This window comes from Rhea pennata, chromosome 1 (assembly GCF_028389875.1).
Source record: "Rhea pennata isolate bPtePen1 chromosome 1, bPtePen1.pri, whole genome shotgun sequence".
In the NCBI taxonomy this organism is placed as follows: Eukaryota; Metazoa; Chordata; class Aves; order Rheiformes; family Rheidae; genus Rhea; species Rhea pennata.
Window position 1 is genome coordinate 102,089,167 of NC_084663.1, and position 288,358 is coordinate 102,377,524.

General features: G+C 39.6%; 6 protein-coding genes and 2 non-coding genes across 19 annotated transcripts; 4 read left to right on the plus strand and 4 right to left on the minus strand.

The window, feature by feature from the left end:
* Window positions 1-8,109: 8,109 nt before the first annotated feature.
* DCAF6 (DDB1 and CUL4 associated factor 6) lies at window positions 8,110-100,023 on the minus strand. Of its 8 annotated transcripts, none has more exons than XM_062597129.1 (22): window positions 99,777-100,023; window positions 81,863-81,924; window positions 74,549-74,641; window positions 72,128-72,313; window positions 67,973-68,086; window positions 66,782-66,917; window positions 65,078-65,292; window positions 59,799-59,892; window positions 57,380-57,499; window positions 56,886-57,131; window positions 51,276-51,443; window positions 44,519-44,578; window positions 36,955-37,060; window positions 32,768-32,883; window positions 31,825-31,908; window positions 31,338-31,665; window positions 26,567-26,608; window positions 20,232-20,370; window positions 14,125-14,281; window positions 12,410-12,498; window positions 10,204-10,309; window positions 8,110-8,549 (listed from the first exon to the last, which is right to left on the minus strand). In XM_062597129.1, the coding sequence occupies exons 1-22, from the start codon at window positions 99,868-99,870 to the stop codon at window positions 8,485-8,487; spliced, it is 2,820 nt and encodes a 939-aa protein (XP_062453113.1). In that variant the 5' UTR covers window positions 99,871-100,023; the 3' UTR covers window positions 8,110-8,484. The 8 variants fall into 8 exon arrangements, with proteins under 8 accessions (XP_062453113.1, XP_062453103.1, XP_062453149.1 ...); XM_062597119.1 differs by having other exon boundaries at window positions 32,741-32,883; XM_062597165.1 differs by lacking the exon at window positions 51,276-51,443 and having other exon boundaries at window positions 32,741-32,883.
* A 531-nt stretch (window positions 100,024-100,554) lies between these two features.
* On the plus strand, window positions 100,555-109,139 carry MPC2 (mitochondrial pyruvate carrier 2). Its single transcript, XM_062597219.1, has 5 exons — window positions 100,555-100,788; window positions 105,023-105,063; window positions 107,028-107,112; window positions 108,142-108,253; window positions 108,895-109,139. The coding sequence occupies exons 1-5, from the start codon at window positions 100,683-100,685 to the stop codon at window positions 108,950-108,952; spliced, it is 402 nt and encodes a 133-aa protein (XP_062453203.1). The 5' UTR covers window positions 100,555-100,682; the 3' UTR covers window positions 108,953-109,139.
* On the minus strand, window positions 107,863-150,040 carry MPZL1 (myelin protein zero like 1). 2 transcript variants are annotated; one of them, XM_062597196.1, is made up of 6 exons: window positions 149,929-150,040; window positions 136,612-136,772; window positions 133,195-133,408; window positions 125,161-125,293; window positions 121,756-121,861; window positions 107,863-115,385 (listed from the first exon to the last, which is right to left on the minus strand). In XM_062597196.1, exons 1-6 carry the CDS (start codon window positions 150,023-150,025, stop codon window positions 115,284-115,286), a joined length of 813 nt encoding a protein of 270 aa, XP_062453180.1. In that variant the 5' UTR covers window positions 150,026-150,040; the 3' UTR covers window positions 107,863-115,283. The 2 variants fall into 2 exon arrangements, with proteins under 2 accessions (XP_062453180.1, XP_062453189.1); XM_062597205.1 differs by lacking the exon at window positions 121,756-121,861.
* Window positions 150,041-154,833: 4,793 nt separating this feature from the next.
* Window positions 154,834-154,905, plus strand: TRNAP-AGG (transfer RNA proline (anticodon AGG)). Its single transcript has one exon. It is a non-coding gene; the product is annotated as a tRNA-Pro (tRNA).
* A 436-nt stretch (window positions 154,906-155,341) lies between these two features.
* Window positions 155,342-155,413, minus strand: TRNAP-CGG (transfer RNA proline (anticodon CGG)). Its single transcript has one exon. It is a non-coding gene; the product is annotated as a tRNA-Pro (tRNA).
* A 1,923-nt stretch (window positions 155,414-157,336) lies between these two features.
* Window positions 157,337-192,608, minus strand: RCSD1 (RCSD domain containing 1). Of its 3 annotated transcripts, none has more exons than XM_062597231.1 (7): window positions 192,435-192,608; window positions 166,721-166,828; window positions 164,085-164,174; window positions 163,213-163,284; window positions 161,655-161,858; window positions 160,502-161,138; window positions 157,337-159,572 (listed from the first exon to the last, which is right to left on the minus strand). In XM_062597231.1, the coding sequence occupies exons 1-6, from the start codon at window positions 192,438-192,440 to the stop codon at window positions 160,542-160,544; spliced, it is 1,077 nt and encodes a 358-aa protein (XP_062453215.1). In that variant the 5' UTR covers window positions 192,441-192,608; the 3' UTR covers window positions 157,337-159,572; window positions 160,502-160,541. The 3 variants fall into 3 exon arrangements, with proteins under 3 accessions (XP_062453215.1, XP_062453224.1, XP_062453233.1); XM_062597240.1 differs by lacking the exon at window positions 166,721-166,828 and adding an exon at window positions 186,882-186,929; XM_062597249.1 differs by lacking the exon at window positions 166,721-166,828.
* Window positions 192,609-201,524: 8,916 nt separating this feature from the next.
* On the plus strand, window positions 201,525-209,277 carry CREG1 (cellular repressor of E1A stimulated genes 1). The gene is made up of 4 exons (XM_062597262.1): window positions 201,525-201,917; window positions 204,428-204,547; window positions 206,840-207,027; window positions 207,622-209,277. Exons 1-3 carry the CDS (start codon window positions 201,645-201,647, stop codon window positions 207,023-207,025), a joined length of 579 nt encoding a protein of 192 aa, XP_062453246.1. The 5' UTR covers window positions 201,525-201,644; the 3' UTR covers window positions 207,026-207,027; window positions 207,622-209,277.
* Window positions 209,278-219,882: 10,605 nt separating this feature from the next.
* Window positions 219,883-279,955, plus strand: CD247 (CD247 molecule). 2 transcript variants are annotated; one of them, XM_062597283.1, is made up of 8 exons: window positions 219,883-220,217; window positions 268,460-268,566; window positions 271,774-271,827; window positions 273,375-273,458; window positions 274,193-274,228; window positions 275,286-275,342; window positions 277,226-277,261; window positions 278,815-279,955. In XM_062597283.1, exons 1-8 carry the CDS (start codon window positions 220,160-220,162, stop codon window positions 278,878-278,880), a joined length of 498 nt encoding a protein of 165 aa, XP_062453267.1. In that variant the 5' UTR covers window positions 219,883-220,159; the 3' UTR covers window positions 278,881-279,955. The 2 variants fall into 2 exon arrangements, with proteins under 2 accessions (XP_062453267.1, XP_062453259.1); XM_062597275.1 differs by having other exon boundaries at window positions 219,889-220,217; window positions 277,223-277,261.
* The last annotated feature ends 8,403 nt before the right edge of the window (window positions 279,956-288,358 follow it).

Below are 288,358 nucleotides of genomic sequence, written 5' to 3' on the forward strand. Positions count from 1 at the left end.
GCTAACTCCTGGCAACCATGACACCATTGATCCAGGCAGCAAGAACTGAAGTGAAAGCACCAATTCATTTGTACCTACTAATGAATGATCATCATACTTAGATGAGTACAGATCTAGTCTGGCAACTTCAAAGATGTGATATTCAAGTTACCATAAAAATACCTTGTAGAAACTATTGTTCCTTCAGGTGATTTAGCAATCATTACAGGCTGATTTTTTTCGGTTTGTTTTTAATCACTTTTTTTTAGTTATATATGGGAACCCAGTAGAAAAATGAGGACTACACGGGCAAGAAATACTGTATAGAAGATAGATATGGAACATCAGAGTCACGGTACTGATGAATTTTGCTCACTGAGGTATCTTATCTCTGAAAAAAAAGAAAAAAAAGAGAAAACCAGAAAAAAAAAAACGCTTTAAAAATAATATACTAGTTATAGAACATGCAGCAGCTGCTGTACACAGTTAGAAACAAATAACTACATACATATGAGAATAGGTGGGTCTACAACAGGTCAGAGACCTACTTGAAGGAATCCCATGGTTATCTACAAGGAAGGGGGGTCCAGGAGAGCTGGCTATTATTCAAGCGTCACTTCCTCCAAGCTCAAGAGCGGTGCATCCCAAGGAGAAAGTCCAGCAAAGGGGGCAGGAGACCTGCATGGGTGAGCAAGGAGCTCCTGGCCAAACTTGGACGGAAGAAGTACACAGACTGTGGAAGAGGGGACAGGCTACTTGGGAGAATTATAGGAATGCAGCCAGAGTATGTAGAGATGCGGCGAGGAAGGCTAAGGCCCAGCTGGAATTGAGTCTGGCAAGGGATGTTAAGGACAACAGGAAGGGCTTCTTCAAATATGTCAGCAGCAAGAGGAGGACTAGGGAAAACGTGGGCCCGCTGCTGAATGGGGCGGGGGCCCTGGTGACAAGGGATACAGAGAAGGCAGAATTACTGAATGCCTTCTTTGCTTCAGTCTTCACTGCTAAGCGCAGCCCTCAGGAATCCTGGAATCTGGAGATGAGAGAGAAAGTCTGGAGAAAAAAAGGACTTCCCCTTGGCCAAGGAGGATGGAATTAAAGATCTGGGTAAACTTGGCATCCACAAATCCATGGGCCCTGATGGGATGCATCCATGAGTGCTGAGGGAGCTGGTGGATATTGTTCGTAGGCCGCTCTCCGCCGACTTTGAAAGGTCTTGGAGAACTGGAGAGGTGCCTGAGGACTGGAAGAAAGCCAGTATTATTCCAGTCTTCAGAAAGGGCAAGGAGGAGGACCCAGGCAACTATAGGCCTCACCTCCATCCCTGGAAAGGTGATGGAACAGCTCATTCGGGATGTCATCTACAGACATATGGAGGAAAAGAAGGTGATCAGGAGTAGTCAGCATGGATTCACCAAGGGGAAATCATTTTTAACCAATCTGATAGCCTTCTGTGATGGAATGGCTGGCTGGATAGATGAGGGGAGAGCAGAAAATGTTGTCTGCCTTGACTTCAGCAAGGCTTTTGACACTGTCTCCCATAACGTCCTCCTAGAGAAGCTCAGCAAGTGTGGGTTAGATGAGTGGACAGTGAGGTGGATTGGGAACTGGCTGAATGGCAGAGCTCAGAGGGTTGTCATCAGTGTTGCAGAGTCCAGTTGAAGGCCTGTGGCTAGTGGAGCTCCCCAGGGCTCAGTACTGGGGCCAGTCTTGCTCAACATATTCATCAATGACTTGAATGAGGGAACGGAGTGCCTCCTCAGCAAGTCTGGTGGCATCAGAGGGCTGCACTGCCATTTGGAGAGATTTCTCCACCCAACTCTCCAGCCTGTTCAGAAACCTGATGAAGTTCAACAAGGGCAGCACTTGACTCCAGCACACAGGGAGGAATAACCCCATTCACCAGTACAGGCTGGGCACTGACCTGCTGGAAAGCAGCTCTGCAGAAAAGGACCTGGGAGTGCTGGTGGATGACAAGTTGACCGTGAGCCAGCAATGTGCCCTTGTGGCCAGGAAGGCCAATGGTATGCTGGGGTGCATTAGGAAGAGTGTTGCCAGCAGGTCGAGGGAGGTGATCCTGCCCCTCTCCTCAGCCCTGGGGAGGCCTCATCTCGAGTACTGCATCCAGTTCTGGGCTCCCCAGGACAAGAGAGACATGGAGCTACTGGAAAGAGTCCAGCATAGGGCTACGAGGATGATCCGAGGGCTGGAGCATCTGCCCTGTGAGGAACTGCTGCGAGAGCTGGGCCTGTTTAGATGGGGAAGAGAAGACTGAGGGGGGATCTTATCAATGTGTACAAGTACCTGAAGTGGGGGTGTCAAGGGGACGGGGACAAACTCTTTTCAGTGGTGCCCAGTGACAGGACAAAAGGCCACAGGCACAAACTGAACCACAGGAAGTTCCACCTGAATATGAGGAGAAATTTCTTCTCTGTGAGAGCAACAGAGCACTGGCACAGGCTGCCCAGAGAGGTTATGGAGTCTCCTTCTCTGGAGATATTCAAAATCCGCCTGGACGTGATCCTGTCTAACATGTTCTAGGTGACCCTGCTTGAGCAGGGGGGTTGGACTAGATGATCTCCAGAGGTCCCTTCCAACCTCAACCATTCTGTGACTCTGAGAACAGCTGATTTTGGAGGTGCAGGGGAGGTGGGGTGCAGACCCCTCTCACTGAAGGCACAGTCCATGCAGCAGCCTGGCATGCCACAGCTGCACCAGTTTAGTAAAGGCATACAGTCAACATACATGAAGGAAAAGATATCAATAAATCATTCTGGTCTCAGTGGTGACATCAGTGTCACATGAGATAGGACCATGGTAGAGCAAGGAGATGAGCGCACCTGAAACGCATGCAGGAATTTGCCCAACAGCTACAGAATCAGTGTCACTTGTGGTACTTGTCATCACCACGACAGTGTCCCAGGAAGGAATGGAGTGTGAGGCTGCTGGGTGTTAAGGATTTGGGTGCTGTTAAGGATTTACAGCTGCAGCACTTTATCATTTGGAACGAATTTCACCACCCATTTCAGATGTTGCGAGGGTATGCAAATACCGTGGGTTTTTTTTCCCTGTCTAGGGAACTGAGAGGAGGCATCCAAGTCTACTAGAGAGAAAGGATCATGAAAGATTTTGGGGGTTTGCCTCGATGGCTGGGCAAAGGCAGTGCCCAGCTAACAGAAAGACCCTGGTTCCTGGTCCCTACAGTCACTTTCCTTCCCTCTCCCAGTTCTCCTCCCTACTCACCAGGGGAGGAAAAAAAGGCAACCGTGGGCTGGATTGCATCCGATAAAGGCAAGTTACAAAGGAGAAAATACTAGAAACGGAGTCTGATCATTGAGTCATATCAGAGAGGAAGCAGGTCTGCAGTACTGCTGGAGAACCACTGCGTTAGAAAGGATGGTCCCACCTCCGAGATTTGTTTCCTAATTAGTAACAAGCCAATTAACACACTGTAGTTGGAGGGCATTTAATTTAGCATGTTGAGTCATGATCAGAGAAAAAACAGCTTAACAGTAGCATGTGCTTTCCAATCAAAACATCCACTGAGCCCATTAATAGCAGGTTTTGGACTTCAGTTTCCTCCATCAGCAAAAGTAAATTGATCAAGAAAGGAGCATTGATAGAAAGTAGTTAAAAAAAGCAGAGAAAAGGTAGATGGTGCCCTTCTCATCAAAAGAGAATTTTGCAATTGCAAATCATAAAATAAAAACAACATTAGAAACTGAGGAAAAACCTCTTACCCTCAAAAAATAACTCAGGCTCAACACTAGGGGATGTCACTGAGAGGATAAATTGGATGCTTACACAGATAAAGGTGGTCAGAGATGTTATTATTCATAAAAATAGTCTAAAATTGATTTAAATCCACGTTTAAAGGACTAAATCACTCCCTATTTAGGCAGGGCAAATTACCTCACACCTGCCTTCCATGTTATTTCTTCTGCTTCAGCTGAGGCTGTTAGAGTTGGCCTCCCGTAGCAATGTGACTGCGTGGAGGGACTCTACGGGCTCTGACCCACCACCAGGAGCATCCAGGAACTGCAAGATCACAGGGGAGACACAGGTCAGCTGTAGTAGCAGCTATGTGACACCTCATTTTTCAACAGTGCTGTCAGGTCTGGCCCACAAACTAGTGAAGTATGGAGGGTTCCCAAGGACTTTTTATGGTGTTTGTATTAGGCCCTAACCTCAGACACTGAACCTGGCTCAAAAATTTATTTTTTCATACAAAAATGGCTTTACATACATGTCCACACAGCCTTCCAAGGCAGCATCTCTTAGTATATTCTCCCAACCAAATACACAAGCACATATATCTTCAGTAATAGCTATTTTGCTCAAGTAAGGACACTGAAAATTGCAGCAAACATTTCTCTGTGGATTTTTTTTTCCTCAAAATTATCCTCTGAGATGTTCTGAAAATGCTGAAGGTATACACCATAGTTAACCACAACATTTTACTCAAGAAGCCTACATTCATCTGCTGTTTAAGCATGAAAATTCCATGATAAAGGAGATGCAGGATGTCCTTAATGAACCTTGACCTACCTCCATCAGGGCAGGGCATAAAGAAACAGAATTTTGGCAGGTAACAGCTTGAAGAGGCTCAAAAATCTTTGACATGAGAACAAGAGATGGCAGTGACCATCTGCCCAAGCTTCAACACACCAAGTTATTTAGCTGGAATCATGGCAACACATCAAGGAATTCACTTCTGATCTTTACAATAGTCTTAATAAATATTTTTCACACAGGTGACTTCCATGACATCTGAACCTTTGCTTTACATAATTGCTTGCCTCTTTAATCTGTTTTCTTGCTAGAAGGTAAACATTTACAGCAAGCTGTTGCAGGACAAAAAGACAGCAGAATCAGAGAGGTGCAGCTTGACCTTTTGATTCACATAGCAGGGGAAACAAGGTGCTCCCTGTCTCCAGCTTCAGTTCCCCCAAATTCTCACTCACCATCCCACCAAGTTTGGTATGTTACTACTCTAGAAACTCAAAGTTTCTGATATACATCTTTTAGTGTCCAGCTAAATAAACAAGCTGGCCATTTGATGCCTAACACCTGTGTTATGTTCTGTTGCTTGGTGATCTTTTCTTCTCATTGGCTTAGCTGAAAGGAAGAATGATGGTCTCAGGTACTCTGTGGTAGTGACCAGTCTGGTATAATGTACATATCCATAGATGATCATCTTTACCTACAAGATGAATCCTTTTTAGACTACCAGGATGCTTCTTTTCTCTTAAGATACAGAAACAATGCTTTAGAACAGCATATTAATCTTACAGTCATCAGATCTGAGTTGTACAAATACAGCATGATGTTAGCACTAGAGGGAGCTCCTACAACATCACTGATCTCAACTCCCCCAATCCCAAATCAGATCCAAATCATAAGATTTGCTTTTAAAATTGTGAAGTTTTTTTTTTTTTTTTTTTACTTTTGTGTACATTTGAATAACACTTTCAATTTTTTTCTTTGCTGTTACAAACCCTACAAATATATCAGCATCCTTCCCACTCCCACTAACAGTTTCATGCTACTGCATGATTCTAAGAATCAAGACCTAACCAATCACAGAAGACTTATGGAAAAAAAAGACAGAAATCTTAAGGTTTTAGAAAAACTGCTTGAGAGGCTTCAATAAAGTTTGAGTAACTTTCATATAAATATCTCAAATATTTAAACTTCTGCCCATATTGAAGTTCAATCCTCCTCTGAATCATTAAATCCACATTTAAGTATCTAGAAATCAAAATGAATATTTGGCCTCTGAATAAATAACAAGCCTTGTGGCAATACAGTGTTTTTTTGGCAGCTCTGGAGGAAAAAAGAAAAAAAAAAGAAAAAAAAACCATGCTTTAGTCATAGCAATTGCCAGCAAAGAGCAACACTGGCAGAAGCAGCTTTTTTATTTTTGGACACAGTTAAAGACATCCACAGTGATGGACAATTAAACATGAAGAACAAACATGAAAGACGAACAATTAAAGATATCCATAGTTATAATACCTGTCTAGCAAAGACAAGGGCTATTCTCTCCATATGCTTGAGAAAGAAAGGGAAAAAAAGAATGATATAAATTTACACGTCTCTCAGAGAGATGGTTTTACTCTTGATACACAATTAACTAGTTAACCTACAGATTTTAAAAATACACTTTCTACAAGACAGTGGACAGAGAAAGGCCACAAAAAAATCTCTGTGAGGAAAGACATGGACTTTTTTTTACAAAAAGCCCTACAAAGATTTTAATCTGTAGGAAAGGAGGAAAGCAAACACAGCAAAGTGAAGATAAGGCTCTAAAATTTTATTCTTTAAAAGCTAGGATCTACTGTTTTCAATTTTCGCATTAGTTTGTTTCAAAAGGTTAATAATTTCTAAGAAGAACTCCAGGCTTATCATGTGGAAGCACTAGGACCAGTGTTTCCAGAAGCAAATACACCTCCAAAGTACACACGATCTATGCAGGTTCATCTAAAGACGACCTAACAACCACCTCACTGTTTTACTGGATTCCTTTCACAGGAATGCTCAGGACCCCTGGCCATGGAACAGGTCCCACCACTGTGACAGACACCAACATAACTCAGAAAGGCAGCCCAACCCCTCTTGCAGCTAGCAGCTAAAATAGTGTATATATGCAAGTAGAGTTGTCTGCTCTAAGTACACTAGTATGTATTTACTGTATAGTTATTTAAATCTAATGAAAGGAGTACTCTGTTAGAAAAATTCTAAGCTAGTTTACATTTCATAGGAAAAAAATGCTAAGTACAGTGCTACGAGCAAGATTTGAACAGTTCTAGACCATTGTGTTTCTCCAGTATCACAAAAACAAAGACATAGCATGAAATCACAAAACATTCTTTCATTTTTCATTGACTTAAAATAATCTGTCCAAAATACACATAATGAGGAACAACTTCTTTTCTCTCTTTCCCACACCACAGCCACTTACATACTCTTTCTCCTTTCTGCCACCAGATAAGAGAAATACCCATATCAGAGGCTACTTTCACTTAAGAAACAACTTACCTTGGCTTCTTTCGCTTTTCTTGTTCAGAATAATCTTAAAGGTGTTCTCAAAATATTTCTCAGATTTCCATCCTCTGTTGCACCAGCTCCCTCTGGGTGTGAAGTTCCCCATTCTTCATGACTCTCCGGTGTTCTGAGACTGCTTCTTCTCAGCAAAGAAAAGCTTCCAAAAACCCACTGTCCATCTCCTTACTCTTTTCCTCCCCCCCCCCCCAGATTTTCTTCCCTATCCAAGTACCTTGACTTTTACAACCAGTTAGTTCCATAGGATTCCCATTTCTCTTCCCTCCCAAATCTCTCTCTTCACCTCCTCAGATCTCCTTAGTTTTTCTTTCCCCTTCCATTTCTGTGACTTATCTCTCTTCTCCAAGTCCTTTTAGAGTCCCTGCATCATGGCAACTACATCAAGAATCAGTGGAGGACACTGGTACCATCCTCCATCTGAACTGGAATTATTCTTGTCATTCTCTACTAACTCATGGAGCCTCTCAGCATCTACCACCTTTGGCAAGGAGAAGAGTGGCCACAGGGCACAACCACCCTTTTCCCTGCCCTGTTTTCCTTCCCCTCTCTCCATTGCTATCCAAAAGTATATGGAGGAAAGGCAGAGCCTGTTAAACTTTGGGACTGAACTGCCTTTCTTCCTACATTGTTACTTCCAGGAAGTCAAGCATGGGAATTTTCAAAAACATGCTCTCTTAGTTAACTTGCACTGCATTTTCTCTATTCTAAATCCAAGGGAAATAAAGATATATCCACTATCCCTGCAAAGAATGAATACTCATGGATCTGCTGCTGAGGCAGAATTATCTCACCAGCACTACAAATTCAAATGTGGAGAATGCAAAGTAGCACTATTTTAAGACTGATGGAGAGACAGATTTGCACACATATGTGAGTTATGTCTATGGAACTGTAAGGACCAAGCAGCATGGTGTCTCATTCACCAGTGAGTTCCAGTGCTCACAGTCAGAAATAATTATATTTTGTCACTTGACAAACATTCTAAGGAAAAATGCAAATCAGTACTGTAATGAGGACATAGTTATAAGGTGATAAATTAATGGTTGCACAAAGAAAACACAAGACTACTTAAAACAACCAAATCTTTTAATTATAAAGCAACAAACATGCAAACAGCAGGTATAGAAATTTATTTGAACCAACGTTTTTACTATAATGAAAGTTACTTTTAAACATTGATCCAAGCTCCCACATCTGCAGGTTAAGGAAAATATTGCACTTCGCATCTTCTAGCACCCCTCATACATGGCAAAACGTTTTAAAAACATTTTTGCTTATTGTACTTGCACGCTCTCCCAAAGTCATGCACACAGTCATTCAAAAACAAGATGTTAGGTTATCCAAAAGCAATACCTTAGAATTGCACTAAAGCTCTGTAAGGAAAAATATAATTAATGTCTTATACAAATTCCGTAACGTCTAGGTGCTTGCACAAACTGCCAGTTACTCTTCATCTTCGTTTTCGTTCTCCTGACCAGATCCTTCTGATCTGTCACCTTCCAGTCGGTCTGTAACGCACAGAGAAGATTTAGTACAGATAACTTCTAATATTTGGAGTAAATATTTATAAATTAGCATCTTCCTGGGTTATTATTATACAATGCAGAGTGCCTGTGGTAATATAGTAACAGATTCATAAGAAAAGTGAAGATGGACTGACAGCAGAGACTGGGTAGGAATTTTACAACAGCAAAAGACGACAGTGACATCAAAAGCTCTAAAGGACTTCCAGGTATAGAAATGAGCTTTATGGAGAAAGCTTGTAGCTGCTGACTGGCTGCCAGCACAGAAAAGATGGATGCAAGCATAAAATTGAAAACAGATGCTGAATCCATGGGATTGAAAAGACTGTTTTGGAGAGCTAGAACTAGAATAGCCGCAATTAGAAATTTGTAGACTCCAGAAAACTGGGGAATTGCCACCTGTCACTGTATAAATCTGGAAAAGTGCCTTTTGATGTAAACTTTTAGAAGAAAGCAAATACAGAGATACGTGAGGGAGCACACCCGGCACAAGATATGTCACTCAGACAACACATATTGCTAGGTTAAGATAAATTCCGTCCAGCAGCAGCACAGTTTTGTGCCAAAACTATTTTAACTAAAGTGTTGGACAGTTGTTTCTCCTCTTTAAAAAACCCCATAACATAAATGAAGCATCAACTAAAATACTAATTTACAGCAGTGGTCAGGCATACTACTGGGCTGGATGCAGTGGCTTCCTCCTCCCTTCCAGGCTCCTTCCGCCTCACAAATCAGTGGGCAGGTAAAAGAGGAGCAGTAGCTGCTGCCAGGCAAAGCTTCCCTCCTACCTCATCATCATCAACCCAAAAGATACCCACTGCTCTGCTCAGCCAGTGCCCAACTCCAGTTCCACAAGCTTTTCACCCCCTGTGTCATACTAGCTTCCCAGAACATCCTCACGCTGCTTCTCCTGCTGCGTGCTGCCTCCCCACTGTCCTTCATTTTCAGTATCAATCCTCTGCTCTTAACTCCTTTGGCACTAACATCCAAGTAAACTAGTTACTGATGACTATTGTCCATACAATCCCTCCCATCACTGATTTCAGCCCCTAGCAAACAGCTCATTAACTGCAGGGACAGCCCAGTACCTGCAGCCCCAGCAACAGTTGCCAGCGACCTCAGTATCTCCTGCAGTAGCCTATCTCCATACCCTTCTTTGTCCCCAGACAATTCCAAGCCCACAGTGACAGTCAGTTTATCTTATGATTTGTTCCAGCCATTCTCAGTAACTTTTCCATCACACAGCCCTCCAAGGGCTCCAGTGTATCATCACACAGTTCACCTCCAAGGCCATTCCTGACTACAGAAAATATTTTCCAACATATATTAAGTAATACATTACTAATAAACTATGTCAGAATGGGTAGGCTGGTAACATCTAAAAATGTATTTTACTCTTTCCTTGTTTTTAGGTAAAAGTAACAAGCCTGCGGCAAAAATATTCCAGGTCTCTCACCAGAGAAGCAAGTCCTAAGTTCTTCAGTCAAGAGACCACTAACAACTCTTCAGCTTTTGCACCAACTCCAAGGGTAGCCACATAAAGCTGAAGATCATAATTTTGGTTATTTAACATGGTTGCTCAATTCACCTACTATTTTATAGATAAATTCAGTGACCAAGTTTTTAAGAAGTTTCTCACCTGCTCTGATATGATTCAATGATGCCAACATTCGTAACATAAAAGAAGCTGGGACAGTAATTGTGTTTCTTGTCTCTTCCAGCATTAATTCATTACGTGTTATAACCTGAAGGCCGGAGAGGGGAAAAAGAGCATTCATAACAAATACAAAATTGTATTGCATCAAGACTGGTTTGTAGGTATAAAGCTTCTAGGCAAAATGCATCTAGTCCAAAATTACAGTAAATAAGCAATATTTTAATTATTAACAGATACAGTTACAGCTTTTGAATATAGTAAGAAAAGTCAGACAGTGGACTCTGCCTACAGATAACTATTTGTCTAAGTAGTTTTCTAGTATGGTGATCATTCTTGTCATCATTGGAAATGAGATCCGAAAGGAAATAAGGAGGACTGATGAGAGGAAGTGCTATTACAGCTGGCAACTGTTGCAGAGAATGAAGCTCTAGCATCAGCACTGGCCAAGAATGTGGGAAGGAAGAGAGATGAGGTTAGCCTAAACTCCTACATTCATGCTGCTTGCAACTTTTTGGAGAAAATCCAAGGAATGTAGGCAATTACTCTATCCCTGTTCAGAAACATTCTTCAGCTCTATAATTCTGTCTAAACAGATCTACAGCTTGCCTCTAAACGACTTTAAATAATCAGCTCCCACTGTCTTAGTTTTGAGGGAAAAAAAAAAATTCACTAACAAATACTTTTAGCTCTTTTGCCTCCTTCCTTCCTCATGGTAACTCCCTGTGATTCTTTCTTCATTTGCTGGTAAATTCAAATCCCTCAGCTTTCAGACTACATTCTCTTGCTGTCACTGAGCATAAACCTTTCATTAGGTGGAGACAAGATTTGACCATCACTCAGACCATCTGATCAGCTTCTTTAAGGCAGTAAAGTCTCTCTAAGACTCCTTCGTAAGCCTGTGCCTCTTCTGAAGAAAATGTTTTTGCAAGTCCCAGCAGTGGCCTACTCCAAGCCAAATCACAGGCCCTCCTTTCTGTTGTCATCATCTGTTTACAAGGTGCTTTGCATAGCTGATTGCTTTCCAAAAAGGAACCAGCTAGTGAAGACAGGAGTCTGTCCTTTTCTATTTCACCTCCTACTTCTCCAGTGCATCATCAATAATAAACCTTTGGTATCCTCTTCATATATTCAGCTCCTTTTTATTAACTACAAAATACTTAAATCTCTAAATAATTTTTAATTTGATATTATTAAAAATTTTTAGTGACATAAGTATCAGTAAAATAATTTAAGAAACACTTACGTTTAGTAATACTTCTAAACCCTGAAGTGCTCCAAGACACTTCACAGATTAAACTTGTAATACAAAATATAAAGAAATGTTATTTCTGCTAAAATAATGGGATAGGTTCAAAACTCACACTTCGATGTGGTTCTGGGGAGAACTAAAGGATGCGTGGGTTTATATATATACTGTAATAATACAAAGGAAAAAAAAAACAGGCTACTATTTTCCTCTGTCCACGAGGTTTTTCTAAAAAAGCAAAACATAAAATATCAAATTTGCCCTGATATATTACTTACAGAAAAACAGAAAACATCTAACATTTTTAATAAATTGGGTTACCTAAGTCATTAAAAATACGACTATTCAGCACTTCTAACTATATGACCATCAAAAACAGTTGCTGAAGACATTGTTATTATTTCAGGGGATATGAAAACACTATTGTATAACTTTACACACGGACTTTCTGGTTAATGTAACTGATTGAATTTCTCAGGCCTGTAAAGTTTGCTTTTCTCCCTGAAATTCCCAGTTTGCAATCTTGACCTTATGTCCATATGATGCTACAGAATATTTAATAGTACTGAATTTCACACTCCTTGTTCGTCTATTGTTCGTCTGTTCATACTTTTTTTTTTTTAATTTAAAGATGACCACTGCCCTCATTTCTAATGACTGCCAGTTTTCCTTCTACACCTGACTGCTCCTACTTTCTCTAACTTCTTTCACGTTCATGGATTTCCTATTGCTTATTTCTAGGAAAATAAGTCTTAAAAAATACAAAGGGTGTGCTGCCAATGATACAAAAGTTAGCTGCTAAAAAGGACAGGTTTTTTATTTGTAGCTCATTTGTTTAACATTAACTCACCTATTTGATATAAATAACTTTCACAAAAGGCTTTTCTAGAATTGGAACTGGATGAGGCAACATTACTGTGAAAAAGGAGGAAAGGTTCTTACCTCATCTGCAAGTTTTCTGTTAAAAATCCTGGATTCTTCCAATGGCGACCAGATTTTTATATCATAATCAATACCCGAAGAGGCCAGAACTAAAAGAAATAGTAATTATAAATGAAATGTCTGATTTCTTTACCTGTATTTTCTGCTCTTAACTGGAGTTGAAGGAAAATACTTCACTGTACACCACAACACCACCTCCTCTGCAAGAAACATTTACTGGCAAATGTCAGCTCCCCTTCTGAACACACAACTACATAATTACTAACGCTTCCCCACTGAGATCTGAGCTATAGAACATATTGTTTTGAGTATATATGAAGAAAATGTATGCAAACGTCAAGGGTCTCTTAAAGAGAACAAAACCCACGCAGAACATGCATAGCAGCAGCAGCAGGAAATAAGAACAATCCCAGCTACTATGAACACACTGCTGCTGACGACCTGGGAAGTATATGCGGTAATAATAAAGCCTCAGGACTTGCAGATCCACATACAAAGACAAATGTAAGCTAATTTCAAAGATGTATTTCATGTACACTTCTTTGACATTCAAACATACAAAAGCAATGGATGCGCTTACACACCCTTATTACAGTATGCAAAACAAAATCAAAACTCCCGAACATTCTCTAGAGTATTGCACAGAAACACTATAGGAATAACAGTTCCATAGAAAGGTGTCTGTAACGTGGAAACTGTGCAAGATTAACTGTTCCTACAAGGAGGACGACCTGTTCATTAAATTTTCAGCATGTGAGGGAAGATAGCCACGTTCCATCAATAAATCAGTAAAGCTATGGGGTGTTTCGAAAAGAGCTTCCAACAGGAATTGTCCCCTGAAGTATCCCAAGTAGTCCCACAACAAACATGTCTCACACCACTATTGCAGTTAGACATTTAAAACTTCAAGGCTTATCCAATGTAAGGCAATATTCTACGTTTCTACAAACTGTCAGGGACCTCGTAAGAAAAACGTACCCTGACCATCCTTCTAGAATCAGTAAAGCTAAAATGGTGCAAAAAACCCTCAAACTTTTCTAGTACTATTCTAATTTCATTTTTGTTTTTACAGTTGACTTCTATTCCACAGCCATCCAGGCTACGAAGCAAAAAATAATGATTACTGTCTTTGACTGTGTCAGAAACTTCAGAATGGTTCAGATTTCTCATCCGCAAGTCTGATGACATGCAATTCTTTCCAGACTACTACAGTCTGTCTCTTCTAGAGTATTTTTTTCCACTAAATACAAATTGATAGAATTTCCATGAATTTCTTCCACTCTTCTAATCCTGCAAAGCCAGTGCATCTGAGACACTTTCCTCAACACATAAGCAGAACAAGTAGAGACCCGATTCCAATATTAATTCCAAAAGTGTGGCTGGCATTTCAGTGACCCCGTATTTCCCTCATTGGCATCATGGAAACCATTTCATGAACTGGGGGGAACAAGAGATGGGCTATTCTTCTTACTACATCTTAACTTTCAGGGAATACTATGTCAGTAATGCTTTTTATTCCACGAAGTTATTACGTATGTGGGCCTTTAGGGGCAAGGGTCATTAGTAAAAGCCAAAATTAAAAGAAGTATTATCTAAGGGAAACATGAACAACAGTTTGATAAAAATTTATTACAAAGGTCTCAGGCAAAGAATTGAAGATTGAGCTTTAAAAGAAATAATATGAACATGCACGCTGTGAAAAGTGCTTGTCTTACTTGGGTCAAATGGATGAGGCTGAAGACAGTTCACCACATGATTATCAGCTTCGAGCAGCATGAGATGTTCAGCAGTATGTCGATCCCATATAAAAATATGGCCACAATCTGAACCACTCATGACAAAGTTAGAGCCCCAAAAATTGGCTTCCTTTATCTATGATAAAAAGAAAAATTACTTTGTAAGACCACTTGAAAAGCATTTCAAATCGTATATGTCCATTTCTGCAATAGCAGTGCCTCTAAATTAAGAGCACTACAAATGAAGAAAAAACATAGGTATTTAAAGGAAAACAAGAGAGAAAAAAAAAAAAGAAAGAAAGAAAGAAAAAGAAAATTCAGAAGGTTAAAGATCTCTGGAGCAAAGTGGCTGCTAACACAAAAAAGGAGAAGAAATTAAAAAGGACCATTTAGTTTGGAAATAAATAAAAGAAACTGTAACATAGCTGAAGGATTACAGAGAATGATAGCAGATTTGTTGCTTTCCAGAGTGAGGAGAATGATATTGGAGACAGAAGTGTATGAAACTGAGTATGGTAAATTAAACTATGCAACAGCCTAATTGCTGCTGATGATTTTCTATTTACAGAGGAAGAAAAGACTGAAACTTATGAAGAAGGGAGGGGAGGAATCAGCTGGGACTGACAGATAAAAAGGGGTCATGGCATCAAACTTTAGAGGTTGATTTTTTTTTTAATTTGCTATAATTGATCAGATAAGAACTAAGACTTCTCAAGTCCATAGCCAAAATTGAATTTGTAAGCCACTGAAGAAAGTAAGCATTAGGGTGGAAGTGACCCATCAGCTTCAGTTATTACAACAATACTTAGCAGAGGAAACTAGTTGTGTTGCTCCAATGTTGTGTTGCAAATGGCACCAATAATATCACAGATTTTTGACACAGTGGTGATGCATTGTATTCCATATGGTTGCTCATATCATTATTTTCTTACAGTACCCAAGCACCTTACAGAAATGTTTCAAGTGATAGGACTTAACATTTTCACTTATCAGTAGTTTTCCCATGTTACCGGTAAAGGAAAGAGTAGTATAATAAAGTGCCAAAATGAATTTTTATTTTATTTTTTAATACACATGTGGCTGCATATAAACGTTGAGAGTGCAAGGCAATATTCACCATGCAGAAGATGGCAAGTTCTGTGAGAGCACATGGTTCACACAGAAGGTCATTCCAGCATGTTGGACTCATTATGCCATTTAACTTTGTCCTGACAGGACTAACACCATACAAATTGTATTAATTTTTAAACCACTAAGTACTCATCAACAATTATAAGGGGATGATCTCTGAACTGGGCCTACAGCCTTCCTCTGCAAGTCTACTGATAACAAGGTAGTTTGGCTCTGGATTATAACTGCCTGTAATTAAAATATTCAAGGAAGACTTCTTTGGTGTTTGTTGGAGACAGATTTGAAGGAAGTTCTACATCTCTTAAAATAAGACAGCAATTATTTTACTCAAAAGCTGCACATATTTCTCAAGAATTTTTCATAAACCCAGAAAAGCATGGCGAAAATTCACAAACATAGCATTGGGACCTAAAGCACCCACATCCATTGGTGAGTGAATCTAAGTTGGCGGGACGAGCCATCAGCTGCAGGGCAATGCAGAAAGATCCAGGCTCCTGAGAAGGCTTCTAGAAAAGCTGCCACTTTCTGTTGCAACTGTGCAGTCCGTTGCAGCAACAAACTATGGTGCTGTTGCTGCGGGAACTTTGCGAGGAAGATCTGAGAGTGTTAGGAGAAGCTGGTGGAAGGTGTCTTTGGACTAGCACATATCGCCTCAGTAGGGATGGCAAAGGCTTCCTGTTTCATTCTGCCTTTATTTTCTTGCATTCAACATGCAGTCTCTGCTCCTACTCGCCACCTCATGAAGACAGGAGCAAGAATATCCTCTGGGTAACAGGAAAATGGAGGCTTTAAGGGCAATGTGTCCATGCTTTAGGCTAGTATACTGTATAAAGATTTATTACATCTTCTGTTTCCCCATCTTGCACGATGTGCTATGATTCAGTAGGCATTTGAATGCCTTAAACCTCCATAAATATTTGTAGTCTCATCAGCAGTGTTCTTGATATGCATTTACTAAAAAAGCTGTGAATATTTTTTAATGCAGTTACTGTCTCCCCCTCAAAAATAGCTAGACTGTCTTGATCTTGATTTTGAGGATTAAAATAAATAGCAGGTGCAGACAACTACAAGATACGTAACTTTCCCTGTATTAGATGTCCCTTTGGGAAATAAGGAGAAGATGAATTTAAAATTTTTTTTCAAAACAGAGTATTGTGACAGGATTATGAGTAATTTACTACCTAGCTATAATTTATGTATAAGTATTGTTCATTAAATATTAATTATTTTTATATTGATGCATGCCTATTTTTATCTGTATTAGCCTAATACTATTTATTTCTTATCTATTATTTGTTTATAAATAATTACTTGGGTAGTAAATAATATCTTATTTATTTATTAATTCAGGGGGAAAACTGAGACTGAGTATTTCACAGAACTGCATTCTTATGAGTTCTGGGACTGAACTGAACTGAAGCAGTATGACCTAGGAAACAACACAGTATAATAATGCAAGCGATCAAGTAAACAACAGAGAAATTGTAGTCCAGAAAAAAAAAAAGTAGTAGTATCAAATATCTATTTCTTTTAAATATGTTTGTATTATGATGCACAAGTTATGTTCATGAAAACCTTACAGCCTAAAAGAATATGGCTTATTTAATTTCTGAACGAAAAAAGAAATCCAGAATACTTTTTAAGAAGCAACTATTAGGTTTGTTAAATGTGGAATAATCTTTCCACATCCCTGTCTTACCTTCCTTTCCTGAACAGAGGTAAATGATATGATGCCAAGCAATTGAGCAAACAAGAATAGGTCACTTCCATCACTAATGATAATAGCTTAGTGATTTTTTTGTTGTTGTTTAGTAACGGATTTCAAAGTTCTCTTTCTCCCTCAGAAATTACTTCTGATTTTACTTGAAGTAAGACATCAAAATAATCATTGTAAAACTATTTGAAATAAGAACACACTGGCAGCAGTATCTTTCCCAACCTGGAACACTCTATTCTACATCTTCTACAGGGTTAAATGGGACGGCAGAAGGAGCAGGGACATTGCTTTATAAACATCAAATAATCACAAGACGTGAGCTGAAAGCTCCACAATAGTCTGATGCTTGGGCTGGAGAAAAGAGCCTGGAAGTTGAAAATGTAATCCTACACACATGATTACACTTTCAACAATTATCAGTACCTCCTACTACAATGAAAGGGCTTTTAATCTTTTTAAAATGACATGCTAGCAGAAAAGGAGATACCTATGCAAACGTAAGTTTCCTGTTCCAAAACCATCTTCAGATATAGCAGCTTTTAGGGTGACATAGATAACGTCTGATGCTTAAATTTAGCATGAAAATCTATATTTAAAAATGTCTCAGGCATTAGGGATAGAAATTTGAGTTTGAGAGAGGGCAAAAGACCATTTACACAGAATTCTATGATGGAATAGTTTTCCAAGCAGCAGATCACAATAAAGCTTTAAGAGGGAGGTGCCTGCACCTCACCTTTGTTTTTGCATAGTTTTCTCAGAAAACACACTAGATTGCTCTGTGTCTTTTGCCAGCTATTTTAATTTAAAAATTGCTGTGATAAGCAATCATGCTAGCAAGCCAAACCACTACTGCTGTTAAAAGTATGTACTGTATTTCCAGTATGACTTTGCCCAGCTTTAAACTTCATGGCTGGAACCTTGCTAGATCTGTCTATAGAACGTGTACCAAGGATAAAGTCACTGTAATAAAGTCACCTTACCTTTAAAAATAAGTCTGGGAAACTGCATTTTTAGATTCTTCAGTGCAAGGCATGTCTCCAGTATTTTCATCTTTTTGCAGCTTTTGTCTTTTAGCTCCATTTAATATTTTTTATTATTTTCTATTAGAAGTGCATTCAAATTAATTCCAATACTAAATAACTTTACATTTTATTTCTCAGTTGTGATTTCTTACTGCTTGCTTTGTTTTTTTAAGATTGTTTATTTTAAATTCTAATTCGCATAAAACTCAATTTTAGCATCATCTAAGTCAACACAAATTCATATTTAAAATATTTTGTGTTTCAAGCTCATTTACACAAATTTACTAATTGGATACACATACTTTGTTGAAGGAAGGAGTCCCTCTAACATCAACATTTTAGAAGGGGAACATTGGATTCAGAGCAAATGGAATGAGAGGAACAAGGAGATACATGAAGGAAGAGAAGACTAGGACAGGAGGGAAAGAAGAGTAAGAAAGAGACAGGATAGACAAAGAGCTACTGGCTCACAGCAAAAGACAGATTTTGAGGATAAAGAAGGGCAGTTTTGGCTCATTAGAGGATTCTTTCCTCCAAGAGCTAGAAAGAAACACCAAATCCCAAACCATTCCACTGCTCTCTCAAATGCTGCTGCCATAGTTCTTTGAGGTCTGTTCCACAGAAAAAAGGATTTCCTTATTACTCTAATGACATTGTTCCAATAGTTACGTGGAAGAGATCTGTGTGCTGAATCTAAAGAATTCCAATTCTGCCAATGCTACAAGCAAGTACTAGTTTAATGCAACTTAATCTTTGCTTTCTGATAAATACAAAGATTACACTCAAGATATCCTTATTTAAAAAGAAAATTGTTAGACTGCAAAATTAAGCTCTCAAAAGGAAGCACCAGAATAATTAAGTTTGTCCACATAACCTTAATCCATTTTCCTTTTATATATTATACACACACATATATATATATACACATATACACAAGCATATACATATATATACACACACACACATATATATATATATGCATTAAAATAGTCTACGCTCACATCATTGAAAGTTTTATGCCTGAGTTGCTCAGGCATGTAGGAAACAAGACCTCTCTCTAATCTGTCTCCCTCACAAATTTAAAATGGAATCCATCATCCCTCTCCTTACAGGAGGAAGATTGTCCATCAAAATAAATTTAATTTAAATGAAGTGCAACTGTTTAGTAGTAGCCACCATGGAAAGCAACAGGGGAAATTATATCATCTTCCTTTTTGTGCATTCCTTGATATAGGTGCTCAAGTAAAACAAAAACAAAAAAATACCAACCCACATTCCAAAACCACAAACAACGAAATCCATAAAAAGTTGGTATTAGATATGCAGATTGAGACTGAATTAAGGTCACTTAGGCAAGATTAACTTTGACATCTCCTAACTACAAAGTGCTTAATGCTTTGACCTTTAAAGTCATGGGGATTTCTGAATAATTTATTTTTGAAATACAGTGCATAAAACTCGTCATTAATAAAATTTCATTCTAGGTATCATTGCTCATGTAGCCTGAAATATGCATTTTCCCTAGTGCAATCAAAGCCATTCACATAACCGCTAGAAAGTACTTTTGGGGGAAGACAGACTACTCCTCAAATTATCTGCAAAATAATATATTTGCTACTTCTGCAAAATACTACCTAATACTCAGAACTTTACATCCTCAAACTACTATAAAAATTAAGAGAAAAAAGAAATAGATTTTTTTTTTAAAAAAATGTTTCATGCACCACTGCTTTAGAAACACAGTGATCATAATTTTCTTAAAATCTAGTATATTATATGGAAAAGGCAGTGAATCTTGCAGTTAGACCACAAATTAATAACAAGCACCATTTCCTTTTTCAATTCAGAGATGTCAAAGCTCTTCAAATTTATTATTTAACCCTCACTTTCCCTTCAAAGCTCTTAAAAAGGAAAGTAAAAATTAAATAATAATTTTGAAGAGCTTTGAAGGGAAAGTGAGGGTTAAATAACAATTTTGAAGGTAGGCACATTTTATACCACTTAAGTTGACAGACAAGATGAAAAGCAAGTTAGAACAAATATATTCATTTTAATTTTCAGTTAGAGCAAATTATATGTCTTCCAACGTCCAAAATGCAAAGAAAAGTGCTTAAAATATATTACTATAGTCTTTTTGGCAAGCATATCCATGTAGCACTACACTACAGTCCATAAAACAAACTCTACCATTCCAAAAACTGACAAAGATTTTGTACCATTGTCCGGGAGTTCCGATGACCTTTATAAACCATCTTTATTAAAGGACGTCTAATATTCAGAGTTTCCAGTTCTTCCATTTCTTTTCTTTCTTTCCTCCTTCTGAAGAGTTCCTGAATGCGGGCAACAGCAGATCGTCTATAAATTGCACACAAAGAAAATACTACTGAAAGATCATCTCTAAATAATGAAATGGGCAATCAAAAAGGACTACAAAATAGTAATTGGGCACTCAAACACACTCCCCCTACTTTTGGAGCAGACATCAGCATTATCTCCAGTGTAAAAGTACAAACTTAAAATTTTTCCATTCTGACTTAGAACAAGAACAGCATGCAAGACAGTGGAATGTCAAGTGATGCAATATTTTATTTTCTCTCTGAAGTACAAGCTTCGGATGTCGGCAAAATTCACGTGCTGTATTATTCTTTAGTGCTGGAGAAATCCTCCAACCATACTGAGGTAGCAAGTTCTAAAGTAGAAAACTATACAGAAACAGCAGCTTTTAAAATAAAAATAAAAATGATTAAAGATATAACGTGCCTTACAGTATTTTCTTTTTTAAATTTCATTAAATCCACTTCTCTTCACTACTTCCATATGACAAGACTGAAGATTAAGACAACTTTAAAAATGCTTCTACTAAGGCAACAGATGAATTGAGATCAATTAATTTTTGTGGCTGTTCGGTTCCAGGAAGCTGCTTTTTGATCTGTGAAAAGTCCCAGGTGCCAAGTTTTTCCTGTTTAGCTTCAAGTTTGCAGATTCTTGTAATTCCAATACCCCAGCATCTGCCCCTAACTCCTCCTCCTCTTTTGGGCCACATCAGGGTTGTTATAAGCCTTGAGGGCCTGAACATCAGAGTCAGAAGGTCACATCCCGTCAGAGGGAGCAGGAAGAGATTTTGGCACAGTGCAAGGAATCCAACTGGTGGTAACAGGGATTTAAGGATTCCTGGAGAGTGAACAGAACCGAAAGTGAATAGAGTTGCAACCTCAGTGAGCTGCAACCAGAAGGCTAGTAACTTCAAGCAGGCCAGAAATGATGATGGGATGTTTTAGGCACAATCTCTAATTCTAGAGAGACTCTTGCTCTAAGTCCTCCTTCCTGCAAAACAAAAATAGATCTATCACACAGCTAATTCTCTTTGCCAGAGATCTGGTAGATTTTGTTTTCTGTTTTTTCATAGGAGAAATTTGGAAACGAAACTTAAGATGAAGCAAGTCTTGTCCTTCAGCTAGACAAAGATGGAAAATGAATGCAAGTAATGAGTCATTAGTACAGAAAACACTCTAAAACAAACTGTCATACTAAGACACATCTAATAGAGCTAAGTTTTTTTAAAAAGATATTTTAATATTCATTTTTGTAGAAACTAGAAAAGACTTGTAAGTACTAGCCAATAGATCCATTTAACTGTGGGCTATTTATTATAATACAATTCCTGCAAGTGTGTCTATCAAAGAGTCCCACAACAAAAATTATCCATTTCCTTTGGGAGACTTTTTTATATCCCCAAAATCTCATTTTGGGGCAATTTTCTAGTTCCTCCTTCTTATACTGCACTGAATAAATACACTTTGTTATTTAGTTCTTACAATAAATGTAGGTTTAACTCTCAACTTTCCTTTTCAGTAGATTTAAAAACACAGTTTTTCACAAGAACTTTATAAAATAGAGGAAAAAAAGCCTACAAATCACAGAATTATTTTCCTCATATTTACTTCTACATAAAGGAAAAAATAGGGTGGTATAAAATGCCTACAGAGATTTCACAAATACAATTCTTGGTACACATTTGTGTTTGCAGTTGTTTTAAAAAGAGATGTTGTTCTGTGTGAAAGGAAAAGAAAGAATCATGAAATAAGTCAGTCATTCTATCAACCATATCAAGGATTATACTGCGCATACAGCTATTCAACATAGTAAGAGCTTTTTTGGTTTCAAAAGCATGCCTGCTAGCCTTACAGCTATCCCTTGCTATAACCCCTATTTGTGCTTTGGGAAGGGACTTATTTATCCAAATTAATTATCTAGTAAAAAAGTGTGCAATGAAAGAATAAGTTAAACTTCATTTAGCAGTAGAATTGTCTAGCTCTTCCAAAAAGGTCACTTGCTAGGTAATAGCTAATAAAAGTCTTGGGACTCAAAGATGGTATTAAAGCAACTAAATGGTATCCCAAGGTAGTTTCTCTCAGAATTTTTCATCTTAGCATCTCTATGAAGATTAATCTACTCCTCTAAATTCCCCCAAGGTTGAATACACACACTGCAATAACGCTCAAGACTATTCAGCAATCAGAATCAGAATCATGTTTTTTTTTCTTTTTTTTTTTTTTTTTTAATATGAAAGCAGAAAGGACAAAACCAATTTTTTGGTAACAACTCCACTGTCTTTCAGCTAGACTCAGCTCTGAATTTAAAATTCTAATTTAGGGTCTTATTTTAAGAGGCATGAATGGGCTGGTATTTACTTATCTTGTAAAGGCAATGACTATCTTCAGCAGGGAGAAGGCAGCCAAGCACGTATGGCTGAAACTGAGAGACTGTTATCAGGCGTTCTAGCAAGATGCTACTGAGAACAGGAACCTGGCAGAGGCAAGCCTCTGCCAGAAAAGATAAATGTGAGCCCAATGTAAGAACATTTCAGAACAAAGAACAGAACACATAATGGAAAGGATTATTTCAGAGAAGTATTACTTCTCCCCTGAGGACAGATTTTATAAGTCACACATTTAAAAAAAAAAAATCAGCCTTTTTCACATGACTTTTACTTTCACTTGTGATACAATTTGTGATAAGCAATTCCTGTCACTGCCAACATAAACAAACTTAGATTGTAGGCTAATCAGCTGGCACATCAGCAGATGCGGTAACAGGCTGTGCAGCTCTCGCTCTTCCAAAGTTTGGCCTAAGCTAAGCCAGAACGGGAGCTGCTGCTGTCGCTGCCCTTCCAAGCCGCTCAGCCTGCCAAATGCAAAGGCACCAGGTAACACAAGCTATGCGTGCTGCGTCAGCATTTCTCAGGAAAATCATTCCTAATTGTATCAATTGATGGGGTTTATTTAAATTCAGGTAGCAAGTAATGGAAATGTTTGAGGAATGCTGGATACGGATTAATGTTATTAATATTTTAGAAAGAGTTTACGGTACAGAAAATGTTATGCTGCAAATAATTATAGAATGATGATTACAGCTCATAAAGCCAATGAAACCGGACGGTGTTTTAGTTATACCTTCATACTGTACGTAGGGCTCTGACTTCAGAATAATCCAGTACTACTGTCTTGTCCTAAGGTATAAAGCTAAAACATATTTGGTCAAATTTTGTGTTACTTTTGCACAGTATCTTACAATAATGTTGGTGCATGCAGTCTTCATGAGACTGAGCCCAAGATGATGATGAAAGTACCGTTCATCATCTCACTAGTGTGCATCTTGTGGAAAATAATAAAAATCTTAAAATATTATTTCTAAAAATAGACATATAGACCTGGACGAGAATACAATTTTTCTCCCTTAGAATCAGTCAGATTTTAAGTCTTCAACGTCAATTAAACATTAGCAATCAAAAGCCAGTTTCAATGAGACCCTAGATGACTGGTACAGGTATTTATCAGTGGAGCCATTATACTCTTGCAGCTAAACATAGATCCAAGAGAAAAAAAAAATCATGAGGATGTAGACTGATCCCTAGCTATGCATTATAATTAGCCAAAACAAATGGAAAACATATGAAACTACAAGCTAAGGCGCTAGAAAAGATACTAATGAGAAATGTGTTTCTCATATATGACATTTTCGTAAGTTCGTAGGTTCTGAAGTCTCCAAAGGAAGGTTTTTTCAAAAAGGAAAAAAAAAAAAATAGCAATTTGCATAATTAAATAATCAGCGTGTTTATTAAAGAACAATATTTCACATATTCCTCTTAAAAATTCTTTTCGGTTGCAGACTTCAGTTCAGTCATTACTCTCAATCCACATCACTCAACAGTTTTTGGCTAGCTAGCTTTGTACATACTTTAAAAAGTTCGTCTATTTACACATGGTCAAAATTAACAGATACGCTTCAAAAGAGGGAAAAAAGAAAAAACAACAAATATCACAACTGTGCATCAACTGGATCTGTAAATAATCCCCAGGCACTCTGCTACTGTGCATAACAAACATTGTTTCACTCACGTTTGTAATAAAATTATTTGGGTACTCTGGATAAGCCTGTTTCTTCCAAACATCATTAGCACAGACTGATCATCTCTTGAGCTAGGCTGCAGTGGCTGGCCTCAGAGTTGGGGTACTTGCTTCTGTTTTGCATCCCCTTTACCTCAGTTCTGATTATATGACTAAAAGATTACTTATTCCTCCAATACTAAGGATTTTTCCCACTTTTTAACTTTGCAAATTTACTTATGCGCATACAGCCAAGCACAGTCTCTTTTCGCTCTGTACTAGAAACTCTGCTTTCTTCCTTTCTGCTCTTTCAGACTAAAACCTCTTTTCTTGTAGTCATCTTCTCATTTTAACTATCCACCACGTATACAACTATTTTAACTATTTTTTCCTCTATCCAAAACAGCTGCAAGGCAGTTAAGGCTCTTAACTTAGGGGTTATTTCTTCAATATCTTGAGGTTATTTCTTCATTGACCTTAGTCTTGACAACTAGGATGAAACAGAATAAGCGAGACAACATCGCTGCTTTAAGAACCCACCAGCCAGCTACTACATTGCTGACCACAAATTCCAACCACATGTCTTAACAGCTAGGCTATCATCACACAAATCAAACCCAGCACAGGAAGGTAACCAGCTACTGAGCCATATTAAAATGGATCAATTTCCTAAATATCAAGATTTGATTGCTTTTCTGATTTTAATTAACAAATACCCATCTTCCTTTAGAAGTCTTTATGGCTATGAAAGAGGCTTTCTATTGATGGCAAATTTCAAGTATTAAGACAGTTCAAAAACAAGGGCAAAACCATCATATTACTAACACATTGATTTGACCCTAAAAACAAAGTTAACATTTTTTATTAATCAGTTATTTCACTGCTGATCATATCAAAAGAAATGTTTATCATAATGCACTGCCTGAACAATCCTGAGTCATTTCCCTGGCCTTCCAACACAGTCTATCTATCTTCAAATATTCTCAGTTGCAGAGCATTTTTAAAAATTTTCACTCTATATGCTGCAGAAGAACGACAATGAAAATCAGAGAAAAAACATCAATAAAAAAATTCTATAATGAATGCACCATTCATTTCTATCTTACATTTACAGCAATATGAAGCAAATTTTCCCATGGGCTGCACTGATGAACTACAGAGCTAAGCATGTTTAACATAGGGAAAACACGCTTATGAAATTTAGATCCAGTACAGCAAGACGCACACAGACTCCTGAAACTTTACGAAAGCAGCCAAGTCAAAACCACATATTCCAATTCCAACTAAGACTGGAATATAAGACAAAGAAATACACATCTGTGCCATTTTCCTGTAGGCATTGAAAACATAAGACTTCAGTGTTTTCTATGCAACTACTTCCTGAGACTATTCATTTACAACATTACTTTGTGTGGCTAGAAGTTTTCATCATCATGATTGTTTTTCCCCATTTGTTTTCTCCATTTCACCTATATAAACGCCTTTGGCATTAAATCACAGAAGACAGTTTCTCCCACTTATGACATTCTGCTAAACATAGGTGTCCGTAATAGTTTTATACATTCTCACTGTTAATTCACTGAAGTACTTCAACACAGAATATGAGATGAAGTGACTTTTCCATTCATTTCATTAAAAGAAATACTCCATCAGATTTAGCACTTCTCTTGCCAAATGATTATATTGTCAAATATGGCTTTAACAATTACACTCAGTTCCACAATCTTGTTCAGGCAAAAAATATAAATGGCCTTTAATATCTTTTTTTTATTGTATTTTTACATTTTTATACATTTATTCAGAACTGGGTGTTCTCTACTACCAGACAAATTAGATCAGTGGTGACACAGGCAAATACAATGCGTTCCTCAGCAACTGAGTAAGAAAGGCATTTGCTTTTTACAAACTATATACTTTTCGTATTACATTTATTTCTATGGCACGCAAAAGAAACGTTAATAGGTTGTTAAATGTAAACACTGCAATTTCTTTTCAATTTCCATGCAATACATGCAGCTAAATATAACTCAAGCAATATGCTGTCATTCAAAGCATTTAAACTTTAGCAATTTTTAAAAATGCTGGTTAGATACAAAAAACAAGAACCTGATAAATTCATTATACGGAAATGAAAAGGAGGAGGGAGGAAGAAGATAATGAATTACCTCATTATTCTATCACCTATCGCTGTTCCTCTGATATTATATCTAGTAAAGGGAACAACAACTGAAGTCATTCAAAAATTCTGGGTATCATGTTTTTTAGAGGTTAGCATCTATTATAAAATGTGCTCTACTTATCCCAAATAAGAAGATTCCATCTCCTCAATATGTTAGTATATGAGAATATTTTGATTTCAACATGAATAATATTCAGATTACAGATTAGTACACAAAGTTGATTTTCTGAAATGCAGTAATTCTTCATAGTATTATAGCAGAAATGGCAACAGCTGCACAATTATTTTCATTTTTACATTTGCATGTGTTTGAAATTTTAACTTAGTAGTTCAACATTTTCCAGGCTTAGCCTTGACTCAGCTTGTACCAAAATCCAGACAAAATTAATTCCATCATTTAAGTATCATAACAGCTCTTTGAAGGCTGTTTTCACTACATCTGTGAAAATGAAGTTGAATCCAGTTAAAAGCTGCACTGGCTGTGCAAGAAATACATTTTGCATCTATTTTTTCCAGAAAGTATAGTACTAAGGCAGGACATTATCTATCCTTGTTGGAAATAAATTTAATAGATTTTGTAGTTTTAAAGAAGATATGCTATACAGGTTTTAAGATTTCAAATGTGTTCATAGGTCCTCACATTTCGAAGAGAAGGGATCTTTTCCCATGGATTCCCTAAGACGTCCAGAGGGTTAATTTCTCTGTTAAGTATCTAGCTAAACTGCTCTGCTGTATGAAACAGGTTTTATTTTTAAAATTTAAAAATACTCTGGGTAGTTCCTCATAGAGTTACATTAAAAACAGCATGTATTGCATATCCCAGTAATAGTAAGGCTAAAATAACTATTTAAATTTTTTTTTTCTGTTGCTGGTGTTCACCATTCCTTTGGTAATGCTTAGTGAATGCAGAAGCGCTACTGGAGAGAAAGATGTCACATTCTCAGTTGTTCTTTTGAAAGACATGCCTTTATGTCAAAACTATTTCAAGTTGATGCTGGCTCCAAAAGATGACAGACCAAATGCTTTTTCCCGTCTCAATACTTACGATTCAATTCACTTAACCAATTTCTCAGTCCACAAAGGATCATGGTATTTCTATATATGTTGTGGGAAATTTTCTTGCTGCTACTGTTCTAAATCCTTATCAAAAATACTAAATTAAATTCAGACTTTTTGTTTCTCTATCTGTTGCACAGTATTTCCTGAGAGTTCAATTTCAGGCAAGTTGGCAGGAAAGTATCTGTCCTCGTTGTATTTTGAGATTTTTAAGCACCCACTAAAGATTTTGTCCAAGGGAGGGAGGAAAGGAAGGGGGAAAAGGTGGGGGAACAAATCCTCAGTTTGAAAACATCAAGAATTGGATTTACACCCAGACATAATTCAAAAAAATTGAAGCTCTCTAAACATTAGATATGCAAAATGGACCAAATTCTTTTCATAAATCTGAAATCCACATGAATCTGAATGAAGTCTGCAAAGTTCATGCAGCAAGAACCTCTCTTTTGATTTAACCGCAGGAACTGCCAAAAGAGATTTCAAAGGGGTACTTCTGCTATTGCTTTTCCTCGAGAATTTTCAAATGATGATTTCAGAGTACAAAATCAGAAGCCTACCCTTCCAATGCCCCCTCAGTGGATAAAGTTGTACTTTACAGCAGGAAGCTGATTCTAAGACAGAGTTTCCTTTACCTTCACTTTCCCAACTGCAGAGTTTCTCCTCTATATAAACAATAACTGTTTATTAAGTACGTAAAAAAAAATCATAAAAATCATAAAATTCTCCGTAGTTAAAAGCTATGTAATGTTATATACTAGAAAAGGCTAATTAGTCAAACAACTTTTAGTATTCTATTCCAGAAAGCCACAGCCTTTTTTGTCCCAAATAAAAATTAAAAGCAAACATTTTATGCTATTGTGTAAAATAGGTTTACGAGAGGTAGTTTATTGAAGCCTAGTTTTTTTAACCTTTTCTGTAAAGAAAGAAACCAAATAACTCCCTCTAGACATTCTAGAGAGGTAAAATCTATTTAATTTATGTATTACTTCTACATTAATGTCATTAATTATCTCATAGGATGACATATGGAAAACTAAATTATTAGGTAAACTGGAGAAGATGAAGTTTAGTAAAGGAATTGTTAGGTAACACAATTTGCTAAGTGAGAAAAGTGTAAACATAAGCCTATAGGAAGCATACTGGTGGAGCTCCTTAAGCACCAGCCTTGCAAGCACTTTTGTTTAACATATCATTAATAATCTTTGAGCACAAAGTAGGAAAGCACTCATGCAGTGTGTTGAGGACATGAGGCTGGCTGAACTTGTGAATATAGAGTAAATAGGAGGACCTGGAGGGGGGAAGAGGGAAAAAATTCAATAGTATAAAACTGACAATTGTATACTTCTGAACCTCCTTCCAGGACAAAATGGGAACACATCAGTTGGAAATGACAAATTAGGAAAAGACTTCAGCATACTAACTGATCCTGGAGGGAAAGGAGGTAACTGCAGCTCTCTGGTGTTTTAGAGAATCTCCCGTAGACAAAGGGTAGTATTCAGACCGTTATTCCTAGAAAAAAGCCAAACAGCACACACTGGTCTCCCATGTTTGAGAAAGAAGTGGAACTAGAGAGAGCACAGAGAGCTTGACAGGGAGAACACTGAAATTTTTATTGAGAAAAGTGCAAACAAGCTTGGCACGCTTAGTCTAGTGAGGCTACAGCTGACGATGGACAGGATAAACATCCCTCAAATGCAAAAAACCCATTTAAACTAATATGCTATGTCAGCACAGTAACAATTGATTAATTATAGTCAACTTTAACTGATCACAGAAGTGATGTTTTCAAACAGTTTCCCACCCGGTGAAGGGCAAGGCAGATGTCACGTAAATTTGATCAGTTGATGAAAGGGATTATATGCCATAATATTTGTAGGAGCAGCAGTGCAGAGGCCTCTGGTGTTCTTTGATTCTTTTTCATACGAATTATACATACTAAGAGGGCTTACAGTTAGCCTTTAAGATCACCAGTGCCTGCTTTCTCTCTAGAAATCCAAGTCTTTTGAACACAGAAAGCTTGCCTCACTTCAGTAGCTTTGAGGGCATTTAGAAACTCCTGAAACCAGAAAAAACTGATGAAATTGCATCTAAACGTATATCTGAACGATTAGAAGTTAAACTAGAAAACTTTGCAGCTTGTGCATACACAGAAACAGAACAAACTGAAGTGTTTAGGCACTAAACCTGATTACTTGAAAGCCTGGATGCAATCCCAAGCAAGTACTGACTACCTAACTTTTGTCAGATTTTAGGAGGAAGAAGAATAAGGGAGCAAGAGGCTGTATAAAGAATTTTAACTGTATCATTAATTTAACTGAATGCTCTCTCCTATGTGATAAATTTAAACTACTACAGGAAGAAATCTGGCTGCATACAAACAAGTGGAAAAAACACGCAAGATGAAGTGGAACTTCATTTACAATATACCCACTAGTGGAAACTAACATGTGTCTGATACCTCAAAGTTTCATTCTCATTACATTACTACAAACACTATTACATAATAGAGATACAATGCAGGAAGAGAGCTTAAGAATCCTGCTCAAAAACAGAAATATTATTTGAATTGTGGAGCTTTTAACATATTACTCTTTGAATTACCAGCTCATTCAGAATATTAGCATTGCAGTTGAAAATATTCCTGCTGTTGGATCTTTATCTACAATTAAAGTTTAGTTAATATTGCACAGGAAGTTAATAGATTATGACAGAATCTTTATACGATGGCCTTTTCATTAAAAAATCTGTCATTTAGTAGACAGAATCACTAGTGCTTTGTAATATGCAGCCACTATCAGTTCTTTTTGTTACTGCTTACAATGTGGTGGCTTATAACTTTTTCTTTTAACTGCTAATTATTCAAAACTTTTCTATAAACAACTATTACATTCCTTCTAATTTACTGGTGAATATATATAGTGTAATGTTTCCTGGGAAGAATTTGCATTTCTAGAGTAAGAAATTAATAGCACTACCTTTGTACAGGATAGGCATAAAGCCTTCTTAAACATCTGACACACTAAATTATAATACAATTGAAAATGTTTTTTTTAAAAAAAAAAAATTCTTAAATCCAATAGTAGAGAGTTATTTAAATAATTACAACAGCATTTAAAAATCCGAGAACTGAAGTTAATGAACAAATTATATTAATAAAGCAATACTGGACTGGGGGCTATGCTCACCTACGATCAAACAAGTGTTATAGCTGTTCGCATTTTACAAGAAAATATACAAATTTTAACAGTAAGTGCACCTTTTCACAGAGCCAATCTTTAGTAATCTACCTAACTTCTCTGACTATTATACATACACACTGATACTCAATAACCAACACAAAGAAAAGTCTAAATAAAATACGGGCAAAAAAGAAAATGTAGGTCCTGTGTCCTAAATGCCAATTTATAAACATGACTGAAGTGCGAATACTGAAATATCAAGGGAAGTATTTAGCACTGGCATATACAGCAGGCAAGATATAAGCACAGGCAAGTATTAGATCTGTGGAGCTTGCCCCTCAGGAGGGAAAACATAGTTATATGAATCTTACATATAGGCAAATTAGACTCAGCCACCAAACTCTTGGCTAGTTGTTAAAGAAGAACTTAGATTTTATTTAGGGATTCAAGGCATCAATTTCTAGTTACTCCCTTCAAAAATACATTTTGCCCAATAACTGGGAAGATAAATATTCCCCTAACCTGTGTCCTGGTCCTCCTCGATATCTTGCCCCAGGGATCAGAACAGGGTCATCATCACTGTCATCAGTTTCTTGGAGAGCAGAGGTCCTGGTAGAAGACTCTTCTTGAGTTGCAAGCCCTGAGGATTCTGGGTGTGGCTGAGGTTCATCGTTTGCAGCATGTGAGTTGGCAGTAGATTCAGTACTTGGCTGACTTGACATTTCTTGATTTGTATTTTTTTCACATGAGGATCCTTCTTCTGCATTTCTGGAGGCAGTATCAGCACTGGGGCCACTTTCTTCTTCTGCCTGGATTCCAGGATGCTCAGAAACAGGTGCATCTGATACAGCTAATAGAAAATACTGGTGAAAGTAGGTCACAGCATTGATAATTTTTTAGACAAAATTATAAAGTTACAGAAATTAAATTACACATACTGAGTTTGCATTGGAAGATTTTTTTGTTCTCTACCTCTTGTAAACATATTTGAAAAAGGACAGGCACACACCTGCTTCTGTTGTCTCTGCAGTTTCATCTGTGCTTTTCAATCCTTCAGCACTTGAGTCTTCCTTATGAGATTCATCAGGAACTCCTGAATTAAACGTAGTGTTAAATCACATGATTTCAGCCCAATGAGCATCTATAATATAACCAAATCTATGTAATACTAGCAGTTCCAGATCAAACCAACCAAATCAGTGCCCTCCACATTCTTCATGTCAGAAGAACATATCTGATCGGTATCCAAAACTTCTTAGAAGTCAAAATGCATAAATCTATCTAGTTGCTTAGGTCAACATAATGACAACAAAAAAGTATTTCTTTCTTGTTCCTTAATATATGTCAATATTCTATATGAGAATTCTACTTGCAAAAAACAGCATTAATACTCTTGAAACAGAAGATCATTAACAGAAAGTTGATGCTTCTCAAAAACGAATTTTGGGGTGGTTTTGTTTTGTTTTGTTTTTTTTAAAAAAAAATTCAGGCGTTTCTACGGAACTAACCAGTCATTTAACTAGACTGCATTTTGGCAATGAATCCAGCAAGACAATTACACATAAACACAGTGAAAACTTGAAACAAATGTAACAAATGTACCTAGCACTCACTTATGACTGCAAATTTTGGTTGTACTATTTTTCCAATACAAATGAGGGACAAAATATGTCCTTAAAACAGAAGAACAAGGGTTTTAGAAACAACACCAGGAAATTTTCTTTGTATTTTCTTTCTATGTATGTGCAACTATCTCAAGTGGATATCTTTCTCTCTCCTAAAAAACAAAATCCCCCAAAACAAACAAACAAAAAAGCCAACCAGTTTTATTATAGTTTATATTCTGCCCTCATAAGCATGTCTATGAGACTGCCATTGTATTCAATGGCAGTCATGAACATATGAGAGTAGAATGTTGACCTTACCATTACAGAAATAATGCTGTATCTTACTTGTTTCTTCATCTTCAGGTGCTGACTCTTCTGAGGCTTTTGTTTTTACAGAGTCTTCTTGGCCTTCAGATTTGCAATGACTTCCACTCCCCCTAGAGCTTGAATTCGTGCTGCTCCTACCAATGCAACATGTATAAAATAATTTAGAAATAATGTAAACAAGTAAGAAGATATTCGTGACAGGACAGCCTGGGCATCATCATCTTTCCAACTGCAATCTCACAATTTAGTAGCTGGAGCTGCAAACAAAATTCACAGCAATTTCAACAATCTCTTTTATTATGTCCATCTACCACTCATCTATGTTTTGCATCCCACAATTCCTCTTCATCACAGAGCCCTATTGTTCTCTTCTCTATTATCTCTTACTAGAAGCTTTAAAGGATTTCTTCATTGCGTTCTAAAATATTTTGTGAAGACTCAGTATGATTCTGCTCTCTCTTATTTCCAAATTTCGGTATATATAAGTGATAGAGATTTCATTACATGAATTACAACTTGTCAACTGAGCACTAATTACACAGTATTTTTAATCCATCCAATTGAAAAACAAGTTTAGGTAAGATTTTCCAGATTCCCTTACTTATCATACATCTCTCTCTTGAGACATGGACTTCTGATTTTGATTTTCAGGCCTCAAAATTTTGTTATTTATCAAGATTTGTACTTGAGAATTACTCCTTCTTCATGGTTGGATTAGATAATTATTTGGAACACCAACTTTATTTTACAATAAGGGAAATGATTCCTCAGGAAACATAAAACATTCTCTTTCTGAATGTCATTAAAACTAATGTTTTTGGACTCTGAAAATGATCTCATTTTACGAACCACAAAGCCTTGTCCTTGAGGTCTCTAATCTCTCCCTGTCTTTGTTGTGACCTGTTAAATTCTATATGATCTCCAGGGCACTACACAAAAGCTGAAACAAATATCAATTAAGAGAATTATAAACATGATTCTCAAGAATCTAGTGTGTTATTACAGTTATCTTCTTACACTTTTGTTATTTGTAAATTATTTATATTATGTTGCTGGAAGCAGCACAAATCATGCTAGTCTAGATTGTTGAGAATCTAATTAGAACTTCTGTATTCCTAGTCTACATTGAATATGAGAGCTTTTACTCATCTTGATGAACAGTAATCAAATCTTATGAAGTACTTCGTGTGCTGGATATAGAGCATGTGCAAAAATTTTGCTAGCCCCTCCAGTATTTCTTCTAAATCAAAAATTTTCAGCATTGTTTCTGAACAGATACACAAAAAGGGACTGCTAGGACACCAAATCTTTTGTTTGTTTGTTTGTTTCACACTATTTCATGCCTCAGATCATGTAATCCCTTTTATGAACTTAATCCTGCTCCACTTTAAAAACAGTAAGATCTTTTCAGACTCACTCTTAGGAATATTCTAATTTCTAGCTAAAAGCTCAAAGCTAGTACACAATCACATTTATTAATTTTTAGTTCAATGTTTGTTTTCACTCCAGTAGTTACAGACATGGACATTTGTAAGAGAGCAAAGTAACACTTTGTGCTTTCATTTCCTAGATTATATAAACTAAATCCTACTTTCTGCTTCCATAACAGGTTTGCTGTTTCCTCAGTCCTCCGCATAACCCTTCTCTGAACCTCCTACCATTATGAGTGAGTTTTCTTGAACACAAGGTTAGAATTGTACACTGGATTCAAAGTCACAAAGCAAAATAGAGTTAAGTAGCAGCACCAGGAATTCTTGTCCTTGGCTGGAAGCCTCTCAACTGGTGAAATCTAAGATTGTACTTGCCTAGTAGCTCATTATATTGAGAATGAAATGACTGGTAGAAAAAAAGTCTTTGGCTATATAAAATATTTTATTTTCATAACAATCCCAATGTTCAGATGAGCTTTTTGTTACTGGTCCTCAACTGCATGCTCTTGCATTTTGTTAAACTGAATTCACCCCACTTCTATAATTCCATGCTTCTGCACAATGTTTTAGTTAGCCCTGAAATGACAATGCTCTGCAACTTTGTCCCACCAGGTAAGTTAACTTAGTGGAGATTGTTGTATTTGAGAGTTGATGTTGAGAGGAAGGGGCATTTTTATATATATGTATATATAAGATATATATATATAGACACACACACATATATATATATATACATACATACACACACACACACACACATATATATCAACTGTGTGGCCAAACATTAAAAACCTTCTGGAAATCCAGACAGGTTCTCTCTAGTACATCATGCATGTTTCTAGAACTCACTATTCCACTGGGAAAAAAAAGCATACAGAATCATGCACATTCTAGTTTTCATAACATAAAGTTTAACATGGCTTTATTTCTCACATAAATGCTTATGTTATACGTGGTAATATGTCCTTTCAGAACTGTCCTAAGGCCTTGGACATAGCTACCATGACTCTTACAAGATGGCAGAACTTAATCTTTTATTCTTCTTTGGCGTTATACTTGATTGTCATTGACATGGTGCTACACTTGGCCTAGGAGATTTAATAAAATACTTGCAGAATACAGACAGAAATCCATATGCCAGTTTTATCCAAAATTGAGATGCATATTATCTCTAATTGATTTTCATGAGTTAACTTCCAAGTTTTGTTTTCAGTGAGTTGCATTCAGTACCTATGACCTTTTGATCAACATCCTCCACTTGATTGGCAACTAATGCAAAGTATTCATTTAATTTTTGGCTCCTCTATGTGTTCCTTATACTGTAGTCAGGATGAAACAGCAGTTCATTAAACCACTGAAGAGCTTTCTTCTATTTCTTTTCATATCCTTTGAAAAGTCTTAGTCAAGTTTTAATAGTTTTCACTTCCCTAATTACACTTTTTTTAATTAGGGTATCCATTTCTCCTCTCCATTCCTTATACACTCTGCTTAATCTTGATAATGTTTTTGAGGTATTTACTCAATAAAATCTTCAATTTTCAGAATCACTTATACCAATAACTACATTTGAAGTTCAGAAGGTATTTTTCAAATTTTTCATTTTTTTAATTTTTAATGTTGTTGATTAAAATTTGTTTTCTGATACATGCAGCTAATATTTTACTATATTAAGAATACCATCAAGAATAAATGGACACCTGCTAATGTTGTGTGCCTCTTGTGAAATTTACCTATCCTAAAACATTAAACAAAAATTACCTCAAAAATAAATGCAGAATTAATTAAAAGTCTTACAGCAAAAGTGATTTCTTCAAAGCTTGCCAGATTTGGATTCTAAATAGAAATACAATCAGATGGATTGCTCTAACATAACTGTCACAATATTTCAAATCCATATAGGCAAAGTCAATGTAAATGCACAGATCATTTTCCAAACTGTTATGGACAAAATGTGCATTTCAATACCACAGCTGCAGTATGTAAGAGCAGCTAAACATATTCATTTTTTCATGTCAGAAACAAATGCCAGTAACCATTACCACTTGCTCTCTTTTACAGTAATTTTAAAAACATAAGCAAAGGAAACAGAGGAAGTAAAGTGAGGACTGTGGTTTTTTTGGGAGAGCCCACTACGCTCTAGTGATAGACATCCATATAAAAGACAAGTCAGGCCAGTTAGACAGTATGTGTTTCTTTATTATCTGAAAGGGATGTCATTGCTGTAATACCTAAGCACTCCACAAAGCCAGTATCTTAAAAATATGCATTCATCAACACTCCTCAGACATAGAAATAGTAATTTCACTATTTTACAACTGGGGAACTGTATCACAGAAAGACTAACTTGCTCAGTAACGTATGGGAAGTCCAGTGGAGCAGAGAATTAAATTTTAAGCTCCAACACCTGGGCCAACTTTCCATCATTACAGTACTCTGCTTTAATAAAGATAAGATTAGTGAATACTAATGTGACACAAGTATTTGATAATGACATCAAGTTTCATACTGCTAATGTTAGCATAAATAAGATTTAGGATAGCTACCACAAATAAGAAACTCCTGCATAAGTTTCATGTTAAAGCACGACTATTCTGAATGCATTAAGGATCACAGTCACTTTAAATTGTAAATATACCTATACTAGTATACTAGTATACTATGCCTAGTATACTAGGCATATACTATTTGGAAAATAATTTATCTGCATCTATGCTAAACCAGTGTTAGTGAAAAGTGCTTATCAATAACCATTCAAAAACAAAAGTAACTTCTTACCACTCATCAGTGAAATCCAGTTTTATTGTGCTTGTAGTCGTTCCTTCTGTGCTGTAGTGCAGACTTAAAACTGGTTCACCCGTTCCTGCTCGTGGCTTATCACTCTCTGCAAATATGGAGTTGATAAAGTTTGAATAGGCATCAACAATGCAAATAAAACTGTTACGTATCTGAAGATATTTCTAATTGCCCTAACAAAAAACAAATATGGTAGTAACAACCACAACTATGTTTATTTAACATTATTGACAGCCCAAGCAAAAAGTTAAGTTTCAGCATAAACACACCAAATGTACACATTGCAGTGCTTTAGAGCTGGCCTAAAATTTTTTACATTTACAACAGAAAAGAAGGAATATGCTGCCTTTGACAAGCAGATAAATAAAACTGCCAGATAAATAGGTGCACCCACAGTATTATCCATTATGAATAGGTTCCTTTCATGGCAAATATACTATTAATAAAGAATAGAAGGTGTTTTTAGAAGTGGTGTTCTGTCTTTTTTGCCTCAGTAAATACATGCAATAAAGATGACAAGATCACAATCAGTGATCTAGAAAAATCATCCCCTTTATTTCTTTTTTCTACTTATAACCCACTCAATTACAAATGCCCTTAGACTTAAATTGTCAAGAAGGTGTTATAAAATCACTGTAAATTCATACTCTAAGAATTCAGGGTTAAAAATCCTTCATATCATAAAAATGTTGGGTGGCAGTGGAGTACTGTGCATTGGAAAGAGTGTTGCCAGCAGGTCGAGGGAGGTGATCCTGCCCCTCTCCTCAGCCCTGGGGAGGCCTCATCTGGAGTGCTGTGTCCAGTTCTGGGCTCCCCAAGACAAGAGAGACATGGAGCTACTGGAGAGAGTCCAGCATGGGGCTACGAAAATGATTCGAGGGCTGGAGCATCTGCCCTCTGAGGAACAGCTGCAAGAGCTGGGCCTGTTTAGCCTGGGGAAGAGAAGACTGAAGGGGGGATCTTATCAACGTATATAAGTACCTGAAGTGGGGGGGTCAAGGGGATGGGGACAAACTCTTTTGAGTTGTCCCGTGTGACAGGACAAGAGGCAATGGGCAGAAACTGAAGCACAGGAAGTTCTGCCTGACCGTGAGGGGGAATTTCTTCCCTGTGAGAGTGACGGAGCACTGGCACAGGTTACCCAGAGAGGCTTTGGAGTCTCCTTCTCTGGAGATGTTCAAGACCCGCCTGGATGCAACCCTGTCTAACATGCTCTAGGTGACCCTGCTGAGCAAGGAGGTTGGACTAGATGATCTTCCTTCCAACCTTACCAATTCTATGCTTCTACTTGCAAAATGCAATACTGTATGACAACTGAAACCAACAGAAGTGAAACAAACTGAAAACTACAGCAACTCTGCTGAACTTCTGCTAAGTAGCTTAAAGGACTGTTCATTGGGCTCTTTCAAAACATAACTGCTCAGTAACATCAATCCATCTACTCACAACCCTTGAGGAGAATTCATGGTATCTATCTGGCATAGCCAGAATTGCCATTAATGCTCAAGTGACAATGGACAATACCTCATGAAAAGTACCATCATATTAAGCCTCACTTTGGAGGTGCCACTTCCTCAGAATTCAGATGGAAGAGAGTTGCTTTAATTTTGGGTACCACTCAAATGATCCGTATGACCTTGTGTTGCTTTGCATAAATGCTGGGCTTTTCATTTCATGACTATTTGGACAAAAGCATGTCAGATTCTCATTGGTTTATTGAGTACAGAAACTTGACCATAACTACAACAGTTATTACACCATTGGCTAAATACTGACTCTATTATGCAATAAAGTAAAAACTTCAGAATTTCTCTGCAGGAACACCAAATGGAACATTCAATTCAAGTAAATACACATACTTCCCCACATAAAAGCTTATTATTAAAACAATAATGGCTAAAATATCCCCACAGGAATTATTATTTATAAAACAGCATTAATTTGTGGGAACTACAAATCCGCACAGCAGCACTTAACCTAACCATGGTTGGTCATATTTGTAAACTGCTGACGGACAGAAACCAACTCATAGTATCAAGGCAGCAATCAGCTGTTCTGAAGAACTTTACTTATACGTTAAAAAAAATTAAAAGTTGTAAGAGGGGGAAAAAAAACATTCTGTGAAAGAGAATTACAACCATCATCCTGAGGATGCACAAGCAAAGGACATTCTATACAACTGGCATCCGCAGAAAAGTTCATAGCTTCTCTGAAAGGTTACAGTTATGCTCCTATTATAGTGGAGCAAAGATACAACTGGTCAAATGCAAAGTTTTCTTTTCCTGAATTTAACTGAGTAAGAAAAGAAACAAACTTCAGAAAATATTTTATAATGGTGTGCCTAGGTATTCTGAATAGATACACTATCTTCTTTCATAAGTAAACTGACACATTCTGTCTTTTGAGGCAATTCACCAGCAAGTCTCTCTCAGTATACAAATCCGTTCACAGCTTAAGTGTACCTTTTCAAGCAAGTACAAACACTGAATACATCCAAGTACTGTTACAAGGAGTCAGACATTGAGAGAAAGAGACTTAAAAAATGACATTCTTGGAAAATTCTTTAGCTTACCTCTAATAGGAACAGATAAGATAGAGTTACCTTTGCTTCAGGAACCCTTGTCTACCCACTGGGCTCCCCAGTGTATACAGAGCCACTGGAGCAAGCCCAACAAAGGGCTACTAAAATGATTAAGGGACTGGAGCAACCCACATGAGAGAAGGCTAAGAGAGCTGAGACTGTTCAGCCTCAAGAAGAGAAGGCAGAGGGGTGATCTTATCAATGTGCATAAATATCTGAAGGTATAAAGAGGTGCCCAGGGACAGGACAAGAGGCAACGGGTACAAACCAAAACACAAGAAGCTCCATCTGAATACAAGGAAAAACTTTTTTTCTGCGAGGGTGACTGACCACCGGAACAGGTTGCCCAGAGAGGTTGTGGAGGCTCCATCCTTGGAGATATTCAAATGCTGTCTGGATGTGGTCCTGGGCAACACGCTCTGGATGACCCTGCTTGAGCAAAGTATTAGACTAGGTGATCTTTAAAGGTTCCTTATAACCTCAACTATTCTGTGAACACAGGTGAAGAAAGATGATTTGTACAGCGCTAACAATACTATAACCTGATACTGCTATGCAGTATTTGCTTTAGCATGAAACTAGTCAGCATTATTGACCAACCAAGTAACCTAAGAAATCACTACACTGAAATGAATCTAACTGCATGGCTTGTGTTATTAAAGCTCAGCTCACATTATTGTAACAGTGCTTTCCTGTCTTAGAATCTCAATATCGCAAAACTAAACTAGGATATTAAAAAAAAAAAAAAACTGTCACCTGACTTCAGTTGGTGTTGAAGTGATGTTTGTATTTATTCAGACTCACAAAGTTGAAAGAAGTGCTTTAAGTATATCCCATGAGGGCACTAACTGTGAGAAATTATTTTTATAGATTTCTGAGACAGCTACTCAACTATGTTATATAATAACTTTTACTTAAATCTACCATAACATGGACTACAATTGGATAGCATTAGTTTCTTCTTTAATCTAGCTTTAAGTTATGAAATTGATACTAATAGGAAACTATAAAAGGCAGTTGAGACAAGAATCTGGTAATAAGTTGCACAGAATTATTTGTGTAGTTCACTAGTTTATATTAAACTTACACTGCTAATGAAAACTAAATGAGTGCCTCTGAAAAAGAGCTAAAAAGCTTTGCCTAGCACGTAACTGAATACCATTTTAGAGAAACCACGTAAAATTCAGTAATCATAAACTCTTATTTTCAGGAAAAACAATGTAATTACCAAAGGCTGAATGGATCAGAGGAAAGCACTGGTACCACTCATTCCTAAGTTTGTCCCTACAGGTGAAATCTAATTCACTTTGATATAACACTAGAGGGAAGAAGAGAGAAAGTTGTACATGTTCTGTGATTAAATGTAGAGCTATGGCCAAAACTATCAACCTACTCATGAGATCTAATGAGCAAGATGATGACTGCTCAAAAAGAGAGCAACAGATCAACATCCTACTAAAATCTTCTCCAAATTCCTCAAAAATATCTTGGAGCTTTACCTAGATTTTACAGCCATCCATATTACAAGGATACTATCAATTACTTACACTCAGTTTATATGCAACCTTGTTCTAGAACACACATTCCTATGAAAGAGTCCACTCCTGAGGTGCTTACAGGTGGAAGGTACCTTATACCTGATGAAAAGTTTTCTTTCATGATCTTTTAAATGGAGAAACTGGGAAAACAAACAAAAAGTCTGCACTTTCTTCCCTTAGCAAATGAACCTCTGCCAGTGTAACTTCACAGACAGTGGGGCTCCTAACTATGAAGCCTTAAGAGCACAAAGATATGTTTACAGATTTTATTATTTAGTTAGGATTTACTAGCATTGCAAGGAGCTTGAAGCTAGTTTCCCATATCACAAATGCTGCTCTTGTCACTGATCAGTTGACAGATAGTTAACAGTGAAGAGAATGGATGGCTTTTCCTGAAAAAGGCTTCCAAAATAATTTCCATCCAGCATTAAGTATATCTCCTCATAAAAACCAACCAACCCAAACAGTTTTGTATATTCTGCAGATGTATTTCTGGGTGGGAAAAAAAACAGTAATCTTCTAAAAGCAGGGAAAAAAGGATACAAGGAGGGAAAAAAAATAGTGTATTTCAGAAAATAGGAATTCTGCATGAATTCTCAACACATGAACAATCATCAGAAGCAGCTGACTTAGGGAGTAATGGTGGAGATTCCTTTATATAGTGATAAACACTGACTGAGTAAACAGTGTTACATTGATATCAGTCAGCAAAGGACACAATGAAATCTGCTAAGGGCAGACTGAAAATCAAATAAATCTTCAGACCTGCCTAATCCATAGTCCAAGGCATGTAATTTCTTTGTCCAGATGATTCCCATAATAATTACAGGTTGGACTGCACTTTACCGAAGGAGGCAGCAAAGAACATACTGTGCTACACCACGGAGCACAGTTCTGAAATTCTTAAGCTTGTATCTGCTGAACTCACCATAGATCTGGAAAGCACTATATGACCAAGCCAGTTAGTCTTGCTGGGAGGTGAAGCTAATTAGCTGGGACACAACACATGCCAAGGCAGTCTCCAGGACTTAAGGTATTTGTATATGCACGACTCTACAGTTGAAATACCATCTTGTTCAGAGCTAGCTCAAGTATCTATAATGTGGCACTGAATGACCTGACACGGACATTCCCATGAGGGATTACTGAACCATCACACTAACTTCCAGCTATCTAAAACTATTAATGCTCAGTGTGGCCTCTGTGTGTGTAAGAAGAAGCCTTAAGATGATATGGGATGCAAACACACATTTACAACTTAAAGTTACCAAGTTACTCCTTTGGCTTCAGGTTCCCTCTTTGATCGTCGCCATCCCAGCAGTATCTTAAAGCCGTAACACTGCCTTTACACTGAAACAAATCTTACAGCCTCTCTGCATAATTAAATTACAGTCAAACAAAGTATCCTGTGTAGATCATTTATCCCACTGGAAATCCATTTTTACAGAGGATGACGACTGCTGGAGTGTCAGAATCCCAGAATTATAAATTTACATGTGTAATAAGTATCTTAAAATCTTTAAGCACAGAAGCAGTCTTAAAACATAAATGCCAGACTGGCACAATAGAAAGCCAGCTGGTTCAGTACTGAATTAAGAGAGGGAATAAGAAAGAAAAAGCATTTATATATAATAACTGATACAACTTCTTTTATTAGCTACTTGTACTTCTTTTGAGTTTTCTGTTCAAATAGCAAGCAAAACCAGCAATTTAACTTCAAAAAAAAAAAAAAAAAATCTAAACTGCATCACAGCAAGTAAATTTTTCTGCTTATCATTTGGATAAGACAGATCTAATAAATTACCTCCTTTTCCAGATTTCTCCTCTACCAACTTAAAACTCTGTCTGTTCAGGTGATAGTTAAAATCACAATAGAAAAACACTGGTTTAACACATTCAAAGTAATCAAATCCAAAGTGCTCTTACAAGAAGCCTCTTCATATTAGTTCAATCAATTTCCTAGTGTAAAAAAAGGAAAAATAAAACTGATCTCCCCCCTCCCAAAATGTCTACTAGAACTGTGTGCTTAACTGTAGTAAAATATGAACCAATTTTCAAGACAAATGACCCTGCCTGCCTGAAGAGGAATGAGCAAGATTTCTGGAACCAACAACTTCTGCTTTTATTGCTGCTGTCACATGCATTTAATTGACAAGTTCAGCAAACAAACTATTTATCAATTATCCAAAATTATGCAGTTATAAGAACTCCAATAAGTATATGAACTTTATATGCTAATTGTACTTTATTCTGCTCTCATCAAATAATGCTTTACTTCAAGGAGTTCATAACAGAAAGCATAGCTTGGCCACAAATTAATGAGCAAGTCATTTTCCAGCTAAGCTTGAATAATGGAATTATATAGACTACTAAACTATGAATAATTAGCAAATTTTTTTGTCAAGATTTAAGGCTATTTTCATCACAAAATATAATTACATAAAAAACATTTTTGTCAATATAAAAACACAGCTTGATTTTTACCAATGTCCTGGCATCCTAAAATAAACCATATCTCATCAGTTGCCAAAAGGAATGTTTTTGAGAAATGAGATTTCAAAGCAGCATTCTAGTTTAGAATCTGAAACGTGACAGAACAACTAGATCTTTTTCAGACAGTGCTGAGACTTTAATATGTAAGTCAACATAACGCAGAGTGTATGGAAATCTATTTTAAAATTACTCTCCCTTATTCATTAATTATTCAGGCATAAATATTCACTAAAGATGAGATTCATTCAATTTTAATAGGGTCATGTGTGGTCCATTTCACTGCTTACAATTTGAAGACTGATGGATAATGGGCAGCCTGCTGCTCACTAGCTTTTCTTCTATCACCAGCCCTTACAGCAGGTAAAGTGAAACACTAGAATTGGTTTAGCAAAAAGGGTATAGAACAACTGATTACAGAGGGATGATGACGAAGCTATTGCACCTAGGTGCATGTAGGTGCACTTGAGTTATTCTGACTGTGCAAGTATAACAAATCTGCATATCTTCCTAAAAAAAAATTCTTGGGCTTTGTAAGATTAAAAGTTACTTTGATGATTATATTTGCTCTTTGATCCCAGGAAAAAAATTCCAGAAAAAGAATGTTTGAAGAATTAATTCCATCTTGAATTAGAAAGAAAAAAAAAGCACACCATTAAGTTTCTGTAGAGTACATCAGTAGGGAGTATTGTATATACATTAAAGCATTAAGAATTGAGCATAGGATGGCTTTTGAAAACAATTAATAATTAACCTTACTCTGTTACTGTTACTGAGAATTAAATAATTAATGAGTTTCCAGCAGATCTGCTTACGGAATTGTGCTTTATGTAGATGAACAGCATTTTAAACTGTTTATCATCATGAAAAGCATTTTTTTAAAGAAAGCATTGCAATCAACTATGGCTGGGTATAGCGCATTTCCTGTCACACGCACCCTGTTGCTCATCAAGTGACATGGATCCAAGCTGTTTGTTAACCACAGAAGAAGGAGAATCTGAAACAAAAATGAGATTTCAACTTAAAATATAAGCAGCAGAGAACTGCACAGCAATGTCACGATCAAATATTAGCTTAAAATAAAAAATAAGAATAAAAAAGCAGCAACATAAGGAAGCTTTGGTTGTTTTCTGAGCAGCCAGCCATACTGTATTCTCTAGGCATGATAGATGCAAAGCCATTTGTTTCAAACCATTATGTATTCCTTTAGGCAATCATTTAACTGAATTATGAATTTAACTGAAACTATGCTGACGTTTGATATTTAAAATAACTATCCATTACAAAGGATTTTACCATGTACTTCAAATTTCTAACGTGTCAGGAAGAACACTGAAGAGTCAAGACTCCCAAAAAGCCCTTGGTCCAACTATCACACAATACAGTATTTCAAACAATGTACTAAACATGAACTTCAAAATATTCAACATAAAATACTCAAAAGTATAACAGTATCTTCAGTTTTGGCTTAAAATATTCAATATTTATACCTATGAGCATAAAATGTAAAATATGAGAGTGAGCATGAGCTATAGCAGTACACAGACTGCTGTTGTAATGTTAATACATCAAAGTACATCTCACTCATATGGCAGTTCAAAAGTTCTGCATTCTTAGATGCTATACCTCTGTAGCATCTGATGACCATGAATGTGTCTCTATGACTTTATCACAGTATCACACCAGTCAGTCATATATCGATTCTCATTTAGTCACAGAACAATTGAAAACAACAGCAGTTAAGTGCATTATTCCATTGGACACTACTAATTAATAATTATCATCAGCAATGCATTCCCTGTGCACACAAATTACAGATGCAATGCTCAGTATCTTCCGTGAAGTCTATTTCCCTTATCATCTCTGAAGATCAGTACTGTTTCCATATTATCTTAATACTAGCTGACGTACATAAATTATTTTAAACATAGTATTTGCTAGGCTATCACTTCTTGGTTCCATTTCTTAATCTTCTGCTGTAAACAAATTCATGCTAAGCTGAAGAGGTTTAATATCCTGCATTACACACAGAGTCACAGTCAGCAAGCATGACAGCACGCAAAAAGAAACCAAATATGATAAATTTAAATCTGGTATAGGGAAAGCAATGGAATAATACATTCTCTCTCTTACAGGTAACTCATTTTGAAGTTTGGGCCAGAGTCATCAGAATGACCTATTTCATAGTACAGCTGTAAAGTCTGCTAAATTGACAAAGCTGATTTAAAGATAAAGCCTCAAATGTTTCAGTCCTAGCAAGATGTACAGATTCTTCCTTCATTACACTGATACCTAGCATTCTGGAGAATGGAGAAGCAGCGAAGAACAGAGACTTAAGGAGTCTGAGGCACTCACAGTATGCTCTGGAGGTCTGCCTGTTTTAGAGACTGGACTCATATAGTTTATTTCCATAACTGCAGAACATAAAGTCGGCCTTAGGATATCTTTATTTTTGTTTTGCTCTGCCTATGCCTCGTACCAAATGCACCTAAGCCAGACCAAGGAATTTTTCTTCTAGATTTAGATGGGACTTAGCTCTTAACTATGAAAGAATAAAACTTTAATATATTTCACTTTCCAAAACTGAGGTGTATTTTACACATTGTTTCTAAGTTAGCAGAGAGGTATTTACATACACAATATTTTCAGTGGAGTGCTAATCCATTTTTCAGACCATAATTCAGATGATAAAAAGCTGGTGTGGAGATACAACATCATCAAATCATAAAACCTCTTACTTATATTCCAGTTTACTCAGCACAGGAATTGGTGTGCCCCTCTCCATCATGGGCAGGCTGGCTTTGATCACTGATTCGCAGCTACGAGCCCATAATTGGGATTAACTTGTGTTCAAAAGCAGCAAATGGACAGGCTGTCTTGTGTGGCAAGCCAATACGACTGTTCAGTCCAGCACTGTTCCACAGTCCAATTCTTCTGTATGCTTATATGTCCTTTTAAAAAGGCAAATAATTAAGAATGCTGCCCAAACATTTTACTTGGCTGGAAAAGGTAATCTCATCAGCTCTTTAATTCAGGCCAAGATGAACAGAAGGAATACGACTGAACAAATGTATTTTGAAAATAAATATTAAAAAATCACATTTAGTACACTTACCAGCCTTTCTATATTTTATTAAAACCTCAAGTTATACAACAGTGAGTAAAGAATGCAGGTATATTTTACCATTTGCATCATTCAGTCACAGAAAGTGAAAATGAAAATTTTTCCAGGTAAGCATCCAAGCTTACGTGGGCTTAAATGTCCCCCCAAATCTCACTACTAATTTGATGTTTTCTTACAATTCTGTGAACATGTCTCACTTGGAATGAATTAAGATTCAATTAGTTCAGCTTTAAAGACTCTACAGACCTTTGACAAAATTAAGTTAAAAAAGAGAGACATCTCTTTGCATCACAGGGTCTACAGTATCTGTCAGCAGACACATGTACATATCTTTATTCCACTGCATAAGCAGCCTAAATCAAAGTACTTTTTCCTCGAAAAAAAAAAAAAAAAAAAAAGCGTTCAAGTTATTCCTTCCTATTTTTGCAGATAATATTATGGACACAGATAATTACAGAGGAAGCCCTGGTACACACTAATCTATAACCCTGCTTTAACTTATTTGTGTGTCAAAATCCTGTTTCTTTTTCTATTATCACTCCAAGATTTACTTTTTTTTTTTCCTTTAAATATAACTACAAGATCAACTGCTTCATGCTTCTGTTACTTCTCAAGTGGTATTCTAGTCACTTAAAGTTCTTAAAAAGAGAAGTGCAGATCTCTAACCCTTGCTTCAGTTTATGACACATTTCTGGCTTATGGTGATGAATACATGGCGTATCATCACTGGGCAGAATAGCCGTAACAGTAAGTTATAAAGGTTTACTTTCCTTGTAGTTTTTATATAGTAAATATAGGTTGTTGTTTAAATACTGCATAGGATCTAAATGTTATGAAGTCTCCCAAAAATGTAAGTCATAACTAGAATTTGTTGGAGAAAGTAAACAATAAAAACTTACCACAGTCCTGTAAGTAAAAAATATGGCTACTTTTCTTACGGGACCAAAAACTCTAAACCTGTTCAATACCTAAGGGAAGACCTGAAGATAAGACAGGCTTCATACAGATGGCATATTCTGCTTTTGAAATACTGCCAAATTTACACAACACTTCAGAAGAGATACCAGATAAAAAAAAGACTCTTTGCCATCTGAGGACGTAGGATATTTTTCCTAATGTTTTATCAGTTCACTATCAATGATTACTTAGTTAACTCACTTTGGTATTCAACAGCAGAGTAAAGTTTTGACCACAATTTTCCAAATAGCCAAGGTTAATTATTACAGACTCAGATTGCAATTCTTCATTTAACTATTACAAGTCCTTATGCTAGAATGAGACAAAATAACTACCATACAACTTAACAGTATGGCAATCTTCTTTATCAAACCAGTAAACAACATTTTCTGCCAGTAATTTCTTAAATGTGTGAAGTATTCCCCTCCCGCCCCACCTCCGTAAGTACAACAATTGAACTTCTCTAATTGCAAAGACAGAGACTAAGAAGGTAGAAGAAATGACCTTAATCTCACATTGACTTTGCAAGAAAATTGCAAACATAAATTATGCAAGTTTTAGTAGAGCAGGGATCAAGAACCTGCAGCCCTGGGCCAAACAGAACCTGCAACTTCTTTTCATATGGCAGCAGACTTACTTTAGGGTGTAATTTTCATTAGGAAAATAACAACTATACTAATATGCCTGAAAATCACACACCTGCCTAAAGGCAGAGCATCAAATGCAACCTTGCATGAAAAAGGTAGAGAAATTGTGTCTACATGGGAATTTATTGTTAAAAAAAACAAAACTACCAATACTTTTTTCTACTACCACATTTCTGAAATGCCAATTTACCACAACGATACAAAACGACTATCTAGAAGCAAGAAAGACTAGAAATCTGCAGCTCCAGCTTTCCAAGGAAATAGATTACTCATACACATCTTCAAAAAATAAATCTCGTAAGATTAGAAAAAAGGAACAAAATAATGTAATTCATACCAAAAAAAGAGAGCAAATGGATTACAATATAAAAATATATCCACTTGTATGTCCAGAGCCCAGAAGCCTTGAGAAGTAAATAGACAATGGAAAGATATCTTGGGACTCCTCAAGCAGAAAAAAAGGTTTTATTTGTTTCCTCCACACTGCGGAAGGAGGAATACAATGAAAGAAGCTAATGAAGCACAACAGAAATTTCTTAAATTTACCCATACAGGTAAAAGGAACAGCTATCATGTAATCTTTGAATCTGATCAAATTCTTTGAGGAATAAATGACTGAACATTACAGCATATAGCTTTCCTATAATATGGAGGGTATACAACTTCCTGTTATTTCACATGTGGATGAAAGTTTTCTTCAGACTGCACATAAATACGTATACAATCTATTACTCAGTAAAACTGAAGGAAGGGAAAAAAGAGATCTATCATTAAATACAGTGAGCTTGACTTACATAATTATTCTGAAACAAGAACAGGACAAACGAGTGCTGAGGTACTCTGACTTTCTGAGAGGCTTCACTTAAGATCTATCCCTTACCATTTTACACTACTTAAGAAAAATAAAGATTAAAATTGACTGAACACATTCAAATGATGAATCAGATTTACATAATTAAATCTTCCATTGTCTATAATGCTGAAGTTAACAAATTCTACCAATCAAGCCACACAGCAAAAAGATACACAGCCTAACGAATTGGAGGTGACTTAGCAAAACTGATGCCTTCCCCCTTCATCCCCCACCCCCAGAAATAAATGTTTCCATAGTGCTAAGAAAATCCCTCTTTTAAAGCTATTATTTACTAAGTAGAATGGTTATTTTGGAAATTCATTGTCATCACATGAAGTAAATATTTGAAGATCAGTTTCTCCCAAGGCTACCTGTGTGTTCTATGGCTCCCCGGTGACCCCACAGAGGGGCAAAACAGCCAGACCTTCCTTTCAATTCTCTTAAAATTCAAAACATATGGCAACTAAGAATTCTGAGAGGCAGAGATGGGATCTGACTCCTAGTCAAAACAATTAAAGCTTCCTCTTCACACCTATGTTAGTGGGGATCCTATGATATAGTGACGAGAATCAACTAGTAGTAAAGAATTATAATGCATCCTTGAAGGGGCACAAAGAAAATAGATACCTCAGTGAGATAGTAAAATATCTACAGATATACTTCCCGCTGAGAATTCTACAGATTTTTTCAATCTGAATTCAAAGTTTCAAGAGGAAACAATTTAGTTCAGCTTCTTATTTTTTAAAAAAGTCAATCCAAAAGAAAAATGGAAGAACATCAAGACCTATTGACCAACACTGTAAGCATTAGCTAGGGTTTTGCCTCTAATACTTATCTTTTGAGCTTAATATACCATCATTTTCAGTTTGCTGAAAAAGTACTGTTGGGTTTTTAATAACAAAATTAAAAAAAAAAAAAAAGTTTTCTATCAGGCTTTTCCTGGCAGGAACAGCTAAGAGTTCCTGCACCCACCTGTAAGAACATTCCTATCATTTGTTTTTCTTGTTCTATTCCCACAGGTGAATAGGCACCTGTCATGGCCATCATTAGGATTAGAAGTTTTGCAAAAATCTTTGAAAAATGTCTTAATGTAAAAAATTATTCAAAAGTCAGTAGCTCGATATTGTAACTGAAGCACTAGCCACTGTGTTTTAAAACACAAATTGTTTTATAAGGTTCTATATAAATGAAGAGATTAAATCATAGCAGTCCAAGCTGTGAATGACACAATCCTCAAAAGCAATTTAGCCTCACCACAATTATGGCAAAATTTATCCATAGAAGAAACAGAGCTAGATGTGTCACCCTTCTGAATATTTGCTTTTTGGCATAAGCCTTGCAGCTTGCTCACTTTCAATGAGCAGCCCACTCATTGCTACTTGGGTGCCGTGACAAAGTTTACTTCAAGTTAATACCTTAGGGCTTACCTCTCTGTTCATGTATTCATATGCATGCTTCCATCCTAACTTTCAACTTTCCCAAAAACCTCTTTCCTGTAATAAAGATCTGCAAGGCTTTCTTATCATAATTTTAAACCTCGATAAGACAGAAAAAGGATGAAGAAGTGGAAAAAAAAAATCATTCTGTTTACAAAAAAAAAAAGACTGTATATCTAGAGATTTTGGTTTACTACAAATATTTTCACTATACTAACTGTAAAAATCATAGTAGGAGTGCCAAAATTCTGTTTTTAATGAATTGTTACCCTGATTTAAAACATAGGCTAAACCAAGGCTGAGTCTCAAATGTGGTTATGACACACAAATAACACCAAACTGCAATTTCAAGTGTGTAAGTACATTGCTCTATTCAAAACACAGCAATTTCTTACTTAACTGCTTTAATAAATATTGCACATACCTGAGAATGTGCACCTAGGAAGCTTTCTCCATATAGTATCAATTTAACTACATAATTCAAACATGTTAGATAAACAAAAGATTTAATTATTACTCTTTCCCTAACCATGTGATGATAAACACCACCACATGCAAGGTAAGACAAGCAGCAAATGCATTAACTATCTTGTTCCAGAAGAGAAGCATCTCAGCAAACAACAGCAGCACAAACTATAACTACATTAGCTGCTTAAGAAACCTTGACAAATGACAACCTGATGTCTGAGGGTCCTGTGAGGAGCCCTTAGAGGAAGACTGATCAGAGGTGGAGGACTGTGGTGCTGAACCCTCAGCTAGCTCTCGCTGTCTCTGTTGTTCGGCCTTCTTAAGCCTCAGCCGCTGCAGACCCCTACGGATTATAGCTAACTCAGGTCCCATTAACTCTGACAATGGGGGAAAAAAAGAAGAAAAAAAAGAAAAAAAGTTTGTAAAAGGAAGAGGCATAAAACATACAATATAAAGAATGTAGGGGGAAAGAAAAGTGACCAACAAGAGAAGCAACGGATACTAATTAAAGCAATAAATACTTCATAAATCAGATTACTGGCATCTAGAAATTATAAAATTAAAATAAAATACTTAAATTGCTTTTCTCTTCCTAAATACTTGAATCATAGGAGTTAAAAGTTCAGGATTCATTGCATGCAATGCACACCTCTCCCCATCTTCAACACTTAAATCATTTAAGAAAATATTATTTAAAAATATCTTGGTTGATAAAAAGATCCTAGTTGATTTAAAATAAAAACAAACAACATAAATATATATTTACCAGTTACTGGCATGTGGAAAAAAATCAGAACACTCGTGATGTAACACTAACACCAATAATCTTGGTTTAAATAGGTAAATTTTCAAAATCTCTCATTTCATAACTTTGAGTGAAAAGCCATTTTAATACAACTTTGACAAAAAGAAACCTGTGTCTAATAGCATCTAACAAAAATAATACATTTTACCATTAACTCAATTTTTATTCCATACATTCCCAAATGGATGAGGATCCTAAGTTTGAAAACACTGTTACATGGATCTATGCAGAAAGTAATTTAATGGACCATAAAGGTTTGACTATTAACAGATTATTCTTTCAGATACATCTTTAGTGACTTAACTGTTTTCATTACTTTCTCTTTATTCATTTGTGAGTTATATATTTTTCTCCATGTATTAGTTCATTTTCTGATTAACAGTAGTTTTTGCAAACTACTATAAAACCCGGAATGTAAGTAATTTTTCACTCTTTCCATGCTCTTTGCAGATTTCCTCCACTTATAAAAGTGCTGTATAGCAAGTGCTTCTCTTTAAAGACACAGAGACTGTGTCTTAATTATTTCACAGTGCTGAAGTACAACATTGATCTGAACCACTGCTGAACTCTTCTCATCTATAACTATGGTATGGTAGAGAAGCTGATTCATACTCAAATATTCACATCAAAGACTAGCTAGTTTTGCTATAAATTGCTAGCCTAGACCTACCCTGAAAGTATTTACATCAAGTACTTCAGAGTATTTTGTAGGCATGAGGAAATTTGCAATGAAAAAAAACCCCTCAGCACTATAAAATGTTAAAATACTAGAGAACCTGACATTCAGGTCTCATCTTATAGCCAAGCAGAAGCTTTACAAACACTCTGTAACGCTTATTCACTCAGTGAGGGAAGCACATTTTAAATTTTGTTGCATAAAGAGAAACAAACCCAAAGATGTAATCTAATCACTCGACAAATCAGTGGCAGGCATCTATTAAGATCTGAGAGTCTTGAGTTCTACCTCTTCAATTTAATACCAGCTTTGGAAAATATATTGTGCCAGTTAACTGTTGAAAAAGTGTAACAAAAAGGAGAAGATCACCTCCTAAAATGAAACTGGCACAAGAGAGACTTGCTATGAATAGTTTTCATATGCCATGAATATTCATGGAAATTCAATCTCCAGAAAGACCAGAAAATGCTTTCAAATACATTTTGATGGTATTCAAAAATTGCAGTTTTCAGCACGTGTTACTGACTCAGTTCTACTCATTCTAGAGACAGTTACAATTTAAGTCATAACAAGAGCTACACCTCATATTTTAAAGAAATAACTAACCATCCTGAATCGGTTCAATTACACCTTTTAACATGCTGCAGAACCTCTAAGCAAATGTTTATTTTGCCAGCAAATGGACTGAGAGAAGAAAAATAAGGAGGAGGGGGAATGAAAAAAGGGGGAAAAAATTTGTTGCCACTTTCCCATTCAAAATTGAAAAGTTAGGCTAACTTAAATCAGGACACACATTTAGACTAAGCTTTGTCCTAATTAGTCAACTTCCTCTCCCCCCAAATTAGTACCAACGTGTGTCTCGAATTCTATGCTGTATTAAAATCTTAAGTATATTAGCAAGTTAAAACCACAGTACCTTAAAAGTAGTGTAAAAACTGATTTAAATGGTTTCCACTGAATGAAATAAGCAAGGTGAAACAATAGTCGTTTTTTTTCCCTTAGTGACAAGCATTATTCAACCATTATACTTTTTCCTTATAGAAAAGTTTGATTTAAGCATACTGACAAGAACCAGCTCTTGAGATTTGTCTCACTGAACTGACCTTGTTGATAATTTGCAACTTACTCAAATGTTTGCAAAATCTGCAACATTCAAAGGAAAAAAATTGTCCAACAAGCTCTAGCACCCAACCATTTTTGCACTGGCTGGTTTCTGAATATGTATGTTTTTAAAACATTACAAGATGAAGTAATTCAGATCTAGAAGGTCAAAAGCTCACCAAAACAGCAGATTTTCTGGAAGACCATACCAATAATATATTTGAATCATAATGCATACGTGCAATTATTTTTTTCAAGGAGAAGATTCCTGCCAGAGCCTGCATTCAGTACAAAGAACTGACTTAGGAAAAGCTGTTTCCAAGACTGATCCATTCTTCTTTATGCTCCAATTCACACTCCAATTCTATGTAAGACTACATAATTCTACAAAAGTCCTTTACCCCAAAACATAGGGATTCCTCGTTTGCTAACACTTTGCTACTCCGTTCAAATCAGCAACGGCCACCACTTTAAACCAAATGATGTACTAAAGCATCTGGCTTTTCTTCTTCCATTTTCAAATGCTTCCACAGACACCCATCTTTTACAATAAACCTCCATTTGGTCTTCCTACTCAACACCATTTTGTTTAAAATGCCACTCCTACTGTCTCTTTCCCCCTCCTATCACCCCCAAACTATATCATTTCACTTTAAATCCTTGCCTCAGTTTCTCACCTTCATAACCAACAAATTTATAATCTCATTTCCACCTACGTATCATTTTATTTTTTCTCCCCTTTACATTTCCTGTGGTTCCTCTTGACTGATTTCTGGCTTTTCATTCTTAACAGCTCTCTCTCCATTCCTGCAGCTTTTATCTGTAAATCAAGTGTTAATCTCAGCATAGAAACAAGCTCTTATCTTCATTTTTTCCAGAACATTTTCCCTTTTATTTGAAAGTCTTCTGTCTAATTCTGTTCTGTAGGAAACTTTCCTATGTCTTCAGTAACAAGCTTACCATCTACCTTCTTCAATTTGCTCTCTACTGTAGCTCAGACACATAAACAAAGTACTGAAGGATAACTTGAATAATAGGTAAAATATCTCAGTTATTTGGCAGATACTAAAATCTTTTATAAGACGACAACATCGTAACTATAAACAGGTACCATCTACTGTCTAAGCATTATTTTAACTTTCCTTAAGATGGTTTTAAATTCCAGCAGGGAGGCAGTTTTGTTCAAACAACTATTTCAGAAATTTAAGTCATGCTACCGAGTCAGTAAGTCACTACTACCTAAACAAAAAAGCAATAAGTTTTATTCACCTTTAAATGCAACCAAATGCAAATTCGCATTCAAGTCCACCGACCCATAACCCCACTGCTACTGCTCTTCCATCACCACCTGCTCCTTCTCTGTTTCAGCTCTCTCTGAATTTGTCCATGCTACTTGTTTTTCACTTGTTTTCAATCTGACACCCTGCTTAGGTGAAGTCAAAGAGCATACCAAACATTATACAGTAAATGATAAAGCATTCACCGTCTGTAAAAATGAACAAACAAAAAAGAACCCCCCCCCTCAATTCCTCTGAGTATCCCTTTCAAATCTGAATGAATTTTAAGAAAGACTCTGAAATTTGAAGCAAGACTGGGAAAGGGGAATTGCTCTTAAAAAAGAGCAGGATTGAGAAATAATAGCTTCAGCGTCATGCTAGCACAATAAACTTTTACTTAGAAATTCAGACAGATTCAGAGAAAAGAAGTTGGTTAAAGCGAGCATTCGTTCCTTAAAAGATGAGATAGTAAAAACACTGTAATTCCAGATATGCTCTTCAGTACTTTGCCATTGTGCAATCCTCAAAGTTTCAGTGATGTAGCTTGCAGCAACTACCTATAATATGGGATGTACTCTTCCATCCACTACCAGCTTCCACACATACCATCTACTTTAAAAAAGACCCAGATCAAAATGAATGGCTGATAATGGTACGTGTGGTATTTAGTAACCATCCGTCTGTACCAAGGACAGTGGCTGCTAAAATGAGTTACACTGCATTAGAGTAGAACAATCATTTTTATTTCTGGGTGTTGTGAAAAACTTGAAATTGCAGCTGACACTGCTAGTTACAGAAACATTAGGGAACTAAACGTTTCTAGTGCTAAACAAATTTCCCAGTATTCACTTACTAGAAATAGTATGACTGTATGGACAATCATGCTTTTCCTCACTGTTCATCTTCTCTAAATAAGAAGAATTGGAGTAATTGCAAAGTTTGAAAAGGTGGGAAGAACAGAATAGAACAGATACACCAGATATCTAGTAATTTCTCATCTGTCCCAAGGCTTTTGGCTGTAGGAGCCACAGTACACTAAACAGCACACCCTTTTCCTGGGAAATCCCCATCTCCTTTACTGCAGTACATCCATTTAGGGTCTGAAGATGCTATCAGTCGTCTTTTCAAAGCTGATTTTTTCACCAACAGAATCAGCCTATCACAAAGGGTAAATTTATACAAAAATTGTGAGATTTTAAAATAACAAAATTAGACTCTCTAGGTGCTTTCAAATCACATCAGCTTTTTCTCCCACAACTATGAGGCCTAAAAACTCACTAAAAAAAAAAAGAGTTATATAAGAATCTCACTGCTCTAGCATCTTTTCCTGCACAATGATGCAAAAAGGCAGGCCAAAGCATAAAGTGCTCTTTTACTCCTACCCAAACAAGTTAATGACATTAAAAATGCAGGGTATTTTCTTATTTTCCCCAGTAAAAGTCATATTTAAAACTGACAAGTTTCTTCACAACATACAAACTTAAAAATCGATTCACAGTAAAATTTACCATGGATACGAGAGAATACAGTGCAAGATAAGCCCTCTGTATTCAGATACTTTTGAGAGCAAAAAATAATGTTAATGATTATACTGTTCAGTGCACTGAAGTTGCTACAGCCAAACCACAACTGAAGAAGGCATGACATTACTTATATCCACAAAGAAAACAATATATTTAGAAAAAAATCCAAGCAATAATTCTGTATGTTCATTTCAAAAGACAAGATTGATTATTACCTTTGAGATTCATACAACTGTGTACAGTCGAGGTTCCTTTTTTTTTTTTTTTTTGAAAACCACAGCTGCGCTTGCTTAGTAAGTATTAAATGCCTAGTCTCATCACAGATATGCAAGAGAGAAACTAGATTTACATCAGTTACCCAAAATATATTAAAATACACTCTTTCCTTATTCAAAGCATTTTTTATAAATAATAACACAAGATATGTTTCTTCTCACCAGACTGATGGAGCACAGGTTGAGCTGAGGCCCCTAAAGAAGGCCTTTGTTCATTATCAGGAGAAGACAATAATGAAGTTGAAGGGGGACTCTCTGTTGAAGATGATGTTGACGGAGCTTGGGCTGACATTGTAGAAGATGAAGATGATGGAACTTGTTCCGAACCATCTACTTCCATTGCAGTTTCTGATTCTGTGCTAGCTCCCACATTATTGGTAGCAGGAGCATCTGGCCGATTAGTCCCACCTTTGATTGAAAAGCAAGGAAAACATGAACTCAAAGGTAAATTCACTCTGTCTCTAAAGATACCTTTACTTTATCATTTATATGGCATCAGACATGCTCAGTTCTTTAGAATGACAAGAAAATTTTTAGTCTGCACCCCAGAAAGGCTGACATTCAAGTAGTATATATCCAATATAGACACAATTTTTGTTGTCTTCTTCTTCTCCCCCCCCCCCCCCCCCCGCTCCCCCGGAAGAGAAGAAAATCACCTCTGGACCGTGATCTTCCTCGCCCTCGATTGCTTTGTGCAACTTCACTAGCTTCTTCAAACCATCTTGATAGCATGTCTGACATCCTCTGCATTAGAGAGACATTAGGACTTTGCTCCCCTGTAAAAACAGTAATGTTAAAGTTTTACCTAGGAGTTTACAAAAGCATTCATTTTTTTCCCTCATTTGGTTTTACATAAGAAAACAGCACAGTAAATTAGACACCTAGTAATCCCTTGAACCAAATCCATTTTTCAGCACAACTATTTAGCAACAATTACCAATTGTCCCAGCACTACATAAAACAAACAAAAAAATTCCCTTCCTCCTAAGCCTCTCAATTATTTCCTGTTTTATAATTACCTGGAGATTTTGTACACATGACTTTCTGAAGTCTATAGCATTCACTTTTAAATGCTGGTTAAATGAGTGAAGAAAACCCCTATAATCACAATCACAGAATGGCTGAGGTCGGAAGGGACCTCTGGGAATCATCCAGTCCAACCTCCCTGCTCAAGCTGGGTCACCTACAGCATGTTAGACGGGATCACATCCAGGCAGATATATTTTTCCAGTTTATTGTAAAATCACAACACATTTAAAGAATAAAAAGAATAGGATAAAATTAGCACATGACATTTTTAAAATTTCCCAAAAGGCTTCTTCATGAGGTAGATTTAGCATACGAACACAATTTAATGCAACTGCAGAGCTATGTGAAAAAAAGTGGCTTTGGGTTTTATGTTTTGCTTTGTTTTTACATTTTGGATCAACTGTCAGGATTGCCAAGACTCTCAAGCAACAAAATCCTTGCATAAATTCTTTTTCAACATAGCTCAAAACATGTCCTTGAATTTTATTTTTAGCTTTATTATACATGAAATAAGAATTGTACAGAAGACAGGAAAAAAAAATCCATTTTTAAAGGGTTGAAATAGAATATTTGAATCTTGAAGTGTTTTTTGTGGTCTCCAAAATGTTTATGTTTTGACACACTGGCATCTTCCAATAAAAAACTATTCCACTGAAAAACCCCTGAGTAAGTGTGAGTTTCTTCTGGCCCCTTAGCCAATATGCAGTTTTTTTAAAGTAACTTTTCCAAAAGTTTTGTAATCCAAGATCTTAAGAAATGATGAAACCAATAGGGCAGTTTAATAGAGAGAAAAGAAAGTACTTTTTTTATACAGTGGATAGTGGACTTCTGGATTTTTTTTCTTCATAGGAGACACTACCAACAGATTCAAGAAAGGTTTAGAAAAAAATCATGGGCAACAGCATCATAAAAAGACTCTGAAGGAACAAACAGAATGTATCCTCTAAAGTTTCTAACCCATTAGCTGTGAATGCTGGCAGAGTAACAAAGGCAATGCACTGAGGCAAGAGGACAGGCTCAAGTCCTCTCCCTCACAGCACCTTCCACTGCCAGTGCAGCAGGCAGAATCCTCACCTAAATGGACCACTGCTCTGACGCACAGCTTGGCACTTCTATGCCAACTTTGGGAATCGGAAAGATGAGAAAACTAACAGAAAAACTGAAGAGGGAAGTAGTAAGCAGGAAATCAAGGTAGATTTAAGGGAAAAAGCAAACTATTCCACATAGCCTGTCAGAGTTACAGAAACGCATAATTAGTGGAAAGATAAGAACAGTGATAAAGATGATCTGATACTTGGAGTCAACACAGGACATCAGAATGGTATCTGGAAAGCAATAAAAATAACAAATGATTGACATATACATTATTAACATGTATTAAGAAACCTCCAAAATATTACAGGAAAAAGGCTAAAATGATGTAGCTGAAACTACACTGATGAGACTAGAAGAGGACACAGAAGATGTGCCCTATTTTTAATTCTGTCAAAAAAAAAAAGTCTCCTCTGCTTTGATATTACATTTTCTGATGCTAAAGCGTAGTTTTGGAAATGCTCCATCTGTTGAAACCTCAAGTAATTGAGTAATACATTACAAATATGTAAATATAAGCATAAAGCTTAATTGCGACTGTCTTATAAAAAAGTGAAAGATACAATATCCCATTGCTTTGTATTCCAGTCCCCTAATGTAATCATTATGCTTTATTTGTAGCTGTAGTTGTTCAAAAAGCTTAACTACAAAAAGGAAAATAATGCATTTGTGTTACTACATGGCTAACAACAATGAAATAAGATCCCCTTAATTTACATAAGCATAACTGAAGAAATGTAACTTTTCTGGTGAGAACATTTGCAATTTAGAAAGTGTTTAAAATTCATTGTTGAACAGCAGTTCTCTGTTAGATTACTAGTAAACCATCTTACGACCTGGCAGATTCTTAAAAAAAAAAAAAAAAAATGTGGACAGTTTTATCTGAAGCACTTACATATTGGAGGCATACTTAAAAAACAAAAGAGAACAAACCCACAACAGCAAACATTTTACCATCTCTTTCTCGTTCGCTCTCAGGCCTTGCTCTTGGCCCAGTATCTGACCAATCCCCTCTTAGCCGCAAACGCTTAACAGGTGGTTGCCGTAACTAGGAGGAAGAGGGGAAAAAAAAAAAAAAAAAAAGGAAAAGAAGGGCATTAGATAGCTGTGTTGGACAACACAGAATTGTAAATCTAAATACAAACGTAATATCTTCACTGTTTAAGTTATACAGTTCTTGCATCTGTCACAGAGAATGGAATATGTTCAGATCAACTTAAAAAAAGGGGGGAAGAATTTTTTTTTTTTTTTTAACTCTGATTATTTTTATAGCACAGGGGTTTGCAGCAGTCAGTATAAAACAAGTACCGTATAGAAAGTGCTACTTTTGCTAACATAGAAAGAAACAGCTAATGCTTTGAACAGGAAGGCAATTTGGAATTTGAGATGAAGTATACTGGCTGGGTATTTCAATCTGTAAAAAGTTAGTTCAACAGTTGGGCTGACAATTTGAGAGTAAAGGCAAAACCCTCTGAGGTGAAAGCATATTAAAGTGCCAGCTTTTGTAAAGTCAGCATATCCAAGAAGACAGCTCTACATTCCTTTGCTTCTATTCAACTTAAAATCAGGTTGAAATGAAGATGGCAAGGAGAGATTATGATTCATATTCTGTGCATACGTAAGAGAAGGATACATAGGTATCTGTTATTAAGAGTTGTTCATGATCCTCTCTTTCTCTCTCTTTTAACTGGGCAATAAGTTCTTCACAAAATTACTTCATACCAGATTGACACTACACAGAAAAAAAAAAAGAGAAAAAAGTGTTGAACCATTCATTTGCCGTATCATTTTTCTGGTTTGTTGTTGTTGGGTTGGGGTGTTTTGTTTGTTTCCTCCTGTTTCAATAAAGGAACACTATGACTCAGCTGGACTTTCTCCTCAGTCCTATGACTCTATACCCAGGTATAAATCAGCAACACTTACACCACAACAGTAGCTTGTTGCCCAGTAAATACAGTACTGCCATTGCTAAGAACAGGCCACAAGCTATTAAACTAACAACATAAGCCTCAGACTTGTCACATTTTGTTTGCACTTCACTTGCTTGGAGCTTTATTTTAGGTTATTTAGCTGTAACAGCAATTCAATGACCAGGTGATCATCATCTAATTCACTTTAGCATTGCTCAGATTTAAATAGATGTGTGGTATACAACCTCTTATGAATAGTTTTGATATGTACAGGAATACTAAGTAGTCACACTGTGTAAGAAGGAACCATCTGTGACTGCCGAATAAGGCTACAGCACAAAGGAGCACTATTCGTAAGGTAGGACCTGAGCAAAAACAGTTTTAGGAGTAACAAGAAAGGACAAAAAACAAGCATATGAAAGATGAAATATGCCATATATTGGCAGACCAATAAAGCAATTTGCATGCTCTAACAGGTAAAACCTGTTAGAAAATACATAAAAATGGCCCTCAAGCCAAAATGGCCCTAAGTTAAAGGAGGAAGAAAACCTCAAAATCATGCTTCTCCCAGCAAAGAGGGGGAAGAATAGTCCGTCATTGACATCACATTCCTCCCAGTGAAGACAGCAGGATGCTGACAACTCAAGGCCCCTATTCCAGACGACAACCAGTGAGCTCAGGACACAGAAGGGTTTGGAGAAGGATGAGCATGACGCCAGACAGAGAAGACTTGCTGGTCTGTCTGTCTGTGTGTTTGTGAGTGTGTAAAGGGATTGTTGAGAGAATCGTTTGACACTAATTAGAAAATTTAAATGGAGGGGTCAGCATCATTGTAACTAAATGATAATGACAACTGTTTGTTATTTTTTGGTTACTCTACTGAAACTTTTAAAATTAGGCTAAACAATAAATTCTTGGCTTCACATATAAAGCATGTTCTCCTTATGGCCCATAAAAAGATTCTGGGATCATCAGGTCTCCTTGAGGTAAAAGATCCAACTCTCACTCTGTAACTGGACAACATCTCTCTCGTCAGACATGCTCTTCCAAACTGCTGCTTCTTTAGACTGCGATGCAAGCAGTATTACTTAAAAAAAAAAAATACTGCTCTGTAGCAGTGAACATGCTTTTGTTGGCATGGAAGATAATCAAGAGAATACACCTCTTTTAAGAGTGACCGGCCAATGTTGCTGGTCCTGTAGCCTGATGTTCAGATAGACACCTAGTTAGCTATTTTGCAAAGAAGAAAACTGGCCAAGAATGATAAAATATTTTAGGTATGCTATTCTCAAAATAAAAGTCACATGCAGCATGTAATCAGTTTCATGAGATGGAAAAGGGAAATGAAAAGCTAAATTAGTACCTCTGCAATGCCTGAAGTCTCACACAGAAAAGTCAACATGCTTGTAGCTTAAGCAAGTAGTCTGTTCCATATGCTTATTTTAAAATTCATCAAGGACACTCAAAGATCAAGCCAAAAAAGAAAGAAACCTCAATCCAAACACTCAGTTTGGCTGGGCCACCCACACAGGGCTCCATGTCACAGGACTGCCATTAAAAGAAATTATTTTCTTCTACATGTATTTAATTTGCATCTATAAGATGTTATTCATATAAAAGTTACATGAGTTCTATAGAACATTAATGAAAAAAAGCTTGGAAAAGACAAAATATATTCCTAAAGTGAAACAATTTTGCACATAAAATACATATATTTGTACCCATCTCTTCACCAAATACTTCCACATTAAGAATCTTGTTTAAATAAATAAAGTGTGCACATGCATTCCTTCTCTTTCCCAATAGGGGCCTCAAATCATAGTGTATTATTCTTTAATTTTTATTGACCTGGTAATAATATTCTTTTAAAAAATCACAGTGTAGAATGGCAGTCTCAGGCAAGTCTAAACTTAGTCTAAACCTGCTGTAATTGTGACTTCTTTACCAGCGTAAAGAATAACTTGCTAAGAATTACTATAGGCTAACTGAACAGTTAGCGTATACACTCAGTTTCAAACTTTTTCTTAACTAAAATGAAGTACTCAACTGGGATCTAAAGGCAACAACTCTTAAGAAACTTTTCATATATCACAGTATTTTTGAGTTCATAGTGTACCTTAACTTAAGGTTAGGTCATGCTAATTAACAATTAAATATCCAGTGAAGAAAGATCTTTGCAGAATTAATGTTATGCTGACCAAGTATAACCTGCTAGGGGTAAAAGTTTTCATCGGATTAAAATACCTAGAGTGTAACACGCTTTGTAGGTTGTGCAATCATGTGTTTGAAATGTTATTGTTTACAAGAAGATACAAAGCTTGCAAACTAGACGAAAGAAGAATCAATTGGTTGAGAGGCAGAAAAACAAATGAAACATTTTCTACAGATGAACTTATTTTCACAGATAAATGGATTCCTAAAAATGTATTTTTCTTGCTGCTATTTTTGTCTTTAGAGATGCATTATGTTATTACACATCTATTTCTAAATCTAGAGTGGGATTTTAGATTTGTAAAAAAAATGCAGAATGCAATCCAGCAGAGCAAAACATTTTTACCAGTGCTTTTCATGTGGACAATAGGTTTCAAAATTAAAACATTCTGAATGCTACCATAATGGAACACTTTCCTCCAAACAAAAGAGCATGATAGGCAGTTGTAAGCAAATTAAAATTCTGGTTGAAATAATGTACATCTACAATATATACAAAATGAAAAAAAAGCATTTTTCACTGTAAATCCATTGTTCAGAAGTTCTGTGTTTTCACAGCATATTAGAAAGCAGGCAGCAAATAACTACTCAGAATTCTGTACCTGTACCATTTGCCAGTCATTTTATGTCCAAGTGGTTGAAAACAAGGCATGACATTAGGTATGTAAACATAAATTTTGTCGCACAAACAAATCTACTTGTCATATCTCAGGGTGTGAATAGCAACTTTCCCTTAGCCTCTACTTACTAGTGAAGGGTGAGGAAAGACTTTTTTCCCCCATCTTATATATATATGGCAAATGTGACACTTTACTTACAGCTAAAATTTCCCTCTGCTTTTCTCCACATGTCCAGACCCAATTATAAAAATAAAGGAAATTTTCAAATTGTTTTTAGAAAATCATCCTCAAACAATTGCACTGCAGAATTTCACTGACATTTCAGAAAACATTCTCACTTAAAAGCTATCAAATGTGTTTTAAAGTATCTTGGCTAAATTTTCCTAGTCTCAAAAAAGTAATTTCTTCAATTTTATACAGTTGTGTTTTGTTACATAATTGAATTACAGGTGTAGAACACTGAGACCATCTTTAGTCTGCAGGAATCATGCAAGTCATCAAGGCTCTTGGTGCCAGAGACATTATCACATAACTCTTCTTTCAGCAATGGCTCTCGTACTTGAGCTTCCCCCAGATGATACAGTGCTTTTCTCAAAGTGCAGTTAAAACATCAGTTGGAGAGGCAGACATGAAATACGTACATTGTATTTTAACACTCAGGTGATTTAGGATATTAACTTCCACCAAAAGTCTCAAGGAGTCAGAGACAGCAAAGTTGAATTCAAAACTTCCCGTGACTCATGCCATTAGTGAGTTTCATAAATACAAAGTGGTCTAAATTATCACAGAAAGAAAGCTAAAAAGGGACCTGTGATTCTCACTTCAATACAGGTACCCCAAATTCTGCTCAACCCTGAGAAGAGGCAAGGATTTCCTTAGAAAGCAAAACAGTCCAAGAATCTATCTGCAAAAAATGCAACATCCAAAAGATACAAATTTCAAGTACAAACATAGCTCCCACCCTGTGTGACTGAACCTAGTTACAGAAAGACGATGGCTAAGTGTGAGTCTCTGTAGCTTTAACTTATTTGTAGAATATATCAAATTAGGAATATCATGGAGATAATAATGGTAATTATGTACTTCCTACTACAAACTGTAGTCATAACACTGAAGTCAACCTGTTCTATGTGTATCACTGAATAGTCAAAGTAACATGTTCTACTATTAGGCTGCACTGGACTTCTAGAAGAAGTAAAATGCAGACTGTATTTGTTTGTTAGTCATCTGAGCAACCAAGACCTGCTTTCTCCTCAAGTTTTCTTCTAAGAATACATGTGGCCAAAAGAAATAATAAAAAAGAAGGAAAAAAAGAAACACCGCCAATACTGTAGACATTCTATAAACATTGAAAAAAAAAATGTTTGAGAGTGCAATGATAGCTCAAGAGTCAAAGGCAGTACAGCTGGTAAGACTACAAAAAAAAAAAAAAAAAAAAAAAAAAAAAAAAAAAAAAGCCAAAACATGAAAACAGGTCATTCTAACCACTTGCCTCTTCCCGTCTCTCTTCAGCAGAAGGAACTTTAAGCTCTCGCGCTGTGTCATCCTTGGGATCAAACAAATATATGTAATCTGAAGAGTAGCTAACAAGGATCTCTTGACCATCTTCACTATAACACAGAGATGTCACTCTGCAGGATTTGTTATTGAGATGAGGAGGAACAAATCGTGCTACCATTCCAACAGTGCCCCGACCAGCATAATTCCCTACATAAAAAAAAAAAAAAAAAAAAAAAAAAAAACACACCATCACAAATTTTCAACTATCTTCTTCCAATACACTGTTATTTAACAACCAAAGGAAAACAACCAGAGAAAAGTGAAGTATCCTGTAGCTTCTGAAGTCTGTTAAATTGATTCTAAATAGTGACATATCATCTCTAGCTAGTATTATATTTTTGTTACACTGTACGCACATTATTTAAATAGATGAATATACAAACACACTCATATGTCATACACCCATCACACAACGGTGCATGGATACTACCTATAAAATGGAATACAAATGGAACCTAACAACATTTACACAATAACAATTACAGATCACCACACAAATTAGGATGGAACACATTGTTTTGGGAAAAGAAGAGGGGAGATATATCTGTAAATTTTCAAAGTTTTATACAATCTCAAAAATACTCGTTTTTCCTTCTCCTTTGTGATCAAAAAATGCTGCTCTTTTAAACTGCCTAACTACACCTATATATTGGACTTACACTTCCCTGACAACTCACCTCCATTCCACATATTAAGCAACCTTAAATTCTAGAATTAAAAATTTATGTGCAGATTAAAATTATCTTAGAAAACTTTAACACCCAGAAAATCAGGATGTTTCAAAAAGCCTTCATTTATCACATAGCCATTTCTCATATGGCATAGACAGACAGACATGTTCAGAGTTTATCATCTCATACTGTGTAAGGACTGAAAGCCCTAAATGAAAATCAGTAGCTTGCTCAGTACTGATAAGTCATGAAGTATCTTATCCTTGGGGGGGGGGGGGGAGGGCGGAGAACAAGACTATAATAAATATATTCAGACAAAAACATAGTTTTTGAAATTTTTTCTTTTCTTTCCTCTTCCCCTACAAGCCTGCATATCTGAATTTATCTTGTTGCAGTATTGTTACAATACAAGGGAAGGTATATTATTATTATTTATTTTTTTTTTTATGAAAACCTTACCTAAGCATCTGAAGCATTCTGGTTTCTAACTAAAGATGTTGCTACCTAAAAGCTACAAATGATGTTACATACAGCAACAACTACTGCAAAATCAAATACTTCATTTAACATTAAAGAGTTCATAAGATGTCTTCCTTTAAGAGTATATTCCAGTATAGCAGAGTAGAAGGCGAATAAAACTTAACTAAAATATAGGCGGACCGTTACAAGCTGCAATCTCTAGCTTTTAGAACCTTGCAATCTCATATTCCAAGATGAAAGAGGAGCTATTACAGAATTATTTTCTGCACTGAATATATTCTAAGATGAATTAAGAGGTTAGGTTTTCTTACCTTAAAATTTTTCTATTAGCAAATATTGCAGTGAAATGAACCCATTATTAAAAAAACATAGATCTCAGATAAAAACATTACATTTCAGTTATTCACCATTTATTTTGAAAAAAAAGAACCAGAAACTGGAACTGCAAGTGGTTAGAAAAATTTACTGTAAGGTATGGTTCCTACCTGTCGCTCTTGTACCAAGCATTCGCCGATCATATATTCTTACTGAGCTATCAGAACAACCCACAGCAAGATAATATGGGATTGGTGGACAGATAGCAACAGAAGTGGCAGCACGCCGACAGTTTATTAAAATGTCCTGGAACAAATAAAAATACTGCATTTAAGTAGTAGTTCTGAGTGTCTGAGGTACACACTTGTTTTTGCTCCAGGACAGCTTTGTTATTCAAGGAAGTGAAGTTTTTGAGAATCAGGTCTGGCACTGTGAAGATAGACTGTAAATATGTCAAATAGAAGAGCCACTGCACAGAAGGAAAACTATCAGAGAGAAACATGGCATGACATCAACTTAAAAAATCCAAAAACCCAACCACTAAAAAAAAAAAAAAAAATTGAAATATTTGAGGATAGGTAAGCATAACAAGCAGAGGTTTATAAACTGGCTTGCACACTGGATTTTCTTATGCAAATATAGATAGCTATTGAGTAGGTAGAGCAGCAAATACACGGGAAAAGTCTAACCTAATTTAAAAGATTAGAATAGATTTGGTTTATGGGCAGGTAATTAGATAGCTGAATTTACTGTAATTAGAGGCCAAAGAAACTCCTAGAACTGGGAAATTTGCATAAAGCAGAACAAAGTTAATCAAGAACATGCAAGTATAATTCATATTTTGGTGTCAGTTTTCCTCCAATTCAATACTAAAATTGTTTCTGAATTCCAAACATAGGGGACAAAACTAATACTTTACCTTCTAGGAAATAATACAAGTAATTAATCTGATCTAGCATAATTCATTACCAAGTACTTTCTTGTCATATTATGGAGGGACAAAGGATGCTCAAAGGGCAAGGCTGCTGCTGGTTTTCAAATTTAAGATCATATTTTTGCCTCTAACTCTGCACTCTATAATAATCAGTATAACCCAAACTAAACTTCAGATTCAAGGTGGAATCTTTTCTACTACGTATGACACATTAAATCAAAATTGATAAGCTATTAAACTCCAGAGACTTCTATAAAAAAAAAATCCCAAAACTTTTTTTTTTTGTTTCTTGGGAAATATGTTGTCATCTCCACCAAGGACCCTGAAATCTATTATTTCTAAAAGCCTTACCAGGATTCAAATCCTATGTTTGTATGATGTACAGCTCTACATTTAGGTCATCTTTATTAAAAGATTTCACTCTTACATCTTTACAATCTTCCTTTGTGCAACTTGTTTTGATTCGAGTATCAAACCATCTTACAGTGCCGTCTTCACCACAAGAGAGGAAAGTATAGGGATCATTTGGTACTGTCATAATCTGCAAAAAAAAAAAACAAGAAAGAAAAAGAAAAGAAAAGAAAGAAAGAAAGGAAGGAAGAAAAAGAGCTAAGGAGTATTAATACTTCTAGAAATACCATTAATTTGGAAATAAAGCATCAGTATTTTGATGTAAAGACTGAAGCAATGACTCATCAGTCTTTCTTTTGAAATAAATGAAAAAGAAAAATGAAAAATTTGTAATGTTTCTTCATTTTCAAGAAAACAATAATTATGGGTCAAATCTTACAAATACTTCTACTGTCTTGTAAGAACTCACATGCATTTACTACTATCCGTTTTCAGATAAGTAATCAATTTGCTGTTATAATTCAAAAGAAGTCCAGTTTATTTTCCATGAAGTAATATAGGGCAATAACAATCACTGCCAAAACCCTCAGAAGTCTGAATCACATCAAAATACTAAATGGCTTTTATTCCCATTGATCATTTCTTTGCATTCAAGAGAGCCCCCCCAACACAGTTATGTTAGTCTGCTCCTCAATACATTTTTCCCCTGTTTTTAAAGTGAGCATTATATTGCATCATTTCCCTGATCTAAGATTTGCCCATACTAGGGAAGTCTCACACAGGATTAAAAAACATTTATTTTGTCCTGAGAATGTTGTTGAACACAGTGTAACATTTTAGGGACCCATGGTTTATTTTTGTCCACGCTAATACTATTTCACAATATGAATGTAAACGTTACAGTACATACCTACACTTACGTATGCCAATTTATACGTGGTGTTTAAAAATATACAAACTACTTTATAAATGCTAAAAACAGAGTAATGGAGAGACAGTCTCCAATAAGTAATAGCTATTGTTTAATATATTTAAGTTCAAAAAAAGCACACAGTATAAAAAAGTCCTTTTCTATCTACTGTATTTAACTTCAAAAATTGAGCTATACAATAATTTGACTGTATTGAAAAGATGATGGTAAGATTTATCCATGAAGCTATGTTCTCTTTCTAAAATATAATTAATAGGCAACAGAAAAGCCACTATGAGTAAAAATAAACTTTTAATAGCTTCATATAAACTACAAATCCTCTCTAAGCACCTCTCTCCATCTCTATTCTCGGTGTTCTCCTCTAATTGCACAATTATCTCATAGTTCACAACAGTTCATAACAACCTACACAAATTTCCATAATTCTCTGTTGTGATGTGTTTTGTTAATGTCTGAAATTGTCACAGGCTCCAAGTTTCAAATCTAACTCACCATCAAATTTAGAGTTAGTATCTCAAGGCCAAGTTGTATTAGCTTTTCTTATTCAGAAAATCCAGTGGGACAAAGTTCTGTATTTAATATAATGTTGTGGTTACACAGAGCTGGGCAGTAATGTCACCAAACTTAAAACAGGTTTTCCCACTCCAGAAGCCTTTTAATTTAATGTTAAAATATTAAATAGGTTTAAGACTTAGTAACAGGATTTATAATCTATAAGTATCTTTCCTTTCCAAAACATTTTACAAACATATCTTACCGACAACTTTCTGAAGATAGCTCAAACTACTAAGATTTGGATACGTTCAATGAAAACATGAGACATGTAAGGAGAGTCTGGTTGAAAACATCTTACCCTGGTCTTTATTGTCAACTACAATAGCACATACAAATCTGCTCCCTTTTTCATCTCAGGGCAAAACAGATTAATATAATTAACTTCAAAAAAGATGCTGTGGTTAAAATAGTGAATGTAGTTTAGTGGACTTTGAGATGTCTTCCATTAACTGTATTCAAAAACAGTATAAACCACCACAGGAGTATCATACTACAGTGATTAAAAACAACAACAAAACACTGCCCTTTTGTTAATATTACTTGTTGAATAAAATCTTCTCCATCACCACCTTGACTGTGTAATCCAGTAGTTAAAACATTGTACTGTCTTCAGTTAATGATACTGAAGATGATGACTATATCCCATACAGTTGCTGTTTAATTAAAACTATCCTATAAGGACAACAACAAAAATTTCATCTTGCTTTCCTAGGTTGATGGCTGCCCATATTTCTTCTAACATATTCTTCAATTTCATTGTCTCTTGTGACAAGTTTAATTTGTACTACCTCACAAACTTATATTTACATCTAGTCTAGCAGATAGCAATATGCATATCGTTATTGATGACAACCACCACCAAAAAAAGGACTGAAACCTCACATTAAAGCCTCTTAAGTGCTACATTCTACCTAGTGTTACTAATCCTGACCCACAAGCATAACTGGCAATTGCTTTTATTGAATTTTTCCAGTTTGATCATTGGTTTGCAGCACCACCTGGTGTCAGTCACTTCATGTAATCCATCAAAAACAGTTGGACAACCCAATCTCAGACAGATGAAAATTTAACAGATTGCCAAAGTGGCTCCTCAGGGCAACACCTCCTCAAACTCTATCTTTCTTCTGTAGTACTCAGAGTAGCGTACTCCATGACTCCAAACTTCACTGCTCTAATTATACTCCTATCACTGCCTGAAGGTTGCCTCAGTGTAGTACCCATAACCATTTCCCTGTTCTCAAGCTCAAAAACCTTTTATAAGTTGTAATATTCAGAGCTAATTGCCCAGCAGAGGTACCAGCTGAGCATTAAACTGGCTGCCCAAGCAGCAAAGGGGCTCCCATTTCCCTAGGCAGCCAGAAGGCAACAAACTGACAGACCCAGGTCCACATCTTTAAAAAACAGCATCTTGACCACCAGATGCTCCTATGAAAAGGCTGGTATTATCTGAGATACAGCAAACACCCAAGTCAATCTGCACAGAGTGATATAGAGCTTTCTATATATAGTGAACTTCAGTGAAAACTGAGGCAGTTTAAACTTGTGATTGGAGGCCATAAGGATTGAGGCTATTCAAAGAAAACAGTAGTTTTCTCAGTCAAAACAAACACATCTCAAAAATAAAAGCTGGTAGTGTAAGCCTGGAATGCAGAATGCTGTTTTGCAAAACGGAAGCCAAATACCTGGACTACTTGAATTCATCTCAAGCAAAAACCCATGAAAACAGATAAAGTTTGCTTGAGTGACCTACAGCATTACCCTGCAGACAAAAAGTGGTTTTGAGAAGTCTTCTGATTAAACATGTATAATCACAACCTTAAAGATACTTCTACTGTATGATCAGAAATGAATTCTGGCTGTGCTTCAGCCATCTTCTTTTCTCACATAACCTCCCATATTTTTAACAAAGTATTCTAAAAATTTCTGTTCATTTAGCATATAAAGAGATTTAAAAACTTGCCATGAAATAAGAGCTAAGCAATTAAAAAACATGGATATGAGATTTTTTCCTCTGTGTATATGTACTGTGTGGTTGTTTAAAAAACTTGACACCTAAAACCTAAGAAGAAAATGTATCAATTCTATTTTAAGCATAGTAAGTTTTTCAAAAAACTAATTTTGCTATCATTAAAAAAGAAAGATATTCATTCCAACTTTAAGTAACACCTTCTTCACCTGCCAATTAGCATGAGCAAAACTTCGAAAAGAGGATTGAAAACGCTTGCTCTAAACTTACACAAACACTTAACTAAAATACAGAAATTTCTAAAATTGTAAATATATTTTTCAGATTATTTACATATGCTAAAATATAGGCATATCTTTTTAAGATTTAAACAGTAAAGAAAAAAAGGCATTAAACTACTGAAATGTTAAGTTTTGAGAAAAAAATGGAAAATATAGTCCTCTCTCATAACCTATTTGAAAAAAAGAAGTTTGCAGCACATTTAAATAAGTTTTATTCTACAGAGGATTATTTTAGTGAAAGTTTATCAAGTTATTTTATTTTCAAAGAAAGTGGCCTCAATGATATTCATCTTTGGAAAAATCCTCTATTTAGATAACAATTCTCTTTTAAAGCCAGTTCCCTAAGAGAAAAAATGAGACAAGAAAAATAAAATAAAAAAACTTTAATTCTTTGTTAAGCACAGAAATAAACCTTCCATTGTCTGATTAAAATCCTTAGCAATACAATGAAAGATGTATTACATTATCTTAAAATCATCTTATGTTTCTGTAAGGTACCTCATAGGTTGTTCCATAGTGGCACGTATACTGGCATTGCCTGTTGGTCTCCGCATCTTGTTCAACATTAGTGTAAAAAATTACTCCATCTCCAGAACAAGATACAATCTGTTTGTCATTGGTGCATGGCAAAAATTTTGCACTAAAAATATTTGCCCTGTGTCCTGAGCGAATAGTTGTTAAAACCTAAAAAGAAAAGAAGAAAGGCTTTATGAGATTAATATTTTCAAAGCAAATAAAGAATGGGAAAATTATGACTCCAGTACTATAAAACTTCAGTTATGTACATGCTGCCAGCGATATATTAGTTTCATATTAACAAAGAAGCTATTCTTAGAATAAATTTGGTCTAGAGAAAACATGGTTCTACAATAGACATTTACTTGTGTACTTTCCCAAAGTGGTTGGCAAAGTGAAAGAACTAGAATGCAGCTGTCTAAAGAATTTGTTTTATTTTTGAAAATGTTAGTTACATATCACGTCAGGATTCTCAAAGTAAAATTTTCAAAGTAAAACATTAGTCCAGGAACCAACATGTCTATCAGAGAAATTTAGAAGATCAGGAATACTGTGGGTCAAGGAAAATATGTCATCCTAATCCAAGCCAACTGTATAAACTTTAAAAATTGTTTGTAATGATGCTACTGTAGTAGATTTCATTTCTCTTTAAAGGGAATTTATTTTAAGAAAGGATGCTTTAAAAGCAGTCAAAAATAAATCTAAACACATTATTACAAGGCAGCAAACTAACAGCTGCATTAGTCTTTTTTTTTTTTTTTTTTAAGACAATAAACATAACACAATGAATGTCATCCATCTATAGCAAGGCAGAACGGCATATAATTTATTTTACCATGACAGTCAGTTTTATATACTTTGTCCTGAAGCTTTCTATTTCCTAACATACTATTGATTAGATATTAAAACAAACTCTAAAGCTCCCAATCCTGTTACTCAAGACAGAGAAAATAAGCTAACAATTCTGAATAACAGGCATTAAAAAGACAAAAAAACCCACACCTCTTACACATTTCATGAACAACAGACATACTACTAAGTCTTCTGTCAAGTGCCTGCTGTTTTATAATTGCATTTTTACATGTTGAAAAAAATTTATCTGCTCTTCTGTTACATAAAATGCAGAAAACAAGAATAACTCAGCTGACTTAAAAAACAAAATATCCCCCTAGAGTCTCACTTAATTGCAACAACAGTACACAAGGGGGAAAAAATCCAAACTCTTTGCTTAGAAGCATGAATTTAAGTTACTTCGTCTATTAAAATATGTTCACATATATTCACTTTGGAATATTGCTTTCCTCCACTCCCCAGCTGTCTTGGATACCTCTTCCTCCTCAGAAGAAGTCCCAGTACAACAGAAACCCCAGCCTGATGACACTGATCAGAGCTTTGTCAGACTGGCATCAATAAAAGAAAGGAATACACGACATTTAGAAGCTACAGCTCATTTGAGGGAGCGGAGAAAAGAGACAACCTACCAGCACAGGCAACACTCCAGATTGCTACTATTTTCCCAGCACAGCTCTTCATGCAAAAGAAGTATTTCTGTCTCTGCCACTTCCTATCCAAACTCCTACACGATACCAAACACACATTTTGGAACCCCCTTCTATATTTAACTTTTCAGCACCTCTTCAGGGTTTGGTCTTCAACTTCTCTGAGAAGGTGTGGGAAAGAGGACTTCACTGGAACATCAGTGCACAAGATCCCCAAAACTGAAGGACATAGTTCAGAGTGTATCTTCTAACAAACTATCAGCAGTTCCTTAAAGAGCAAACTATGGAAATCCTCCTACTACAGGATAGTTGCTAGCTGACAATAGTAGAAGTCCTTTGACTGCAACATAATCCAGTTTAGTGCAGAAATAGAAAAGCACAGATCTCTACAACACTTTTCTCCACAAACCTGCTTCCCCTATTTTAGTACAAACTCCTCTCCACTTACACAGGTGCACTCACAAGGTAATGTCATTTCAAATGGTAATAAGGTATTTTAATTCAAATTGACACATCATTTCAATAATTTTTACATATAAAAACAACTCTGTATTACCCTCATCAAAAGCTAGTACAATATTTTAAAGCTAAAACAAAACAGAGAACAATCTATCTCACTAAAAACTTTCACAAGAATTAATGAATCATATTACTCATTCTGACACTAATCTGTTGTGAGGCCTTGTTGCTTTTGTGCCAGACCACCTACCATAAAATGGGATAATACCTATGTCACAAGGGATAACAATACTAGGGTTTTAAAGCACTGTGAGATTTTATTCCCATCTCTAGAATCCTATAAAGTGCCTGATATTATCTTAGTCAGATAATAATTAGTTGCTCTTGGAAAATAATAATAACAAGTCTTACTTGAAACATGCTGAGTATCTAGAAACAAACTTACCTTTCTGCTGTAAGGATTACTAATTACCAGATTGGTATCATCCGAACCAGATAAAATATATTCCCCTGTATCATTCCAGCAAATTGTGTTCACCTGTGTGAATTATTTAATAAAAATCAGTTTAGACCTAAACTATTTAAAATTTCTTCTGAACATATAGAATATTAAAATATCAATATAATATACTCATCCAACACTACAGAAATAGGAGTTAAATTAATTGAAATTAAGTCATTTCTAAGAAGCTAGCACAAAAAAAAAAAAAAAAAAAAAAAAAAAAAGGTGCTTTTAAAACAAATTGATAAGGTAATCACCTGCTTCACCTATGGCCCTCCATTTGCACCTCAATTGCTCCCTTTGCTCCTGAAGATGATGTGAGAATAGTCCATCAGGAAAATTAAGCCTTCCAACAAAGGCTTCAGTACCCAGAATTGTACATAATTAGTACATTAATGTCCCACATATACTCCAAAGAGTTCTCTGAATTTTAATTGGAAGGCATCACAGTGCTTTCATTATTATATCTTCAGGTTATCCAAATTCTGAACATCCATTGCTCTATACACTTTTCAATTACCACACCTTCTCAGGGATCTTGTGAAAGCCCACTTGTGAGAAGCACTGTAGAATCCATCCCAGAACCCTTTCTGAGAAAGGTGAGTATGCTTGGAAAGAAGAATCCTAAAGTGAGGTACAGAATGATATTGGAAGAACTTCACAATACATTTACCTTTCAATTTTTCTTTTCACAAAGCTTTATTTTATTAATACAATACTAAATACAAGTGTAAAAGCACTTAAGTCCAGGAAGCTCAGAAAGTATCCTTACAGTAACACGCCTACAAGCATTAACTCATGCACAAAGATTACATCCATGACCATTATTATTTCATGTATTCTTTAATATTATTTTAACTGTTGAACTGAAGCTATTAATATTTTCTGTTGGCAGAATAACTGCCTCAGTGTGTTATACCAGTGTAGACTCGTGCTCTCTTTTTTGATTGAAAAGTCTCATTCTGAGCCCAAAACATTGTTTTGTTTAAAATAAAAGCATCAATTTTAGTTATAATTTTAATCATAAGTTGCCTGGGGTGCTTAATTAGGCAAAGTTGCAAAAATCAGGATTAGTTGTTTCAGATGAATCACAAGGGCAAGAGGAAGGAATTACCACAACTGGACCATACTAACTGGGGAGTTTTGAATCAAGTATTACCACACTGAGGGCATGGGAGGGAAGGCAAGGAGAGAGAAATCTTAGTGTTACATGCCTATGGCAGAGCGAGCTCAATGCTTACGAGCATTCAAACAGTATAAGGAATCATTAAAAATGAACACAAAAGCAAACACTATTCTGTCAGTGCATAAATCCATGTGTGGCAGATCCACATCTTCTACACCATGCAGTTTTGGTTCCTATCGCCTTCCCATATTCTCCTTATTACAGTCCATTCAGAATGAGAAAGTATGGAAAAGGATGACTAGAGTGATGATATGTACCTAACACTTTCTACTGAAAGAAGCAATTAATTTGTACTGGGGTTTTTCAGTCCATTCAAAAATAAAAGACAGAGGGTATTTCAGAATCTTGTAAAAAATCACAAACAACATGGAAAAAGAAAGAAACAACTTTTCATGGTTCTTTACAATAAAGGAAATTAGAGGCCATCAATGAAACCATTACGACAGATCCAAAATAAAAAATGGTTTTCCTACAACATTTAATCACAACTGCGGAATTTTCTGACAGGTCATGTCCTCATCACCAGAAGTGGAAGAGAACAAATGTATTCAAAGAAAAACAAACAAAAAAAATCAAACAAAAAGATATAACCTTCACCTCTCTCTATCCATTAAACTCTGGTATGTTCTCTATCACATCCATCAAGCATTGTATGCTTGCCCAGTGGCTGGCACCACACATGCGAGCGCAGGACTCTGGACAGTGCAGCCCCATAGGAAAGGGGTTTGCTCTGGGGCGCTCCCCAGGAGTCAACAACCCTGGGTGCACCATGGCTGGAGTCACCACACATGACTGATGAGTCCAGACAAAGAAGTGACACAGCAGACCCATACCACAGGCACCTCGGTGAGGTGGAGCCATTTCCCTCAGAATGGCCTGGTAATGGGCACATTTGCGACCCACTGAGCAGGGCTGGGGGCTGAGCACCAGGTCACCTGCCGATGTATTGCCTGGAGCCCTGCAGCCTTGGTAGGGCTGTGGGCTGGTGTTGTTCTGACTGGGTATAAATGGGAGTAAGCCACATACACGTGGTGTGGACTCAGACCCCTGGTCAGCTGGCCTGCAGACCCAAGGACCCACCTGTCAGTGGAGGTGTCCCTGATGTCAACCAGGTGGCGAGGAGAAAGTGGGGAAAATTAGATGGGAGGGGTGGTCTGTAAGGGCAAAAGCAGTCGCTGTACTGTGCACCTGTTGCTTGAAACACCTTGGAAGGCTGGCCCTCAAGGCAAGGGTAAGACCAGTCATCGTACTGTGCACCTGTGACTAAACTGCTGCACTCTGCTAAGTATATACATTTTTGGTGCTGTTATATTTCTAACTTTGCTATATTGTTAGCTTTGTTATAACCTCTTAGCTCTACTAAATTCTCACACTTGACAAAGGATGCTCTCTCGAGCTCAGCACAACTGACTCAAGAACCCAGAAGAAAGTCAGCCGCCCCTCGAGAGGCATGTCACACACTGTCTCTCTAGTTTCTCAACAATCTGTACTTGCCACTGTCAGAGCCAAGTTATCAATCAGGCTCAGCTGAGCCTTGGTATGACCTAGTATGGAGGCCCTTAGGATTTTATAACCCTGGCTGTCAATCACCAAGAATGGAGCATTCAACTTGCTCCCAGATCCATCAAACATTGAATTAACCTGACAACCACAGTAGCTAAAAATGTAGTCAAACACAGCAGAGTATTACAGCTAGTGAAAACACAAAAACCAAGAAAGTTAATTTTCACTTATGTTTCCTTTCAGACAGAAAAATTCTTTGATTGCCTTAAGGCAACCAAAATGCTAGTACCAAGATACAAGAACAGAAACAAGAACAAACAGCAGAAAAAACAAGGAAGCTATAAAAATTAAGAAACAATGTGAAGAAGAAGAGCTAGTACAAAAATGAAACAAAGCGAGTGGTCCCCCCAAAAAACTGACCGACAGGAATGCAGAGAGAAAGTATAGAAAGGTGCAAAGGGGAAGCACAATGATTTTCTGTAACAAGCCTACACAACATATCATTCTCCTTTCAAATTCTGATTTTCTCAGGGTTGACCAGTTATAACATACTCTACACAGGCTGAATTTGTTCCACAACAAAAATGAAGATGACTTCACCAAATGTGTTTTAGAAGTCTACAGCTAAACACACTTTCTATTTCTTGCCAGATCACCTTCTGAGTATTACTCTTTTAACAGAGTACCACAGTCTTTCAGTGGAATAAGCTATTTTTGATTTTTTTTTCTAGAGAAAACTGATCTTCCAGCAAGTGATCACTTAATAAAGTGCATTACTCAATGTTCAGTACAACTTAATGAGCAGTGTACAACCCAAATGAATATATCAATCACTAAGGACCATCAGCTCAAAGCTGATGTCCCATTCCCAGATAGCAAATCCATTATTAAAACAGAGACCAGCTAGAAAATGGGTTTGTATTTCCACTCTATGGAGAAAAAACCACAGATCTACTACCTACCTTCACAGCCAATAACTACAATGCTCAGCTAAAAGCTTAATGTAACAATGTTTACAAAAAGGGTCTGCAATTCTTGGAAAGAGGTGTTTGAGACAGAAGAAATGATACACTAAACAGAACTGACAGAGGATTACCAACAAGACAAAAACTGTCAAAGGGTCTGTAATTAGCTTTTTCTATTAAGTGTTCCATATGTTATCTTATGTATCTTTTTTTTTTTTCCTTCTTCTTTTTTCTTTCCTTCTTCTTCTGGCCTTGAAAGGAAGCAGCAGGCACTTCTAATGAAATAATTGAATAGTTAAAAACATATTTACTATATCTGTCTTCTCCTAAAAGGAAATGCAGGAAGCAGTACAGCCAATCCTTAAAAGACTGAAAACCCAAGCCCATCACTCCTACGCAACCTAACAGCAGAATTAACTCTTTTTGTGAACAGGATAGATTAGCAGCATACAAGAAAAAAGGAAACAGAAATGACTTGAGATAATCAGAGTATCAGAAAGATGTCCCAAGCAAGGAAAAGGACGAAAAAAGAATTACTTGTCTTTTTTTGAAAGAAAAGATAAAAATGCACATTCTAACAAATGCTAAACATCCTTTCTATGCTAATTTAAGCATAGCTTTGAGGACAACATCTAAAAATGACTTGCTCACAAGCACTATCCTGAGGGAGAAGTATGCCACATAGGGCACTGATTTGTTACTGAACTGAATGTCTATAGATAGAAATGAGAAATTATCCCTCCAGGTGATCCTCTTTCCTCTAATTTAAAATGTAGTATTTCCTCATGTCAAAGGCTCCATTTACCTATATATTCTACAGTTCTTCAAAAAAAATTTCATAGCACCAGAACTGGAAGAAAAAATAAATGATATTTTATTCCAATTCAACATGTTTTAGAAATGCTTTTTCCTTCCCTTCTTCTTCCTTCTCTCCCATTTCATCCAAATTAATTCTCTTTCAAAGTGTTTTCTCCTTTGGGTATAGTCACTTCAAACAGAAAGCATCTCACCTAGTTTTAGGCACCTACAGCTGAACTCCTCATCCTCTCAAGCTCCATTTATAGTTAATAGGAGAAAACAAAACAAAAAAACCCTCCTACTAGGTTAGATACCACCTCATTTTCAATTGGACAATGTGAATCTTGCTGAAAGAGGCAAACTGTGCCCTAGAAGGAGGGTAATGTTACATAAAGCAGACATCACCAATGAGGTAGACTTATTCAGTGATTCTGTTTTATTGCCAGAAACTGTATCTTTAAATGAAGTTATAGAACAAAGGTAAGAGATACAAGAAGAATGGAATATTGCACTACTTCAGAGACAGTGGTATCAAAATCATGAGTTAAAAATACTCATATCCTAAACAGAAAGGTGCTATGGTAACATTAATACTATGAGAATATGTACAGTTAAAGTAATTCAGTGAACTATCAGTCTGCTCCAGGTTCAAAAAGATTTTATCAGTGTGATTACACATACAGTCTCATCTCCCACAAGATGCATCTCTTATGCTACATATAGATCAAATGCTAGGTAGGGAGTTTGACTTTAGAATTTACTTTTCTCCTCAATTAAGGAAAAACAAAGTCTTGCTTAAGTATGTTATCTACTATGTCCAAAAACACAGCTTCTTTACTTAGAAAATACTGTTAAACAAACAAACAAAAAAATTTAAGACAATTATGACATTCATTCCTCACAGAAGAAATGCATGCTGATAAAGCAATTGTGCAAAAAATCCTAATATGCTTGTTTAGCATTTTCTGATACAAGCATTTTATTCTGCAAATACATCACAATTTCATTTACAACTTAATTTACTTCATTTCTCATATTTCTTAACTAAATAGTAAAGAATTAATTGAATGGTTATTAGCCATAGAAGATCATTCCCTGCAAAAAATTACAGTAAATGAAGTAAGAACACTTAATATCCCACTCTTTTAAAGATGAGTAGTTCTGAGCAAATTTGATTTCTCAAGATGGCTTTCAAATTGTAACCAAGTTCTTAAACATCTGCATATTAAAAGTCCATCATTAAAATATTTTCCACACAACAAACCAATGAAGTTAGGCCACATCCTAAAAATTATCACAGTCATTTTAAAACATATTTTCAACTACATACTTACCAGATAGGTTCAAGCAATAGCCAATACCAAATCTGAAATTTTTGTCACATCATACAGAGGTACTTAACTAAATACATACATTTTATACAACTAGCTACATATTACTCTTCTCCTATCTCTCTTTTTCATAGATGAGAACAACTATTTTTACAAGAAAGCAAACAAAAGAATAAAAATCAATTTCAGAGGAAAAAAAATCTGAAAATTTTCACCCCAAGTACACTTGAGAAGATGAAACACTACGAAAACAGAATCTTCAGATTCTTAGAAAATCAGCACCATGTGTACTTGAATGTTGAAACTGTATTTGTAGCCAGTATAGCAGAAGTAGCCTGCTTTTTAGATATTGCAGTTCTAAACTTTACCTTTTTCAGACATCTGAGACTCTTAAAAATACAACCAAGTCAAAATTATACTTATGATCTCAAGCCAGAAAGTGACATTTTATTCAAACACTCTTTAAAACTAGCAGCATGACTTCCATTAAGTTAAAATTGGTAACATTTCTTAATTAAAACTACAAGTGTAAAGATCTTTATCTTGAGCTGCTTGCATCTGAACAGTTTTTTAATTAAAGGTATTAAAATCCAAAATTTACCTTTGTATTTTTACTTTTTATGAAGTATCTAATATTCCATCACTTTTCTGGTATTTTGTATGACAAAGAACTCTCTAAAAACCGTGATGATCACCTACTCTATTTTTCAAAGACAGTATAGCAGAGTCCTGTCACAACAGCTGTAATCTCTTAAGATTGGAGCAGAGATTTAAAGATATCCACTACTCCAGTAATCCTCTGCTGACAAATACCCCCAGCTTGTATTTTAACTTGTTTTTTAACATCAATGAATCAAAAACAGTGTGCCTGCTATAGAATGGGAGCACTGGACATAAAGAACAAAAACACACACACACACACACACACACACACACACTCTTCAACCTGTAAAATCTTTTCTTTAAAAGAATATAGTTTATAATATTTGGACCACTTTCAAAAACTAAGCAGTTAAATAATGAATATTTTAAGTTATGTTATTGACTTTCAGGGAATGGCTTGTTTTTGTCGTCATTATTGTCTCTTTAAATAAGTAACAAATCATTCAACACTAACAGATTTAAGTCAACAAAACATGCACAATACTACTAAAAATTCAATTTAAAAGCTTAATATAATAGTTGTAATTGAAAAAATAAGTAGGTGTTTTTCTGACGCAAGAGATTAATTCATTTGGTATTAGGACGTAGTATTAACGTATTGGAATGGATGAAGTCCTTTGTTTTTTCTCAAAGGTAAAGCGTCAGCCGCTTAAGAAGAAACAAATGCCTAGAGGATTCAGATGTAGGTCTCAACAAGTTTCCAGCTCAGTTTTGATATGTGGTATTTGCATTTTTATAAGGAAACTCTCACTGTGGCAACAAAACCAAATTTCACATCCTTTAACGAACAAAAATGCAACGGGTTACTTACACAGCCATCATGCACGTTCAAGGTTGCTTCAAGTTTTAATCTTTGGATAAATTCTCTTCTCCCTATAAAGAAGAATATTAATTATTTACTCTTTCAGAAAGATAAAACTGAAGCAGCACTTAAGAGCATATGTTAGGTACTAATAGGTAAAAACCTAAACAATACAGAACCAGAATATAACGTCCTAATTTTTCAGATGCTAAGGCAAGTATCACATTTGTTAGCTGTTCCACCACCTTTAAAAAGACCGTAGAAATAATGAAATTAACATTTCACAGCTGGTATTTCTTCTGAAACTAATAGCCATACAGCAGAAAATAACCCTAGAGTTATTTGATCAACTTAGCTAAAAACAACAAGTATAACATAGTTCACGAATATAACATTTTGCATAGGATACAGGGGAAGAAAGTGTGTTTGGATTCAAACAGAAAGTGAAACATGGTTCCACACTATCAGTAAAGAAGTAGAAACTGATCTTCCAAGTACTGTTTACAGTCCTTCATTTCCTCTTAACCTAGAGAAGCCACCAGCTTCAATTTTGTTATTAATATTTGCATTTTGAAATGCAACAAAAGCAACTAGACAGAAGTACAGTACCATTCCACTTGATACATATTTTTATGATAAAACATAAATGAAGCTTTTGGAAAGATGACATAAAAGCAGGAGAAGAAGGAGGAGAAGAAAGAGAAGGGAGAAAAAAAGAAAAAAGAAAGAGAGATCCATAAACATATACTAAATAATGCCAAGGTCTCATGAATTTTATGTCCTTGTTTCACATAAGGGAGCTGATGTGCAACTGCACTTAAAAAAAAAGCTACCACGCTATACACACGAAGAGCAAAAAATAAGATGTATAAAAAAGTGACTACTGAACCGAGTACTTAAATAGCTTCAACTTTCATTTAGAGTGTCCACATGCTATATAAACTGGTATGAATGAACCTAATAATACCAGGAAAAGCACTTTCAGAGAAGGCAAACACTAATAGCCAAATCCTTTTGCTTAAATCATAAAAGTGTTTAAACTCAAGGACCATTATCTTTTTCACCTTGTGTTTGTACAACTCAGAACAAAACTCTAGGAAACAGCATTAGATCGCAAGGCTAGGTTAGGTTGCATTCTTTTCTAATACCAAACCTACTAAATTCACTTCAGATTCAACTTCCTTATAGGAAATTAAGGAGGTGAGGAGAAAAAAATGCAATGAAAGATTAACCCTCTCCACATCTGAACATCCTAGATTTTAGAACTTGTTTTGGTCTAGCACAAGGAAGAAACCATTTCAGAGCCCAGAGTTGCCTCTGACACCCTAGCACAAATCAGAGGAAGCAATTTCCTCTCTTTACTTGTTTCCTCTTAGTATCTTTTGTCTGTCTCACGTACCTAGCTCAGCTCTGAAAAAGATCACTGGATACCCAACCCAGTCCCTTACAATCAGACCGGCACAGAACAAATGTCTGAGAAGCAGGCACACCATCAGTGCCACTTTCTGTCAAAAACCAGGAAGCATTACAAACTTCTGCAGATACAACAGTACCTCACTAGACGCTCATGCAGCTTTCTTGCCATGAAAATGTATGTTCTGATGCTCAGCTTTTGCTGAAACTATTAATAGTCACGTCCAAAATTCAAAATCACTCACAAAGGCTTAAAAAGTACGATCAGGGACTGCAACCAGATACTTGTTAACACAGCTGTAGTGCCACATTGGATAAAGATTATTATTTTGGCAAAGTAGCTTTTTGGAGAAGAGGTACTGACCAAGTGAAATGGTCATACAACGCTTGCTTTAAAGTACATCTACGCCAGCTTTAATAAACAAGTTTAATTAAAAAAAAAAAGCTCCCTTACTTATTTAGTATACTAGCTTTCAATACTACTGGAAAGAAATTGTCATATTTCATTGTTATAGCTGTACACACAGCTAGAATTAAAAAAAAAAACACATTCTTCAGATTTCATGGTAAATTTAAAGCTGTTTCCAATACTCCCTCTATATTGTTTGTGGCCTATTATTTCTTTTTATATCTAGAGATAAATCAACTGGTGCACTGAGTATTCAACAGAGTAGTACAGAAACAAAACATATGAGGAAGAGACACTAAAAAGGTAGCCAGTGCACCTACCACATTCTTTTGTCATTTTTCAGTATTTGACATTTTAATCACAGGATCTCAGTAGTTTTGCTTAATGAAAATATTAGCTTTCATTTACATTTAATACTAAAGTTTCTAGCTCTCACAACTGCAGAGAAAATCTTTAAAACATGAATTCTCATGTCTCAAATGCAATTGAAGAAAACCCATCTTTTAAAGATTTAGGATCAACTTAAAACAAGCTTAGGAACTGCAGTACTGAAACTGCCAATCTGTGATTTAAGAGTGAAAGATCTCTGGAGTGACTCAAACAATTAATATGTCAAAAATGATTACTTAAAAAGCAGGTTGCCCAATTTAGTTACAGCTATGTGTAAACACCAGAACAGAAATTAACAGTAAATAAAAAAATAATGACGTAGTCATAGAAACTTGTTGCAGACAGGTCACTGCAGTTCTAAGTGTATCAAGTAAAGCAAATGCCAGAAGTAACTGGAACAGCTCAGTTTACTAAACAGTAGTATTAAAATAGTAGTAGAATAAGCCTATGTCTCAGAAGTGCTACAATTTCCATACCATTCCAGTTAACCGTGAAGAGCCATCACTGGAGAGAGGTTAAAATTACATAAGCTTAATCTTACACACCAGGCACTATTAGTGAAAACACACATATTACCTAACAGGAATACATCTACCTTCCTCACTATTTTTTCTTCACCAATGTCCAATACCCACTGTTTCCAGCATAGAGGGACAGGCTTTGAGCTCTGTCCTTAATGGTTAATTTCCTTATTGCACTTTTGAGTTAAATCCTCTTTCTTTTTCCCCCAAATCTCCAAATGATGCATGCATTTTCAATGATGATTCCTATTTTCAGATCAGCTTGACTTCAATAACACTTGCTCTTAATTAAATGTGAGCTCTGTAGTGGGAACTATCACGGTGATACACATTCAAGAGGTCTGAATGCTTGCATACCACTTTGCGTAATAGCAGTCCAGTATAGTTTCCTTCTACAGTGCTATCACAATGCAAACATGACACGGTAACATGGGACTCCAATAGGTTTACTCCATTAAGAAAGCTATACTTAGCATGTTGAAACAAGCGTTTCAGTCTCATCATATTTTCAGTTCCAGAATGAAAAAGTTCAACAGCAGAGGACAATTCTGGTGCACTGGGCTATACATAAAACATCTGGAAGTGAGGTGATGTGTGCAGACAAACATATAGACCTTTGTTGGGAATCTTCTATACAGAAGCACTGAAGGAGATTGCTTTAATGCATCTTAAAAACAAGCAGAAAAAACAAGTTATTTTCAGTCTCCTATAGACTGACTTTAATTCAAATTATTTAAATCACCAAACAAGAAGCAGTAAATGTATTTTAATCATGTCTTCCATTGCCATTTTTATTTTCTTAAAGAAAGCTGCTGATACAACTAGTGCATGAATTGACTTTTTGTTGTTGCTGGATTAAGATTTTTTGATGCTAACCAGAACACACTAGCCATATGTATTTCAGTAAACATTTTCCTTGATATACATGTATGATGTCTCACATATTTACACTTTACTACTAAAAAATACAAAGCTTTTCTGTTAGTTTTGTACATGCTGTCATGTGGTTAGTTATATGTGATTTGTTATATATGTGATTACTTCTTTAGCATGTATCACCATTTATATAAATACTAATCTGGGTAAGAATTAAATACAAGCAGAAGCACAGTACTTCAACTGTTTCCTTATAAACAAAACCTCCTTTAGTAAACAACGGACAAGGGGGACAAACATTTGAAACCTTTTCTTCCAAAACCCCTCCTATTTGATAAATACAGCACTAAAAATAATAAAGAGAACTGAATGGATTGTTTCTAATTTATCCTACCATTCAAATCTGGAACCAGTAGATCCTGAATGTTTTTTTCCTTACCAACTCCATTAAAAAGAAAAGTTGTCTGCCTTCTTCTAAATCTTAATTTCTCATATTTGAATAAGTTAAAATAAGAAAAGAACTACTTGAATGAACTGATCTGAAGAAAATACTGTCTCTGCATTTGTGGCTGTCAAAAGCTGAGTTAGCAGTCAGCAAATCTGGGCTCCCAGTATTTCAATAGTGACTTCCACCAGCTCACTGGTTTGATAAAAAAGTGCAGCAATAAATATGTAGTTGGGGGGGTGGTATCTAGGTCAGTTTAATATGATGAAAATGTGAAAGCTACAAGAATACTCAGAGACTGTTCCTCTCCTACACTTTATACCCTCCAATTGCATCACAACTCTCATTGTTAGACTTTGTAAAAGTCAAATAAAACCTCATCTGCTCTTCAAGGTGAAAAGAATCTTGACAAATCCTTAATTCTCATCCATGTAACCAAATGCCTTCCTGTTCCCTCCACGTTCGAATGAAGGTGGCCCTCTTGGCCTTCACTCCAACTAATACAACGGGAGAGTTCCAGGTCTGACAAAACCTCATATATTATGTTTTTCCTTACAGGATCAGTGTCAGGACTTTTATCAAATTTTTCCACTAATGCTCTGTACAGGCTCCATTAAGAGCCATAAATTAAACTGTTTCTTTTTCCTCCTAACTATGTGCCACCAGAAATTGAATAATCAGATGCTGAGAGAATGCTTGAACATGTCATTTCTTATATTAAGAGAAGGTCTGTTTATGACAGGGATCAAGTAATCAAGCTGTCAAAACAAAGACCATCTCACTAGATAATGGAAAATACTCAAGGTTTGCTCTGAACCTTGTAAGCTAAACACATCAACAATGATCAAGAATCATTGAGTTAGAGTTCAAACAACAGAAACAACCTCCCTGTGAACTGTTTACATATCTGAAATTTGGAAAGCAATCAAGCTAGCACTCCACTTATCTATTTTCACTGAACACTGTGCACTACTGAAGCCTCAAGATACAGTGTCACTCTCAGTACAATGATCAAAAAAATTTTTAATTTGTATTATGCTAGAACTATGTCCCAGTCTATTCTTAGGAAAGGAGCACCACTCTGAGGCATCCATAATGTGAATTTAAATATGGAAACTACGCAAAAGAGAAACTGAGGCCACTTATTTGAATTCTGTGGTTCTTCAAAATGTTCCTCAGCACATAACTTCAAACCCACCTATGCCTTGCCACTCCTCTCTGGGGATTTATTCAAATTCGGTGTTTGGACATATATATAGAATTCTCATCTACTTCTATCAAACACGAAAGCAAATACCATAACATATCTCATATTCCCCACCAAGAGCAATTACGACATCATTTAAGTCTCAATTCTTAGTTCAGAAATTGCTAGTCAGGTGCTTTCTACACAGACTTTTTGGCAGAGGTACACATATATCTCTCTGGTAAGTGACTCAGTTAATACTACTTCAGAACAGATGACAGCAACAAAACATGAAGAGTTTAATGCTTCAAGCACTTAAAACCTTGTATTTTAAAAAGTGTACGCCACAGTTTTCCATTGAAACGTACAGCTTCATGAACAAGGTCTAAACTTGAAAGTACATCTGTGCTGTACAGAAATACAATCAAACTTTGAATAAAAGCTGTACTATCACAGTATGCGAAATGAAAAGATAGGCCTTATTCTGAAAAGCAGTAATAGATCCTGTTCGTCAAACGAATACTCATTTATGTCAAGCTGGCTCTTTCCAAGGCCAAGTCCCTCAGTGCTAGCTTGCTGTGACATTTGGAATGCCCTAGTTTAAAACTGAAACAGAGCCAAAATCTGTTTCCAATGCAGAGCACATGTCATCTTCCACTCTAAAAGCATTTTAACAATATTTTTAATTTTTCAGGGTTGAGTTTGCATTCTTCTGAAGCACATTTTTATGAAAAGGTGACCAGTCCAATTCATTTGTACACAGGTTATTTGTGCTGGATTTACTCTTTCCAACTCTGCAAAGTGATTCATGACTCAACACACTGTTTTTCCTTAGCAAAAGATTTTTGAATATTCAATACAGCAAACAGAAATCTCCACATACCATGTAGTAAACAAGACTCCATACAATACGTACTTAATTAACTTTCATCAAGCGATGTTCAAATTCTCAAGCATTAATTAAAATTTTTAAAAACATTTGTTAGCTACACAGATCAACAGTGCCCCTCCTTCTTTTTATAAACACTGAAATTGTGGCAAGTGAAGTGAAGCAATTTATCAAAAGACACACAGTGAATCAGCAAATAAAACCTATTAGTGTGACCTCCAGGCTTTTGATCAAAGCCCTCCATTATATTTCCTTATTGTTTTTTATTACTCTGTACACTACCAAAACACTGATACTGTATCATAATTCTTGATTTTATAATGTGAAAAGATTACCTTCCAAGTTACTAAGGACAACTGCTGCACTACGATTTAAGTTTAAAACTCTTAACTCAACCTCTTCTCTCCTTTTCATGATACTTTATCAAACCTACAAAGGAATATTGAATACTATACAGAAAACAAAGTATTTTATTGCTACAAAGAGACTACTTGACATTTTAATATCTAAGAACTTTATTATTAAACACCCAACAACAGACGATTTGGTATTAATCAAACTTACACTCAAAGTCCAAGATATATCTCAGAAAAAGCTTCATGTATTAAGAGACATAGAACTTTTACATATGAACACTAAGACAAAAAACTATACAACATCAGACACTATGCCTATAATTACAATCCAGCAAGCCTGCAATATCTCCTGATGTGTATTCTGGCACAGAATTTGATCTCAAAAGAAACAAAGAAAAAAATATCCTGAAGTCAATATATTTAGCTTGGTGATATTATACATTTTAGGATAATTAATAAACATTTTGGAAAAGAATTTCACGTAAGATTTTCTTCTACTCAGTCCGCATGTTAATATTACTAATAGCACAAATAAGATTTGTTTGCATTAGTAGTAGTGTCTGTAATCAATTTTCAAGCGTATTTTAGATTCTAAAACTGTCCATTTCTGAATATAAATGTCCCTTGAGATCTATTACTGATTAGGCTACAAGTACTTGAGCCTTAAACTGAAGTAAATGACCACAGACAACTTTTTTAATTGCTATTTGATATTTAGCATGTTTTATGCTTGAAAGATACTTGATTCATAAAATCAAATTACATTAATATAATTTTTAAGTTGTACACAGCAACAAGCATTTTGTATAAACTACAACTACCCAACTTGGAAATGGCATTTATAATAGACCGCAGGCAAGCGTGTTATACTGGCAAGTACTAAGTGGATTTCATTCTCAAGTACACCATATTCTGACAGCTCTCCTGTCCCCACCTACAGAGCCCACAGTAAAATCTTCTGCATTGTTCTTGCCACAGATTTCAGTTTGGCAGAAGATAAAGTGAACATGATCTTGTGACAGAAAAAATCTGAAGTCTTCAGCAATTTTGATACGCATTCAATTCTTTACAATAGCTCAGTGATCATACACAAACTACTCACTGAGATAAACACACTTCATATTCTTACATTATGTGAAATACTTCTAATTTCTAAAAAACAAAAGGTAAAAATCTTTGTGATAAAGCACAGAGAAACTCTGTCTATGTAGAGGACTGCCGAAGACAAAAAGATCACATGTATCAGCTTACTCTTCTCAACACAAAGCTATGCGAAATGGCTTGTCTGATTAACTGAATGTAACAAACAAATACAAAAACAAAGTTTTTTTTCTCTACAAGCAGCAGAACATCTTTTCAAAGGAAATTACTTGAAATTTTAAAATAGATACCAACACAAAACTGAATAGCCACCAGGTCAAGAGAAATATACTCTGACCTATCTTTTCTTTTCATCAAAGGAGGTTTCCATTAACTATTAGGAAAAAGAAACAATATGTAGAGTGTTGCAAGTTGAAGCAAACAACATTACTGTGAGTATGAATGCACCTTTTGAAAAGACTTCATCTGTGCATTTATAAACTATTACCGTTATAGTTACAAATGCCTTCAATTTGCTATGTCCGGGACTGCATAAGGAAACAACCATATTCAAAGACCAATACTGAAGGGCAATTTTTAAGACCTAACCTTGAATGAACTACTGCCATAAACTATCTAATAGGAAGATCATATCTGGCATTTGAAAAGATAATGTTTTAAGTTCTACTTGCTTGTAAAGAAACATATCACCACCATTAAATCAATTCTACAATTAAGCACCATTGAAAATAATTTTCCAGCACTGAAACTAAGCATAAGCTACAGAAATAGTCTTTAGCTTTACATTTTAGGGAAAAAACATCATGGAAATAGTATATGGAATATTAATGTCAGGTACTTTTTTCTAAGAACTCAATTAACAAAATTGCAGTAACACAGAGAATTGTTACAACACCTTGGGGAAGATACCTCATATGATATACTCAGTTTTAATTTCTCAAGTAATACTAACCTGTGTGACATCCAAGGTGGATTAGGAGCTCTGTTCTTCAGCAAGAATAGGCAATATTTAAGAAGCTGAAGTAGGGATAAAGACTACACCTCAGTGCAAAAACTAGACTGCTAGCAGCAGAAGCATGTTCTCCCGTATTCTCCTGTCGTTCAAATAAAATGCATACTGGAGCATGGAAAATCACTAGTAGAAGAAGCTATCAGAATCTGCTCTTAAGAGCAAGACAATCCTAGTAGGCACATCATCTTACGGCCAAAGATTTGTGAACTAAAAAGACGGCTGCCAGTTTTTCCATTTACTTTTAAGCATCTATCAAAGGCTACTGTTTCTTCAGATCAGCCAGTAGAACTAATCATGTGATTATTTCCTGGTCTATTTTGGATAAAATTCTGGGGTAAATAAAGGCCTACTATTAAAGCTATTAAACTAACTCAATTCATACTTTTAAATAGATTAGGAAGGGATTATATCAAAGCTTACCAGCAGAACTAAAGAGATGCCTTCTAGCAAAAAAGCATTTTGCCTTTCCCACCAAGGTGTCCTATCCAAACTGAGAATTTGGACAGGCTGAAACTCATTTCAAGCACTTACTGTTCTGTATGCTTCCCTAATTAAATACACATTTTAATCTTAGGCACTGTATGAATTTTACAATGTCAGGTTTGGGGGAAGATATGAAATATAGATAGATACTTATCCCCATGAGATTACAAATACCAACACTTGGAAATTTTCCAAGATTAGAGTTTAAAGTTTCACAACTTCAAAAGTCAAGCTAAAGTACAAGTCAGGGTCTTGCTAGCAGATGATTATCAAGCAAGCCTGTGACATTACTTACATTATCACTAGGGATTTAAAATTAAAAAAAAATCTTTACTTTTAAATTTATTTGCTTGTTATACTAAATTGTCGGTATTCATCCTAGATAACAAAAGCATTGTTTAACTTAAGAGAATCTTTTATGACTGAAGAGAGTTCTCAGGACATAACAATGTTTGAAAACAAACACAAATGAGAAATGAAACATTTTTTCTTAGATCCCAGAAAAGGTAAAAAAAATACACTATAATAATAAAGCAGTAAAATCTGAATAAAGAGGGTTTTTCTGGTTTTGTTTAACAATTTTCTGTATTGATGAAGTTTCAGGAGCAGTTCAATAGGGGTTTGATAAACATCACTTCCAGTTTGGAGAGTGTTCTTTTCACAGGGAAGGGAAGGATGATCCTCTTCTTCCTTATGACATTTGCTGAACAGGAAGCAGCAGCATTCAGTTCAGTTTTATTGCAGAAAGTCTGCATACCACGAAATACGGAAATGAAGAAAATAAGGGGATATTAAAATCCTGTGATGTGGCTCAGATTCCATCTCACAATAGTCATGTTCGATATATAATGATTCAAACTATACTAAAGCATTCGGGACATATCTGAATCAGCAGCTTGCTGAGCCCCAAAGGAAGAAAAAGCAAAGACTTGCACTGAATCAGTGAAAAATCCAGCTTGCTTTGAAAGCTGGCATACCTTATATCTGGATTGATCTTCCTTATTGCTAGAAAAGGACTAGTGTTAAGTATCAACAAGTTCTTGATACATGATCAAGTTACATCCCACTAGACTATTTTGGGGACATTCACAGGACAGGAGATCAGGAACCACAAGCAAGGTAACAAGAAGTCACAGTATAGCAATGCAGTAACTTAAGAGCGACTCTGCTTAATGGTCTACCCTAATGTAGTTAATGGAAACAGTCCAACAAGAGGAGGGCTACAAGAAAATAAAGTCTAAATGGATCTCCCACATCATTGCCTCATCCTGAAATACAAATCCAGTACACAACTTGTTTTTGTAAAAAGAGACAGCTTTCATGTATCCACAGCTTATTATTACAAGATCAAGGTGCAACATAACTGTAAAGCTGTCTGAAACACTCAGTACCAACACACAGCAGTTATTTACAAAACAAGTTCTGAATACAAAGAACTGTCTTTAAAAGCATAAAATGTATATTCAGTGAAATACTGCAATCAAAAATGAAAAGACATTTCAAGTGCACACAAGTCTCTAAACTCCCCAGCTGTATGAGAAGATTCAGACTCCAAAAGTTATAAAGCAAATATATTTACATCATAAGAATGAGTATAATTTAAATAGCATAATTACCTGTGCAAAATCTTGAGATTACAACACATAGCATTACATAGCCTCATATTACACAGCAACCGTTAATACAGATCATTAACATTTAGCAGACAGACATTATGCATAAGGATAATCCCTTAAAAAAAGAAAAAAAGGTGCAGGCAGATCTGCATAATTCAGCCCATGTTAAATGTATATAACAATACTACAGGTGACTTAAAATGCCTCTTAACTTTCTGAAGGACAGAAGATAAACACTCTGTAATAGTTGTACCAACTTTTGATCACTTCCTTCTAGCTCCAGTTAGGTTGGATGTGTTTAGAGACTAGCCCATTTGGTGCCAGAAATCCCCTTTCCATTAATATTTCTTATGCTGCATGTTTACATACCACAGCAACAACATAAGTTGGTGATTTTGAAAATCAATACATCAAAACTTAATAAGCAGGTCCCAAAATCCAATCAAAAAAAAAGAACAAAACAAAACCCTTCAGAAAAAAAAAAAAACACACACACACAGAATACTGTATACCCTTGCAGATCACATTGTTTTTCATGTAGTAATGTTACTAGATTAAAAAGTTGCCTAAAAACTAATATTAAAACCCACTCTCTTCTTTCATGACAGACTGACAGAAGGCACTGCATCATCCCAGTTCCTGCACATCAATTTTTTCTTAATAGAAAACATACTAATGGGATTACTAACACTTTTATCACTGAGTAGAAGCAAGGGTGGACAATACTAAAGAAACAGAAGCAACAATAAAAATCCACAAATACAATCCAAAAAACATATAGGGAAGGTGCAACTGAGAAAAAAATCAGTGACACTGTTAACTATAAGCAAAGGTCCCTTAGCTGGTGGCAAACGAAGATAGCAAATTTACACAGTGAAGTGCCACACAGCTCTACCACATGCAGGTCCAATCAGCTCCTGCCAGTTAATTCACGCGCCTCTGCATCCATAGTTCAGTTACTCTATAAATGAAGTAATCTCAAAGATAACAGAAGGTTGATTAGACTAAGGTTAGAACTAAGTAGCCAATATCTGAACATCAGAAACATTCATACAACCTTAATCCTGCCTCCTTGCCCACATCTCATTATAGTTCTCTGGTATGTGTTAAATTATGATCAGTCAGCTTGTCTTTATTTGTTCTTCTGCCCGTATTATTTTATTTTCCTTTATAGATAGCATGCTACTTTCTACCTATCATTCTATTTTAACATTAAAATTGCTGTCTTGATTATCCCAGCTGATTTCCCTGGAAATAAAATAAGTTTCATTAATGTACCAGGATCACCCCCAATACTTTTAAAAAATTAAAAAGAAAAAAAAAAAACAACTCATGTTTCTATTTCTTCTTACAGTAACCAGTTTAAATGAGATAATAGCATGGAACCTGTTCTAGGCATAGTGTCTTCATTAAAGTCCTCAAAATTCAATTTATTATCAACTAGTCTTGTGGCTCTTCCATTCATCCATCTGCAATTTTTTAAGGACTATAGTTAATAAAAGCAAGACTCAGTAACAAGAAAAAAAAAAGATTTAAGGCTATACCTGTTCACTATACTCCCTGATGTTTTAACAATTTAAAAGTAATGTTCTTCTGCAATGCTCTTATACTTTTTAAAGTTTTTCATACAACCACTAAAAAAGCCAATAATCATACCAAATTTCCTGCCTGACATACATTAGAGTGAGCGTATTAAAGACGTTTGGTTTTGTTTCAAGGTGTATTTTCCTCTAATTCACTGATCACACTATAAATTTCAATTCTGACTCTGCTCATTTCTATTATTCAGCAAATATTACTAATGAAACAAATCCGTAGAGTTCAAATGTATCTTTCTAAAATCTTCACTTAGTCTAGTTTCATAAAGTATTTGATATGTGCCAGAATATATCACCTCTCAGCTGACATTCTGGACACATACCGAATAGCAGCGGAAGACACTGCACACCACAAACTATACCATTTACATTAAAATAGCAGTCAATCATTTGAGTTCCTGTAATCAGACAACGAAGTACATTTATAATGGTCTTTTCTCAAGTAGCAGTTAATCTGCTACAAGTGTACAAGTTTTTTTTCCTGTCCAGGAGAAAGCAACAGAAAGAATGAAAGTCTGTAGTAGTTTGAGGAATTCCTTTCACTGTCGTACTATGGGCAGCATAATTCAGGAAGAACTCAACACTCAACAGTAATACTCAATCCTATCTACATTCAGTGAGCTACTACTAGTTTTATAAACTAAGAATGTAATGAACTGTCTCTGTTATTTCAAGACTGATCTATCAGCTGTCCATGCATATGGTGGTAGCTAATCTCACCTATACTGTCTTTCAACCCAACCTATGAACAGGTGAATTAAGATACTTCGAAACTGTAATTAGCTTGGTTTTACTAGAGGTCTTCATCCTGGTAAAGGGGAGAAGCTAATCATATATATCTCCAATTAGCTCAGAAAGTTCTCGAATTTTTCCTATCTATGCAACAATATATTTACAGTTCTCTTTAGCACCAGCAGTTAAAACTTTACAGTATTTGGCCACAGTGAATATAACTACTGGTTTTCTTACAGGTAATTTACAGATTTCAAACCTCTCCCAAATTTTAAAATCAGGGGGAGAAAAAAATATTTTAAAGGGTACATCCTGACAAAAAGTTACTCTAGAATAGGAAATATATTATTTCTTTTTTTAAAAAGTGGGGAGAGGGGAAGCTCATGAGACAACACTACAACACTATGTCTAAGAAATCTGAAAAGTTTAAAAATTTCACATTACAAAAATGGAAGATATTAGAAAGGATGATGCAAACAGGAGTTTCAGAGATTAGGGAGAAATTTTGATACTTGCTTTCACTGTATCGAGCACCACAGCTCCTAACAAACACCCTGAGCAAATAACAATAATAGTAATAAAGTAATAAAAAAACTGAATTGATTCTTCTCTGCAAACTATTTTAGAATAATAGATCTTGTGTGGATAATCTGCTATGCCAGTTAATTTATAAAAAGAGTTGTCATTCTCTGCGTAGAGCCATCCTCAGAAGCATGACCCTTCACAGAAAGGCAAATCTAACTGTCACATAAAATGCTTCAAATTTTGGATCCATTTCTTTCTTGCAAGAAAACCATGCTACTATTTCTCTATTCTATTTTACAACATACTTTATGTTACAGTTCATCTATATAAAAGGCATCTATATAAAATTCTGATGACACTAAACACTTTATCTGCTGTGAGAACTGATAGGTTCATTAGTCACCGAAACATGGCCATGACTGATTCAATACAAAATAGCAACAAAGATTTTTAGCTTCTTGAGAAAGCAGAATATTGCATGACTCTGAATAATTACATTTGTCCTCCTAACTTCATTTGCAAGTTTCTAGGCAAAATTTAAATAGTATGTTACAGTAGACTACCAACATTTTATCGGTGTAAAAGCACCGTGATGATTTAAACAACTGAAGGTAGTCTGAAACTCACTTCTCATCCAAAATATGGAACATCCCATGGCAGGATCAGATTGAATCAGAGAAAAGAGTGTTACCAACAACGTCCCAGAGTAGCCTAGCTTTCTCTGGATACTTCACATATAAGTACTGTCTGAAATTGAGACTAATAGATTACAAATGCTTGAAAAAAAAATGCAGCTAATATAGATGCATCAATAGGATCCAAAGTTCCCCATATCACCACAGGTAAAATTCTTATCAAATTATAACACATGGAGGACGTGTCCCAGGCATGTATATATTCCCCCATCTCCACTACACTTTCTTTTGGAGCTCTGTCCAGAACCGAATAGGTTTTGGAGCAATTATTTAAGGAACTCACCAAATCAGACACAGTTTTGTGAGGACAAATTCCAAGAATGGGCTATCTGCACAGAAAAGTACAATATGATACACAGATCTTTCTTGGAGCAGCTATTTTTGAAAGCTGAAAGGGGATATAAATAGAATGCCACTGGATTGTCTGTTCACATGAAACTACAAAACAAAGAGAAAACTGCAGTTAGTTAGTACATTATGTCTTCCTTTAATATACAGTCACCTTCAATATTTCCTGTATTCTACACTGTAGTGAAACATTACTATCTGAATGAATGGTTCACTATACAGTTATCATTCATATACACACGTCCTCTTTCTAATGCATTGTCAACTGTATTATTGGTAATGTACTTGCTATTAATTTTCTCTTCTTTGCTGTATGAAAAAAAACAGCCAACAAAGGAATGTGCAACCTACTTCAATTTGTACCCATACTCCCAACTGTTCTGACAAATTTACAAAAAAAAAAAGGAAAAAAAAAAGCATCGACAATGCCTCAAGTCCCCAAACAGTACAGTAAGCCAGAACAAAACGCTTGACTTTCATTCCTTCTGGCTGTCAGATTGTTGAAATGGTCTAATAGGTAGAAACTTTACTTCCAGCTCAGACTAGATCAGCGAGGACCAACAATCAATGCTACCAGTCTGACTTTACCATGATCACAATCTATGCCCTAACAACAGGGCTCCTTCATAGGACTGCTGAAGTCTGAAAGCAAAAGGACTCACACATACACTAAAACTATTCACAAAAAAGCACAAGTCTGTCACCTGGTAAACCTCATATACAAGCAATCACACCTCAGAAGTCATCCTGACTAGCAGAAAAATTAATGGATACACTAAGGCCATATGTATTATTTTTAATATGTGTGATGGTTCTACAAGACAAGCACACCATCTATCATCTACAGAAAGCAACTCAAATCACTCGCAGCAGTTTACAGCCTTTAGTTAAAGACAAAATTCAGTAACTGAATTCAATAACTGAATAACTATTACCACAGCCAATAGACATGTCAACTTCAATTCAGTAGGAAGCCAGTCCCAGGTAGTATTTTATCAATGTTATAAAGCTGTGAAATATGCTTAAGTTGAACGAGAAACAGTAAATGTGAACCCTTAACCTTGCCACCAGAGTGATTTTGTTTTTAAATAAAGTTATGTACATTCTGTTGGAGCAGTATTGAGAAAAGAAATCTTAATAAATTTGAGAAAACTTGTTCAGTAGAAATTATCCTAATACTTCAACCATCAAAGGAAGAGTCACGTAAAAGCAAAGAAAAGACACCTTACAGTGCCTCTTTAAATTCTACACACACTCCTAGTTTTAATAATGAGCTTTCTGGCTCCAATTGCAGAAAAAAATACAAAAATAAACCCAGCAACCTTTACATACCCAGTCAGAAGGATACCTATTGTTCTACAACTACAGGTTAAGACAAGTCTCATCTGTGACTTGGCTGAGTACAGCTGTCAAGACATAACAAAAGTCACAATCAGTTAGACCATTGGTTTTCAACCTTTTCAGACTAGGTCAGCAAGGCCAACAATCAGTGCCACTTTTCCGACTTGAATGAGATTGCAATCTGTGTCTTAACAATGCAGCTTCTACATAGAACTGCTGAAGTCTGAAAGAGAAAAGACCCATATATACCCTGAAACTACACACACAACGTTGCAACAGGTCTGTCATCCTGCTGTAATTTTAGGACCTCGGAAAACTTTTGGTCAAAGGTTTTGTGTGAATATATGTGTTATATAATATATGTTATATACACATATACTATTCTCCATAGAAGCTGGAAATATAAATGGCAACAGCCTTGCTTTTCCTCAAACACCTTTTGTGGATTATTGAGCATTCAGGACCACAGGCAGAAAACTACCAAGTTAAACTGGATAAGGTATGCTACCTCAAATTTCACCATGAAACAAAATGAAAAACATAGCCAGAAATGCCTGCAAGGTATAAAAAAATAAATAAAAATAAATAAGTCACCATTTTTTACAATGCTGCATCTAACTTCCACCTGAAATGCTCAATGTTTTAATTCAAAAGCGGGAACTACTTCGCCATACAAACAGGAAGAAATATGTTATCAATACTCCATCTTCATGCAGAGACCCCTGAACATATCAGAGATCCACGGTGACATGTAGACTAGAACTCCAAAAACAGCAGTAAGAATTTTTTCCCCCAATATTTTAGGAAGGAGGAGGGGCAGAATGGATGTAATTTTTGCGATTACCCCCCTCCCCAAAAAAGTTATTTTACAGAAAAACACCTCCATAACACATAGGAAACTGAAAATAATAGTATTTTCTTTTAAATTTAGGGCACTTTAGTGAAATTAACTCGTTTAATGCCTGTAAAAGACAACAATGAGAAGCTGAAAATCCAGTTAGATTAGAGAAATATCCCAACCACTGAAGAGCAGTTTTGAACATAAAGGAACATTAGATAGGCACGCAATGAACGTGTTCAAGTGGCTCTGCACAGCATTACGCTTTCAAAACTCAGAAACACCTAAAAGCCATGAGAACAATCACACTATTATCCTGGTATTTACGTATTTTGTTAATAATCCTTAAAGGCTCAGGGTCAGTAAATCCTGAGCCTATTTAGCCCGCAGCATAAAATACGATTCCAGTTCTATTTTGAGCTGCAGTATCTGCCGCCGCCACGACTCCCGCAGTTAGAAAAAGCACGCGATGCGTCTGGCCGCCCAACTTAGCTACTGAATATCTCTAATGCAACAGTTTCTTCAAGGAAAAGAGTGGCGGACGAGGCCCGCCAGGGAGAGAGCAGGAGGAAGAGCGAACCGCCCCAAATAAGGCGCATAAGAGGCGGAAGAAACTTTGGAGCTGGCAGCGACCGCCTTGGTGGGACAGCCCGGCTGGGACGAGGCGCGCCGGGATCGGAAGCGAAACCACCCGAGAGCACCGAGGCGCGGCACCGGGCTGAGCTCCCCTCCCAAGGCCAGCACTCGCCCGCGGCAGGAGCGGCTGTCACCCGCGGCCATTTCGCCTCGGCTCGGACATGCACGGCCCCACTCCCTGCGAGCCGCGCCCCCCCCCCCCCCGCGCTCCTCCCCGCCGGGCGCGCGCCCAACCGTTGGGCGTCCGTTGGGCGCGCGCCTGGAGGGGCGGGAGCCGGGGAGGGGTGCGGGGGGATAATCCGCTGTCACCTGCCCTCCCCTTCCCCCGCGCGCTCGCGTGCGGAGAAGGGGGATGAACGGTTGCGGGGCGCGCGCGCAGCCGCGGGCGGCGGCAGTTGGAAGGGGTGGTCGCCCCCCCCCCTTCCTCGCCACACACACCCTTGGGGGGCCGGGAGGGAGGGAAAGGAGGAGGAGGAGGAGGAGGAAGGGCTCCGCGACGCCCCCCGCCCTTACCCAGGTAGTGCCTCCGCAGCAGGCCGGGATCCTCCAGCCCCAGGCTCCGCTTCCTCACGTCCCACAGCAGGTGGGGGCAGGACCCCCGGGACATGGCCCCGCGCGGACGGCGGGGAGGGGGAGGCTGTCAGGAGCTCCGCTGACACCGGCCGCCCCGCGCGATCACCATGGAAACCGGCAGGCCGGGCGGCCGGCGCGCGCGGCGCTCTCACGCCCGCCTCGCGCCGAGGCACCGACGGGCAGCGAGCAGCGGCGGCGGGGCCGGCGGCGGCGGCTCCGCGCCCCGCCCTCATGACGCCCCGCCCCCGCGGCGCCCCGCCCCGACCGCGGCGGGAGGGGGAGGAGAGCGCGCCGAGACTCCACGGCTCTCGCGCGAGCGGGTGACGTTACTTCAGTACGCCCCACCCCTGCCCTAGGAATGACCTACGACGACGCCGTGTTTGGCTTCGCCGGCTAAGCCGAATTGCGATCCAAGCGGTGAAGCCGCAAGGCGGCCATCTTGAGTTCGGGCGCATATGGGCCTGCCTCGGGGTTTCCCGCGTCGGCCATTTTGAAATGAGCAGTGAAGCGGCACGGCGGCCATTTTTGGGCCGGGCAGCAGGCAGCGCTGTGCCCTTCCCAAAGAAGGCCGAACACCTCTTCCGAGAGCAGTGGTGTCAGATCTCCTCTCGAGGTGGAGGAAAACAGCGCTAACCAATAGCGCTGCGCGAAGCTCGCAGCCCCGCCTCCGTTCTTGACAAGGCAGCCAATCAGCGCGCAAAAAGTCGCCCTCCTCCCCCCTGACGCTGACCGGCCAGGCGGGCGGGGTGTGCCGGGAGCCGCCGAAGGACGGCGGGTCGCTGAGGGGCAGAGCCGCCGGCGACCACCGTCCGCTCCCCGGCTCGGCCCGCTCCGCTCCGCGCCGACATGGCGGCCGCCGTGGCGGGGCTCCGCGCCTCCTACCACCGCCTGCTCGACCGCATCGAGCTGAAGCTGCCGCCGCGGCTCCGGCCCTTCTACAACCACCCAGCAGGTAGCGGCGTCCCCCGGCGCGGCCCAACGGTTCCCGGGAGGGGGGAGCGGGGAGGGCGCCGGGCAGGAGCCGAGGCGCCGGCGGCGGCGGGGTGTGTGTGTTGGGGGGGGTAGTGACCTTGGCCGGGGCCCCTTGGCGGCCTGGGGGGGCTCCCGCGGCTGGGGGCGAGGTGACCCGCCGGGAAGGGCCGGGCGGCGGCCCCTGAGCGCCGAGACTCCCCGGTGCCGCAGCGCCGGGCAGCGGGGTCCGCTGGAGAGGGTCCTCCGCCCTGGGGGACAGGGCGATCGCCCAGGGAGGCGAAAAGGAGGCAGCGGAGTCGTAGCTGTGTTACTGTTACCACTTACTGAAGGGTTGGTTCTGTCAGTTAAAAGGGTAACTTTCTTTTTTCTTTCTTTTTCTTTCTTTTTTTTTTTTTTTGTCCTTTTTTTTTTTTTTAAGCCAAACATGCCACCAATGGTTATTCTAGTTCTAGTGCCCTGCAATGCACGAGCATACTTTGATGCTATCACATGGTCTGAACTAAAAACACAGTTGGCCTAGTTATGCCCAGTCTGGAGGACAGAATGATTTCAGAACAGGCCCGAATGCTTTATCAGTCGTTTCTTTCAAGTGGATATGCTGAAAAGTAAGGGGGAGTGTTACAAGGCTTTCTGATCTGATAGCCTATTTTAAGTCCTGGTGCCTTTTGCCTTCATTTTCTTCCAAAGTTGACAGTTCCAATGAAGGGAACTTGCAGCATTTATGAAACCCTTGTTGTAGCTGAAGCACTCCTGTGGGAAAGGAAGGGCTTGAAATGAACAGTCCTTACCTGATCTAAAGTCTATGTTTACTCAAGTAAACATGTTTTTCATGTTACTAGGGAGAAACCTGTTGTAAAATGAACTGCTTCAGGGCCATTTAGGTGATATTTGTCCTATAAACAAATTTAATGGGGTAGATAAGTAGAGCACTTCATAAAATCTAAAGTTCCATAGGCTGATCCTTCCACTGTGGTGGTGGTTTTTTTGAGTGTGATAGGCATCCTTGACTCTTCACCTACCTGGAATTTGCACTGTGAAAATGGACTTTAGCTTTTAGTCAGTTGCTCCATTCTCCTGTAACAATCCTCTCTCTTGAAATGAAAGTTGTTGGTTTAAACAAATTGTAATTAAACAATTTGATGTAATTTTTCTATATTCAGAATCAGTATGTCCAGTACTTCTATTGTAAAAGTGCCAAACCTTTGGGTGCCATGTTCATCCTATCTGAAATGTAGCAGCTTGAAATTGCTTATCCTGAATATGAGGCATGGCCAGCAGTGGGAAAATCTGTGTTCTTTCTTCATCAGAACTGCAGTAATAACTGAAAAGCCTTTGGAGGTTCTCTTGCACTGATTTCTGCTTCATTGAACTGTCTGTGGGCCACTTTTGTTCACTATTATCACACTGAGATTTTTTTAAAAATCCAATTTTTAGGGGCTCAGGGTGTTTTTGTGTGTTTACACGTGTGTGTGTGTGTGTATATACACACATATTTCTTTGAGTTAGAAGAACAACTGTCATAGTCTGTATTGATGGCTTTAGTCAGAAAAGCTACAGAATAAACAGATATGAAAATTGAACTGCTGCCACTTCTGTTCACCACTGATTGTCTTAAAGGTAGGTCTTTGAGAAAGTTACACAGTACATGTCACTTTGACAGTAAACAAGTAGGTTAAAAATGAAAGATTCAAATTTTCTTTCTTGATGTCATCTATGTTGCTAATCTAATTTAGGAATAGTGCTATTATCATGAAATTATAAATCATTTGTAGCAGATAAAGGATGATGTTTCTTTTCTGGCACAAAGAAAGCTCCTGGTGAAATAATTGATGCCTGCTCTGAGAAGCTGTTCCTGTGGCTGGTGCTACATAGCACAAGGTTGCTGCAAGACAGCAAAAGGCCTGGGATAAGGGTAGAGAGCACCAACTTCCCTTGGCCACCCGCTGGCTGCCACAGATGGAGGAACACGGCAGCCACAGAGATATGCAGGACTGAGTTTTTACTGAGCTCTTGTGGCCTCTCTGGTTTGCTTTGCCTGATTAAACTCCTCAGGACAAAAATTTGTTATATTTAACATGCTTTATAAATCCTACAATACTGGTTACACTTACAATATCCAAATTAACCTCTGGTAAGTCCCTGCTCTGATACACTGTTGTAAAATTCATCCTTGGAAAACACTTGGGGTGTAACTGTCTAGGAAGAGCTTGCTTTGTCTGGGGAATTCTCCTTAACTGGAGTACCTTCTGGAGAGCTATGCAGTTTATGCAGTTTAACAGTTTTTCCATGTAACAAGCTTGTCTTGGCATCTTGTTTGTCTCAAACAGTTTCTTTCTTTTACTTTTGTAGTCAGTAGGTTTAAATTATCAAGTTATTGTTAATAAAAATTAATGTAACTCTTGAAACTTTTACTAGTTGTTTAAGGAGTGCTGATTTAATAATTTATTACTCCCCCACACACATTCTCTAGTATCCCAAATCTGAATTTGTATTTTAGAAGAAAATAGATAGTAGTAATTAAAGTAACTTTTATGGGACTTTCGTAAGACTTAGACCAAATTAGAAAGATCTATAAAATACTGAGTAGCTGTTTAAGAAAATAACTGAAATTTACATCTTTCAAGCATAAGTATTGACTTGTATTTATTCAACAATTTGAGAAAGTTTTAGTGGCTGCTGAATCCCATGCATCCTAAAAAATCTTGATTAGGGAGAAATGTTCTATGTTCTTAAAGTATAAAGTAATGTGGTAATAGTTATTAGCTGCAGAGTGAAACTCGATCACTATCTCAAGCAGTGTGAGTCTAAGAGGACTTTATGCAAAGTTGCCAAGCGGGTTTTTGTTGCATTCTGTGTTCCAGTTGCCCTACCCTTTTGTAAGGCTCAGTAGGCTTTAGGGTGATGCAGCAACTGATATTTGTAACAGTAATACTTATCCCCAAAACTATGAGTTGCTTCATAGGTGCTTGCTGTAGAAACCTGTCAGTTAACTTTTCTCAAGTCAGTTTTAAATAAGAGGATGCTTAAAACAAAGAGTATGAACAGTTACTGTAATGCTGTTTCAGGGCTGTATTGTTAGTAGAAAAATTTGCACACAAAATCAAGCAACCAAAGTCCCACTGTATGTCATTCCTATTTGAAAGCATTGACTCTTAATATGTAATATATCAAAGTAAAAATTTGGCTTTATCTTGCATGTTATGCAAATGCTGGACAGTGGCCTAGAAAGAATTAAAACTTACTATGATTTGACTAAATCAGCCCAACTGTCCTGACTGGTTGATATTTTGGGTCATGGTCCCTCTTTAAGACTTGGAGTGATAGCCCTTGCTGAGTGATTTCTGGTATGGTTGACAGCCTGTGGATTGTAGGTGTAGCATAACAATATTTGTCTGTTTTAATCAACCATTTCTAGTTTTGGCACCATTGTAGCATGTATGTATTTGTAGGAGAGATGTTTCTCCCCCAAATTCCTTTCTATGGCTTTCTTTTTTCTTCTTTTCTTCCCACAGGCTTCTACCATAATCCTCCTTTGACTGTGGGAGGACTCGGGCGGGGGGGGGGGGGAGGTTGATTGGGTGGGGAGCACTGCTTCTGCTAGAAAGATGTGGGTGTTCAGAGATGGAGATTAGAAGTGCATGAGGACAATTCCTTGTCACATGTAGTACTACTTGTATTTTCAGTTTTTACTGTTTCTTTAACCATCCAGTATTGCTGGGCAGGATGTCTGTTGTACCAATAGATGGGCTATGATTTTTGGGGAGGGAAAGACAGGCTTACTACAGTGTCAGTAATATTTTGGGGTTTTGGATCACAAGATTCAGTTCACAAAGATTTCAGATAGCAGCTCCGTTAGATTAGTTCTGGAGCCCTTTTTAATCTCTATAAAGAAACCATTTTCACTATTCCTAGGGCTGATCTTAAACTTTGTTTTTGATTGTAAATGGATTTTGCCTGCTGTAGCTTCCTCACTTGCTTAAAAATAAAATATAAAATCACACCTGTCTGTTGCAAAAATAGGTGGTCTGATTATATAACTGAAGGTTGATGCATTGAGCTGATGAAATATGATTAGGTGATCATGCTTCTACAGTGGTAGAAATTATGCCAGTGTATACACTTCATTATTTCAAAACAAACCCAAACTTACTATAGATTTTTAAATAGCCTATATCTTGCTAAATAATTTTTTTTTCTTCTCATCCCCCACCTAGGTCCCAAAACAGTGTTTTTCTGGGCACCTATTATGAAATGGGTACGTATAAGATCCCAACTGGCATCTGGATGTTGATCAGAAGACAATTTGCAGCAGCCCATTTGGCAAGCAGTAGTTTCCCAACAGATACATGAGCCTACTGTAGGATTTAATGCCAAGGCTTTAATGTTTAATATATGGAAAGGAAATAAATAGTCCTAGTAACATATAGCACAACATAAGGATGCAGGGGAAAAAAGAATAAGGCTTTGTGAAAACTTGTAAGAATTTCACTGAAAGTTTCCCAAAAACTCTCTCTTCATAGAACACTAACTCCTGTTCAAAGTACAGATGAGCTGGCGTAATTCAAAACTCCTAAAGCTAGTAATTTTTCTGAGGCTGAAGAATTTGAAGAGTATTGTCAGGAGGCCAGTTTCCAAGCTTGAAGTCAGGTTAAAGTAGGTAAGAGTGCAAGGTATTCTTGATTAAGATACATATGCAATTACTAGTGGATGTGAATCACAACTGAGTTTGACTCCTGTAGCTCATGCACCGTAGGATATAGACTTACTGTTGCTTTCCTTAAAAGCCAATGCATTACTTGCCTCTGCTACTTAAAAAAAATAAAATAAAAGGAGAGTGGCAGGAGAGAAGGCAACTGACACTTATCCTGCGGTTCTGCTTCCCAACTAGTTACATTACTCAGCTGTGTCTGCACAAGCGACATATGCCTAGCCCAAATTCACTGCACTTTCTTTAGTTTTTTAATTGGTGAAGATAAAATAAATGAGCTATAATATAAAGCTGCTTGATCTCCTTGTTTAATAACATGATAACCAGCAAGGATACAACCTCTTCTTCCTATTGCTAGCCGGTTCATAAGTTTCCTACTGTGAACCCCTATTTTTTTTTTTAATCTTGAGCTATGCATATTATGCTCTTATGCTGTAGCTCATTTTCTTTGTCAGTCTAAACTGGAGCTGCAGCAATCTCCTTTCTTAGAGGTCTCCCAGGCAACGTGCTCTTGAGCCTCAGCATACGGGCTCCTTTTTTGAGTAGGTTGCTGATGACTACTGCTGTCAAAAGAGCTAATATACAACAGCTTTTCTCCTGTGAAGGTGCAGGAAGACCTCTCTAAGCTCACAGTGAAGTTCTGCACTGAGAAATTGGAATGACTTTTTCTCTCTGTGGTAGAAGCGAGTTTACTGCAGTTATCCTTTCCCCTGTGTGCTGAAACTCTGTACCTTAGAGGCACTGCTGCAGCAACATCAAGTGATGCAGTGGGGCTGCACAGTGAAGTTTCTAGCCTTAAAAGCTGGCTTCTTGACTGAAGTCAAAGGAGTTCTTAGTGGCAGTCAGTAAATTAAAAGCTCTAGTTTTCATTTTGTTTTAGGGAACCCCTGTAACAAAACATCAAATTATTTCCAGTAGAGGGCAGTAATGCAACAGAACAAATCAAGCAGCATACTTGCTAGTGATGTTCTGAAGTAAATTAGCCAAGCTGTTCCTCGCTTCACCTGGAAATTTTCTGCTTTTAATAATGTTACATTAAAAAATAATTGCTTTTACCTCCTTAGATAAAGCTAAGAGAAAACAACATGGTGTCACTCCTACACCTTTACCTAAGCTTCAGCTTAGAAGAACCAATAGAAGAGTGGTATTTAGACAAGCTTCCACTTGCTATATGAAAGCTAGTTTGTGCATAGAGCAGAACAAAAAGGGAATGCACTGTACTTGTGTTAACTTTGTTCTTAAACTAATGCAAAGTTGTCACTGCCTATGATTGTATTGCAGACTGTTCCTAAAAACATCCCCATATTTGTCCTTATTCCCACCACAAGGGACTAGAAGTGAATGGTATCTCTAAGAGTCTAATTACTCTGTTCAAACAGAGTATCCCATCTCCTGCATAATACATATAGAATAAGCACCGAGCTATGAAGCAGCTTCTCTTTTTAAAGCATTTTTATCTTTTACAGTAGGTCTCGGTACTGGATTGAGACTCACTGAATTTCTCTTTACAGGGTTTAGTATGTGCTGGAATGGCTGATATGACCAGACCGGCAGAAAAGCTGAGCACAGCACAGTCTGCAGTATTAATGGCTACAGGTAAACACATTGTTACACTGTGTGCTGTCTAAAATTGTATCCACACCTTCCTGAATTCTGTTAGTATTAATCCATTTCTACTAGTAAGAAAAGTCTTAATTACGGTATGTTAGCTGTCACTATTGCTAATGCATAGTAGTTCTAGCAGAGACCTCTGTGCTCTTGCTTATTAAAAGTTCTGTCATTATACAATGGAGCTTTCCATGAGTGTCCTAATTTGGAATTGTCCACAGCAAACTGTTATGAGTTTCATTTGTAAATTACAATGATGTAATTCATTCCAGTAAGTGTCCTCTTTCGCTTCAGGTCAAGTAACTTTGAAATTGGTCCAGAATATAGTGGCTTTTTATAGAGCGGACTTCAAGGGATTAAACAATGCTAGGGTAATTTTACTAACATAACTGGAAAGAATCTCCGTGTACTAAAAGGACTTCGAAGCACTGCTATACAGATTGTTGCAGTACTATCTGCCATGAGTTTCCACATGGCCAAAAACAATATTCCATATCCAAGTTGTTATACCAAATCATTGGGGGGGGGGGGAACGACGACAAGTAAAGCTAAAATCAAAGCTACAATTGGTACTTTCTTCCTCCTCTGAACTTTATTTTGAAATCTGACACAGTGCTGTTCTGCATGGTATGTAGATATGTTATTTACTGATACATTCTGTAATCTCTAAACTGGTGAAGATTCTACAGCAAAATACCAGTACCCTGCAGCTGTGCTGGAGAATTAAAGTGAAGACTGTTGTAGAGTACACAAGGATCTTTATTTGATATTAAGACTATGACTGAAGGTATTGTCTAGTTGCATTATTCTGAAAAAAGGTAATACATACCAATAGCTCTCCCACTGCTGTTTAATGTGTTTCTAACTGAGAAACAGCAATTGCTTTAGAAAAGCAGTTGTCTAACACAACTGTAAAAGTTAAACTAGCCCATGGTTCTATCTCTAAACTTAAAGGAATGTTTAAAAATTACTCAAGTTAGATATTTAAACTTTTGTTTTTTCCTGTTTTTCCAACAGGCCTTATTTGGTCAAGGTACTCTCTAGTTATTATTCCTAAAAACTGGAGCCTGTTTGCTGTGAACTTCTTTGTTGGCTGCGCTGGTGGTTCTCAACTCTTCCGAATATGGAGGTATATAATAAGGGCTACTCTCCACTTGGTATTTAAATAAGCTCTCATATTACCTAATCTTAATCAGAAACTTAAAAATCCCCCTGGCCTTGCTGGCAGTGTAACATGCAAGAGAAACTTGGCAATTAAATAATGCAGATCTTTTGTACTACCGTGTTACTCTCCCAGCTTAGTAGCGGTGAAGCTTCCCAGCACCTTCAGTATAACTACAGCATGTCTTAAGGAATGTTCTACTTAAGCTGCAGTGTCTGGGTTTAACCCATTCTTTAAAAGCAGTATGTCTGAATTAAAAACTGACAGCAGTGCAAAGCTTAGGCATGGGAGAAAGTTTGGGCTTTCTATCAATCAATGTTGAATGTTGCCATTGCTGGACCATCGAAAGGTCCATTAGCAAAGCAGCATCTGAAAAACAGTTCTTTCTTGAAGGCAAATTTGGACCTCTCTGAGTTTTTTCAATACTGGCCAGGAAAGAGGTAAAACTTAGCAACTAATTGAGAGCTTTTTACATAAGCTAGCTTATCCTGAGTTTTGACCTTCAAGCCTGCTGTAATTTTGAACCTCCTTTGCCAACTAGGTTGTTGTGAAGACACCTGTTATAATTTTAATCAGTATTCTTAGTTGGATTTTTTTTTTCTCTTTAGGTATAATCGGGAGCTAAAAGCAAAACAACAAGAGCAGTTGCCACAAAAGGATGCTTAACCCTACAGCCCAAACCCAGCTACACACAAACCCTTCCCAGTGGGACCTAGCGTCACTAATTTTAATATTTTCCTCTAAGTAATGAAAGAGGAAATCTAAATATCTGAAGAGCAAGAGTTTTCTAAGTGCAAATAACAAAGTAACTCTATGCATTTAATTAAAGTGCAACCTTTTAAATTTAAGTAAACTTGCATGTCCTGTGTTGGGAAGTTGTATTGCTGTCCTGTGTAGGGAAGTTGTATTGCATCTTTACAAAACACATTCCACTGTCTGTTTCTTTTATTACCTTAGCTGGTTCTACTGAACAGTGCCAGGAATAGCACGATGTTGGTGACAGTAAACCAGAACCTCAGACTGAAGTGTTCCATGTCACAGTGTGTCCTGTCCAGTGGCTGGGCACCACTGAAAAGAGTCAGGCAAGTGACAAGAGGCAATGGGCACAAACTGAAACATAGGAAGTTCTGCCTGAATATGAGGAAGAACCTCTTTACTGTGAGAGTGACCACGCACTGGCACAGGTTGCCCAGAGAGGTTGTGGAGTCTCCTTCTCTGGAGACAGTCAAAACCCACCTGGAAGCGATGGTGTCTAACATGCTCTAAGTGACCCTGCTTGAGCAGGGGGGGAGTTGGACTAGATCTCAAGAGGTGCCTTCCAACCTCAACTGTTCTGTGATTCTGTGAGACCGGCGTGGGGTTTTACCATACTTCCAATAACCAGTGGCATCTGCATATTATTTCCTGCTGCTTTTCCTTGGTATTTAAAGGATACTCTCTTCAGCTTCAGCTGTGTGCATTAATTTGTTTCCCAGCTACCAGAATCTTTGGCAAGAACAGGGCTAGCATGTATGTGTCCAGTGGTGTTTTAGGTACTGTCATCCTCTGCAACTACAGGCAGAAAAGGGCATACCTAAGAACCTTGCTTTTGGGAATGTGAAAAGTAAACAGCCAAAACTTCTAGTACTCACTTACCCTCTCCTTAAGTACATGTGCACTTCCTATGAAAATGCACACTCAGAAAATGCTTACTTCAGAACAAACACCATCATCTTAAGGAAATAGCAGTGGTCTGTTCCCATCTGTGGCATATTCATGAATGAATATATAAGCTTTCCCTGAAAGTCAATACCTTTCCCTGCTTACTCCAGAGAACAATGTGCCAGTACAAAATAACTTCAGAGCAAAGGCTACACATTACTCTATAAGAGCCCATCTGTTATTGAAAAATATAAGGCAGTTGTGCTTAGAACATGGCATCAGCTTCATCTGGCTTGCTGTCACAGTGACTCCTTCCACCAAAGCCAGAAGTAAGTCAGTAGCAGAGCTTGGAGCTTTAGATTCAGAAGAGCAAGACAGCCAAGGGACAATAGCCTCTTCAGTATTCAGTAAAATGGATACCGTCAAATACTAGAGTATTGCCATGTCCTCTCATTAAATCTTTTCCCTCTTTTCCTCACAGTCCCTCTTGAGTTACCAAATAATGGCATGACAATAGTGGTGAGGAGAGGAAACTGTTCTACGGTTACAAGAGCTACAGCACCTTGTGGCACTGAAGTCCTCTCCTTCTCACCCTCTGTATAATGCTGTGTTGTCTTATCCAGTACAAAGTATTTGTGCGCAGTAGTAAAGAAGTATTTTTTTCTTCTGGCAAGACGTTTCTGATTAGTAAGATGTCCCAGATACTCTGCCAGAAGTTATCCTGCTATGAAACTTGCTCTTTATTTTTCTGTTTCTGCTACAGACTTTCAGGGTAGCCTTAAGTCATTTCACTTGTATTTCTTAATTCTCTTAGCTTCAGTGGTAATTCTGAGTAACAATTCAAATGGTGAACTCTCCAGCTGTGTGTTATTTGCTGAGCTGACAGTGACCATAGCAAGAATACTGTCAGGAAGACAGAGGGTCCCCCTCCCTTTGCAGTCCCTAACCAGATGAGACTTATCCAGTAAACCAGCAATGGGAAAAGAGTGTATTAAAATATTGACAAGATTACAATAGAAAACATGAAAGTCAATTCAAGAAAAAATATCCATGATGACTGTTTTGAGATGACTCTGTAAAAGCAAAAGCACAAACAGTTGCTACACGGGCACTTTATGTGTAATCAGGCCATGCAATGCATCTCTAGCTCCCTCATACAGATTATACACCCATCTTATAGGTGTTTGTTCTCTTGCATACCTCCAAGATAGAGGTTTACAAAAAGAAAAGTATCTGGTCTATCTGTTTCCTATTACATTTACCACATAAAGCAGCTGGCTTTGTAGGGAGACAGAAAGATTGCACAGCACACTGATCTCAAAAGGCATTGAGCTTACATTTTAGAGAGTGCAAAAATACCTTTAAATAAAAGGACTCATCAGCTAGTAAAGAGAAGGGAAAGAGAAGCCTCAAAGAGCATAATTGCTGAGCATAGTTGATATTATGATTTTGTAGTCTCCCATATAAAATGTTACCTAAATATTAGCACCACAGGGGTGTGTGTGGCCACAGAATGTTACCTACCTCACCTTGACAGTTTTAAAAACAGTGTCACCTAGTACACAATAAGAACATTTTGTATTTGAGGTCCTAGGCTGATAAATGAATGATGTAAAATTCCAAAACAAGCTTTCAAAACAGACTGAGGGTATTTTGGTTATAAATCAAACAGCCCACAATTTACCTCAGTGAATCTACTCTAAGGGAAAGCAGCTTCTAAGTTGCATATGCACATTTACTGCAGTTACAAGACAGATGGTTACCTAAACAGTTCTCACAGATTTAAAAAAGTTTTAAAACCTAATTCCAGTTTTTCTAGTCACAAACTGAAATAGCACAAAAGCTTTGAGAGAAAACAAAACCCTACAGGTGTCCAGTTAGAAATGACATGTCATGCAATTAGTTACAGGGACAGATCTGCTACCCTGTAATGGTTCTTAATGCTATTTAATGAACATGCTGACCACCTCCTCTACAGAACAACTGCTGAATTCAGAAGGGGCAATGGAGATTTGATGTACTGATTTACTGCTGACTTACTCAGATTCTCACCTTATGGTTCATTTCATCATTTTCTGGTAATCAACAATAGGGAAGAGTATATCCGCTGTCAGTACAAAGGTAAAACTTTTTTTCCATCTAGAAGGGAGAAGACAGGCCAAGATGAATATCTATATTGCTGTCTCTAGGGGGTGCAAGTTGGCTTAGCAGCCAGAGCCCAAGGTGACAATCCAAAACAGCACTCTTACAATGACTGCAAGGTCTGCTTTACATGTAAATGACCTTTATCCTCACAGCAGAAAAACACATTTGAGATTGATGCTAGTTTAGTGTCACTGTGCATTAAAACCTGAATGACAAATAAAGAATTCACTGTAAATCCTTTATGTCACACAGATCCTCCCCAACTCCATTATCCAAGTTACTGCTCACCTGCTCACTTTAACAGTTTCATCATTTGTTACTTCCTCAAGGGAGGCTATCTGCTGCTCAGCTGTGCTTCAGCAAGCCTGCCAGCTGCACTTTTTTTTTTTTTTTTTTTCAGTAAAACATGATCTTTAAAGGAGCCAGTAGCAGTATTGTAGCAGGACAAGGATGGCACAAATAACATTCCTCAAAGCCCAAGCTGTTCCTTTCCATATACAAAAAACAGCAACAGGGATTAAGAGGATAGCAGGATAGCAGCACAGAAAACAGAATTAAGTTTCTGGTCAGCCATAACACCAGGATCTGACAACACAGTCTGGCTTTAATCTCAGTCTGCTACCTATCAAGAAGTAGAAGTCCTCTATCACATGAGACCTTGCTAATCAACTTAGCATCAGTCCCTTTTTGGGTTACCATTTCTGATTAAAAAAAGGTAAAGCATCCAGAGGAACAGGAAGTTCACAACAGTTTTAGTCAGATATTGCCTCAAGTTCTTTTGACTTAAATCTGAATAAGTTATTTTAACAGCTGTGTTGTAAAAGCTGTCTATTCTAGTCAAGCAACATTGTTCATGTTTCCATGAAAAAAATGAATTCAACATCCTTCAGACTACAGAAGGATTAAGACTGAGGTCTGATATTCCTGGGAGTAAGAAAGTTGGTTTCTTTCTAAAAAGGAGTCCAGCATTTTAAAAAAATACTACCTAGTTTATTCTGCCTTCACAGAGAGGACACAAAGAGCCTTGCAATGAGCCTTCTCAGTACAGGCTATATTCATGTACCTGTAGCTAATCAAAAGTAATGAAAGATGTTTCCTAAAGTCAGCACCAGAAGTAACAGGATTGTGCTCAGATTTTCCAGTATATTCCAGCATAAGAGAACATTAGTAACAGAAAACAGCAGAGCCAAGGCCAGCCCTATCTTCTCATAGCAGCAGGTTTTTAATGGTTCAGTTCATCACATTTCCCTTACTCCAAAATATCAGGAGAGAAAGACTGTGCGGACCAAAATGAAGTTTTTCAATCAACCATCTCAAAAGCTTCTGTTTCCTGCTAAGTGTAAAACATACTAGGGAGTAGCAGCCTGCCAGACAGGGAAAGCAGCAGCAGGACTCATCCTGATTTTAGTCAGGCTTCTAACAAAGGCAGGTATTGTCAGAAAACAAAGTGTGATCCTGACAAAGTAATATACAGTTGGTGTACCCAACTTCATTGGGAAAAAATGCACTTTACTCAAAATAGTTATCAAAGTTTTCATTATCACAAGTAAAGTTTCACTGTCAAATTGTCTAAAGCATTTCCAAAAGGGTTTGCCATGGGCCTAAACTAAATATTTTTCAAATTACTTGACGACACCGTGGAATGCAAGCTAAAGTTTGCAGATATCAAGCTAAAGAGTGTTGCAGGCTCACTGGAGGACAGGATGAGAATTCAAAGAAAATTTTCTTCTGACAAGTCAAAGATGAGGTCTGAAAAAGCTGTAACAGAATTTCAGCAGAGACAAACAGATCGCACTAGGAAATAGTAAGAACCAGTGAGAAGGGGCTACAGCAATCAAACTGAACATGACTTACTGCTACAGAAAAGCCAACATCGCATTAGGATGTACAAAACAGAAATCTTTCTGCTATACACTACTCTGGTAAGACCTCAGCTAGAATGCCATTTCTAGTTTTCAGCACCAGATTTCAGGATACAAATGGACCAGCTAAAGAAAGATCCTCTTCAGCAGAAAGGAATGATAGAAATCTGTAACAATCTATGAGGAGTGTATTCTAGAAACAAGAAGCTGGGAAATAATGCTCAAGTAATCGGCTTGCAAAGTGGAAGGAAATAAACTGTCCTCCACATCCTCTGTGCAAAGACAGGCAACACTAGAGGACAGGACAGGACAGGACAGGAGAGGAGAGGAGAGGAGAGGAGAGGAGAGGAGAAGAAGAGAGGAAAGGTGAAACCCTAGATTGCCTCCACAGGTCATTCTGCCTCCATTAAAGATTTTCAGGGATAGAAAAACCATCTCTAAAGAAGTGACAGAGGTACAATGGAGCCAAGAGGGAGAGCTGAGGGGACAGAGTAACTTCAAGATCCCCTGGAGTCCTTTTTTGTGCTTACATGAAATGACAGAGTTTCACAGAAGAAATATTTAATTGAAAGGTTCAATGGAATCTGAGGCAGTCACACAGAGCTATAGCTTCCTATCCCTTTAACTCACCAGCTCTGAAGTTTTTACAAGTAAACTACCACTTCACAAATCTGATAGACCAACACTATCCCTGTATCTTAAAGGACTCGGCTTGAGTATATGGGCTCAATACAGCAGTAAACAATTCCGTGACTGTGTTATATAGGTCAGGTAGGCCTAAAAGTTTCCTTCACTCACAACAGTATGACACAAAATCTCTGACAGCTAGAAGTCACAGCTTGGCTTACCAGATTGAGTGAAAATGTCTAGTTTATATAAAATTTGTAGTGAGATTCTGACCAAGGAAAAATGAATGCCCTGTAAAGGTTCCTCATCAAAAAAAAAAAAAAAAAAAAAAAAAAGGCTCCATAAGCAAAAAAAAAGAATCTCCAGGTCAATCTAGAATCTTCAGGCATCTTCCAGTTTCTTCATTAATAATCAAGATAAAAATATTTAAAAATTGTGATGCGAGTTTTCACTTTCTCTCTCGTCATACAAGATACAAAAAAAGAATATTGGCAATTTATAAGCAGAATTCTTACCGCATTTCAACATGCAACACTGGTCTCACTTCTGTACGATTAAATAGACTATTTACACACAATACATATATATCTTTCCCTCTGTATGCACATGCATTGGTCCTAGCCTAGGCATCAAAGGCCACATGTGAGTTCTCTGGGTCAAATTTTGTTCAAGCAATTCCAGTCTGAATGTGTGTTTTGCTTTGGATAAGTTAGGATCTCCTCTCAGTTCTTCCGAATGTCAGCATAGACCACAGACTCTGACTTGTTAATCTTGTCGCTGTGCTGTCCTCCGGAGTGATCTAACTGCGCATAAATGACTGGGCCCTGGAAATGAAATAAAAAAACACAATCAATATTTTTCAGAATAGGTCACACCACCCTTCCCTTCTGCAAGAGCTACAGCTGAGACCAAAATAAAGCAAGGCTACAGAACTTTTATGATTGCTAATGGCACTTTGAAGCAAGTGAAATGAGCCCTCACCTATACATGAGCTCTAGTCTGCCACCTTTCTCCTACCAGGAGCATGCCAAACAGCAAAATGTCCTCCCTTTAATACTGTTAAAGTTGTGCATGCCTTCACACAAAAAGCAAAATCTAGAATTCTTCATTCTGAAAAGCAGCATTTCTTAGATGTTAGGGAACAGAGATAGATACATAGGTTAGTCAGATGCATGTCAAGTTTAACACCTTTACAGGAGAAACTGTATTACAGGTCTACTGGTAGACAGCAGCACATTTCATCTACTACCACTCAAGTCCTGTAAACCTCAGTGCAGCCATAGCACTGAGACAATGAGGAAGAGGGAGAGAACAAACCTGCAGCCACCTCATGATATCACAGTCACTGCTCAAGCAAGCAATGGGATCAAAACTACACAGCAGCAAGCCAAAAAATGCTAAAACACTACAATAATGCAAATTCTTACCCCATTTTCAAGCCAATCCAGCCCAGAGTTAAAGAGCTAAAACTGAATCCTTCACCTCTTGGGCCATCAAGGCTCCCTTGTCATGTTACAGAGCAACCTGAGGCATGGTGCAGGCCCTGAAACTAGAGCACTCCCCATGACCATCACGCCTGACTTCTCCACACATGAGATAATTGTGCTATCTTGGTTCAGTCTCTTCAGCATTGCCCAACACTGACAGCTATGGTCAGGCTTTCCCTCAAAATGACTACAGTAACAAGTGCCACTGCAGATGCACCAGGTGAGCACAGCCACACACCTTTGCTGGAGTTGCTAGAGGGAAGTGGAGAACCTTACATGCCATGTTTCAGCAGAGCATTCAAACATGGCAGCACCTTCCTGAAGCACCATGCACTCCAAAACAGAGCCTACAGCAAAGGGAACAACAACTATTTGAGATGATGTGAGGAAGGACTTCAGCCTATGAAGAGCAGATACCTGGCAGTTTCAGTTACAGTTGGGACCTTTAGGGAAAGGAACACCTGGCCTGCAGCTCTGATTCCGCATACCCAGCTGAAAGAAGCACAGAGCAGAAGGCTGTGACCACCTACCATGTGATCTCCATGGAAAAACCACACACACAAACACTAGCTGTGCAGGAGAGAAAGGGACTCTCCACATGGCAGGGCATTACAAGGAGAGGTCTTTTTGTTTGGTTGTGTTTTTTTTTTTCTCTCTAAAACCATTTCATCTATTTTACTCCATTTTTCTGTTTCTCTTATCTCCCAGGGAGAAACAGCCTTCACAGGCATTTCTCCCATTCCTTTTCTCTCCAGTTCTTTTGATATCCTCTCAAATTAAAAAACATTTCTATGGAACTAACCCAGAAACCCTTCCAATCTATCTTCCGAAACAATTAAGAGCCAGAGATTAAAACAATCCATCTATATAGAAAATAAAGGACCACAGGTACACTTCTGAGTAGCACTTCCCCTGCCCCACCCCCCACAACACAACAGCAAAGCATAAACTTTCTAAATATCTTGTTCTCTTCTTCCAGAAGCAGTTCAAACCCAAATTTTCTACCTTCCAAGTCAAGTAGTTTTCAAATTATAAAGAAAAAAAAGAGGAAAGGGATAAAAGAATGGACAGTTGTGAGCAGATATAAACTCCTGAATGCAAATAACAGAGAAAAAATGTCTGAAAAAGACAGAGATGTTGTCTTGGAAAAATTCCAATTTAAAGTCTCAATAAAATTGCTTCTTTTTTTGCTGCTGGCACTCACACAATTCTCATCCCCAACATGTTATCAGGATCATCATACTGCTTCCAGTTAAGAGTGCAGTATCTATACAAACTGTTCAAGGCAAAGTGAGCCTAAGGTTAATTTGCAAGTAATTTAGGAAGCCTCAGCTTCAGCTAATCTAGAAAAAAGGAGGACCAAGATATAACAGAATGTCCCACCTATTTGATTTGGTGCTAACTGATTTTCCAACTGATTATGATCAACATCAGGGCTTCTGCAAATGGGCCCTGTACAAAGGATCTGTGTTCCACATATCTCCCCTAGGAATGCTCAGTACTTGAGCTAATGCCACTTAATTCCACCTGGAAGCAGTCTCACTAGCATATTCTGCTCCAGAGACTATTACAGAATGCTTCTGGAGCTTCACCAAGAAGAAGCTAACATGATGCTTTCATCTTTTACTCCACTGCAGACACTTCCCTTGTGCAAAGGGAGAGGAAAAAAAAATTCTCTGTTAACTGCAAAGAACAATCCTTGTTAGGATAGCATGAAGGTTGCTGGTCACTGGTAAGCTTTTAAGGACAGCAGATCCAAAGGGAAATCCAAGGCCTTCTTTCTGCATTTGTACCTCCAGTGATATGGATCTTAGATTCTTCTTAGATGTACAAGCTTCAAAAAGTCTAACCAGGTCAGAATTTTCACCTAATCCCACACAAGCTCACAACCAAAAGAAAGTCCAGCACTGCCATACACTACTCAGCATTTCCCTAAGCCTTGTGATTTTTCCAGTCAGAATCAATGCAAAAGAGTAGGCAGTGTATTGGATACCTTGCTAAAGTTTGTCAGCAGAGTCATGAATTGAAAGTTATGGCAAAGAAACAGGACTAGTGAAGTCAGATCACTGTGCAACAGGGTTTGCACTGTTTCCAAATTCTTTAGAAGATTCTAAAAGATGTTGAAGAGATACCTCAGATTCCAGCCCAGGAAATTCATCTGAAATTTAAGTCAGGAGTCCCTACACCAGAAACACCTCCTTCCCACGGCCCATGTCTAGTTTACAGGTACACAGTACCAGTTCAAGCCAGAAAGAGTATAACTACTACACAGCTGTACTTAAGTTAACGCAGCTTTAGTGCTTCCTGCTTCTACACTGACTAGACCTATCAGCTTAGGATTTCTAGGCCATACTGCTCTGTACATCAGAGATGCACTTCTAGAGAAGTTACATTTTAGGGTCAGTGTTCCTTCAGTCTGCCCAGAAATGAGTATTCAGCTGCAAGTATTCACAGCAGTTGTACAAATGACTGCCATGTTAAGAGTTTGCATGTCTTGAGACAACACACATCTTCCCTCCAGTTTGCCTGATAGCACCCAGATCATTAGCAAGGACATTAATCTGTGAAAAGCATACGGTTCTTGTCTTCATCAGAAACATTCTTCTCATTCATGCAAGTAACGGTATGGCAGGGTAAAAGTCACTAGAGAACGATGGCATGGAGAAGAAACACCACATACAGATTTGACAGGACAGAACATACTTGCTGAAAAGGAAGGAAGAATGAGAACAAGTGGATTTGATTCAACCAGCTGAACAGTCACAAAATCAGAAAGATGTATTTTCAGTGCTCTCGAGCCCTCCAGAAAGGAAGCTCCATAGAGGATAGGCTTGCACCAAACACAAAGGAAGTGCAAGTTCAGGATGCAACTTGTAGAGAAGCCTTGTATCTAATACAGTTGAGAAATGATGTGCACAACTACCTAATAACATATTTTTAAAGAGATACATAAATAATAAAATTGAATAAATTAAATTTAACAAAAGGAATTTAAATGCCATTCTTTGACAGTGAATATCTCCTTTATTGGTCTTACCTTGTGGAGGCAGGGGTTGTATGTTTGTATACATAGCTCTTAGCCATCAGTGAAATGTCAAGCATTTAACTGTCAAGTAAAAGGAAGTCCATAGGCATTCACTGTTTGACAAGCAACGCTGACCATGTGGGCCACTGTTATAAAAATAGTCAAGAAAGGAAAATCTGCCTGAATTAGCAAGCAGCCCGCAATAGTTTCTGGGAATTTCTAGGAATCTGAACATTTCACCTACATAACAATTTGAAAGCTACAACTAATTTCTTGATGAGCAAGAAATATCAGGTTTTATATAGATGTAATTTGTTTAAATATGTTAATTTGCACGCTGATATCACCCGGTGAGCTGAGACTTTTTTTAGAAGAGCAATGGCTAGAAGTTTAAAATATAACTGTAATCAATTTAAATTGAGTTTTCTCATTGATTTAAATCATCTGTTTAAAATCTTATCAATCTTCATTTTATTGTGGATCTTTTAAAGAAAAATAAGAATGATTGCTTGCTGTTCTGTAAGGATGGGGCAAAGACTTAACAGAAAGTGGAGCAACCACTTGCTGCTACAAATATTTGCCAGGATAAGAAAATCCAAACAAAGCTCCCTTCACCTGACAAAAGAGATTCATCTCTACTTCAACACTCAACTGGTCCCTTATACAGAAATAAAGCCATTTGCCATATTTTTTATTTGAGGTCAGGTGCATTCACATTTTCAAATTTTCCTTTAGGAACCTACCTGTGGAAGAATCTGAGGGATTCTGTCATGGAATTAACAGACTGGAATGACCATCAAAGAGCAAAACTCATTGATTCTGAGTTATCTTTTCAAAGTTTAGATTTACTCTGAGATGTTCCTTATCCTGAATACTACATTGAGAGCCAAAACACTGGGGATGGGGAGGGGTGAAGAGAACAAGTTTTCACGGTGAATAGGAAGACAAAAGCATTCTTGCTTTCAGGATGTAAGTGCAGGACAGAAAAACTCTTCCTGCACGTATATCTCGGGGTATTAGCATGTACTGTTTTCTGTCATGACATCAGATCAAACACCTTAGCTTTTTGACCAAGCAGAGTCGACTCCAATACCTACTGCAAAATACTTCCCACATAAGCTCTTTGTTTTTTCTTTTTTCTTTTTTTCCAAAAAGAGCACCTGTTCCCCTCCTCCCCCCAATTTGAGGGTTTTTTTCCTAATCTATGCAAGGCTTTTCTTATTCATCTCCTATCAATTATGTCTCTTCCAGCTCCTGGCACACAGCCTCATCTCCCCTACTTGCCTTCTCACTTAGCACAGAGACATTGCCATAATTCTAAAAAACTTCAGCATTACCCAAAAGAAAATAACTTAATTCTCATTCGCCCACTCTAGGAGGCCTCCAGAAGAACTAGAAAAGAACAGTCAAAATTTGAACTCTTATTTTTCTTGTAGCTTAAGTAGATTGCCTTTTTGTTCAGAGAGTAACTGTTTCTGAAGCAACTAGATAGCTTTGAGGGTCTGTATACTAAAACTGCTTTCTGGGAGCATCACACCTGTCAAGAACAAGATTTATTTCAAAAGTACACTGTAAGCCCAACAAGATTCATTTCAAAAACAAACTGTTAGCTCAACAGAGTGGGGACTTAGACTATATCCAGTTCACTGTGAGCACTATATTTTTTCCTGTAGTATTACCATATTAACACACATCATTGTTATTTTGTTGGGAGAACTGAAGAAAGCAGACATCATCTCTGATTTAGAACCCCTGAAAGTCAACACACTACTCTACAGAATTGCAAAAAGGTCACCAATTAAAAAATGTCCAGTTTATGCTTAAATTCACTCAGGATCCAAACCTCCACAGGAAAACTGCTAAGGATACACAAACCAAGAAACAGCTGCAGTGTAAATAAGGAAATCCTGTACATTATTAACAGAAAATCATACATTGCGTAGAATGTTTGTGTGTGCTCTCTCCCCTCTGACTTACTTCCCATAGGATGTTAATCTGGATAAGAGCCACCTTCTTCCTTCAAAGCCAGCAGAACTTTGCTGACACTAGCAAGAACAAGAGAAAGCTTCACAGTTACAAATGCACTAAAGTCAAGTGCGCAGGGCAGCAGAGGAGAGCTCTCAGCAGCAAGAGACATCTTCAAATTGATCAACACTTGTTAGTCGTTGCATTGCACTGGCTTATTTTCATGTAAAGGAAGCACATGCCACTTAGAACATGCACATTTACACTGATGGAGAGAGTAAGTGAAACTTCTCCTACACCAAAATCCTAGAACAGAATAGGCAGCTTTATACAGTATAATGTTGTCTTTAAATTAAACAGCTACCCACTTCTCATCATTGCCAGGCTCTCATACTTGCACTTCACTACCATTTGTGTTAGTTAACACACAAGACCAGAATCACCCTTCTCTTACAGAAGTATAAAAAAGCATAAAATTCCATCTTGACTAATATCAAGGTGCTATTCTTTCAAATGCGTTAAGCCTTCTAGGGAAGAGTTCACCAATGCCATCTTACTGCCTGTCCTTTGCATGGAGCAGACACGTTTACCACCCAACCCTCCTCACCTTAACAAACAGCACCTAATTGATGTGTCCCACCCTGCCTCCATCTTCCACACCATCTCCTCCACGCTGTGAGAGGGTCCTTCTTTGGAAAGCAGTAGGAAGCAGTTTACCTGATGTGATCTGGCGGGCACGCTGTTTACCAGACCCTCTGTGTCAGAGGGTGACTTCTGCGGAGCCTGCTTAACCGGTGACATCAAACTCTCAGAGGTACTGCAGCTGACGAGGTGGCAGAGCAGAGTTTGCAGGACAACGTTCAAGATGCATAAGCAAAACAAAACAAAAAAAAAGGAACAGAAACAAAAAACGAGTGATGGCAGGATGAAAGTGGCAAATTATGCCAAAGTAAAAGTGAACATAATGGATTCTGGAATAAACACACATATTCTCCATCTCTCCCCAGTTATTTCTCTGTCCTTCCTCCCAGAGTTTCACTGGTGAGAAAGAGGAAGGAGCAAGTCTTAACAGAGGACAATATCTTCTTCAAAATCCAAGTTCTCTAGCTATTCCCATTAACCCAACCAGTCTAAAACCTCACAACCCATATAAGCCTTTTCTTCACTGAGGCTTCAGACTCAACAGTGAGCAACAATTATTTGCTAACAACATATAAGCTAAATAGTCCCAGTCACTGAAGCAAGGTTTTACCACTGCTGCAGTCATAGCAAACACTTTCTAGAGCCATCAGCTCTTCTACATCACAAAGGCATGTCCTACCAAACTCCACTTTATGTGCATTGCTTTTGGCTGGGGCAGAATGCCAGAATAATTCTGTCCTACTTAGAACAGACATCAGTCTCTGGGATGATTACTTTAAGAGTCACAAGTGATATGTAAGCTACAAGCCTCAACATAGCTATTTGCATATCTAATGGGACAAATCTTGTCTGAGAACTCAGGAAACTTTCTTCTGGTGAGAAACCCCCTGAAAAAGGCTACCAGTTTTCATTCTCTGCTTGCTTTCTTCCACCCGCCTAAAGAAGGACTGAAAAGATCTGGAAGGGCAGAAAGATAAATACCACAGAGCTAAGCATATGAGCACATGCCCTTAAACTTATTTTCAGTAGCCTCTAGGCAACGCAATAACCTGTCTGTAAATGCTAGCTCTACCTCCTCTTGCCCAAGCACCCAGGAAAGAAAACTGTCCTTTGGCTTGACAGTAAACACAGGAGTTCCCTTTGCTACCACAGCTCCCTGACCACTGAGCCCCCTTTTCTCCCAACCTTCGTGGACAGACGGTGTACAAAGCAAGTAAAGGGACAAACAAATGAGGACATTGACAATAAGCAGACTACCTCCTCACAGGGCAATCGTTTTTTGCTCTTTGGATAAGTTTGACCATAGAAGATTTAGCTCCTTGTACATGCAGCAAAAAAAAAGTATCGCAGACCCACCCGCCATAGTGGGGGTCTTCAACTGTCTTTCAGAGACAGAGCATCCCTCTGTTACTAAGATGAGCTAACCATTAATTGTTTGCTTTACTCACAAAATTCCTAAGATCTACACTATCTAAAAGTCATAATTCAGATTTAAGCAGCTAATGCACTTAGACCATGCCAATCACCAGTTTTCAAACTCCAGAGCAGTCCAAGCCAGAGGAACATGTAAGGGAAATTTCCTTTTATTCTGACAAGGAAAGGACTCTGAATTTCCTGTGCTCTAGTCCATGCACTGGCGAGTTCACTGTTGGAAGAGATGGAGGGACACCATCTGGGATATGGGGCAATCCCTCCCCAGTTAGACATGAGACAATGAAACCCAAGCACCCAGTGAAATGCATCATCCCTTTGCCAACAGATTCCAGCACAAATTACAATGAAGTTATGTTAGCACAAAGCTAGCTGGTTAGTCAGCAAGGGAAGGGGAAACGTGTACACATACACACAGGTATTAACAGCAACCACCAACTTGATTAGTTACCATGGTGTCTAGCAGGACTGGAAGAGAAGACCCAGCCCTGTTACATTCCCAATCTGGCGTCTATATCAGGATCTCTGTAAGGAGAGGAAGGTAAGCAGGATCCGATCCCAGTACACCAAGGCAGAAAGAAAAAAACACCAAAGTCAGAGCATGAACGGAGACTGTGGCCATGCAAGGGTTCCAGACACCTCCCAGTGCTCCCGCCCACTTCAGTTCAGGCAGAATTGTTATCTACAAGTAAGAGCATCTCGTCATCACCACTTCACACCGGGTTAGTGTCGCACAGAAGGAAGTCCGTAAGTTTGGGGGGGGGTCACAGCACATCTGTTTTTTTCTTAACAGGTCATGCAGAGCTGGCATAGTCAGTGAAAACAGTATTAAAACTTCAGAGATTACTTTCCTGGGAGAGCAGTTAAATCTACTACAAGAACTTACAGTGCATGAACTACTGCTGCGGGCTCAGCTCCAGCATGTGTCCTTCAGCAGGAAGGCACTGGAAAGCGGGTCACTCAGAAGCAAGGCATGCAGACCTCGTCACACACACCATTGGTGTCTGACACTGCAAGCTTCTTTTCAGTTCTTAGGGGAAGGACACATGCAAAAAGGAAAACCCAGGCTTTCCACACAGTTTTGAGCACGCACAGCCACCTTCACTACAATCAGCCTTACCACTGGGCCATGGCCAATTCAATTTCTCTAAGCTCTCCAACTGGCAAAAGGACAGGGCAAAGCTCAATTTAGAAATCCCCATGTGTTTATTTTTGTAAAGTCAAAGAACCTGCAGGGAGCAGGAATATTTGGAAGGGGGGGGAGATCAGGAAAAAAATATAAATCTTGCTTTTATTTCTAAGATTACATACAGAACAATTTTCACTCTTTCTTACAGAAGCAAATGAGCAACTAATTAGAGAGAAAAGGTGAAAAGAGTGCTACCACCACCAACACCAAGTTCCATCACCCCCGGACTCAACTCTGCCTTTGCTAGTTCTTGTAGCCTTCTCATAACCCCACTGAAGGCTGTATGCTTCATTTTAGAGACATCCTCCTAACGAGAAAAACCTTGCAGGAACGGTAATAGTTAACTGAAAAACAGACTGAATGAGAATGGACGCAGAGTGGCTATTCCTTCCTGCATTGTAAGAGTGGTGATGAATGGAGTTAGCAAGTACACTCCAGGCTCAGGAGCAAGATACTGGCAACTGAAAATCCAGTCTTAATCTCTGCAGAACAATTCCTTAAAACTGCACATGTGGTGCTTTTTGTTTTTTGGAGGGAGGGGAAAGTGGGGCAAGAATGAAAGGGAAACAACAGGACTAGGAGATCTCAGATTAAATGCTCACAGAGCATAAAAGCTTGTGGTTGGGAATAAATTCCACCATTTAGTGATTTTTCAGGTGCAGCCCATGATCAGTAGGTCTCTTCAAGCACAGTACAAAGATAATCATTCCATGCAGCTGACCAGTCTTCCACATGGCCGTGTTCTATCCCTAACCATGACTACTAAGACTGGGCTGAAACAATTCCTACCCCCTCAAGCCCTCCCACTGATCCTACCACTGTTCCTCACATTATTCAGGGTGAGGAGGGAAATCTCTTACCCAGAGTAACGTTTTTTAGAGTTGTTCTTTCTCACGACAAGACACACGACAATAGAGATGAGCAGTGAGACACCTGTAACTGTACCGATGGCTATCCCTGCCACCATGGCAATGGGGAACGCTGGCAGGCTGTCTGGGGAGAGAAGGGAGAAAACATTCAACTCTTCTGCAATCCCTGATTAACAGAAGTGCAAACCAAAAATGCTCTTTGACCTCGGATTCCTTTAGACTAGGAGTCACTAACATAGTATCTAGGAATGAAAACATGCAGCCTAAATGGTAGCGATAGCAAGCAGCCAGCAGAATAATGAATGAACTGAGCACACACACCAGGAGTGTTAAGTCACTGTCCTCCAGAAAAAATTTGTATTAAACTAAGAATTTTGATTGACATGTCAAGAAACACAAGTGACAGTGATGACAACTCTAACCCATACTTTATCAGAGAAACAAAATAACATTCATCTAGGCAATTCCCAGTGAGGTCAACAGGAAAACACACGCATACTTGAAAGCAGAATTGAACTTAATGTATCAATAACCAACTGAGTAAGAGCACTGAGAACTGAGTGTTCTTTGGGTAGCATGCAGACAGCCCAGTTACTACCCACGATTACTCCAAAACATTTATATGTGCTTCTGGTGTCTCAAAATACATCTCTATACATTTTTATACAGTCATTCCTGCCCTTCTTAGATTAGGATCATTGTAAGTTATTAGAAATATGCTTACAGGAAGACATTATTGCTTTACTCATGTTTTCCCCAGTATACTTTTTAGGGGAGGGGAGACCAAGCAAGAGCAGCCAGGAATAAAGCCAACCAGAGAACGAGTACAAAAGACTTACAAGATGAAGAATACAGAGACTGCTATTATAGCCTTTCCCAGTATCAAAACAGTAACAAAGTTGTGTGGTTTTTTTTCATCATAATTAACCCAAAACGTCTTAGGCTGGAGGCCTTCTCACCAGACTCCATGCTACACTAAATACCTGCATCGAATACAAGTGAATCAACATAAGATGCAACAGATAAAATGCCATACATAGAGAATCTTTCTCAGATGCTTATCTCCAACCATGCTCACACAAAGCATTCCCAGCAAGTTCAGTCTGTAGATCAGATCCATTACCAGATACTTATGTAGTAGCAGCAGTACAACACAGTACGCTGAAATAGGGGCATCGTACCAACAAAATGAGGCTTACATCTACTACTATTCGTTTTGAGTTTAATAACTTCCAGGAGAAGGGTTACCTGACTCTAGTCCTTTCACTGATCACGTCATCAATCACTGAATATCACATCAATAGCTTTCCTGGCACTCCAGTGTTTGAGGCCAATTCATAACAACATGGTATTTCTAAATGTTAGTCCAAACTTAAAGATGAAGTCACGAGTGCCACACTTTAGAGGAAGGCATCCCTTCCTTACAGAACCTTTAGGGTAGCTCAGAGACTCATCTGCTATTAAGGAGAAGGTAATCTTTTCAGGTACAGAAGACAGAGACTGTGTTTGAGCCACACACAGAGATATACAGATTTGTTTGGGGGCATGTAAGAAGAGTTCCTTAGTTCTTGTGTTCGTCACCTTTCCAGGTGCAGAAATATACTGCTATGAAAGCATCCAAACATGTAAATTTCTGTTAGCAGGCCATCTATTGCCTTGCACATATGGAAAAAGCCACACGCACACTTTCAGAGCAAGAACGTAAGTGGCAATCCAAAACTATAGTGCAGAGCATCCTCTGAAAGAGCAATATTAACAAAAGATGGATTAACTAATACCACTTACTATGTTAGATCTGTAATTTCTTTGACTTGGTAGATATTTTTGTTGACAATTTTTTATTCTTTTAGTAAAGAGAGAAATTATGCTGTTTACAGAGTTTCAAAGAAGGTACAAAATGCACCTGTTTACATGTAAGAGCAGTCTGGCTTTATTACTTCTTGGAATAGACTTCAACAGAATACAGGAAGCTCACTTGCTCAGTTTTCTGATTTACGAAAGCACCGTCTAGCTGAAGAATTGTGCCTTCTCCGCTTTGTCAGTTTTTCTTTCTGCTGGCTGCTGACTGAGCTTAGAGTTGGAAGGGTGCTGCAGGACTGTGGCTGTGTTACTGAAGAGAGGAAGCTCTCTTCAGCAGTCTGAGTTACTTGAAGAGCCTAGCAGCTTCGGGAACTATTGCAGCAGCAGCAAAACAACATTCTGGTGATTGAGAGTGAAATGAAACCATTCTGCCCTCTTTTGAAATAGCAGAATTTAGCATATGCTGCTTTGAGAAGCCTTGAGTTGCCTCTGACAGAACTTAGATGTCAAGATTGATCAGTATGGCTTTGTTCAGTCACCTTTCTCATAGCCGATGCTGCTGTGTCATATATGACGTACAGGAACATATATACATGTGTGCATATAAGTTTATATCTATACACATATAAGACTTCAGAGAGGATAATGCCAGGGTAGATTTCTGGTGTGGAGATTGTCAGACAGTTTATTCTTTGATATACTGGCTCAGGTGGCTTCTTCTTACTTGCATGTTCTCCTTAAAAACTGCAACATGGTTTGTTAACAGGGTGGAATGGCTTGCACAGACTCCACTTCCGCATTAAGGCTAAAAGATGCCAATGAATTCTTCATGTGGCAATCTAATCCAACACATGGATGCTCTCACAGATTTAAGTGTGAGTTTCAGAACCACTGAAACAAGGATTGCTCCCACAAGTATTCTATCAACAGCATAGGAATGATGGGTCATAGAGACAGTGCCTAACAGCATTAGGGGGCTGTAACTTTTTGCTGATTTTTCTAAAATGCTTTGTGTGTGCGCATGCGTGTGCATGCGCACACGCCTGTGTGGTGGCAGTAGCAATGGAGCTGCAGCAGTTGTTCATGTAATGCTCAGGAAAACCAAGCTTGTCTGCTTGTGGCTAAAACTTCTTAGTATCACAGGAAACTAAATACTTAACTGTAATACCTAGAGACAACTGTGGCTATTCAGTGCTTAGCTGCTGTCTATTCTGAATAACCTTGCAGTCTCCTGCTGCTGCTGGATACCCATAAAGACTTCCTCCACTGAGGTGATTTTAGAGCACTATATTGTTGCCAATCACAAAGAGCATCAATGCTGACACACAGGTAGCTGGGGGTTGTGAAGTGGGCCAGGGATGAACCACTTGAAAACCCATAATTTTTTCTCAGCTACTTTTGGCAAAAATGTTGATGTTGGTACAAAGGAATGGATGAGAAGTACAACCTGTTTTGATCTGCCTAAGCTCCTGTTTAACCTGCAGATTTGGAAAGATTTTGATCAGTCTCATAGGGTAAGTTAAAACAATATTAAACCAATAAGGTTGCTTAGGGGGAGGATGCTGCATAGCAGAATTGTTTGGGAAAGTGTATTTGGTGTACTGCATCTTCAGCAGATACCTGGAAGAAAGGAGTGACCTTCCATAGGTGATGTCTTCCTAAGGCCACCCTTGAAGCAGTCAGTATCCCAGTTCCAAGAAACAATACTGGTGCTTGGTATGGTAGAGGAACATTTGGGATGTTGCACTCAGTATTGTGACTCACTCTGGCTGTTTTTACCATGTGCACTGGATGACTCAAGTCTGCCAGATGATTTGTTTTTATCATATTCTCATGTAGCTTTCTTTTTTTTGTTTAGAGAAGTTTCTTATTCTACAACTAAGCTGTTTAATTTACACACACACACGGTCACACATGTGAATGTAGATCGTGTCTTAGACCTTCCTGCTGCCTCTCTAGATCCTGCTACTGTGGATGTCAACTGTGGATGTCAACTAGTTGAAGTTGAAAAGAGTGTTCAAGAAAATCAGCTCATGTTGGAAGAGCTCAGCTGCAGCTTCCTGTTAAAGAATTAACAGAAGCTGAGTATTCAGCTTTTAAACTCTGATGCAGGGTAGAAAGTAAACTTTAACTTTCCCTGTTCTCTGGAAAAGCAGCTAGTTAGGTTCTTTCCTCCCTTCTCATACTTCTGCAGATCTAGTGACTTGAGGTAAGAACTGAGCAACTGTCATATCATTTATGCAGACAAAACACTAACTAGCAAAGCTGGCTCCCTCATTTTCCAGTAACAGCATAGTTATGAATTCAGCTGATTTCAGAGTCTTTTGCTTCTTGTGAGGTAGTTTTTATCTTTAACCTGAAGTGGAACCAAAACTGTACTGCATTTCTGGCAAATCTAGGTTTCCCAAGAGGTCACGGTTAGCAGAAAGTCTGTATCCACTTCTGCTTCTTCTCAGCTGCAAGACTTCTAGGTGCTACCCAGTATGTAACACAGACTGTCTCATTGATGCCTGGTTAGCCTTACCTCTTGGCTTAAAAGCTTAAGTTGCCAAGTAGCTTTCCAAGCTAATACTTAACTTAAAAGTTTGGTACAATCCAAAAAAAAAAAAAAAAAAAAAAAAAATCCAGCCTTTCAAAGAGCACTTCTTACTAAATATCAGTCATTCAATGCAACTTCTATTTTCTCTGGAAATGTATTAGAACCAGTTTTATGAACTAGGTATGAACCCAAAGTTTTCAAGTATAAAGATTTTCACAAGCCAGTTCCAGTTTTTCCCCTCACAAATGCAAATTCAGATCAAAGCTGAACTGCTTCCAGATAATAAAAATTGTCTTGGGCTCAGTGTTAAGTAGCTTCCTATTGCAAGCAGGGGTAGCCTAACATAAAGCACTTAATTCCCTGCAAATTTCTGTCATTATGCCTTTGAACAGTAATCCTTTCCAGATTCAGCTGCAGAAAGAGACCAGCCTTGCTTCTCATCCCTGCCAGCAGGATGCATCCAATGTAGATGGAACTGTCTGTGCTAACACTGTGTAAACACTGCAGTGAAAATTAGCTAAGTTAGTTTGCATGGCATTTTAAATGGTTAAGCCAACTTGGCAACTTAATCTCATTAATTCCTGGTTAGCCTTACCTCTTGACTTAAAAGTTTATTTAGTATCTCACACCAAATTCTGTGCAAAGTATGCATGAAGCTTCAAAGAATTTACAACACCAGACATATGCTTCTGAACAATTAAATTTACACAAAGCAAACAAAATCTGCAGAAGAACCCACTGATTTCAGGTAAAATAATTTCTCCAGCTTAGTTCAAGTTTGCTTACAATCTATTACAAGAACAGTACTTTAAAGCAAAGTCAGAATGCAAGACAGTGTTGTAACTATACTGATAATGGTATAACTTATAGATCTAGCTTGAAAACCTAGTTTTCCAGGTTTTCCTAAGACTCTGAAGTAAGTTATTTTAGCACTTTTCCCAGGACAAGAAGAGGTATTGCCAGACGCAGGGCTCTTCTCAGAAAGAAGAGAGTTTCATCTAGATGCTCTGTTGACAGGGAACAATGCTAAACAAAATTCACTCTAATTCCTTTGGTTTTAGATCTGCTGGCAGCTAGAAAGCAGCAGAATTAAGTCAAACACTTGCAGTATTCAAGCTGGAACACCAGTTATCTTTTCAAAATGAATTATGAGAAAATATTACTTAAAGTTTTCATCATTGCTCGGTGTGAGGAAAATTTCACAATAGTTCAAGTGTCCAGCAGTATTTAAACAGGTTTGCTTTCAGAAAACATCTTGCCTTTGCATGCTACTTTCTAGGACTATATCGTCAGAGGTATCTTTAATCGATCCTTCAAGTCACTTTGTTTTGTTTTCTATCTTATTTACCCTATTTCAAGCTCTAGTTAGGCCTCTGTTCAAGCTTCAGGATGGCCATGAGGGAAAAAAAAATCATGGATTTCCTTCTGTATTTGTGAAGTGAAGCATCATCTCTTCTGCAAGAGACAGCTAAGTGAAATAGCAGACAAGAAAAACAGGTGCAGCCATTTGTTTCTATACATCATTATTTTAGGTAAATGTAGAGTCACTTGAACACACTAAACTGCATCTGATTGTTCATAGATGACTCCTAGACCTCTCTTTCCCAACACTGGACTCATTTAACGTTGAGTTCTTAGCTCATTAAACCTGATGCACAAGTCTGTTGGGGGGGGGGGGGAGGGGGAAATCAAGTAATCAGCTGAATTAGCATACTAACGTGAGTCTTTATTTTCTTAACCTAGGTAAAAATCTGAAGAGGTTTTGCCAAGCCAGCCTGACTTTGCCTATCCAGGACTGCTTTACTGCTTCTTCAAAGAGACTGACAAAGAGACTGTTACAAGAAAACAGTGTGACCTATTTTATACAGAAGTCAAACTTCCAAGAAAAAGAAAGCTGGGGGAAAGGAAGCATAGGAGGAAAGGAGAAAGAGACCTCCAGAGTCCCTTCCAGCTCAAATTATTCAAGGAAAAGAACAGATAGCTATAGAAGATAGCTATAGACCTTGCCAACAGAAGTAAAAGTACATGGAATGATTTCACGAGCAGGGGTACAGTTGTTATAGCAACAGTATCTTTTTAAATTAGATATATGCATACACGTGGTTATCTTTTCTAATACTCTGAAATCAAATAGAACAGGAATGTCAGCATTGTTACTTACGAATTCACCATTTATTCTTGTCCTCAGTATATATTAATTTGGAAATTTATCAACGGTGAAAACCATTTTGTTACAGGAATAAACACAACTTGCCTGATCTCCCCCTTACCTAGGGCAATCAGACATTTTTGTTGCTCTGGGGAAATTAAAAGACAAATTGACATACAGAATTGAAATGCTCTTGAATTGTGAAAACTGCTACTAAACGCTAATCAGAAGCCCTAAGTGACTGGACGTAGCCAGTCCTTGCAGTTTATAAGGGCCAGTATGCATACTGAAGGAAAACCTGAGTAAATGAAAGACTGCTAATTGCACATTAATGTAAACACTTTTGCACTTTTAGATAGTAGCACCACTCTGTGCATCAACAGGTACTCAGATCAGAAGATAAGTATTGTTTTCCACTACGCACAAGAAGTGTTCCAAAAAGAAGAGACTGCCACTTCCTCTTCGTGCTCCTCATATTTCATAAAACCTAACCCTTGATGTAGCATAAGAGAGGAACTGTTCATAGGAGCTGGAAATGAGAAACTGTTTACATCAAGGCTGGTTTTTCCCCTGCCTCCAGTCAGCCACATCCATTTTTCCTTTCTTTAAGCAGGAGGATGTTATTTCAATTGATCTTGATTAAAATAAGTGCAATAAAGATCTTTTTTTTTTTTCCAACTCCACTTCATCAGAATCAGTTAATTCAACTGTTGCTCCCAGCTCAATTTTAACATGTGCATGTTAGACAATGATTTGATCTGAAACAAAGTCTCCTAAATTCCTGAGTCTTACAATGGGTCAGCAAGATACAGAAGAAAAAGTCTTGCATGTAATCTGTACAATGGTAATACTTGTTACCCCACAGAACAGACATGATTTATTAATATTACTGTATTTCCTTTAAGAAAAAGAAGAGTTCTGTTTTATTTCCTATGTTAACACAGTAATAGTTTGAAAGTCTGTTAAAAAAAATATAGATATATTGAAGTGTTTAAGAACTATTCAAGAATTTTGGCTGGATGGAATGGTCCTTGCTTCTTTGGTCAGAATGGCAATCAAAAGTCTACCAGGTCTTCATAAGCTTTCTGACCAAAATCAGAGAGCCTGTATTTTCCAAGCCAAAGCACAATCTCCAGTGTCGATGGAGGCAGAGGAAAAAGGAGTTGGGGATTTTTTCTTCCCTCCCCCCCCCCCCCCCCCCGAAGAATCAAACCAATCATCTATAACTACTCCCCTCTAACAACCTGAAAGGTCTGGTACAGTCAGGAAGGAGAACTGGGATTGATTTTCAGACTTCAGTTCCTGCTAATACTTCTTAAATTTTAAGAATTTGTGGAAATAGAGGGAAAAAGGGCAAGATATTCACCGTTTAAAATAGTTGACAGACTATCAGTTGGACTATTAGGACCTGGAAGAAGAAAATTAGAGAGACAGTTGTTTCCTTCAGTTCACCCCCACCCCAAGAAAAGTGATACAAACACAAGGGGAGAGGGGAAAGAACAAAACAAAAAAAACATCACACACATAGGATGAATACCTTTCTCCACAACTCTAAGTCGGATTTCACCTGGCTTGACAACGATGTCAGGTGGGTTCTTCACATCACAAATATAAGTGCCATTGTCCCGGAACTGCATGTTTGCTATACTGATAGAAGCATCTTTCTTGTTAAGATCTCCAGCCCAAGTGATCCTGTCTTTAAATGGTATGTCCTTTCCAGGGTATGGCTTTCCATTAAAGTAATAGAAAAACTGTAGTCAAGGAAAAGAGGATAAAAGAACAATCTAATTAAAGATTATAGAGCTACCATACTTCTCTCCCCATCACATCATTCTCCCCAAACCCACTATATTACACAGGGCTAGCATTTGAGGTTTGCTTTTCTGGTCTCACCACTCTTGTGTGGCATGCTGCATTCAACAGTAAGCCTCTTGATCAGATAAATAACCGTGCTATCACTTATAATCTAATTATACTGTCACAGTAAATTGCAAGTTTGGGTTCTTTTTTTTTTTTTTTTTTTTTTTTTTCCTGGTTTTGGGGTGGGGAATTGGTAGACAGGAGAAAGGCTGGGTAGCCTAGGAGCAATTAAAGGAGAGAACTGTTCTGGATTACAGCCATCTGCCTTTCAGGCAGAGGAAGCCTTCTGCATCCTAGTAAGAAAAGGATATTGCATTTCCTATCTAGTGCTTTGCTGTGTGCAACTTGCAACAACAATATTGCTAATTTAACATTAAAATGCAATATCCTCCTTTCCTCTATCCCAGAAAAAAAAAAGGAAAAAACAAAACACCAGCAATTTATAGTGTTTGTAGATGTGTTCCAGAAGCCTTGAAAGTGACTAAATGATTGCTCCTTGATTTTTAAGTGACTAAGTTACACACTGTCCCTGTATTCCCTAGACCTGACCAAAACCCCCCAAAGAAAGAATTGTTTAGTACAGTCTTTGAGGAGAAATTGCTCCTACTTACTCTAGCTAACTCAAACTAGCATTTACAGCAGTAAAGAGCATAGGGCACAGAGCTCTACAGGACAAAAGTCTGCTCTGAGCTCAGGTCATAATCCTAAAAGAGGGGTCAAGATCGTATTTCAGGATTACTTTAACTCTTTATTTCACATTCTTAAAGGGAGCAAGGCAACCTTAAGATTCAGTTCAGTCTCTGGAGCATGCTTAACAAAATTTAAGATTATATTCCATCTTCCTCTTCAAAATGAAGGCTGTAGAAAGAAGTCCCTCTGTCACAGAACAGACATTACCTGCCAGTCCTCTCTCCTTCCAGGTCATCTCCCATCTCTTTTCCTGTTCCTACACTTGATCTGAAGCTTGTTATTCCATCATCATCTGTATCAGACCTGCATTCTGGCCTGATCATTTGGCAGAACAAGCCTGATCTAGATCAGGTATGTGCATATGACTGCATCTGTCACATTTCAGTCAATCTGACACTTCTTTGTTGTCTACAGGCTGGCATAAATCCAACAAACTGTCCCATCAGGTAAGAGGTCTGCTACCACAAAGTTCATCTGTCAACCTTTCGGAGGAAATCTGCATCAGGCTGCAGTATTTCCAGATGGATTTGAAATCTTAGCACAGTCTCTGCAGTATCACATCCCCGTGCAGAAGGGGAGGCACCCAACTGGGAGTCTAGAAGGAAAGAGGAGAATTCCTCAGCTCTATAGGTTTTCTCACCTGGAAGATGTAAAATCAAAGATAAATGTCCTCAAACAAGAGCTTTAAATAATGCAAGTCACTCCATGTCTGTGATTAAGTGATTTAACATCAGACTTCTCATGAACCCCAGAAATGATGGGTTTAGACTGGTTTAAGCCAATTGTGAAACTCTTCTGTCATCAGACATCTCAATTGTTCAGAGATGTTTCTATTCCCATGCTGGGGGAGTTACCCAGGCACATGTGGTGGAGGGGAAGACAAGAAGGGACAAAGCAGTCAGGAGCTTTCAGTCAAGGCAGCCTCACCACACAGCCACAGGACTGCTACTGCTGATTCTAGAGAGGGACATGACCATCCTTTTCAGGAGAAACATTAACTTAGCTCAGTCATAAATTGATAGTTAGACCGATCTTTCAAATTAATGCTCCGTAAAGCACGTAACAGACGTGAACATGGTTAATACCTCAAGAGGAACAGAGGATTAACACCAGATCATACTGGATCATCTTTTCACTCAAATACAGTTTGCCTTCTTCTCAGCTGTGCTGACAACTACATTCAGGTATATTTTCTAAGTTGATTTTAAGTCCAAAAAAAGTTATCCTCTGAAGTTGTAGTTTAGGTTCTACAATATAGAGGTGTGGATAGTGACTCAAAATAGGATGGGATAAATAGGATATGCGGAGGATATTTTTACAGAGAAGGGAAACGTACAGGTGGCTTCTTTTTACCCATGCTATTTATCAGTGGCAGGAAATATGCCCTATTTCCTTCAGTTTTTGCCCAGCTATTACTTCTCGCTTCCCACATGAAGAGCTCCCTTTTCAAAAGCAAGCATTTTTTCACCAATTCTTCAGAATTCTATATGTCGAGCAACATGTTCAAGTACAGTTTTGGATCATCTCTATTCTGAGCACACAATAGCTTCTAGAGTTTGCACAATCTCGTGTCTGCAGTGGAGGGAAGGAGACCAACATTAACAGGTAGAAGAACCTGCTGCCTCATATCCCCCTGCCCCAGAGTTCTTTGTTCTGGTTCCTCTAAATTCTGACTCAGGGTAAGGGAGCAAGTGGGAGGCAGAAGTGCCAGAAAGCTCACATTCAGGTGGCCAAGGCTCATGTCACAGAAGAAGAGAAGGAACAACATACCACAACCACATTTGAGGGTTCTGACCCAAAGGATCTGAGCATATTCAGGCTCAACACAGTCTTGATTTTTGACTTATCAAGTAACTAAATACATGGAAGAGACTGCTTATGATTTTGAGCAATTAAAATCTGTTCTGAAACTAGGAATACTGGTCCCATTACAAATCCTTTCAAAGGGAAGTGAAACAGTACAAGGCAAAAAAAAAAAAAAAAAAAGTGATCTGCATAGAACAACTGTAACAGCGGTAATTCAAATTCTGTGGCAGCTATTACTCTGTGTATAGCTCCACAGCTCAAAGAAGATAGAGTATGTAGGAGAAGATTCCTAGACACTCATCATCTACTTTGTACATATGGCTACTACATGAACACCTCTCTTCACTAAGCAACTATTAGAGTAGTCTACAGCTGCTGCACACTCTGGCCTGTGCAGAGGACTGAAACAGTATTCAGCGTATTGCAATATTTTAAATACCTCTAGAAAAGTCCCCCTAAAATCAGAATGATGTAAACAGAGTATATGTGAAAGACTACTCCAATCTGTATTTGCTTGTCTTCAGAAGGAAGCAGAAGGTCTCTGCACATCTATCGCAGCCTCTCCTCCCAGGTTTGTTCCCCTATGGTGGTTCCTTACTGAGATAGGAGTTGCTGCTCCCTCTGGTTGAAAGCTCCAAGAAACAGAAGCTGCACTGCTGATCACTTCCACAGATGTAAATGTGCACGGAAGCTTTGCGTCTGTCCCATTCTCCACAAACATCTCCTCTGGTGTCTTGACCTCTACTGCTGATACCGTCACTGTGGGAAGAACAAGAGGTATTAGTGCTGCTTGAGGATCAGAAAGTTGCAGTGGTAACTGTTCGTATCACATTGTTTGTAAGGGGAAGAAAGGAGAGACAGTACCCCTTCTTCATCGAATGTGTGCACAGTCATCACATTACACCTATAATACAAGACAAGTCTACAGCAGGGCAGTTCGCTTCCCTTTTCTTGCGCCATTTTTTACAGGATGTTTTCCATCCACAGATGTTTCCGCTAAAGCAGCTGGTGGAAGCCAGTTCTACAGCACAAATGATGAGCTTAAATTCTTTCCTACTAGCTGCCAGAGACTGCAGTAAACAAACCCCACTGGAAGTACTAACATCTTGGGTCCAGCTATTACTTAGTTTCCTGTCTGTCTCGTATCTTGTTCTCCATCTCCGATTTCTTTATCTGTAGGTGGGACAAAAAGCTCATCTACACAAAGCTAAGGAATAAACCTCTGTGGCTCTTGGCTACACCATCTGCTCCTACTCTCTGGTATGCTTCAAGATCTTCATGTACAGGACCTCAAAAGTAAGAGCTCAGCTGTAGTTTAAAACCATTAGATCAGTTTTAATTTTTTTCTACCTCAAGGCCAAGCATGGTCAAACAGCAAACAAACCACCACTCCCAAGTTTAAAATAATACAGATTAATGTTGTGTTGCAGCACTTATCCTGTAGGATAAGTGAAATTCATCCCAGTAAAACCTGTTGAATACTTTCTTTTTATCCGATACTACTTCTTTTCTTAAAAAAAAAACAAACAAACAAAAAAAAAAAAACTGCAAACACATTCTCTCTATCCAGATTTAAGTAACAATGTATCTTTACAAACGGAAACCATGTTTTAATAAAAATCAAGATTTATAACACAGAGGCAATGCTAGTAAGCTGCTTATCACATGATTCTACATATCTGGACTACAGTATCTTAAATTTTCAAGTTTTCCTTCCTTCCTAGAAGAAGGGACCAAGCTTTCCCACTTCTTCTATATGTTAATTATTTCTAGCTTTGAATAAACTAGCTCTTGAAGCTGATGAATAAACTTGAAAACTATCCCAGCTGAAGACACTGGTTTTTTTCAACCCTTAAGACACGAGTTTTATGCTTTTAGTCAGTGATATCCACTTCCTCAGTAACTTTCCAAAGTTAGAGCAGGTTCATTTTAAGCAATTAGACCATCCTAAGGTGTAGATTTCCATAAACCAGGTTATTTTTAATCAGAGCTTAACATTAAGCAAAGCCTACGCTCTAAAGATAATTTTAGAAACTACCTTTTACTATGCAGTTTTAAGCCTGGTTTCTCAAGAAAACAAAGCTTATGAGAGCTGTGCCACTTTCTCACTTCCTCCCTTGCCCTGTGCCTACTGAGTCCATTGGGCAATTTCAACCGACCGACTGCTAAGCAGGGCCACAAGTGCAGTGGGTAATAGCAGCTGGCCCTGCAAGCCAGGCTGCATGCAAAGGTCTCAGAGCCACTGGTTTAGGCAATGAGATGACAGAGCAAATGAAACAGATGAAAACTCTGGCCAGTTGCGTAAACCAGAAAACCAGTACCTGCATGGCTTCACAGGAACTGCTCTCAGCATGGCAAACAAGGGTAAAGTAGAGCACATGCCCAGGGGATACGGAATGAGCATGCAAGTACTGCAGTGGTGGAAGAATTAAGCATACCTATTTAATTACAACAACCAAAAACAGAAATTAATATTCATACATTTTGCCATGCAGAGTCCCAGCTTTCCGCTTCTCAAGCTCACTACCTCTTCAGTCCTATCAGGTCATCCCCGATACCTCAAACTACCATGTCATCATTGCTCTCATTTCAAACAAGTGAAAGAGAAAAGCACCCTAAGGGAGGTAGATTTTCAACAAAAGGTTTTATCAAAGCTTTTCTCTTGCACATACTCTGACTAGAGGCCAAAATTATTCTTTTGTAATGCTATTACCCAATATTTATTTGTAACCTACAAAGGCTTCCAGCAATTCAATGAAATGAACTCACATCTGCTGTGCTTTATGTATTTTTCTTGCTAATAGAGTAGAACAGAAAAAACAATCCATTGTTTTGAGTCCAAACCACAGAACAAGCCTCCTTTGCAAGCATAAAAAAAGTGGGATGCCCTCAGCATTTGCATAGGAAGAAAAGAGCGCATAGACATTGTCTGCCTGTACATGGTATAGAAAACTCTTGCCACAAACAGGGCATGGGTAGCACAGATCTGCTTATTCACTGTTCTAACTTACTGTCCAGTGAGACTTGTAGCAAAGCCAAGTGACAACTGTTCCCTATAGTTTAGGAAGGTGGGAACTATGTAGCATTTTGTACAGATATTTCTAGAAAGTTCAGTTGTCATGTGTCCTCTGTGTTGCCTCAACTTCCTGCTTTTCTTTGCTCGTTATTTCATGCACTCTTCTCCCTTCCAGCATAGGGAAGGTCATTCACTTCATTTGCTCTTTCACCACATATTGCTTCAATAATTGTTTCTTTCCTCTGTTGTCTCACAGCATGAGATATAAGCTCTTCAAATCCCAGTATGATGGTTTGGAAATGGTAGAGAGGCCACAACATTTGACATTTGTTCACTCTTAGCCCTCTACTCCCATACTGTCACTGATATGGTGGCAGCTCCCATTATCCTGGACTCTTGCGCTCCTTTGCCGTAACAAAATCCACATGGATCATGTTCAGCTCTGGCTCCTTTGCTTATCTTTCCATTTTTGGAAGTCTTACAGCCTAGCTGACATCCTTCTTTTCAGTTCCTCCTTCTATTAAACACTTCAGAGAAAGCTGAATTTTGAGTCATATTCCAGTCACATTTATCCACTGCTCCACTCCTCAAGTTTCCCTAGCCTCAATTCCTTTCAAGAGGGGAAAAAAAATTATCACAGGAGAAGTTTGGAGAGAGAAGGGAGCTTTAGGAGGAGGAGATCTGCAAGCTAGGCAGGGAAAAGATAACCATATATTGGCTACTCTTCTCTCATACATCCTCAGTGATCCCATCTCCTTGTATGACTGCCCTTAGCACTTCCCTCTGAATAACTCTTCTAGCCTCCAGTTCCTTTAGTTCTTCCTCTCAACACCAGCAGGTTTTTATTTTTCTCCCACGTACCATGAAGATGATTAAAAGAACTTGTGCTGCTTCAGCTGTTTTTTTTTGTTTTGTTTTTTTTTAATCTCGATCACTGTTGGAAAAACTTTGCTCCAATTACAGCAACTCCTACCAGTTACATTTTCAGCCTCTATATTCCAGCTAAAATACTTCTAAGTCCAATAATTCATTCCCTGCCAAGCCAGGACCAGTGCTCCATCTTCATCTTCATCCTTCTCAGGCAACCCTTCTATTCTTGAAATGGGACAGGACACTATTAATCCATCCTTTCATCCTATCTTTTCACGTCATACCCATAGCAGATCATCTTCATTTTCCACCGAGGCTATACTCTCCGATCTCTTCCTCAGTATCTTATCTCTGGAATCCCATGTGCAAAACAAGTTCAGCTCCCATCACTGCACTGACTACTCAGATCTGTGTCTCTGCTCGAAGTCTGTCTCCTACTGTTTAAAGGACAGTCTCAGTCTGACATCTTTGTCAATGCTGAGATGTCAGCTCAAGCTAAGTGGAACTAAAAAAGAGCTCATTTCTTCCCCCAGAGCCTTCCACAGTTGCCTTTATCACCACAGACCATTTATCACCAGTGCCACATGTCTCTCCAACTCACAACCTGCACAGCAGTTTTGATTTTGAACTCTTCTCACAGAGGCTACAGCTAAACCCTGCAGTGTTTTTCAGAGTTTCTATTCACCTGCACAGTTGACATTAGTCTAAAAACTCAGTTTTGTATCTTTGTCTTCATTACTGTAATGTCCTTCTCCTCTGGATTTGAGGGACAGAGTATTTTCCCCTTACTTGTAACACTTCTGGGCATACATGCATTGATTCTTTTCTCAATGTCATTTCAATTGCAAGCCTTTTTGTATCTTTCCCACCTTTTACTCTGCATAAACATAAGCCACCTGCTTTTTATGGCAACTGTCTAATGTCCCATTTCCTATCCTATTTCTTATTCAACTTCTTAATTAGCTATTAGACAAAAAAGGGTTATCATTACTTTTTCTAAAAGAAAAAAAAAAAACACGCGCGCGCACACACACACACACACACAGAGCAGCATAGCTGATGTGTCCTCCCCCACCCCACCCAACTTTGTAGAAACAGCTACAAGCCACATCTCTCTCCCTCCCTCCAAGAACATTCCCTTTAAAATATTCTTTTACCATGAAGTACAAAATCCATCATGACGGGACGATCACTTGTGCACTGAAGTCACCAGGCATTCTGCCAGCTATATAGTGGTCACATTTCTCTTTTACAAAATCTGTTACCTCAGTCGTAGTTAGCAGATTTCTGAGATAGAGTTATCTTCTTGACCTTCCTATATAGCACATCAGGAAACCTGGACTCCATCAGGGTTCCCACATGCTTTGGTAGTATATGAATATTGTAGTTCTTCACCCAAAGAAGCCTCTTTCTACTTCCCAGCAAATACAGCCATTTTAGAGCTCTGAAGCCTGCCAGGGAGGTTTGATTACGCCGGGCCAAACTGGCAACAACCAAGTGCTTAGATGGAGATGGATCAATGCAAGCAGAAAATTCACTGTCTTCTCTTTGGTGATGATTATGGGTCAGATGGCCAGGACCATCATCACTGTAAAGCAGAACCGCCTTGAAGCTGTAAGCTTATTAAAATCAAATTCAGTAACAGGCTGTATCAATATCAAGAAATAGAATTATCCTCCTCCATCACCCACAGTCAACCTACCACCAAACCTGTCCACTCTCTACTTTGTCCTCCAAAATTTGCAAACAGCACTTTGGAAGTCATTTTTCAGATATTATTGCTCAAATGTGTGCCACAGTCAAAATCCTGAAGTACAGCACTGTTGCAGGTACGAATGGAAACACTAAGTGAAAGATTCACACAGATCAGATCTTCTCCATCAAGTTTATCAAAGCCAACAATCATCTTCCATATTTCAAACAGACAGGAGGAGAGGTTAAGGTAACTGAGTTTGAACTACCCAATCTTTAAATCTGATCTTGTAGACTTGTCAAGACAGACCTGACCAACATCATTTGCAAGGCTCTTTAAAATATCTCCTGCTTCCACCACTGCATGTTACATTCCACACCAATGGGTGCAGAAGTTGGCTCTGCTATTTTTTGTTCATTGCTCGGGGAAAAGCGTGTCTCTAGCTTCCAAATCCTTAACCTTGTTTTCCTAGAATTTGACAAATTATTTTTAAAAGACACAAGGATTTTGTGCACTTGTTTAACTAGTGAAAGATGCTCTAAAAAGAGAAAGCATCTCTCTATTTACCACTGAACTAGTAAACTAAACTAATCTAACAGGTGAAACTATCCTATAAGCCCTTAAGAAATGATCACATCTCAAAACTTGGCTCTTCACTTGTTTCTCAGCTATGAAGCAACAGTCATTAGGCACATTGGACAACAGAATATGATAGCAGTCTCGCTCTTCAGAGTTACAAAGACTGAACCAAGAATGCAGGTACTCATTAAAAGCAAGGTTATTCAGGACAGACAGCAAACAAACACTCATAACTACAGAAATTGTCTCTAGGTATTATGGTTATTTTTATTTAGCTTCCTTTGATATTAAGAGGCTTCAGCCACAAAGACAAGCTTACAGTTTTCCCAAGTGTTGCATGAACAACTGCAATATTGCACTGCTAGGTGAACTATAGTTATATATTTGAAATGGGGTATGCCTTAATCAAAAAGAGAAATATTAGAGAATCTTAGAGAAGATGGCCAGCCACTGTCTAAGGGGTCTCCTCTGCAGTTGTCCTCACAGAGGCATCTTTGGCTTAGTCAACTGAGACTCACTGTTGATAAAATACTCATTGGAGCAATCCCAGTTCTGATGGTCTATTAAGTCAATTTTTCCAGTAGTCTCCTCCACATTAGGCAAAGCTGCTTATGATTCTTCTAAAAGTCATCAGAATAGTTTATGCTGAGATTTACTTTTCAGGTCAATATGTTCAACCAGAAATGAAGGATCAGCATGAGAAACAGTAGCCAAGGTCTCAGCTCCCTTCTAATTTAGGCCATGGATTTCTTGTTCTGCCCTGAGGACATTTACCTGGTGTATCACAAATTCAGCTTGGAAAACATGAAATCAAGATACTTGTAAAGGAGCTGAGATCCATGAACAGAGGTACAGCAAGAGTAAGTATTATTGGTGCTTTGCTTGATGCCCCAACTACGGAATCAGCCGCATCAAATTCTTATAGATGCTTTAGTCCAGAAGCTGATAACATCTTAACCTGTTCTACTAATTTTTCCTCAGTGATCAGAGAGCAATCCTTTCCTGCCTATACTGGAGACTGGGACACCAACCAGCAACTCAGGGATTTTCCAAATCAAACAGTATTTTTCTGTTCAACAGCCCTTAAGAGGTTTTCTTTTCATGACCACGTAAGTTCATAAGCATTCAAGAAGATAAACAGTTCCTGTTGACACGGTCAAACTGAAACAGTTACAAATGCCAGATAACAAGCCCATTCCCATTCAACGTGCAAGTTCATTCAAAGTGTAAAGAGTAGCTGAAATGTCTGATAGCCACTGTTTTATCTCAAATTCTGCTGTATAAACAATCACTAACAAAGACAGCAGACAATTCCTATTTTCTGGCATTCATCTCTATGCCCAAGATTAAAGAAGGGCTACACAGAAGAAGATGCACAGAACACCTTAAGAGAGTCTCCCTGAAACACAGTTTCTCCCACAAAGAATTTCATTAAGCCTTCTTAACTGAAGAACTGAGGAAAGCTAACTAAGTATGTTCCACATGTGGCAGAGATGCTGAAGAAGGCATCCTACCATCACAAACATTTCCTAGAGTTATTATGGTGACCCAATAAAACTGCATCTATCACAATGCGTGCTAAAGTAGTAAGAATATCAAGGATCAGTAGGTGGAGGCAAACAAAAATTCATGGTCCAGATAATTGAGACACATACCTCACTGCCTGGAATAAAGTTTCCTTCTAGTTTAGCACTGGTTAGTATTACTAATTCAAGTGAAATGTTGTTAAAGATATTAAGCACGCTGCCAGCTGCTGATGGTGTGCAGCGCTGTCTTGTCTAAATCTAGCATTAGCAGTGTGGAAGCTATCGATTTTCCTAACAAACTAGACAGCAGAATTTAGGATGTGGATTAGGTGCAGATTACACAAGAGGATACAGCACGAAAGGCTACGTATCAACCAGGCACAGGTAGGTTTGTTTTTTATTATTATTATTAAAAAAAAAAACAACAACAAAAAATCCAAAGTTAAGACCAACTCAGTGACAGCACATTTCAGTAACAGTCACCCACTCGGTCAGCATTCCTGACCAACATCATGCCCATCTCTCACCAAGTACTAGTGCTTTCTCCACTCTGAAATGCAAATACATTTTTTCTGCGTAGAGGGACCTGGTGAAAACCCGTTAAATAAAATTCCATACCTTAACAGAACAAGGGGGAGAAACAGATCGGCTAGAATCAAGCCATTCCAATTACTAGCCTTCCCAACTAGCAATCTACCCAGTAATAGGGCCAGTCTGTTCTCATGTGACTGCAGACTTTTCGGTCTTTCAGCAGTTCAAGTAAATCCCAAATTCTTCAAAGACGATACATCCTCTACTGCTTGAGCAAATTCTGACTACTTGCAGCCTGCTCTGGAATTTTCTTCATCGTAGTCTTTCACTCACTGGCTAACCAAACTTGATAGCAAACCAGTAAGCTCATAACTAGCTAAGACGTGCAGTAGTATAACCACAAAACCAGAAGAAAAACCCCATGCTACGTATTTCAAAGCATTGTTTCATGAGAATTTCCATCAGTGGTGCTGCCAATTTAAATAGCTCCCATGCTCACTTCCAAATCCAATTCATCATGTTGTACTGTAACTAATCCATGTTCAAAACAGCCCTTTTTTGTTGTTTTCTTTTAAACCAGATCAACTCCCTAACCCAGTCTACTGTACAACATATTTGTACAAGCATGGCTGAGCAATGTTAGGAACAAGTGACTAGTAGCTGCTTCAGATGGCTCTTCCCACGAATGCTTCCGGTTCTGGAATTGTTTATGGTCTCCCTTGCAGCACACTCTACATTACCTCCCCGCTTGCACATATGAGGCAGCATTCTCTTCCAAGTAGGGCACCCCCTTCATTCATGCCTATGCTGAACTCTATCAACCAGCAGGGTATGCAGCATTTCCATGCAGCTACCATCTTATTACCTTCCACACTAAAAAAAAATCAAGTAATCTTATAGGATCACTTTCTGTGAGAAAACTGCATCATATTTAACTATTTAAAGAAATCCTGTTGGACATACAGCTTTGTAGAATTTATTACCAAGAGAGAACCTTGTTCACCATCACTGCACTTGAGTGCACTAGATCTTTTCAGTAACTTCTTTATGTAACTGCTGGCAAACAGCCATTTGAAGATAAACATCAGCAGCTCTGGCTATTTCATCCCCCTGGATTACATCTGCCCTCATTCGCCCCAGACTTGAGAAGTCAAAATATTTAGGAAAGTGCCACCAGACACCACCCACACAACTGCTGCACTGCCCAGAGTATAACCCACACTTAAGATCAGAATCTTAATCTGATCTTAAACACTAAAGAGAGGGAGAGACTAATGTTTCAGGGCAAGTCCCCTTAAAATTAGGTGTACAAACCATCAGCAAGTATGCTGCAAAGCATCTCTTTCTGTAGGACTGGAAGTAAAAGTTCATAAGAACAATCAGTCTTCCTGTTTTCCTTATATCACTTTAAGCCAAAACCTAGCAGCAGCATTAACTGGAAACTACTAACTCAATAACAGTTAAACAAAAATACAGGGGCTAAAAGAAATGGTAGCAAAGGAAAACAAGATAAAACATATTTGATATAAACATCCTTTATGAAAAAATAGCTTATTTAGAACAACTAGCAGAATGATTCTGCCACTTTAAGAGGGAGCATTCGTGCTGTGGTCCAGGGTGCTGCTAAAACCTATTCTGAGTAAATACTTGCTCTCGTAAATAACTGATGTTCAGAGATAAATCATTGCTTGAAATTATATTCCCCAAACTTCTCCAGCAGCAAAGACAGATCTGAAGTTCCTGTCCTCTCCTGCAATAACTGTTTACTCTTACATGAAACATATTCCTGGGATAGAGAAAAGAAAAATAATTGACAACTACTGACTACTCTTAATTTATCAATCACATGTAGGTAGTATAGAGAGACGTTTGCCATGTGATCAAACCATAACACATATTAAACCACACTGAGAGCTCCCCAACAGTCATCAATAATAAGCTTTAGAAAGTACACTTCATGATAATCAGTGCAGCATCATCCTAACAAAATATGAAATCATTAAATGTTATTCAGAAAAAAAAAAGCACAAGAAATCTACCTGGTAAAACTAGGTTTTGTTTGTTTTTTCTGTTTTGTTTTTTTGGTCTTTCATCTAGACAGAAGGTATCCTGTATTGTGTACAAGACATTCACAGCCTACTATTATCAGTCAGGATGATAGAAACTAGTTCACAGATAGACAGTGGAAGAGCTGCTTAATTCATTTCTCATTCAATTGCAAGTCATACAGGGAGCAAAAGGGTCATACACTTCATTACTTAGGGCTAGAGGACTGTTGGATGAATTGAGTTAGAAGAATGTAGCTATTCTACAAGTTGACACTAAATTACATTTTATCACCAATTTAAGCTACACTCTTTTCAAATACTTCAGGAACTTCCTGGTGCTGCAAGTCAGATAGCCGGAGCAGTCCCACCCTCAATCCAACTAGCAGAGTTAAGAGTTTATCCACCTTATTGCCTCTTCTCTGCCCCCTCCACCTGGAGCATGAGCAGACTCAGTTCAGATGAACTAACAGCTTCTGACTGTGTGATTATAGCAATTCCAACTAAGCTTGGCAAAAACACAGAATTAACACTGCAACTCTGACTTACAATGTTATTTGTATGATGCATTTCAAGCTGCAACTGAAATATGCAGGTGAGTTTAATACAGTAATATACATTTAGACTACTTAACCTGTGGATATCCCTCTGCTTGTTATCTGTGTGTCTGTCTTGCTTATCTGTGTGTGTACATGCACAAGTGCAAAAGGAGCAGTAGGAAAAAAGGGGGAAAAAAAAGCAGGCTTGGGCAACAGAAAAAATAGAAATACAAGTTACATACTTTCTAGTGATGTCTGAATGTTCTTTAAGACTTTTGGAGGCAATGAGGTACCACCCTCTTGTTAAAGACAGATGCTGTATCACTAAGCACCAGGGCTTACTGTACTTGGCCTACAAATTTAGCATTGCAAAAAAATCCATTTCCTTGATACTCTGGCTGTTCAAGGCTCAAGTCACCATAAAGGAGGCTATAGCTGGATTAACTCCTTATACCACAAAGGTCCACAGGATCATAAATAAAATATACTTGAGAATGATCTTTCACGCTTATGAATAAACAGAGCAACTGGGTTTTCAGACGACTAAGCATATACAAAATGATCCAACAAATCAAGTATGCAGGTGCACACAAGAAAAAACTTAAAATTTGTTATCTTTACTCAAGTTATGAAGCAGTAGTCACCCTCCTACTTTGGCAAAACAGACTGCAATGTTAAATCAGCCCTGCACAACAAAGCCCATTAAGTAATTTTCCTGTCTCACTGCAGGATACTGGCCAAAGCAGATGGGCATGCTACCAAGTGAATGGAAGGCCAGAAGAAGAGCCACAAACCACATCTCTAAGCTGTGCAGCATGTTACCCAGCACACCTGAGCAACCAAAAGGCAACAGTTCTCTGAGGCTGCTACTTCTGCCCCTTCACTTGCTTGGCAGCTTTCAATTCCTGAACATCTCATTAGGATGAGAAGGCCGCATGAGGAAAGGAACACAGAAAGAGGGACTCTGGAAACTACACGATCTGAAAAGACACACAGAAGCAGAAAAGCAAAGTATCACACAGGGCTCCTTACAACCTTAAATTCTAGTGACGGTTATCTTTCCCCTACAAACCACTAGTCTACCTTGCATATGCAAAAAGGGTTAAGAGTCTGCATACTGACTTCTTACTCCCACAAAAAGATGTAACCCTTGTGCCAACTCTGCACAAAGAATAAAAAAGAGTGCCCTTTTAAAAGTAGAATGGAGGATTAAGGATGTGCAGTGCAAATATAGAGAAGAACCATGTGGTGCTAGGGACAGAAATACAGTCCAATGTAGGCAAACTACAGTTTTTAACATCCATCTATCTACTCCTTTAAATTGTAGTCTCCTCTAAAAGACTATCTTGTAGATACACTTATTTTTAAGATATTGTATTTGGTTACATACCTCATATTTTAGGATGGCCTATTATTCCAAACCACCTATAGCGCTATTGTAGTTGTACCCTTTGCTGTAGTGAGGGAAAATATGCACCTTCTTTCTCTGTTCATACTTCATACTTTTTTTTTTTTTTTGAATAACTTAGTTTCACTGTAAGCTATGCATGTGTACCATATCACCTTATTTTGATCTAAATATTAAGTTTCCTCTGCAGGTATACAGGAAGCATTAGTAATTCATACTTACGTTTACTGCAAAATGCAGCATTTTTAGATTAAACAAATCCAAAGAACAATACTTTTGTTGTTTGGATACAGTTTTTCAGAATTGAATACAATTCTTCAGAAAGAAGAAGTAGGTTTCTTACACACTCTGCACAATCCCTTATTAACCCCCTTCTCAACTGGAATTGCAGCTTTTCAAAAGTTTCCACACATCATATGAAATTAGGGAAGCTTGATACCTCCTTACGATTCTTAATGATTTACCTCTGCAAAATCTCACTCAATGGACAAGTACTGCCAATCAAAAATATCTTTAGGTGATATACAAACTGATGGTCTCTATCTCATATCTGTATGCACGTAGATAACTTGGGAAAGCAGAATGATATTTCTGTATTTGATCTCTCACTCTGAAGTGAAATAAACACATTTGTCTTACAAGAACATCATAGGTTAAGGGTTACCCTTGCCCTTTCTACCACAGTCATATACTTAATCTCCATTTATAGAGGTCTTTATCACTTAATTCTAGCTGATGTAATTATTGACAAAATTAAAGGTGCTTGTTTTCTTTTTTTTTGTTTGTTTGTTTGTTTGTTTAAAAAAGTCATTTACCATAACTCCAGCTTCCCTATTAGCAGGTCACCTCCCATGTTGCTTTGTCTTTCCCTGACAAAGCAGGTCAGCATCCCAGGACTTCATAACCAACAACCACTTGAGAAAGAAACAAACTCTCAAACTCTACTGAGATGACGGGGACATCACACCCAGTATATGTTGCACACCAAGTCTTGGCAAAATCTGCACCTCCAAAAGAGCAGCATGCTCAGCACAGCTCTGCTCTACAGCAAATTTCAATTACAGCTTATTGTGTACTTGACGTGCATCTTCCCTCACACTTTGGCACAAGGACCGAACTTCCTATTCTCTTTAACAAATACATAAAACATAATACACCTAAAGCACATCACGTTCTCGAATACACGTTAGACATTTAGCTTTTGATCTGAAAAGAGAATAAGCAGACTTCTCCAGCCACAAAGAAGATGTACATTGCACTAGCTGAAGATCCACCAAGTAAAACAAGGGAGGTTGATTTTTAACTGAGCTACCTCCTTGGATGGCCTGAGAAAAGCAAAATTGCACCCGATTCTCGAAACCGCTTTTCGTTTCAGCGATCCAGCGACGGCAAGCAGGAAAGGCATTTAGAGATGAGACGGCTCTACCCAGTTTACGAGAGGGACGCGTTACCTCCGGGGCCATCTCCTACCTTTCTCTACGGGGGCTTCCTAACCAAGAGGGACGGACGCTTGGCCGCGGCACCCTGCGCTGCCCGACCACCCCGCGAGGCGCGGCCTGCAAAGCCCCGCGGCCGGGCCCTGCCCCGCGGAGGGGCGAGGAGCGCAGGCCCGGAGCCGCCCCGTCCCCGCCGCCGCCCCGCCGCGTTCGGGCAGCCCGCGGGCCGCCGCCGGCGGATCCCCGCTCCCCACCGCTCATCCCTCACTCACCGGCGCTCAACGCCGCGGCCAGCAGCCACGCCGAGAGCGGGAGCCGCGCCGCAGCGGCGGCCGCCGAACGCCCCGCGCTGCCTCCGGCCGCTGCCATTTTCCTACCGCCACCTCCCCGCGCCCCCATTGTCCGCCCCCGGCCGCGGGCCCGCCCCCTCGCGCCTCGCGGCCGCCGTCCCTCGCGCAGATAGGGCCACGCCGCCGTCACTCGCACACACCTCCTGCGCCCCGTTCGCCCCGCGCCGGCCCCAGGCCCGTTCCTCCCCGGCGATTGGCCGCGGCGCGGGGCCGTCAAGGCTGGGCGCCCTATCCGAGAAGGGGGTGGCTCACCCCGCCCCTCCAGCCGCACACGTGACAGACACTGATTTATCCGCGGGCGGGGCGGGAGCAGCGCACGCTCCCGCGCCTGGGGCGGCGGCGGCACCGTGAGGTCTTTTAATGCTACTCAAAAATTAACCTTCTATTTAAAAGCTTAACTGGGCATCTGTAGAGACGCACTAATGATCATCTGCCTTAAGAATGATAGCCATGCAAACAGAGTTTATTTCTTAGACAAAATCTAAATTAGATTTGTGTCAGTTATTAGAAAAAATAGCACTTTCCTAACTTTCATGACATAAGAGGCCTGAAACAGTTTAGCTTGATCACAGCAGGTAGTCACTCCTCAGATAGCGTATGCTACTTAAGTCGCTTGTAATGCATTAGCAGGCCTCGTTTTCCAGACAAACTGTACTAAGAGTACACTGCCACACTGTTTTGGTGCCCCCAGTCTCTGCAGTCATTTGCAAGTTCCCCTGTATACAGGTTACGGTATCTGCTAACAAACACCCAACCAGGGTTTCTTCCAAGCCACCCAAGGAAGCAGGAGAGCACTGCTGCAGAGTCTGTGAGCAGAGAAGACAGCAGGTTCCCCCAGCCTCCACTTAGATTGCTTTTGTTCTTCCCTGTTGACTCGGAGAGCCTGTTCGGTGTTTCCCATGAGTACAAATTCCTTTCCTGCTATGCTGATAGTATAACTAGGGTTGCCTTTTGCCTGGAAAGAGCTGATTGGAATTTCCCTCCAATAGACCTGAGACCACGCTTTTACAGTTCTTTCCTTATCTGGTGGTTTTACTTCCTCTGTTTTGGGAACCTCTTTGTGTATGTTTCTTTTCTTTACTTAGCTATGTATTTTAATGAAGCTGCACAAGCTTAGTCATATCACAAGACTATTGCTCACTGCATGAGACTTCATAGACCTAAAATATACGCAGTTAGCTCCAGCCCTGTGCACCATTGTAACTAGTCCTCTCACACGCAAGCATTACTAGTATTTTTCCGCTGTTCTCTGACCACACGTAACAAATACAGCTATGCTAGCATGTGCTAAGCAGTCATGTCACAAGACTACTACTGGGGGCATGTGGGCCATGATGAAGCAAATCCCAAGGATCACAGACCTCAAACTGAGAAACACTGCTAGATTATTTTCCTACTCTCATGCAAGACACCACATTCACAACTCTTGTGGGATTTAAAATGAAATGGCTTAAGCATTCATTATTTATGCCCTCAGAGGAAACTCTGGAATATGCCCATCAGCTAAGTCCTGAACATATTTGCTAGAAACCCAGACTACCAGAAATCCAGGAGAGCATTTGAGAATAAAGGTCAACAAAGGCAATTCTTTGTATCATAGGTAATTCTTCCTTGTTTGGCTGCCAGCTCATTTAGTACCTCTGACTTCCCTTGTAGATTAGGCTTTAGCCAATCTATCAAGATCTGTACTCTCCAAGTGGAGCAGAAATTGATATGCAGTAATAAGCCTTTCATCTCAAACTCTTTTACTTCAATACTCCCTTAGAGCTCTTCTCTTATGTGGAAACTTTAGCCATTCCCCTAGAATCAGGAGACCAAAGTACTCAACTATGGAAAAGAGAACATCAGTACCAAAGTTCACTAAGAGCCTTCAGTACTACTCATGCCTTCTCTTTTTATATGCTAATAACCCTGATCCAGTCACATGTGTCCCTTTGTCAGAGGAATTCTACATTTTCTCCCTTCCCTGATAGGGCTGAGATAAGGTTGTCACAGGTACAGCCCTGCAGATGGCTAATTCATCAGAGTAAGAATACCACTGTGCAACACACACAATAGCTGGGACATACTTATTGTAGATCAGTTTCTTTTTAGATAGTAATGGTTGAATTAGGATCTTCTGCTATTTTCAGAACAGGAAGGAAAGCTCTGGAATACAGTTCTTAATTTGCCCTGAGGGCCTCTTTCCCCCTAGCTGTTGCAGTTCCACCCTCTATCTAGAGATAATATTGATACTTACCAGATTTCTCTGTAATTCAGCTCATTTAGCCACAGGTAAACCCATCTCTTCTGTGTGAGTGTGAAGTGGTGAGGAGTTCCTTTTCTTCCAGATGAATCTGTTCCCTTTCAGGTCAGGCAAGGAACAGTGACAGAGCAGGACTGCTCAGACTGAAGGGTGACACAGACCACAGCAGCCTCCCTGCAGGTTGCTATGAAGTTGCCTAATTGGTTTCCAAACTTTCTTACACAGGCTGCAAAATCAGCATTCAGTTCCACAAGAAAAAAAATGCTTTTGTGTCCTTTTTGCTTCTGCTTAGTCAGAAAAGGAAAAATTAAAAAAAAAAAGTGTAATTGGGGAAGAGGTTACATCATTTTTTTCCATGGTTGCTACTTATGATAGAAATTCAGACCTTCTTTCTTCATTACCCTGCTTTTTCGGGGGGCTCTCTACTAGCCTACCAGAAAGCAAGTAGCACTGTGATGTCAAAAATGGTAACAGAGTAACATCTTTTAAGAGCTGAGGTAAATATACCCAGATTGGTTTTGATTGTTTTCTATTTTAAATTGCATCCCTTTACCTCATTTTTTTGAGGAGAAGATGAGAGAAAAGCTTGTTTTGTTTTAAAGCTGAAAAGGCTCTTGCTTTAATTTTCAGGTCCAGAATTATATGAATTTAAAATGAAATGTTCTGAGACATCGTTACAAAGTGAACACTCCTTAAGGAATTGTATGGTAGGTGTTTTTGGACAGCTGCGTCCAGATATACATTCTTGGAAAAACAAAACAAAACCTAATGTGCTCATTTTTCATTTTGAAACAATAAGAGAAGAGCAAAATGAGTGAGAAAGAGCAAAATAAAGTATTGTCTCTCTTGCAAGACTAATTTTTCTTCTTCAGGTTGTGAAAAAATTGTGACTAGCAGCTAATGTTACATTTACGTTTACTCTGGTTAAATAGAAATGCAGTAGTTCTTTCAAAACCCAGAGCTGGCAGCATAGTAATTACATATCGTACTTGTTCTGTAAGTATTTGTCTTCTGTAATTAGCTTAGGAAGAATGGCTGAGATCAGTCAGTGTTCAAGAAGAAGTATTCTGAGGAAAGCTTACAATGAAAACAAGATGCTAATGATTAGGCATTCCTGTGCTGAACTGATGCTAAGGAACAACTTGAGCCATAAATATTCTTGATAACCTTGATCCATAAAAACCCATAAAATGAAAGTAATTATTTTTCCTGTCTCTCCCTTCTACCCTCTCACCAGCTTCGTGGAACAGAAACAAACTTATTTCCCAGACTGTTACAATACAGAGATGATAGCCAAAGGTAGAACTGAACTGTAGCCTAACCAACATCAGTGTCTGTTTTAAGACGACTGATACTTAAGTAAGTCTGCATAAGAATGACACAAGCAGGAAAATAATGTAACTACTGCTTAGGTGTGGTACAGTTTTAAATTATGGAATTGAACAATGATCTTTTTTTCTTCTTTTGATTGGAGTTTGTGGTTTGACTGCTAAGGTTAATGTTATATTATTTGGATAATTGGATTATATATGGATAATATTGTTAGCAGATTTTATGCACAGGTTTAGATAAGTTAGCAACAGTGAATGGAAGAAAGCTCAGGAGCAACAACATGCGCAGTAACGGTGCAGCAACGCTGCATGTACGTCATGAATAACCTGGAGCACTGATTGCAAAAAGCAGGGGAGGTTGTGACTTCGAGAGTGACAGAGCACTGGAACAGGTTGCCCGGAGAGGTGGTGAAGTCTCCTCTGGAGATATTCAAGGCCCGCCTGAATGCAACCCTGTCTACCATGCTGTAGGTGACCCTGCTGAGCAGGGGGGTTGGACTCCATAGGTCCCTTCCAACCTTACTGAATCTATGATTCTAGGTTGTGGAGTTGAGATATATTTGAGCTATCTCAAAAGACTGCCATGGAAGACAGTAACATGTAATCCCTGATCACTCCTGCATGGGCCACCCACCACAGCAGTGAGACTGCTGAGCAGGTGGGGCAGTTAGCCAGACTGCTGTCACACTTACCCTGTCACAGCCACGGGGAGACAAGGGGAGGGAAGCCACAAGGGTGAAGCCTTCCCAAGCAGAGTGGGTGCAGCTCCTGCCTCCATTGCTCCAGACTGAGGCAAAGAATCAGGCTACAGGCCGGAACTGAGTTAACAAATCCTTGGCTACTGCAAAGCACGGTGCCTATTTACTACTTGGCATTTCCATAATGTTGTTTTCAAGCAGCTTCTCTTTCACTTCTATGATGAATTCTAAGCATGACTGTAAGGAGAAAAAAAAAACATTTAAAAAAAAAAAAGTTCAGGCCTGGCAAAAATATCCTTGGTAGCTCTCCGTGTGCGTTTAAGAGCTATTTCTGCTACCAAGGATGGTGTACTGCGGCGCAGGCCCCGTCTCCGCCGAGCGAAGGGGCGAGCCGCGGGCGCGAGAAGGCGCCGCGGACGGTTGGAGCCGGCCGCTAACGGCCGCCGTGCGAGGCCGGGTTGTTGTGGGCCGGGGGGGGGGGGGGGGGGGGGGGGGGTGGGGGGTGGCGCAGCCTAAGCTTCCTCTGCAACGGCGAGGACACGTCTTTCACGGTGGCTCGTTGGTCTAGGGGTATGATTCTCGCTTAGGGTGCGAGAGGTCCCGGGTTCAAATCCCGGACGAGCCCTGTTTTGTAATTTTCTTCCCCCCTCCCACTTTTCTCTTTTTCCCTTTCTTCCCCCGCCGCCCCGCGTTTCTACAAAGCGCGAATAAGCCGAACTACTATTATTCTCCGTGCTTACAGCACAGAAAGCTGTAATGACCACAGAAAACAAAGAGGCATTAAGTATTAACAAGGACAGACATGCTGCATTTCACTGCCCCTTTCTCCCTCCCAGCGACTCCCGTGGGCAAAACGCCGGCGCGACGGCGCGAGCAGGGGCTCTTCCCCAGCCCCCAGAGCCCACACGGCGGCCTTTCCTCCGCAGACCACCACCGTGCCGACAAGCGGGCTACGGCCCCTTTTGTCCTCCCCGGCACCAACACCGCCGCGGCTTCGCGGCAATAAAAACGCCCGCGGACGCGGCAAAATTGAAGGGGGCCCATCGCCCCCCTCTCGCGGCGGGCTCGTCCGGGATTTGAACCCGGGACCTCTCGCACCCGAAGCGAGAATCATACCCCTAGACCAACGAGCCGCTCTCTACTGCCTCCTCCCCAGCTCCGCACTTCACTCTGCGCCCGCCTCCTCCCGCCTGGCCCGAGCCACTTTTCGCGAGCGCCTCCGCCGCTCTGCCCTCCCCCCGCTACGTACCCTAATGGTTCAGCCCACCCCCTCGGAAGATACCATTCCTCTCCCTAACTGGGAGAGGGCTGTGATTCCCCGCCGCCGCCAGACTATCTGGTGGCATCGCCTACATCCAACCCTAGGGCTCCGCCCGGCAGAGCCGATTCCTATCCCTCCTGGGAGGGAGCAGGAGCCCCCACCTCAGGCCTCCCCTAGGCGATACCACTCCGGCACGCTTCCGGGGGGGAGGGGAAGAGCGGAACCACCCTCCCTTCCCCCCCGGCTCACGCTCGCTCTACTCCGGCTGGCTGGGCAGGCGCGGCCGGCGGGACTCCAGCCGGGCGAGCTCACTCGCGGCGGAGCGGAAGGGGGAAAGGGAAGCTGCTGCCCCCTTCTCGCAGCGGCTTTGGTTTAACCCAGCCCGCCGCGGCGCGGGGCCGTTAGGGGCGTGGCGGCCGCAGGTGTGAGGGCGGGCGGCGCGGCCTCGCGTCGGAGGTGGGTGTGGGTCGCTCTGAGGGCTGGAGGGTGGCTTGTCTCCTGTGTGCTAACGCCTCACGCTCGTGTTTCCACAGTTGTGCATGGCCTCCTGCAGCTCCTAGATCTTTCAGAATACCTTATTCCTGCCATCCGTAGCTGCTTTCAGTCCTTACCCGTAGAACTCTTTCCTCTGGCTCCCACTACCATGTAAACAAAGTCCAAACAAAAAATAACCATAAAAATAACAAGATCTCAGCCAAACACAACTGCAACAGTCACTTTGCTCTTCTGCTGCGTTCCTCCCCCCACTTCTTTGTTTATTTTTATTTCTCTAATTTCCTTCTTTCCACTCAGTGTAATGGTCTTCTGGCCAAGGTTTGCACTGCCACTTTGTTTTTTTGTTTGTTTTGTTTTGTTTTGATCTTTTAGGCACCATCCACATCAAAGCTATTATAAAAATTATACTAGAATTGACTTGCTCGGGATGTTTTCCAGCTTAACCAGTATCTAACCTTTACCTGCCTAAGGGATCTGAGGGGCACCTGTGGATCTGAGTGCCTCCAATCTATATGTCAAGCCAAGCTGTAATTTACATTGCAGTCAAAACTTTTTGATCTCACACACCTTGTGGACACAAGACCACACTACCATTTACGAGCCTGAGCCTACATTTTCTGATAGTATGGATGGGACAGAGACGCATGCCTATATGCACCCTCTGCTTTTGCAGTGTCACAATGCTAATGATGGCCAAAGAGCTTTTTTTTTTCCCCTCAAATTCCTCTCATTTGCCCTGCAGAAAGGGTGAGGTTTGTATGCAGCCTGAGCTGAGGTCACCTGCAGATCGTGGATGCCTTCAGCTGAGCAACAGGTGTCTTTTTTTTCCAACAACTTGTAAAGCTATTAAAGACAAAGACAGTGATGTAACTTCTGGCTCAGAAAGTCTCCACCTGGTTGATTGCCAGAAGCTGGGAAATCTCACAGGAAGGATCACTGTGTGTTGCCTTGTTCTTCCCCCAAACAACAAATGGTCTTGGAGAAATGGTGTTAGACTGGACAGAGTTTCACTCTCTTCTGTGCTTAGGTATCTGCAGAGCTGGGGCAGGGAGCATGGCAATCCGCGGTGTTAGTGCTTGCCTTAAGGAACACCCTCTTTCAGGGATTAAGCACATTGGTTATTACTGTTCCCCAGAAGTAATAAATAAATAAATTAATTAACCCTCCAAATTAAATTAAAATAAAATGTTACACTCTTCCAATAGCAGTGGAAATCCCTCACTCATTTTGTCAGTTTTCTCCATCCCCTTCAGGCTCCTTCATCTCTCCAGGAGGAAACACAAGAGATTTTGGGGTTTTTTTTTGTTTTGTTTTTATTCCACCATTTACATTTTCTGTTTCTCCCTCAGATTTCCACTCCCTTGCTTGGGACACACATACACATTCTCTAAACAGGCGCACACAAATATCTATATATACAGTAAGGCACAATCACTCACATCCAGATGAGATACTCTGCTGAGAGAAGAAACAAGTCACAGTAAATAATTGCAGCCTGCCCTGGAATACAAGCTTTAACAAACATACTAAAATAGATTTGAAGGCAACAATACTCCACAACATGGCTCAAAAGGATGTGGGGGTCATGTTTACCAACAAGGCTGTTCTATAGATAACGGGCAACACTGCTGGCTCTCAACAAATGATACCTTAGTGCTCTCACCTGGAAAGAAGAAAGGCAGGGCATAGAACCATTTGTTTCCTTGTGATTTTAGTGCTGGTGAACAGAAAAGGGACATCCCTCAAAACCATGGGTGATGCTTTGTAATACTGCTGTATTTCAGATACAGACAGGCTATATTTCAGAGCCCAGTCAAGGATGGATGTGAGCTATGGTGTGAAAGGTGCCCATGCCTGTCCACAGGACAGGGACAACACAGGCTTCCTACACTGCTTAGCTTAATGTTTGCTAGGAGGGATTTTGTGAAAGATAATGAGGAGTTGTCAAGTTCTGTCTTTGGTCTCTGTAGCTACATCTATACTGCTAAATAATAGGTGGCTGGCAGAAGGTGTAAGCATTGGCCCTTAACCGTCCACACCACTTAACTGTTAGTTGACTCCTTGGTTTAGTTTTTCACAATTCTGGTTAGCTGTCTCCAAGGCAATATATATTATGTAGAGAGGGCTACACCTAAGCAGTGTGGCCCCTTAGCCTTGAGCTAGTGCTACTTTTTATTCAGTATTACAGATACAGCCTCAAACACTGCTGTCAGAAAAGTGGTCAGGTAACAGAGTCTGTTGTCTATTGTTTATTTTCCCCTACATAACTTACTTCTTATGAGCAGCAAATACTCTCTAGATGTAAAAGATTTTTGGCTCAACCACTGCTAGTCCCATGAATGAACTACTGTTCCAAGAGAGGGGGCAAATCACATACAATGCCAATCCTAAGTACTTGGAGGGACTTGCTAACTGTACTTTGCCAAATCATATTCAGTCAGGCCATATGGCTTGAAACTTGGCCATCTAAGACCTCTTCATTGACTTGCATAAAATTAATGAGTAAGCCAGAATGCCTTCTATCACAAATAGCACTAACTGGCCCCATGCAGGAAGTTTCAAAAGAGAATAAAAAAAATTGGATAGGGTCTGGAAATGAGAAGGACTGATGGACAAGTGGCCCTTCTAAATCAGGACTAGAGCACAGGGCTAGGTAAAGAAAACTTGCCCTATTGACCGATACAGCATATATTTTCTCTGGATCAAATCTGTTGGTTGTTACTTTCCACCAGTACTAAAACACCCCAAAGTTGAAGCACACAGAAAAATTGACTACAACGGCTGGGTGTTTCATACACAGATCATCCTGCTCAACCCCCACTCCAAATGGATTTTATGCTTTATAATCAGTTTTTAAAGAGTTTTCTCCATATTTAGGATTCACATTGTATGCCATACAGCATTTGTAGAGAAAACATGCTTTTTTTCCTGTTGTTAAAATGTTGTTTAATTAAATTTGAAAAAACAAAATTTTTCTAAAGAAGCTACTGAAAAGGCACTATACATACAAACATACATACATACAACACACAAACATATATGTGTGTGTGTGTATATAAGTGTGTGTGTATATAAGTGTGTGTGTGTGTATGTGTATATATATACATATATATGGGTCCTACACTGATGAACTTCATCTAAGACCAGTGCAGGGGAGAAGAAAATGACATTTTGGAGCTCAGCAGGAGTGAGGAACAGGGGGCCCAGAAGTGATGGTGGCAGTTGGGCCCAGCCAGGACACCATTTATCAGGTCTCTCATTTCCGGAATATCCCCTAAGAAAAGTCAGCCAGTAACTACATTTTGAACTCTGAAGTGATTATAAGCCAGTCTCTCACTCTGACTGTAACAGCAGATGATGGTGTGAGAGCAGAGGGCCAGCGACTGGTTACTCAGCTCTGGGATGCTTCTGAACCTCCGAGGATATTCATATTCTGCTCCTCTCCTGCCACAGACAGTTTTCCAGTAGCTTCCATGTTGATTGGGTTAGATGGCTCCTGTTCGTGCGTTGTCTCCTCTGTCCTGACTGGGTATGTCCTTTTGAGAAAGGAAAAGTAAAGAAATTATGAAAAATAATAACAGGTTTAAGTAAATACAAAGATGGGGAGTCTGTGACAGATATTGTACTCAGGAGTACTTTAGTAGTTGCCATGCTAGGAGGGAAAGGTGAGCTATATAGCCTGACCACCAGACTGCTTCCTTCAGTTCCTCCTTGCCAAACCAAGTAGGCGTTTGAAGAGGGGACAGGCAGTTGATGTGGAATGGGATCTCAAGCATTTTTAGCTATGTTGGGTATCAGTGGTTAGAGAATAAATAAGAAGCTAAAATAGAATAAGCTCAGCCTTAGACAGTGGAAGTCCTCTTTTATTTTAAGTGGTAGAGACCCATGCCTGCATAGTTCTAGGGCTGACTGTGAAACTGGTATGTGAGCAAACAGTTTTTGCTGGCAAAGCTAACAAATGGTTCGAAATGTTTCTTTAAATCAATCTGCCTGATAGGAGGAATACTTGTAGGAGTGTTTTTCTATATATAATATGTATACATGTGTGCATGTATATATACACATATATAGGATGTATATGTGTATATATATGTATACATATATATGTAGGGATGTGTGTAGAGATCGTATATCTAGTTTTTACAGGGGAAGAGTGCTTTTTGTTACAAATGTTTTCAAAACTAAGCATTTGAGCAGACTGCCAAGTCTCAGAAGGTATCTCTGTTTTCCATTTTATTGAAGCCAGAATCAGCAGTTTCTACTTCTAGCCAGTCCCCTCTCTGTAACACCAGCTTGGGGGGCTTTTTGGTTGTTTCATGTGCCCTTCCCTCAAGCCAATGCTGTCTGAGATTTGATATTCTTCATGAGTGGGGAGCAGCAGAAATGTTAGCATGCTCTGACATTTTCATTAGTAGGCAAAAACCTGTGGTATTTTAGGAGCCACCATCATGCAGATCTGTCTTACCTGTGCATCACAGTTGCTCTGTGCCCTGGTCCTGTGTGGGTTATGTTGAAGACTCACTGGTGATCTCCAAGTCTGCTGCTGCCTGCAGTGTCTCAGGTGCCAATGGTGTTTCTTCAGCGTCTGATGTTCCCTGTGTGTCTGTGCTCTCACTGGTCTCCTTCTTCTCTGTTTCTTCCTTCTCTTTGTCACCTTTTTCCTGTTCACAGGCACTGCCTTCCTCCCTTTCTCCCTGCGGACCCTTGAACACCTTCTCTTTCTTATCTCCAGAGGGAGGTTGGGCAGCATTCTCCTCCCCTGAGGCACAACTCACCTCCTGCTCTGTATCTCCTGCATTGTTCTTGCAAGGAGTCATTTCCTCTGCCTGTTTTTCTCCTTTTTCTTCATTTTCTGACCTACTGGATCCTCTCCTTGATGGAGGCTTCTCATCAGACCCTGACTGCTTTTTTAGTGCTTTGCTGCCTGTTTCTGCCTCCTCCACCTTGCCCTTGGGCCCAAACACCTCATCCCCATCTTCTCTGGCACCATTTTCTGGAGAGGAGATGTTGACCTCTAAGTCTTCCCCGTCTCCATATTCCGACAGAGATCTTCTGAATCTCCTGGAGGGAGGCCTACGCTTTATTGATCCTCGTGTCCGCACCTTGAATACAGGAAAAGCAGACATTGAAGAACACAAAGAGAGTAATACTTGAAAGTAGGAAAGTACAGCAGAGGAGAATACCACAGGAAACTTGATTGCTATGCTGGTTGATTCACTTTGCCTGCTCTGCTGCCCAGAGGCAGGCAGAAGAGAACTGCTTTACAGGATAAGCAACTCGCTAATACATTCCTCCTTCCCCACTGTAAAGCTGGTCTTTGTCTCAGTTTGATCCCAAGTTTGGATCATTGTCGCAGTTTAAACTGTGGCTCTCTATCCAAGTTAGACCGTAAGCCAAGGTTTTCCCATTCATTATGCTTTGGAATATGGTGGTTGAAGGAGTCCGCACAGCGACTGAGCATGGTAAATACGCGTTACAGCTCCTCTTTTAAGTGCCATGCAGTGGGGCTATATGGGCTCTCTAGTCTGTGGCTACGTAAGCCTCCTGTTCTACCTCATCCCCAAACGATAAGCAAGCTTTACCCTACTGTGTTGGAGAAACCCTCGCACATTACCTACCTTGTTATAGAATTGCAGCTGAGAGCCTTCTGGGGGTTGATCGAAGCTGACCGGTGTCTCGTTGGGTTCACTAGGTTGGGACTGGATGCCGGGGCTGCTAGGGGTGGAGGGAGGGGTGCTGAACGGAGAGACCATGACTTTGACACCCGGGCTTTTAGGAGATGCTCCCGGTAGCAGGGCAGCTGGAGCAAAAGCCAGATTGGCCTGCAAAGGAAAATACACATCGTCAGCATGTGACACCGGTGTGTAATACATTATTAGCCACACGGGGGAGCCCTTGCTCTCGCCACGAGGAATAGCACACCTCTCAGCTGTCGTAACCCACATAGCTTCTGGTTACGGGTCCCTCCTGGTGATACTGTCAACAAACAAACCCGGGCAGAGAAGTTATGACTAGACGTTTGCCCTTCCTCAACAGCTGGATCTCGGGACTTGGTCTTTTGTCATCCCGAGGCCTTTAGGGATTTTCCAGTGACCGAGCCAAGCCACTATCATCTACAGTAACTGAGCCAGGACAGAGCGTGAACAAACAGGCAGCAATCACTCGGAGATGTAAACCACCCCTACTTAAACGGACCTCTCATTTGCAGACCTGGTCTGCAGGTCTTTGGAATTATCCATGTGGTCATGAGGAGTGAGAAGATCATGGAAAGAAGCAAGTTTGTGATTAACTATGGCAAAGTGATTCCTTATCAACTCCTGCTGGCTTGTTACTAGGAAGCTCCCATAGGCAAATGTCCTTGGGTGCATTAAATGGGGACGCTGCTATGAATAGACTTATGTTGTGTCAGGGCGCTCAGGTGGCATTATGTTCAGTAGTGGCACATGCTGGCAGGAGAGGCAGCTGGCACTAGTAGGGCACTATGTCTAAGGGCTGTCAAGTGCTAAGCTGTCCTCACCAGCATGAATCAGGCACCACTGAGAGACACAGAAATGATCCTGGGTGTGTTTGTGTGTAACTTGAGGAATCAAGGCCAGGAAAACACAAAGCTTCTAGGCACTGGTAAGGGAGTGTTAGGCCCTAGAGAGCTGCTTCCCCACCACCACCATAATTTTAGCTGTCTGCTCAAGGCCAGCTCCCTGATACGATGAAAGTGTCTAAAGCTTTAGATCATTGTGAAGGAAGAGCTAGAAGAAGCCTCAGCCAGGATTTCTCTCCTCTTCTCTTGGGAGCTACACTTAAGCTGAGGCTCATGCCATTGATCCCCACCTGAGTTGCACTGCTTCCATGCCTGTTCCTGGCCATGTACCCTGCAGATCCAAACCCTGAGCCTGACCTGCAGACTGGCTTCCTGGCTTGACCTCAGATCTTCCTTCAGACTTGCCTGATGATCACTGTGCTATGTCTGACCCTGGTTACCATCACTAGACCTGCTCTGTCCTTCTTGTTTGTTTTTTGTTGGACTGGGCCCTTGTTGATGAGGCCACTTCTCTGCTTGCCTAACTGTCACTCTCAGCTCCCCTTCCTTTGCAGTTGCTCCACAGGAGAGAGAGCCATGACAAATGCCAATGAGTTTTAATTTGCTGGGACAACCATGTGGGCCCTTCCAGGACCTACCTGCAGCTTTTCAATCATGGGGGAGCTTTTCACCTTGACCTTGGGCATAGGGCAAGCATTTGGAGACGGCTTCTGCAAAAAGAAAATGAAACAGGAAAAGGCCACAGTAAAGCAGATGAGAGAAAGGAAATAACACTGAAGGCAGAATACTTAGAAGTTACAAGGAGAACATACTTGTAGGGGAGTAAATCAAGCCTCATATAGGATCTTAACACAAAGGCTTGATCTCTTCTTTTCTAACCCTGCTCTTCTCATCTGATCTAGCCATCCTAGGGCTCTACATATATGTATCCTTCTTGAGGGAGAAAAGGTGATTGCTTTTTGCCTGAATTATCGGAGTTTGGTGGTGTGTAATGGCTCTGCTGCTATTTGACCTTTGGTAAGGTGTTTAGTCTATGACAAAGTTTTCCCTGACATTATTTGAGGACTAGGCATGTTAAAATTCTGCCTGTCAAAGGATATGAGGCCTTAATGTTGGTAAACATTAGGAACTTTTTGTGATGAAAAAGGGCTTTCTGCTAGCACTTAGCTAACAGGGCTAATGGGCATCCAATTAATTTGGACAGGAAAGGCCAAGTGACCGGAAAGGTAGAGCTATGAAAGGCTGAAAACAGCTTGAGAAAGAAGATTGTTGCTTTGAAGAGGGGCATGTTGCTCCTTTGAGATCCAAAGGAAAAGGAAGGAATCTAAGACTGTACACCTTTGCTATGTTCCTTTGGCTTGGAGGCAGCAAGTGGCTGTAGCTATCAGGTTTGCTGCTGCATGACTAATGTCTTATATTGCACAGCCTGATCACTGTACTGCCTCTAAGTCTGAGTCAGAATAGTCTGCAGAGAAGAGAGACCTTGTCCTTCTATTAAATTAACACTTACTTGTTCATCGTTATGGCTTGTCTCTGTCTTGTGGGAATAGAGTGGAAGGGAGCATGGTGGTTTCCTCCGAGTTGGCTTATGTGGTGGTACCTAAGAGAAAAAAACAACCAGCTCAGCAGTGGGGAAATCATATTTTTAAAGGAAGTGAAATTCAAGCACCAAACAACATGCTCTGTAAGTGACTTGCTTAGATGGCAAGACCCAGCTCGCCTAAAGAAAACATCCAAAGGCAGCATTTAATATTAGCATATGAGCAGGTGGCTGTCATGCCTGGTGTGCTTACAGCATCCCTAGCCCAGTCCTAGTGTTAGAAAAACAGTCTTCATCCTTTCCCCCCGCATGAATCACAAGACTTAAGGCTCTGGTCAAAGCATGCTCTCCTAAGCTGTGGAAGGTGGAGAAACCTTCCAAGAAGCTTCATCTCCAAAGCATCCTGCTGGAAACTCCCTCACAGTGGAATAGCTTCTTATTGTTCTGTTTCCTGTCTTATTACCAGGATTCCTTTTCAATGAGTCTCAGCTTCCTACCTGAATCATGATCTTGCTATTCTACATCTGAATTATTTTAGAGGCCAGAAGGGGCATTCTGGCCTTTTTTTTTTTTTTTTTTTTTTTTTTTTTTTTTTTTTTTTTGCATTGTCTACAGTCACACTGATTATTCTCTGATGAGGAAGAGGAGCTCACAGAGACAAGGCCTCAGCTGTGATATTTAATTTAACTAAGAAAGAAATTTGCCAGGGAAGAAAGAACTTAATTGCAGGGAAACTTAACTGCAGGGACATTCATTTTGAATGTCCTCAGGCTCCGAGATATACAGAGTTCTCTCTGGGAAGGAAGAGCTACATAGCACAGCTCCTGTAGAGTTGCTCCTTCTTACCTATTGGTTTGGTCTTGAAGATGAAACCTTTCTACTTTTATGCCATGCTCATTGCCTCTGCCAAGCTGTTAACACACCTTTTGTGTGTTAACACACAAAATATATGAAGAGTACTGTGGATATTGGATAGTATCCATATGATAATATTTGGATAATTTTTTTACCTTCTTACAGGCAAGAGATATGAAAAGTTGGATCATGGCATCTTTGGCCTCTGTAGAGTTGACTGTCTCAGAAGACCAGTATCTGATGTCATTTAACTGCTGGTGGTGCTGCACCCAGCCATGGCAATGCTGCATCTCTAAGCAGCCATGGGCAGTCTTGCTCTTTCCCTTGCATCACACTAGGTACCAATAATATCATGTCTTACTGAATTTTGCAACCAGGCAATGCTGTGTTGGGCCTCGGTGATGTGTGAGAGGTTTCCTGGTTGATAGGTTCCCCTTTCCTGGAAAGGTTTGAAGACCATCTAGTCAGCCATTAATCGGAACTCAAGAGGGTGAGGAAGTGACAGATGGCTTGAAGAGAAAAGACAAGAAATTTTGTCCTCCTCAGTCCTTGGAGAAATTGACTTTTCTGTCATTGTGGGGCCTCTCCATGCTGCCTTGGCTTGGGAACAGCAGAGGTCTGCAGATAATACTAAGAGAGGTCTGGGAACTTGCTGCCTTCTTAGAGTGAAGGACTTAGCACAATTAAATCCCATACCTCAAAAAGAGGAAATGACTCTGGGACAGATGGATTAGTGCACTGGTGACTAGAGAAAAAACAATGCTTGAGAAGAGGTTGGTTATTCACATCCTGGTGCCTGGCTATGAGAGTGTTAACCTATGATAAATGGCTGCATTCCAGTCCTGCAGGCCAGAGGTCACACTGCATGAAGCCAAAGCTGAAGATAGGATGGGTGACAGGGTGGATTCCCTTAGGCCCAGCAGGGACAATGCTGAAATCAGCTAAGCACCAAAAGGAAGCAGTTTAAAAGGGTACTAGCTGACAGATGAGGGCTGTCACTAAGCATTTATGCTACTAAAAAGTGTGTAATAAAAGCAGAGACTGTCCCAGAAAGTCAATCTCCATCCATAAATACTTTATCTTTCCTTACTACCTAAGAGAGGAATTCAAATGTTTTGCTTATCTGGTGCAAGACAGCTTGTGAGGTGAATGTTTGGCATGGTAGACTTTCAATAGAATAAAATTTCAGCATGACAGAGATAGGCACAATCTGAAATGCTGACACTGGAAAGAGGTTATTAGAGCAAATAAAGAGACAGCTTTCTGTCTCAGCGCCATACAGCTATCTGAGGGAAACCTTCTCCTTTGGTGAACAAGGTACTGGTGACCTGCTACTAAGATGCTTAGTGGCTTCTAAATTGCATAATATGTTGTTTGCCTGCTTTTTCCATAGTTCAGGAATTCGCTATTTTATTATTCATTTTCACCCTCTACCCCTACATACATGTCCCAGATTGTACATGCTGTCTGCTACTACTAGGGAATATGTGTGTATCCTACTAGGTTTTACAATGTCTCGGTTACAGCATTTAGTTCCCCTGAAGCATCGCTCTACCAAAATATATGCACAAATCTGCAATGCATGGAAGATACTGTCATAGCTTGCACCACACTAGGAGTCAAATCCTTTGTGAATATTCAAAATTAAAGTGGATTTATGCTTAAATCACCCAGGCTCTAACTTCTGGATGCAGGGGTGACTGCCCCATTTACCATTTCTTTTACATACTGGTGGCTGCAGAGCTCCTTACCTCTTTTGCAGTGATACTGGCTGCTTGCTCTTTGAATTTCCCTGCTAGCTGAGCCACTGACAGTGTTGCCGAGTTGTCTACCTCTGAATTGGTTCCTGTTGGCCTGTTCTGACAAATCAGGAATAAGTTGTTATGAGCAAAAGCTGGAAAAAAGGAAGGAGGCTAGAGAGGAGCCTGTGTATGTGTTACAAAGTTCAGAATAAGCAAGGACCAAACCAGAGTTTCTCATATCTGGTAACAGTCTCCTCATTTGAGAACAAAAGGTTTGGGAACACAAGACCTAACAGCATTTTCAAGTATCTGAAGCTCTCAAAGGAATCTCAGAAAATTAATTAATGCAGAGTCTTTCACCACTAGATGAAGATCATATAGCCATTCTTTTTCCACTGGAAACAAATGAAATATTTCCAATAAATGTCTGCTCCTCATCTTTTGCTAGCAGCAAGTAGGTGGAATTGAGCAATAAAAACCATTCCCATGCACTTTCTCAATCCTCACACTTATTGCTGTCCTGGTCACAACTGCCCTTCCTTTTCCAGTGGTTTTGCTGCATGAAGCCATTCCCTGTCCTTGCAGGAAATTGACATCTGCTTGGAGATAAGCCATGCTGTACAGCCTTTTTGGCAGTGAAATACTGGGGAGGGGGAAAATACTAGGCCTGAGAGAAGCTACCCCTCTAATATGTTGAAAACATGTTGAGAAGAAGGAGGATTGTTGGAGACTGGAAGCACAGCTCTTCCCACAGCACACAGCTCTGGTCACCCCACATTTGCTTTGTTTTCTTTGCTATATGTGTATCAAGCAATATGAGTAGAAAGCCTTAAAATCAAAGTTCATGAAAGGAAACCTTTGTTCTTTATCTCTACTATTTGATACTAGTGAAGACCAAACCAGAAGAACTATGAATAATGAATCAACGATCCTTGTTTTGTTACAGGCTGAGACCTCAAAACAACGAACCCTCAGAAAGGAACCTTATACCTCTGATCCCTATACCATCTTCATTATCGTATGACCAGCACCACATTTCTTATTCCTCTCCCTCCATACCCTTCTGTTTCTCAGCCAGAAAGTTTCACCAAAGGCCGTTGCTAGAGGAGAGCATTTCTGTTTCTCCAAGGGCTCCACCAGTGCCCGTCCTTCTTTCATGCTGCTCTGCCTAGAAGAAACATGGTGTCTAGCTAGCAGAACCCATCCTTTAGCATTGCTGGAGGTGAAGGGCCTTCAAAACAAGCTGGCCAACATATGGGTCATTTCTTTTGGGCCACCATACTACAGGGGCTAAAGAGGTAGGTATGGAAACTTGAAATCATGTTGAAGGAGTGATTTGTTGGCACCTAGTTTCTAGATTAGAAGTTAATAGAGGAGATTACACTAAAAAGCAGCCCAAGTCATAGTATAGCTTGGAGCAATTTCTAGTCTGAAATAGCTGATATAGAACAATAAGGCTAAGGTGAATTTCTGAGTACCCTTTCCCTTCCTCAGGAAGCTGTAGCTCCCAAAGAATGCCATCTTCCTTCTCCTAGTCCCACAAGCCCTTCATAGGTATCTGGTTCCAGGGTCCTAACTACATCTGTCTTTCTTTGATCAGCTTGCTTGCATCCAGCCATGAAAGCTGTATCAAACTCTCTCTTTCTGGTGAACTTCTAGTACCTTTCCCACCATCTTTTCAGCCTTCATTACAATACTTAAAGGCAGGGGGAACGGCAGATAAGGCAAAGGGAAGAAACAGTGAAGTAAACAGATCTGCAGGGCAACTTGCTGCACATGAAAAATGACAGCTGGGCTGAGTGGAGAGGGAGACGTTCCCCTGCTGCAGGCTAGCTCTGTGTGATGAAGGAAGAGCAGGCTGGAAATAGGAGGGAGCGAAGGAGAAACCTGAGTAAGGGAGGATGAGTTGGGAGGCTTGGCTCTGCCATACCAGAACCCAGAATATCTGGACATAACAGAAGTGACGCCTGAACTCGGGGCTCGGTACAAGCTGAAGAGCTGCAGGTGTGCAGTGTCTGAGGAGGAATGGTTGCCTCCCCTATAACCTCCTTTAGTCTAGAGCTTCTTTCACACCCGTCTGCCTTAACACAGAAAAGACAGAGCACTTCCTCTTGGCCTCTGACCTCTTGTTTTGGGCTTGGGAATTTATTTATTTATTTATTTATTATTTATTTTGAGCTGCAGTCTGGAAACATAGCTCCCTTTCTGTGAATTTGATCAAAGCTCTGAGGCTGGAAAGGTTCCATGCATTTTTCGTTCTGCTGGGACAAGGCCTTGCCATACGGCTCTCATGAGTGTGCAACTTGCCGCAGGCACACAGGAAGCCATGGACATGCCATTCTAAGATTAGAACAAGTAGCCCATGGACTGTGTCCTCCAGAAACTGCCAGCTGCAGACTGTCTGATTACATTATGCGTTTTGCAACAGGAAAAGTCGCTTCTTGGATCCTTTCTGGCAATTATACTGCAATCCTGTATCCAGCTCTTTCTACGGCTTCATTTTTTCTCAGCTGATGTGCCAGGCTGCATGCCTTCTAGTCAACAAAGTTCACTATATTGGGGCACTGAGATGCAGAAAGTTCCCTTCCTCAACAAGTGCAAAAACAAGAGTACTTTCCCTTTTCTTCCTGAGATGGGACTAGCAGTCACCCTCCTGCTCGAAGGAAGGTGGGAAGCCTCCCTTTCTCACTCTCCCTTCAGAGATGTAGCAGCCCTCAGCGTCTTCCACCTCTAAGACACATCTGCACCTCTCACTCTAGAGCTGGAGTGCTGGATCTCTCCTGTCCCATGGCGTTAATGCTTTGTGTCCCACTCCCGATAAGATTTCCAGTCTTGGTGACGTACCACAACACTTTTCAGAATGATGAAGAGAGCACTTCTGCTCTTGTTTAGCAAAGAAGTTAAGATTACTCAGACCCAAATTTTGTCCTCTTTGCAGCGCACTGCAGATTCTTCTGCTTTTCAGAAAAGAAATGTAGTTAGCCTGGATGGGCTAAAAATAGAAAGCTAACATAGAACTCCATCAGTAACCTGGTGCCTGCTACTCTGAGGTCTTTCACTCATCCATTAAAAAAAAGTATCTAAACTTTTTTCTAAAAATGTCAGATAGAGCAGCAAAACCGGAATTAAATTGTATTGTCTGTGCAAGCATGATACTGTCGACAAAAGTGGAAGTGCAACTAACGAGTTCTCTGTTTCATTTTCCTCTTGCAAAAAAGTTTATAAAACTGAGGAAATCTGAAAATGTTTTTCAACCCTATTTTTCTTCATCTGCTCTTCAAACTAAACGTAGTCTCTTTGATCTTTGATCTTAGACCCTTTGATTGACAGTGTTGGAGAAGAAAATTCTGCTTTTATTCATTGATCAAGTACAGTCATGGCAATTCAAGCTCCCCACCAAAGCCCGTGCTTCCTTTTCCTTTGGAGTCCTTGACTCTGCTATACTTTCCACGCGTCTCTGATCCTGCAGCAATTGCCTAAAAAGTGGCATTGCTTTTGGCATGAATACATATCCCTGCCTCTCTCACAGGCTGCCTGGCAGAAACACTGTTAGGGCCCCTGCAGAAATGTCACAGTTGGTCCCTGCTGTGTCTGGCAAGGCAGATGGGAAAATTTTGAGCTGAGATGCCTGGATGTAGCAGCACAGGTAGCTGTGGCTAGCACAATCCCAACTTCATTGGCAATTTCCTGTGCCAGAAGACATTAGGGCTAATAAGGCTGTGAGAGTAACAATGTCTTGCAGAGGGCTGAGCAGACCCCTCAGGACAGCAATGTCATAAGCTGGCTGAAGGATATTTGCTGATTCTCCTGCTAGAGCCTGTGTAGCCATCAGGGGCACCAGGGCAAAGAAGGTGCATGTTAAATACAAACAGCAATGACGTCCAGAGACCGAAAAGTTTCTGTGTGAATAACATTTGTGTATTCACACAAAAAACTTTTTTTAAAGATTGTGGATTTAACCTACAGGGGGGATTACCACAGGAGACAACAAGATTCTTATGAAATCAAAATTACAGAGAATCCAGGGAAAAAAATGGAAAGCCAGGTAGGGAATGAATTTGAATCTCCTGCTGTAACTGGCACAAAACTGCCTCCAATAGCCCTCTGCTAGCAGTTTTGGTCATCACCTTTGTGATTAAAAGCTATCGTGACTCCATCTCAGGGGATTCATATCCTACCAGTTTTGTTCATCTTCTTGACATTGTCCTAAATATGCCGCCTGAAGCGCTAGCCTAAAAGTGTACCAGTGGGGGTTGGAAGCACATATTGGATGAGAATCTGGGTTTGGACTGGTTCCTTTGGCTTGGCTGATGAAAAGAGCAGAGGTCTATTAGCTGCCATTCAGTGAAGTGTTTTGGTTTAAGCAACACTTAAATACCTGCTGAATGACAACAGAGATTTGTACTGCACTGCTCTCCCTTCCTCTCCCCTGAATCCTCTGACTTGCTTGTTTTTGCAGTTAGCATATTTTGGCCACAAGGACCACCTTTTATCTGAGAATATAGCCCTTTGCAGCTCTTTGCTAGGCTTGGGTATTTAGTGGCTGTGAAGTCAGTAACTATTCCATGACTGTTTGTGTTGTTCCTATTCATTTTCCACCCTCATTTTTATGCAGCTGTATCTGAACCTGTTTTTGTGGCCACTTCCTGATCTTCACTTCCCTCCCTTGCTTCTGAAGAGCCTCACCATTTTCCTCACAGGCGCTTCTCACACCAGTCCGTAGTGTCAACCTGCTTTCTGTGCCCTGTGCTTGCACAAGCACTGTTACGCCTCCCTGCAACTCCCATAGTGTTTTTCATCACCACACATATGATCTCCCTGAGAAAATGCAAATGTGGCAAAAATAATGAAAAATACAGTGTGCCAGCAACAGACACAGTAAGGCACAGGAGGCTTGGGCTAGTCTTCTGTTTACAGAAATAGGATCCTGAAATACTGATCGTCAGATCCCAGCTCTCCATGCTGAAAACAAGAGAGGATCAATGCTTTCAGGGCAGACTTTCCTAAGATCCTGGTTCTGGCAGAAAGACAGTTTATGTTTTCAGCTGTTCACTCTCCCTTGACCTTTCGTTTCCCCTTACCCCCTTCTCTTGTGCACTAAACTAAATCACTGAAATGGTCTAGGCTAAAAATACATCCCTCACCTCTTTACAAGGTTATTTTTAACCAGGATCATTTCAGTAATCCAGTTGACAGCACAGCCCTAGGAGCACTTGCACTGCCATAGCAGGTGGGGGAGGGATGGCAGGAACAAACTGCAGCTAATGGATGACAACTTCTCTTTAACCAGTTTGGCTGAAGATGCCAGAATCTAAAAAAAATGATGTCCTTGCATGTCCTCCTGCTCAGAGGGTTGATGTTACAGAGAATAATATTTTTACATGCCTACTGGTAAAGGCTGTTCTAGTCTGCTGTGTCAGTATTTCCCTCCACAATGTGTTGCCTTCTGTCCAAGCTATGGCTGAGCGCAGGCAGTGAACCCACAGAGTGCCTGCGAGGGATCCCAGAGAGCATGTTATTAGCAGCTGAGTGATCTGGAAGAAGTCCACAGTAAAAATTTGCAAATATTGTGGCGGAGGTCTCCAGCAGCTCCCCCTTGAACAGCAGCTATCACGTGCTGCCGCTGGGGAGAGGGTTTTCCAGGGCATGTGGCAGAGCTTGCTCTGAAGTTGAGCCCCGGCTGTGGCACTGGCACCTCTCCGGCAGACACAGACCCTGGCCCTGCTCCACTCAGAGTTGGCTGACAACATGCTAACATAAATTTCACTTTCTTTCAGGAAATTTTCTGCCTATCCCTCCTGCCCACTGGTGAACCAGGTATCTGATTTTAAGAGGTGTGGTTTCGTTCACAGGGGAATGGAAGTGGTTTTGGTTGTTTTTGTGTGACCACGGTGCTGGTTTAAGCTGCTGCCATCTTCACCCTCCCTCAGCTGTGCTTACAAAATTGTTTGCCGGACTGTGCCATGAACCAGGCTGGGGAAGTAATTCAGACTAAAAATAACCCAGCCAATAAAAGGTTTTTCTTAATGCAGGACAGTTCCCTGAGGTGGATCACCATGCCATCTTTCAAAGAGCTGCACTGGCATGATGGAGGGTGTAATGTGGGCATAGGCACTGCTAGAGCTCATGGTATGGCTGGAAGGGCAGCTCTATAGCTCTGGTACCTGCTCAGCTAAGGAAGGGATGGAGGAGGCATCTGCGGGGAGGAAACTACTTAAGACAGTTTTGCTGCCAAGGTAAACATCATCACCCTCTGCCTGGAGTCCACCAAAAAGCACTGGAAAGCTGTGCTGTGCTTGCCTTTGAAGTGCCTATGCTCACCAAGAAGCTCAAACTCAGAACTTCCTGCAAAGCAAGAAACTGACAAAGCAAAGCAGCACTCCTAAGGCGAACGACATGCTTTCTGGGCAAAGGCTTTCCAGACACTACACAGACCCTTCTCATTTTTCACTAAAGTAGCTGCAGGATTTAGGGAGTCTTAGGCTTTGTCTGCATGCGAAAGCTTATGCCATGTACACTGGATAACTATCTTAGCTTGCACAGCGACCAGAATCTGATAAATGTGCCTTTTTTTTAATGCAATTCAACTCTTTCACAATAGGTACAGCTGAAAAAAGCCATTCTCAAGCTTCTCAAGTACCTGCTTCTGTCACAGGAGACAAGATTTGAGAGTGCTGTTTTAAGTTGTCATGAGGAGTGTGTCTTCCCACAGGGCTCCACAGGGTGGGAGGTAGGTGAACATTTCTTCTCACTGCAGGGAGGTGTTGTAGCCTCCCTCTTGAAAAAATCCCCTGGCATGCAGGGTGTTTGCTGAAGCAGAGATGTCCTTCTTGCTTGCAGATCAAGCAAAGACAAAGTGATGACAGTGCTAGGTCCTCCCATACTGCCCCGCCAATTTGGGGTGTCCGTATCTACAGGCAAGAGCTAATTCCTTCTCCCTGACCAATCTTCTGTTCATCTGCAGAGGCCAGTTAGAGGCAAGAAGGCCACTGAATGGTCACAAGGTACAGCATCTCTGGTACAGTTACTGTCTGGAGAGAATTTGACCTATGCTCTGGAGAAGGCATCAGAAAGCATTTGGTCATGAGCAGCCAAACACTGTATGTGAGACAAATCCCATGTGGTTAAAGGCCATAACAATATTCAACAATGTGAAACATAATAGTAATGTGTCTGCATGAAATGAAATAATGGATTTTTTCCATCAGATACGAGGATCCTTCATCCCTATTCTACATATAAATGTCCAAAGAGGCCACTTCACCAAACAATCCTTTTCTAGTCTTGGTAAATTTATTGTTCAAGGAAGAGGTTCTAAAGGAAACTGTTCTCTTAAAGCAGAGAATAGTGCAGAACTGACAAGCTTACATTCACCTGGGAAAATCTGCTCAACGGCAGGAAATAGATAACTGAATTTTCATCTCTGATCTCTTGTTACAGGCACCAGCTATTTCTGCTGCCATGTTTTTTAAGTGCAGATTAGATTAGATGGGCAGCTGTATAGAACTCCTCTTTAAATGAACTGAAATAAAGTTTAAGATTTTTTTTTTAGTTAGGTTTGGATGCGAGTTATCCATTCATCCACAAAAATCTCTCTCCTATGTAGTTTGTGTGGGTTTGCATTTTTCATTCAAAGCCATTTCTCTGTGTTTCCCATTTAGATCAATCCCTATTTGTACCCTCATGCCAACATAATCTGAGCTAATTTGTTTGTCTGTGTGTATGTGAGTACATCAGTAGCATCCAAATCATATCGAAAATGGAACATTGTTAGGACTGAAAAAGGAGAAATAAGTTAGAGGGGGAGATTTAGAACAAAGCTCCCCCAAAAGGAGCAAAGGCAGGAGAGTGGGAAAATAACTGAATCACAGCACAAGGAATTGGCAGCAAAAATCAGTGGAGGCTACGCACAATATGAGCCTGTTAATTCTTCTCATTATCCACGAAAGCATCACCAAAGGCTGAGCACAGATTACCCAGGAAGTGGGTGGGCTTATGCTTGCTCTAGTCTGTTTTTCACATCCCTAGAAGGAAATCTCAGGGTGCCTGTTCCGCCTAGAGCTCAGCAGTCTGCTGGGCCCCCGGCTCAAGAGGCAATACGTTCCAAAATGTAAACTTTGAGTAAACAAACCTCTTCTTGCTACGCTGACCCCTCTTCATCCCAACGAAGCATCTTTCTTCCTGTCTCTCTCTCTACACTTCTTCACAAATCATTCCCATTGGAGACCTTCCAGCTCTCTGTTTCAGGAGGGATTTATGTGGTTTATTTATTCCCTTGGCTTCTTATCTGGTAATGAAGCTGCTCCTGGTCTGGTTGCAGTAAATTTTAACTACTGGCAGAAGCCCTGGCTAGAAGTGGCTGCAGTGATACCTCATAGCCAGTTCCTGGTCTATCGTATCAAAGTAGCACATAGTACTGTGGGATTTAGGTCCAAGACTTTTATCTGCATTTCCTACCATTCATTCTTCGCTTATGGAATAGGAGCTACAATAATGGTGCTGGGCTTCACCAGAGCAGAAGCTGCTGTGTGAGCCTTTTCTGCACCTACCTCTGGTGGGGCTGTGTGAACTTTGCATACTAGAGCTTTAATTACAGTTGTTTTCCAGGCAAGGACAAGACTAGAATACTTTGTAGATCATTCAGGTGTATCCTAAATGTTGAAAAAGAAATATTACTTTTCTAATTCTCTCTTTCTGTTTCATTTTCTTTGAGCAAGCTTCAGCAGAAGCTGCATATCTCCCTTTCATGTGCCAGATCAGCATTTTGTGATCTTTAAGAATGTTGGAATCATGGAGTCTTCATCCTTTTCCTCCAAGTTGGGATCAGATGGCTGAGCAAAAAGGAATAGCTGGCCTCAGACTACTGCAGGTCCTCCACTAGCAGGAGGCAGAAGTGAAACACAAAAACAAGTTGAGGAAATAAAGTAAGATTGTACTTGAGGTACAAAACATTGTATTTGAAGTACAAAAGAAAAGAAGGATTCCAAGAAAATTCCAGGGCTCATATCAGGACATACAATCCAGCTGCAAAAGAATCTAAGGGCATTGTGGTGCATAACGATGATTCAGGCACTTTGTAAAATCCTTGGCTGTTATTTGCCAGGCCTGGCATTTTAAAGGTAGTGTGATCACTGTTCTGGTTTGACTTCCAAAAAAAGAAATTAGTGAAAAACCTCTATCCATCTCACATGAGCATGCATGCAACAGTGCAGAATCATTGCACTACTAGGAGAAAGCTTTTTCCACATTAAAGTCAAGTAACCTCCAGGTCTGATGGACATCACATGTAACAGATTAATCTTGCAGTTCCAGGGAGGAAATCTGTGGCCCTCTGGAATATGCTGTTAGTGTCAGAATATGGGCTCCAGATTTCTGAGTGCTCTGAACAGGAAAGGACCTCAGATTAGATCTGAGATCAGAGCTCCTGGGCCCTGAAGACAGGTTAAAGACTCTTCTGACTCAGGCTCACATCTCTTCTGCATGCATATCTCTAGACTTTTACCCGGCTGTAGATTCTGGTTTCCTTCAGATAGGTGAATACTCACTAATTAAGAGGTATCAAAAATATAGAAACATATTAGCCACAACAGTTTTGGAGACAGGCAGGAGGAGGTAAGGATTCCTGATTATACATGCTACCTTCAAGATCAGTCATCATTTTTCCTGACCAATGTTCTCTAGCAGCTTTCTTCAGTTTCAGTCTTAATGCAAGCAAGAGCTATCACAAACAGCTCTAATAAAGATTTGACTAGAACCACTGAAATGCATGTCACAAATATCAGGCCTCTTATATTCTTTTTCTAATGTTTTCAGCTGACAGCAAGTTTCTTGCCTGAGTGTAAAAAATCACTGCAGGACCATCTCTTGATGTCTGCGAATAAGCTAGCCACAAAACAACTCGGACAAGTACAACATCTGTCCTCAGAAATGGTACACAAGTCAACACTTATCTCTCCATGGATGACTGAACACAGTATGTGTGCCTGAACTCAAATGCAAGGGTCTTGCATAGCCATAATGCTGGTGATAAAGAGGAAGGCACTTTATAACATGAAGCAGAATAGTATGAAGCATGCTGACTTCAAAGGAGGGTTGCATGTTTATTTGTTTTAAGAAAAAGAGCAGGAAAATCCCACTTTACATAAAATATGTAAAAATATGTAAACTTTTCCTGTGTTTGGGAAGAGCTTGCTTTACAAAAACATTTTTCTCAAGACATGCAGTGGTTTGATCTTGACCCTCTCCTCCAGACAGCTCCCTCATGAGCTGTTGCCATCTTGGTACTCAGGGCCAAGCCTAGCACAGAGGATAATGTGAGGATATTCCAAGTCAGTGATGACAACCAAGCTTTATCCAGAAGACACTCAGCAGCTCCGAAATACAGTGCAGTTGTTTTAGAACTATAGAGGCTCAGATCTGCCAAATTTAAAGGCTCAAAAAATCAAAATTTGGAAACTGGGCAAAGGTGTGAGATATCCTAGCCAAAAACTAATAAAGGAAGAACTGCTTTCCAGAGGAAGCAGCACTGTATTGAACTTGTCTGCTACACTATAAAGAAATGCTGGACGTATTTCCCACTTGCCTACTAAAAGTAGAGGAGAAATTCCTCCTTGTTGTCCTTCTTACAGTAGCTTCAGCTACCCATGCCTGCATGTAAAAGGCCTGGAGAATTAGTACAGTGGTTGAAGTGAGGCTTTGCTGCCTGTTTGTCTGGATCAGTGGTTTGCTCAGGATCTTTCTCTGGCGCTTTCCTCCAAGTCACCTCAGGATAGTACAGAAGATTGCGTAGAGCTCCTGAACATGAAGACCAGTGGTTGTCCTCAAAAAACCGCCCCCCCACCTTAATCATACTCAGCAATGAGCTAAGTGATGGGGGTTGGGTGGCATGGTTTAAGAGCATTGCAAATCCAAGTGCAACTCCATTGTCTCCAACAGTGCTGTTCCTGTTGATGTCGGAAGAACCAGCTGGTGCAGGACTGGAAGGGGACAGGTAGGAGAGAGCAGCAGGATTATAGGAAACATCTGTAGACATCAGGAAATTAGAAATGGTAATTATACTATTTGCTTTCTATTTCAGACTGACTGCAATGAAAATAAAGCGAGATAATCACTGCTTTAGTGTACCCTCTGAGAAGTGCCTGCCTTTGCTGTTGACACATTTCTACTAGCAAAGTGGGTGCAATGCTAATGTTAGGTAGCATCATTTCTCATGGTTAATGGAAGGTCAGTTACAGAGTGCCAGCTTTCTGTGCATCTTCTAAAAGGCTTCCCTTCTCCTCAGAGTAACTCCATAAAGTCTCAGTTTAACTCAATTAGGTGGGGCTATTGTTGCCAGTCCCACAACCTCATGGACCTGAAGTGAAAAAAGCAGCCTCCTGTTTGCCCACACAGACTTCTTTAGTAACATGTCCTAATATCAATAGTTTGGCCTGGAAAGACACTTATATGGAAAGAGTATGCCAAATACTCTGTACTAGCCTTTGGCTGGTGCTGAAAATTTCTGAGGCTGAATTTATGGCAAGTTGTTCTTTTCCTCATGCCATGGTATGCATCTCCCTGGAGGGCATGGCCTGTGCTTTCCAAATGCTGCCCAGTGACATTAGCAAACCCATCAAATGCAACTGTGAAGAATAGGAGTTAGATCTTGATTCTCCCTTTTAGTAATGACAATACTTAGCAATTGCATAGTGCCTCTGTGCTCCCAACACTGTACAGGCCAATTTATTACAGCAGCTGTACGTCAGAGCCTCATGTGGAGAGGGCAGTGTATTAGTTTGCGCATTTGTATGCATATCTTGCAATTGCTGGACATGATACAGAAACAGTCCTGAGGGAAGTCAAGGGTTTATCTGTCAGGGGAGTTCTCAGGCCACTAAGACACAGGTTTGTGCTTCCTCTGCCCCAGGCAACCTTGAATTTTTTGCCATATGTTGGTATGGCTTCCACAGGAAGGCTAGCCTTCGGTTTCCCTAAGCACCAAATTAAAACTCATCTCTTGCTCGACAGACCAAAAAGTTTCAAGTCCACCCCCATTCATGAACAGAACTGAGCCCAGGCTGTTCACTTCCTGAGCAAATCGCTTATCACTCATGTCAGTGGCTGCCAAGAACGGCTTGATCAAGTGTCATCACTACCAAAAGCGGCGGTGAGCTGCAGCACCTGGTCTCTCCCAGGCAGCGTGCCTGTGCAGGAGGCGACAAGCATTTAACCACACTCAAAGGGAGATGGCAACAGCTCTTGGCTCTGCTGTGGCCTAGGCAAGATAAGGCTACTGGCTGTTCAACCAACAGGGAACCTTTTTCCCTGCTGCTCAGGGAAAAAGGCAGTAGGCCATTTAAAAAATATTATTTCGTGTGTATGTATCGCATTTTGGCAGTCCATGGTTGGGGACATTGCAGAAATCTCCACCAACACGTAGGTGTCACCTTCATTTTATGATGCTTACTGCTGTTCTCTTGTGCTTGCTGTGCTCAAAGTATCCTCTTGGGAAAGGAATGGAGAGCAGAGATGAGGAAGTGGGGCAGCGGGGAACGTAACAGGGGAATGCCTGATTTCTAACAGCAGTTTGGCTTGGGCAGCAGACCACCCACAGACAGGTCAGATGGGGCAATCTCTGGCTTGTGCAAAAGTAGAGTTGTAGGCATGGGCTGAACTTCAACTCAAGCAGGCAGATGCCTGGTCAAGGGAAGAAACCACCAGAGTTAGGCAGTGGCTGCAAGGGGTTTTCCCACACTGAAGATGTAGAGTACAGTGTTTCAGTTCTGCTACAGTTGATCTCATGCAAAATAACTTGCCCTCAGCCACCCAAAGTCCAAGAGAGAATTTTAGTTGGAGGCTTCATGAGTCCCACCTTGACACTTGGTCCTCCATAGCACACTGGCTTTCTGCTATATGCATGGCTGATCATGACTACACTGTGCGAGGCAGCGTAATTGAAGGATTCCTGTAATAAGGGACCTGAGCCCCCCAGTCACCCAGTGCTGCATGGCTCCTTAGGATGGTATTGATAAGGCTGTGTTCATTTGGTGCTGTGCTCACCCTCAAAGGAGTCATCAGCTCAGACATAACATTATATGAACATGCACCCAGACCATGTGTCTCTGCATTTCACTTCTGTATTTGGGGCCACTAGGATATGCAGCTGCCTGAAACTTGCATAGTATAATAAGGACTTTGGGCACATATTAGTTGAGATGCCCTGTTGCCACAAAACTCTTCCTAGGCAAGTCCTAAGGCAGTCTAGCACCACAAACTGATTTCCTCTGGTGAACTACGTTTTCAAGGAGATTTCAGTCTGGTTTCTAACTGAACTGATCAGATTTTTAAAAATTTGGTAATATGCAGCATTATTATAAGGGCCTCTTAAAGACACTTTGCTAGTGATACAACAGATATCACATCTTGCTCACATGATCCCTTGTTTTTATTGGCTTGTTTGTTCAACTTACCCTTCCTGTTTCTAGCTGCACAGCTGTACTGTAACAATTGTCTGTATGCACAATAAAGTACATAAGCTCAGCAAGCAGAGTCTTGGTTTCCCCAGACCATGTCAATAGTATAAAAGGAAGGAGAAGCAAGAAGATGTCAAAAGTAGTAAAAATAATTAAAAAAATGAAATGAGATTTGGTGCCAGAAGAAAGAATATGCAGGAGGAAATGCTCAAAAGATACCGGTAGAGTAGGGTAAGTCCTACTCTAATGAAAACCTAAGAGGCCCAAATGACAGGTATGCAGGTATAATAAAAGGTTGTTAATTGCCAGTGAGTGCTGAGGCTATGCAGGGGGGAAGCAGCACTATATACACTAAGGAGAAGTTGTCATCAGCAAGATCATCAGATTCTGAAGACAGAAGACATTTGCTTACTGACAGTGAAGAGCAGAGGGTAGAAGGGCTAAGCAGAGAAGCAAAATTTGTTCTGCCAACAAGACCAGTTGCCCACAGACAAGGCAACTGGCATGGTTGAGGCAGCAGGAGAAACAGCAAAGCTTCATTAAGGAGTCCAATCAATTCAAGGAGAAATGGCCTTGGGCTTTCCTGTAAAAGAGCCAGGCTTATGTAATTGCCTTGTTAACAGCCCCACACAGCTGCTGGCAGACTGAGGCCAAGCAGTCAACATGGAAATACTTTCAGGCAGCAGGAAAAGGACTGTGGATAAAGCTGATATCTGGCTGAACCTAGTCAGACACAGCCACAGAAATGGAGGAATAGAGGCTCTCAGTATAGCATGCTTCTCTCAGGGATAGCTCTTTGCAAGAGGAGTTTTCCTGTAACCTGAAACAGTGCCAACTTCAAAAAGTCATCAGTCTAGTGCTGGGTTTTAAGTCTAGCTAACAACCCTGGTTCTCCTTTCTGAGCTTTTGGGGTGTACTGGTGTCTCACATTAAAGGTTTACTCTGCCGTCATGAGGGCAAGACATTCTTTTTTTTTAAGGGAGGCTGAGATACTCCAGACACTACAACTTCAAGAGAAGAAATACAGCAGGATTCAGAAGCTGATAATTATACGCAGCTACTGTATATGTTAGTGCATTTCAAGCCCTCTAACTACTACCCAGGGGTACCCCGTACACTGCAAAAAGGAGGTAAGCAATCAGTATCATAAAGCACTGAGATATAATGATGCTACTAATTTTACAAAGATCTCTGCAATTACTAAGTTTTTCTAGACTATAAGACTAGATTAAGGTGTTTCCTCCTTTTATGATGTCCTGGGAACTTAGTGTCCTGACTATTCTCTTCACTTTATAATGTCTGTTTTTGAAATACTGGCTGTATTTATCTGGAACAAACAGTTTCAAGAAATTAGTGTCTGTTGTAATGAGCATTTGGCCTTAAAAGAACAGTGCAGAACTCATCCCTTGCTCCAAGAGAACACCAGTGACACATCTGCAGTCTTCTCTAGCAAGTTTATAATAACACTAAGTGTTTTGGGGAAAATATTTTGTATCTGTAAAACATGTGTATTGCCAGCGAACCAGAATTTTGCAGCAGATATACTGTAGCACTCCTATTACTTATGATTATGAAAATCTGGATTGGGGTGCTGAAAATATGGTCCCTTACTCTGACATACCCTGTCAAACATAGTCATCAGATCCCCTCTAAAAGAATGTAAAAATGAAGGAAACTGGTGGGCATTAACTTGGCAGCATGATTTCGATATCATCCGAGAGCCAATGCACCACTTCCCAAATAGTCAAAATCCACAGTCTCTTTCAAACTGCACTACTTTTCCTTTATTTCCTGGTCCCCAAGATTTCTAAACATAAATCTTATCTTCATTAGCTGAACACAGGAACACAGCTTTCAACTTAGTTCTGGAGGAACTCTTGCTGTTCTGGTGTGTCAAGCAGGATATATTCCTGCACAGTTTGCCAGCGACTCCTCTCTGTCTGATGGGCACCCTCAAGCAATAAATGTTGTCTTAAAATTTGGTTTATACAACCAGACATGAGCTACTGTAGGTAAGTAAAATGCAATTATACACGGGCAAGACATGTAGGGGGAAAAGGGGAAGTTGTTTCTCTCAGAAATTAGCCTTTGAATAGGTAAGTCATAGAGGTGGTGGTGTTGTAGGAATTCAGATACTCCAGTTCTGGGCGGGCACCTTCGGAGTCAAAGGCTGATCTCTACCCCGGCGCAGTGGTTCTGATGTCTTAATCTACAGCTGACAACAACTGTTACAACTGCAGCCTGGCTGGACTAGAGCATATTACTTCCTCTGTGTCTTTAGCAGCTTGTACTGCCAGTATATGAAATCTGTGCTTGAGCTACTCATGCTGTTAGCAAATACCTCACAGGTGAAGGGGTGAAACAGTAGTGTTGAGGAAGATCATTAATAAGCACTGTAAGACAGCCTGCTTACCTAGTGCAGTGTTTGCACTGGCTGTTTGCTCGAGGCTCTTGTTCCTGGCATGTGTCCTCGTAAGGATCCTACTTGGCTTCCAGATGTTTCCCTCTCAGACTTCTGGCTGTTTTTCCTACTGGTCTGGGAATTGTATACAGCCTGTCAACTTTCCCCAAACTAATTGATGCTTGTCTGTGTGTACTTCCAGGCCTAGGCCTGGGGAGCTCTCACTGCTTGAAGGGAGAGTTAGTTCCTGCAGGAACAACCGGCAAAATCTCCTGCGCAGGCCACAGAGAGCGGGGGAAGCAACACAGACTCTAAGGCAAGTGCATCCGATTGCAGGTGAGCTCCCTCTTCCAGGAAAGGGGAGAGAGTTTGACAGGAAAACTGTGGATGTCTGCATGTTACTTGAAAGTTGGGAATAAAATACCTGAACCATAGTTACGATTAAAATGCACAGAAATTAATTTAACATGTGCAGCAAATTATTATTTTAAACCATGTGAATCATAATGTTGCTTTAGGCCACTTTTGGAGCATCATAGATGACGATACAATGTGAGGCTGTGTTCTGCTCTCACCTACACAAATTTACATGCTTGGGTAACTGCTTTGAAGGAAATGAGCTGACCTATTGGAACAGCCTGGGTGGTAGGAAATGCCTTAGCTTTATGAATCATTTTTTAACTGCTGTTCAGTTTAGCTTGTCCCTGATTTGCCTCATCTGGAGTGAGAAAAAAAGCCCTGCTTTTCACAGAGATCTGAAATAAGATGAACATCAACAGGAAGAGACTCAGACATGATGTTTCAGGTGGGATGAGGAGAAGACAGCTCTTGGACTAAGAGTGGTTAAAGAGGTTGATTTAGGCAGGTGCATACACAGTCTGATTAATTATCTACTCTGAAGCAATTCAGAAGGCCAAATGAGAAACCTAAGTCACTGAACCATCAGAGAAGGGATGCAGATGATGTAAGGAGCAGGGACAATTCAAAATATTTCAGCTAAATGCTTTCAGTAGACTGTAAATACTTCCCCATTTGGAGTTAAACTCAACATAGATACAGTCTAGTTGTAGCTGCACAGAGATTCAATTCTTTTTAATTCATCATGCTGGGAGCTGAAAACCAGAAGGTAAATGAGCCCACACAGAGCTCCCAACTGCTGCAGCTTTCAGAACTCATCAGTTAGGACTGCGCTATCTTTGTAACACATTGCTATTAAATTAGGTCTACATTGCATACAAGCAGGGTGGACAAGGAGGTTCGTACTTATCTCAGCCAGGAATTTAGTCTAAAAAGATACACAGATATGGTATGGAGGAAAGTGATAGTAAGTATGCAACTGGCAGCCAACTTGAGGTGTGAATGCTAAGTTGTACCCACAGAGATGTCTTTTTTAGTTGGTCCCTGGAAGTTTCAGTTCCCCCAGCAGCAGTTAGGAGCTGGGTCCACGGGGCACTTTCTCGGCAGTGGTCTTTCCTTTGGCTCTGTCTAGAGTTTCCAGTTTGTGGGACCTCTGAAAACCATGATCTACACTGGGCAAGCCAATTCAGGCACAGGAAATTTGCAGTTACGTTTGAAAATGCATATCTAAATTTTCAAGCCCAGTCTGGATCACCTCTAATAATACATTAGGAATTTAGTGATTTCTGTAAATAAATGACTCCAATGTCTACTGAGCAAAATGCATCCTGAGGACAAGCAATCCTGAGCTCCAACATAGCCTTTGATGTGAATTTCTTCTGCAATTTGAGAAAGATAATTATCTCTGAGTAACCTGCTTTTGAAATTCTCCCAATACACCTGTAAAGGAGAAAGCCAAAATTTGTAAGAGCTTTGAAATACTCTACTTATTTCAGTGCTCTATTTCTTTTTCCTATTGGCTAATTTAAATTCTTACATGTTCATGCTGTGACAAATAAGACTCTGGGTTGAATGTTCCTCCAACCTCAAACACAGTTTCTCCAGGTTAAGGCTGAGGCACTGGAACGAGGTGCACATGCAGTGGCGACTCAGTGCCTGCACTCCACTTTTTCATGGGGTAAATCAGGAGAATCTGGCCAGCATGTCTCAGATTTCAGAGATGTTAAAATGAGAAGTGATGAGAAGAAAAATTATATTCAACCTCCAAAAGAGTGATTCAGGAATTTTTGAGTTGCAGAGCACAGGCAGAAGAAATACAATATGACAGTTTCATTTCTTGATAGGTTTTCTTTCCCCAAAATGAAAAGGCCTCCCTCAAGACTTCCAGCTTTGGCCTTTGAGACTCCCAGTGTCTGCTGCAAAGGCTGGAAGGGCCGCTCCAGATGATGCAGTGTGTTGGATCTGAACGTGAAGCTGCTGTGAGGAATGGACCTTGTAAGAAAGGATCTTGAGCATCACACTTCTGAGCAATTCCCTGCAGGGTCTGGTGTGTAGGATGTTGCTCAGAGGTCACTCCAGTCAGGCTCTCAAGGTCATACCTGGAGTAGTGCAACTGTCAGATCCCAGCACCAAGGGCAGACAGCTGGACTGGGAGGGCAGGGTCGAAGAAGGTGAGTCCCATGCTCAGGGCATGAGGAGCGAAAGGGATCTGAACTCTACTATGAATACAAGGAACAGAGGAGAGTGGCTGAGAAGAAATCCCTTGATGATTACAGGCACAAGCTCCTTAAGCTATACAGAGCAGGACTTGATATTACATGAGATTAACAGTCCAGTATCAGTGAAAAGGCAGCTTTGCATTGAGATGGGAGATGAAGGAGAAGATGCTGTAACTTTTCTTGTCTGACTTGTCACTGTTGTGTGACCTGTTACCTCATGCTCCAGTGTATTCAGCAATCCTCTTTCCTTCCATTCTGTTTTCTTTACAGACACACCTGCTGTCTAGAGGACGGATACATGTGTGTATACTTGTTTGCATTGACGGCTCTTCTGCCCCTAACTGGGAATAAATACGCTGGAAAACACTGGGTGTTCTGGAGGGACAGTATTGACAGCTCTATGCAGTGTGTCAAGACTAAGTGGGAAACCAAATTGAACTGTGCGCATTTAACAAGTTAAATACATACTAGCTGTAGGGCCCAAGGGTTGAAATTCCAAGGAAACCTGGCACACAAGCTCAAGTGTGTGTATATGAAAAGAGAGAGGAGGAATAAAGAGGAGCCTTTTCATCTGACCTTGCATCGGGGAAACATAGCACTCAGAAGAAAGGTATTTCAAGAGTATTGACTTGAATACCCCATGATTGCTTTTGCAGTAAGCAATTTTAAAGGATGAAGAAATCCATTCTTACAACAGGAAGAAGAAATACAAAGTAACATAGGTTTTGTTTTTCACACAGGCATTTAAAGAACAGTTCCCAGACTCTTGCAGATGTTATGCCAGTTTATTTTGACTTAGGTTTCCCATAGGTAGAAGTTTGCCAGGCTTGACCAATGTGATGTAGCAGGAAGGAATCATAAACACTTTCGGGGTTCCACGCTTCCAAGTTGAATAGCCACTAGTTTCAGTAAGCAATTCCACATGGGGAAGGAGGGAAGAAACAGTGCCTTCCCGCCCCTTTGGTGGCCCCATCAATACTATTGCTTCAACTCAGCAGAATATAGCTCCTGCCATTATCTTTTCAATGCTCTGTTTGGTCTATTTTTAAATCTCTCAAGGGAGAGAGGTTTGAATGCTACTAGATCTCACAGCTAGAAATCCTTGCTTGTATTTGGTGAGACATACACCTCCCTTTAATTTGATCCTACTATTTCTAGGCATACTGCTTTTCCAATGCACTAAATAATTGTTTCCTCTGTGTTAGAAGGTTTAGTCTGCTGTTTTCTGTCTCACCATGCAGTTACCCTGACTTAACTCCATTCTTCTAAGGCAGCCTTCCCCCTTCTTCACATTTTTGTGTCTTTCTCTGAACAACAAGTTCAGAGATTGGTCTGCATCCTCTAGATATTGTGGTTTTCCAAACTGCATGCAATAATTTGTTGTGCTTGCAAAGCTGTGATCAATGTGAGTGTGTATCTCACCTTAAGAAGCTCTGTGTAGCTTGGTTCAGTGATAATGCAGCAGGGAAAGGTATTTTGTAAAGTACTTCAAGTACTTCAGAAAAACAGTACCGCATGCCAGAGCTACCAACTCCAACACCACCACAATTTGAATTGCGGCCCTATCATGCTAAGAGCATGCGTTTCAGAAGCCTAATATGAGCATTTACTCTGCTAAAGCTAGCAGTAATAAACCAATATCCTTCGCAGATTGGCCATTGCCCAAAACACTGTGTGCATCTCATTATAAAGGGTGGACAGGTTTATTTGCATAAGGACACTTCATACAACAAACAACTTACCACCTTGTTGCCTGTTCTGTGGGTTTTGAGTACTTTTAAAATTTGATCCTGAAGAACAAAAGAAAAGGGGCTTAGGTCTATACCACCTATTCATTTGACAAGTGAGTAAGATTTATCTGGGCCTTTGCTTGGAACTGCTTTCCAGAAGCACCTTTTAGCAAGTAATGCGTTCTTATCTGAGAATTTGGTCTAGTCTCTTTTCTCTTTTATACAGAACACTTCATTTGGCACTATTGGAGCAGATAAGCCTCATTTTTGTTGGTACATTACCAGTACCCATATACTGAAGATAAGATATCACAAAGACATGGTCCAGACTTGATGTTAAAGTAAAAGCATTTCTGGCATAAAACTCAAAGCTGGACACATTGTACCTTGGATGAAGACAGACTTATTTCAGTGTCTTATATGATGCTAGGTAAGAACAAAGTAGCCCATACCATGGACAACAGCTAGGTGTGAAGGAGTTGTGCAGTGGATATATAATAGTCTCTCCTTATACAGCAGATCTCCCGTCTCTAGAACCAGTTCAGCCTCATGTATGCACTAGTGCAAACTACCAAAGGCAAGTTATGACATTATACTTCACAAGTCCTTCAAGCAGGTTCTCTTGCTGCTAGATAGAGCTGCAATCTCATATCCCAAACTAAGGTTGTAAAGTTGGTATTTTAGGAAAGGCAGTGTCCAACTCTCTAGAACTGTTAAGTAGGCATGAACTTGTTAGCTTCATGTTAAGCTAACATGAAATCAGTTAGGAAAATTATCCCTTGTTTGTACGGCTTTGGTCATTTCCATGAGGAAAACCAGCAGAGCTTCTGAGCAACAACTATAGTAGCCATCTTAGAAAGCAATGCTGATTCTTTCCTTTATCCTTCAGATAAGGAAATCCTGGGAATGTGGTAGGAAAGGTATGCATAATATGCTGTTTGACAGCAATATGTCCACCCAATTCAATGGTGGAGTACAGGGAAGAAGGTTTTTCCAGAAAGCCTATTAGTGTGGCATGGGATACTCAAGACAGTCAAAGACCAAAATGGGGAGTAAGGGAGAGGCGAGGTCACAAGAATCATCCCTTCTCCACTGAAACAGTAAAGCTTTAACTTTGTAAACGACTTATTTTAGGGTTTCCTCTAGGTACAAGTAAGGGCTATGGCACAGCCCATGGGGTTTGGCTTTGTCCCTTTCTGACCCTTGAGAAGGGGTTTTATGCAGTCACTGGAATGGGGAAGTCTGGCAAATCTGATCCTTTCCAGCTCTGCTGCAGACATGCTGTTTACTGCCAAAGCAGGTCCTAAATCTGTCCAGACTAAGGAATAAAACAAGGTCATACATGACCTTTCCTAGTATGTTTAAGTACTCTTTTCTTTCTCCACACAGGCACTCTGTATGAGTGTGTCATTTTGATGAGTCGGGAGGAAATGTTGAAAGTAAGTGCATTTGAGGTGAAAATGTTCTATTAGGCAAAAAGAAAAAAGAAAAGTGGAAAAGGAATGTTTTAACTTTTGGAATGAAAGCAAACAGCAGACCTTCCCGTGAAATGGGAATTCTGTTTCCTTTCAGTGCTAATGATAGCATACTAGCTGTGCTCGGTCATGGTCCCTCCGTTACAATGGTGGGCGGGGAATTCGCTCAGCCTGGTGTATTTCTGTGTGTCTTATTGACCTGCTACTCCGAGCATCATAGCAGATAAAAATTTCAGCCCTCTTGACCAAAGAATACTAATTGCGCTTTCCTCCTTCCCCTCCACTTCAGTCCTCTTGGGTGACAGGTAATATAATCATAGCACAGTATTCCTATGGACAGGTAAGGGCCTCTACTGAAATACAGATGCTCTGCAGTTTGGAAAAGGGCATGATTTCCCTATAAATCTGGCAGGATGCGGTAACTTTGCGGTAACAAATGTGCCCATCACAGCATCTGGCTGACCAGGGCAAAAGGAAGAAAGGGCTTCTGATCTCCCCTGTCTAAGACGGTTGAGGGAGGGGATGTGTTGGAGTCTGATGAGGTTTCTACAGGCTCCTGCTGCAACGGAGAATAGAGAACTCAAAGGAATTTTCTCCACCCTGCTCTGGTTTTTGCTAGTGGGGGCAGGACAGGACCCAGGGACTCTTACAGCATCCACACTTGACAGAGCATAGGCCTTTACAGTAAAGACCAACAGCCCAATGCTCCCCAAATGTCCCTGATGAGGCCACTGCGGTGTAGGGACAGCACAGATCCTGGGACTGGGACTGTGTCCAGCAGCTGTGCACAGAAGAGAAGTGGCCAAGCAAGCAGAGAACTGCTCTCACCCCTAGAAAAGCTTTCCCTCTGTTGAGCTGGTGCAACTGGCAAAATGAAGATCCATCAGGAGCTAGGTGCAGAAAGGAGACATGGGAATGTAGGCCTCAGAAAAAGAAATCAAATTTTTTGGTAGGTGCGAAGAAGAAGGGAGCCTTCTCAAAACAAACTTAGTTGCTGCATCTACATGGCTAAGGGAACCCAGAGTACCGAAGGGAGCCAGCAAAGTGAAACTCAGTCTTGGATTGCTTCACCTTGTTTTATGAGTAAAGTTCACAACTCTCTGTGCTCCCAAGCTCCTACAGAAAAGCTGGAAAGAGAACAGCCATAACAACTGTTGAATGTTTGCAGTATTTCCTACTCAGCTGGCTGCAGAAAGCCACAAGCACTTTCAATGGATGCCTTAAGTCACAACATTTTCAGCAAGGTTTATTACAACTACAAGAATCGGACAACTGGACCAATTCTGAAGGTGTAAACCAAAAAACCAGCACAACTTTTTCTCATCCTTTTTGGACTGTGGGCATTAAGAAGATTTAGTGGCTATTTTTATTTAAGAGAGGCTTTGCTTTCATTAGTGCCAACCCTATGCATTTTTAATATGAACTTCTCTTGATTTTGGTGGTTTTGGTGGAAGCTTCAATCATTTCAAATTCTTTTCAGTAGTCATATCACTAGAATGAAAACTGATTCTCAAATCTACTTTGTATCAAGGAGCAGGGTCTTCAGAAAAAACCCTGATGATCATCAGACTCACAAAATTATATGAACTAGCAACAGCAGGGTTTTGCTGCCTGATCTTAAGCAATCACAATTACTGCTTACAACGGGGTGCGTTCCTGATAGCAGAATGGCAATGACTTTTGGTACTAGCTCCTAAGGAGCAGTAAAACCACACTAACCATACTAAGAAAGTGAGCCCAACTATCTTGCTTCTCTAAGTTTTTCAGAAATACTGTCTTTCTGCCAGAGATGTGATGGAAATCAGCTGGCTAGGTCAGCCCTTTGTCCTTCTTCCCCTAGTGCTAGTAATCCCTCATGTGTCCCAGTAGAGCAAAGAGCTGCCAGTTATGCCAGCAAAAAAGCCCAGAACAGCTCTGCCTGCTATTGCTGAAGCAAACAGAGAAATGACAGAGCTTCTCATTCTCGTTGCACAGGAGCATTAAATCTGTTTTTTAATGCAAAAGACTGTAATGACTCTCTATGTCCTGTTCATGCTGTCTGTGAAAAGCTCTTAGGAAAAAGCAGACGGAGCAGGGAATTGGGAGGCGGGAAATCAAATCTTTGCTCTTGGCTCTATTTGTCTAATATCTTCTCATCTGTGGAACATTAACCACCTTTTCTGAAGGCTGGAGTGGGTAGGGAAGACCAAGTGCACTACCTGAAAGATGTTTTGGGAGAGGAGATGTTTTAAAAATATGAATAGATGCAGCAATCTACAGATGATCAGAAAACCTGGCAACAAGGGGAAACAGTGGGAAACAAAGGTAAAGGGACTCAATCTAGAGAAGGAAAGTCATAGGTTAAACATTTCAGAGAACCTTTCTGACAGTCAGACCTGCCATATGTGTTACATGTGTTTCCCAAAAGGAAATGGAGGGCCCATCCCTTACTACTCTGAAAGCACCACTGCACCACGCAGCAGAGAACACCCCAGGGGTGCAGGCCTTTCTGTGTGTAGAGGAGAGGAGATGGGGCAGAGCGCCCGTGACACGACAAAATATCTGTTTCAGCCCTAATTTAGGCTTTGCTCCGTGACTTCCTGTGTACAGCAGTTGTAACAAATTAAGAGTTCAACTCCCCTTCCCCTCTGAGACATCACAGGATGCTGCATAGCAAGAAAGAATAAAACAAGCGTTAACAGTTACTGATTCAGATTCTGACAGACCTAAAAGCCCTCATAAAACCATACAATTGTCATGCCACAATAAGGTCTATGCTGGTTTGATCAGTGTTCAGTCCTTCCCCACACCAAGACCTGCTTAGATAGCCTCTCAAAGACTTTTCTTGTAATGAACATGCCTGATCTTTTACCCTCGCCTGTGGGGCAGGCCAGCACAGATAAGAAGGACTGTGATGTTAACACCTGGGTGTTATCAGAACTGCCCAGCTGACCTATGTGCTGGAAACCTTCAAAGAAAAATTATAGTAGTGCCTCAAGCACACCGTTCCCTCATTTCGTTGTGTGTCCCCTGCTATTAGGATCACACCAACACGCAAAAAAAAAAAAAAAACAAACAAACAAACAAAAAACAAACAAACAAACAAAAAAAAAAACCTCCAGGAAGACGTTATAAAATATTTAGTAAGATCTGTGTTTAGTTGAAATACCAAAAGTTCTCTTGCATCATTTGAGGTTTTGCCAATGTTGCAATTGCCTATCTCCATGCCTCTCCTAAAAATAAACATTTTTTTCCCTCTGCCACTTGAAAAAAGTTTGAAAATCTAGCAAATCCAGTCTTACATGAGTGAAGCAAGCACTATCACTCCCATTTTATATGAATGAAAAAGAAGCAAGGAGTGGTGAAATGCCTTGCTGAAGAGTGTGATACAAGTCACAGAAGGCTTGGACTTAAAAAGCAGGGAATCTTGACTCCTATTTCTGTACCCTTTTCCATCAGCAGCATGCCCATCAACAGCCAAGAGCTCCTCCACTCTTGAAGTTCAAGGCACGCAGCGGGAAGAAAGGTAAGGGAAATGCTTCACGGGCATGCTGTTCGTCTACTTTGCAGAAGCAAGGGCTCTCACGTTCTTGCTCCTGAACCAAAACTCTCTGTCGATAATGAAAGTGAGACTGCATGATCCACCTGGAACCAGGGGGGGACATCTGGGGCTAAATCACAGCCATTACTGCAAGGGATGGGTAGAAATCAATCCCAAGGAGCCCGCTGATCCTGTACGGTTTGTCCACTTCTCTTTATGTGACCGTTTCTTAGGGATTTTTAAAGCCTCTTTTCAAAATGATGCAAGTCTTTTAAAAGTTAACTCTCTTTGCTACCTCAGACTAAAAAAGTAAATGGCAGTCCTTCCTCATTCCCCTTCCACACATGTAATTTCTTCCCCTCCCCGTCCCCCCACGTCCAAATCCAGACTAAACTCTGCCAAATATTCTGAGGTGAGTGGCAGGGGCTGGGGTGGGGGGAGCAAACATTTATCTGAACCTCAGCAAACTGATAGTCTGACCTACCTTCAGTGAAAAATTACTTTGCAAGGTGGAGCTAATGCAGATCTAGTAGCCAGTCACAAGCTAGTGGAAATAAAAGTTTTCTTTACCTCCATGTCCTGCAAGAGAGAGGTGTCCTCGGGGCAATCTTTCTTCCCCACCCCTTTCCCTCTTATCTGTGGGAAAACTTCAGGCGAGCCAGAGTAAAATCGCGCTGCTGTGGAGGGTACGTAATATCGCTCCTGCTCAGCGTGAAAGCTGACAGAGCCCAGCGAGCGGCCCTGCACTACGAACAAGGAAGAAGGGCGGGTGGGTGAGAGGAAGGGAGGGAGGAGAGGAGGGGGAAGCAAGGCAATCAGGGTTTAAATTTAGACACAAATCTAAACAGATACTGTCCTGCCCAGAGTGCTGGGCTCATGAGACAACAAGCAGCAAACTCTGCTGCTGTGCCCAAACATGGGGACACCGTGTGTGCATTTTCTCCCTCTTTTCTTTTTTTTCCTCTTAGTATTTTCTATCACCTTATCTTTCTTCCTCCGCCCGCTCCCCTTCCTGGCTCTATTTCTCTCTTTTGTTTGCAGTTGCTCCCACCATGTGTCTTCTTGGGTCTCTCCCCTGTCCATGCTTTCCTCTCCAAGTCTGCAGGGTCTCCTCCCTTGCTCTATTTGTCAGATGGATCTTCCTTTAGCTGCAATTTCCCCTATCTCTTCTCTCATGCTCTTAGGGAACTGCAGTGCAGATGTCTTTAGGGTGGTTAGAAGGGCAGAAGAGGAGTTGAGAGGTGGTGATGACTGTGTTTGTGCAGAACTGAAGTCTTAAGTGTCCCAGCCATGACAGTAATATCAGCCATACGAATGTGCCACTGGGTGAGTACCCAGCGAGAGATCAGGGCTCCGCTGTGAAAGGTGCTGCACAAACGTGGGCAGAGGAGGCAGTCCCTGTGCAAGGTGTCACTGGCTAGCTGGGAAGCAAGACTAGCTCTTTCCACTCTGATTTTGTTTCTCATACTACTAACTCAGAAGTTACAGGATGTTATTCTCCTTTCACAGAGAAGGACAAGCTTGTGCACTGGAAACAAGAAGCTTCCATGGTAGTAGAAAAATTCAGATGGGAAAAATTAAGCCTCAGGAATGTTTTGCTATGGTTTCCCTTTCCATTCAGATCACAGCGCTGTAAACTAGACAGCTCATTCCTGTTTTAGCAACTGTTTGCACATGCTCCTCCTCAAGAATTTTAGTCCCCACCTCTTGAGAACAGGGTGGTGCAGAGGAATTTGGAAACACTCCCTTTGTCTTCTGCAGCCTCCCCTGCCTCACGTGCAGCTGCAAAGGGACACAATTTCATGTCATCATTTTGTCTTGGGGACAGAAAAGGGTTAAAGCATCTTTTCTGAAAGAGATGCATACTTTTCCTTCACGGTTTTTCACAAGTCCCTGCTGCCTTCAGAGGAAAAGCACTCCAGAATGTATTTAAATGTGACCATCATAATATTCCAGATGACCATTACAAAAAATCACCTCAGCATGGTTGTTCTTAGAGTACCCTTAACTGTTGCTGTACTGCATGCAGTAGGACTCCTGTGGTTCTTCAGAAAGTATAAGAATTAACAGATTTAAATCACAATCTCATTATCTCTGAAGTTCAACATACAATGGTTACTCAGTCTTTAGCCAAAAGAATGATATGCTGAGTTGCTACAGTCTGGAGGTTAGGCAAAAGGACTAATTAATTTTCTGTTGCTGAAACACTGGATTGGTTGAAACCCTTCTGCTATAAGCAATCAGCAGATGTTGCAACTAGAAATCTAAAGATTTCCCCTTTAGAGAGAATGTCTAAAAGAAATGTGAGAATGAAATTCCTCCTTGGTTGGTAATCCTATTGATTTCTTAAAGTCACAATAATAGTACCCTGGGAGAGGAGATAGGAAATGAAGTGATGAGAGCAGGATTAGAGAGGGAGGGCAGGATGCTCTGACTGCCCATGCTTTGCTTGTTGCAGGGACAGAAGGAGGATTTCGCTGTGGACATTGGTCACAAGTGTCATTTTCAAGACATGTGCCATGAAACAGACCTTCAAAATCACATCCCTCCAATGATTGCTTCATTCTAGTTGGGATCTATTTCAGTATTTCTTTATGCTTTCAGGGGTTGTACTCCGCAGAGGAAACTGTCTGCTTAGGTCTACGAAAAAGGAAACTGCTAGGCCATATATTAAAGCAAAGGTAGTTATGGCTGCCCCATCAACATATCTTGTCATGAGGCAAATCTTTTCTACCTGTAAAGTTTGCAAATGCCATTGCTCTCAGCATGGTACTCAGTACTCAGTTTATTAATGCTAAATCTTTCTTTCTGAAGAAGCAAAGAGAAGACAGAACTGTGCTGTATATTGCTCTCCAAACAGAAAGACAGGAGGTGTGGATTACTGTTTACTTTCTTGCTTCTGGACCAAAAATCTAAAACAACCAACCTGCTTGCTTCAAGAACTTTGTGACGAATGTTTTAAAGGAGATACTAAGTTAGACTGAAGAACTGGCTGTTTTTCATGCAACATGTGCAAGTATAAATGTGACGTATTCTAGAGTATGATCGTCTACATCTCTGTGTGTATCTGTTTATAGGTCTTCTGGGATAGAGCAGCATCTGTGAGATTGTCTAAGGTGTTCCTATATACAAAAAAAATATTTATACATCTATTCTGCTCAGGAAAAAGAAAAATGCAGTCATCACAAGTGTCAGTAAAACCAATTCTATGGGGAAGTTCTATCTGAGTGATAAATACGCTGCCTTTGTGGACCTCTGGATTTTGCAGCTTCCCAGACAATTCCTTTTGATACAAGTGAGACCAGACCAGAAAGTCCACTTCAGACCAAATGACTGCTGCTCCTGCTACATGCAATATGTGAGGGAGAGGTGCAAGGCAATCATTCACCCTGGCATTCCTGCAAAAGAGGTAGCAGAACTAGTTCCACCATGCTGAGAAACACCTTGTGTAATATTTGCCGGCATCTTGCATTTTGGAGATAATGTATGGACCATGGGGCTCCCATAAGATGGTAAATCAACCAAAAGGAGTTGCAGGGACATGGCAATTCTTTGTTTAGAGAGCCCTCCAGGAAGAAAGGCTTTGAGTGTATGTGAGACTTTGAAGCAGATATTTGTGTCCCCATGGCTATATCATTTGGGTGTGTCATGTGGGAAAGCATGTTTGTGAGGATGGTGGATTAGCAAAGGGTGGAGGGAGCAGTAGTCTCTGCAAGACTGATTGAATCTCTGTACTTTCTGGAGGTGTTTGGTTAGAATTTATTAGGCCCTGCCTGTCAGAGCCAGTACCTAAGACTTCTGTCCATCTGTCTGTATTTGGCTGCTAATGTCCAAAGCATTTCCCAAAAATTTAATATTATTAACCAGCATCTGTTACCAACTTGTGTTTTTTTTTGATCCCCTTGAAACTGGGGTCTTAGCCTTTTCTGTTCCCACTCAAGTAACTTAATTCTCAACTGAAAAAAAGAGGATAGAGTAACCACAGGGGGGGAAAAAAACCAACTTGTATTTCAAAGATTAATCAACTCTAAAAGCCAACATCCTGTTTTGTATTGGGTTTATACCTCAGCGCCTGTAGCCCTCCTCTGACAATGGCAAGCTGACAGGAAGTGAACATGAGCAGTATTTTCTATGGGAAACTTGCTTTTTGAACCCACCTTTTCAATTACTGTGCTCTGAATTATCTGCTCCCACCAACACTGCCTTAGCCCCTCAGCATTAAACTAGCACTGCAAACTTTAAACCTCACCCTCCTCTTCAGGGAGTTATCAGCAGGAAATGAAGTCAGTTGGAACGCTTTGTACTATTGATATTTTTTGTACTAATTCTGCAGCTGCACTTGAGCACATCTGAAAACACGCAGGCACACACACTCACATAGGCGCTCGTGCGGGTGCACGCACACGTGCACGCACATGCACGGAGACTCGCGTGCCAGGCATTGTAGACCTCTGGGAATTGATTTGAATGGATAAGCCCCATTACCAAAGATGCTGTAACTAAATGGAGGGACATGGTTATAAGTGATTCTAGCTAAGCTGTATTGGACAGAAAGAGCAAGACATAGTGTGTTGCATGGTGGCCACATAATGCCAGATCTGTTTGACTTCAGAGAACAAACTGAACTGAGGTACTAAAAGGTATGGCTTCATCCCATTCTATTTATACAGTGATGGGACAAGTATTAACAACATCAGTCATTGCTAGCCTGTGTCTAGACTGGATAACTCTTCTACTAGTTACTAATTTTACTATGCAACAAGACATAATATAAATTAAAAAAAATTACATCAGTGCAACAAGACTTAATATAAATAAATTAAAAAAAAAGTTACATAGGAGCTGATACAATCCCTAGTATCCTTGCTGGATACAACCATATTTTGTACTGTTCTCAGACCAGTTCTACTGAACACCTCTCAGCGTCACAGAAACCAGTGTTAGAGGTGGCCCTCTCAACAGCTGCCTCAGCATGCTGGCCAAGGTCTGCCTGAACAGCAAGCTTTTCTGCCTGAAAACTGAACACCATTTCTGATCCCTAATGGGTAAACTAGAGAAAGTTTACATTGCCATTGTCTGGGTGGCGGCTGTTAAAAAGATAAAAGGACTTTTTGCTGAATGCCAGTCCAGCACTATATTTATTTTACCAAATGTTAATAAATATACAAATGAAAGGAGCAGAAGCTAAATTTCCAGGCAACTTGAACTGGGAACTCTGAGGACAAGAATAAATAAATGCATTATGCACAAGCATGCAACACAGTTTCTGTGTTTGGCACTGTTCTGTGTTGTGTGCAATTTCCTAACAGTAGTTGCACTGCATCGTTGGACAGGGCTGGTATCTCTCTCCTGAGGCTGATATCTCACCAACGTTTTTAGAAACAATTTGCATGGTGGGTCTGATGTGGCACTGAGCATTGGCAACTTCAAAGCATTGAGTACTTCAGCTTTTGCCAGAGCTGAATCAGAGGTCAGTTGCTTCTGTCAAATGCTTCTGCGGCAAGTAACTTTAATCACTTGTCACTTGAATGCAGAGATCTGGCCTGGCTCACAAATCAAGCACTATTCACAACAAGATTGCATAGCCCGCAAGTGTTATCTGGTCAAGGAAAGGGTCCTGTTCACAGACAGACTACATGATCTAGACAGGAAGCCTGGACCAGCTCGGAGATGGACTGTGTATCTGAAGAGAAAACTTGCCTATCCCATAGCACAACTACACTATCTAAAGGGAGAGCTGGCTCAAGGTAAAATCAACTATAAAGATGGCAGAGAGAACATGATGACACATGAGCTGGACACAGACCTTTTACAGCATCTGTGCATGTTCTGCAGAGATGTAGCTTCCAGATTCAGCTTGTGGCCCACGGCATGTAAGCCAGGCTGAAATTAAGGTTGTTCCACTAACTGGCCAACCTCTGTGGAGGGAGTAAAGTGGCTCCATCTATGGTAAGACATTACTGTGCGTTTATTGTTTTTATAATGTAGATAAAAACAGGAGTTGAAAAGGAGAACTAGCGGCTAGCAATACATTCTTGATCTTGTTACGCAAGGATCCTGGAAGCTCTTCAACTCCTTGCATCAGAACAGAAAGAGCCCTTCTCCTTTCTCTGAGATGTAGTTGAGTAAGTGAGGGAGCCCTGGAGATTTACTCCAGATAATGCATTGCTTCAGAGCAAGCTGAAAGAGTCGAAGACCTTGTTCTTCACCCTCCAAATTTGCCCCACATTGACCAGCCAGAAAGCACAGTGTCAATACAAGCTCTTTTCAGTCAATGCAATGTGCAATACAGGCTATACATTGGCATGTATTGCTTGCTGCAGACAGTACTCAGCTTAATAGATCCCATTCTCCTTAGCACAGACTGCCAGTACTATTTCAATAAATCCTGTTCAACTCCGACTGCTGATCAGACTCATCAGCTCTGTGCCTGTGCGCGGGCTGTGAGCAGGTGCAGTGCACCCAGTCGCTGCAGGCTGAGCAGCTGAGGCTGGGACAACAGCACCCCTTCGTGGGTGCTGACAGGGAAGCCAGCAAGAGCCTTTCAAGGCTGAAATGCAAAAGAAAGCCAAGGAAAACTTGGGACATGTGTTGTTACTGTTTGGATGGCTCACTTTCTTGTCTCCTTAAATCCCACTTCACGTGTCAGTTGTGGCAGAGGAAGAGAAGGATGATTTTGTGTGCTCTCCAAAAGGTTCATTTTGAATCTCCTTTCACAGAGTGATCTGTGATGGGGCTGTGCACTTCCAGTATCATGCACTGCTCCTGGCAAACAAGAGATGGCTACACTCTGCAAACACATTCTGTTAATAAACTTAAGCTGTATAACATAAAAGCTTTCCTCCTTCCTATGTTTTATGTAAAAATCAGTTGCCAACTATCCCTCCCTCATGCCCTTTATCTTCTTTCCCTTCATCCTAGCACTTGATTCCTACCACCTATTCTCCATGATGTTCCCTCTTTCCTGTACTGACCCCATCAAACACCTCTTCTCTGCTCCTTGTCATGGTTTTGTGCTCCCCTGTAAAATCACTCACATACTTACCCCTCAGTTGTGTTTCCTCTGCTCCCTCCCACCACCACTATCACTTGTCTCTTTAACTGCGACAAGGAAATATGCTCCCTAGTTTTCAGAGGGTAGGACTGCTGTGAAAATGAAGAAAAGTAAGTTGTTTGTACGTATGCATGCATGTGTGTTTGTGAGGAGAGGGAAGAGGAAGCAATATGCCTCTGTGTTTATTTTAGCTAACAAAATCTCTAAGGAAATAGTTTGCATGACAGTGTGTCTTCCTCATCCATTTTTCTCTTTTCGAAGTCCTCCTCTCTAGATCACTTTTGTCCCTTTTTTCCATACTCTTTTCACTTCTAGATAGAATAGCTGCTATCTTTTCTCCTTAAAGATGCCCCACTCCTGCCCCTCATTTATTACATAATCCTATATATAAAAATGCATCCTTTCATACAAGTCTCTTTTCCTCTCATTCCTCACTCCTTTTCTCAGCCTATTTTCTCCTTAGGTCTTTGCCCTGAAACATAACTTGCCCTATAGCTAAGCCCAGGGTACTTTTACTGCTTTTGTTGCTGGAGCAGTTCCTCTTTGCAAGCTCAGTTCTGCATGTGTGTTACTTGCCCCTGCTGTACAGCTGAACATCACAGGTTCAGAGCACTCCCTTTCCCTGTTCAGTTATACCAAAGCTTAAGTTTCTCCTGAATACAGCCAGAGGAGGGCAGCAGTGGAGGAACACAGAGGGAAAGCCAGCCACTTTTCCCACTCTCCAGAGGCAAGGGGAATATATGACCTGCGCCAGCTGCAAGACTGAACACCATGTTGTACAGACCTTGACATTTATCAAAGACAAGGAAGTCCACTAGGGCAATCTGGGAATCCATACTGCTCCCTAATACATGAGCCCCTTCCATATAAAATGGGGAGAGTAATAGCCTTCTTTCGCTCTTGAGGGTCAAATATCTGTATGACTTTGGATTCTGAGAGGGTTCAGGCTTTGGGAGTGGAGGGACGTTCCCCCTGTGGGCATAAATTTTGGCGCAAAGGTTTGTTCAAAGCGAAGCTTTTGCAATCTTTGCACGAGGGCTCAACCTGATCTCTTCTGTAAGGTCATACCTCAATGGATTCCATCAGCAGAGAATATTTTGTTTTCGGCATGATCTGTTTTTAGATTGAAATTCAACACTGCCTATAGCTAGAGCTTGAACTAATAATTGACCCATGGAGCTCAGTCAGAGACTTGAACAGGGTAAGAAGAGAAAAGGCCAAGCACAGCAGATTACAGCTTAGCTGACTTTATGGTCCACAGCTATATTTGCATTGGGCATACTGTAAGATGGTGCAAAATAGCAATCTTTCTGGCATCTGATGCCAAATTAACGTTTAAAAATACTGGAACTTGCAACTTTTTTTGACAATTCCAACTTCTGCACCTACAAACCTGGCATGGATAAGTTTGTGCTAGAGTTACTTTGGATTTCCCTATGCTACATTTCTATGCCTTGATATACTTGGTAATATTAGAGCAGAAAATTTTAAATCTCCTATTTTTTTTTTTAGGAAATGTTGAGTGAAGTCTCAGTATTACTGCAATTAAAATCACTCCCTTGCACAAATCTTTATAAAAGTGACCAAGTGGACAAATAAAATTAGTGTTTCACAGTATTTATTCTATAAGGCACTGGTTGAAGGCCGGGGTGTTGTTCAAACGTCAAAACAAGTTTTGTAAAAGAGATGTTTTTACCCATGTCCTGTAGTTTGCAAGCCACAGACTTGAGCTACGTTTAGTGGCAAAGGATCCCACAAGGTTTACAGTCCTGTAAACCAGTTTCAGACAGACCCCACTGGTTGTAATTGACAGTGCTTTTGCTCAGGGAAAGTGGGGCACAAACACTTGCCATTTCACAGAACCAGCTCTTCGCACTGATTTAACCGCAGCTAGGGACCGACACTGCAGCGAGTATCTTTCGGATCTGACTGTACTTCCCTGGCCAGACAAACCAGGGACAATGGCAGTGGGCCGCTGCTGCCGGGCTCCACGCACTCACCATGGCCAACACCCACTCACTCAGACCTAACAAAACACGCTGCCTTCAAGCGAGTGGGCGCCAAATGCAGGCAGAGCCCTCATAGGGCACTGGCTCCGCTTCAGCTGCCCGTGGGCCACCTCGGACCAGGGCCAGGAGCCTCGGCAGCCGGGTCCTGCGTTCCCGCCGGCGCCTGCCACAGCTCTGCAAACTGACCGTTGCCACCTCGCGCACCCCTCCCTACCCGCCTCCGCCACCGATCGGCGGGAAAGGCGGGAGCGAGGCTCTCGTGCGCGGCTACCGACCTACTCGCCAGCCGCTCGCGAAATCTGATTGGCGAAGAGTCCTGCGGAGGCCTCCCATTGGTTGCTGTGTGATCAGTGACTCCGCCCCCTTTGCCTCTCCCTCCCGAAGGTGAGCCGGGAGCTGTCAGTGTTGTTTACAACGACGGCAAGCTGCTCGGATTCGCCCCGCCTTTCGGCAGCTTTCATTGGCTGAAAAGCGAGCCTCGCGAGCCCATTGGCTGACGGTAGAAAGGCTAATTTCCCACCCACAAGGTTTTTCCTAACCCGTCCTAAGCGTGCGCTCATTGGCAAAGAAGAGTGGATCGGGCTTTCCGATTGGCGGAGGGCGGAGGGACCCGCCCCACCCCCTCCCCTCCCCTCCCCCGCGCGGGGCAGGGGGCACAGGGGATCGTGCTCGGGGTCAGCGGCGGTTAGTGGCCGTTGGGGCTCGGCGCGACGGGTCATGGTGCCGTTGCTGCTCCTGTGCGCGGCGGCGCTACCGCTGGCGGCCCGCGGGGCCATCCCGGCACCGGAGGAGGCGGCGCGCATGGCGCGCTTCGTGCTGCACAACTGCGACTGGGGCGCGCTGGCCACCCTCTCCACGCAGGAGGGGCTGCGCGGTCACCCCTTCGCCAACATCTTCTCCCTCAGCGACGGCGTCCCGGGGCCGCACGGCGGCAGCGGCGTCCCCTACCTCTACCTCACCGACATGGAGATCTCCGTGCAGGACCTGGAGGTGAGCGAGGGCCGCGTCGGAGGGGTTTTGCCCCCTCAGCCGGCACAGGGAGGGACGAGGACGGGGGGCACCGGCGGTGCGTGTGTCAGCGGCCATATGAGGGAGCAGTTTGGTCTCGGAGGTGGGTAGGAAGGCGTCCTTTGCAGGTAGGCAGGGACGGTGCCATTTGCGCTAGCTCTGATACCTTCTGTTGGGCGGGAGGCACCATGCCCACGCTGCGTTTTGGGATCTCTGCTTGCCTGGTTGTTGTTGAGCGCTACCGCGTTTGCCGGTGCCACTGGGCAGTACCTGTAGCTCTGACACCTGAGATGGGGAGGAAGCTCCAGTGGATCCAGGCCCTCTGGGCACTCCAGACCCGCGCTCTCCCAGTGCCTACCCTTCAGTGCCTTCTGAATAAGGAATAAAGCATTTTTCAGCTTTTTCTTAGCATTTGAAAGTAGAATTATAGTAACCGATGATACAAATGCGGTGAGATGCACCTACATTTAACAGCCTATATAGTGTCTTTGCAAAATCCAACCTGAAAATGATACATAGTGACTGGAAATAATAATAAGGAGACCAGTATGAGACACTTAAAACTTATTAGGTTGGAAGTTACTTTATGCGATGTCGTATTTTTCTTGGTCATGTACACTTTTTCATCTCGGTAGGAAGTTATGGTTGGAATATTTTTGTAAGGGTCAGGGTTTTCATCAGCATTTTGTGTAGGCAACATAATGCTGCTAATGACCCTTTCCAGGAATGCTGCTTCCTTTGTGAACCTTGAGGATAATTATTAGTCCTTGAGCATCTAAATATAAAGTAGTGCTGTCTGTTTTGACATGCAGTAGTCTTGGGAAGCTCCTGCTGGTCATAGTCCAGAAAGTTCTGATCTCTTGAGTAGTGCTCTGGTAGAGGAAGTAGCTGAAGTTTCAAGAGGAGCACTGGACAGAGAGATGAGGGGCCAAAGAATCCATAGACAGAGAAAACGGAGAGGAGAACTTAATGCAAAAAATAAAGGACTGGGCTGGGGGAGGGACTGGAAACTGGTAATGTAGGGGACACACTCAAAGGATTCTTCAGACTACTGAAGAAATAGTAATTACATCCCTGGAATTTACTGGTAAAGTAGGGACACAGCAAAAGACTGGCACAATGATGTTCTGAGTATGTATAATTGGTCCTTGTCTCAGTTCTTTTGCTTGGCTGTGATCAAGAGAATTGATTAAAAAGTCAGGGAGATAGTGATTGTATGCATCCTTTGTTAAAGAGAAGCTTCTTTTAGTAACTACCACAGTATTATTAAAACAAATATGCACGAAACTTAGTAATTCTTTCAGACTTCATTTTAATATAAACCTCTGTTTTCTCTCCCACACAGATTTTAATTTGTTACTTTGAAACTGTTTATGGATCTAAGTGGTGTAGAAAACCTAATTTAGCTTGTATAATATCTTTTCCTCCACCTCACATGCTGCCCTCTGTTTTCAGATATAAAAATAATGCTGTAAAGTCTTATAAACATTTTCCTACAGAAAGCTCCCCAACAGATTTGTATTCTGTTGCTATGGGGCAGAAGTAGTCAAGTGCAGGGAGACTTCTGATAGGAGAAAATGCTGAATAATCATGGATCAGCTTTTTGTAGTTAAACAACTTCCTGTCTGTGCAGTAAGTCATATGGTAGCTCTTGCTTCATAAGTTCGGGAGTGCACTGCAGAGTGCTTACATGACTTTCAGGATGAGCTCTTTAAATAGAATTTGCCAAAGCACATTAACTTTCTGTGTTGGGAGAAGAATGAACTTAAGTATGTGCCATTCTGCAGTAGGCAAACCTGTTTTGGACAAACACTTTTCAAGCTTATTGCGGTCTCCAAATTCATTTTAGAACAATGAAATAGTGTCGTCTCCAAATTCATTTTAGAACAATCAAATAGATACAGATTCTTTATTCTTCATGTTTCGTGCTTTACTTAAATACTGAGGGTTTTTTAAACTTTTTTTTTAATTTACTTTGAATGTCAAAAGATTTGACTAGTTGGGAGTGGAGGGAGGGCTTGTTTTTTGACTGTCATTTTTTGTTTGATTGGGTTTTTTTTGCCAATTCAATACTTTCATTCACAGTTGTGGCAGCTGTTGGTTACCTTTCAGTAATTCTTTGTCCTTCTCCAGAATTAACTTAATGAATTTCACTGTATCATCTTTTCTATAGCCCTGTATGTTAATTGGAATATATCATAATTTGAATGTGAAATAGCTGGATGGAATAATGAATTCAGAGTTTGAGTGCTGGCTTAGAGGTTTGCATTTTATTCTGTCAAACTTTAACACACTTAAAATATGCCTTCTTTCAGATTCAGAGCTCATCTGAGTAGGTTTTCAGTTATAATTAGGAAAAGAAGACAGCTTTGTTCTTTTTACAAGTAATTCTGAATTTAATAAAGTACCAAAAGCTGAAAGTATCATGGTGGGTATCACATTTTTTCTTGCAAAGGTACATCAGTCTATTTATCTTACTGTTTGCATTTTAGGTCAATTCAAATGCCTCCTTAACTGTGTCTTTGGCACAGACTCCTTACTGCAAGAAGCACAACTATGATCCCCAGAATCCCCTTTGTGCCCACATAATCTTCTGTGGAAATATTGTAAAGGTAAGCAGCTGAAAGTTGACATGGGACAAGATTGTATGTGTTGAATAGTATTGTTAATTGAAAGAAAAGCAGAAATGTTAGAATAGTTATACAGAAGTGTATGAAGTGATTCTATGTGTTATGACACTAGAATCATAGAATTGATAAGGTTGGAAGGGACCTCTGGAGGTCATCTAGTCCAACCTCCCTACTCAGGCAGGGTCACCTAAAGCATGCTGAACAGGGTTGCATCCAGGCAGGCCTTGAAGATCTCCAGAGAAGGAGACTCCACAGCCTCTCTGGGTGACTGTTCCAGTGCTCCGTCACTCTCACAGTGAAGAAATTCCCCCTCACGCTCAGGCGGAACTTCCTGTGCTTCAATTTCTGCCCATTGCCTCTTGTCCTGTCACATGGGACAACTGAAAAGAGTTTGTCCCCATCCCCTTGACACCCTCCCTTCAGGTACTTGTACACATTGATAAGATCCCCCTCAGTCTTCTCTTTCCCAGGCTAAACAGGCCCAGCTCTCATAGCCGTTCCTCATAGGGCAGATGCTCCAGCTCTCTGATCTCCTTCGTAGCCCTACACTGGACTCTCTCCAGTAGCCCCATGTCTCTCTTGTCCTGGGGAGCCCAGAACTGGACACAGTGCTCGAGATGAGGCCTCCCCAGGGCTGAGTGGAGGGGCAGGATCACCTCCCTCGACCTGCTGGCAACACTCTTCCTAATGCACCCCAGCATACCATTGGCCTTCCTGGCCACAAGGGCACATTGCTGGCTCATAGTCAACTTGTCATCCACCAGCCACTCAGGTCCTGGTGGATGAGAAGTTGATCGTTAGTCTCTTGTGTGATGGTCTTAATTCTTATTTGTTGTTTTCATATGTCAAATATGTGTATATTACATTCTAGCAACCCTTTCGTTACTATTGTGTTTAAAATAAACAGTCCCATTACTGATGGTAATTAGTTTCTCTTGTATCACATCCCGAATTCAAACTTGTTGATGTAACCTTTCAAACATTTGCACATTGCATATTAAATAGTGTCACACACTTCAGCTGCCGTTCTCCATGGATTCTCAGCTATTTCATATTCTGTGTCTGTGTGTATACATGCATCTGAAGACCCTTTTGATTTCTAGTATCTCATTGAGGAAGCAGGTGCAGAGGAGCTAAAATTATACCTAAAACATTGTGTTATAAGCATGTTATAAACATGTTATAAGCATGCTACTTCTCTTTTGAGATTTGGTATTTCAAAGACCACCCAAGATCATGCAATACTTTGTGCTATTTAAGGAGTTGCAGAACCTTACTTAGCTTGCCATATGTATATATTGCTGTTATACCTCTACCAACGTTAGGACAGAGAGCAAAACGTTTTCTAGTCTTGGCTTTCAGCTGTTACTGAGTTTCTTTTACTTGAATACCATTCCTGCCTAAGCACTTACATTAAGGCCTTATTCCCCCCCCCCCAATTTTTTGTTTGATTAGTCAAGCTGTGCACACTTTAGTCTTGAAGAATATGGAGAAAACTGGGGAAGACAATTTGTCTCCAAGAACAGCTTCCCAAATCACAGCTTGTAGAAAAACTTGAATTCAAAAAAAGCTGTGAAGAAACAACTCTGCATGAAGGTTTCAGTCCACATAAATGGATAGCTGGCATCACTATTTGCTTTTTTTATCAAAAGGAAAATATGACATCTTTTTTTATGCCAGAATTATCTTAAGTATGTTTTTTAATAATTAAAAACAAAGCTTTGCTTCCCACTCTTTGGAGATTTTGCCACTGTAGGAAGAGAGACAAAAAGATATACGTTGTTTCTCTAGCAAGACCTATATGTATCCTTTTAAGGTCTTTTTAATATGTGCTCTGTGGACTTGCATAATTGTCTTCTCTAAAATACTCTTCTTCAATAGAATAAGGTGTGGTTTAATCCATGCTATTTCAAACAAGTCAGTATCAGATTAGTCTTTATACTAGAAAAGAATTAATACTGCTTCTGAGTCTGTCAGTCTGCACATATCTCCATCGAAATAGCAGAAGAAAGACTTAAGTTGAAGTATTCTTGCTCATGCTTACTTTAAAGCGCATCTTTTTTATTTTAATATTAAAAGCAACTATTTTGAAATGTTTACCTGTCTTATGTATAGCTGTAGCCCCCTCTGAAGACAAACTCTGCCATAGTAATGAATCCTTTGGGATGAGACATGAAATTGAAAAAAGTATACTGCAGTCAGCAGTGTCTTTTAGCTAATATTTATCATTGCACAACTATATTTTAATGTAGCATTTTGCTGGTTATTGTTCAGGTGAATGATTCAGAAGCGAGCTTAGCAAAAAAAGCATTATTCAGTCGCCACCCTGAGATGGAAAGTTGGCCTAAGGATCACAACTGGTTCTTTGCCAAATTCAACATCACCAATATTTGGGTCCTGGACTACTTTGGTGGACTGAAAATTGTGACACCAGAAGAATATTACAGTGTCAAGCCTTAGCAGTAAGTACTTAGTTTGTTGCATGCTTAGCTTTTGTCACAGTTGGAACCTTTAAACCCTTCTAAAGGACTTTATTATTAACAGTATGTATTATCTATCTCTTTTTATACCCATTTTATGTCTTTTTCGTAAGTAAGGGATGCAGTATCTGAAATCTTGATATGTTTGAATAGAGGACCCACCTAGGTACAGTATCAAATATAGTAAGCTTTGTTAGGTATACCATAATTGAAAATTAAAGGTCTGTATTTGTATGTCAATTTAAATACACTTTCTTGAGAGGAAAGACTTTCCCAGAGTGAGTGTAGTCACTTTGCTGCATTTGGATTAATTGCTAGATAGATGATATTTTGGCCTATTAGTTAAAAATAGTGAGAATTTAGCATTTATGAAGTTTCATCCATAGGATTGTTACTGCAATATTCTATAAAACTTTCAAACAAGTTTAAAATTGCACTTGAATCTTTTTCAGCATAGTTTATTGTAGACAATAGAACAGAATTTCTCTACACTTTACTAAGCCTTCAAATATTTCAAATACATTTTTATCTCAGTCAACACACCTTCAATTTCATTCTTATTCTTACTCTTTATAGGTAGAGGAAGATCCTGGGTGATGCTGATATATAAATGAATTGCTTTCGCTGACTGTTTCATGAAAGATTTATCTTTTCTATGTATTGTAGAGCTGAATTAATAATGCAGAAAACACAAACACCCTGCGTTATTAATGAGCTTGAATAACCCTTCTGAAGCAAATGTTAATTTTCACTGACTAGCTTAGCTTGAATCATATAATACTCATAAAACTTTATGCACAAGCCATAACTTATTTTACTCACTAGTCATGATTTTAGAAAGCTATAACCTGCCTGTTGACAGTCTGCATTCAGAAAGGTTGTGTTTACTGGAAAGTAAAGGATTAGTCCAGGTTTGCACTTTTCAGAGCCTTAGTTAAATCATATCTGTTTGCAGGTACACTCATTTTTTCCTTAATACCAGTTTATTTTAGATCTTTGTGGCAAAGTAAACTGTAGTCAACTGAATGCTATGGGATAGCTCACCTCTGGCTGTAGAATGGGAAGGGTTGCTTGTATTGTGATGGAAAATGACCTGCTGAGTTCCTACGTTCTGTAAGAATTTTTTTGCATCTTAATATACTCATAATTTTAGCCATTTTTTAAATTTTGCTACCTGTATTGAATGTGCTATAGAACATGATTGTTTTTATGCAAACTATAGGTATATCTTGGGCTTGTGATAAGTTCTTGGTAAGTCTTTGCCTGGCGGTGGTTATATGCCCTGATTCTTTAAAAGCAGCAAGTATTAGTGAACGTATTCGAGTTTTGTACAAGAAGAGTTTTGGCTTGTGAATTCAATGAAACTGCTGTGAAAAGAAATTATTTTCTAACTTGGATTCTGCTTCTGATCAAATGTTAGCTTTCTTTCTCCTCAACAGTAGAACTGAGTGGATTTTTTTTTCCTTTGGAAGCATATATAGCATTTTTGGGTAACTCAGAAGTGAGAAAATAGCTAATGAAATAGGATACAGATGTTCACTTGTAGAGAATGAAAATTAATGGTGTGGATGAACTTAATTCTCTGCTTCTTAAAATAAGGCACAAACACATAAGCATGAGAAATAAATTAACATTGTTTTATATCCTTGCTCATCTCCCAAGTGCAAAGTTCACAAATATCAAAAGTGAGAATGACTGATTAAGTTGATTTCACCATGAGCAAATATTATCTAGCTAACAGAGTAAAAAATGTGAGAATTTGGACTCCTTAGTGGCAGATGCATATGTAGAACAGTGAAATTGGTCAGATCAAATCTTTACTTCTTAGTATCATCATTATATTTTATATTAGTACTTATCTGAAATGCTGGAAATGAATTGCTTTAAAAATACTTTCAAAAAATTAAATTTTCCTTCTCTGCAAAGGGGAGATAAAAGGTACTTGTTGCTGTATTAAACACATCCTGTGTAGTACTTGGTAAGTAGTTTAGGAACAAATAAGTTTGCAATATGGAAACAGTTTTTGTTGCATAGATAACACTGAAATTAAACATTAAACCAGAGAATATTTTTATAAAAGTGTAACAATTGTAGAAATGCAAGTGATCTTTTGGTACTGACTTGATCCTTTCCATGGCGAAAATGTGTGCATTGCATGTCACTCCATAACTTGTGATGTGTGAGACTAATGATACTGGGCTTTTGTTAAAAATAAAATGTTCTCATGACAAATGTTGCTGGGTGTTATTTAATGCACATTCAAGAATACTTCTTCCCTCCCTCACTGCTTCAAACCTACACACTCTTCAGAATTTTTATTTTGTTTTTCTGGAGTCTTGGTAGAGTACAAGGTGAAACTACCTTATTATAGTTAGCTTTTTCTCATTGGTTGAAATAAGCATCTTTGTGCTTCACTTTCTTTTCTGCATCTAGTACTTTAAAATGGAACATAAAATAACAACATTAGAGTTATTGCAAATGAAGATCAGGAGGTCTTATTTGATAATTTCTTCTCGCCAGAGCTTCTACATCTAAATGACTGCATCAAATACCTTTCTGCAGATATTTTCTTGTTCTCAAATCTGACCTCATTTAAAGCTACTCTTTTTTTTATGTTTATGCATACTCTTCTGTCTGGTCATACATCTTTGTTTTTAATACATACATCCAGATATAAATGTTTGTACAAGGTACAAGCATACGTTATGTATTTCTTTCCTGTAGATCTAAACCTTGGATATTGTTCTCAAGTACCTCTTCTAGTTGCTGATAAAAACAGATCAGCATCTTGCTCAAAAATTCACACCTTTAAAAGAATCTCTTTTATTCAGTTGAGGGTCAGGTACAAAATAAGGCTGCCTTTTTTGGCTTCTGTGTAGTAGCTGTGTAGTATTTGATGTTCTGTTTGTACGAATTCCCCACTATTTTCTGATGAGGAGCTTTTTTTAAAAAAAATTCATCTTAAGTAGGTTCATAATATTACTGAATTTTTATCAGAACAATTTAAGATGATTAAAATCTCATTACTCTACGTTTGAAACGTGAGAGGACCTCAGCCAGATGCTTCTTTTGGAAATAGACTTACAATAGAATGGTCTAGCTGCATGTACAGGGTTAATCAGAGAAGTCCTGTCTGGAGTTCTTAGTTATGCATCTTGTTGAACATCTGGAAAAAAAGATTTTCATGAGTGGAATATAAAGCAAGTATCTATCTGTTTTTGTTCCTTAGTAATAGTTGTGAGAAGTTCAATGCAGATGTTAACATCATTAGCTCATGAAAGTCGTCAGGTTTTGTTCTATTTATTTATTTATTTATTTATCTTTCCTCTCCTCCCTTTCTTCTGCCTAGACTTACCTTGTCAGTATTAGGCTCATTCAGGAATTCATTTTTGAACATCTTCCCTTTTTTTTCCTGATATGGTGGCAAAAAATAGAAAAGGCCAAATATAAGAAACTAATATAGCTGTAAACAATGAATCAGTGTTCTGGCTTCTGATTATGCGCATCCTCTACTGTGGTATGCTGGACATAGCTGAACGTCTTCTAAATAGTGATGAAGTCGCTCTCCATAGCTGGGGAGTTAGTTGTCTCCATTGATAGCAAGTTGCCTAAGTTTGCCCTGTGCCTCAGATTCTTGCCTAAGTCATAAGATGTTTTTAGCTGAGGAATCTGATCAGGATAACGTCAGTCCAGCACTCTTAACTACACAGTCACGTCTCTGTCTGCTGATCTTGCTCATTGATTTTTTTATGTCCATCCTTTTCCATTTCTTTCCTGTATTTTGATTGTAATACTTATGTTATAGAGATTCTTGCAAAGTGCTACATCATTATAGAATAGAGCTCATGTGTACCACATATCAGTTGAGTTGTTTATCCAATTCTGTCTGGAATTCATTTTTTAGATAATGTATGTCTGTGATCTTAACAATAAAAATAGAGGTAGCTTAATTGAACTACTAGTCCATCAAAAACTACTCAGAACTTCCAGATAAATCATAAAACTTAGTCCTGCCCTTTCTTAAGGCTTTTTTATGATATGAGTCTAATGGATAAAATTGTTCAAGTAGATTTTCTTTTTTCCCCAGATAACAATCTAGAAAAACTCAGTCTGGTAAACTCTATTATTGACCACAAGAGGGGGCCATAGACTTATATTTGAGTTGATTACTAAGTGTTAATACATAAAACTGATTTTTGAATTCATCATAACTCAAAAATAGTGGAAAAGCGTGTGATGGGGGCATTATACTTACCAATTCTTTTTCTACAACGCTTTATATTCTGAATGCTTTTCTCCGTAAACAGCAGTCTGCCAGCTGCTAAAAAGAAGCATTAATGATTTTTTGTGTTTTGTAATCATTTGGTGCTTTGAAGTGCGCAGAAGTAATGCCCATGAAAATGATTTAAGTGTTTTTAAATTAAAAAAATGCTAATAGAGGGAAATGAGAGAGGTATAAAAAGCCTTGGAATCTTGACCTGGAAAACTGCCTCTGGATTTGGTAATTTTATTTCTCTCTTACTAATTACTTACTAATTCTAAGAATCCAAACCAAGACTGTTGATTAGCCTGATGATGATTTGGCTTATACTTACTGTTAGCTGAACTAAAATACTCAGTTGTGATCTTTAATTAATCTTCTAATTAATATTCTGTTGGACTTGGATGGTTTGAACCAGTAACATAGAAGCACAATCTTCAGTTAGGAAAATAATAGCATGTAATGTTTAGAATAGGACTCAGTTAGCCAAGACTACCACTGGTTTAAATTGTTGTCCAAGCTGTGAGTGCTCTCCTGCTCCCCTCACCATGGGCTTGAGCTGCTTGTGCTCGAGACCAGCTCTAACATTGTATAGCTGACTTTGGGTCAGGTGGCTGAGAAAGAACTGAGTGGTGAGAGCAAACTGGAAGAAACCTTCCAAGAAGCTTTTTCCTCTTTGCTTGAGAGCAGCATTGGAGCTTAGACCCTTGCCACTTGACTTACCTGGATCCTGCTGACTTGACCTCAAACCTGCCCCAATACTGTGGGCCTGTCTGGCACTCGCTGGACTGTGGTTGACCCTGGTTACTGTTACTGGACCTGCTCTGCCCTTCTTGTTCAGATGCTATGCGACTGCAAACCTGGTTGGTGAGGCCACTGTCCTGCCTGTCTTGCTGTCACCCTTGGCTCCTCTTCCCTTGCAGAGCAGATGGCCCTTTCAGCTCTGAAACAATTGCTTTTTTTCCCTGTGGGGAAGCTCTGTCCATGAGCCCTTCATGCAGAACTCTTGGAGCTGATCCCAAGGATTTTTGAGTGAAGAACTTCTGAGCCTGAAGAGAGAATTTCTGTCTTGAATATTACAGTGTAATAAGATTAGAGTGTAAGACTCATTTATTCTGGCTACAGTATTTAACATTACTATTTATATCCTGTTTTTCTGTGGAAACAAGGCTTATGTAGTAATCTTGTTGTCTGGACATTTGTTTCTGTCAGTTTCCATGCTTATTTTCAGTTGGATTCAGATTTGAAGCAGGTAGTGGCCTTGAAGCTACAAAGCCCCTATACATGTCAGTAGAGGACACAAAACCCAGTGCATGTCTCATTCAGGAAAAGATGATCACCACTCAGCTCTGTTTCTGTTAGTAATAGTCAGCTGGCTAGTCAGCTCTTAAAGAACATGCTAATTGCTAGTTACCCAGCCAGAGGATGTAAATGGGTGTTTGGAGTTGTGAGGAAAGGGAACGCTGAGTGTATAAAAAGAAGTACTGTGGAGATATTGAAAGTTTGAAAGACTTTTTTCTTTTTTAAGAAGTTGGACTTCACTAATTTTGCTGGTTGCAAAGCAACCTAGAGTCTTTGGTTGGTTGAGAACAAGAATGCAGTTAATATCTGAAGTGATTAAATTTCTTATTCTTAGTGGGTGTTTTCTTTTTATTCAAGGACCTACTTGCTCTAGTGCTGATTCTCAATTTTGTTTTTCTCTAGACTTTCATATTGTTGATAGAAAGCTTTAACAATTCCCAGTTTATTCTTTGCTTCCAACTCCATAACAGCTGTTAGGCTCACTTTTGCCTGTAATTTTTCCAGTTCAAACAAAATAGGTGGTACATTTATAGTGGAACATCTAACAACTGTTGCAGGTATTGTTGAGAGTGAGGAAGTCTCTTCCTCAACCTTACTAGGTTGTCCGTATACCCACAAAGGCCTGGTACTATTTTATGCTGGTTTTGGTACTGCCATTGACTCAAGTTATAACCTTACCCATTTTGTCCCACCCGTTCCCCTTTTCCACTCTGTAAGAATGTAAATTAGTCTTAGCATTGCAGGATTCATATAACCTATTTGTAAATCATCTCAGTATTTCTAGATGAGAGGAATATTTTTTTAAAAACTAGATGACTTCTGGTAACAACAAGCACAGGGTAACTTGACAAAGCCATGCATATGAATATGTATGTGCAAATATGAGAGAGACAGACTCTCAGAAGTTACTAGGTGTATGTATGTAATGCATGTACATAAGCATGTATATCACAAAAATAAAATCAAGATGCTTTGTATTTCTATAGTATTTTATGCCAATCGAACCTATTAAACATCATCCAGTATTACAAGGTAACTGTTCCTTGACTGAAATTAAGCAGTTGTTTAGGGATAAGAAACAGCAATAATTGCACAAAAACTTCTGTGTGATTTTAAGAACCTTGCGGAATTCTTTCGTGTTGGCATTTAGCCAAAACAGTTGCCTAATCAAGCATGAATTGGATTTTTGATTTGTTTTAAATGCTTAAATGAATTTCAATTAATTTAATTAGGTTTTCCCCCCAGATGACCACTTGAAAAATTCAGAAGATGTATGTGTTGGGGGAAGAGGGGAAGAAAATATGGGAAATGAAGATACTTATCTCAGGTCATACTATTTGGCTTGCCAACAGCTTTATATTCATGAAAGACATCACCTTACTCTTCAGTTGTAGTCCATACAGCCATCCAGGAAAAAGAATATTGAACTTGCTCCATAATTAAAAGTAGCATTTCCAAAACGGAGGTTTGGTGGTGAAGCGCTGGAGTTTTTCTATATATGCTATATTACAATAAGGCAAATTCACCTGCAACTAACAGGGTTAATGTTAAATGTTAATGATCTGTGAGAGAGTATCTTGATTACTTGAGGGAAAAGAAATATTGTGCTTCTATCTTTAAAATATGGTATAAGCAGTCGGATGTCCAGCACATTTTAAAAAAATAACAAAACAAAAAAAAAAACCCAAACTCCAGAGCAGACCATAAAAGCCTCACTGAGAATGAAAGAATTGGACATTACATATTCAGTTGTCTCAAGCCTAGTGAGTATTCAGAGAGGGTATATTTCAAGGTTTTACTAACATCTCCTAAATAGGCTCCTAAAACCCATGTTGCATTGAAAATTTTAAGGGCATAGCAGGAACAGGGGACTGCTAGTCACAAGAAGCAAAATAATGAATAAGAACTCATTCTTATGCTGCATCTGGGACTCTTTATTATCTCCCATAGGAAATGTACACTCATGGCCATGTTAGTCTTTATGGTTCTGCAGAAGTGTCTGTTTTCTTTTATTTTTTTCTCTTTAGATGCGGCAGGGTTTCTATTTGCACAATGCAGCTGCAAGGAATACTGGCAGTCAAGTGGGATTGCCTTGGAAAAGCAGTATTCTCACACACACAGGGGAGCAGTTGTAGTGAGACCAAGTCCTCTCTGCTCCCTGTTGGGAGCTGCAAAGCAAGACCTGGAGTTAGGCACTCTCTTCTCTCCAGCTATCCATTTGCAATGCTGGCAAATATGCAGGGGACAGACTAATCCCCTTGGAATGCAGCAATTATCACTAAATAAGTATTAATTGCTGCATTCCAAGGGGATTAGCACAGTGGAACCCAATTACAGCAAAGTGAAGCTTCACTGTAAGCACTAGAGTGCATTGAAATACAGTGAAGCAATGCAGGACTGTCAGTCTGCAACATCTTGTCAATATAAATTGGTCTTACACACTGTAAACAGCAGGCTTTCCTTTTTTTTTTCCTTTTTTCTTTTCTGTGCATTAGTCTACTGCATGAATGGCATGCCTTACTGAGGGCCACAGCTTGTTCGCTAGAGAGAGCTGTTGTCTATTTAAGACCCATTATCTTTGTGTGAGCCTCTCCGAAAATTATTTTGATACTTGTTGAGTTTGTTCTGGTGCTATAGCGCTCATTCCCTGCTGATCAGGGGCAAGGCCTTACAGTCTGACTGTAGATTCTCCCCTGTCTTTAAGGTCAGCCAGCTCCTCTATTAGGTGATGTAGGTATTAATTTTGCCTGCAAGTACTAACTGTACCAAATAGGCTTAAGGGAACTTCTGATAACTGGCCTGTGCTTAGTCCCAGCAGTCTGTGGTGATGATTACAGGCAAGCTCTCTGTGGTAGCAATGCATGAGCCAGAGGGCAGTGTGTAGTTACTTTTTATCCCCAGCTTGACTATGGTGCAGGTTTGTTTTTTGGTTTTCGTTTATTTCCTGTTAAAACTGCAAGCACTGCTGCTTTCTTATAGCATAGCCAGTAAGCATAAAAAAGGGATGCTTCTGAGGGTGAATCAGCCCCTTGCATTAGAGCTTTTCCAGAATTTCATGTGTCCAGGGGAAGAATAACATATTGAGGCACAGAACCAAGTGAATGCATGCTTTTTCTATTTTGTGAAAGATATTATACCTTATAAATAATGAGCTTCACCTTAACTAGTGTTAAACACAGCTGAGTTGCAGATGAGGACTACTTCAATTCCCTGACCAGTTCAGTTTCAGGAACCATAAATAAAATCTTGCATTCTTCTCAGTGTAGGTGATTTTTGAAATGCACTTTCCTCCACAGATGTGCTTAGGCAAAGAGTTAAGTTAGCTGAGAGGTTGTCTTCACCTAGCAGAGAAGGTGTTTTCTCCACTGTGGCCTTGTCTGTACTGAGGAAAAATTGCTGTTGGTTCAGCTGAAGTAGTGTTGGCATTAATCTGTGCTCTAGTGTTAACAAGGTTCTTACGATCTGACTGAAATGAGTAAACTGAAACATCAGCATTGTTTAAACTGTTGGGAAAAATACAGGTATGAGGTTGTCTAATGTACAATGTGGGCAGAAACTACCAAAATTTTAACTGCTCTGTGTAGTTCCTAGAGATGCAAAGACAAATGGGCTGAAAGAAGGTTGTACTGTAAGAAAATACAGTACCTTGTAGGGTAATGCAGGCGATACAAACACAAAAATATAATTTTCCTAGAAAAGAGACTATTTCTCCTTTATCTTTTTCTGTACCCCTATATTGCATGGGATTTACTATCTCCTGTGACTTGTCTATTTTGAGAATAACTCAAAATACAAGCATGACTACTCTCTTGAATACTTTCATTGTATTTAGATTATATTGCATGATTGCAAAAATTGGGGGATTGAGAAGAGAGAATTTCTAGGGGCCTATCATGCAAAGCCTGACTCTACCCATACTTACAGATGAAGTCTGTGTACTCATGCTCTGACCTTTCCCTATCCAGACCAATATCTAAACACAGTGGCCCAAGTGCTGTTCTCCCAGTGTGCCTGCGCTTGCCATTAATCTCACTTTCTTATACAGCACTTCATTCCTTTTCCTTACCTTTGGCCTTAACTCTTTATTCAAAGTGATAATTTGCTGGCTTTCTGCCTGAGGGAAAAACTATGATCAATAACAGGTGGAGACAGGGGTCAGCAGAATGGTGATGAGCAGTGCCATTTGCTCCTCTGAAAATACTGTTACCAAAAAATATCAAGACCTAGTATGATATTCTTTTAGCTTTCGGATAAAGGGTCAATGAGATTTAGACAGCCTGTAATGGGAGCAGGAGCCCTTTCCCTCTCACTAACTCCTTACTTCAGTCCATATCCTATTATTTGGAGAAGGGGACAGAGAGGGCTTTATCAGGGTCCTGCTGGAATAAGGACCATGTGCCCCAGCACACCCATTTCTGGGTCTAATAATGCCTCTTCCAGCTCCAGTGTGCAGTAGTAACTTTGCTGGGCTGTGCTTTGCCCTTTGCCTGGCAGTGAGTCAGGGACCATATCCAGCCTCCTGCTGCTGCTTCAAGGGTAAAACAGCATAGTGGGAAACCCTACTTGAGGCTAGGGGAGAGCAAAGACTCGGCACTATCATCTAAGTATCTCAGAATGGCACACAGCACTGTTTTGGGCATTGCAGTGTCTAATACCAGTGCCTAGTAATGTTGGTATTGTTTAGTACCATATGTAATAACTATTATTAAATAAAAGGCTAATAGTGTGTTATCAATGTATTACCCTTCGTTACTCAAGAGAACAAGGTAAGGAATTTCTTGGTCTGCATCTTCCAAGAATTTCAATTAGCTTTGCTTTGAAAAGGCTATAAATCCTTTTTATATGCACAGTAACTCTCACCCTGCCAGTCTTCAGACTCTTAGGAAATAGTTATCACCAATCCTGTTCCCATTTCTGGTGGGGGACCACATTCTTCTCTCTTTCTCATTTCTAAAAACTAGAAATTATAGAAACCCATTAAGTAAGATACCTGTGTTCCCCTAACTCTAAGATGTGATCTTGGAATTCATTAATAGAATTAATATTGTAAACATTCAGCAATCTTGTGTTGGTCTCTCTTTTTTTTTTCTTCTTTTCTTTCTTTTCTTTTCTTTTTTTTTTTTTTTTTTTTTTTTTGATGGGGTAAGAGGAGGTGAGGTAAGCTTTAAAGTGCCTCTAAGTCATGTTTTCAAGCTTGTTCTGCTTCACAATTATCTAGAATGTAGTCTATTTCTGTTAGTCTTACTGAAGATTTTTATTCACATTTTAAAAAAAGCACAATAGTGTGAGATTTCACAACATCATGTCTTTATGAAAATTAGACAAAATACTGATTAATGCCCTAATATTTTCCTGGAGAAATTATTTCAGCCCAATATCTCCCTCTAAGGAATTTCTTTCTAAAACTCAAAATTTCTCTTATCTTAATTTCATTTCTTTATGCTCCGTTGGTCCTCCTATCTATTACACTATGTAAATCATTTTATTAACTTCTTAATAATAATAACAAAAAATGTAATACTAGTGAGAAATGTTGAGGAGGACGTATCCCTAACCACTCTCTGGCTCCCCTTGCTTTTTTTCCCATGCATTTTAAAATACTATCTTGTTTAAGAACACTACAAAGCCTCCCTGATTCCTGGTTCTCTTGCCAGTGCTAGTGCTTTCTGTTCTGTCTCATTTAAGTCTTAATTCATCTGTCTGTGAAAGCTTAACTGCCCCAGCTTTGTAAGGCTAATTTAAAAAGCATGTTGAGATCCTCCAATAAGAACATAATGAAATTATTTAATATTGTTAACGCAAATCAATTTCTTGTCTTTTGTCAGCTCATAATGTGAAATGTTCTCCAGAGTGACCTTTGCTGGGTTACTACTTAAATATGCTTATTCTCTTGCCTGTGTAGTTATCTGCAGCTGCGTACTGAATGTTGCTTTAATACCATCTGATCTGATCTCTAGCTTGGCTTCTTGAGGAGACAAACTCCATGATTCTTCTAATTCAGTCTGCCAGTCACTGCTACCCCAATAACGTTTCAAGTGAGGGTCAACTTTAATCCAATTAAACACAGGAGTCTCAAGAAAATTCAGTTCCTACTTGTAATTTCATGTAGCTAGCTAGAGAGAGCCTATTAGCGCTCCTAGTGAACCGGCAGCAAAGAAAACAGGACATTTTTTGCTTTTGCTGTGGCCCAGCAACGAGCAGCTAGCCCTGGGCTGCTTGGTCGGTCAGTCAGCACACAAACATGTCTTTCGAGTCAGTCACACTCCCTACTGCTTCTTGCCCAGCCCCCTGGCCTGGCAGAGGTCAGTACAGGAGAGCTGAGGGTGCGGGAGGGCCACGGGGTATCCTTGTACGCCTCGGCTCAGAGGAACACAGAAGGGAATACAGAAGCTTGGCTGGAAGACTGCAGGAAACTAGACTTCACAAGTGCAGCTGCTGGGGGGACCTAACTGTTTGGAGTTGCTTAGAGTATTAACTAAAGAGCTTTGAACACAAGGCTGAGAAGTCCTAGTAATTCCCAGAAAATAACCGCATTGAAACCACACTTCCTTATTCTGGGCCGTGTCTGTAGCTAGAGGACAGCTATGAGCGGTAAGCAGGTTGAAGCTTGAGGCCCACCGAGTCTGTAGGTGTGGCATACGTAGCTAGAGGCTGCCCAGCTTTCTGTTTCATCCTTGGGGAGGAGGAGGAGGTGTGCACTGTGCTTTCCCACAGAGGTTGCACAGGCTTTCCTTCCTGCACAGGCTGTGGTGACTCCAAGGACAAAATGGCTTCAGAGTCTTCCACACACAAAAAGCTTTTCAGAATACGAGATACGGTATACACATGTTCACACTGAAGGGCATCTCTGTTTCCTGGTTACATACAAGTACAACGAGGCAGGTAATGCCAGCTGTGCTGGTCGTTTACATTGTGTGGGCACAGTCTGCAAAGACAGAGAGTGAGTCCAGCTCTTCAGGATGCAGGCTACCGGATAGCCCCGAGAGTGCAGCAACTTTCAGTCACTAATGCTATGTCTACAGTTCAGTCAGAGATTTAGAAGTGAACTTTATACCTTTATCAGTTCAGGTAGCTACTTGTTCAGGAGTGACTTGAGCTTGCTTACAATTTAAACTTCTGTTTATGATATACTACATACTGAACATAGTTATAGAGTATCCTTTTGAAGTGTGGGTGAATTTCATACCAGATTTTCTGGGCTCTAGGATCAGCAGCTACAGAATTAGAATGTCTTAGAAACCATCAGATGAGCTAAAAAAGGGAAGAAAAGTCTTAAAAAGAGAAAAGAATGAAAAATACAAAAGGAAACCCCAAACATCAATACCAAGAATATAAAACTCAAACCTCTGAAGCCGCCTGGTTGTGAGGTTGAGGAAAGCACATGTGTTTCGGCTATGCTGCCGGCAGGTGGACTCTGAAAGGCCTTATAGAACTGGTGCTTCCTGTGGAGGCAGGCAGAAGAACAAAGCTCGTGGAGGTGCCTTTTCTCCTCCTTGCCCCACTCTACTAAACCGTGGCCTCCGATTCCCTGACACCGCCCAGGGGAGCGAGATGAAGTGGAAGAGGATTGTTATCTTCGCTATCCTGCAGGCACAGCTCCCAATTACAGGTAAGGCAGGCTTTTATATTACAAGGAGCTATTTTAAAACTCTTTTGAGGTGAGGAAAGAGCATGATGTTTCTGTTGGATTCTCCATCCTTTTGGTAGCAGGAAGATATCTGTGTGCAGAGCTTGACCATATATGTCTCCCTAATTACGGCTAGTTATGTACTAGTTCAGGACCAGGGCTGCAGGACTCGTTGAATATGAACTCCCTTGCTATAAAAATACCCTTAGGAGGGTAGGGAGGAGGAAATGAGGGCAGCAACAGTAGATACTATTGGTGAGGCCTGCTTTTGTTGTGTTGGAGCAAATGCTGTAGCTGAATAACAATTTGCAGCTAAATATGGCTCTCAGCCCTCACCCAAGCAGATTTCCTTGGGATTTAGAAGGAGAAATTTGATACAATATTGAAAATATAGTCACTTTCAGTAATGTGCATGAGAGAGGCTTTTAATTTAGCTAGATAAAATTAGAGGTGAATTACTTCTCAGTAGTATGTTGTGTGGTTGGTTTGCAGTAAATGGCATACCCAGCAGGTTGGAAATAGGGTAGAGTATGTAATAAAGGCTAAAATCCTTCAACTTGTGTCATTACCTTCAAACTAGACATAGTTTAAAATTAAAAAATGTTACCTTTATGTATTGGCTCCTCCTGGTCAGAAAGTGAAACAGCTTTAGTGCGCACAAATCTTCAAAGGTTGCATTTACTTTGGGAGAGAGGAACGCTCTTCTTAATAGAAGAAAAAAATGGAATTTACATCCAGAGTAGGCCTAGAGATAGACCTGAGTTTGGAGAAGTGCGCAACTATGAAAAACTAGTAGGCTGCCTTTGAGTGTGTATTTTAAAAAAAATAAAATCCACTGGAAGAGTTTCACCCATAATATATGTAGTGAATATTCTTACAAATATACCATCCTTATACTGAAAATCTTTGGAGACTGTGGCAAACTTTTTATTTAAGTTTTCTGGAGATTAGAGAAAGAATTCACAGCCACTCACACTGTGGAACCAGTTCTAGTAATTTGTGGAGATTGTTTCAAGAGGATTTTAACTAGACCTGCATTCTCTGTGGTAAGTATGCATTTTTCTGTTTGTGTTACTTTTATCAAGCTTGTGTCCCTTTCTGATATCTAGGTGTACTGTGGACACTGTATGAAGAGATGAAAGTATGAGACATGAATAAACACTAGAATACCTTTTTCCCTGGGTCTGTGAAAAAAAGTTCTGAAATTTCCAGACCCTTACGATTTCTCAAGAAAAGGTGATTTTATTTCATGGACCTGTACAGGAATTACTTAAGGTAAAAGGTACCTGAAGAAATCTTTTCTCATTTTCTCCTTTTATTCTGTCCCAAGACAGCAGTATTTTGCATAGTTCATTTTTACATTTTTAGCGGAAAATCTTTTTGGAAAAATAGGTAAAATGATGTAATACAGTTTGAAGATGGCTAAAGCCAAGCACCAAACCAAAGGCCAAGGGCCTTTGGTGAACAGTTCTTAGGGGTATTCACGTTCACAAAGAATATGTAGGATCAAATTTTGGACAGGCCACAGCAGCCATTAATTTGGAGGTGATTGATGGGGTTAGATCCCCTAAAGATTTGAAAGGGAAGCATTTTTGATAGGATGCCTGTAATTCTTCAAGGAGCAGTAGAATTTAGCTTGAGCATACAGGTAAAATAAAAGAAATACAATACAATATTTGTAGAATCATTGCTACATTATTGATGTAAGATACTGACACAGTAACAAAAATGGAAGATCACCATGAACCAAGCTGAGACCAAACAGATGAGTTTTTTGGCTCAAAGCTATTAACAGAAGCAAAGATCCGATGCTGCCTGGGGTGCTTTCAAGCCCTTTTAGAATGAAGTAAACTCATTTTTTCAAAAAGCAAACTCAGAGTGCGAAGAAGGTCAGTAAGCTGCATACCATCTTACAGTGAATTCATTCTAAGTCACTATGATGCAATTTTGTGCTTTTTTGCTAACTAGTTAGCTTGAAGATGCTGCCAGGATTGGGACTGATGAACTCATAAAGACTTTCCTTTTGATCTATTGAGTACTGAAAGAAATATGACAAGTGTGAGAAATATTTTGTTTTAAATAAGTTATTCTAGAGATGGGCAACAGATTCTGATGCAGATTTGAATTTTTGACAGCAGACCACAAATTTCGGGCTATTCAAACTTGACCTTTGATCCATTACAGAGAGAATTTTGTATCATATCTATATTTAGTTTTCTGTATTTTTACCTTCAGAAGTACAAAAGAGTTGTTTTCCAAGTTTGCCTGAGGTCATCCTATATGCATTCAAATAAAAAGTGCATTAAAAGAAATATTCCAGATTTCTGAGCAGATTACTTTGTTAATTGTGTCGTTCTTTGATACCTAAGAAGAATTTTGAAAGACTGCTACCCAAAGAATCTCGGAAAAAATCACAAAAAAAATCTCTCCATATTTTACAGAGCTTTTAGTCTAAAGCATGACAGGCTTCAATAGCAATAAAGCAGTACTGTGAGCAATACTGTAGAATTGCTCCTAATTTTCTTTTAAGGCTATTGAGATGACATTTTGATTTGTATGAGTAGATGATATATGCAGAAAAACACATACACATGCAGTTATGTGTATGCACACAAACATATGTGCAGGGACTCTAAAAAGGACAACCCTTCTCTGTTTTGCACTTCTTTACAGAATCATTTTTTTCATAATCATCTGTTAAACAGAATTGGGCAGTGTATTTTTGCTAACTCTGCGGAAAGCAGAACATATCTGGCTTTGACAGATACTTGTGCAATTCATTTTAATAATCACTGTCTCTTCTATCTGTTGGGCACCATGGTGAACAGGGAGCCTTTTTTCAACCAGTTCATGGTCAGGAAAATAAAATGGACAAATTGTGGGGTTTAGGTTTCATTTATTCATTTCTTTCTTTCCTCAGATCACTTATTTAGCAGATATGCAAACTAAAGGATATGTAAACTAAAAGTTGTTTACAAGGCTATCTACAAAATGTGAACAAGTAAATATAAACTATTTTGGATACCATTTCCACTTCCATATGCCCAATCTCTAAGCTGTCGTAGCTGAATTTGTGTTACATCCAGGGAAAAAAGCTGAAGGCCTCATTTCATGTTTTCTTTCCTTTTTGTCCTTTCTGTTCACAATGATTCATTAATATTTCATGGAAAAACTATGAACTGGCACATTTGCGAATTGAACAAAATGTTGACAACTGTAGTCTTTCTTTGTAAAGGGCCGTTTGTCAAACTATTGCAGTGCTACAGTTCTCTAATGCTTATTATAGAGTAAGTGCTTTTTATCTGAAACCTTCCAAGCGAAATTCCTAATGAGTGAAGTAACAGGTTAATGATTGCATTCCTTCTGCTGTTTTTTTTTTCCATGTACACTAGATAGGATCTATATACAAAATGGAGACAACTGTCTGAAAATGTATTTCTCTTTTATAATTTTATCCTTCTTAAGTAAGACTATGTGGATAAAAAGCAAAAATGAATAAAATAGGAGTTTCACTAGCAGCTTAAAGGGGACCAGAACTTGATTTATGAATAGACATTCATGTAAGGAACACTTTTGACAGCATTTTTTTGTTATTTGCACAAACTTGAATTGTGCTTAGCACCTTGGGTAAACCAGTAAAACAGATAGTGTATATGTATGTATGTATGTGTATTTATATATATATATATATATATATATATAAAATATATATTTATATATATATATATACACACACACACATATATAAAATCCTTGTTTTCCTAACTACCTCCCCCGTTAAAAACAGAAAGACTTGCTTGCACCATTGCAGACAAACATCAAATAACCCCCTCCTCCAACTCATCATGTATTCAAATATCTGTATTATATGTAGAAATGTAAAATACATCAGCTACCGTTGCAAGAAAATAGAGTATATTTTTAGGGTGGCATGAGCAGAGGATAAAACTTCTCAGAATTATTTCTAAAATGTTTGTTGTGCTAAAGGTGTGCATGCATCTGTGTAAATGTGCATGTATACTGTTATGTAAGTTGTTGATTTTCGTTATTCTATTACAACGTAAGTCAGCAGCTACATTAAAGTTTCGTTTGATATTTCTTTTTATCATTAAGAAAACAATTTGTGTTGTTCCAGAGTCTTTGAGAATTTGAAATTTTACAGAGTTTTCTGATTTGCACTGTTGCAATAATGTAATATTTGGAGACCGGTTCTGAATACTATTATTTTAATTAAATTCAATTCTACACCTTTAAAAAATACATAGTATTTGTATTTTAAAATATTACTGTCCAAATTAGATTTCTCTGGAAAGCTAAGGAGATATGTAAATCCATGTTGTCATATGCAGCTGTTTAATAATTTCATATATAACCTAGATAAATGTGCATGCAATTGAGAAACTGAATTTGCAGTTCTTCGGGTTGCTCACTCAAATGCACAAACCTTGAGAGAAAGTGGAGATGTCTAGCCACATGCAGTGGATATGTGCGTCTTTGCAAAAGGTAGATAGACTTACAGAAATGCAGTTCTTTCACTCCTTTGACATTTTAACTATAAAAATAGAAGTGAAAAATATCTAGCTGCTAAACACGTAAGCTCACAAGCACCGGTGTCTATGAACGTTTACTTTAAGTGGTAGAAGTCATATTAATTTTTGAACCATATATGTTGGAAATACTTGAATCCCTAAAAGTTTTCTAGGGTTATTGCACCAACCTTTGGAAGCCTTTTATGTAGTTTGTTCATGGCACTTTGATATATAATTGATTTAGTCTTAGACGTTGAAGTTGGACAATCAACTAGAATATACAAAAATATACAAAATGAAAGGAAGATGAAATACAGAAAAGACTGGGAGTTTTCCATCTCCACACACTTTTGGTATGTGACAATATGTCAAACATAGTGCTTCTAACAAACAGGTTTCTGAGCCAGATAAAATTTTCATACCATGGGACCATTTGTACATGGAAAGTATAATCATAGGGAAATCTTCATCTATATTTTGATTCTTTCTGAAAATAAGAAGTTTTATTATATTTTTTAAGCAAAGGAGAAGCCATAAAGGTAACACTTCATTCTTTGGAAGCTCAGATAATACGAAAGTAAAATATATACCAAATTAGAATTGTATGGAAGTAGATTAGGGAAAAAGGGTGAAAAATTATCAACAAACAATAACATAAACCATAGCAAGACGCTCTGAATAGATCAGGCGGTGGCAGTGTTATTGACACTTGTGGCTTTATAAAAAAACTCACTGTATTTGATTTATTTAAACTTGAAGCTGTTGCCTTAGTGAAAACCTTAACTGCTACCACCTTTCTAGTCAAATTTTCTAGTTTATAAAGGCACCTTGAAAATGCAAACCTGCATGGTTCCAGAAGCAAATAGAACGAAACAGCTGCATAATATATCATCTATAAACACTTTTTAAGGCAATTGCTAGATTTGGGGGACAATGAACCAACCCGTTTCAGGATGTCGCAATGTTTGTGGTTGGTAAGCACTGAAAATAGTTTCCTGGTCAAAAACTATATCAAATATTTAGAACCAGAGAACAGAGAAAGAACAGCTTTCATAAGTACTTCAAAATTTGAAGAACAAAAACAAATGAAGAAATTTTATTTATAATTAATTCACAAACTAAAGGAACACGAACACTGTGCTAATGGTATAAGCTGCAATGTGCAGGAAATGTGATGAAATAATACTGCTTTGGGTAATTTTTTTTCTATTTAAATAAATGATGTTCAATACTTTTATTAAATGACTTTTAAATAAGTGACTTTTGATAGTTTTAGTAGGACAGTGACTATTGAATAAAGGAAAGAACTCTGTGACTACAAAACACATTTCTTCTAGTTGTTTTTTCAAATTTTATAATGAATGTGTTCCAGCTAGGAGCATGAGTGTTTTGTATTCATTGTAGTTAAATACTGCTGTTATCCACATGACTGACAAAATTTAAATAAACAGAGCCAAATACCTCTATCATAAATGCTTCTCAAATATTTAATGCATATGTATGTATTATCAGTTCAGTTAAACTTGTCATGTTCCATATCTTTTTCACAAAGCAAATTGAAGCTCCAAAGGGGAAGAAATAGAAAAATGTCTGGTTGGCAGTTAGATGGATGAGGGCAAACCCTTGCGCTTGCCCAAATCCTGCAGGTATCCATGTGGGACCAGGGCCCAAAGTGACTTATTTGTGATTAGATACTTTACTTAGAAAAAAATTATTTTGTATTATTTAATACAGAAACTCAAAGTAAAAATTAACATACACTTTGTTATTTTATCAGATCAGTCTGAAACAAGAATTTTGTTTTGTACAATGTATCAATATTACTTTTGGCAAAACATCATTTCAGTGAAAGGGATCAACATCATAGCATTAGATACTGCAAACTCTTAATCATCAAATGCTGTTTGTTTTGTTATGCAGAAATAGCTGAATGGTTTGAATTATGACTTTTAAAGGAATAAAAGAATTGGATTCCTGGGCTGGGATCTTACAGCTCACAACCAATACCTCAGAAGTTTAAACCTTTGAGAAGAAAAAATTCGGCTTGTGAATCATGGCTTGCATCTAGAGCCATTTAATCACTAAGTACTAGATCATTTTTCATTAGTATATCAGCAAGTGTTGATGAGCAAAGCCAACATCAAAACTTCGATAGGAAAAGTAATTTTTATCTCTAGCCACTGTCTGTTGGGGTTTATACTGTTGCCCGTCCTAGTACTGTCTGTGTCTCTGTCACATAAAATTAATTGCAATGCAAAAGTCTTACCAGAATTTTCGAGAGTAATCTCTGTCTCCCTTTCTCTCCCCATGATGTGAATTGGGCACAGTACCATTGCTTTTGGCTTTTATGTATGATGGGTGATTTGAGCAGCATGTTGTACGAACGTGAGGGTGCGTTTATGAGGACTGAAAAGGGGAATAAAGTCTTGTGAATTTCATGAAGAAATATATTCTGAAGGAAGGAAGAGAGAACACACAAAAGTGTTCTATAATTGATTTTATATTAAAAAAAAAAAAGTCTACATAACCTAGAAACAGTTAGTTTCTCAGAAGCAAGCAAACAGTTCTGTGAATTATTCACTCTGAGTATAGTTTCTCTGCTTATAAAATGTTGTGTAATGAATTAGTTTCTTTTGGTGATTTTTTTTAGAAGATATTATTTCTATTCCATAGATTTCTTCCCAACAACTTCCTATTAATTTTCAGTGTTCAGTTACTAACGTGCGTTATGTTGTGGTTCATTAACTAAAGGTATGGTACATGACTGAGTTAGTATGCACAGGTGAACTCATTCTTCAAGCCTTAGTCATTACAAACTAGAACTTGCTTCTAGTTTTGTTACAACTAGAAATTTGTAATGAAAGATTTTTAGAAGAGCTGTATGGGAGTGGTCCTCTAAACTATGAAGTAATGTAAGAATGCGTCTTTGATCTTTTATTTTACTTCTTTTATAATATTTTATTTTCATACTTCTCAGTAAATGTAAAAATTCTTGCTGTCAATTTTTACACTTTATTGTCTATTTAGATCTGGAGAGTTACAAATTCAATGCAACCAAAATAACCCGTACGATTATTAACTGAATTTTGGAGGCTTACACTAGCAATAAATTTGACTTTACGCTTGCTCACTACCTGCATATTTTTTTTCGTCCTGGTTACCTATTACGTGTTCGTCATTAGTTTCTGATTCTTTTGATTTCTCTCTGGAAGTGTAAGCTTATCTGTGTAAATTTTGCCTGGGGTTACCCTGATGAATGAAGTATAATAATTAAATCTTTACATTTGCTGAGCTTAAATAAAAATGGTGAAAGAAAATGAGAAACTCATTTTCAGCAATAGTATTTTAACTTCCTTTTGCTGAAATGGAGAGACAATAATGCCCGAGATGCCTAATTTTTAACTTCTTGAAAGTATTGATCTTTTAAATGTAAAATGGAGCATATGTATGTTATGAGAGTGACCACACCCAACAGACCAGAGAAGACAAGTAGGTTAATCAATCTTGATTTCTAGCCAAAAGTTAAATATCATTGCACTTGCTGTTATTTTAAAAATGAACATCTAATATGTACTGTAAAAGTCTTCTGGAATTTAGCTCCTCAGAATAAGCATCTAAAATGAAAATATCTCTAAATCTCAGTAAAATTATATTAAATTATGCTTTCAATAAGAATCGGTCTCACTTAGACTTCGATTTTAGTAGGAAATTGAGGGGAGTTTTGCCTACACATGCACACCGTACTGGACAGGAGCAGAATTCTGCAGTGAACACTAGACCCCCAGCACAGTGCGGTAACCGAGGCCGTGCTGGCCCAGGCACAGATGGGCAGCTGTGGGCTCCCAGGGAGCCATAAAACTCACTTGCGTGAGAGCATTATTTCAAGCCACTGCATGGAGTCTTTTTTTTTTTTTTTTTTTCATCCGTAATTTTGACAGGTGGACTCTACTTTCTGCATCAAACTCAATGTGGTTTGCTTACTGAGAATATGCTTTTCTTTTTCTCTTGCAATTAATGTATAAATTTACTAAGAACAACACAACTTTGTCCATCTTCTGTATATACAGGTTTGTGAGACAATTCAAAGAAGTAATTTATTTAAGGCAACTTCTTCCAGTTGATTGGTCATGCTGTCTGAAAAGTATAGTCTAAAAAAATATTGCCTGTCTGTGAAAGGTTGAAAATAACTACAGATGTTCAAAAGTTTTGTTTTCCTGGAGAGTTTTGCCTGAAATATAATGAGATACTAGAAGTTACGCATACCTTGTTCAGTACTTGACTTTTTTTTTTTTTTTTTCTGAGACTACGCTACAATCACATCTTTGAGCATTTCTCCATGACTCAAGGATTAAAAACATATTTTTAGAAAATGTAAAATGGGGATGCTTATGAAATTACGGCTCTCTAGGAGGAGCTCAGTTTTCGTTTACCTTGTTTTGAACTCTTTCTTACATTTCAGATGCCTCTGGTATTAATATGAACTAGACAAAACTGGAATTTTCACTCTGTTGTCTGTTCATGCTTAATTAATCTCTTTTCTGCTAATAACTGAGCTGTTGCTTTACTACTTGCCACAAAATCAGCACTGCTATAATGCATTTGTTACTGCTGTTAGGTATGTCTCTTCTGGCGAAAAAGTAGCAGCAGATTTTCAGGTTTGATACAATTTTTATTTGTTTGTTTATAACTTTCTTAAAGAAGTTACAGATATGAACCTTCAGCCTTATCTTACTGTAACATCTTTTCCAAGATATTTTTATCTGATTTTATCTTTCTCAGCTGCAAAAAGGTAGCTAACAAGTTTGCTGCTTTTGTTCTTGCTCTGCTTTTTACATCTTGATCCAAATGTCTATTTGTTAGATATGATGGCTTTAGTAGCCTGGAAATCAGGTTTAAAATAGAGCTGAAAGAGACGTAATAGTTTCATCCTGTAAAACTTCTCAAAATTTTCATTTTTTTCCTTTTTTTTTCTACGGGGGTAAACCAAATCCCTCTAAATTATTTTTGTGAGTCTGTGAGTAATTAGTATTCTGTGTTTGGGAAGAGGGAAACCCAGATTCAAGTCCTTACTCTGCCTGATTCAGACCAGGAGCTTGAGAGAGACTCCCACCTGCTAAGCTATTCAAGAAAGGCTATTCTTAGTTTTGATCAAAAATTCTGACGCAAGTCAAAAAATGTTCAGTAATTAACGTGTCATTAAAATTTATACTGGAACTTGTTTTTGATGAGCTAGTATTATTTAATTAAACCAATGTAATAAAAAAAACCCTCAGTGTTAGTTTTGATATATCTTGTAGAGACAGTTTATACAGTCAGTTTAATCCTTTGTGGTCAAGTAATGGAGTGCATACAGTTTTGTTCTGGAGAAGACCTACGGCATTCTTGCCTGTTCTGCAGAGCCACACCGTAAGGGTCAGTGCTACACAGTGGAGTGTGCAGTTAAGAATTTCCCCACCTATCCTTGCAAAAATTGTTGCTCTGTCTCCAGAAGTGGCTGTATTTCAGCATGACCAGAATCTCTAAGCAAGCTCCTGTGTATGAGACTGCCTGCAAAATGGGGCATAGTGGTGCTGCCATTCTATTGTGCATAGATACATGAAAATAACATGAAGTTAGTATTGATAACATATGCTTAAATATTGATTATCGTGCAACATCTGAAACAACATTTAGTTATCCAGCACTGTAAGATCTAGGAGAAAGTTCTAAGCTACCAAATCTTAAGGGTGTGGAGGGACCTGAGGGAGGCAGCAAAACAGAGTATGATCAGAATAGGCAATCTGAGAAAGCCCAGCAAGTACACAGGCCTTTCGTGGAGAGAAGGATTATCTGAAAACAAATACAGAAAAGAGGGGTTTAGAAAGATTTGGGCAAGTTGCCTCATCTTTAAATACGTTATCTATATGCTATATAGATAGCTGTATAGATATGCATATCTATAAATATGTAAAATGAGGATAATATTTATGTCAAACTTTCCTTGTGTGATTAGGGCATGTCTGTGTTTTAGTAAATGCTGTTTGTGTAAACATACCTAAACTAGCTTTAAATTACATAGCTGATTTAAGGCAACTCTCTAGTGGTGTCAGCACAAGGTTTATTTCAGGCTAACTGCCTGGGCATTTACCCAACTGCTCAGTCAGATTTTTGCAGCCCACATTGAGATCTATGCTGAAGGAAAAATCCTGTTATTAACTAGTTTGAAACCAATTTAGCTATGTTTTTGTGACCCTCTGCAGCCTCCACAGTGACTGCAGTGCGTACAAAAGCTTTTGGAAAGGAGAAGGTTTCTCATTCTGTGCCTTTGGACTCAGTGGGATCTTCATGCCTTTTAAAGCTTTAAGGTCACACTATAATAAAAATAAAGCATTGCGCAGCCTCTTCTGTAATTAGAATATATCTTATACCCAAGAAAAAGATTGCTGCTAAGTTATTTAGCTCTTACTTTTCGGTGTGCATGTACAGATGATTTTGCAAAGTGGTTTTACTTGAGTCCTCATTTAGATAATGTCCTATTCCTAATGCAATGTTTTGTTTTGAGTTTATTTTTAATATTTTTCTGTTTAACTCTTAATTACCATGTTTTACTGTAGTTCTGAATATTGTTAAATTATCTTGCAGTGCTTTTTAATTTTATCTGATTAGAAGATTGCTATTAAGGTACCAAGAAAAATCAATATGAATTGAATGTAAACTTTTCAGTTTGAGAAGTCTGAAGTTCAGGGTCTTGTCTGAGGTACTTGTAGATAAATCACATGATTCTTATCACTCTCAGGGCTTTACAAATTGTTTCTGCCCCAAGTGAAATAAAGCTATTTTTTGGCTAAAGCAAGAAAATAGAAAAAGGGGACTACAGGTTTTATATTTTTAAGTGTGGTTGATTTATTATGTAACCTTTAGAAAGCCACTGGAATTTGTGTAGTCATTCCAGTAAGATAGTGTCCAAACTTAGCCAATATGGGCCACTGCCTTAGGTTTTGTTAGTTGTAAATTGCCTATCAAGCTGATGATATACAAATAATACCTAAACTTCTAACTCACATGAGCCTGAAGAATATACCCTGTATTAGTTTTTAATTAATCATCAAAGTGGTTTATTTGCCTATTTCACAGTGATGTTTTGGAAAGTGAGATATATGAAGTGGTTTTTAGATCTACTGGTGTAATATTTTGAATATACAGGAAATGAAAGTGGTGGCTATGTCTAATTTTCTGCTACATTCACAAAGACCCTTATTGCTTACATGTCAGCCTTGCTTGCCCAGGGAAAATGGGCAACCTCTCTCCCTCCCTCTCATTAAAAAAAACTTGCCATTCCAGGTTCAGATGAACTGATGGGAGACGTGGAAAATAAAAACTCAGATGTTGGTGTTCTATTAGTCTTCCTGAAGTGGAGAGAAAGGAAAAATAATATCCTGTGCAGATTGTGCATTTTTTCACACTTACAAAGCATCTTGAGATTTTTAGGCAGTATGCTACAGAGATGTAAAATGTTTATTGCACTGTATGCTGCCTGCCAAGGAGTGCAACATATGCATGCTGTCAGTGTTGGTGCTGCTCCTAATGCGATGGTGTTTGACCTGGTTGGTGTCTGAGTACTGTTGTTCTAGGGAAGGCAGTATTGGAATCGCTAATATATTTGAACAATTATTCTAGTCACCTTTTGCTCCTATGGGAACTCCTATGCTGGGACGTGGTGATTATAATGGCTACATTTCTCATTTAAACTAATTAAAGCATATATTATCTTAGTAGAAATAGTTCTTGCTATTTCAGTAGGTGTTGAAGTTCAGCTCTCAGCTGTCTGTCTTCCTATAACTACATGCTTCTTTTCTCATAGATAGCTTCTGGCTAGTGAGGACTTGCCCTATGCATTAACTATTAAGCAGGCATCAAAGCAAGGGCTTCCTCTGGGGACTGACTGCAGTTTATTTGCTCGATGTATGTAGCCTCTTTTGCCTCAGGCACAGAATAGAGCACCTCAGTCTTAAACTCCTGGGTCTTGGGCTTCTGAGAAATGAACTTGCCTAAGGGAAGCTATACTTCAGCAAAGCTTTTTTCAGGGTGTTTTGGCTTATACAGGATAATATCTGTAATGTGGCTTGGAAAATGCTCAGCGTATGGCACTTGTCTATTATCTGCGTTGTATGTGAGAGCCGAAGGAGTGTGAGCTTGCCTGAAACCTACTTGGGATTTTCTTCCAAAGCTGTCATTCTACTGAGCCTTTCAATCTTGGTGCCTTGAGCTGAAGGAGGATGGGAAAAGCGGCGTGAAATATTTTGAAATAGAGCCCTAGAGGCAAAAGGCAATTTGAATGGAATTTACATAAAACTTATCAAAACATAGCCTCTTAGACATCTGTATGTAGTGCGTTAAAGAATACTCACATGCACATATGTGAAGAAGGTTTGAGAGAGGTTACAGTTAGTGTTGAAAATATACTGAGCGTAGAGAGGATGAAATAAAAAACAGCATGGGTTTTAGAACAAATAGCTATAAAATGGTTGCTGAATTACTTTAGAAGAGGATCAGAAGAAAGATTCAACCATCTGAATAGCAATGTTTTGGAATAGATTTTTCTTAGGGCAAAGGGGGTAAAAACTGAATTCTTATTCAGGAGGAGCTTGCTGAGTTTATGGAATAGATTTTATCACATGACTGTCTACCGGAGCAAGAGACTGTTTAACTACTAAGGAGGTCTTTGTCACTCCTTTATTCTTATCTATGTATTTGGGAGGTATGCAAGAACACACAATGTTATTACACAAGCATGTTAAAGGCATATTTATGCTATGTAACTTCATGGCTGGATACAAATACAATGCTATTGACATTGTATGGGTGTATACCTAGCGAGTAATACAAAAATGCATGAATGTGCTTGTAAGCATGCATTACAAACTGATCTGTCTCTTAAATGCATATGCACAATTTGGTGTGATGGCATGAAAATGTATTTGGTTCCTTTATCAAAGCCATTTTTTAAATGAAGAATTAATAAGGAGCAAAGGTGATCTTCAGTGTTTTGTATAGTGCTACATGTGTAAATGTTGAAAATGCAAAATCTATTGGCAACCTTTCATCTTTTATCTGCTAAAGAGCATTTTTTTTCTGAGAAAGGGAACTTCTCAAGTTACATATACACTGTGCATGGTGGGAAGAAGACTATTTTCCCAGCTGATGCCAGGAATAATGGAATGTTTCTTTTTCAGTTTGAAATTACTATTTCAAAGGGAGTGAACACATGCTGATGCCACTAGAACTTCTGTTTCTGACCTACTTCTTTTCCGTGATGGAAGTACTACCTGGATTCCATATTTATGAGGCAAGAGGTGCTGGTATACTTTCTAGTTATTTACCTTCCCATTAATGAAAAGCACAAGATGATACCAGCTTCACCTTGAGTTCATTGCACAGAAGAAGCAGATGATGAGAAATCTGAACTCATTTAAAGGACATGTCTGAAATTTGTGTTCACGTTTGTAAAGATCTCTATTAAATGCCTTGCAAACCCACAGAGGAACCAGAAAATTCAAAGTAGTGAACCCTTAAATATCCTTTTGAATCTCATGATATTTATCTTTGTCTCTTAGCATACTTCATTTGCATCCTTAGATGTGCTGCACACAGCACTGTCCCACACAGAGGCATGAACATGTAATGTCTTGCATGTGTCCGATGCACATCACACATTCCCAAGTATCTTTCCCAGCTATCTGCTGAAGTTATTCACCACTCTCTGCTTGAAGTCACTTTTCGAATGAGCAAGACAAACTTCTTTCATGATCCATGTATGTATCAAAGACTCATCTGTCCTGATTTAACTTCCCAGTATGAAATTGCAATTTCAGTATTTATTCTGTCATTTAGTTTTCAAGTGCCTTATTCACCCTTTCTTAGGAGAAAGTCTTGTAAACCCTATTCATGGTCTTATCTTTCATTCATCTTATTTATTTACCTGTTATTTCTAGCTATAAATCTGAGATCATAGTAACTGACCGATTTTCTTATGTATTCCATATGAGAAGTATAGTTTCCACAGAACTTCTAAGATTAAACTACTTTCCCAAATACTTTGATGTTTGCATGTGTTAGAATGATTTACAGGTCTTATCTAGACCACAGGAGATTTTTCTTGGGTAATGTGAATATTAATAAAGTGTGATATGCTGCTTGATAACAGCCAATTTGTCCTGATCTGTGAACTATAACATAATTGATGAAAATAAGATCAAATGTAGTACAGTTTTGTAATATAACAAATGTCTTTTTTGTGCTTGTCACATTATAGAATTAGACTATTGGAAGTTAAAGGCTACCAAACTGCCCAACTTTAAAATACTGAATTTGTTGAACAACAAGAGTCTGCTAAGAATAACACCTTTGATATTATTTTTGAGGAGTGTGTAATTTCCCTGTTGTGAGAGAGCTTTGAGAAAGAACAAAATTCTCTCAGTGTCTCTGTATGGTCAGATTTACTTTATTATCTCTGAAAGCAGATTGGGAAATGGAAATACAAAGAATTAAAACAGCTTTCTTCAAACCTCAAAGTGGTGGAAATAAGAATGGAAGAACTAAATAATTGTTACTGAGGATATAATAATGATTTGACCTTCCTCACTCGATTTTCTCAGTCAGTTGATATTCATGTAATCTAGTGAAGTACATTCAATAAAATGTGTATTATAGATAAGAGAAATATGTGAAATAGGGTTAGGTAAGCAATTCATTTCTTCCTCTAAAGCTACACCTATCCCTTCTTGTGATATTTTTGTCTCTGTTCTTCTCATGAAAGTAGGTTATTTTGGTTGAATTCATATGTCCCACTCTCTAGAATCTAGTGCTATATTTCAGTAGCAATTTATTTTTAATGGTTAAAATAATAAGGGAAAAATAACTAGATAGAACCACTGTTACTTCAGGAGGATTTAAAACTGAGAACAGAGAGAGGAATAGTACAGATCTTTTTACTGGAATTGTGGAGAAAAAAATTTTTTTCTTGTGCATTTCTTAAACGTATAGGCTCTCTAAACTCTCAGCTTTGTGGGAAAAACTGTATTAATTGTTGGTAAATTTAAAGAAGGGGCTTTCCAGCAGCCTTCTTGTTTTGATTCTTCAAATAATAAAGAAAGGAGTATGTGGATCATATGGACTCACAGAAAAATAGAGGCCGCTCTGCCAGATTGGTTAGTGTGTGAGATGTTGCCTTCCTCCCCAGCATTGTGTGTTGGGAGCTAACTGTGTGAATCTCGCACCCAGTGTGTGAAATCAGTGTAGGTTAGCTACACTGGTCTTTTGACCATTACTAGCTTATCAACAAGTATCAGTATTGCAGTATGGATGGAAAATCTCCTAAAAGCCTCGGATGGATTCTCTTGTGAATGAAGACAGAAAGAAGACACTGCAAAATCAGTCAAGCTATGCTGAAAAATCATTTTTTTGGTAGTTGTGATTACAGTGTGTCTAAACACATTTTGGTCTTGCGGTGTAGACAGGACTGTGAATTGTGTCTTAACCCTGTCCCTGAATTATGTGATAGCCTTTAATTTTCTCTGGGCTGTAACATGATTTGGGAATGTGGCTTGGCACCATCTACACTGCGGAATAAACTGTGTTCCTAGCAGAGTTTAGCAGTTATCAACCCATGAGTATCTTCTCTTCTCCTCCCCCAGTGTAGATTCCCTTTTTCGTTATTATTATTTTTCAGTGATTCAATGATTCTTTTCAATCTATTGATTTCAATTAATCACTTGCTACTAATCACATTGCTTTCATTAATCTAACGATTTCTTAAGAATTGGCAGTGCTTTGTAAGCGCTAATGAATGCTCCTCGTACTCTGTAGTAGTATGTTCCTGTGATTTTTGTTGTAATAGGGTAAATCTAGGCACAGAATGGTTAACTGCCTTTCATAAAGTCTCTAGCAAAGCCAGATACAGAGTTGCCAATTGCTTTAGCCTTTAGCTATAAGGTGCTTTTAAGTCTGAATTTACAACGGACTAATAGAATGGAAGACTAGGCTAGAACTGATGAGAACTTATTTATTCAAAAGTGTATTTCAGCACCTTTCAACATGAGTTTTCAGCCAAAATAGGGGGAAGTTGTTTCTTGTTGCTGTTTGTGAGCAAAAACAGTGATATAAATAGAAATCAGTGCTGAGATTAGAGAAGTTTCTCAATACAACCTGTTGTAGCGGTAATAAAAAGGACTGGAAGATAAATGCAATGCTGAAGCATGTAGTAGATGGATTGAAAGATACTCTACATATCTTTATAATCACCAGATTAAAAAAACGTCATCAGCCTGAAGGACTGACAGAAAATAAATACTGCATCCAGCATGCACAGGCCCAGACCCCATGTACAACTGAGGTGAAATGAGATGTAGCTCAGGATGAGAAGGATCGAGAAATAACAGCTAGAAAAATAGTGGATCATGGCTCAAGCATCTGTGATCACTGCAGAGTAATTGAGAATAATATAATTAAATTTGTGCAAGTAAATTACATTGAGAATGAAACTTCAAAACTGACTGAAGGTTTCAGGAGTCCAATTTGCAGAACCTTGAAGGGCCTTATTTCTCTGGAAGTGCCAAGCACTCACCCATAATTTAAGCAGCCTTAAAACTTCCTACATCAGTTGATTCTTAAAAAAAAAGAAAAAGAAAAGAAAAGAAAAAAAGAAAAAGAGAGAGAAAGCAAGAGAAGGGAAAGACAGTAGCTGGAAGAGAGGGTAGGTAACAATAGATAGGAAAGGACATGGTAATTTGATGAGAAGAAAATTACTGAAAGAGAAAGACGGAGAAGGATGGCAAAGATCATCCCTGGAATTTTAGAGCTGGCTATTTCAATAGAGAAGAGCTAGTAAAATTCAGAACAGTGAAAGTTCAGTGCAACATTTGAGAGGACATTTTCAAAATGATATCTTCGCAAACCTTCAAAGAAGTTTAGCAGTGCTATACAGAACTTGGTTAAAAACCATTCAATACTTCATAATAAGATGTTGAGGATGCTAAAAGGCTGTGTAGTGAAAAGATATTATAGCATGAAAGAACAAAAAATCAATTAAGATGTTAAAGTAGTTTAGAAATATCCCAAAAATCCAGATTATCTTGTTCTTATACTCTTCGACATCTATTACTAGTTTTTGCCAATGACAGCTTATTGAACTAGATGGACTTCTGCTCTGACCTGGTGTTGCTGTTCATACGCTGGTCACAGGGAATGGATTGAAGGCTGACTTTTCTGGGGATGAGTGAAGGCTAGTTTGAATTTGGGGTAACATGCAGAAGATAAGAGCAAGAGAAGAAGTAAAATGGTTAAGTTAGTATGCAGAATTGTTCAAAAGGACAAGTGTAAAAAGACATGGAGAAAAAGGAGTGAATGAAGTTCATCAGTTAGCATTTAGGTTAAGATGGAAATCACTTAGGGAAGGGAAAGACCTATCTAATTCTAAGATTCAAGACTCAGTGCTGGATATTAAAAAGATAGTATCTTTTTATGATACTATCCATGTTACTGGAAATGCTAAAGATGCATGACAAACTGCAACACTGATGCAGCAGTATTTACCTTAAGCCAACTCTCAGTTTTGCTTTTGGCTTTTCCCTGAAAAAGCTGGACATGAGCAGCTGACATTGGAACAGGGTCAAGATAAAAATAACTACCGTGTCATGAATGTGTTCTTATGGAGAAAAATGACAGATGGGTGTCATGTTGCCAGGAGGGACCTCTGTGTTGGCTTTGAGTTTCTGTTTCTCTCCTGGAAAGACAGTACTGCAAACACTATATTAAAGCAAAGGCTTCACTGGAGGCAAGGGAAATGCATCAATTCACCTTCTTGATTTAGTTCTAATTTCTGGAAGCATTTTAACAGAAAAGATCATTTTCTTTTTGTCCGAAGCAGAATACAGGAGAATACAGGTGCAAGCAATAATGTAGTCTTGGGTTATTAGAGGGCTACTATGAGACTGGACAGTGTGTCTAGATCAACCTAGATGTACTGGGATGAGTGTTAGGTAACAGCCCCTCAGCAAGGCCTGCTACTTGTCTTCATTAAGATACAGGAAGGTGAATGTTTCAGTAACTCAAAATGTTGGCATCTGTAAAGGAAAAGGTATGTAAATTTAAAACAGCAGGGGTTTTCCAAGGTGTTGAAAAGAAGTGGGGAGTGGAGGAGGCGGAGAAGCCACCTTAAGGTTTCTCCAAGCACAAAGGCTAAAAGTGTTTTGAATGTCATCTTCATTAGAATTGCACAGCTAAGTTCATGGCAAGAACCAGAGGGGCTTTCAGGAAGACTCTGCCTGGGTGTAGAAGGTGAAAATATGATAAGGCCACAGTCTTCAAATTCATACAACGAATAAATTCAATAATGTCACGGGGTCTGAAGTCATGGTATTAATTCCTATTTTACAGGAAAAAACCCTGGGCCCCTCATACGGCCAGCTATCACTTTCCTTTTCTGTTTGCAGTGTGGTTGGGTCCATGACTGTCACTGATCTGCCATGTGACCTTCAGGCAACCACTAGATTTTTCTGTGCCTCTTCCCCCTACCAACCTATGTTGCTTGTTTATTTAGATTTTAATTGCCTCAAGACTGACATGCCTGTACAACCTCATACAGGATAGAAATTAATGCACTACTTAAGATTAAGTGGAAACAAATATTTGCAGTATTGGGTGCAGTCTTTGGGATGGTCGCTATATTTAAGCATGTATACCTATAACAGCTAGAACAATATTGTCTAAATCACCTGGGGCCCTCAAGATTATTTAATAATTTATTAATTATGGAAGAAGAATAAATTATTAAAATATTAATAATTTAATCTGCTGTTATCATTTATCGGCACTCAACACTCCATCAATGAGCAAAACACAGCCCCTGTGGTTGATGAGGAGGTTACTATTAGGAGCTTCACATGAAGGGAAGCCAAGCAGCTCTGTCAAATGCCAGCAGCCAATATAAAACCTCAGAGCTCAATATATTTTGTTCTGTTTTAAATACGTCCTTCCCAAAGACAGTGGTGTTTTTATATTAGAGCAACTTGGAAACCAAGTCTCTTCCGCTGGTGCCTTGTTTAGGGCAAGGAGGGCATTTCAGTGCTGGGGCCGACCCTTTTGTTTTTGACGTCTTTTGTGCAAAGCCTCTGAATTGCACAAGTTTCAGGCTGCTTTCCCCTCAACTCAGCAGAAAATGTTAGTACTACAGATCTCTGGCAGAACAATGGGTGACAAACTGCCTTGTCATTTCAATCAAAGCCACCCACACTTGTCATTTGATTTATCCAGGGTTAAACCGTTTATTACACACCAGCTTGGGCTGCCCGGGGTGGCTGTTTTTCTTAATCTCTTGTCATAACTGGTGTAGGTTGAAGGCGGGAATGAAAGCACCTGCTGGCACAAGTGACAGCTTTATTCTAGGAGCTGAGGATTCAGCTCAAAAAAAAAGAAGTAGGGACATGAATTACTGTCTGTGCAGCTCAGTAGGATTGTGCATTTGTAGGATTAAGTGTTTATTTAAAAGAAATTATATAGCAGTTTTCATCTCCTCCTACTTCCTATACGCCCTACTTCTTGTTTTCTTTTTTCTGTGTCCCTTTTGTTTCCATCTCCCACATGAAACTGCCTTGTTTTTGCTAAGAGACTTTACTGTTTTAATTGGAATATATTCAACAAAACTCACTACCAATTCTTTTTCCATTTTTTGTTTAAAGATGCAAATATATAAGAAAAGACAATATATAACCCATCTCACATTGTAACAGCATACTTTCAGATGCATTTTATTTTTACTTTTGTCATGTTCCTTTCAGTGTGTTAACTGCCTCTCTGCTGTAAATTCCTTTTTTTTGTCTTGTCTCTATAGTTCAAAGGTATTCAGTGACTTACCTGTTGGAACAGGAACCCTTGGATTGAGTTTCATAATGACTTGCAGTGTGACCTTAGGCAAATTGCTTTGCTTATCCTACAGCTAAATGAAAATAAAGAAGGGTGGGTTTTTTTTTTTTTTTTAGTACTGTAGAAATAGCTATGTTAATGCCTTCATCCGCAAGTGCTTTGCTCACAAATTACGGCTTAGAAAGTTCCTGAATAAGCAGTTGTCAAAAGTTGAGTGCATGTGTATAAGGGAAGATCATTCTACGTGTGTGATGTTCTTTCTCTAAACATCTGTTGTTACAGACTATATTGCAAAGAATATCAACTGAATGTGTTTTTGAACTGACCCACTACGACAACACTTTATATAAATGGTCAGGAAAACCCATGTCAGACTGTTTCAGAGAAAGAATGAAACATTGTCCTGGTGCCTTTTTTTGTTTTTACATAAACATGATAGGGCATCTTTAGTGCTAATGCATCAGCGATGTAATGCAGACCAAAAATAAAGGAATAAAATAACTGTTAATCAGAGCTTTGAAGTAAAAAGCACACCTATACACATAGCACAGCTGTGGATCCAGAGTAGCTGAGGGAAAAAAGAGTAATACATTTTTTTTTCCCAACCACTGGAAATAAAATATGTGTATTCAAATTGTTTTAAATAAGTACTCTACAGTAGACTTTTCTGATCTGATAAACTGTACTACAAGTGAAACATTAGACCTCTGAATTTTCATAGTATGTTCATGAGCAAGAGCTCAGTATAGTAAGAATGTGTTATTTATAACAAATCACTAAAATACTGGCAAAACTGCCACTATTTCTTACTACTGGATAACTTTTGATGACTCAGACATCCTAAGCAGTCTCTGTTACCCAGGCTTTAAAACATTATAATCTTTTAGAGAATGTTCCTTATTTCCTCTTAGTTTGGCCAACAACCCCATATTAATCAAAGAAACATTTAAGGTATGCTGCATGCTAAAAATGAGTATGTTGTAATATTGCAGAAGGTTTCCAAAAAAATCTGTGAGCTGTTGTACATTTCTGCACTGGTAGGTGATATTGGAACTCAATATAATTATTTTGCAACACATCACTTGTACCGTCTTTCTATCCAGGCATGCAAACATTTTGGGGCCTCCAGGAAAGGGACAAACTTACACTGTGAAATACTGCTTCTGCACAGGTGTCCAGCAAGAAGACAGCTCCAGGGTACCCATGGGGAGAGAGAGAGACAAGTGTCAAGAGAAACCCTTACACATTCCCTTCCTTAAAGCAGGAGAGGGCTTGTGAAGGCTGCTAGGAAAGAACTAAAGAACTGAGTAACTTCAAAAGGTTTATAGTGTTCTTCCCTCTAAGTCTGAGTTGGATTTCAGTTTTCAGAAGCTCATTTCAGAGCCTCCTGTCAATGTCCAAGTCACACTAAGAGCAAATGCATGAGGGATCAGAATGGAGTTGCAGTGTTTTCTGTCCTATTGAAAAGAAATGTGAAGCAGAAAACACCCCATATTAGTTTGATTGTTATATTAGGGGAAGTGGGGAGAGTTCTGAGATATAATGGACATGACCAGACAAATACTAAATTATTTATAAGGTAGTGGCAACTGAATCTTTTGGCCTGATGGTGAAGGGGGTGTGGACCTACAGCTCACCTTGAGATCAGCAGGAGTGGTGGGACTTTGGTGATTACTTAGACACAGGCCTTCTGTGGTTAGATGGGATGATTTGGTAACTGATGTACCATTTTGAGATTAATTGTAATTTATTATTAGAGGACATAAAATGGAGAGTTTTTCTGTAAGGTGTATGTCAAAGGGGGGAAGGGGAAGAATAAAAGGGGAGGAGAGAATAAGGCAAATATTCTGTAAGAGGTTAAACTAATTGCAGAGGCAGTAAAGATGAGAACAAAAAGGAAAGCATTGGTAGTGGATCAGAGGTTAAGCAGCAAAGCACAAGATTAAGGGGGAAAATTGTAGATACGATGGCCCAATAACTTACCTTTGTATCGTCTCCTTCATGTTAAAAATGATCTTGGGAAGACAAGCTGTGATTCAGAGAAAAGATACGATTCAAACACTGCTTTAATTGTGACCTCCTAAGGCAATGGTAGAAATACCATTCCCAAAGTTTTGCTTACAGAGTTACAAAATCCAGGAGGCAAATTTGGAGTCATTCAATAAAGAATCTCACACAGCTTTAAGCTGTGGGGAGAGTCTCTTTTTTTCAGGTAAGTACATAGATATGCATAAACATCTAGTGGACAACATAAGCCTCATTTTTCTCCTTTTTCAAGACTTTCTATCCTCAGATATTTCATTTTCTCATACTTACTCATCTGTAATTAATTCTTCTGACTGGCCCGCTAAAATTGGGGATTGAACCACTATAGGTTCTCCATATGACAGAATTATACCAAACAGGCTGCTAATACTTCATCAACAGGAAGAAAAGTGATCAGACAGTTACTGATCTGTTGAACTTTTGTTTCAGTAGGCTGAAACACTTCAAGGTCATTTCTACAGGAAAGACTTAAGACAGAGGAACATGTAAAGTAACACAAAACGCAAAGCAGTTCTACCAAAGATTGCTTATACCAGAATAACTAAACTGATTAGTTGGTAATTGGTTATTGCTCATCTTCATATAGGAATGTATGGTAGAGTTATCTAGATTTCAGTAAAGTATTTTTCATGGTGCTACATGGAACAGAGAGAAGGGAGTTTGGCATAGGTATTGTAACGTACATAGTGAGGTGGCTAGCAAGAGAATGTCTCTGGGGTATACTGTAGGAGAAAATGTGGGACTGAAGAGAGATGATTAGTGGTGATCCTTAAGAACTGATCTTGAGAGCAATATCATGTTAATAAGTGTAAAAAGTAGGAATGCATGAATAAAAATTACTAATGACATAAGACTGGAACACATCTTCAACGTAGAAGCAAACTGGTAGAAATAAGATGAAATGTAATAGTACAGAGAGTATAGACATACTATGGGAACATAAAACCATTTTCCATTGTAAGATGGGGGCTCCCCGGTCAGGCACATTAGCAGAGGAGAGAGATCAGTGTGTTGCTTTTGTGCACTATCATCCAAAGTAGCAGGGAGTGAAGCCTTGTAAGAGGTAAATGAGATTCTAGTATATATTAAAAACTGTATGCGCCATAAACTGGAATAGTGTGTACACTGCTGCATGAAACACTGGTAAGGCCAGATATCAGGATTTGTTTTGATTACCCGGATATGAAAAGAAATAATTCAAGGAGAGTAGATATGAGAAATAGCTAGTAGAGAGATGAGGGGGAAGGAGATCTAGCTGTGCAGTAAGAAGCTAAAACGCATTGGTTTTTTTGGCCTCCAGTTAAAGGCTTCTATTCCTTATGCAACAAGTGTATTCAAAAAACACAGAAGAGAGGAGTTAGTGTGTTTCCAAGCACCTTTTTTCCTGGTAGCATTGCCAGTTTAAAAGCTTTCCACCTCTGTTGAAATCCTGTGCCCATGAGACCAAGACTATGTGACACCTGAAGAGCAAGGCCAGCAATGGACAGCTCAGAGGCAGAACGAGCAGGGACAGCAGCTTATTAAGATGACATTGCCATACAAAAAAAAAATATGGAGAACTGTACTTTAAGCATAAAGGAAAATGTTGGAACAAAACAAGTTAGTATAAAATGAATGTTTTATTCATTGAGACTGGAAACTAGAAGCCTTTTTCTATCACTCAGAGTGGTGTGGTTCTGGGACAGCTTTCCAGAAGGACCACTGGGAGTAAACTGTGCAACTGTGCCTTAAGTAATGTCAAAAATGGAATGTGAACTGTGTTCATGCGGCTGTGGGACAGGGTGATAGGAAGGTATTTTTGGTTAACATTTATGGTAAATCACCCAAAGAGCCCCATTTATCTTTACTTTAAAAATTCCAGAACACAGCCACTTTACTTCCCTGCAATTTAGAATAAATAAAACAGTGGTAAGTTGATTAGCTCAGAAACTCCCTTCCCTCTTGTTGGAAGTATGAAGAAGAATTGGACTTCTTTGCTTTTACTGTTTGAATTTCGAAAAAGTTTGTACTAGCTCTAATGATGACTAACTACTGTTGCAAGAGTTACATTTCTTTTCTAAACTGAATGCAAGTACTGCAGTGCCTCTTTCTTCAGGTACGTTTTATTCAGTAGCAAGGCATTCAGATCAATGTAATTCAAATATGCCAGAAATCTCACATTTGCTTGAATCTTACTTCTTTCTTAGTATACAGAGGAGGTGATATGTTTAGTTTGCTCTGTTTTTTAAACTAAGGAAGTGAATTCTAGAGTTTCTCCCCACTTCAAACCTATTTCAATGTTTGGCCTTGATTTTTGTGTCCTGCTCAGTGTTTCCCCTAATGATTGTGACTGACCACATGAAGAATTAATTTACTTTAATGTGTTTTAATGCAGGCAGAAAGGAACTCTTTGGTGGTATCAAGCAAACATGGATACAGGAAACGTTCAAGTATCGTTAATACTAATAGTTTGGATCCTGGTCCCTGAGGCTTTTCCATGACTTCAGAGGGAATAGGACCGGACCCCTAGTAAAAAAACAGCCTGCTTGAACTTTCTGGTTGTTCTTTTTGCTGGTCAACGTGTAGCAAATTTGCTGGAAAACGCGGCTCTTGGAAGGAAAATGATAGATGGAAGATGATTGTCTCAGCTTTGTGTCAGCATGCATGAGATTGATATTAATCCCAACCTCAGTGTCAGCATAATTAAACTCAGTCTTGCAGAAAAATATTTAGCAAGGTCTAAAAAAAAAACAATGTAGGAATGCCAGTTCAGTAGCTCCAGTGATTCCTCCACTTCCTATCCAAAAGTGCTTGTGCCTTCTCAGTAGCTGTATGCCTACTTGCCTCCACAAACGTTTTCTGCCGTTCAGTGGTATATGGGTGGTTCCTCGCGGTGTACGTTGCTTTACAAGTTACTGAACATTCAGCGATGGTCACCTGTGTTGTCTGCTCTCGCCCTTGTTACATCCTGCGGTTTTGATTTGAAACTTGCCAACATGCTGATGAGCTGAAAAACTTTGTTGCTGGGGGATGGGGTGTGCGGGCAAATAGACTTCAAGACTTACGTGGGAGAAAATCTTGGTGACAGTAGCTGTTCAGTAAATGTCTTCAAGTGTCAGAGCATCACCCTGTTGTGACTCTGAGGCCCAGCTTGGGCAATGGAACATATGTAGCTGCACTGTGGAGATTAAAAACAAACAGAGAAAAACCCACATATAGTCATAAAGATGATGACTTCTGTGAACTCATGTGTTTCTCTGTGTGAGGCTGACTCCCGTGGGGTCTGCTGCTGCCTTTTATCGTAAACGGCAACACACAGCTGAGCTGGTACTTGCCAGGCAGAAACAAGCCACAGAAAACTTGAGTTTGACCTTTTCGGAGAACCAGTCAGGCCAAGTCTGCAGTCTGGTAGGCCTTCGTCATATATATTTTTCATTAAAGGCTAGCAGTATAGTTCAGTACAATATAGTTGAAGGTAGTCTATAGCCCAAGGCAGATAGTTATTAACTAAATCAGAGAAGTTGAAGTAAAAAGGTTTTCTTTGCCATCCCATAGTTGACTTTTCTGAACATCTGACACATCTGAAAGTGTGTAGACTAAACTTACTTAAAATTCAGGCCATTAAAAAGTTTCATGTATAATTGCCGTGAATTAAATTGATAAACACTGATCTTTTAGTATCAGTATAGTGAAGATAATCTTGCTGAATTCTGCAAAAACAACATATCCCAAAATATTGAGACTTAATGCTTTGTTCTGGCACTCTACTGTCTGTTTGTGCTTTTTTGTCAAAAGAAGTTCCTTATAAGATGACCAGGAGATGCTTTGATTTAGAAAAGATGTGATGTTTGATCTATATCTTAAAAAGAATGATTTTACGAGTATTAAAATATTACATAACAGCATGCATGGTTTTATTTCGATTTCTGACATGTAAGGAAATAATGTAAAAGTAACATATCCTAAGCAATATATATATATATATATATATATGTATGTATGTATGTAAGTATGTATATGTGTATATATATATTTTTTGGGGGGGTTCTAATTTTCAGGACAAAAATGTTTGTAAATTCTAATCTTCTCCAAACAGATACTCTGAGCTGTTGTGCTTTATGAGCATTTAAGCATTTAGAACTTGAATTTGGTACTTCAAGGAGGACACAGTCTAGGCTCTAGGTAGTTACTTCTCTTTTAGCATAAATTAACATGCTAACATGTTCATATTTTTGCAAAGAGAAATGCTTTAGTGGTTAAATGCTCTACAGACCAAGTACAACATAATCCTTGCTAACAATTGAAGACTGTGAGATCAAGAGGAAGTGGACAAATAATGTGTAAAAAAAATATTTTAAAACAAACCTGATTATTTTAGACTGTGTTTTGCCTACTTTCTTGTTAACAGTTTAGTCCCCTCTTCATTACAAACTTTAACAGGCTGTACTTCATGTTATCTTCTTGTTTCCAGTGCCTTATAACTGCTTTTTTAGTGTCTGAAGGTCTGTTACCGCTCAAGGCCGTTTTTGTGCTACACTGTTGCAGTGTTTTTAAAGGAGAGATGCAAACGTGATCTCCCCTGGAGACCTAGGTTTGGTCTTATTTGGTTAACTTACCAGCTTCTGATTATGGTGACTGGGTTTAACAACTACACTAGGGAACAGAGCAGTGGTGTAGTCCTAGAAGCTAAGAATACTATATGTAAGGATATGGATAAGGAAGAATAACAGCTGGTTTTATAGCTCTTTTCTCCATGCAGTTAAGCTACTAAACACAACTTGCTATAAAGCACCACCCAAGCTCTCCAGTGTCCTAAGATACAATATGCTGAGTTCATTTATTAACCTGTTTGATATTAACCTGTTACACTGTTGTTCTCTGGTAATAGGGATGTTCTTGGGGATGCTGAGCTGGAGGCAGGGCTTGACCACTGACAGGAGCAACTGCCTGTAGCAAGAAAACAGGACAGAAAATGCTGTACAGATGAAATAGTTTAATTTTCCACTGTTATGGCTGTATTGCTTAGGTCTCTTCCTTTAAATACAGTCGGCAAATTATAAATGAATCTGCAGTACCCTCTCTACTCAAACTGAAAATATGGTATTGTCTGTTTTTATTAAGTGCTTTTAAAGCTGCTTATTCTTCTTTTCCATACCTACTCTTTCAGATCCCTTCTGCTGTTGACCAGCTTTTTATGACCCTTCCCACCCCCCCCCCACTCTTCTCGTACCAGACACTGGCGTAAAGCAAGTTAAGAGTGACACAGCAGTAGAGCTGGGCGGTAGAGACGATGGAGGTGGTTTGATGCGAGCCACCGGCAATGTCTCCCAAAACAGAGCAGAGGGCAAAGCAGAGCAGGGGACCCTGCACAAGGGAACTGCCCAGGAGGAGGGAGTGCTGTGCCAAGAGCCGTTTCAAAGATGGTGTGACTACCTCGGTGCTGTGGTCCCCAGCACCCGCTGGCTGCTGAGGGGGAAGGCAAGGAGGCTCTTCTGCAACCAGGCCGAGCAAGGCAGGCGACTCCCTTCATTACTGACTCTTTTTTGCCTTTTACGCACGCATCTGCGTGCTATGTGAAAATCCCTGGTGTTACAGCAGTGATTTTTGGTGCTCAGCATCCTTGCTCTATTCTGCTGCCTACCAGGCAGATGAGAAGGAATGGCTGGGGTGTGTGTGTTTGTATATAGATACATATAGATACCTACATATCCCTGGGTATAAGGTACTGCACATGAGTATATGCATATGAAAGGGACAGCAAGCATGTTGTGCCTCTGTGAAGAGAAAGTGGGAATGGATGAACCAAAAAGTTTGAGGAGGCGATTTGAACTAAGTAATACCAGTGATTTAGACAAGTCGTACAGTTCTGGACGATGGCCTCTGAGCAGGATCCTGTTATATCTCTATGTTTCTTTCAGTAGCTCCGTCACTGACTTATCGATAGCAGTTCCAGGAGCATTTACATTGCTCTGAGGCAACATAAACGCAATGTAACGGGGAAGAGGAAAAACAGACAGTTTTGAGTTTCAGACATTTAGCAGAATTTCGGTATAGGTTCTTTTTACTTTGTTTATCACAACTCTGTCATGTGATTAGGATGAGATGGTTTAGTCTTTTTGATTAAGCAAAAAACCTGTGCTTAACCTTTGCTTAATCTTTTTGATTAAACAAAAAACTTTCAAGCCTTTGCTTTTAGAAATATTTTCTGATGCTTTTGTTTTTCTGATCACAGCTAACACCAGAAGCCCTAAAATATCACAGCTCTCTGAACTGTTTGGATTTTGTAGTTACCTAGAATTCATATTTCTGATGAGAAATCTATATCCTAACTTCATAAGACTAGAATTTGAACTTCTGAATGTTTATTCTGACTTGTAAATAACAATGTTTAAAATGAGTGTAGAAAGCCATGTTTCAGTCCTGCATCTTAAAATTTGGTAAACTTGCTTGCTCATGGAAGATAATACAGTATGTATTCTAGATACACAAACAGGGCTCTCCTGCTCTTTGACATAGTAACTTGACTTATTTTTTCCTAAATCTCTTAAAGTCCATTATTCAAATTGAGACTTTCCAGCTGCTCTTTATGGAGGAGTGGGAGTTGGCAAGAAATATTCAAAAACTTCTTGCAGCAATTCTGGGTGTCTCTCGTAAAAGAGAAAGAGAGTTTGTGTGGGCAGTGGTCACTCTCTGCTGAAGTAAATATGTTATTTCCTCCAGCAGTTTCATTTTTCAATTCCAGAGGCAAAGCCAGCTTCTGAAAAAAAAGAGATCTGTATTTTTTCCCCAAAAAACCAAAAACAAAACCCAAAAAACTTGCAGCTTTACCTGCATTCAGTAGCTTTCTTTTTTTGTCTTAGCTGGTTGGGCAGCATTTATATGTGCTCCCCTGTTACACTTTGGTCTGGCTGTGCAACACTTGATCATTTAGTGGGGGTTTCTTTTCCAGGCTCCAGGGTCGTGCTGAGAGCTGAAATTTTCAGCTCAGGCGATAGCGTCCATAACGTTACATACCAAGGTTTTGTTTTCAGTTCTTTCTGCTCAGCTCTCTGGGGTATCTCGTTTTGTGGATGCAGGGGACAACTCCTGCAAAGACAACCATGTATTTCAAAACAAACAACCCCTTGCCACCCCCATCCTTAAAAAAAAAAAAAAAAAAAAAAAAGCGTTGGTGTGTAAGATTACATCACATACATATTGCCTTCAAGGTGTCAAAGGGCTTCCTTTGGAGCCAGATACTTCAAAGGAAAGCTAGTCCCTGTGTATGATGTGCTGTGCTCTGTAGTGGGGTTGGCACGATGCCTGTATTTATTTTGTTGAAAACCTGTGCAGTCTTGCTCCAGTGCCTAGCACATAGCAGAGGTGGGATGTAGATCAGAAGTTACTGCTGTTTCTTGCGTCAGTGGGTTTACCGATCAGATAATGCATGGCTTTTCTCAGAGGACTGGTTGCTTGCCCTAATCTCCCCAAAATCCTGAATACTAAGGTTGGGAAAAGGATGTCTGTGATTCAGATTTAAGGAAAATGCTACGTATGGATTGCCCTGTTTTTTGTCCAGCATTTCTTTCCACGTTCTTTTCTGTAGAGAGACTGAAGAGCCCCAAAATTACAAAGTCTTGTTCTAAACTTGCGTTATTTTGCAGTAACAATTTCTAGCTTGGTTACTGCAGCTTTCAGCTACTCTGAGCAAGTGCTTTCTCAGATGCACCTGGTATTGCCTGGCTTTGCTAACAAAGTCTCAGATGTGTGTTTGCTGGGGCGGGCGTGTAGGGGAGTAGATTAGTATCTAAGGAAAGTGTAAGGTCTCGCTTTGAGGCTTCAGAGGGGGTGGGGTTGTGCATAAGTGAGGGACCATGAGTATGGGGTCTGTTTATTTGCTGCAGCTTGTATGTGAAAGGGGCTCAGTGGTCAGGGATATTACGACTGGTACAGTTGGGTGTCAGATGAGCAAATGGAGCTGCTTGTGATTCTCTGTGTAGGGGAAAAAAAGGGATCTTCAAGCTATTTCATAACCTGCTTTTCGCAGCTGGCTTTCAGAAATATCATAAAGCTTACCATAAATCAGTTGATCTTGAAGAAGGAAGAAAAGAAGAAAGGATGAAGAAATGAAATAGAAAAATAAACTTAACCTTACTGATAACTACCTATCCAAAGAGATAAAGAGGATGGAGATTTCTGAAAGCAGCAGCTAGCTTATGTCGTGGAAGTTGGGTGCAGCACAGGCAAGTCAGGCAGCGGCAGAGATGAGCAGATGCAGGGAGCAGACTCCCTCAGTGACTGGATTTCCTGCCTGTGGCGAGGAGAAAGTAAACAGCAAAAGCACGGGCAACCTATTGGGAAGAGCATTCCTGAGGTGTTCCCACAATGGCACGGCCAGCCTGATGCTGATGTGCTAGCACGCTAGGAAGAGCCTCTATCCACTGGAAATGATGGAGGATTTTCTGACACTGAACTGGAGGATAGCAGCAAGGGGTTGGAGCAAGAAAATGCGTTTGGCTTTCTGCAGTTATGGCATCAAGTTGGGATTTGATACAGTCCGTGTTGAAACATGGATCTGATCCTTTCTGATCAAAGTACAGCGTATCTAAAACGTAGTAGACATAAGAGCAAAGAAGATTTCTTAAGGTCATATAGTACCTATGGAGAGAAATATATCTTTATCAACATGGAAAGAAATCTAGTAAAAGGACAATTAGTGGTCAGGATGTAAAGCTGTAACATAGAGGTGAGCAGGTTGGATAGGTTTGGGAAATGTGATTTATCTGTCTGCAAAGGATAATAATGTAGTCATTTTCCACTTAACTACAGCTATAAAGCTATTATTAAAACCAGCTTGGAGAGTGTCTAACATGCAATGTCCACAGCAGAAGGCAAGCAGAAAGCTGCGTTCTTGGTTGATTTCACTGCTTGTATGTTTTGTGTTTGTCTGATTAGTCTAATTCTTCACAGTGCAGAGTAATTATAAAAAATAGGAGAAGAAACTGAGCAGTCTGTCGTTAACGACAGAAAATAGTGTAGCCAGTGTTGTGTTGTGGTCTTCTGGCTTTTTTCACTGGTAAGATTTTCTAAATAAAATATACTCTTTGTCTGCCTTTTGAAAAGTACCTGGAAAGTTTGTGTATCTGTTGTTTGAGTAAGACTGTTCTGATTTTAAAACAGTATCCTCAGCTCAACACTTATATATAGATTTCCATTCCTGTGTAACCTAATAAGGTTATAAAGTAAGTATTTTAGATAAACTCAAAAATGATTTTATTGAACCCGCTAGGATTCTTCTCTTTTGACTTAGAGTTGCCTTTGCAAGTTGCGGATCAGACACAAATGACAGAAATGCCAAATTCTTTTTGATACTTGCAAGCAGACTGTAGAACTAACTTCCCTCACTTTTACACTTTTGCTCAATAGTAAAAATAAAATACAATTCCTGATTTAAAAAGTGTATATGAATTTTGCTCCATCATTTGGAAAGTAATTATTGTACAAAATAGAAATACATTTTTTCCATGAAAATGATAGATAGAATCTTGAGCCACAGTTTGATTTTGATTATAGCATATTATGCACCATTTGCAAATGCAAACATTTCAGTGGTAATCAGCAGAGTCAGTCAGGGTTTCTGGAGTTATAAGTGACTTCAAATTTTGACCCACGTTTGTTAATAACTTTGATTAGAGATTTTATTGTTGATATCACCACTCATGAGTAAATGCATGGATGATAAAATTTTAACTGTTTGTTTACTAGTAGAACTTGACTGTTCATCTATCCAGCTGGAAATGCAAAAACGAAAGGTTGCAGAAGAGAAATAAAATCTTCATTAGAAGCAAGTCTGTATGCAAACAAGAAAATGTAATCTGTTCACTGGGAATGTGCTAATCTGCTAGGATAAATTAAAATAATAGAATTATTTCATTTTTAATATGTAACTTACTGACACTTCATAAAAAAGGTACAATTAATTTTGAAATAAGTTTTTTTTAATGTTAGTCACTCAGTTATGTCTTATATTACGAATTAATTGTGCATGAATTCTAATCCTGATATCTAGTTATCTGCAGATGATGTAATTATCTGCAGATTTTAGTGCAATCTCTTAGAAAGTGCAAAATGCTAATTTCTGAGCAGTCAATCTAGAGGACATTTCTAAGCCACGGTCAGACAAGAATTTCAAGTGAAGCAGGATATTCAATGTGATACTTTACCTAGCTTTATCTAGTTTGTAAATCTCACTATAAAACTGTTATTCTTACTGTCCCTAGAGAGTATCTAATAATTTTGTCTGGGATTTGTTAAGGATTTTTTTCCCCTTATGTGCTACCAATATTCTAATAGTTAGTGCTAGAAAGATAACGCATAAGAGAGAATATTTCTACCAAGGTGGTAAATCAATGTCATCGAATGCTACAGTTAGCATGATATAATAAAATACCTGAATGGAAGCTTTCTCTGTCCCAGATGGTCTGACTTTTTGAAATCACTTTATAGCTATTTTGATCATAAACTCATGAGACTGCGTCGCGTTACAGTGGGGCACTGTAGCAGAATGAGGCTTGCAGCAGGGAGGTTCAGTTTTAGGAGGCTTACAGCACTAGCTTGGCAGAATAAAATAATTCTACATCGGTGCAGTTTTGCTTATTATTCCTCTGTAATGTTTAAGCCAACGTGTGACATGGAATGTGTTTTTCTATTTAAAATAGTGTTTGTGTGTGTATGTCTATGTGTGTGTGTGTATATATATATATATATATATATATGTCATATATATAAATATAGACATACACACACAAACACTATTTTAGTGTTTATATATATATACATATAGACATACACACACACATATACATGCGCGCTATGTGTATATATGTGTGTGTGTATAATGAAAATACACAGTATTTTCATACCTCAAATTAAATACATGTGACCATGGATGCTATCATATTTGAAACTGAAAATTTGAGGTGACTATATGGAATCCATTAGGTAATGATTTCTTGCTTCATGTCTAAACTGAGAGTTATCTAAAAGGATAAATCCGCAGTGAAATTTTCCCCACTCTTTTTTATGGACCAATTTTATTTTCTAAACTATATCAAATAGAGAATTATAAAGCCACAGTTGTTTTGCTTAATGCACATTGATTTTTTTCTCCAAACCTTGTATCTTGTGCATGTGCTGTGCTCCACCTCAGTGAAATTATTTGGAGAGCTGGGTATACATGTGTTCCTTTGCAATGAGCTAAACCATCTGTGCCCTCCTGCTATTTTTTGCCTTTTAATAAATCATTCTAGTGTAGCTCTTTTAATGACTTTTGAGGAGACCAGCAATAATTTCTGCTAATAAAATAGAAATAGACACTTTGGGGTGAAATTCTATAAAAATACTGTTGTTTAAAGTGAAGAATTCCATGACAGCTATTTTTTGGTGATATGATTGTGAAAATGATCTGCCAAAGAGCAAATTATAAAGATACTCTGAAAATGGGGAAGAATACAGTAAATCTAAAACAAAAAAAGCAATGAAAATGTGTCTTTTCCAGAAAAAATATGGAAAAAATATGATACCATCACAACTTCCAATGCTTAAGTTTGTTAAAGTAAGTAAAGATTTTTGTAATATCAATTTTTAAAAAATCTGAAAATTTTGGTATAAAAGCTATTTTTCTGTACTGTAAACCCTTCTGTGAATACAAAATATAACACAAGAAATATCATTTAGTGTCATTAGGCTCTTTGCTTGAAGTAAAGGAAAACCCTCATAAACTTTCTTCTTGACATACATGAAAATAGTATTAGAGAAAACACTTGCATATATCTTTTAATTATTACTTTTTATCTGTATATCACTGCATGTCTTTTTGTATAGCCTCGAAGGCATGTACATATCTGCTTTGGAATTAAATCTTGTTTTCTTTGGAGTAAATGGCCTGTGCTAACTTCCTTTAAAATCAGTGGTGTCGAGAGTGAATTGACCTCATCACAGAATCTGCCGTTTAGTGGGAAGGGAACTGGGACATTTATTTACATTTACTTGTGTTTCTTGTTCCATTTGGATGAGATAAGCCTGAATATAATCCTCTTAAGTGGAGAAAATGCCATCAGTTTGAATAGCTTTATTCCTAATATTTTGTCTATGAAAACAGGGTAACTTCTCTGAATAGTTTTCAAGAAACAGATTAAAATAATTAATGTGTCTCTAATAGCTAATTTGGGGGGATAACATTTTGCTTAATGGGATTAATTCCATACTTGCATATGCAAGAAACTCCCGGAGGACAAATGAGGCTACTGTAAAGCATCTGAGTATTTGTCCCTAGTAGCTTCCTTCTTTCTCTATATTGGATAAGGAATACATACTGAGTCCAGATATGAATGAAATAGGGATTAATCAAAGTTAATCTCAGGGAAAAAAAATGCATTAAGAGAAAATACTGTTTTGTTCTATACAAGCCAATGAGTTATCTGCACAGCCCAGCTTTGTGTTATGTATTTTAATTAGTACAATATGCAGTAAATAATTCTGTAGCAAGAAGAATTTTTAATGGATAATAACAGAAGAAGGATTTTCATGGAGCGTAAGTAACAAAAGCAAATACAAATCCTTGGGGTCCCTTTCACATTTAGGAGAAAACTTATATCCTGTGACTTTTGGCAATCTGTCACCCGCATCCAGCCGTTTTGTAGTTGTGCTTGGCTTTACATGAAGTCAGTCTTGTACTTTGTGTAAAGCTTAATTAAGCACTGCGAACTATGATAAATTGAGATAGTATAAATCACTTTTATATTCTAATTCCACCTCAGTAGCACATAGAACAACCAAAAAAAAAAAAAAAAAAAAAAAGTTTCCAGGGAGTGTTTTTATGTATCTGAACATCTCAGGGGGTTCCCAATAAGGCTTTTGAGGGGGAGGGGGGAATGTAAATGTAATTTTGAAAATTTTCATCCATTTTAGAAACAGCAGTAAAGACTTTCAAAGAAAGGTGTTTTAAGAGTTTGGCAAGCGACTAAATCAGTATAGTGATAATGCAATACGTAATTCTACAGTTACCGAATTAGCTTGAGTAAGTTAAGTGGATGTTTCAGGGATGTGCAATAAAATTCCAAGGTGTGAACAGAATTGTTCTGTAAACTGTTTTTGGCATGATATGGGCTAAAAGCAACATGTCTGCACTAAGAATGCAAGATTAAATACAAGAAATCCAGATACCTTGGAAATAGCTGCAACATTCCTCTGGGAAATAAAAACCTAGTCATAAAGGGGCTAAATAGTATCTCTGTCTGCAGTATATCTGGAAAATGATCTTTTCCTGAAAAATCAAGAAGAAAAACAAATAGAGTGAATTCAATGCTATATAAACAAAATCAGTTTAGATTACTGATGATAGCTCACCTTTCCAAATATAAACAGCTGTTCTTTACATTAATGTACACGAACTTGCTTGAAAGCTTTTCAGAAAAGGAACCCTTTATTTCTACGTGGTTTGTGAAGTGCCACGTGCAGAGTCCAAGCAAGCAAGGTCAGCGCTGGAGCTTATGGCAGAGTACGCGTTCTTATCAGCCTGGTTTCCTAAGGAAATGAACTTTGCACAAGCCAGCTCTTCATCGGCTGGCCAGTTTCCACCTGATTTAATCGAAGGGTTGAGGTCTCAAAAGACAATTCAGTTTCTGCAGGTTTCATGATGGCAGATGGTGGGATAGGGGGAGAAAACATTCACCAGCACCTGTGTGGCAGCGGCGGGAGCTCTGGAGAAGCCTGTCGGGTTGAGGATGCTGAGGGTCGGCTGCTGTGCCCACAGCTGGATCCATCCTTGACAAAGGCACCCTGAGCTGAGCTGGGATTTGGTAACCTGCCAAGGAGTGGAAGAGCAGGGTGAGGGTTACGGCGTGCTCAGGGGTGCTGTTTTTTTCTTGTATAGGAATAAAATCATGGGGAGGCAAAAGTTATTTGTACCGAGGGATATAAAACAGAGAATCCAAATTAATATGATGTGTGATTTCATTAGGCTTTTCTTCCCTACTCATGCTGATTTTGTATTCTTATAATTCAGCTTGTTCTTGATTTAATGCAAATACAGACCTACCCCTGAAATCCTATTACTATGAGCATGTATGCCTGATAGTGTGAAAATAATAGATCCTGCAGTATTTTCTTGGTGGGCAACATCAAACTCTAGTACTCACTCTAGTGGACTGACTTTTACCAAAGAGTATTGCAGGTCTTTTATTTTCTTTATTAAAAAAAGGTCTGTAAAAAATCTCAATGTGTTAATTTTCAAATACTTTCTTCTTCTGCCCCTTTGAAGCTGAAAGATTCATGTGGATGTTTGATGAACACATGAATCTGAGGGTCTTTTCTTCCCTTGTCTTCATCCCATCCTTTTTCCAGCTGATTTGCTTTGTCATGGAGAGCCTTCAGGAGTTGATGGAGAGCACCCGGATAGAGGGAGTGCAGGATTTGGCCCATGCTTTTCAGACACATTGACCCAGAGCATTGCCGTGGGTCACCAAAACTGTACAATGTTGTCTTTAATTACTGCTAGCAAAGGAACTCTGAAGTTAAGCTGCATTTGAAAAAGAATTTCATATTTTTAATGGAGCTGCAGTTTAAGTTTAAATACAGTGTGTTTACCTGGACTGTCAATAACAGATAACATTGAAAAAACTAAAATTGCAAAAAATAAATGCTCTTGCAGAAAGCCTTCAATGCTGAGGATTTTCTGTTATAACGCATGTAATTTTAATATTAGTATTATACTTCAACAACAGAAATTGTGATTTAACTTCTTTTCCCCCTAATTCTGCACTGCTATATTCTTAAATTTTGTACTCTTGCTAATTTTAGATAGCTTTGTTTGGAAGCTGTCACATTCGCTTTCAGCACTGTAGTTATTATGACCTATAAAAATGGAAAAAATATAGTTAATGCAATGAGAATGAACTACCAGAAGACATATCAGGCATGTCTGAAAATTGTTCACTTAATATTTATAAAAATAGTTTGGTGGCTAACAGATACCTCTTTTAACAGTTTTCATTTATCAGTGGTGATGTAGAGAGATACTTTATTGGATATATTGAATACTGTAATTAACTTGACAAATTTTAGTACTAGTCGCATGCACTGTCAATATGGGTAAAGCATGCTATTTAACTTTCATGTCAGTCACAAACACTGGTGTAGGAAGGTTTGAATTCTCACTGTAAATATATAGGAAGTTTTCTTTATGATGAGAGCTTTTGGAGGGGGGTCTCTCTGTGTGCTTGTCTTGCTTTATCCAGAAGTCCGTCTCTCCAAAGAGAAGCAATTAAGGAGATATGAGTGCCTCATGCTTGAGATTTTGAGAGCACTTGAATGCTTCTGAGACTTAAAATATAATTTTTGTTACCCTTTCCTTTCTTTTGCCATCTTTAAGATATTGCCTACGGTCGTCAGTGATAAGGATACTCTCTCCTAGTGTTTTCACATGGGAATGCGTTGCTTTTCAACATATTTTTAACAGCCCTTTATTCAGTCAAAATCTATATAAAATCTCTTTGTGGTTGTCATTTCCCACCTATATATGAGAAGGTACATTGCAAAAGGTTTTGATTTTTTTTTTCTTATGCTGCAATGCAATCTGAGATAAGATTTTCTAAAATTGGTTACAGTCCTTCAGATGCTTGATAGGAAAATGTGGCGGTAGAGGTTTAACAGCCGCAATTATAACACTTGACAAAGTAGTATAGACTTTATCAGTTAAATGTTAATGGGAACATGAAGCTATGACCCACTAGTATATCCATGATTAATGCCCTTTTTCTATAACGGTGTTTTATTTTGCCTTTTAAATTTTAGGCATACAGTTGGTACATGCTATTAAAATGTGAATGCACCCAAATTAGAGGAGAAACATTTCAGAGGTGGATGAAGCGGTTCCTTCTTTCCTCAAAGGGACTATGCAGCTCTTTACGAAGTTAGTCTTTGCCATCGTCCTGAGCCCCTGAGCTGAAGGGCTCCATGGAGAACCCCAACATGCTTTGGTGTCAGGATATTTCCATCCAGGTGTATTCCCCTGGCTCTTTTCTATGGGGCCTGTGAAATGCTTAGCATTGAGAGTTATTTTCAGAGAAAGAGGCTTAACTTTGGTGAGAAATGCTGAGAAAAGAATATGCAGGGAATTCATGTTAAAAACCAAGCCCTCAGTCAACCTCTCTCTTTACTCGGTGCTTAACTGCTGTTGCAGGTTTTCTGTATACGCTGCTCTTCTAGCAGTGACAGGGCAGGACACAAATGGCTCCTTGCAAAATGGGTCAGGTGCAGGGGGAGCGAGTGCAATGCGAGGACCTGCTTTGAAACCTCACCCTCCCTGACATGTATGTAGAAAAGAGGTATCTATCTCAACCGTTAGGGCCGGTTTAACCTTCTTCCTGCCTGATAATCTGATGTTGCCACTGCCGCTGTAAGACAATTTAACTATTTCTCTGCCTGATACCAAGCTTCACTAGTATAGTCTTTGCTGTGGGCAACTGAGAAGTCTTCTTGCAAGCGGACATCTCTACATGGACTGCAAATCTTAAAACAGTCTATTCCCAGTGCTGCTGCTGGATGATGTAAATCAAATCTTGCAACCCTTCTGCAGTTTTGCATGTGGCTATCTTCCTTATCATTCAATAACGATACTTATCTAGAGTGGAGGGAAAAGCAATATTTGAGAAATGTGTTGAAAGCCTTGGATGACAGGCATCTGAGTTATGTAAAATGTTGCTGTAGACTTAACCTAAAAATGTGGATGGTTTTCATTATTGGGGGTTTGGTGTCCTTAATGTGACCTACTCTTTTGGCATGGGTTAGATTTGGTGCTGCCAGGGAGCTTAGACAGAAATAGATCATGGAGAAAGGAAAGGAAAATTGGTTTCTTTCCAACAGAAGTAGCTGTGATGAGCGTAAACCTCCATGACTTTGTTTGACTGTACATTAAGCTTGACTACAACAGCTTTGGTCCATGTTGGCTGCAATGCAATGAGCTGCTCATGAGCTTTTCTCTTCCAGGCTGGTGACTTATGTCTGTAAATAGCCTTGTAGCTACAGTTCTTCCTCCAGCACCGGAATTCTTAGTTTGCTTTGGTGTGGTGGAAAGGTTTAATACCTCTCTTCTCTACTTGCAGCTGATCAGGAGATTTGAATTTCAGCTTAGCATGAAATCAAATATTGTTGGATATGTGTGTCTGTGCTGTTTGACACTAGCTGTGAAATCAAGGCAGTCCTTCCCTGCCTAAGCCCTGAGACACTTAGGAAGGAGCACTAAGTCAGTGCTTGCTGGTTGGCTCTGAATCTTTTTTGTGCCAATTTTTTTTTTTTTTTAATTACTTCATTATCCAGCTAGTGGCAAGCCACTTCCTGACATAGTAATAGTTAGCTTAAGCTTAATGAATTTTGAAAGCCAGAGATAAGCATACAAGGGAGTGGAGGATACCTTATAAATTTCCCAGTTGGGGACTGTTTTTCATTGTATCAATGTATTTGATTACTGGAACCATCAACAGTGAGCTATCCGCAAGCTGTTTAGCAAATTTTTGCGTCTGCTGCTTTTTGTAAAGTCTAGCTTAAAAGCCCTAGCTTAAAGTGCTAATGGGACTTGTGCTATGTGATTATTCCACAGAGAAAGGTATCTTATTGTCATCTACAGCATCTTGGGTCTAATTTAGTATCTCTTTCTTCAACTTTAGTTCATGTAGACTGTTCAGGATCCTTCTTTGGTGAGCCAAAATGTGTAGTTTGAACTCTTTTTAGTAGTCCTCCATAATGTACTGGGTTTTAGAAGCTAAACTCCAAAAAGGTGGCTACTACAGTAGACACTAAGCCACCTAATAGAAAATCAGCCTAGAGTAAGTGACTGTTATGGGATGCACAGAGAGAAATCAGTATGGAAGAGGCAAGCAAGCTAGAAAAAAACTATTTGAATAATCAAGTCTTGCCTCTTTGGACACTTAATGCTGGATGGGTTTAGACAATAGAATATTTCAGTTTTGCATTAACTAGATTCAACTTCTACTACACTTGATGAATAAGGGTCTGGTAAAAGACCATCTGCCTAACCAAAGACACCTGCAAAAGCTGGAAGAGCTATCTGGCTTGCATCTGTTACCTGAGCCTGTTGGACATCCAGGTGCTGCAGTTGCCATGTGCTCAGTTTGCTCTCTCTGGGAGGCACTGTCAGGTTTGCTTCAGGAAAGCCCTTTGTGCCAAGTTCGTGCAAAACTGAGAAGTGAAAGCAGTTGTTTTTTCTGAGAATGACTGACTGTTTTGATGAAGTGAGGAGTTCCCTTCCAGAGATGAGCAAGGCACTCCCCTCCTTTCTGTTTCTGATGAGGCTCAGGAAAAATTCAGAGATGATAAAAGTCACCATATTTCAGGGGTATATTAAAAGCTAATATTTTTTTCACCTTTGGATCAGAAAGGTAGAACACTTGCCATTGTTTTTTGTACACACATGGTCATCTTTTAACAAATTAGATGGCTGTTGGAAATCCTCCTGTCTTGCTCCTGTTACTCTACCTTGGACTTTGATGTATGTATTCCATGTTACCCTAGAAAAGGTTTGACCCTTTGTAGGTTTATGATCTTTTCCTTCTTTTGCATCTTTTTCTTTACCAATAAATTGGAAAGAAACTTGCATTATTTGAATTTTGAGGAACTAGCAGTAGTAGTGTGAAGGCTCACTAGAACCCTAAATCATCTTAACTTGACTTCATGTGGAAATAATGCTAACATTCTTTGACATAAAAAGTGGAAATTAATGGCCTGAAATGATTTCCCTTTTCCCTTTCCCTTTTCTCTTTCCTTATTATCCTGTGGTATTGTAAGCTGAATCCTGATAATATCAGCAATTTGCTCCTTGATTTGAAAGCAAACCATAATGTTGAACTTCATTGGCATGATCTGTGCTTTGACCATGCTGTGTTTCATAAATAGATGATGATATACTGAAGACAAATGCAACAGTCCTCCTCTGTGCTAAAATAATCAGTGGTAAAGCCAAATAAAAAGAAAAAAACAGCAATGCCAATAGCTTCTTATTTCTTTTACTAAGGGAAGTGGCTGGTGTGAAAAGAGAAACAAGGAATTTTTTTCAGTTAAAAAAGACAGTTAAAAAAGAAAAAAGTTCAGTGGTGTTTTACTGTCATGAGCTTATCACGACCTGTTCTAAGACGTGGCTGACCTTAGTTAGATATCTTAGTTTTACAAAAATGCAAGCAGAGAAGGTTTAAGTGTTTGTATAAGAAATCTTAACTGGCCTTGTAGTCTAATGGTCATCAGGCCCATCTTTATTTTCCTCTCAGAGGGAGAAGCTTCCTGAGTTTACATCCTTGGCTTGATGCTGAGGATGCTTTACATGTCACACCCATTAATGTCCTGTGCTTGATGTAATCCATGCCTTTCCTTCTCTCAGCTGTTTTCACTCATGTTTTTCCATCAGTGTGCCCAAACCATGGCATGGAGGAACCTCTTCCTACTAAAAGGAGAAGAGCATTTATTTTCTGTTTCTCCAGTCTTGAATTGTCCAGCTGTTTCCAAGGGAGCTTGAGCTACCAAGCCAGCTTCCTGAGGGACATCTGGGAACCGTGCTTGCAGATGAAGTATCAGAGCTAGTTACTAGGTTGGGTGCCTCAGCTTTTGCCAGCAGGACCATTCTTCATAACTTCAGCTGACTAAATTCTACGCATTTTGTCTGGGCTGTCTCTTGGGATGCGTGCCTGAATTCACTGGATAAAGTACCATGTGTGAGTGCTCATCTTTCTACCTTGACTTCTGAAAGAACCCAGGTGGGTAGCCCAGGCTCAGCACTTACTTAGCTTTTAGATAGCTACAGTCAGGCATGGTCAGTCGTGCCCTGCTTCTGTATGTGTTCAGCTTCTGCAGAGACAGTCCAGTGGGGTCTGATATACCATCTAGTGACAGGTACTTTGGTAGTTGTGAAAATTAGTCCTCAGAGGTCTGAAGAAGAAAAATCGCAACAGTCAGGATTTTTTGAATAGTAGCAATTGAATTGAATAGAATAAAGCAATTCTGAGTTTCTTGGATCAATGCTAATGAAGAAATGGAGAATGGTGATATTCCAGAAATGCTTGCTACTCTGCTGTAGTGTGTAAATATGATAGTTTTCAGTTGCTTAGAAGCTAGTTGCCATAATGATGCACTACAGCTTCTATCTTTAGATAACTTTATATGTAGACTGTAGTTACATAAATATCTGATGCTGGGATTGATTTTCTTGAGCTTTAAAGAAAAATAGAATTTTAGGGAAGCTAAAAGTCTTAACTTATAACTTTATTACTGAATTATAGTAACTTTAAAAATCAAACCCTTAAATTAATTACCTAATGAGGGGGCTACAGAAGAGCAAATTTTATGGGGGATAAATCTGGCCTGCATTTACAAGTGGGTTGGCTTTCAGAACGTGTGCTTCAACTGTCGCCAAGAATCATAGTGTAGCTCCAATCTAGATACACAAGAAATGTTGGAGGGAGAAATCCTATTAAAAATAAAATAAAAGGCCGTGGCAAATTTCAAGAGCTCAGGTGCTGTTTCATCACCTCACTCCAGCGGCAGGCCCAGCTGCCGCAGCCTGGCGGTGGGGTCAATCTGCTTTTGCTGCTGGCTGCATGGGGGAGCTGGGGCAGGACACTGTCCACCAAAGTGCACAGAAGTCTCCTGCAGCCACGTGCAGGTGTCAGGGCATGGATGAGGAGCCCGAAGGAGCCCGAAGGAGCAAGCCTTGCACATGGTGCTTGAGACTGACAGGTCTGTGCTGGGTCTGGCAGCCCTTGGAGAGCAGCATCCGCAGGTTGCGTCCTCTTTCGGAGGGAGATGGATTTGGCTGGATGTGTTTTTTGAGAGCTACCATCTCTGGCTGTCTCCCTGCCTGGAGCGGGGGACCCGCGTGTGCGTGTCAGGTGAGTAGATGAGAGGAGATAAGCCCCTGGGATTGCAACATTGCACAGGAAACCTGGTGCTCAGTGACACAGCTGTGGGGCCTGAGCGGAGTGGTTTGAAACTGCTCCCTGCAACCACACTGAGCAGAGCGCGCTGCAGCGCAGCGCTCACAGGGCTGGCACACCAAGCCCTGCTCTGCTTCCCTTGCAGCGCAGCCTGTCTTTCAGGCCCACGGGCTTCCTCTCCTTCAGTTAACACGGTTTGCATTGGTTTGTTGGTTTTTCTCACTTGCTTGTCACCAAGAGGTGTTTCTTTTTTCTTTTTTGTGAATTCTTTTTGTTTGATTGTTTTTTAATTTTAAAAAGCAAAAGGCTGCAGGGGTTATTCCAGGGAACTGGCAATGATTTCTTGCTCTTCTGCTCTGGGGGGAAAAATACGGAATAAGATGAGGGGATGAGTTAGGCCTTCATCAAGGATGCACAAACCACATGGCCTTGGCATGAGTACACACGGATGTGCAGCAGGATGAGAAACTGCCCAGATGCTTGTAGCAGAAGGCCAGGCTGCATCACCTGGGAGGAGAGCTCTGAGCAGAGAGGCGAGGAAAAGGAAGAGAGGAGAGGAACAAAAGAATGGTCTTTCGAAGGAAGAGGTGCTGGGAAGAAATTTCTGAGTGGCATAAGCACAACTTGGGAAAGAGCCCCAAATGTGGTGGCCCACACCTTGGGTTTAGCATGGCAAGTGGCTTGTTATAAAATGCAGCAATCCTGTGCCTACTGACCCAGTCTTCTGTCTTATTTACTCATCTTCCATGGCTCTGGCGATCCCCATTCATCCTTAGTCAGGTCCTTTTGCAAAGCTTCCTCTGACTTCTCCTCTAAGAACTCCTAAAATTAATTAGCTAGTGCTATAAGCTGCATGGTCTTTGTTAGCAGCTGTCCTAACATCTCTGCTTTACAATAGGAGGTGTAAAAGTACAGATACTTCCGTAAGAGGACGTGGTGGTCAAGAGAGCAAGAATTAAGTGAGACTTTCCCAATCATTCCTTCAGACCTTGCTTTCCTCCTGAGCAATACACTGCTTGGATCCAGTCCCTCAGACACTGTGTACATGTATAGCTAGATATTGTGACTCAAACTCCTTTTTGATGCCTAAAGAAGAAAATGCTGAGCCAAGTACATGGACTAGGCTTGGCATCGTTTATTTAGCAGCATAGCTGTATCGCTCACCAGCCAGTGACCTGACCTTAGCTGGGTTGTGTTTTGACATCTCACTTTAAAACCCTACTGCCTGTAACTGGACTGCTAAACTTTGTCCTGGAAAACCACAGGTGACTGAGTATTGAAAAGAGGCTCCCTAAGGTTGTCTGTAAGGTTAACAAAAAGTGGGAATGATCAGTGAAATGCTTATTGTTTGTGCTTTGCTCTGTGTGTGAGGGAGCTGAGGGTGACTGCGGTCCTACAGGCATGGCAGGCTTGGGTCTGCACAGCTCCCACCACCTTTTCCTCAGTGCATCTGCTGCAGCAGTGAAGCCTTGGGGGCAGTCCCCCAAACCCCGGCTTGGCACAGATTGAGACAGGTAGCAGCCTTTCGATTTGATGAGGGTTAAGAGACTGGGTTGGGCTTCTCTCTGTGCAAATAGTGAAGAGGCAGCAACTCCTGCTCCAGTGAGTTAAAAAATCTAAGCTGATCCTGGTGACCCGAATGGATGCTACCTGTTTAACTGGCTACTTACTTTGTATCTACTTTGGGTCTTGTTCAAACAGACGCTGTATCTTTCATCTGTCTCTGTCTGGAAACTGTTGCAAAGGTTGTTATTACTAAAGTGCTTTGAATTTTTTTTTTTTTTTTTTTTTTTTTTTTAATGCAGAAATCAGACAATTAATTTTCATGGTTTATTTCTAAAATTGGACTTTGTCATTGTTTCAATACGTATTTCTGGCCATCACAGCCAGACTATGTCTGGCAGAACTTCCCATACTGAACAGCTTTAAATCCATTACCTGAGGTCCTGGAGGCCAGGATGCCCCAGACAAGTGCCGTGTAGGCACTTGAGCAGCTCTGCAGAGTCGGCTGAAGTTGAGCATGGCTGACGTGGAAGTAGAGCAAAGCAGTGCACCATGCTCCGATTTCCACTCCATAGCTCTCTGCATCTCCTGCTCAAGCTTCTCCTGATCTGGTGCAGCTTATTAGCCCTGGGGAGATGCTGGACCTGAGGTGAGGGTGCAAACTTCTCCTGCTTTGGTACAGAGGAGGCATCCTGGAGCCAAAGGGACACAGTGCTGGGACCCTCCCCCCCAAGGGGCCTATAAGCAGCAGCTCGGGTATCCGCTGGCTTCTCGGCTCCGGCTGACTCTGTGCAGGGATGCCCTGGTTTCTTACATGGTTTATCTGGTTTGGGTGCCACACCCTGAGCTGCTTTTGGACAGGATCAGGATACACTGGGAAAGCAGCTGAATTACTCATGGGCACAAATTGCCCCTGATTTCTTTACAGTCACATTCATCTGATGCTGCATTTTAGTTACTGGCTTTAACAGGATTCAAGCTAGTTTTGGGCTGAACCATTGCTGGAGTAAAATGTTGTCTTGTGACTATTTAAATGACAACTTCTAGGATGCTGTTCTGAGCTTGTTTGTTGGTGTACTATACAATTTTGGGCAAATGACTTATTTTCACTGTCTCCATTTACCCCATGTATATGCGGTGTTATAATTCTGGAAAAAAGTGTGCTGAAGGCTATTATTTATGAAGTGCTTTGAACCTTCTTTTAAAAGCTGTAGAAATAGGAGGAAAGGAAGGAAGATAGGTTAGGAGCCTACTTTTTCTCAGGTCAGATTTAGAAATCTTTGTTTCTAAAACATGTTTTTTTAAAAAAAATTGTATGAATTCTTAGTTCATAAAAGCAACAAATCTACATATTGGAAATAGTTTTTTTGTGGCTGTGTTAGCCTCTCAGTGGGAAAAATGATTTTATCATCACTTATTTTAGAATTTACAATAATGTTACCCAGTATCCTGGCTTGGATTTTTGGTCACACTTTATGGAAATACATACTTGACCAGTGCTACAGACTATCATCATTAACTTATTTCTGCAAAGAATACTTCCTCACGTGGGTGGTTGTGTACTGCATGAATGTCATCTGCAAAACTCTCCTAATAAAATCTTCAGCATGGCCTGTGGGGGCTGGGAGAGAAAACCCAGCACGCAGATCCTCTACACTCATCGCTGAAGCAACTGAGCACATTCAAGCAGCACATTGAGTGGTGCAACTACTCTCCATCGCATGTGGTTAATATAAGAATTGCCATACTTTGCTCACCTTAGGAAAGAGATGAATCATACCAATCTTCAACTGGTATCTTCAATTTATCTTCATAGCAGGGTTTTACAGGCTCTTGATCATTCTTGTCTTCTTTTTTTGAATTCCCTGCAGTTCTTTGTACAAAGCATATTTCCAAATCAGTTTTAAGTGATTTATTTACTTATTATTTTCAAACCATGCCATATAACCTTTCCTCTAGGGATGGTCCTGAACCTGCATATTGGCTCTATATTTACTAAGGCTTCTCATCTGAATTGTTTTGATTTTTCAGCTAAGTTTTTAAACTTTTTAGATGTTTACAAACTGGCAATTTCAAGATAGCTGTTGCAAACCAGCAATACTACTATGCCCCTCTTGATGGAGTCAGGATATAAATGTAACATGTAACATGGACTAGGAAATTAAAACCAACCTTTTCTGAATAACAATTTTATTGAACTTTCATTTAGGACAGTAGTACAGATTTTCTTCCTCAGCAGAGTTTCAACACTTCTTTTATTTTTTATTTTTTTTTTAAAAAAAAAAGCTTTGGTGCTTTTTATTTTTTTAAAAAAAAATCTTTTTCTGATAGAGATCCAGCCAAAAGGAGGCAGCTAGCTGAGATTCCTATACATAGAATTCAGACTGAAAACCTTCTTCTCAACTGGAAATTAACCAGAGTATCTCAGGGGCACTTCATGGACATTTTGTGATGTCTGGGGTTAAAAAGTCAGTAAAACATCCTGCCAACAGTTTCCCTGTTGAAATATTAGAAACTATTTAGTAGTTTCTAAAATCCCCAAACTGAGAAGTCTAGAGACCCCTCATAGACAAGGCACTGTAGCTTGATGGGTTTGTTATATATCCTGAGATCAGGACACATATCTTCAAATTCCTGTTCTGAATAAGGTAGAGTAGAGGTTTGAGTCTTCACATTTTACAGGAAATTTTGTCCTGCATTTGAGGAGTTCTCCCCTAAAATTTTGTCAAAAATGGTATATTTTTCACATACATATGCACATTTTAGTTGGTGAAAAATTCCTAAGCTAAACAGATCCAGTAATGAATCTGTGTGAGAGATGCTACTACTGGATGTTCCCAGCTTACAAGTCCTCTGGGCCAGGCACTCTTCCATAACTGTATGTGTGGAGTAGGGAGCATGGACTGGGATCCGCAGCATGAGGAGCACCAGGTAAAATGTCCTGTACTGTCTGAAGGGAGGTCAAGCACTGGAGCAGCTGCATAGGGGGGGTTGTGAGCATCTCCATCCTTGGAGATGCACTAAACTCAACCAGATGAGGTTCTGAATAGCCTGGTCTATTGGCCCTGTTTTGAGAGGGGGTTGGACCAGATGATAACCTCCAAAATCCCTTCCAGTCTAAATTGGTCTATGAGTCTCACTCAGATTTCTATATCTCCTTTGCAAATGACAGACTTGCCCTTGTACTGACTCTTCTTTCGTACAGTGCAATGCAGCACTGCTGCAGGGATACCGTCAAGCATTCAGTTAATTAACAAATGGCCTCATTTGGTAATGTTCTGATGTTTCTGTGCAGATGCTGTACCAATTTTTGGACTGACAGACCCAAGACTCTGCTACTTGCTGGATGGATTCCTCTTCATTTACGCAGTCATCATGACAGCACTTTTTGTGAAAGCTAAGGTCAGTCTGTCCAAACACTGATGCATTTGGCTTTTGTTACATACACAAGCTAGTAAGCTAGAACTGAGCTAGAAAGTGGGAGGTGGAGAGAAAGTATGTCTCTCAAAATAAGACCTTTCTGTTGCCCTTTCTTTCCCTTTTCCAGTGCAAACCCAAGTGAGTTGTGGGAGTTCTCTCAAGGGCTCAGGAACAGAGAAGAAGAATATGTATTATATGTTATTCTTCTTGATAATGCTAGAAATATTTTGATGCCACAATGATGGACACAGAGATTTTAGTTAGAGTAGCTGGGAAATGCTTGTTCAACAGTAATCTGGTTTCTGCTACTGCTTTGTCATTGGAAGGAGATGAGAAGAAGAGAGTTTGTGCAGAAAATCAAGGAGAAATGCCAAGCTTGTAGAGGAAGTAATAAAATGTCTCCAGGAGTTGGAGATGTTTGGCAGTGGGGGGGGGGGGGGGTGTGAATGACATAACCCTAAGAGCCTAGCTCCCACAGGAGAGGAGTGAGGGGGAGTCTGAGGGGCTGTTGTTACCATTCAGCAGCTGTCCACCGGCGTCTAGGAAGGCATTTAGTGGTTTTAGTCAACTACTGCAAAAGAAGCTAATTTGATGTGATGGAGGAATGTACATTTCTGCACACATATGTGGTCCCACAGCTCTGAGCATCGTAGGAGAGAAGCTATCTCCCTCCCCCCTGCACAGGGCACTCCACTGAAATGGTGCTTTCAGCCTAGCCTGAACGACAACTTCAGGCCAAAAAGTATTTCGGAAGCAGGAGGATATCTCCTTGCTCAGCCTCTGCACCAGATGCAAGGCTTACTGCGCTTGAGATCTAGGTATGCTTCTCATTTGGTCATAGTGGAGACCACCAGCAGGAGTCCTGATGGGGTAGGACCGTGGTGCTGGGGCTTGACCTGCTCCACAGATGGATCATTTCTCAGGACTACAGAGCCAGCACTGAACTCAGGAACAAGGGAAAAAAGTGTTTGGAGGAACTGAGCAGAACTGAGGAGTAAAGGAGAGACACCCCGCACCCCCCCCCCCCGGCTTCCCTTTTCCCTGCTGCCATTATACATCCTAACCCCCCCCCCTTGCACACTGCAGCCGGGAGAGCCCAATCGTTGAGGGGGGGGCTCAGCAAAATGTCCGAGGGGGAGCAGGAGCCTGGAGGAGCAGTGAGCTGCAGCAGCAGCCGTGAGCTCGCGGGCCGCTCTTTCCCCGCTCCGTGCGGCACTTGCTCCGAAGGGGGCTGCTGCAGGGACAGCCGCTGGTGCCATTGCTCGGCTGGAGCTCACCGCTGCCAGCGGGACCGGCTCCCAGGCGGAGGCAGTGCTCCTCACCCTTAGGACTCAGCACGCTCGCGGGCCTCTGGCGTGCTCAGCTCTTTGCTGATGCGTGCCTGGCGCCTGGTGACAGTTCAGCTGTAGCAAATGGGCTGTTGCCTGAAAGGAAACAGCAGCAGGAAGGAGGAGAGCCATTTCTGCGGTTAGGCAGGCTGGGCCTGTGGGAGTCACGCCAGACGCACATTGCCCTCGCTCCTCGCTGGGAGAGCTGTGAGGCTGCATCTGCCTCGTCTATCGTACCTCCAGCCTGGCCATGGAGTTTTGTGGCGTTAAAAGGTAGAGCAACGAGAACAGCTGTGTTCAGCGAGCTGGGAGGCTGAGCTGATGGAGCTGGGCAGTGGAGGAGAAAGCAGCGTGCACCCAACAGAAAGGAGCCGAAGGGCTCCTAAGGGCCGTACGTGGCAACGCGGATTTGTTAACGCCGGCCCAGGCGGGAGCAGGGCCATGCTGGGTGGCACCTGCCGGCCCTGCTGGCAGCAAAGCCAGGTGGTGTGCGGGGCTGGCCGCTGCTGCCTGTCGGTGAGTGGCCGGGCACCTGCCAGGTTGGCTGCTCAACGCGTAGGCAAGGCAAAATGCCCTTGCCAGAGGAGGTGGGGTTGTGCGTGCCCGTCCTACGCAGACGCGGCTGGGCTGGGAGCTGGTTAGCCGAGAGCTGGAGTCTCCCAAGCCAAAAGCAGCAGAGGCGTTTTTAGCAGAAATGCCATCAGAAAGCACTGAAAAGCTGGCAAGGCATTTTGCAGGAGGCTTCTATTTTAACATGAACCTGGAACTTTTTTGTAAATTTTCCAAGCTGTGATGTTTTGGTCCCCTCACCTCTTGTCTGAAAGAATTGTTTATAGTTGCTTTAGCCAAAGCTACTACTTTGCTTTTGCCGTGATATATTTTTTTTTTTTTTTTAACTTATGGCCTTTAGGCTCTGTTGTGGGAAATGTGGGTCGGACGGCTGGTAATGACTGGCCTTACCAAGGGGGTCAGCAATGGTAATGGCCCTTCCACAGGGAAGTGCGTGGGGTGGGTAACTTGTACTTACCACAGATACCATGTTTAAAAAAAAAAAAAAAACAGTTGAGTTTATCTCTCTAGGTTTCATACATACAATTCCAGCTAGAAAGTTGATGTTGATGTATGTCTAATAACTAAAAAAGATTAAAAGCAGTACTGAGAATATGGTTTGATTTTTTTTTTGAGGTGACTAGCATTCAACTAGCTGCTCTCACTGACCTAAAAACTGCCACTTTTTGTCTGAAACAGCCTGCCTCAAAAATGAAACACTCTCATAAATAGTGTGAGGAACAGTGTCAAAGTAGTTGCCACCAGTAATAACTTACCCTGGCAGCACTAGAGCCCTGCGAGGCAGGAGCTACTCCAGAGGGTGCTGGGAGCCCCTTTGCCCGCTGCCACTGGGGATGCCCAGGAGCTGTGTGGGCGCTACTGTCTCCGGAGGCTTGAGGCTGGCTTTGGGTTAGTGGCAGTCCAGATGCCCAGTTTTTCTTAGAACAGGCTGCAGTTCATACCGTGGTGGAGCTACTCGCCTTAACATGTGATTCTGATACACGCAAAAGAGCACTGCAAAGTCTGGGAGTGGGGGGGGGGGGGGGTGTGCAGAAATGGCTGCATGGAATAGCTGTGAACCGATGTAATACACAAATAAAATAACTTGTCTTTTGCAAGCAGACAGGCAGGTAGATTAAAAAAAAGTGCCCATGCAGCAGTGACTTGTATTGCCCAAAGCCCTGGCAGTGCCCTGTGTTGGCTGCATCTGTGGTGCCCTGTTTCTGCCAAAGGCGACCTGTAGGAACGGGGCAATGAAAGACCTGACCGACACTGCTGCCCCGTGGTGCTGACGGTACGCTCTCTCTTCCAGCTCAGCCAAGCCCCTGAGCCACAGCTGCAGCCGGGCCAGGAGGATCTGTATAATGTAAGTACCTTCTGCTTTGTTTGTTCGTTTGCTTTGTAATTTTTTTTTCAAATCTGCTATCCAGCCAGCCCTTTGGGGGCATTTAATTAAACACGGTGGATTGCCTATGGATCAGAAAAGCTTTGGATGAACCCCAGCTAATTGAAAGAAATATCCCAAAGCATGCAGCAGGGTTGTTGTTAGAAAGCAAAACAAAACCTGACAAGGGGAGCCTGTGCTCTCTTACCTGGTTAGATACCTGAGAGGTATGTGGACTGCAGGGACCTGATTGGATCCACTACCATGAAGGTATACAAGGACCCAAGTCTGATGCAGAGACCAGGCTCTATGTGCTACGTTATACAATGCGGTTTCAAGAGCTGTGTGTGCAGCTGCCAGATTGTTATATATAGTGTGCACACACAGCCCTCCACCGTGCACTGTCCTCCACAGGCTGGCAGGCAGCTCGCTGCGCACAGGTCTTAAAGAACATAAGCTAGCAGTGGCTTGTGTTGCTGGCCGGGGCTGCCCCACAGGCACCCCAAATCTCTATTTTTCTGATTTATTCGCTGTGGGGTGGGGGGAAGGTAAACACCCAGGAATCGTGCATTCCTGACTTTGGCGGATCATAGCTCTTGTATCACCAGGTGAGTGGAGCCTGAGTCACACAGCCCTGAAGTCTCTGGCCCTGTGCTTTCTTGCTCTCCCTACCACATGACAGCAGCCGTATGGGCTTGCACTGGGGGCTGACCTCGTCCACTGCACCCTGACTGTAGCCAGCATCAAACAGATCTTCAGACAGCGAAAAGAGCCAGAGACAAGAGCCTGTCTGTCTTTTCTAGCTACATTGCTCATTCATGGTAGCATTAAATTCTAGGCTATTTTTGATATGTCTGGTCGTCTTTTGATGTTTTCTTTACTCTCACACTCTTGACCGTAGCCACATCCTGTAATAATGAGTTCCACTGTTTTACTACTTAATGTATGAAAACTAATGGAGTTTCTTTTTTCAGCTTAAAATTATCAGCTTTTGAATAGCACTGAACACTCTTTGTGCATGTCTGGAAATGGGAACATAATTTCCTGACATATCGACCCTGTCCAGTGCATTAGTCTGACCTGAGGTTGCTCCTTTGCCTTCTTCCAGGGTAACTGGTCCTAGATAAGAAATGAGTTCGACCTAAACTTTCTGCATTCACTTAATACAAATTTAGGCCAGCTGTTCTATAAGAAAAATCAAGCCATCATTGATTTTCAACCACCATTGGCAGACAAAGAATAAAAGTCACAGTTGCTCTTCCTGCTAGGCTCATTTCTACTTAAGAAAAGGTCTTGAGGCAATGGCTTGAAGTTTTTCACAGCACAGACCACTCTTTGGTGTTTCAGTGCTTAGTCATAGATATTTTTGTTGGCAATAGCATCAGAGGTAGGATAGTTTCTGCCTCAGTTACAGCACTCTTGAGTTTGGCCACCAAACTGGATTACCTTTTTTTTTCTTCTTATACAAAGATCTATTTTCTCATGATCATAATGTCCATCTGTTGCCACTTCTTGCTCTTTCTTTTCAGAAACTGTCTCATGGGCGCAGAGAAGACTATGATGTTCTGGGGGTGAAGAGAGGTGCAGACCCTGAGATGGGTGGGAGACACCAGGTAACTTCCTCCCACATGTGCACCTTTCTTTTTTTCTTCTTTTTTTCTTTTAAACTGGTTCTTTTCTGCTTGTGTCTAACCACTGTTTAGCCATGCAGGCATTCATGCACTTGCTAAGCACCTATGCCTTCCCCTAGAGGGAATGGCAAAATCTGTATAGTAAGTCACGAGGCTGATAGCGCGGCAGGAACAGGAGTAAAACCTCCCCACTTGGATCTCTGGCCCTTGCAGTCCCCACCCCCTGCCCCAATCCCGCTGCTGAGAACTTGCAGTCACTCAGAATAGGAAGTGACACCCAGTGCAGGCGGATGCAGAGCAGACGAGGCGGGAGGGGTGTTTCAGTAGTGCTCTCTGTTTGTAACACCTCCAAACAAGTGTCAACAGGGTAAAGCAGCAGCCAAACACTTGCTTCTGCTGCAGAGCTGAGCAGTTTCAAAGAAAGAGAGAGGGCAAACCTGCTGCCTAGGCATTCAGGGCTTGCCTGCAGGTGACAGCTGTAGAGACTGAGAGAAGGGCCAAGGTTTACCATTTATTAAAAATGAATTAATTTTCCAGAGAAGAAGCTGTCTTAACAGAGCCTTATGGGTGGGGGTAACATGGGCTGTAATGGGCATATTCATAGAGCTGTGGCTGGGCCTTAGCACTAACACACAGGTGCAATGAGGAGGAGAAAATGCTGATAGTTCCAAGAGGCAACTAGTGCTGATAGGCAACTTTCTGCCTTTGTTTTGCAGCAGAAAAGAAGGACCCCTCAGGACACTGTCTACACTGTGAGTAGAGCAAACGGGAAGGAGAGACAACTAGTCAGGGGTGGGCTGGCTGGAAATGGGAGTTTCTAACTCACAGAAGACTCTTCACCACCACCATCCACCCCAATTTTAGTTTTGGTTCAAACTTACACTTCCTTTCAAACAAGATTTTTTTTGTTTGCTTTTATCTTTTTTTTTTGGCTAAATAATTTCTGACTATGGCTCAATAATAGGAGAAAATGTTGACTGCTTGGGGCAGATGGAGAAAAGAATTTGAATCAACGTACCTGCTTTGTGTTAGCTACAAGGCAGCATCCCAACCTTTGTCCCATGTGAACGACAATGCTGTATTTCATGGGCTCGTGCTGCAGCCTATCTGGATGCTGTCTGACAAAGGCCAAATATCAGTGCTTCTAAGAATGGCAGCTAAGGAGCCTCTTGTTTTAATTAATTCAGCTCTGGCTAAATGTGATGGTCTATGCTCCAAAGGATAGATACATGAATGCTAATACTTGTGCCTCACTCAGGGTCTTTCTGGGCATTCACTAACTAAAGAAGAAGAGAGTGTGTTTCCTTACTGAATCAGAAGGTCCTGTAGCACCAGCTCCTAAGAGTTTGGAAACCATTTCCCTGGATGGAGGAAGGAAGAGCTCTTCTTTCTTAACCTTCACCCTGGAGTATTACAGATTTCCCTGAACTGCATATTCAGTTTTGTCTCCTGAATTAATCCTACTTAAAGATTTTTTTTGTAGAGTTGTGGTGGTGTGGTATGTGGTGATGAGCTAGAAAAGTGAATTGGTTTTGTGAGAAATTCTTCTTGAGGGTTAAGTTACAGCTATTTAAACGTTTGGAGATGAGGGGATGTTGATAGAAGAACTGTTTTTGTTAATGCATGACGTGCATATATTTTAATGTACATCAGTCAAAATCCATCACTGACCTATCCCAGAGAAGGAGGACAGAGTTTTGAAGGGGGTTGGGTCGAGGAAAAGAAGCTCCAGAAGCACAGGAGTGCGGTGGAATCACCCCAGGGGCTTTTCTATTAACATTTTGTCTCTCTCTGGCTCTCTGCTCGCAGTCACTGCAGAAGGACAAGATGGGAGAGGCGTACAGTGAAATTGGAAAGAAGGGAGAGGTGAGTGTTCTCTTCCTTCCTGGAGAAAGCCTGGGATGAAAAATTCTTCATTCCCATTCCCTTACAGACCAGCAGCCCCATACTGCACGTAGCTGTCTTGCACAGGAAAGTCCCTGTGCTACACAGCACCCACGAACAGCTGAGTGTAGTTACCTATATCTAGTAGTAAGTGGTGTGTTAGATATAACAGCAAACAAATAAAAAAAAATATCTAGCATTGAAATTATAGTAGCTGTAAAACAAAGTGGAGATTGGACAGTAAGGCTTGCCCCATCAGTGTTACAAACACAGCCTGCACTAATGTCAAGGGGAAACATTTCAACTTTTGGATAGAAAAATCCTAGCAGTTACCTCTCCCGAAGAGGCAGAGGATATCAGGTGGGTGAGCAACATTTGAAGGAAATGTCCGATGTCAGGGGCTGCAATGTTTATGACTGCCCAGCCACTCATATTAGTTGAGCAGTTTCATCCAAGGCAATTCAGAAATGGAGGGTTTCTTTCTATGACCTTGAGCTTGTCTTCAGACAAGTAACTGGAGAAACACTCCCTTTCCCCCACATCGATTTTCACTTTTCAACAGGAACAAGTCAGCTATGTCTAAAGTTAGCAAAAAAGGGGACGGTTTTATTTCTGTGCACAAACAACTGAGGGAAAGAAGCTCATGTTGAAACAAAACCATCTTTGGACATTGTTATTGGCAAAACGAAAAATTACTGTGACCTCCACAGGTTCTATTTTGGGTCAAAATATCATATTTTTAACTCTTCATTTCTCTCTGAAAAGTGACAAAAGGAGCATTTCAAAACAAAAAAGGGGGAATTAAATTCAGAGTTGCTTAAGCATTTTCCAGCATGAAACTTTGTTATTCTAAAGCCTATTTGCCATATTCAGGATCCATTTATAAAGTCTCTCCATGTTTTTATTTATGAATGTTTATATTATTGGGGGAAAAAATGCCCTTGCCTCATTCTAGATACATGACAATGCAATCACTTAACAGACGACTACAATTTTAACTGTAGCAGGCAATATTTTTTGCCATTTATAACATGCATGTAACACCCTCAGGGACCAGTGCTCTCCAGCACTGGGACAGTTATGACCAGCCATATGCTTGAAGCGTCGCCCTCCATGGAGATGGCTCTAAGCTCTGCCAGTGCCTGGTTCTCACCTGGGACCTGCTCTCTGGAGCACAACAAGCGGCTTCCTCTGACAGCCCCCTTGCCCTGGGAACAGCCGGCAGGTTCAAGACAGGGCTTTTCCTTGTGCCCGGCTGGTCTGAATGCCCTTGTTTGTGTGATCTGCTTGTACCAAGTCAGTCTTGTATCTGTTTTACTGAATTCTGGGTGACTTTTCCCCCAAACTGACTTACCTGCAATTCCTTTGAACTTCTGGAGGGTTTACAAAACGCGTGCTGGACAAAGTAATTTTCCATGTCTGTCCAGTAGAGGGCAGAGTTACTCAGACACTAGCTGACATAAAATAGACCGTTTCTTCCAGGTGTACCTTAAGTTCATAAAACAAGAGGTGCCTATGGAAACACGGCCAAATCTCCATACATACAGCAAATCAAAGAAATAGCAGTGTTATAACAGTATGCTAAGAAAGCATGGTATACAACTGAAATAATTTCCCTTTTCTTTCTAATCCTATTTTCTCCTTCCACAGCGCTTGCAGCAAATGCTGACAAGCAGCATGTTTGGGCTGTTCCAGACTGTAAGACTAGAAGGCGCTTGGCAGCCAGCTTCCCCTCCTGCACAGGGGGTGTCCGGGCCAAGTACAGCTTCTGACCCCCGGTACAGGATGGTGAAAGTCAGGTTGTTCTTTCTTTTTGCGTAATGGGAAAAGCACTCCTTAACGTAGGCTTGTTTTTCTTGCAGCAGAGGCGGCGAGGCAAAGGGAACGATGGTGTTTACCAGGTAGGCAACACATCCAGCAGCTGTTCCCCTCATTCATCTTCATGGTAGATATGTAGCTTGGAGCTACAGTTACAACTGCAGTGTTGGTCATGCCTGATGATACAGGGCTTTCAGAGTGCCCTTCTGAGAGCACTTACTCAGAGTCAGAGCAAAGACCACCCTGTTGCAACTTTGAAGAAGTGTCTGCATGCCCTGAGTACAACTGGCAGGAAAACTTACCTAGAAGCTCTGTTAGGAAGCATTTCCATGATCCTATATCCTTGGAGAACCACCTTTGACTATAGCAGATGATGCATACAGTTCTGGCTCTGAAATGACTTGAACTGTTTGTCTCCTAAATGGCCCAGCCCTTCCTTCCAGATGGCCAAATAGCAGCAGTGACTCAAAGCATCAGTGGTTCAGTCCATCCCACTACACCACACAGAGCACAAACCGATCAGCGTTTTCAGGGCTGCACCCATGTAACAGAGAGCAGGAGTCTATCACAAGGCCTTATTCAGGCTGCCACCCACACTTGTTCCAAAACATGCATTTCAGCTCCCCATAGAAGCCTGTACATTGCCACTGGCATCTCAAGATCACAAACCAAGTTTGTCCTTTTGATAGTGTGCAGCAGGGAGTTTTCTTGTAACATGGTCATACTTGTAACTGATGGTACCTTTCTTCACAATCTGCTCTACCAAGATAGTCACAACTGATAAAAAGCTCTACCCTATCAATATATTCAAATTACAGTACAGGTTTTGTTCAGACTAGATCTCGTGACGCTATGCTATGCTGCGACCTCCTTGCTGCCACTGAATATTCATTACAGAGGCAGCAAGAAATTGTACAAGCGAGCACCAAGTCTAGCTAAGTCCTCAGCCTTGGAAGTCCCAGTTACCTCTGCTCTAGCAGCCTCTTAGACCCACGACCTGCGACTCCCCCATGTTTTGCTCTACCCTGCTCCCGGAGCAGTCGGCTCCAAAGAGGCAGCAGGGATATGCAATGTGCGTGTTAGAGCTGACTTAACTGGCACCAGAGCAGATGGTCCACACAGGCGCAGGAAGGGGCTTGACGGGATGCTTCCCTCATCTGCCAACTGAAGCCCCACTGCCAACTTACCTCATGTTGCATCCAACTTCCCTGCCAAATGATTATGCAGGAGAAGTTCGTAGAGCATGTTCAGCATTTGACGTCTATTCATTTTGCTACTAGACAAAGTTCACTCTGGAATGGTTGGCTCTAAACAGCCAATAAGAAGCAAGTAAAATATGCTCTAAGGAACTGCATAACCTGTGAGGATGATTTGCTGTAGCCATGTACTCTTAAAAGTTATTCAGGATGCATCTTCCCTTCAAGTGATAGCTTCAAGTGATAGCTATTGACACCATAAAAAGACTAAGGAAACACTCATGAGTTAAAAAAAAAAGTAGGAGAAAAAAATTAGTATAAATGCCAATGAGCCCCTGCCAACTTGTTCCAGATCAGCCAAGTAGGGAGAACTAACCAGTCACACTTACCTCACCCTTTTTTTTTTTCTTCATCCTTTTTTTTTTTTCCCTCCTTTCCAGGGGCTCAGTGCAGCAACCAAGGACACATATGATGCACTCCAGATGCAGCCTTTGCCCCCCCGCTAAGTGGGAGTCACAGAAGGGATGGGCAAAAGTGAGAGATGCCCATCTGCTTCGGGGAAGGAGGGAAGGAAAAGCCTTTTTGTCCAGGCAGCGTGCATTTTCTCAGTGCAACAGACCACTTTGGTTTGTGCACAGAGGGAATACCTCTGGACTTGGTCAGTCCCTTCTTCTTTCCCTCTTGAATTATGTAACTGCAAGCTTTAGCTATTAAAATGTATATATCTGTAAAGTAACTTCCAGTGATAGCAGTTATTAGGATGATTTTTGTTAAGATTTGTGTTGTGGGCCCAGATCAAATCCCTGGGTTCTCCTGTTGACTGAGCTGTTTCCCTAGCTCTCACTTGCCTTCCAGGGGTATCAAGTCAAATCAAAATTATGATTCTGCTGCATTTAAAGACCCTTGTAAGGATAAGGCTGTAGTTATTTCCTGCATTATTTATGATAAAAATATTTCACACAGGCCAGCTAAATTTTTAGTTTAAATTTACCTTTTAGAAATTGCTTTAACAGGAGATAGGGTTTTTTCTTTAACTGTAAAAAGTGATGCAATGTTCCTGTAGTGAAGGACAGAGGCTGAAGTCCAGCTGTACCTAGTACGAAGCAAATCAGCACTAAACTCCAACAAAAGATCACGTAATGGCCGTGCCACTCATTTGGCAAATGGAACTAAAGAGCCAGATAACCAGTATAAGAAATTTTTCAGAGAAGGTACCCCCGTTACAGTGAAAATGAGGAGAATAGATTCTAAAAGGGAGTAATATTGAAGAACCCAGAAAACTTCATACTAGAGAATACCATTTGGCCAAAGGATGTATTTGCTTCACTTCTGCGCTTCTCCTTTCCAACATCTACAAACGTCACTGCACAACAGTCTCCCTGTATAAAGGTTTTTGTGATAATTCTAATGTAAAACAAACCAAAATAATAATTTGCTGTCGATATCTACTTTGTATTCAAGCCAATGGAAGTGCAATTTCAAACCCAGTCTACCATTAAGGTACTATTAAAAGGTGACGCAGATGTGGTAGCAGTCAATAATGTAACACATTTTTGATGAATAAAGGTAGTGGCAACAAGGTGTGTGGGTGCGTGCGTGTACGTGCACAATGGACAGCGATGGGAATGGCAGCAGCCTGTCAGCCGACACCGTTCAGGCTGGCTGCACCAGCTGCCACCAGCCGCGTGACCTCCTAAGCAAGACCGATGAGGTCAGCTTCCGAATGCCTCCTGGGAGAAAGCACCGTAGGCACCGAGGGGGGGAGCGATGTTGACAAAAACGCTGTCAGATGGACTGTAACAGCCACGCTCAGCTCCTGCTGCATCCTCAGTTGTGCCAGTGACTTACAAGACTATGTCACGAACTCCTACGAGCAACTCACCAAGGCTAAAAATAGCCCAGAAAAATATACATTATTTTAACTTGGGTCAGGAGATGACCAGTTTATTTCATCGGTCCTGACAGAGCGCGCAGTGCTGGGACACAACTGCGGGAATAAGAACTGCTCCTGCCGACACTGCTAAGATGAAGTTTCATATTGTTTTTTCAAAAGATTGGGTTAGAAGCAGAGAAACTTGCTGAAATTGCTACTATGTAAATTACAAGGCTGGGTCTAATTTCTTAAGCAGTGAACCTGCATCTGCAGTAGGTGTTTGTATCTCCTGAATATTTCAAAGACAGTAAATTATTCCAAAATGTAGACTGAGACCACTCAAGCATGGCAATGACAGGCCTTGCCAAGAATTTCCTGTATCACTTACTGTTCCTCAGCAATAAGACAAGAAAAAAGTGAGCAAATTGTGTGACACTTAAAATAACTAAACTGCGAAGCTGAGGTAAATTTGCAGCTGCAAAGCACTCTTGTTCTTGATTCAAGAACAAAGAATAAGCTACTGAAAATATCATTTGATTTTTATTTTTTAATCACATATCCTATTTGCAAAATGTAGCAGTGAAGAGTTTCAGCAATCACAAAACATCAACAGAAATTCTTGGGCGGGGGAATCTCTTAAGACATATGTGAATATTGATCTCAAAAAAGATCCAACATAGCTGTTTGGGGGACACTCACCACTGGTGCGAGCAGAGTCTTCTCTTTGCATTCAGGAAGCAGTCAAGGCTGTTGATTTTCTTTTAGGAGAGGAGTTGATAATACAGAAGTGGAACAAAAGCTTATACTGGAGTGCAAAAACCCAGACTCTCCTATCTTTTGACAAGACAAAGAGCACGAAAGAACAGTCTTCTGGCCCAGTCTGATCAGTGGCAGGAAGGGGACTTACCCTTCCCCTGGCACATATAAAAACCACGAACACGTGCATACATGTTAAAACACTTGGAAAATGGTTTAATGATGTTTACAACAGAAATGAACTGTACAATTACAGTAAGTTTAATATATATAAAAAATTACAGCAGACAAATGCATCTACACAAAATCTACCTTTCCATCCTGATTTACTGTAATCTACACAATCTCTCAATGCCTACAGCTCTCTGTAGGCAACCACTGGGAAAATAATAATAAAGGGTATCTTTAAAGAGACAGCATTTTGCCTTCCTCCTCACCCCCAGTGTGAACAGCGAGGCTTTGAAATGTGTGGGACGTTCACATTTCAGTCTCAAGAAAAGCTTGTGTTTCGTTTGGGTACAGCTACTCCCACATGGCCCTTGATTTCAAGTGTTCTGCTGACCTGAAGTGTAAAATGCAGTATATGAGGAAGGGCAAGAGAAAAACAAAGTTCCTAGTCAGTGTAACTAGGCAGCTGCAGAGAGCAGTGAAACAAATTAGACTGAAAATTTGTCTCATTTAGAAAAGAAGGAAAAACAGACTGCCCAGACACTGTACTCATTCACAAATCACCATCTCTTTGAAAACTACTGCCAGATTTAGAAGGAAGGGCTTGTTTTTCAAGTCTCAATTCTTCACAGAAAGGGACCGTTTCCAAACTTTTTTTTTTTTTTAATGAAATTTAAGCTATTTTTCCTCTGGCCCATCCCTTAAAAACAGTGAAAAATCCTTTACTCTGAGCAAGAACCCCAAGTCAATGGGGAAAAAATGAAGAAAAAAAGAAAAAAAAAAGAATATGCTGTCTCTTTAAAAAGAAAGAAAGAATCCCAGTTGGGAGTGGCCGTCAGTGAAAATGCAATCCGAATTGGCGGTCTGGTGGAAATTCTTAATGGAATATTATGTACACTTTAAAAACCCTTAGTTTTTTTTTTTTATTTATGAACACCTAGGCAGTGAAAACTGTTATGTTAATACATACATAGACACACCCAAAACATACAAAAATACTATTATTTCAAACTACTAAGAATAGGACAAGTTCAGTTATCTCCATGCTATGACTTTAAGAGCATTACACTGAAACAAACAAGAATTTAAACGACAATTTTTTAATATCCCAGAAATATACCAAAATATACATCTAAGCTTTGGAATTACTGAGGTTAGACTAATGCAAGTGCTGGGTAATCGTACTTAATACACAAGTCTAAGGTTCTGCAGGAAAGAAATTATCTTTGGTATCTGCATCAGGCTAATAATATTAACATTTGGATTTTGCTTTGGGATAGAGCTTGTATGACCCTAGAACCAAACACCCCCCAATCAACTGAGATTAAAAAGATCCATGTAAAAAGTTCCTCCATTTGCAATCCCCCCCCCAAAGTTAAAAAGTCACAGGCATCTACCTAGCATAAAAGGTTGAGAAATACAATGCATAGTTGCACAGTGGTGCTGCAAAAAGAAACGAAATAGAGAAAAGAAGGAACTAGAGGAGAAATGAAAAGCTTCTTCGTCTCTCAGGGATTTCTCACACAGGACAGCCTCTTCCGAGCAGTGGCGGGGAGGGGGGAAGCTCAGAAGTGCACCTCAGCGTGTATTAATCAACATCACCCAGCCCCCAGAGGGTTAAAGCACCCAGCAGAGCAGCCAATCCTGCACCCGTGTCTTCAGCTCCTCAACCCGCCTGCGAAGCCCCCGGCCGCCCCCTCCCAGCGCCCCGGCCTTGGCCCCGCGGCCGCCGTGCTCCTGGAGGCCCTCGGCCCCAGCGGGGCCGCCTCACAGATGGGCTTGGTGCTGAAGACGCCCTTTGTCTTTGGTTTGTTTGTTTGTTTTGAGTTTATACAATCATTAGGAAATCTTTGGTTTTGGCTGGAAATTTTAAAAGAACAAAACAAAACAAAGAAACCGCCCCCTCCCGACTTATAGCAGCCACCGTGACCTGACAGAGCTTCTCTTTCCCATGGCGGAGGGGAACTACATTCAACGTAAAGATGGAACGGGCTTCGGGCGCAGCTTCCGGCCAGGCTGGGGAGCGGGGAAGGGATACAGGATTGTCAAATAATAAAGAAGAAAATTAAATATTTGGAGGTTTTTCTTTTCTTTTTATCTTTTTTGGTCATGTTAAAGAAAGTGAGTCACGTGTGTGTGTGCAGCACTGGGCTGAGAGAGCCTCCAGGCCCTGGAGTTCGGCAAAGCCCCAGGGCAGCTCCCACGGGGTGGGAAAGGCAGCGCGGCCCTTTGACACAGAGCGGCAGGGAGGGGGCAGAAATTCACCGACTACTCAAGAGGACCCCTTGTAACCAAAGGAAATAAGATAAGATTGCAATTTGCCCTCACTTTGCAGTAGCTTTTAAGCAGCGACATTCAGAGGCGTTTGGGGGTCACTCCCCAGGTTGCAGGTCACGGGGTGCTATAGGCCAGAATTCAGTGTTAATCAAAGGAGGGAGGGCAGACTTGGCAACTCTGTAGGGTTTGGAGAAAGTTAAAGCAAGTTACTCAGTTACGAGTTAGAAATGAGGTATACAACAGCTCCTGTACCTGTGGCGGATAAACACCCCACACCTACTCACACCTAGCCTTAGACACTACCACAGAGGAAGGAAATGGAACAACAGCACTGGCGGGGACCAGGACGCTGCCGTGTGGGTCCTTCCTACGGACCGCAGGCGAGCGAGGCACCCGCGGGCACCAGCGCTGCTCGGGCCTCTTCCAAGCGCCTCTGGGCAGCTCTGCAGCGAGCCCTTCCCCTCCCTGCTCCAAAGGCCGGCCCAGCCCGGTTCCCCGTGAATTCGCGGGAGTGGGGCTGGCCTCCGGCTCTCTCACACTGCGGTTTTCCCTCTGACTCGCTCAGGTGCGGGGAGCACCAGGATCAGAGGCCAACACGTGCAGGGCGAATGGGGAAAGAACTAAAGTTTTTGTCTTAACTGCCTTGTTCTCAGGACACTGTCACGGCTGCTCTCGGTCTCGAATTATTTCTCAAGGGGGTGCTGTGATCTCCGCGACTGAACTGTTGGCGTGCGGTTTCCAGCGTCTTAGGATCCCTTCTGTTAGATAATTTCACATTTCTATAGCACCGTAGCATGCCAGCTTCGTCCACACGCAACGCTATCACATTCAGAGAACAGGGCTTAAGCAGCTGCTGCTCCAAAATTCAGCAAAGGCAGTATGAATCCTGAAGTTGGCCAACAACAGACAGAGTTTTGGGAGGAAAGGGGAAGTTAAATTAAATATTTTATGGTTGTACGTAAAGCTCTGCAGGAAAACATTCACCAGCAGACTGAAACAGTTTTAAGACAGATCAACGTTTTGGTCTGAGCTACTTGACAATGTCCTGTTTGGTAGAGGATGAAATAAGGCAGAGGGGGTGTGTTCCAGTTCTGGGGCTGAGCCTCAGCAGCACTAAGGAACGCCAGAGGGTATCATCTTCCCTCGCCTCCCACAAGCTGTTTCATTTCCTTCCTCAGATTTGTTTTCCTTAAAGCACACCTTGTTTTCCACTTCTTTTGTTCCAAGTGCTCTTTTCTTTGAGAAGTCATTTCTTCAATATCCCTATTACCTACCTATAAATCTAACTAGCTCTTTGAAAAGTCACACAATATTAATACCACTTTTACATAATGTCAGAACAACAATTCTATTAGTAAAGCTTTCAGTGAAGTTCTGCAACCCGATTGGCGTCTGGAGGAAGAGGAGCTGGACGATCTGTCTAACCCCCTTCCTCCCTCCCTTTCTTCACAAGAGCTCACCAAGTTCACTGATAAAACAATTCAGCCCAATAGCACGATACATGAAAACGTACACGGCTACTTTGGGGAGTAAAGAAAGGAGTCTTCAAGGTCCTCCCACCTTTAAGAGAAAGACCGTACACAAGGCTGTTGAATGGACTCTGACCTTGGACTACACTGCTTCCATATTTGATGGAAAGAAACAGTTTTCCCTGACTGTATCCCAACATCAGCCCAAGACCTGCAGCACGGGGCAAGCCCCGCACACAGATGTCTTCAGAGAGCCAAAGCACTCTATGCAGAAAAGATGGGAGTACCCACAAGAGATGAGGTCCTTACAGAAAGGGACACTGACCCAAAGCTCAAAAAACCACCCAGCTTTTCCTCTTACCCGCTCTGAGAACAGCAGAGCTGACAACTTATCAGTGCCTTTGGTTCCCTACGAGGCCACTGGGAATTCTCCCACCCCAGTGGAGTCAAGCTCCTTTAGAAACCCACCTCATGTGTGCGCGCACACACACATGCACACGCACGCACACACACACACACACACACACAATCCCTCTTCCTCCATTCCATATGCCTTGAAGGGAAATGAGAAGGGAGCCTTGGAGTCCAATGAAGGGGCTGCAAAACCCTCCCAAGGCAATACTCGCTTTCTCTTCTGCTGCTCCCACTCCAATACCAAGACACATGCCAGGAGAACGACCCACTCCCTCTCCAGACAACCCCTCAAAGCTCCCCTCTCCCATGACTGTCTCACAGTAGTTCAACCCTTCCAGGCATACTAGCCAGGTGTTAGGAGTAGGTGAGCTTTCGCTTCTCTGTTTGGTTTTTCTTTCATAGTTTTTGGTCTAGACAGGATTAGCATTGCTATTAGAAAAGGAAGTGTTTAAAAAGTTTTCTACCTATTATCAAGCACTACAAGCCCTACATTCAGTAACAAGACAAGGGGGATAAAAGGAACCTGTTTCACTTTTGCTCTCCCAGATAGATTAAGATGCAACAACCATTCTTCTCCCTCCCCCAGAGTTAAACGCAACGGACCCAGTTCAGCTCTGCTGCAACTCGACTGACTGAAATGGATTTACACCTAGGTTGATTCTAACCCAATATAGCCATCTTCTTTCCCCCAAGCCTCCCATATACACGTTGCTTCATCTTTACATCCCAGTGAAGGATAAGGAAAGGCCAGGAGGGAGGGAAGTGTGCGCGCACTCGAAAGGACCCTGAACAGCAACCCAATCAGTAACCTGCATGCCACCACGTGCAGTGCTGCAGGTTAGACCACAGATAAACCAACCAAACAACAACCCCAAACCCAGGAGCGACAAAATGTTTCCTTTGGCAAGACAGATACAAGGAAAAAAATTCATGAGCAAACATTTTCCTTCTAACACAGTCAACCCCCTTTCTCTGCCCCTCAACATCCACCCACCCCACCCGACCCTATAAAGTTGTAACCTATAAACAGGATCTCAAATACATACAGCATAATCATGTTTATCAATCATAATAAACATCAGTTCAACTAAACTCTACAGCTAGAATTATCTCCACTATTTATAAAGTTTGCTTTTCTCTTCTGATTTTTTCAGTTTAAAACCAGTTCTGCGACAATGCTAAGCTATGCTGAGGTATTTTATGAAGGTGCCAGAAGCCCGCTGCTACCCACGAGTATTGTTCTCAGAGCTGTATGGTGCTACCTTTCACTGAGGACAGACCGGGGAAGGAGAAAGGGGCAAGGGGGAGGAGAAGGGGAGGCCCAGATCACTCCAGTTATGGACTACGTTCTTAGCAGTGTATCACAGACAAAGCTAAAAGCAGCCCCAAGGCAAAGCCTGGTAGTTGCTTTGCTAATAGGAAATTGGTCAGAAAAGTAGTACCTGATCCCTTCTACTTCCTGACCTTATTTGTCTGCTCAACTAAAAGGCATCTTCTCCCTTCTCCTGTCGTAAAATTATCTGTAGTTCCAGTGCAATCTTTGTAACACCCTTCTAACAGCATCCCATGGGGGTAAAGGCTCAGAGCACTTACCTACTAAGAGGGTACTAGGAGAAGTGGGAAACAGATGAATTATGATACATGCACTGAAAAAAGATTAAGTCCTTTTCCATGCATTAGTTTGCCTGTAAAGATATGTAAGTACACGATTTTCCTCTTTTCCTGGTTCTGAAGGGCTGAAACTACTTTCAGCGACATAGAGGGAACCATATCCTGTTCTGAACATGGAGTGAAAGATAGGAATATTTTAAGAAATTGCAAACGATGAGTCAGTTAACAGATCTGCATTGTTGTACAGTGTCTGCTGTTCTATAGCCCTATGAAATCTCTCTGTATGAACTACATGCACATAAAAGAAAGGTATGGGTTGCAGCGCTCTTCACAGGAAAGGCTCCTCTGTCAAAAATCTTTAAACTATTCCAGGGGTGTCCCCACTAGAAAGAAGGGAAAGAATTATGGGCAGCAACAGCAGTTAGATTTAACAACTGAAGAGAGCAGAACCTTTGCAATTATGTGTTTTGGAAGCCGTATTGCTCTAGCATTTTGGAAAGGGAGGGAGAAGTAAAGAGGTATTGTTACAAAAATATAAATATTTTCAGTAGGCTACATGAAGATTGACAAGCATAAAGCCAGTGGGGGTCAGTAGGTTCGGTTATCCCTCTGGTAACTTTCCACGCTATATTCAGGTGAACATCCAACAGATGCACACACGCCCTGTGAACAGACATCATTTAACTGTTGGAGGGAGAACAGGAACACTGCCTCGAGTTAATACAGTTACCTTGACAATAAATTAACCTACGTTTTAAACTACTGATTTAAAACCAAGTATCATTGGAAGTTTGGACTAGACACAGTATTTTGCCTGTCCTAGAACAACCCAGTGACCTCAAAAAGCTACTCATCTCTCCAAGAATTTCATAAAGTACATTTTGATTTAAGGAAATAGCAATTGATTCTTAAGGTAAATCAGGTGTTGTTTTAGTTGTGTGTCTATGGTACGGTTCCCACTGTAACAGTGGTTCTGCTCCGTTTGTAACAAAGAAAGAGCGAACTGCTCCAGTCAGGGTTGCCCCACAGAAACGGGCATCAGTGAGTTAAGGAATTAACACTGCTGCGTCCTTCAGCAACTCAGCTGGAGGAAAGTAAGGTGAGCCGATTCATATTACAAGAGGTGATATTTAAACATTAGACCAAACCAAAACATTAGGTTATGGTTACAAGAGAAGCAAGAAATTTTCTACTACTCAGCTATTGTCATGGATGCATGTGGAAAAGTTTCTCAAATGCACTCTGTTAACAGCCCATTCTCTTACTGCCTGCCAGAGCAAAACTCTATTTCTACACTTTTAAAAATAAAATGGAATAAATTGTCCTAAAAGATGTTGGAAAGATGCCAAAGGATCAGAAGTACAAAATTTTTGTCTGCATTTAATTATCACTGTAAAGTATACGAGATTAAAATAA

Bases quoted from the DNA above. Each gene is read 5' to 3' on its own strand.
- MPC2 (XM_062597219.1), top strand. From the start codon at position 100,683: ATGGCGGCCGCCGTGGCGGGGCTCCGCGCCTCCTACCACCGCCTGCTC. The intron at 105,064-107,027 runs GTACGTATAAGA...TTCTCTTTACAG, and splicing joins GGGCACCTATTATGAAATGG to GGTTTAGTATGTGCTGGAAT. The intron at 107,113-108,141 runs GTAAACACATTG...TTTTTCCAACAG, and splicing joins TGCAGTATTAATGGCTACAG to GCCTTATTTGGTCAAGGTAC.
- CD247 (XM_062597275.1), top strand. From the start codon at position 220,160: ATGAAGTGGAAGAGGATTGTTATCTTCGCTATCCTGCAGGCACAGCTC. The intron at 268,567-271,773 runs GTCAGTCTGTCC...TCTCTCTTCCAG, and splicing joins CACTTTTTGTGAAAGCTAAG to CTCAGCCAAGCCCCTGAGCC. The intron at 271,828-273,374 runs GTAAGTACCTTC...CTTTCTTTTCAG, and splicing joins GCCAGGAGGATCTGTATAAT to AAACTGTCTCATGGGCGCAG.
- DCAF6 (XM_062597119.1), bottom strand. From the start codon at position 99,870: ATGTCCCGGGGGTCCTGCCCCCACCTGCTGTGGGACGTGAGGAAGCGG. The intron at 59,893-65,077 runs GCAAGTGGTTAG...TCTTCCTCCTAG, and splicing joins CTGAAGAGAGACGGGAAGAG to TTACGGCAACCACCTGTTAA. The intron at 20,371-26,566 runs GTAATTCATTAT...TGCAATTTATAG, and splicing joins ATAGGTGATAGAATAATGAG to ACGATCTGCTGTTGCCCGCA.
- RCSD1 (XM_062597231.1), bottom strand. The intron at 163,285-164,084 runs GTAAGTGTTAAT...TTCTTTTTGCAG, and splicing joins CAAGCCATAACGATGAACAA to AAGCCGTCTCCAAATGCTTG. The intron at 161,139-161,654 runs GTAGGTAATGTG...CCTGTATTCAAG, and splicing joins AGCTGCAATTCTATAACAAG to GTGCGGACACGAGGATCAAT.
- CREG1 (XM_062597262.1), top strand. From the start codon at position 201,645: ATGGTGCCGTTGCTGCTCCTGTGCGCGGCGGCGCTACCGCTGGCGGCC. The intron at 201,918-204,427 runs GTGAGCGAGGGC...TTTGCATTTTAG, and splicing joins TCTCCGTGCAGGACCTGGAG to GTCAATTCAAATGCCTCCTT. The intron at 204,548-206,839 runs GTAAGCAGCTGA...GTTATTGTTCAG, and splicing joins TCTGTGGAAATATTGTAAAG to GTGAATGATTCAGAAGCGAG.
- MPZL1 (XM_062597196.1), bottom strand. From the start codon at position 150,025: ATGGCAGCGGCCGGAGGCAGCGCGGGGCGTTCGGCGGCCGCCGCTGCG. The intron at 136,773-149,928 runs GTGAGTGAGGGA...TTCTTCCCACAG, and splicing joins GGCCGCGGCGTTGAGCGCCG to TGACGGTATCAGCAGTAGAG. The intron at 121,862-125,160 runs GTAAGAGATTTC...CCACCTCGTCAG, and splicing joins TCTAAAAAACGTTACTCTGG to CTGCAGTACCTCTGAGAGTT.